Source organism: Urocampus carinirostris, chromosome 15 (assembly GCF_059441175.1).
Source record: "Urocampus carinirostris isolate Australia breed hairy pipefish chromosome 15, RoL_Ucar_1.0, whole genome shotgun sequence".
NCBI classification, from domain to species: domain Eukaryota; kingdom Metazoa; phylum Chordata; class Actinopteri; order Syngnathiformes; family Syngnathidae; genus Urocampus; species Urocampus carinirostris.
The window spans coordinates 15,738,305-15,982,097 of record NC_142363.1 but is presented as its reverse complement, the minus strand read 5'-3'; the positions used below and the strand labels follow the sequence as shown (position 1 = coordinate 15,982,097).

Sequence of the window (243,793 nt, the reverse complement as noted above, 5' to 3'; positions counted from 1 at the left end):
AAAGTATTTAAAAATCTACTGCCACCTACTGATATGGTTGACTATTACAGTTCCGTGTCTGAGGATACCAAAAGTACTGAATAATGGCCTGAATTTTTGGAAAGGTAAAATTGGGCAAATTCCAGCGGCACACTAGACAAGGTCTCACGGCACACTGGTTGAAAAACACTGCACCAGATGTCGGAAGATGTTCGGGTGTCCAGAGCAGAAAGATGGCCAACACATCTCAATGCCCAATACGTGAGTCTCACTTTGTGTAAATAAGAGCAAATTTGCTCCAATTGCTCTTCCAACGCATACTGTATTTTCAAAAATGCATCTTCATATGAGAGTTCATGCATTTTTGCTTCGAGTTAATTGTTTTTGAATTACATTTTTTTACCAGCAGGAGTGGCTAAATAATTACACACTGTCCCTAACGTCATCCATTGTGCAATGGCTGGTCTTTGCAATGTTGGTAGAACTTAGCTTTGGAAAAAGGTTTGTTAATTGAATGACTAGAAAATATACACCTTGATTTTGTCCATAATCAAGTTAAATGTATTTCCCATTTTGAATGAATTTCACTCATCTATTTGGTTTCAAAACGTAAACTGTACACTGTTGTCGCCTTACTCAATCAAGTGTATCTTTTTACCATGTATTTAGTCCACGTTACAATAAGTTGGCAAAATACAATGCCAATAAAATAACGTTTTATGTTATTACCAAGATGATTGAAATGTATTTTGAGCACATCAGACATATTTAAGAAAGACGAGCACCATCAGAAATCAGCTCACACGCGGCTATCCAACCCCTCCCAGTGGCTGTTAAGATATTGCCGTTTCTACAAGAAAAACTTGAGAAAGAAAATTGTTTATTCGTCGTCTCGGGTGGTTCACCGACAGCTGAACTTGGATTTTTTTTCCAATCAACAAACTTGCTTTTTTTTAAGAAAAACCACGCAAAAGAAGTACATTGGCAAATGTAAACAAGAATGGCGAAGGAATGCATACATTAAAAAAAGTTAAGGCATCTAAGAAAATTTCTGTCATCTCACCAATAAACAAAAATCAACACCATGCTACAATAGAACCCTACTGCTAATCATAACAATATAAGGCACATTCTCAAAGGCCATGTAATAAGAAACAACACCTAACGCAGCTCCAAATAAATTAAATCCCGCTGAATGCAATTCAAAGAAAGCGGCCTCACAAATCAACCGGCTTGGTGGCTGGCAGCAATCGCGTTTGGTTGAGAGGGTTCCTGGGTGAACCTCGGTAATGACGCGCCTCATTTTCCGCCAGCTTCTGCAAAACCACCTTCTGCTGGGCCTCCGGGGTGGACGAGCCCACGTGGGCCCTGGCTTGGACTTTATTGGTCATGTCGCTAAGTGCAACTATCTTGTCCTTGCTGGGCTTTTTGGGGGGCACTGGAGGCGGCTTCTTGAGGTGAGGGGAAAGTCCGCTCTCCAGGCTGACCGCTTTCAAAGAGCGAGCCTTGCCGGAGTCCAGTCTCTGGCGGGCATTTGGTCTCCTGCCGTCCCCGATAAGCGAGTGGATTCTGCGCACGGCCTGCCGAACGGGGGTGCGCTGGAACTTGATCGGGGACCGGATCGGATCTGCTTTGGCGCCTCTGGGGGATTTTAGGGTGAGTTTGTTGAAATGTTGTATGTGGTCTGCCACACGCGGGTGGCGGCGCTCGGGGGGTTGTGGCGGCAGGATGGCGGGCGACGCGCCGTCACGGCGTTTCGGCGTGTGGCCAAATCCCGGCGAGACCTCCAACTTGAAGTGTGCTGGACTCTGCATGTCCAGGGCTTCGATCAACCTGCTATGTTGGACCTTCTCGACCGAGTCGTCGCTTCCCGAGCTATCGTAATCGATGGCGGCATTCACGACTGGATCGACCACTAAACTGTCGATATGCAAAGGCGATAAGGCCTCGACATCAAAAGTCACATTGAAGTCATGAGTTGGCAACTTCAACGCGGGACTTTTTGGCACGAGGTTGGTTTTCAACTCCGGTGTGTCCTCCTCCCGCAATACTGTTTGGCTGAACGCTGTGGAAACGGATCCGCCTTCATTTTGGGAGCCAGTGGGAGGTGTTGACACCGGGATGGCGGGCTCGGATGTACAAGCGTCGTTGAGTCCCCCGCTTTTCGGCGTCTCTGGTAATGACTTTTGGGGCTCCCCGCTCCATGATGTGTGATGGGCACTGGGTTCCTGCTGATAGGTCAGCAGGTTGTCTTCAGACTTGCTCATGAACTTGCAACCTAGTGTGGGAAAGACGGTGATATTAGATCAATGAGGACGGATGTTAAAAAAATGGTTGTGAGATTGAGCCTGCTATAGAAACAAAATAGACAATCTGTTTGCAACAAAATGATTCATCGATTTTCCTTTGGTATTTATTGTGCCTTTTATTTAACTTAATCGAATAATTTATTCACAGCCAACAACAGTTATATGTCAAAGCTTTAGACGTCAACCTTCTATTTAAGTCAACTAGCAATTAACTGGAGTAGTAGTGGATGAGTTAAGTATAAACGTGACGGAGTAGCTTTATGTTACAATTGGGCCATCATGCTTGAACAAACACATTACCAGTGTCTGAGATAACGTGCATCTTTTATGCTAGAAATCAGCTATGTCATATACATGCAATGAATGTTATAAGTAGATTTATAATAAACTTAATTTTAAAGTGTTGTTCTTTTATATATTGTGATTATCAATCCTTAATACTTTGCAACAATAATTTTAATAGAAAATGCATATTTTGTAATTTGCTATAAACTGGCGTAGTAAACTCTGGACAATTTGTAGTATTTTGTAGCACTGTATATATGGATTATTTCGTTTGTGGGTCTCTTTGGGGAAAGAAAAAGTGGAGGTGCTCTCCTGGGTGGCAAGGCGCCTTCTTCAAGTTTAACGGCGGTTGGCACCTTCTTTTCGGTGCGTTAGCGCCCCCTTATTTTGAGGATACGTATTTTGTAGTAGCATTATTATTAATACTTTGATTATTACTGTGCCCTGTGATTGGCTGTCAACCAGTTCAGGGTGTCCCCTGCCCACAGACGATAGCTGGGGTAGGCTCAAGCACCCCCGCGACCCTACTGAGGATAAGCGGTGCAGATAACGGATGGATGATTATTACTTTTGTTGGAATGATAATATCAACAAAATCAGCACTTGTGACGTTTTATAACCATACAAAGCATTTTTATAGTTGTCATTATTTATATATCATTGATGTTATTATTAAATAAGGAATAACAACATAAATTGTGACATAGTAACCTACAGTATGTGGTGGGCATATAAAAATAGCTCTCTTCTCTTTAAATGCAATGGTGAAAGTTAGTAGAGTCTGCTTTCTTTCAATTCAGGGGTTATTAGTAAACTCAATCGAGATTGTATACTCACTTTCAGGCGGTGCGTTTGTGGGCCTTCGCGATGGCTTGCACAGGGTCTCTTTGGCGAAAGAAAAAGTAGTGGTGCTCTCCTGGGTGGCAAGGCGCCAACCTATGGATTCAGATCCCTACACCGCCAACGAGCATGAAATGAGAAACGCAAGATGGAAAAGGGGATTAGTATGGAGGCGTTAAATGAACCCACAGACGGCCGCAACACCGGGGAGAGGGACATTCCTCGTTATTTTGAAGGTTAGTTCTTCAGAGGATGGGGGAAGGGGAGATCGCTCAGAAGAAATAACATTTTTCCTTTGATGGTTGGCAAATTTTATTAAATCAAAAATAGTGTTATGTTAAACTATAGAACATTTCATAAGTAATGACCATTCACCTTACATATCATAATTATTGCACCATGTGTACAGGAGTGCATTCATGTTTCTGAATAACAAAAATAGTAGTTCCTTTACCGTACCATACCCCAAAAATTAAAGTATGAAAAAAAAAATCCAGGGGAATCCTTTATGCATTTCAAAAGTTAAAACGACTAGTAAACAGTCACCCAAAATGTGCAAAATAGGATGTGAGCTCTCTTAAACATGATTTCCTCCAGGAGACAAAGACCTGCCCGTCGCTTACTCGTTAACTTCTATGAGGCAGGCGGCACTTACAGCGTCTTTGTGGTTTCTCCCCAAGCTGAAACGTTGGCGCAGCGACTTGCGCTGGGATTCTTTTTTGTCCACTTTGGGGGAAAAACAGCCCACTCGCCCAGATTCCACCCTGTCAATAAGACAAGAATTGACTCAATTGTATTTATTTGTGTATAATGTGCACTCCTGTATATTGTATGCCCCTTATTATGAATCAAAAACCAGTATAAGTACAATTAAAATAAAATTTGCAATATCTATTAAATATCCATAATAGTTCGATTCATCATCAGATACACCAAATAGTTATTTCCCCTATTTGTGCTTTTTTAAATATATTGACATCTTTTCGGAAACGTTTCCGTTTTCTACATTCAACATTTGTCTCTGGTACTGTGAATTTTTGGCCTTAACATGATCGGCAACTTTGAGCTTGAAAGTGGTATATGCAGAACGTTTCCTCTTTGCAGCCTGAGTTTCCATCTAACGGGTTCCAATAGGTTAAAAATGTGAAGATTGGACTTCAACTTTAAGATCATCCAAATTTTTTAAAGCCTAGAGCTACTTTTTGTTAGTAATTAGCACAAAAGGCAGTTGTAGGAAGTAGGGTTATATAAATTCAGTCAACCAATAAATAAAAAAAATCGTTTAACTAGAAAATCACAATGACCCAGCAACGGTGAGCCATTTTCTGAACAGGTCCGCAGTCACTGCAGCCGTCTTTAGGGGGCACCCACAGGCACTACGTTGGAGACCCCTGCTCCATTGGTAATAGCGCAAAACAGCAATGCTGACCTCACGTTTCAGTGTGGCCGAGGCGAGGGAATAAATAAAACGCACTTTAAGTTATTTTTAGGTAAAAAAAAAAGTGAGTAATGAACCATTACATATGGTACTTTAAAAAGCACCTACTTTTCATTTTCACACACTGCCTCTATAGTAGCTTTTCGCTTCATGCTATCCCATAAACGCAAAGGCATTGTAATCGAGAAATATGCAAGCAGGTACCTGCTGACTGCGTGTCTCCCGCTCGCCCGCCTATTCTTTTTTCTCACAGAGGTGGCTGGCTGCCTTTGACACTTCCCAGCGGAGAGCAAAATGCTTTGGGATGATTCCAACACTCCGGACGCACTTGAAACTTCATCGAGACAAGGGCAAAAGCTCTTAAACCTGATCAAACGAGCAAAATATTTTATTTCTACCTGATCCGGGGGTGGAGGTGCCGCTGAACAACGAACTGGGCAACAATTCCGTCTTCTTGACTGAGCGACGTTTCTTGTTGGAGAATCCCAAAGAGTATCCGGGATCTAAAGGCAGTTTTCGCTTGGAGGTTGGCGTCGACAGCACAGGAGTGGCGGATGAAAAGGCTGATTTAAAAGCGAACAGATACACGAGATGCTTAAACGATTTGTCTAATTATAACAAAAACATATACTTACTATGAGCAAAGGTAAGTATTATGCAAATATGTTTTTGTCATAAAATAAGGAAAACAACATGTAATTGAAACTGGCCAAGTTCCTGTGGCACAGCAAACAGTAGTCGAGAAACACCGTAATAGGACACGGTGAAGGTTTTTTTTTTAATAAAACTGATATATAAATTGATAAAAATTAATCCCATTTGTCTCATTACACTCTTTCCATTCCAAATTTACATCTCACCTCCAAGACTTTGTCTGGTTCTCCGCCTCATGCCGGAGTTTTGGTCGAGTTCCTGAAGTTGGCTAAACGCAGGCGAAAGAATTGCCTGGGAATTCATCAAGTCTGAGACCTTCTCTTTAAGGGACTGCGGCAGCAGGCCTACATTTTACAGATCGAGTAAATGCTTTTAGAACTAAACGAGACTGTAGCCAAGAGGAATATCAGACTGCATGATACCAAAGTTGTGGGCATGCTCTATGAAGCAGCGGACAACAGCCGCCTGCAAGCGGATGCGCTTTTCCGTGTTGGCGTTCATCTTCTCCGTACCTTCCCCGCATTGAAGGAGACTTGGAGCCAAGATCACAGACAAATTTGCACTGTCCATTTTGTTCTCTGCACTCCTGGGAAAAAAAGACGGAGGGATTTGCACCAATTGGGAAACAAGTCAACCACCAAAAAGAAAAATGCAAGCACCTCCTGGAGACATTCTGGAGGACATCAAAAAAGTAGCGTAGAGCACTGAGGCTCCTGTCAGGCAGGACACAAGTCAGCAGTATGGTGGCGGCAGTGCGGTCTCCCTCAGCAGGGAGTTGCTGGGCTTTGAGAAAGGCTTCCTGCAGCTCGCTGGTTAACGCCGGTTCCGGCAGCTCCCGGAAAAACTGCTTCACCAGGCCAGCCACGTCACAGGGTAGCGCGACAGACAGACATTCCTCACCAGAATCTACTTGAGCCTGTCGGCGTGCAATAAAGTGAGAGTAGAGGTCGCACTGTGGGAGCATATTTATCAATCGCTTACCCGAAGGCCTTTGAGACGAAGGACCGAGCCAGATTTTCGGAATAGACCTTCTGTGTCCGCGTGCGCTTGCAACTTAGTGCATGCGTCCACCAGAAAGCTGTGAGAGCAAAGGCATTGTATGTTAGTGTGATCCGGGGGGGGGGTTGTAGAAAAACTCTTAACTTACCGTGGAACACATCCAGTTGCCATATCATAATATGGTAAGCACTCCAGTGGAACTCCAAACACCTTTGTCTAGATATGACAAATAGCAAATTCAAAAATGTTTCAATTAGTTAAGGTATTTGTAATATTGACCTTAAAAGTGTATCTTTGAGATTCTTAATCATCATTGATCCTTTTTCTGAACCCATTACCCTCATTAAGGCCACAGGGGCAGTGAGCAGGGGACACCGGGGACTGATTGCTAGCCAATCACAGAGGACACATACTACCATTCTTACTCGCACACCTACCTAGGGACAAAATATATACAGTGCACAGAATCCAAATTTAAACAGAGAATCAAACACTGTCACTGCTTAAAATTAAAATTTCTTCATTTGTGAAATTTTGCACATGCATAACATTCCATGTTTAATTCCATCTCCTGGGGCAGCTGTTGTGTCATCAACTGAAAATGACATAATAGGTGTGCAAGACTCGAAGGACATTTGCATCTCAGGCATCTAAACTGCTCTATTTTCGAGATTTTGAAACAGGAGCCTTCTTGTTGCTGTCAAGTGGACCTTTTGCGTGATTTCAGTTATTACCTATATTTAATGTCGACTGTATATTGTCTGCAGCACGGAGGGGGTTAGCGCGTTTGCGGCACAGTTCTGGGGTCATGAGATCGGACCTTCCTGTGTGGAGTTTGCATGTTCTCCCGATGCCTGCGTGGGTTTCCTCCAGGCACTCCGGTTTCCTCCCACATTCCAAAAAAACATGTTCGAATTGTCCCTAGGTATGAATGAGCGAGTGAGTTGTCTGTGCCCTGCGACTGGCTAGCAACCAGTTCACGTTGTCCCATGCCAACTACCCGAAGATAGATACCCTACTGAGGATAAGCAGTGCAGATAATGGATGGGTGGATGTATATTGTCTGTTGATGCCCCTAGCAACATCCATTGCAGCCTTCTCGTTCTAAAATGGAGATTACAGTACCTCATGTGTGACTCCTTCTCAATGGTTCTTAATTTTACCCATGCTGAGGTTTTTAGAATGTGCCCTTCCCATTGTGTAAGTTTTGGTCTGAAGATGCTGTAACGTTGGTCTGTGCTGCCCTTCGAGACTTCTTATGATTAAGGGTTATACAAATAATGTGACTTAACTTTTAAGAGCTCAAAACAACACTTTATCAATATATCAGGTTTACAAATTGCCTGTCCCACATTTTAAGAAGTGTATGTTGTCGTCCTAAATTTAACTAGAATACAGTTTAGGTTCTATTCTTAGCTGCCCTCTGAGTCTTTTTTCAAGCAATAATAAAAATGAGGAAGTAAAACTTTAGTTGATGGAGTCTTGTGATCACGGATCTTTAGACCCCTACGCGCCAATTTGATCATATGTAGTGTGCAGGTATGGAATGGCAAATACAAATTCACGTATCCCATGTGTTAACTCACCAAGTTAGTTGTTGTCGACCTGCAGCCACCTGTTTTGTTTTTGTTCCAGTTCTTTGTCTTGATCCCATACGCTGCGCGGAGATGTTGCACAGCCACCAAGCGACCCGCTTGTCTCTCCTCAAACATCATTTTGGCCTTTTGCCTTTGCTAAATAGGACACTAATAACAACGTGCACTCTCTCACGAAATCAAGGACTATTGTATTTGCCTTATGTGGCAAATATTTTTTTTTTATTATCACCAAGTCATTAATACACGAAGGTGAGCAATACGTACAACACCCATGTTTTAGCGAAAGAAAAGCAACGATTAATCAGGAAAATAAATAATTTTGTGCAAAAGAAATACCAAAATATTCGAAGAGTAAAATTGCGAAGCTAGCAATGCTAACTTTCGGTACCTGCAGAAAACGGTTGCAAACAAAACAGAAATTCCGGTATTGTTAATCCATTCGAAATTCCATTTAGAATTTTTAAGCAGAAACTACTGTACCATTTCTGTTCCCTAACTTTCCAGCTACATTTGCTCTTTCCCCATTTTGTGTACCTCGGTAGAGAGAAATCCCTTCTGAGTGTTTCCGCTATGTATTCAAACTACAGTGCTGTTTCCTTCTGCGCTCCCATTGGCTGGAAATGTTTGAATGTCGCTTTTTAGTGCGCTTGGTTTATTGAAAGACATCATTTTACAGGGGCGGGGCCGTATTTTTCTACTTTCACTGACGGAACGCCTAAAAGCTATTAAACACAGACGTTATTGTATATGAAAGCAAACGTCAAGTCATACACCTCCAGAACCCTTGTTAGAATCTGATATGGTGAAATTGTGAATGTGTTTAATTGCTGTTAAAAAGTGTCGATAAAAATTGTTCAAACCTCATATTGTTAGAATATGATATAATGAAATTGTGAATGTGTTTAATTGCTGTTAAAAGTGTCAATAAAATTGTTCAATCCAAAAAAACCTTCATTTTCATTGACTGTTAATTTGACTATTACTGTATTATGAGTTATTAGTTATCATTTATTTTATTCATTTATTTTTGATATGAGTAAAAGTTCATTTCATCCCAAAATTTTGACAATATTTGAATTTCTAAATTTTTAAAAACGCACATCTGGCTACATATATTTTTCTGGGTCGAATAATTAAACGGAGGACGTTGGGTTACTATTATCTCATCTCATCTCATTAGCCGTACCGCTTATCCTCATTAGGGTCGCGGGGGGGCTGGAGCCCATCCCGGTCATCTCCGGGCAGTGGGCAGGGGACACCCTGAACTGGTTGCCAGCCAATCGCAGGGCACACAGGGACAGACAACTCATTCGCTTATTCACACCTAGGGACAATTTTGGACCGGCCAATTCACCTGACATGCATGTTTTTGGAACGTGGGAGGAAACCGGAGTGCCCGGAGGAAACCCACGCAAGCACGGGGAGAACATACAAACTACGCACAGGAAGTCTGGAGCTGGATTTGAACCCACGACAGGTTCCCATGACATGAACTGTGCCGCACAAGCGCTAACCACTGCCCCGCCGTGCTGCCCCTGGGTTACTATTATATTTATATTAAAAATGTATTTCTTTAGATAGATAGATAGATAGATAGATAGATAGATAGATAGATATCATTCCCGCAGGGAAATTCACATTTCCAGCATCATCCCTTCGCTGAGAACAATACAATAATAGAGCAAAAGGAATACAATATACAAATACCCAATGTGACGTGCTAATACCCACTGTAGCGTGTTGTATAGAGTATTTAAGTAGTGCTACATAAAAAACACACTGCAATAAAAGTACGGTAATATGCAATGTAGGGGGTGTGGTTTAATGTGGGCCTTGAATTTCCCTTCGGGGATGAACAAAGTATCTATCTATCTATCTATCTATCTTTACTCCGCCGGGTGGAGTTAAAGAGCCTCATGGCATGAGGAAGAAAAGATCTCTTCAGTCTGTCCGTGGTACAAGACAGTGACAGCAGTCTGTCGCTGAAGCTGCTCTTCTGTCTGGATATAATGCTGTGTAGTGGATGTGATGAATTGTTGAAAAAATAACTCCTGATGTTAAATGTTTATGAAGTGCATACTTTGTGCAGCATTTTTGAGTCATCGGTAAAAAACAAGTTCTAACTAAATTTACATTAATACAACCAATGTATCAAGAGTTTCTTTAAGTGTTTTTCTGGTGAAAGGTTCTGTTTTCTTATTTTAATTTTGAATATGTTTCCCCCGCAAGAAGAAAATGGACTTAAAAGCTTCAGCTTCAGATTACTCGATTGTTCTCAGCTCAGGGATGCTGCTGGAAAAGTGAATTTCCCTTCGGGATGAATAAAGTATCTATCTATCTATTTATCTATCTATCTATCTATCTATCTATCTACTCCCTCAGGGCACATGTTTATGTATCCAATTATTGTATTGTACAGCTGTTTTTTGAGCAAATAGGGTTTCCTTTTGTTCATCGATGATTTATTTTTGTTTCTTTGTTCGTTTGTTTTATGCTGGGCCTAAAAAAAAAGCCACAATCGAATAAGCACACAACTTTGCATAGGTTTTTTTATGTGTGTTTTTTGTCTTTGTTTTTTCAGATTCTAATGATTAATGAATAAAAAAAAAAAAAGGAAGATTTAGGAACTTATGTAGCTTCTCCCCTGGCTCACCAGAAAGAATGGTTTACCTTTTTGGCATCATTTTCGTAACAACTAATATGAACAAAAATGGGTTACTCTGAAGGATTGTTCCCTCTAAGATTCCACAGGTCTGAGCGATCACAAAAATGTTGTGAGCATGACTTGGAACAATGGTGACCAACATCAATCCTGCGTGTGAAAACCAACCATTACTAACCATGCCCAAAACCTGAGCTCAAATCAAGTTATATTTTGCTGCGTTTTTGGGCAATGCTAATTTAAAACATTTTTTTTACATATTAATGAATTGGCTAATATACTATTAGAAAGGCTGCACACCCCACAAACGTGCGGTTTTTACAACAACTTTTGCATGAGATTTCCATTTTTTTTTCAAAGTACCTTTTGTCATAAGATACAAAATTTTGTGGATTTATTTAGTTAATGCACAATACAGAACTTTATTTAATCACATTAGTGGTAGTAGTGTTGGCAAAAAGATTGAGTTAATAGATTTGAAAATGATTTGAATGTATGGCGGCACAACCGATGAGTGGTTAGCACATCGGTGGCACAGTTTTGAGGTCATGGGTTCAAATCCAGCTCCCGTACCTGCGTGGGTTTCCGTGGGTCAGACTCTTGGGATGTTTGACAACACAACAGAAGCAAAATATGTTAAGTTGTTTTATAACTATGGTCAAGGAGAAAGAATCATGTTAACAAACTGCGCAAAAGGAGAAACTTACTGAAAGTCACAGTACGTACAAGGTACATCCACCATTTCAACAGCGAGGACAATCTCCTCCATTACCCCCGCTTTTTCAGTATCCCCATCTCCACCCTCTTACTCCAGCTCTTGTCCGCACTTACTTTTGTTTACTCGATCCAGCAATGATATTGACTTCAAAATCCCACGTTTAAAACACACAGAGGGAGCCTGTGTTGGTTTTACCTGCATCCACTGTAATCTCGGCCGAATTTTCCAAGGTATTCATTTTGCAATTTTGCCCCCTGGTTTTTATTCACTGAACAAATTTTCTTGTGCATTGAAAAGGCCTGGGAAGTGTGCAATTGTGCATGCATGCAAGTCAGAAGGAGCATTGATTGTTATTTTAAGTTTTAGTGACAAAAAGTGAAATTGCAAATATGGTTCTGATTAAGTCAAGTCGTGGTTAGCGCTTGTGCGGCACAGTTCATGTCATGGGAACCTGTCGTGGGTTCAAATCCAGCTCCAGACTTCCTGTGCGGAGTTTGTATGTTCTCCCCGTGCTTGCGTGGGTTTCCTCCGGGCACTCCGGTTTCCTCCCACTTTCCAAAAACATGCATTTCAGGTGAATTGGCCGGTCCAAATTGTCCCTAGGTGTGAATGAGCGAATGAGTTGTCTGTCCCTGTGTGCCCTGCGATTGGTTGGCAACCAGTTCAGGGTGTCCCCTGCCCACTGCCTGGAGATGGCTGGGATGGGCTCCAGCCCCCCCCCCCCGCGACCCTAATGAGGATAAGCGGTACGGCTAATGAGATGAGAATGAGATGTTTATTTGTATAGCCCTAATCACAAAGAGTCTTAAATGGCTGCACAGATCAAAGCCTATTGCAAACTACAGACTATTATGACACCATCCCCTCATCTAAAACCTCTCATTGAAAGAAATCTCACAATAATAGATTAAATCAACAAGATTTACAGCATATTTCTTTGACTTTGTCAACAAACTCAGGCTTTATTTTCTTTTAGAATTAGACAAAGCAACCCTTACTGTTTTAGTGTGCGAGGAATTATATATTTGGACTGAGTTCCTCTTCATTCTACAGCAACAACTTGATGGTATGCAAGCCAAAGTTGTTGCAAGCGTGATGTTGAAAATGTCAGGAAAAAAATGTTAAAACGTCATATCGTCACGTCATATTGTCAAATATAAAAAAATTGTAAATATGCTTGATGGCTGTGTTTTGCTGCTGTTGGTGTCGGTGGATTTGTTCAGACCGAGGACAATCGACTTTGGCCTGGACGGATCTATTGACACTAACAAAGATGTTATATAATGAAATTGTGAATATGTTTGATTTTCGAGAAGGTTTGTTCAAACCTCACTTTGTGTTTGCTGTTAAAAACGTAATATTGGAATATAATATTGTGAATGTGCTTAATTGCTGTTGAGATTGTCATGACTGTTTTCTGTTTTTAGTGTCAATAAATTTGTTCAAACCAAAAAAAGCGTGATAATTGATTTGACCTTTGATGCCAAGTCCTTAGCTTGGCCTTGATGCTAGGTCCTTAGCTTGGCCTTCTTGGCCTTGCTTGGCCTTTTGATGCTAGGTCCTTAGCTTGGCCTCTTTGATTTTTGCATTTCGGAGATGGAATATGAGCTTGCTCTGTCCACTCCACGCATCGGCCCGGTATTGCAGTACCTCCGGGAACGGTGCATTCGCAATGATCGCAGCAAGGCTTTAGGGCTAGGACCTTAGCTTGGCCTTTTGGCTGAGAGTAAGTGTCCCGGCTCCTAGGCTTTGTAGCGTATTATGAACTGACCGATAACGGATAATGGATAATGAATAACGAAGATAGATCAATAACCCTTAAAAAAAACCCGCATTCCAAGGCTTTGATGCTTGTCCTTAGCTTGGCCTTTTGGCCTTTTAAGTCCTTAGCTTGGCCTTTTGTGTACTTTCTATGAAGTCACTATCTTTGATTTTTGCATTTCGGAGATGGAATATGAGCTTGCTCTGTCCACTCCACGCATCGGCCCGGTATTGCAGTACCTCCGGGAACGGTGCATTCGCAATGATCGCAGCAAGGCTTTAGGGCTAGGACCTTAGCTTAGCCTTTTGGCTGAGAGTAAGAGTCCCGGCTCCTTGGCTTTGTAGCGTATTATGAACTGACCGATTACGGATAATGGATAATGAATAACGAAGATAGATCAATAACCCTTAAAAACCCCATTCCGGAGATGGAATAAGAGCTTGCTCTGTCCACTCCACGCATCGGCCCGGTATTGCAGTACCTCCGGGAACGGTGCTTTCGCAATGATCGCAACAAGGCTTTAGGGCTGGGACCTTAGCTTGGCCTATTGGCTGAGAGTAAGTGTCCCGATTCCTAGGCTTTGTAGCGTATTATGAACTGACCGATAACGGATAATGAATAATGAATAACGAAGATAGATAAATAACCCTTAAAAACCCCAACCCCCCTTCACTGTCAATGTTGGGATTAAGCAAGGCAATGTCTTGGCCCCAGTACTTTTTAATACACTACTCTCAACAGTCACCCACTTGCTCCACCATGCCTTGCACCACAAGCATGGTGTAGACTTGGAATACTGCCTTAACGGTAGCCTCTTCAACATCAGAGGGCTCTAGGTGCATACAAAGACATCAACATACAACATCCATGAACTCCAGTACACAGACGACTGTGCTAACCTGGCGCATAGCCCAGAGTATATGCTACATGCCTTTGACACCATCTCAGCTCTATACTATTTTTGCCTTCAGGTTAACAACACCAAGAAAACCGAGGTTATGGCTCAACTCTGCACTGCATCCCCCTCACTTGTGAGTTTCCTTATCAACGGGAATCCACCCAGTGTTACTGACAACTTCCCATAACTGGGCTCCATAGTTCTTGCAGACTCCATCGGGTTCAAAGGTCCACATCCGCTTTTGGACGTCTCCAAAAGAGGGTGTTTAGCAACCACAATCTGAAAACCACCACCAGTCTACATTGCAGTCTGTGTCTCCACCCTACTACAGTATATGGGGCAGAAACATGGACACCATACAGTCGCCATATCATTTTAGATGTCTTAATCAATCGGAAAAATTTGCACTGAAGCGTCTCTGGCCATCTGCACTGGGTTTGCCACACCATCTGCATGCATGTCTACCATCTCCCTCGCCAAGTTTTTTATCGTCGAATCAAGCAGCTGTTGGCCAGAGACGTCGCTACAAGGACTATACAAAAAAACTCTTGAGGCGTTACAACATCAACCCTGGCCACCTCAGGAACCTAACTGGCAAGCAGACCAACCTAAAGAGACACATGCAGGAAAGCAACTGACACACTGTAATAAACAACATTTTCATTCAAAAGAGGATGGCAAGACGCTCACAGTGACATCAGCAGGCAGAAATTAACCTCTTTCAAACATCAGGACATGCCCGTTGTGGGAGAGTGTGTGTATCTAAAATCGGCCTTTATAGCCCCATGAAGTGGCATCAACGTTAGAAACACTGGCCCTTAACCCTTTACTATGAATGCACTCATGTATGGTGCATGGATGTTTCGCTTTACTGCAACATTTGCTACTCAACTAAGCTTTTGGATAAAAATATACAAAATGTCAACAAGCCCTAGCTCCATTCTATATTACAGAGTAAATTCAGCCCAAAATTTTCATTGAAAACTAAAAAGAAGAAAAAGACCACTGAAGACATTGTTTGCGCGGTTTTGTGATCTAGATTGCATGAGTTTCCTGAATTAAACAAACTGTAGTGGAAATGAATTAAATAGTGTGCTTCTTTTTACTACTGTGCAGTTGATAAACACTACAGAAGATTAGATCTTAGTGAGGAAAAAACATATTCAAACAATGGTCTTATAGTCGAATCTTACACCCCTAATAGTAATTTAATTGTGAGCTTTCAACAGATAGCCAGCCCCAAAGCTAAGGCACACTGTTTATGCCACTAGTTTGGCCTCAATGAAAATGTTTTTCTACTATGTGGCCACGGAGCTAAAATGAGTCGGACACCCCTTTTCCTAGTATAATGTTCAATTTTTGTGTACTTGTCGAACGTTTTAATTTCAAAATGTGTTCGTTACATGTTTATCGTAAGCTCTGCAAATAACTCAAGACATGACATACAGTGAAACGGAACTGTGTTGTATAAAATTCCAGCCCACTTGTATGCGACTTCTTGTCCTTAAACGCGTTATTCAACCCTGTCAATGAGCAAAGAAGAAGAAGCAGAAGAAGGGTCACACTTCCGGGTTGAAGTTATTTGGTTTGGCTGCAGTTTCATAGCTGTCAAATAAAATATTAATGTTATTCCTGAAATTATTGTATGTAATTAGATATAAACCACTCGTATTTCCATAACATAAAGTGATGCAGTATGGCAGCAACCGCGGTTGTCAGTCGGCGTGTACTCGCGGAGTTAAGGACACAAACGTGGAGAACTAATCGCATAACAAGCAACCGGCGGGTGTCTACAGCTCTGACGTCCAACTTAGGGGGGCATGGCGACAACAAACAACCGGCACAAAGATCTCCTTCGTGGGAAAAAGGAACAGGCGACGACCGCACCCACTCTCGCCTGCTACAGTCTGTGTCCTGGGGTTTGGGACTCTGTGTTTCGGCGGCGCTTCTGGACGGTCGCGAGGACGGTGACTCTAGATCTCGAGGAGTACTTGAACGCATCCTGCCGTCAGCTGAGTGCGCTTCACCTTTTAAACCAGACACTCCGCGTTTTAAATACAACTTCATAGCAGATGTCGTGGAAAAATCCACCCCGGCGGTCGTCTATATTGAAATCGTGGGACGGTGAGTTGGACAGATTTGGTCTCTAGCATAAACGAGGCACTCAATGAACAAGTCAAAACATTTGTTTTTATGTGTCGACACGTTCAATGTCAACGCATGGTATAGGCTTTTTTCTTCAGATGGCTATACACATCAAATATGTTCACCGAGTCTTTTGCTTTTGTTTAATAGAAGTTTTTTTTTCCCCCTTTGTTCAACTCAAGTCACATCCATTTGTATAGTCAAGACATGTTTATTTGTATAGCCCTTAATCACAAAAAGTCTCAAAGGGCTGCACAGATCAAATACACAATTTCCTCATCTAAAACCTACATGAGGACAAATAATACACATATTATAAACATAAATTATAGGTTATTCACATGCTATAGAGTAGAAGTGTGTTTTAAGCCTAGATTTAAACCGTTCCACTGAGGTTGCAGATCGAATCTCAGGGGGAAGAGCATTCCACAGCACCGAGGCCCGGATGGAGAACACTCTCGACCCTGCCGATCTCTTCTTGGCTCTTGGGATCACTAGTAGACCAGCATTTTCAGAGCAAAGGCTCCGGACCAGAACATAGGGGGAAATTAAATCCGAAAGATATGAGGGAGAAAGTCCATCCATGATTTTGTATACTACCAACAGAACCTTAAAATCACATCTTGAGCTAACAGGGAGACGATGCAGGTTAACTAAAATCGGGGTAATGTGATCAAACTTTCTTGTCTTAGTTAGCCTTTAAAAAAACGGTCCCAAAGGACTGTACAGACCACATCCCCACAAACACGAATCAAGTCATGTTTATTTGCATAGCCCTTAATCACTACTGTTTTCTGTGTTAGACTACCCCATTTCAAACAACCAAAGTAAATCTGGAATCGAGAGTTGAGACTAGTATTTTAGTCTACATCGGTTTTATCTTGAGCTGAGGCTAAATCTTTGTGCATGAATAAGCTGCTCCAACGATCGTATTGAATTCCGTTTTGATAGAGGTTTGCCACATCCGGTTTTAAACATGCACGTTTTTTTGTTTTGTTTCTATATTCTGAAGATGGAGTGTGTTTTGCATCTAACATCTACCAATTTTCAATGTCTAGAGGTTGACACCTTTAAAACATTCTCTGATCTGAAACCCACATGTGGGCAAGGAAAAAAAAACTCAGCATGAGAATTATTTATAAAATTTGAGCAAGCGTGTGGATAAGAGTACTCTGATGGTTTGGGCACATGGAGAGGATGGATGAGGAGCGAATGTTTGAGAGGATCTACAGAGCAGAAGTAAATGAAAGGAGACCAAGAGGAAGGCGCGATTGACGTGATGGAAAGTGCTATAAGTGCACTGCAGGAAAGAGGTCTAGATACAGTGTAAGTTTGAGCTCTTGTTGGTGATAGGAATGAGTGGAGATGTGTTGTGAAAGGTTAGTGGGATGATAGGGCACCTGTATTATGCGGCAGGGGTAAACCAGTGAAAGCTGTCGGGCCCTGCTGTTGAACAGAAGAGTGTGTTGTGTCACCCTGACCCGCGTGACATGGTCGCTTTCTTGTGTCCTCTTTTACCTAGAGGCACGAAAGCATGACCAACTTGGGTACCGAGGTGCTTAACTTGTTTGGGTGTTTGGGCATTTGGGTTGACCATGGTCCAAAACATTTTGTGTGTGTTTTTGCTACTTTTCCCCTTTTTTATTTTCTTTATTTTTGTATGTTTTTGTCTTGCTGTCGGTCACCCCTCTCGAGGGATATGACCAGGGTAGATAGATGGATAGATAGATAGAGAAGGTGTGGCACATGAGGTAATCCCCCTTCGAGGATAACCAGGCTGAAACGGACATTTATCCGCACGTTCGTTTACGAGTGGGTTGTGAAGTGGGTAAATCAAGCACTGGAGCTGAGATGAGCAGTTTCGTCAAACTATTATTTCAACAGCACATTCTGGGCGTAAATAAGCTATAGGACATCGTCCGTCAAAATGGCAGATGACTACTTTCATATCGGGAGTGCAGGCCATGACGGAAACTAAGCTATGGGGGTAGTGTGAAAATCCTTACTTCACACCAGACCTTTGTCTAGACCAGGTCTGACAAGTACTGATCAAATTCAAGGTCTTCTCCTAACTGCAAACTGAAAATGCCACTTGAAACGATGTAGGGACTGAATAACAACTGATTTAATAGCTATATCAATAAAAGTCCAGTAATTGTGTCAAGATGTAAATAATTACACTCATTTATGAAAAAACATTACGCTAATTAATGAAGTCTAATTAGAGTACAGACGTTATAAATGACGGAATTCATATAAAGGTTATAAATGATGAACTCATTGTATCATGACTGTATATGCTGTGACAGCTTCTGATTGCAGTATTCATCAAATATGCTTACTCTCGTGTTTATCATTCCATTCCTTTTCATTTAGACACCCATTCTCCGGGAGGGAAGTAGCAGTCTCCAATGGCTCAGGGTTCATTATCAGCAGCGATGGCCTTATCGTGACCAACGCTCACGTGGTGGCCAACAAACGAGGAGTGCGAGTCAAACTCACCAATGGAGATATGTACCAGGCCACTGTGCAGGACGTTGATCAAGTAGCAGACATTGCCACTATCAAAATATCTGCCAAGGTAAGAAAAAAAACAGTGAAAGCTTTCCAGGCACCTCCGTCGGAAAGAACATTTTCTATTATTGTATGTGTGTTATGTTGAATTAATTTGTATTAAATCTGGGGTGCATCGTTTGAAGTGTCCTTAAAAAGGTTGAAAGTTAGATATTCTCTATATTTAGTATTTTAAAAAAGGGTAAGACCCAGAAATCGAGATTACGAAATCCAGGTCGTGCCAACGTGGATCCAAAAAACAGGCCAGGAAACGTCAGCAGTGGAGCAAGATGTCTAGAGTTGTGTCCTCACTGGGGCCCCGACGATCCAGCCATTTAAGGGATCTGTGAAACCACAAAGAATGTTTTAACAATGCCCGACTGAGTTCAAAGAGCATTCGTGCTTTCTTTTCCCCACTTCATCTATATTCTTTTATCTTACTCTTTGCAAAGCTTTTTTGGACGGAACACATTAGGTAGGAGGAACGGGGGTGTAGGGGTCGTGCTGTAGTGTGAGGTCATGTTCGTCCCTCTATTTTTTTGTCTTCATTTGTAAGTATAGCATGAAAATGAGGAAAGTAAGCAGAGGCATCTTCAAGTACACTCCGAACTTCAACCCAAACCCCAAAAAGAGGAAGAGTTTATTCATGCGTGTCTAAAAAATGCACATACTTGCACTCGCAGCATGAACAGGCTGACAGAAGTCTGCGGGCTCGAGAGCGTTCTCCATCCGGGCCCCGGTGTTGTGGAATGCCCTGCCTCTGGAGATAAGATCTGCAACCTCAACGGAAGTTTTTAAATTGAGGCTTAAGACACACTTCTATTCCAAAGCATATGATTGATGCCCACCTCGTATTCTGTTTTGTCCTGTCTTTTTCTGAGGCCTGCCTGGCTGATACGAAGGAGAAGGATGATTTGGGATGGGTCAGCGGACCGGGGTCTGACCTGCAGCATGTCAACCCCTGCATTTACCAGCTGGCGTCGTCGTTGATGTCATGCTCTTTCCGGACATTTTCAACATCTTACCTAGTGTTTACTATTCTGTGTACAGTAATGCTAATTGTAATTCACCCTGTTCAATCCTGGAAGGGGGATTACCACATGTGAGGTCCTTTCTCAAGGTTTCTCTTTTCTCCTCACACTGAGGTTTTTGAGTTTTTCCTTGCCCGCATGCTGGTTTGCTAGTTTAAGATCAGGTAATTGTGTAATTTTGTAACTGTAATCCTGTGCAGTCCTTTGAGACATTTTTGTGATTAAGGGCTATATAAATAAATTTGACTTGACTTGACTTGACTTGACAGTGGCTGCAATGATGATACAAGCCAGGAGATGGTGGTCGGGAGTAAAACGGTTTCCAAATCCGTACAGCTCCTTTAATGTGTTGTTTGTAACTTTCTACATTTCAGTGTCTAATGTAAATCAATTCAGGTTGAATTTCTTACTTGACCCTTCCTTGCAGAACCCGCTACCCACTCTCCCGCTCGGCCTTTCCTCCGAAGTCCGTCAAGGCGAGTTTGTGGTGGCCATGGGAAGCCCCTTTGCGTTACGGAACACAATCACGTCGGGAATCGTCAGCTCAGCCCAGAGAGGAAGCAAGGAGCTCGGCCTGTCCAACCACAACATGGACTACATCCAGACAGACGCCGCCATCGATGTGAGTTCCAGCTACAGTCATGAAATGTACAAAAATGTTTTGGTTTGGCTAATGTGTCTTTTGATGTTGCAGTTTGGTAATTCAGGAGGTCCTCTCATCAACCTTGTGAGTCTGTGCTTTACTTTAAATTCACTGTTGGGAGTGCCACTGAAAAAAAAATGTTACAGTTCGTAGTTACTTTATCTAAAAAATACAGTAATTTAATTACCCAACAGACTACTGACACTACAAAGTAGCGCGTTACTCCGAAAGTATCTATCTGGTTCCAAAACATCTTACATGCTCACATTGAAGCCCGCCCCCTTAAACTTCTTTAAAGTAGCTGTTCTGTCATCTACAGAACTACTGAATTATCCATACACCTGCTTAAGTTAGGCAGTTATACATAGAAGCAGTTATTACCTGAAGTGACTTGAGCTACTCACTGTTGATTTTGATGTGATCTAAAGTGACAACGCTTAAAACCGTCTTCAGGTAAAACAATCCTCTTTATTTCACCTAAAGTCGTCAAAATGTTGATTAAGAAAGACACATATGAGCCAAAGAGATAACAGTACCCAGCTTATGACCTACCGTGTAGAATACCTGACAGAAAACCCAAGCATTCCTACCTTTATATACCTACAAATTAACATGTGCCACATAACGGTTAAAACAAGAATAACAATCAACGACACCCATACTTTTGGGCCCTTTCAATAGCCACCTTTTAAAACTAATAGAACAAAACGTGTACACAAGCCTGTGGAAGCAGTGAACACCTCATATTTCTTGGCTTGTGCAATCTTTGGGAGCTTCCCAACGAACAGTTAGCCAAGACACACCATATCCATTTTGTCTCTGGGCTTCAAACCACTCGAAAATCTACTTTTTAATTTCTGACTAATATTCAGCACACTTTTACCGTAAATTCTATGCTCTCGCTTGCTCCATTAATATTCCATTAGTTTGTTGTTTCTGTATAAACAACGCCCGCCTAACCACCTGCTGCCTACCACAATCAAATATGAGCCTATAAGGTGAGGAGAAATTCAGAATTTTCATACTTTGTGCTTGGGATGGCCATACTATAACTGTCGTTGTATTTTCTAGGTAAATATAATCGCCCTTCATGGATTGCGTCACTGGATTGAGGGATGTACTGTATGTCACCATTTAAATTAAGTACTCAACTATCAGACTTTGCTATAATTTAGGATGTTCATTTATAAAGTTGCAAAATACTGTTGTAACGCACCAAGTAGTAACAACAGTAAAGTTACCAACTTTGATCAATAGCGCGTTTCAGTAATTACTTAAAAGAGTTATTAGGTTACAGAAACGCATTCCTTTGTAGCGTGTTAGTCCCAACACTGTCTACATCTGATGGTGGCATACGATTCAAATATCTTCTGCATTTTTTCTTTAGGATGGAGAAGTCATCGGTATAAACACGATGAAAGTCACTCCGGGCATCTCATTCGCTATCCCATCTGATCGCCTTCGACTTTTCCTGGATCAAGCTGCCAAAAGAAAAAGTAAACGTGTTTTTTTCCCTCTCCTGCTTTAACAAGAAGTGAATGAGTTTTTGGGACAAAACAAAAAAAATTGGCAAACTTTGTTCTGATACTAATTGAAGGTTCCTGGTTCGGCGAGTCCGAGACAAAGCGGCGCTACATCGGCGTAATGATGCTCACGCTGACACCCAGGTTAGTGTTTCAGACTCAAGGACACATTCAAAACATAGTAACAGTCACCGGAGGATTCTGTGTTTGTGTAATTATTTAGCATCATTGCTGAGCTAAAGATGAAAGATCAATCTTTCCCAGATGTTACACATGGAGTTTTGATCCACAGAGTGATCATGGGCTCTCCGGCATACAGGTAAGGATCACGTGCCGTGAGATTCAGATTCAGATATACTTTATTGTCATTCTAGTACACGTGTATACAGAACGAAATGTCGATACATCTGACCCGCACAGTTTCCTTGAATGTACAGATATAAATAAAATGTTGTATTGAGTTGGAGTATTGAAGTACTAATAATATACTAAATAATTATGGCTATGTATAGTATTATACAATAGTGCAAAGAGTGCAAGAGTAGCAGCTAACCAGATGTGCAAAATGGGCAGTCAGGTAAACAAGTCACTGTACAGTAACAATAACACTGCAGTACGATAGTGCAGAGGAGAACAGATGTGCAAAGGGGTGGCTAGGTATAAAGAACTCCTAGTGGTGCAAAAAAACAAAACAGACAAACAGATTAGCAGCAGTGTAGACTTACCATGTGTGTTATTGACCATTTAACAGTCTAATGGCCAGGGGGACAAAACTATTGCAGAACCTGGTGGTCCTGCACCGCACACTGCAGTACCTCTTCCCAGAGGCTAGCAGAGTGAACAGTCCATGATGGGGGTGAGAGGGGTCCCTAATGATGTTCTTAAAGGTTGGTGTTGGGTGAGGCACAGTCAGAGTTACAAATAAATGAACCTACATCTTGTTCCTCACTTTGGTATAAAAACTGTATATAGTTGTATACTCCAATATACTGAAACATATATATATATATTTTTATTGTTTTACTTAAAAAAAAAAAAGTCTGTACTTGCTCCTTTTGAATTCGAGCATCAATAGATAGGTAATCTTCTAATATGAAAAAAAGTCCATGCAACAAACTAAAATTACTAGATGGCTTGCTTGGCTGTTAGTTTGTTAGTTAGCTTAAACTATCAACAATCCTATCTTTTGGGGCTGAGGTCTGCGCCAGATAAGAATTCTTGGCCCCACTATTGCCCTCTGCCATAAGGCAAGAGAACTGTGTGCCTCACATTGCATCTGCAGAGACTCTGCACAGTAATACGTTATATACTAATTGTATTAATATTAACGAGCATAATTGCCGGGCACGGCGTTGCCAGCCATTCTACTTAGGCGAGGTTTTTTGGTCGTGGTTTGTCGAAAAAGCCAAGTGAAGCCACTAGGGAGCGCCAAAGAGGTGCATGCAGCGCCAGAGCCGCTTGTACATAGAAGCAGATGTTAATTGATTTTTTTTTTTTTTTTTTTTTTATTTAAGGTGCCTTGACATTCGCACATGCCTAAAGACCAACTGCCTATATTTTCACGAAATTTGGTTCAGCCTATACGTCACATACGAACACACACAAATCAGGATTTGTAAAGTAGTTTCAACTGATTAAGATAGTATGAAAAATGTCAGCGATTTTAGAAATGGAAAATCAAAAAATTGTGAAGTTAAATGCTAAGGATTTTCAACACTGAATGCTGTGGTTTTCCAGTTTTTCCATGCCCCCGTGTATTAATAGTTTGAGTCTGTAATACAGGGAGTGCAGAATTATTAGGCAAATGAGTATTTTGACCACATCATCCTCTTTATGCATGTTGTCTTACTCCAAGCTGTATAGGCTCGAAAGCCTACTACCAATTAAGCATATCAGGTGATGTGCATCTCTGTAATGAGAAGGGGTGTGGTCTAATGACATCAACACCCTATATCAGGTGTGCATAATTATTAGGCAACTTCCTTTCCTTTGGCAAAATGGGTCAGAAGAGGGACTTGACAGGCTCTGAAAAGTCAAAAATAGTGAGATATCTTGCAGAGGGATGCAGCACTCTTAAAATTGCCAAGCTTCTGAAGCGTGATCATCGAACAATCAAGCGTTACATTCAAAATAGTCAACAGGGTCGCAAGAAGCGTGTAGAAAAACCAAGGCGCAAAATAACTGCCCGTGAACTGAGAAAAGTCAAGCGTACAACTGCCAAGATGCCACTTGCCACCAGTTTTGCCATATTTCAGAGCTGCAACATCACTGGAGTGCCCAAAAGCACAAGGTGTGCAATACTCAGAGACATGGCCAAGGTAAGAAAGGCTGAAAAACGACCACCACTGAACAAGACACACAAGCTGAAACGTCAAGACTGGGCCAAGAAAAATCTCAAGACGGATTTTTCTAAGGTTTTATGGACTGATGAAATGAGAGTGACTGACAGAATCCATGGATGGCAGGCTTTTGAGTGTCCTTGCAAAGAAAGGTGGCTATATTGGTCACTGATTTGTTTTTGTTTTGTTTTTGAATGTCAGAAATGTATATTTGTGAATGTTGAGCTGTTATATTGGTTTCCCTGATGAAAATAAATAATTGAAATGGGTATACAATTGTTTTTTGTTAAGTTGCCTAATAATTATGCACAGTAATAGTCACCTGCACACACAGATATCCTCCTAAAATAGCTAAAACTAAAAAAGCCCCACTCCAACTTCCAAAATATTCAGCTTTGATATTAATGAGACTTTTGGGTTCATTAAGAACATGGTTGTTGTTCAATAATAAAATGAATCCTCAAAAATACAACTTGCCTAATAATTCTGCACTCCCTGTAAACTTGACTTCACTTAACCATTTAATAGACTTGTAATTTTATATTTGCATAATGACAGGTGAAGGGGTACCACACCTGCCTCCCCTGAATCCATGTCACTGCTGTAAATAATTATTTTCTTTTGCACTACTATGGTTGCCCTTCTTTTCCCTTTTCAGTCCAATTGTGTCGATTTGTTAATTTCAAGTGTCCTGTTTGCGTGGATAAACGAGAGTCATAAATCGTTTTCTTCTGATGCCTTAAATAACAATTAATGCTTTAGATTTCAATGTGTGAGCTTGTGATAAGGGCTAGCTATGCCAAGGTGTTGTCATATTTATGTGACACTTGGTAGTGCAAGCCAAAATGGACATCCCATGAGTGTCATCCTTTTTGTATATTCCTACTTTATTTTTATGTTCAATTGCTTATTTGAATGGGTTTTTAGTGATCAGGAAGATATGTTTTGTTGCCTTTTAGGGTTTATTTTGCTTTTGGGAGGCGGGGAACCGATGAATTGGTTTTCAGTTTTTTTGTATCGGGATAATTCGCTCAAGATACAAGAAATTCTGGTTACAAGCACGAGCCGGGAACGAAGTAATTGCAAATGTAGAGGAATCCCTGTATTTTTCATTTTTCCATTATGAGAGTGAGTGCCTCACCTGCCTCCTCGACTGCACATTACTATTGTATTTAACCTTTAATATACTCAGTGATGAATAGGGGAAAATATATTGCCTGCACTATTGATTTAAAATGCCTGAGAAAATGAGATGAATATAACAACTGAGACCGATAATCTAATTGGACTCGTTACTCACATTATAATCCTCTGCAGATCGGGCCTGCTGCCAGGAGATATCGTGCTGGAGATTAACCGAGTGAAAGTGAACACCTCAGAAGAAATCTACTCGGCCGTACGCAACAGCGATAAGATTACCGTGGTGGTGCAAAGAGGAGAAGAGAAACTTCAACTGCAAATGACCCCTGAATATGCAGAGTGACCTTTTGAATGGTCCGTGAGTAAAACTGTGAAATTTTGTTTTTAAGTCACCATGACTGCCTGGAATTAAAAGACTTGTTATGTATTCAACATGATCAGTATACTTTATGTTTGGGTTTTTAGAGTCTCTCGTATGGAGGACAGATTCTGTCATATTTAGAAATGTATACCGTAAATTCCGGACTATAAAGTGCACCTGTATATTAGCCGCATGCGCCCACATTTAAAAAACGCAACACAAACACGAAATTAACTCATACCCGATACAGTCCGAAAAACACAGCCGGCAAAATGAACGGAAAATGATACCGGTACTTAACATTTAATGCAGATCTGCAGAGTCCGGGTGCCTGTTCAAAGTATTCCAAGGAAAAAAGTGTATATTTCCAAAGGTAAGGGTGGAAAAAATATATATCCACTATTGTCGGCCGCGTCCACAAACAAGTCTCACCTTTATCCACTTCCCGCCAGCCCGCGTTTGCCCCGCCCCTTCTTTCTCATTTGCTCGTACAAAACATATCAAAATAAGTTTCTAAAATAAATACATTACAAAAATATACAGTTGCAAATACATATTATACATGGTACTAAGGAAGACGGTACACCGAGTTTTCAAAGCTTTAATAATAATATTATAACTTTCATCCCAAACCGTGCCTGTGAAGGGTAGCAAAACGCTACTAGCAACACACTCGCAACACAGTAAAAAGCTCTGTTAAAAAAACATACTGTACTTGTAGTAAGCACGGTAAACCATTCTCATCTTCCTTCTTATAACTGATGTCATCAAAGTCGTCTTCCTTCAGTATGGGAAAGAGACTTTGTCACATAGACGTCGTCCCACTCTCCCTCACTCAAAAACACGTTAGCATCACACTCGCTAATTAAAGTTTGCGTGCGGTAACTCTGTCTCCTTCTATATCAGAGTGCTCGTTTGCGTTTGGCTTGAAAGTTGTGTCATGTGCCTTTCTTTTTTGCAATTTGCATGATGAGGATATGTCTACGCCAATTTAATATGTGCACAAGCTAAGAAGTTGCAGTCTAAATCTTACCTTTTGCACTCGAGCGCCGCTGGCGGCCGTTAGAATAATTACACAAATTGGCCGCATCACTGATTAAGCCGCAGGGTTGAAAGTTTGGGAAAAAAGTAGCGGCTTATAGTCCGGAATTTACGGTAAATAAATAAATACAAATATATGCCATTGAAATTAAGGAACAACTCAATAAATTCCTAAAGATATCACATAAATGCAATTTATTCATGCATTTTGGCCTTTATTTCGGTATCCACAGTATTTTCTGAAATATAAGGCGCAGCTGAAATTTTTTTTTCCCTGAAATTCTAAAGTGCAACCTGATGCGCCTTATAGACCTTATATACAGTAAATAAAATCAGAAACAACTATACAATGAACTGCTTTTACGCATCATTTATGAATGAATCAAGTTATTTTAGTTGTTAAATCAGTTTTTAAAATAATTATGTTCTATGAAATATATGCATTTTAAATTTTCTGATGTTTTGTTAAAAAATATAGTTTTAATGTTTGTCCGCCTTATAGTCAGAAGCGCCTTGTATAAGTAATAAAATATTTTGAGGGTGCGCCTCATATTATGGAAAATACGGTATTTTGTCACAGCTAAATGTTATTCAAAATGTGGCGCGGGATGAATTGGCTAAGATTTTTACCCATTTGTTGATAAGTGATAAACAATGTTGTAGCTGATTTGTTTATAACTGATCAACCAATAGGTAAAAAGCTTAGCCAGTTTGATCCACCCCCTTGTTTAAATATTTTGTTGTGACGAAAAACATTAAAAAGTACATGACAAAATGCAATCCATGCACGTATTTATTCATTTTGTAATTTATATATATTCTGCGTGTACTTTGTCATGTGTTTTTTTATTTTATGTTGTGTATTGTCACCAATGTTATTCAAATGAGAAGGCGGCCCAGTTGCCTGAGCTTTTCACTTATTGGTTGAGCAGTGATGAACAAATGGACTACTATACCGATCAACCAATAGCTGAAAAGCTTATCCAGTTTGACCAGCCCCCTCATTTGAATAACTTTTTTGTTGCGACAAAACACATGACAAAACAAAATAAATGCCTAAGTACGCGATAAAATACACAACACAAAGACAAGATAAATACAGAAGTAAATGACAGTATGTTTTAATGTATGAATAATTTGCATTTATATATTTATGTCAGTGATTCTTAACCTCAGGTAAAGGTAATATCGGGCCTAAAAAGTCCAGCCAGAGCCCAAAAGATTAATTTGATTTGAGGGACCCATCCCGAAGTAAACCCCAATTTTCTCCTTTTATTTGTGGGGAAGAAGGGTGATTTTGGCAATTCGGGCAGAGTTCGAGCCCGGGCCCAAGATCTTACCTCTAATCTCAGGAGACCAGTGGAGCCTCTCCTGCAGAGGTCAGGATACACTGACTCATCACTTTATTAACGAGAAGGAAAATATTTTATGTGCCGCATAGATCACTGGCCAGTTTTGCTGACAGGCAGCTTAGAGGGGACATTGCTCTTGTATTTGGAAGAAAGCAATTTATATTGCACTATAGTTGGGGTTCGGTGAATGCGCATGGTAATCTGATGCCGTTCGGAATATCAAAGGTTTATGGACCACTGATTTAGGTATTGTAGGATTCCTTTTTTTCTTCATTTATATTGCATATGTATTTATGCATTTAATTCTACACATGGCAGGATTGGTCCTCCATACATTCATAAGGGGAGTTTTCATGGAAAAATATTTCTCCTCGTAGCTATTTTCAGATATTGTCTACAAAACCGAATGAGTGCAGCCACTAAACCAGGGGTCTGAACTACGGCTATTTTCAATCGGTACATATGGCCTAGAGATAAAATAACTCGTGCACTTATTTATTAAATTGTTACATAAAGAGCCAATTTTTGCACATGCAAAGCTGAGACTGATTTGCAAATGGTTCGGTCAAGTCTATATAGGACACAAGTTTAACTAGTTTAGAGTCTAGGTGTCACACCAACAGAACGCAGTGTGGCTGTAATATGCTAAATAATCCTTTACATGGAAACTCATTTAATCAGGTTTTTTCAACCTTTTTTGAGCCAGGGCATGTTTACATTGGAATCATTTTGCTGCACACCACTAACCAAAGATGTTATAAATGACACTGAACAGTATGTTTAATTACAATATAATTTATAATACCCCCAGTTTTTACAGCACAGACACTTCACAATGACATATTTGCAGGAAATGATTCATAAATATTTTATAAAATTTAAAAAAGTAACATTGGATAATTTGTGGTTGAAAATCACTGCATTAGACAATCTGTGTTCATTGTGGAGACACCTTTTGATGAAAAGCTACAGAACAAACCGCAAACAAACGTTTTAACTAAAAGCTATAGCGAAGCACCTTGAGCAATTTGATTAGGGTGAGCTGTATGAATAGGCATAGTTATACAAAGGGTGGGGGCAATATTTCTCCTCGCCCATGGCCGTCTGGACTGAAGGTAAATGCGTTGGTAGTATCTTGTGACATTTTTACAAAAGAACCTTGCAACATTTTTGGAAACCATTATTTAAAATTTGGGATAAAAAAACGAGCCTCAACACTCTTAATAACTGCTGGAGGGAGACTCATTTTAGGTGGTATTTTGGGGATTATGGGACACCCCTGCACTAATCCTATGCAGTTGCCCAACTTCTCGAAGGACACCACTTGAGACAGAAATTATACAACACACATTTAATGTTACAGTAACACGGAGCATGGTGGGGTTGAATACTTGATCAGTTACACAGAATACAATTCAATTCGGCAGAGTACGACAAATAACCGCTGCGATCACGTCAGTAACATGCTTTGATTCTCCTTATTTCTGCTGTTTAAATGATAACACACATAGAAACGTAATAAAGTGACTGATGAGCTTGACTGCTACACAACATATTAGGAGACTAAAAAGTACTCGACAGTGACGAAACTGAGACGACGTTTATGGAGTACAGGTGTTAAGACAGACACACATGGGAGAATAAAAATAAACTGTTGTCTTCCCATTAAACTACGTTTAAAAAGGCTTAATATATATTGCTGGTAATAGTTTTCTTTTTAAGAAAATATAAATTGTGCGACTGAAGCTTACAATACACTGCTGGCAGTTGCGCCAGATCCTTGGTGAGGGGCGCCGTGTGCTGAGAGAATTCCAGGAGAGAAACAAAATGAAAAAGAATCCAACCGAAATCGTTTTGATGCCGAGCCCTCCTCCTTGTGACTCATGCTGCTATGACGTTTGTCACAGTGGAATGTTATGAACTTCACAAAATATGCGCAAACAGCAGCCAATCTTCAACTGGACGTACAGTGGTACCTCTCCATAAGAGCTTCATTTGTTCCAGGATCGTGCCCGTAACTCAAATTGCTCATGTACAAGCGAATTTTCCTGGTAATTAAAAACAAATTGGTCCTAAAACGGGTATGCCACAAGTTCGGGCTGGAGGCTAGTTATGGCCCGTGATAAAATTTACACTGGCCCGTGGACTTTTGTACCAAGAAAAAAAAACAACATTTTACCAGTTGACAGTAGCCCTTTGACCACTTCTGTAAAAATTTTAGCCCACCCCATTTCCGAAATGGCGATTGTAATTTAAAAAAAAGGAAATTTGACAGAGGGCTGTCACCTTCAATGTTTTTCACCGAAATACGCAACAACTGCATTTGCCTAAATTGGAAAGATACTATGGCTGTTTTCAAAGAATATAATAGAAAGATCACTACCAGAAGGTAACATGCCAACTACAAACTCTTAACGCGAAACGAATGAAGCCGTTTTACCGGCACAGCAGCCCTTTTTCACGAGACCCTGCGAGTCAAACAAAACTGCTACAAAGGCGAGCTACGAAGTTGCGACACTGATCGCCAAGGACTGCAAACCTTTCACAGAGGGGGAATTCATTCAAGATTGTTCAAAGAATGCTAGGCTGAATAGTTGGCCCTCACACATTTTCAGCTTACTGAATCTGTCCCGCTTTCTCAAACGTTTTAAAACCCCTGTCCTAAAAGCACCCAAGTGAATCCTAAATAGGTATAAAACACAACTTACTGATCAGTAAAAATAAATTCAAATAGTAATTTAACAGAGGGCAGCACGGCGGCGCAGTGGTTAGCGCTTGTGCGGCACAGTTCATGTCATGGGATCAAATCCAGCTCCAGACTTCCTGTGCGGAGTTTGTATGTTCTCCCCGTGCTTGCGTGGGTTTCCTCCGGGCACTCCGGTTTCCTCCCGTGTTCCAAAAACATGCATTTCAGGTGAATTGGCCGGTCCAAATTGTCCCTAGGTGTGAATGAGCGAATGAGTTGTCTGTCCCTGTGTGCCCTGCGATTGGCTGGCAACCAGTTCAGGGTGTCCCCTGCCCACTGCCCGGAGATGGCTGGGATGGGCTCCAGCCCCCCCGCGACCCTAATGAGGATAAGCGGTACGGCTGATGAGATGAGTAATTCAACAGTACATACATAAAATCAATGAAATAAAATGTGAGTTTATTGTGAGCGCTTATTGAGGAGGGTGTTTGCTGTAACGATTGTGTGCGCATAGTGCAGATGAAAGGGGTGGGGTAGCAGTTGCAAGGAGTAACAGCGATCCGGCATACCGAAACTTTGTTTTCTCCGTATTATGCGTTTTTTCAAACTTGGTTACGTCATATAACAATTGTCTATACAGTAAAAATATATCTTTTTTTTTTAAAAAAGACCCATCTCTTCTTGCCTATTTCATCTCTAATCCAAACAGTCCCTGTCAATGGTAGCAGACGCAATGTCATCGTAGATTGCTAATATTGCTGCAGGATTCAACATTTTCTGTCCTGCTGTGAGTAAAGAGTTGCTGCATTTGTTAAGTTTGTCATCGCTTAATAAGGGGAATTGAAATCATGAATAAGGGGAGCAAATAGGCTGAGGTTGACTGTTGATTTATAAGCACTTACTGTACACACCTTTATCATAGCCAAATCCAAGTACTTTAAGGACTTTCAAAGTGAGAACCATTCAAGGAAGAAATCCAGTGATGATCAAAAGAACGGGAGCCTAAGCCTTAGTTTGAATCCTGAAATCGGTTTAAAACCCGACCCTAGCCCCTATATCCCTACATTGAACATTAGACATAACCCTAGCCCTGTTTCAAAACTGTAACCCTTGCTCTAAACTTATTTTGGAACCATACATTTGGTTTATAACCCTAATATGATGCTCAAACCCTAGTTCCTAAACCTAGTCATGTTTATACGTATAGCCCTTTATTTAAAGGAGTCTCAAAAGGCTGCTCAGACACTTAACTCTAGCTTGTAACCCTAGTCCCAACCCTATTTCAGAACCCTGAATATGTAGTTTAATGCCCTATAAGAAGCCTAAACCTTAATTTTTAACCATAGCCCCAATCTTGTTTTGGAACCATAAAATATATATATATTTTTATTTGAAGCCCATACCATAACTCTTAACCCTAGCCCAAAACCTAACCTAAGAAACATGGCAACAATGTCAGACATTTACAAACAATCCCCCATAAAATTAACACTTTTCAAACTTTGAGATCATTGAAATTCAAGGATTTCAAGCACTCGTACAAACCCTGTGTTCACTTAAAATTCAAGTTACGGTAACTAACTGAATGTACTCACAAAACATTTTTATGGAACAATTTTGCTTTTTTTTTGCCTGCAGTAGTTTGCATGCGCAAAGGGGCAACGAGCGGTCTCTAGTGGTAGCCTCTGGGACTGCTCGTGACCCGGAGTTGCCTTCGTATACCGAGAGAGATTTTAAATTCTCGTTTCTGAAGGGGCTCGTAGAAAGAGGTACCACTGTTTTCAGAGACATAAATAAGAAGATGTCGGGGCACGGCAAAGATAAGGACACACTCGTGTCTGAGATTAAACTCAATTGATGTGGTCCAAGGCGCGCAGAAGTTCCTCCCCCTGCAGCAGATACTGGCGTCCCTGTAACGGAGCGTTGACTTCGCAGTCGTAGCGGGTGAGTTGCGGCAGGTTGAACAAGGACCTGGTGGCCTCCGATGTGCTGCCGAGCAGGCAACTGGCCAAATCTGAGGAAGAGGCTCGGATTACAAATGGAACAGGAGCAGTAGACAAAAAAAAAATCCACTCAAGTGCTCTTCAATTCACCTGAAGGCAGCAGGAGAACAGTTTGGGTTGGGACCAACTCAACCTTCAGTTTCTTCCCTTGTTTGATGTTTTCTCCGGTCAAAGTGGTCTAGAAAAAAAACAGGATTGATTAGTCCCTGGAGTGTTGCACCAGTGTGTGACAAAGAAATCCAGGCTGACTGAAAAAGCGGATCTTGTCTGACAGGCACACTTTGGCTTAATCCAGTGGTTCTCAAATATGGGGGTGCGCGAGGCTTTGTCAAAGGGAGCACCGGCACATTTTTTTTTTTAACTTTCCCAGTATTAACTGAAATTGCACCTGCAATACACTAGGGAGCCGTGTCACTTTCGTTGGCGGGGTGTTATGTTAACATTTAGCCTCCAAGCAGAGCATCGCATTCAGCACTGTGCGGAGGCTCAGGGTTGGGTAGGGTTACTTTAACTGGATTACTTTCATTTACTTTTGGATTACTCCAATAGCAAATATGCTAATAAACGACAAACTAAATATGAATAAAATGATGACTCACAACACGTGGTAAGCTTTCTCTCCTGGCTTTGATCTCCGGCAAAACTAACATCAAATGCGACAGAAACAAAATGAAAATAAATCCAAACAGCTTGCCAACATCATTTTTGCCGTTCCATGTATTCCGTTACTCCAAGCCTGCACAAAATTTAGTCATTTTATTCATATTTTGTTTCTTTTGTCTTTTATTAGCATATTTCGTATTGGAGTAATCCAAAAGTAATTGAAAGTAATCCAGTTAAAGTAACCGTACCCAACCCTGCGGAGGCTGATGCCCCTTTTCCACTACACAGTTCTGGCCTTCCTCTCTCGGCCTTTTTTGGTTTTCCATTGTGAAAAAGTAACCGGTTCTTAGTCCCTTGGAGCCCGGCCTTAGGTACCCTCTCTGTTGAGGTTCTATACCCTGGACCAGGGACTTTAAACATCATGTGCGTCACTGCTGACCACTGATGGGTGCGCTACGTTGGGGCACTGCTGACCAATGATTGTTCAGAGAGGGTAGTAGATAAGCAAAGATTTAGTTTGTCCTGGCTGCCATTTTTAAAATAGCGTCGTGTCTTTGTATTTTTTTGTATGTTGACTAGACGCAGCACCGACCTATAATGGAAAAAAATACCATAAGAAAGGCCGAGCGAAGCAGGGACTGACTGTGTAGTGGAAAAGGGGCTTAAGTGTAGCAGTCCCTCAAGTAAGGCTTCCGCTTAACAAAAATCAAATCGATATTGCAGTGCGACCTAGTGCGAAAGTGTAAGTGCAAAATCTGCATTTTTTTTTTCCCCCAGGGATTTAGATTTTCCATTTTGTCTTTTTGCCAACAAGAATTGTCACATTTTAGGGTTTAACAGCACCGGACTGTCAGAAGTTTTAATGGCACTGGACAATAAATGCGACGAAAAGTTTGCAAGACATGTGTGCTGCTGTAAGCTGCCAGTCAAACAGCTGGGCGCACAACTGGTCACCAAAACAAACCCAGGAGCTCGCGGTTTTAGCGACTTGTCACGTTGAAAATAAATTCATAAATAAAATTGGACTCTGAGGAAAGTCAGAAGAGCACAAAGAAATGCTGATCATCAGCTGGTGCTCTCTGGATTTTTAGCATGTCCTGGAATTGACAAAGGCGGCCAGCCGCTCTCTAAATCGTTTTCTTACACTGAAAGGAGTAGCTCTCCAATTTTGTTGTACTTTTGTATAACGACAATAAAGACCATTTATTAAACTCCAATTCTGTTTTTCTAGATCAATAGTTATTTTGTTACAGCCATATACTGAGTCGGGAATAATGTCATCTTGAGGTAAGTTTGCATGTCACTATGATTAAGTTCTCGCCCAAAAGCAAAAGTCCAGAAAGGCATCTTTCTTTTAAAATCAAAAATTGCATTCAAAATTGCAATGTTTTTCCTCCCCGGCCATACCCTCAAGTGACCCCATGCAAAAAAAGCATAATCCAGATGACAAGACACTTAAAGAGAAACAAAAGTCTGCTCCTGAAAGCTAAGACGACGTTTGACATCTTCACTGCAGCCACGGAGGGAGACCAGCTAAGACCAGTGTGCTTGCTATGTTAAAACATGTTGGCAGCGAACAGTATGAAACCCAAAGATTAAGCTGTCACTTAAAGACTTTACACCACAACCATTCAGGTAAGACGTTTTTTTTCCCAGCAAAACGGATTCCAGCAGATTTTACATGAGGTGACATGTCCCCACTGATATCGAGCAATCGTTTTTTTCCCCCACCAATATTATGTGATCACTTAAAGTCCATAAATGAATCGAAGCAGGGCAGAAAGGTTTAAATCACGTTTTATCTTGAAGTGCCAACGTGTAGGACAAATGTTTTGGCGGTGCCTTCGCCCTACTTTACATAAGAGTCATTTTGTTTTAATGATTTGATACCCACCAATATCCAACCCAAAGCTACAGTACATCCCCGGTGCTGAAAATTGCCTAAAATCATTCTGCTCTCTGACATTTACGCCAGTAATCCAGGGAACCTTGGTGGCATTGTATAATTGAGCAGGAGCAGAAAGTTACTTGGTTCTGCATTTAAAAGCTGTGTATATCAAAAAATGCGGATTCCTTCATATTTGATTTAAAAGAAATCAGCACTAATTATCTTATATATTTTTGTCTAACAGGTTTTTAATATTATAGTGTTGAGCTCGTGTTTGATCAGTTTGAATGCTTTTGTTTATTTAATTTAATTTTTCAGTATATGGTTTGACGACGTTCCTTTAAATCAAAGAAACCAGTATTGTTCAATCACCTTTACCAGTCTTAATTGTATTTTAGCAAAAATGGGCTAAAATAACTTAAAAAACAGCATTTTTCTACCATTCACTAGACAACAATAAAATAGAGTGAATACTGAAAGATAACTGATGTAAGATACAATAATAAATCAAGATCATCTCAGGCGCCCAAGAAAACCTCACTGGGGGCCGCAAATCACTACAATGTTATAAACCTAATAAGGTTATTTTGTAGCCCTTTTTTTTTTATGAAATCTCCTCAGTTACAAAAATCAGGGGGTTGAAATCAAAGAACAGCAACATTACATGCCGATAGTGACAAGGATGTAGAGTCTACATCCTTGTCACTATCTACATTGTAGACCGTGCAGAATGGTCCAAATCACATACAAGAGTGTGGTGTAATAGTCAAAGTAACAAACTGTCAACCTTTGCAGGTGTCCAATATAAAGAACGGAATAAACTCATCAAAGCCCCAATAAAATGTCATGAGACTTAGCTTTCCACATGAGACGTTACCTGGCCAACCGTCCCTCGAATGTCATCCAGCTTTCTTTTGCGCTGAGCATTTTGTGCTGCCAGGGTGCAAAGGGACACCTCTTTGTCTAGTTGTGTGGTTCTGCCAAACAAACAACATGCATTAGGGAAAAATCAAGAAGTCGAAATAACAGCAGGAAAAGAGCAGAACCTCTACCTTTTTATGAGGATAGGAGAGGCGTCGGGAAGGGTGATTGTGTCGGGCGATGCTGGGGAGGAAGCGCCACTGTTTGTGATGCTGACGGGCAAACCCAGGCAGTGATGGAGATCCTTTACGACATGGGTAGGCGAGCTAACGAGGGAGTCCGCGGGTCCTTGAGGCAGCGGCTGATCGGGGCTTAAACTGCGCAGCTGAAAGTCGTCGTCCATGGGGATGTACGGGGCCAACATATCCAAGTCCAAGTCCTCCATTGCCTTCGAGGAAAGGAGAATCCCGTCATTCGTTTGCAAGTATTCAAAATTAATAACAAACTAAACTCTCATTACCTGTTTGGTGAAGGGGGCCTTGGGCTGGGTATCAATTGCAAACAGCTTCTCCACCAAATCGAGTTTAAAGTCTGAGATTTCTGGGTCCATTGTCAAGCAAAAGTCTGGAGGAGATGAGACCTATACAAAGCAATTGAGAAATGAGTAAATACATTTTAAGGTGTATTTGATTTTATTTAGTACAAAAGTTTAGTTTTTTTGCATAATAGTGTTGATTCTTATGTAATTAGCTGCTCTGATATAGCTGTTAGTATTAGCATTCACTGCTAATAGCTCACCATGTGCTTTTTTAAAAATTAATAAGCAGGCTGGCACACACTTTCTTTCCTTTCCCAAATAGAGCACAATTCTCTTGTGTTAGCAACTAGCCAGTAACCAAAACGTCATAACTGACAGCAGTTGGCGAGGGGCCTTTCAAATGCAATCAGATATTTCTAACTCAAGAAAAATATCCATCTATCTTCTGCAACACTTACCCTCACTTGAGGCGCGGGGGTGCTGGAGCCCATCTCGGCTGTCTTCGGGCAGTGGGCATCCTGAACTAGTTGACAGCCGCAGGGCACACAGAGACAGACAACTCACTCGCTCATTCACACCTAGGGACAATTTGGACTGGCCAATTAACCTGACATGCATGTATTGGGAATGTGGAAGGAAACCAAGTATCCGGATGAAACCCTCACAATTTGGGGAGGACATGCAAATTCGGAACTAAACTATGTTGCTGATGCACTACAAACCACTCATCCGCCGTGCTGTCCTAAAAACACTCATTTAACATCATGTATTTGAAGTACAGTGGTAACTCTTTATACAAGCACCTTTGAACGCGAGAATTTCAGTATACGGGTTTAATTCGCAACAAAAATCTTGCTTGAAGGAAAATTCAGTTCACAAGCAGTCTCAGATACTATCACTAGACTGCTCACCGCTTGTGACTGCTTACCACCAGCATTAGCTTGTCCAGTTTGCACATGTGAACTACTACAGGCAAAAAAATAATTGTGCTGTAATTTTTTTTCATGTGCACCATTTTTGAAAGATACAGCAACTTTAATTTTAAATGTATAGTTAGTGCTTACAAATCGTCAACAGTCTCTCGATCTCATACCAGTCAACCTCTGGGGATGGCTCCCTTTATTGCTTATTATTAAGCGATAATAAAGCTTACAAACACAATGTGGCAACTATCTACTCAGAGCAAGCCAGACTATGTAGAATACCACGTCATTATTGGCAATCTACAATGACGTTGTGACCAGCTACCATTGACCGAGACAATCTGGATTAAGGCCGAAATGGGAAAGATGAGAAAAATTGCAATAAAATATTTTGACCACATATTTCTAGCATGGGTCAGTTCTACCTCTGTTGAGCTGTTGCTGGCTGTCGATGTGGAAGCGGCTCCGACATAGCTGTCACTTTTCCCATCCACAGTGGAAACGTCAACTCCAAGGGGCTCGCTGGGTGGCAGCGGAGAAAGAGGCAGTGCCAGCTTTTGGCTGGTGGCAGGAAGCATCACGTCATTGTAGAGAGGCACGTCTTTCAGCAGCTGGATGTCCGAATCTGTGTGTGAGGAGAAGTCAGTGTTACCACCCAAGTAGTCCACATGTACATGGGTCACGAGCAGTTCCAGAGGCTACCATTAGAGAACGCTCACCATCAGTATAAACTGGTTCCAGTTCGCACACGCCAACTTCTACATGCACACATACATAGATACATATCTAAATTAGATATATATTATTTTTGTATTTTATTTTGTGTGCACGTTTAAAGTTACAGTAACTCTTTATTTTAAGAGTAGTGTTTACGCATCAACAGTCTCTTGATCTCATACCTGCATACCTCAGCCAGTTGTTCCTAGTATTAATGGTTGCAATTCCCCTTATAAAGCCATAATGACAGACTACGTAGAATACAGAAACAATGTTATTACAATTATATATTTCATATTACTCTATTTCTTTATGTTTAATTACTATTTGACTGTGTTTTTAAGTGATCAGGGAGGTGTGTTTTATAGCTATTTAGGGGTCACACGGATGCTTTTGGTAGAAGAGGAACAGACCAATGTGTTTCTAATTATTTCATATCGGGAAAACTTGCTCATTACATGAGCAAGTCGAGCTACGAGTAACATCCTGGAACGAATTAAGCTCGTGTGAAAAGGTACCACTGTATAACGTAGCTTGCTGGGGGTTAACAAACCGGGGCAGCTGAAATCCAGGGAGATGATGGTGTCTCCAGCCGCTGGAGCCAACAGAGTCAGAGCCTCGGGCTCTTCCTTCAGTTGATCGTACAGGCTGGTAACTGGCTTTGGTTCGAGCGTTTGAGTGAACAACTTAATCACATCCAACTCTGGCGGCTTCTCCTCCTTCAACACGGCCGGGGATGTTTCCCCTGAGCGGTCCTGCACAATCACGTTTTTATTATCCTGTTGCTCCCTTTTCATAGGCTTTGTGACCTTCTGCTCCATAGACAAGATCAGCTCCTTTTCTGGAATGCCACTGTAGAGGAGAAACATTGAAACATACCCAATTAAATGGCTAACATTGCATAATAATAGAGTGCAAGGGCACTTTCTTCAATTGATCTTACAGAATGGTCACTGGCTTTGGTTCCAGCACTTGAGTGAACAGCTGGATCACGTCCAACTCCGGCGAATTCTCCTCCTCTTTCTTCTTGGTTTCTCTTGAGCCACCTTGCACAACAACTTTGACATCACCCTGCTGCTCTTTTTTCACAGGCTTTTCCTCTGTCTGCTCCAAAGACAAGATCAGTTTCTCTTCTTGAATGCCGCTGTGGAACAGGGACAGTGAATAAACACCAAATTAAACAGTTGGCATTGTACCGTAAAGAAAGCAAAACTACATTTTTCTCAGATTGATCAATAGTTTCTCGAGATAGCACACGTAATCATGTGCAGAAGGACCTCAGATATACATGGATTAAATGCATCAAGTTTGAAATTGTTAGACATTTTTCTGTAGTATATACAGTGAACCCTAGTTTATGACAAGGTTACATTCATATAAGAACATGTGGCGGATGAAATTAATAAAAAAGAAACCTTTATTTTTTTTCTACTCAAGTCACATTTATTTGTATTTTATCATAATGATACATTTAATTACTACATACTGTAATAAAAAGAACCAACCTTTTTTAGAGGCTCAAGCATCAGTTTAAAAGTACTGTAAAACAGTTTGTTGTTTTTGTACTAGAAACTAAGGATCAAAAGATAATTTTAATCATCAAGGTGAACTGAAAGTATTAGATATACCACAGCCATATCCCCCCTAGTGGGAGGTGGCTAGAGTCATTTCTGACTCTTTTTGGGAGATTCAGAGGAGGGGATTCCCAGCCCCCTCGCTCAACCCAGCTGAGGTGTTGGGAGTCATTAGGTGACCAAACCCCCCCAATTCCAACCCCTAATGCTGAACGCCAAGCAGGGAGGCAACGGGTACCAATGTTTTAAATCTTAGGTATGACTCGGCTGAGGCTTGAACCACAATCTCCCAGTCTCAGGGCGGGCGCCATACCCCCAAAAGGCCACCGAGCTGGTATAAACTGAACTGAAAGTAAAGAGACTTAAACCAATCAGAATGCAGACCAGAGTCAAAATGCAAATCAGTAAAGTAGCAACACCCTCGGAAAAGAATTGCTGTGTAGCGATGGTTCACTGTATCCTCAACTAAAATTACACGTATGTGTTATGTGGTTCTTTAAATTACCACATGGTGGCGCCACAGCAAGGAACTTCGTGATTGACTTGGAGAACATTTGTTATATAGACGCACTTCATATGAGGGTACGTTTGAAGTTAGGTCTTAGTGAAAAGTCACAGAATTTTTTTGTATCTGAAATGGTAACATAAATATGTTTGAAAGGATGCCAAAATCGTTTGGGGGCCATAGTTTCGGATTTAGTCGTTAAGTACCTGAGAACAAAGTTGACACAGACCACACATTGTGGCTGTGAGTTCTTGTTATTGTAAATGACGGTTGCTTGCGTCTCCACCCACACAAAGCCTCCTCTCTTAGCCAGCATCCGATATTGGCCTGTGCTGACCTGGCCCTTTGCAAACACTGAAACATATACAAACACAAGAACGCTTAGAATACCGCCAGGTTTGCGTTCAAGGTCTTGTAAGTCATACTTACAGTTGTGATGAGTCTTTGTGAGATCGTCCCAGTCTAGTGCATGATAGTATTCGTACACTGAACGATCCAACAAGTCCTCTGGATCGTATCCCATAAGTTCAGTGATCCTGTAAAAAAAAATCTCTATTTTTGCTACGCGTTGAAATTCTCAATAAGGTGTATTATGAAATACTTGAAATGCACTTTTCAGCAATATCAACCGACGGCGGACTAAATAATGCATGCTCACCTTTCATCACAGTATGTGAACTTCATATCCATTGTGTGGCGGCTGAGAAATGTTTTGGCGTCCAGGGGGACCTCAATGTTAGATGGGTGTGGAATAGGATCACAAATAAGCACCAGATACGGAAGCCGTGGCTCCTTGAGGTCCTTGCTCGTCTCTTCGTCGAGACTGCTCTGTAAACGCACGTGTCCGGAGCAGTGGAGCACCTGTTGATGTTACAGCATCATATTGTAGGACTTAAATGTTTTCTATAGTCATAAAACCTCTCAGTCAATGTCGAGCATTCTATTGTAATTCTCTTTTAGGTAGGGAATTGTCATGACATCAGCCCAGTAAGTATATAGTTAATTGTCTTTTTGAATGTATTGAGTCAGACAAGCCAGCTAATGGCCTATCAATGTCTCTAGTATCTGTGCACAGATAAAATAGATCGACTGTTTTGAATAAAAATGATGATCAACAACAAAGACCACACTGTTTTGCTGTGGTTATTGGGTTGGGATAAAGTGATATATAAGCTTCCCAAGATGTCCATCCTTCTATCCATTATCTGCACCGCTTATCCTCAGTTGGGTCGCGGGGGTGCTGGAGCCCATCCCAGCTATCTTCAGGCAGTGGGCAGGGGAACTGAACTTGTTGCCAGCCAGTCGCAGGGCACACGGAGACGGACAACTCACTCGCTTGCTCATTCACACCTAGGGACAATTTGGACCGGCCAATTAAACTGAAGTGCCCTAAGGACTCCCTCAAGCACGGGGAGAACAAGCTTTGATCTCATGACCTCAGAACTGTGCCGCACACGCACTAACCACTGCGCTGCCGTGCTGCCCCTTCCCAAGATGTAAGTTATACTATTATTGAGGATTCAGTGCGGCTCATTTTATGTGCAAGACCTTCCATTACCTTCCATGTCGCAGACTTGACATTGACCGTACGGCCCCGGCTAGTAAGCGTGCATTTCATTCGAAGGAAGAAGCTACGTTCGGTGTTGGGTTCCTTTGTCTTTTTGGAGGCTGAAATTTAAAAAAAAAAAAATATTTTATTTAAAAATGGTTTCTTACTTTTATTTAAACATGTTTTTAAATAAGCAATTGGAATTTATTGGGTTTTATTTTTTTAACCCCCAAATACATTAGCAATGACAATGCAATGCATATTTTATTTTATCATGGTTTGAGTTATGCTCAATGTGCATAAAAAGATATGCTAAAATGGTTTGTGATCGTGCGCTGGGGAAATGTTCGACAAAGCTCATTCGCTTTGCAGCGCAGCGAGACACGAATGTCAATATGATACAGCAAATTCCTTTGGTGCTGCAAAGCCAAGATCACATAAAGGTGTCCTGGTGAGTTATGATGATAAAATGCTGCATACTTGTTCTGTGGACCAGCAATTCCCTCAGCTCGTCCTGGTCACAGGGGTGTGTGAAATCAAACACGCTGTGCCCAGTCAGGTCAAACTGCAGAATGAAGAATATTTCCAATAAGCATTTCATGGACCGTTAGCTTGGGACCTAAAAACATTGGCCCAAGATGGCTTCCTCAATAAGAAAATATAAAATCACACCTACCTGTGCCAGGCCGAGGCACTTGTTCACATTCTCAGAGAGATAAATCATATCACCATCTTCAGACAACACCATTAGAAAGCCCTCCATTGCTTTTAAGTAAGAGCCATTCAGCTGCGTCTCTAGCTCACTTTCTTCTTCTGACTTCCGATCATCTGGATGGAAAAATAGACGGTAAAAATTAATCGTCTAAAAATTCAGAAAAAAGTTTTTTTTTTGTAAAGAGGATTCCAACTAAAAATTAGTGCTGTAAGACGAGTTAGACTTAAAAAAACAGACCATTGAAACAAACAGACTTGAATGGAAAATTTGAGACTACTATGCATTAAAAAAATTACTTTTTTAGAAATTGCGAACTAACAACAATTAAAAGAAATTAACTTGAAAAATTATATAAGAATTTAAATGTTGTTAATGCAACTCAGTTAAAGCTGGGGGAAACTGACCAGTGCCGAGCAGTTTCCTCATGCGCAGGTAGCTAATGGTGAGCCTCATGACGGAAGCTTTGTCCAGACTGGAGCTGACGCTGTGAGGCAATGGCAGCTGCTCAGCGAGCTCGAAAAACACTTCGGACTCCTTCCCGCGCCGGCATCGCGCTGCATCCCTTGACTTCTCCTTCCTTCGCTCTGAGCTCACCCTTAGGGAGACAAGAAAATCTGAATAAAATAATAGCAAATCCATGCTATCCTCACATAATGCTTGCAAAGTATAGCATGTAATTACAAGCGAAAGATCATCCATTCAGCAGAATTAATAAAAAATGACTATGGCCTAGGTAAAAATTTATATAAAATTATCTCACCAAGTTTGCCACACTGTTGTCACATCCAAAACGATATGTACCATATTTATTTGTGTATAAAACACACCAGAGTATAACACACACTAGGGCTGCACGATTAACCAAAATCTAATTGATATAGCAATGTGACATAGTTCGATTGTGTAATTGTAAAACACTGCGTTTATTTTAAAGATTCATTGTTATTTGATTGACGTGGTGTTTGGCCAACTAGAACAGCACTCTAGTTGCAAACGCGCTGTTTATTTCGGTTATTTGCTTTTTTTTTTTCCTCACTTGCTTTTTGGGTTAATTGGTTTATTGGGTAAATAGCATGGTTATGTATAGTTGATTGGATGGTGGACATGGTTTACTCTAACCGCTGCACTCCTAATGTTACCTAGAGGGAGTAGTTGGATGATGCAATCCCCATGGCTTTATCTTTTAATCTACAGTGAACTTTTACCAATGGGCGTAATCAAGCGCCCCCAAAAATTATAACATCTTTAGAACTCACTTTTCCTTAATAAACAACAGGATACGCTTAAAAATGATGAAAATAAAGAAAAAAAAAAATTATATATATATATATATATATATATATATATATATATATATATATATATATATATATGTATGTGTGTGAACAACATATTAGCGTCAGAAATAATCCATTGCCTTGAAATAGTTCTGTCCATTTAATTTCTACCACTGTTCTGGAGCTAGGATCTGGGTGAAAATGAACCAAATCAGGTTTTCCTGCCCTTAGACACCTCCCCTAGACTGCCGACCCACCAAGATTAAATGGGAAACACTACTCACTATGATTAAGTACTCACAAAAACACAAAACTAGCAGATAAAATGCACTTTTCCTTTTTTTTTTTTTTTAGTTATTAGGTAACCAAGCCCCTCAAATATAACCCCTAATGCCGAGCGCCAAGCAGGGAGGCAATGGGTACCAATAGTTTAAGTATTAGGAATGACTCGGCCGATGCTTGAACCTGTGACCTCCCAGTCCTGGGGTGGGGGCCCAACCCTGAGATCACAGAGCTGGTTGAAAATGCACTTGTCTTTTAACATCGAAAATCGCATCAGAATTGCAATACTAAAAAAATAAAAAATAAAATAAATAAAATTTAGAAAAAATAAAGAAATTAAAAAAAAAAAAAATCGCAATTAGGGCTGCAAGATTGGAAAGAAACCTAACGCACACCCCTAATTTTTGATCAAAAATAAATTTAAAGTTGTTTTCACTTTCTCAAATCAAATCAAGCATTGAAATGTCAAACGTTGAGCCATGATTAAAATCCTTTATTGACAACGTAAACTATGAACACATAGGGTCCCTACAGCTCAAGACAAGGTGAATTGAAGACTAAAGGCTTTTTTAATGCCTTAAGAAATTAAATTTAAGACCAAGTCGACAAAATAGTACACAACTGAAAAAATATATATATATATTTATTGCACAGAATATATGGTGCCTCATACAAATGACCTGGCACAGCTTTAATCCATGGCGGAAAATGTTAAAATTATCATTAAATGTACACTTCGCCATGGTCCAAACTAAGTAAACGTCTCTGTCTGAAGTTTCTATGTGTTTTGTGGGTAGACCCAAGACATGCGTTTGCTCTGAAAGGCCCGACTGAAATCACATCACATTTTGATAGTTCCGTTGTTGTCGTCACGTGATGTCGCCACAAAAGTGAATCGTGAATCATTAAAATAGACAGTTGATAAATATTACTTAATCTTTTAAGTTCAAACAAAAATAAATCTTATTAATGTGTTCAATTTTTTTAAGAACTTCGACAATTGGATTTAAGACATTTTAATGGCAATTAAGGCCTTATTTTTAGAATGATGAATTCAATGTCTTCTTTGACTTTTTAAGGATCCGCGGGAACCCTGACACAATAGAGAGATCCCTTTTTTATTCAGGGAATGGAGAACACAACTATCAGCGAAGAGTGAAAATCTCCGAAGCAACCTTGCACCTTCATAAAAGCCCACAAAGGGTTAAACTTACATCAAGATAACATCATTACTGAGAGCATACAACTGTAACAAAATAACAATTATATATCTACAAATATAAAGACACAACACATAATTGCAGTTAAATGGATGGTTTTATTGTCATTATATCACTGGTCGTCAAGTGGTTAAGATTCAACCCTCTCACCACTGCAACCTGGGTTTGAATCCCGTCGCATCCTATGCTTAATGATTGTGGTCAGCAAAATTTTTCGATTGATTGCACGGATACAGTAAAAAATTACTGTAAAAATTTTTGTATAACGCGCACCAAAACTTTGAGTTATCTTTTGGGTTAAAAAATAAATAAATAAATAAAAATGTGTGTCCACCATGAATAAATACAGTAGTAGCAGATTCAATAAAAACAGACTATGGACTGGGCCGAAATATAATTATTAAGATAACCAACCAGTAAATGAAGGGAGACCTAAGAGGAAGGCCGCGATTGACGTGGATGGATGGTGCTATAAGTGCACTGCAGGAAAGAGGTCTAAATCGATAGAGGGATGTTTAGACACGTTCTAATGGCTGGGCAGGTCACTTATATGATACGGCACGGTTAAACCAGTGAAAGCTGTCGGGCCCTGTTGTTGAACAGAAGAATGTGTTGTGTCACCCTGACCCGAGTGACATGGCCGCTTTCTTGTGTCCCGTTTCATCTGGAGGGACGAAAGCATGACCAACTTGGTTGCCGAGGTGCTAAACTTGTTTGGGTGTTTGGGCATTTGGGTTGGCCATGGTCCAAACAATTTTGGGTGTGTTTTTTTGCTACTTTTCCCCCTCTTTTCATTGTTTTTTTTGTGTGTTTGTCTTGCTGTCGGTCACCCCTCTCGAGGGATATGACCAGGGTAGAGAGAAGATAACCATCAAAATCATTTACTGTACAAACGTGTTTGCCCAGCAACTTATGTGCGGGGGCTTTATTAGTTGCCAACCAAGAGCTGCGTGTAATAAAGTAATTATATTGTTGCCCTTATATTCACTCTGACAATGTCAAAAGTGAGATAAAATCCATAACAAAACTGTATGATAGAACAGTAATAACATTGGAGTGCGTAGAAACACAAATTGCCCTCTATAAAAGTAAAACGATCAGTTTTGAAACCGCAGAGCAAAAGCATCTAATAATGTCATGGATATGTGAACGGCAGATAAATTGTGGGCAGTGATGCTACATTCAAAACTCCAGCAAGTGAATAATAAACCAGGTTGAGTGAAGTCCTTATTTCCCTGTTGAGTGGCTGCTTTTCCAAGAGCCTTTCTTCACCAATCAATAAATGATTGACAAATATTGACGCAATAATACATGAGTCACGATATTGTGCTATGACGTCTTAATGTAAATATTGTGACATTTCCTGACGCGTCTTAAGCCTGTTTTATGTCATTGTCTAATGTAGAGGTTGCAATTTTTGCTGAATGGAACTTGGAACATTGCTCCCATCAGTGCAGATACCGCCACATGAGCAGCTGCATAGGAAGAGATCAGCATTCCGATTCTGAAAACAAAAACAAAGCTACAACCCTCGCTTGACTCAAAAGAATGTTTTCCAAATATTGCCTGACCATCTGCATTAAAAAAAGCGGTCCTCTAAAGTTACAAAATGAAAAATGTTTAGATTCTCAAAATAAGTCTGGTCAGTATTGTTTTATTAAAATAAAAAATAAATATGGCCTATATATCAAATGGCATCGGAAAGGAAAGGAAAATTCTTGTCAGACGTGAACATTCCTAGCAGGCAAGAGACCAATATTATATAATAGTACACATGCACGTGGGGTTACGCATGACCAGCAGTCCTTTGAATTTTGACGCTACAAAACACGACATGCGGTTTACTTTTGCTTCACGTGTCATTCAAAAAATACATTATCAATGAATACTACGACTGTGTGAACATTATGAATACTTGTCACTACCAGATGTGAATCAGTGGACTCGAGATTAGCAGTGCCATTCTGGAAATCCCTGCATTAAATTGATTTATTGCGGACTTGTTATTACATTTCACATCAATCATCATAAGGTCAAATCAATGGCATATAATTATAAAGTAAACATTGTCAAATATATGATTTAATGTGTTGAATCACCATGACTTGGGGCTCTGTGAGAAACACAGAAAGGGCTAAAATGTCAGGCCAATGACCCCATTAATAACATTGGAAGGAAGTGGTTGCAAAAAAGAGCGGATTGATTTCATTATTCAATTTTCTCCCATAAATTTTAGACAGGACTGAAAAGAGACAACTCATTGTGACCGGGAGCACTGTTGACAGGAATAAAAAATAGCCGACCTTAATTGCAGCCAGTGGGGGGGGAACACAAAGAGGATTGACTCCAAGAAAGAAAAGGAAAACTAGCTCAGTCACTGCCAGTACTTTGGTCCCTCTGACAGAGTGCCAACATTCCTTTTGCTCAGTGTACTGCTCACTTGCTGCTCTTTTTGGGGGTGATCAAACAAAAGCAAAGCAAAAACCTAAAACCATGTGGGTGTCAACAACAAATGCCACGTCAGATGTTGGGATTTGCATGAGAACAGAATATTGTGCGTTTAATATTGTCCCAGGGGAACGTGGATTGGCCGTGATTACTCTCAAGTCTGAACATGAGTGACATATGCATATCAAGGGAAAATCAGACTAACTGAGCTGTATAGTTGGAATCAGGTGTCTTACACCAACACAAAAACATGTGAGAGGGAATTAGGTATTAATAGGAATGATGAAGAGATACCATGATGATACTGTAATGACAAGGGTCAGCACACACACATCAATGTAAATCACCTTTTTAAATTGCATTTGTTTGAAAATAAATGGATACAGATTTGGTTTTGGAAACGCAACGAAAACCTCTTTGAAAGGGAAAAATGCTCAGAGAAAAACTATAATAACCTTACATAACATTGAAGTATACAGACTGCAGTGCTAGAAAACCAAAATAAAAGGAAACAAGATCGGAAGGGTCTTTTTTCCTATTGTAAGGTAATAAAATACAGTGTCTATCAATTGGATTTCTCAGTTAATGACAATCCACATACTCAAATGTTCATTCACTGCACAGCACAAAAAAAGGATGAATACAAAATATAAAAAGAAATGCAAAATATAGTGAACACGAGTCGTATGGTACCACAAGAGGTATATTAAATGATCATTAAATGTTATTGCACTCATACCACTGGAGTTGTGCTATTTGCAAGTTCTGTAATTTGGGTTTTTTTCTCCAAGGTGTGTGAAAATATTTGAATACAGTACACAAGATCAACTTCCACCGCATCACAAATTTGGCAACTGCTTCTGACGTCAATCCCGAGTGATTAGGAAATTAGGTGGAAATAACACCACAAGGAAGAACTTTGCAACCTTAGTGCGACTATGATAAAAAAAAATGACAAAATGTTCTTATTCAAATGTCAAATTATAAAGATATACAAATCTGAGACAAAGATAAACATAGTATTATTTTTGTACCAGTAATGGGACCTTCATTTGATACAAAACAAATTAAAAGAAAACAAATAATAAAGCTGGGTGTATAAAAACAATGTATAATGTGGTTAGACAAGTAGACACACAGTCAGCTCCTGGTTATGCTCCAAATCAACCAACCAATAAAAAGCACACAAATTAGAAAACACACAAATGCAGTATGCCTGCAATTTCATTTCATTTTCAATTATCTTCAACACTGCCTAAAGACCAATTTCAGCCTGTGTTTTCAGAACTCAACACTGCAACAAAACATGGCCAATTAAACCACCATATTGTCTTCAGGTGACCATAAAATGAAAGCAAACGCCGCGACTTCCTGCACCCCCCTTGCAAAATTCAAAGAGAAAACTTGACGTCTAATTCCCATCCTAAACTATACAACCCAGTCCTTTGAGTGTTGCTATGTCTGATTACTGTGACTGACGTGAGTGTTGTGTCTGACTTAAGACTGCAATGTCACTCTGCATAAGTCGTTGGGACAAAAATAAACATCAAGTACAATTTGTGGACAAGGAAGTCTCAAGTGCAGACTCGCCATGGATATTATCTCTGCAGGAACAGCAAGAGCATATTGCAGCCCCCCTTCTCAGAAGTCAACAAACTGTGCAGCTAAACAAAACAGCAGACTCTCAACATTCACATGAACGGATGAGTGGGGGGTGGGGGGTTCTGTTGAGTTACCCTTTTTTGTGCACCGGAACACCTAACACAAATGAACGTAACTTCCAACTCTACGATTTATGTTGTTAGATGTGACAATGAAAAGTCCCAAGAACTTTCTTCTAGCATAATCAAAATAAACGTCAACAACTTAATTAACAAGATCAAAATGTTCTTGTTATTCAAAGTGGTGACACCTATGCACTTAAATTGTCACACATAGGAGTGTTGCCTTGGTATTTCTTTAGTCAGAAAGACCACCATTCAAACAATGGAGACTACACTTTCCATAGCCACGATAACTCAAACACACACATCATTAGGAAAGTAACAAGCGCTGCACATGGTACAATTTGCCAACTGATCTTTCAAAACAACCTCATTTATACAGCACATTAAATTAAACACCCACCTTTGAATATGCTGTGCTTTACAATTACGCAAATTACACAAGTAAATAATCAAATACACGAAACGCAGGGATGTTTGTGTTGAGAGGTGCAACAATGAATCCATTTACAAATTGCTACACAGTTTATAGAAACCCTTTGGATTTAAGATATTTCTAATACTAACACTTTTAGCGTCTTATTATGTTTAATTGAATTTTAGTAATAGAAGATCAATTGAAAAATTTGCTGCTGTTGGGACCAAAATGTGTCGGTCACAAAGTTCCCGATTTTTTTTCATTTTTTTTTATAAAATTGGCTAGCCCATGCCTGGTTGTTAATTTTACAAATTATTTGTGTTTTTGTGATTTTTATTAAAGGATTTAAATAATTTATTGTGCTACCCGAATTTGATTTTAACACAACAACTCGAATGCTTGACAACAGCATTTAAATATGGAACATAAAAGTCCATAACTATGTTTAAACAAAGGCAATAGTCTGAATGTGATTAGAAATCAGAATTTTCGAGCAGTCTGAATAAATTGTTTACATGCACAGAAGACACACCAATTAACCCATATACATGGCGCTTGAGAGTATTCTGATTACAAGGTTGAATTGAGAGTGACTTTGCCACACAATTCATGTCATTACTGCTTTAATTCTTGCCACTAAATGAAGGATGGTATCAGGCATGTCACTCACTGATTTTAACGAAGTACCATGTTTTGTTCCTCAATGGTCTTAAAGTGAGATCCATTGCCACAACTTGTGCGTTTATAAGTGGTGCTTGTACATGGCTAGCCAAAAGCAGACTTACACTATGGATGGATGGATATCCATTGTGTATAGATGGATACACATTTTCACCATTGAGCAAAAATTAAAATGGAAATGGAGTTTGTCTCTGCATTACAAGTCAATAAAGCTATGCAGCATCAAAATATCCTGGATGGGGGAACTGTGGATGCGCACAAGCAATTCAATTACTCAAATGCAAAACAAAGAAAAGGAATAATTTGACCATCATAATCAGAATCCTTGCAGTCAGACTAAAACCTTGAACGGAATTTTAAGCGTGTTTACATGGCTTAGCAAAATCGGAATGCGTTACGAATCGGATTATTGCTTGCATGTAAATGTAGCGTTGAGGTGTAGTGCAAATTACAGAAAAGTTTGTGTTCCGTTGTAAACTTGTCCGTCAGTAGGATTCACTAGAAAGTAAACAAACATATAAGAAAAAGAAAATCACATATCAAATACCTGCTGAGCTTCAGGTTTAGCATGCGTTGTCACTCGTACTCTCATGCCTGTGGACTTGTAAGTTTTCCTTGTATTTCGTAAGATTTTTTTTATCATTTCAAATTGTGTACGCCATATAACAATTATTGTACGGGGTAAAACAAATAAACTCATTTTATTGTGGGACCGATTCAGTCTTGCCCACTTTGACTCTTATTCGGATCGTCTCGGTCACTGGTAGCAGACGACAACATCACGGTAGATTGCTAAAATTGTTGCGGTATAAACCCAGTCACTTTGGCCATGCATTTAAATTAAAAGTCAATTTGGCCAAGATCGCTTTGCATCTATTTAAGAGATTTTCAAAGTTCTGCTTTGCCTTACTCACTAATGCCATCAGTGCGAGAGTTTTCAGCCATGTGGAGAAAGTAAATAGAGTATAGGAAGCCAAGAGAAATTATACTGAGACATTTTTGTTCCAGGTTAAACTAAATTGGGACAATTTACTATCTGTGGAACAGATAAAGCCTGCCAAGTTCTGCACTGCTACCTATTATAAGATGGTGATATTATCTGATGAGTTGTTTATTTGGTAGATATAATAAACTTGTTTAAACAATTGATCTATGTTTTTTTCTAAATAGTCTGTCTTCCTGTAAGTAGGCTAAAATCGGTGCCACGTTGTGTTTATAAAGTTTATATCAGAGGTCTCAAACATGGCCCACAGACCTGTTCTAAAAAATAGCTCACCTGTCTTGGGTCATTGTAATTTTTTTAGTAAAATTATTCATTTTATAGTGTTGACTTTATTTAACCCTATTTCCAACAATGAACCTGTTAATAACATAGGACCAACATAGTAATAACATGATAAGTTGGTCCATTTGAAAAACTTTCCCTCTGAGAAACAAAGTTTTAGACATGGAAAACAATAAATAAGAAGGATGTTTACAGTAAATCATGGATCCTCAGTCAAAACTGGCAGATATCTACTAATTCCATAGAACTCTGCTGCTACGTTGATGAGCATTTTTATCATGAATCGTGGAAAAATTCCTTTTTTTTTTTTTTTTTTACTAAATATTCTTAGTTCAAACAAAAATAAATCTTGTGTGTTCACTTTTTAAGACTTTTGAAAATTGGATTCAAGACATTTTAATGCCAATGAAGGTCTTACTTATAGAATAATGAATTTAATGTTTTTTAAGACTTAAAGGATCCGCGGAACCCTGTTATAATGTCCAGCCTGTGAAAAATGAAAGGGTTTTAGAGTTCTCCCCTAGTCCCCTTAAAACATGTTCTCTGGATATTAACAATCAACATAGGTCACCCATTTTGACCTCAAAACGGTGATTTTATCTAAATGGTGAGAGACTTTATTGCCTGAGAAATGTAGATTAAACTTGGTGCCCTCTAAGCAAATGAGTAACAAAAATGAGCTCTCAGCTTGAAAATGGTTGGAGACTCCTGGTTTACATTACAGTAGAAAGGGAGTTGCAATTGTTAATAAGGGGAGAAATTAGCTGAGGTTGACAGGTAGTTTTTTTCTGAATAAATGAATGAAACTTGTATTTCGAATGTTACAAAAGCAAAAACAAAACAACAAATCGAGAAAAAAAAAACACAAACGATGTTAACATACATGGTCGAAAGGGAGTAGGAGGAACGATATGCTTATTAAATCTTACCTCCAGGCCTTCTTAACAATTGCAATTGCTGTGTATTTACATGTAAAAAATAACATTATTGTACATATGTATACAGTCCCTTTATTATCATCACCATCACTACTTCCATCACTTTTTTACCATCATCATTATCATCATTGCTGTCTCCATTATTTAGAGTACAGACGCTGCCCTAACTTACGAACGAGATGGGTTCCGGACGATCATTCGTAAGTTGAATTTGTTCGTAAGTTGCTTCTGTGCTATATTTGGTATGTTTAAGGTTAATACAAGTAACCTGTATTGTTTTGAACAAAAACAAACATTTCATAAAATAATATGCTGGATAAAGTTGAGTTTAATTTACTTTTGGAAGATGCGCTTCAAGAGGTGGTCCTCTGTGGTAAAAAGTGGCCGAAAAAAAGCGATCCAACCATTTTCTCAACTACATCAAGCTTTCTCATTCCACTTTAATTTCAAAAGAAACGGCTCGCCTCTTATTTACAACAACCATATTGAATGGATGCACGAGATATTAAACAATAAAAACGTCAAAGTTCTTAGTGCGCTAGAAATATAGTACATGTAGTACTGTATGTTTACACACGTGGTAGGAAGTAGGAGCCGGATTTCTTCTTCAGGGTGGATGCTGGGTGACCTCTCACAGCGCCACCGCATGCCGGTAGCGGCGGAAAAAAGCACTACAGTAATGTCCTGTATGCGGAAAAAGGTGCACACACACAAAATCTAACTTACAGCAATGTCCGGATATTTTTCGACATTCCGAAAAAAATGAAATGAAATGATCTGCATTTATATAGCGCTTTTCAAGTCAATGACTTCCCAAAGCGCTTTACATTGTGCTTCACATTTCCCAATAGCGGCCGTGATCTGTGCAGCCATGTAAGGCGCTAACCTGCTTATTGGGGGTAATTGGGGGTTCAGTGTCTTACCCAAGGACACTTCGGCATGTAACACGGACAAGCCGGGATTCGAACTGGGATCCCTTAATCCTAAAACGATCGCTCTACCCCCTGAGCTACTGTTCGTATCTAGCCTTTTTACGTAAGTCGAATGGTCGTAAGTAGGGGGGCGTCTGTATCAATTGTGATAAAAATAGTTCTCTTGGTTGCTCATTGTGAAACTGACTGCTTTGTTGTGTGTGTGTTGTCCGTCATTTTTGGACCTACTACCTTAGGGGGTCCGCCCCCAGGCAGCAGGACCACCCATTCTTGAGTGTTCTGATCCATGGAATAAAAAGACAAGGTATGGGAGATTGAGCCTGATGCCTACAGCATCAAGCTTCCACTTGTTTGCCCTAACTATGAGATAATCAGATATCAAGTCAAGTCATGTTTATTTGTATAGCCCTTAATCACAAGAAGTCTCAAAAGGCTGCACAGACCACATATGATTGCAAACCACAGACTATTATTTCACCATCCCCTGATCTAAAACCTTCATGAGGGCAAGGAAAAACTCAAAAACCTCAGCATGAGGAAAATGAAGAAACCTTGAGAAGGGGCCGCACATGAGGTATGTTTTTTGTTATTTTTAAGATGTAAATCCATGTGATTGTATCCCAATTTAGTTTGTTTTTCACCATCCTCACCAACATAGTTCATAACCTCATAGTTTTTTGTGTGTACAGTAAATATAGGTTCAAGTTGTGGTGGCTTTGCATCATATGCTTGTGACAGTTATATGATAACAATGTTCAACAATAGCAATAAGAATAGACACATAGTTGATAATGCTAATAATAATAACAGTAAACATTATAGTCATGATAGTTGTTGCAATAATAATAAGCTGAACTATTCGCTGGACCAGGCAGGATGGCGGCGGAGTGGTTAGCACGTGTGCGGCACAGTTCTGAGGTCATGAGATCAAACATTCTGTGTGGAGTTTGCATGTTCTCCCCGTGCTTGCGTGGGTTTCCTCCCACATTCCAAAAACATGCATGTTAGGTTAATTGGACGGTCCAAATTGTCCCTAGGTGTGAATGAGCGAGTGAGTTGTCTGTCCCTGTGTGCCCAGCGACTGGCTGGCAACCAGTTCAGGGTGTCCCCTGCCCACTGCCGGATGACAGCTGGGACGGGCTCCAGCACCCCCGCGACCCTACTGAGGATAAGCAGTGCAGATAATGGATGGATGGATGGATGGATTAGCTTGACCCATCTATTGCCTGTAAAAGGCTTCTGCTCACTTACTTATTATTGGGTACCAATAATACGAATAATTACTCTGAACATATTTACATTTCCTGACTGACACAATAACCCGGAGCGACCTCAAGATATTGCCAGACAACTACATATGCATATTTAATAATGTAATCCACACTGAAGCAGTGCTCACATGGGCCAACAATTGCATTAACGTCAGCGGACATTACGATGACAAAAACATCCAGCAACGTCAAAACTTCACTCGAGCTCATTACAATGACATCTTCAGGCGGAATTTGTTTAAATTCCAGAAACAGAGTAAATGAAAAGAGCGTCTCTAAGTCAACTAGCGGTGCTAGCCAGCTAGGTTAGCCTTTAGCTTTTTACATTTATCGTGTCGTCGTAAAACCAATTAAGAGCACACGAAAACATGGAATTTATAACCAGTTTTTAAATTAAAACCCTCCATTGTGTTTTTTTTAAGTAGACGTGTAAATGAATAAAGCGACCATGTTACCTTTTCTTTTCAGGTACAATTCCTGTGTCCATTTCAGGACCGAAGCACCGGAGTTGTGTCGCTCGATCCGTGTCAAGCTGTCGCCGAAATAAATCCAAAGAACAGCGCGTTCTCGCTGATAATTTGCTCCTCTTTTCCGGAGTGTGAGTGGAGTATTTGGAGAGGAAACCAATATTATCTCCGCTTAAAGGCAGGCCATTTGTACGTCCGCAATTGTTGCCACGCTGGAAAATTGTAAAGTGTCTGGGACTCCACAAGCGGCAGGACTTCAATCTCCCCCTCATCTAGTGATGTGTTGTTTGCGAAGGAAACGGCTCCACGAGCCGGCTCCTGGTTAGTGGGAAGGTGGCTCCCTTCGAGATGCTTTTTTTTTTCTTTTTTGATTTGTCTATGTGTTTTTTTCTTTGTTAAAAACAATTGCATTCTCTCAATTTGTTGCTTGATATAAAAAGGTTCAAAATTTAGATGTGTTGAAAATTGACTGTAGAGTGGACGAATAAATGCTAATATTTAGAAGAATATTCTTAGATATTCACTTTTTTTTCATAGCTCCTTATTGCTTTTTTCTTTTTTTTCCCTCTCTCTTTTTCTTGTATCATTATTCCAAGCTTTTTACCCGCTTCTTTTTATTTTTCTTTCTTTATGCTTTGGCTTTTATTTTTATCTTCTTTTGTTTTCATTTTCTTAACTTTTACTTATTTTCCTTTTTCTCTTTTCTTTTTGTCTTTTGTTTCATTTTTCCTAGCTTTTTGCTTGCTTTTTTTTCCCCATCCATCTATTATCTGCACCCTCTATCCTCAGTAGGGTCACGGGGGTGCTGGAGCCCATCCCAGCTATCTTAAGGCAGTGGGCAGGGGCCACCGTGAACTGGTTGCCAGGCAGTCGCAGGGCACATAGAGAAAAAGAACTCACTCGCTCATTCACACCTAGGGACAATTTGGGCCGGCCAATTAACCTGACATGCATGTTTTTGGAATATGGGAGGAAACCGGAGTGCCCAGACAAAACCCACGCAAGCACAGGGAGAACATGCAAAGTCTACACAGGAGGTTCGATCTCATGACCTCAGAACTGTGCCACACACGCGCTAACCACAGCGCCACCGTGCTGCCCTCTCTTATTTTTCCTTGTATCATTATTTCTAGCTTTTTTTATTTCTATTTTTAATGCTTTGGCTTTTAGTTTTCTCTTCTTTTGTTTTCATTTTCTAAACTTTACTTCATTTCCTTTTTCTCTATTCCCTTTTTCTTTCGTTTCATTTATCCTAGCTTTTTGCTTTTTTAACTTTCTTTTTTTATTCTTTTTTTCTGTTATTTTCCCTTTTTGTTTTCTTTTTGTAGCTTTTTACCCTTATCTTGTTCTTCTTCCTTTTCCTACTTTCTACCTTACATATATACCTATGTACTTGTTATTCTGTCCCCTTGCCTTCTCTTCATTTGTATTCTTTTATTTTAATGCTTTTTTCTATGTTTTTACTTCATATCTAACTTTTCCTTCCTACTTTTTTGTTCTCAAGTCTAGTTTTTTCTTTTATTTATCTTGTCTTCTGTTCTCCTTTTTCAAGTTTTTTTTACTTTTGTTTAGCTTTTTTCTCTTTTTTCCCCCGTCTTTTCTTTTTTCCTACCCTTTGACTATTTTCTTCCTCTCTTTTCCCCATTTATTTTTTCCTTTGTTTTGTTAACTACTTTTTTTATCTATTTTTCATTTTTTTAAATTTAATTGTATTCTTCTTGTGATTTTTGTCTTTTCTTTACTTTATTAATCCCCCCTTTATGTAATTTCGTGCACAATGCCCTACAACAGTTGTTAATCTATATGTTAAAGCAACATTAACAACCCAACGAGTTGTTTGGGAGCCGAAAGAGTAATCCAAGAAAGGCCTGGAAGAGTTTAAAGTATAATAATTAATAAAAACTTCGAAAGAGCCAGCTCTTTTTAGTGAGCCGAGCTGTATAAGCCGGTTCTCGAAAAAGAGCCCGAATTCCCATCACAACCCCCTTCGGAGACCGCGGGCACGCGCGCTCACATGATTGAGCCCCCGTGAACGCGCCCACCGTATTGTATTTCATTGCACAATGCACTCATAAGGTTACTTTATAGAGACAATTCAGGTGCATTCTTACTTTCGAAGGCAGTTCCCAATGAAAAGTCTCTAACAAAATACAGAAACATGCACTTGCTCTGTAAATTGTAATTATCAAAAGGTCTCAGTTTCCCAAATATTGTTTAAGATACCAAATGTAGATTGAAAACCCCCCAAAACAGAGTTTTCCTGCCCTTTTGAAATATATATTTTTATAGCCAAATTCCAGATATCAAAGGAGAGTAGCTTATACGATGTCCTCACGTTTTACTAGGTTTTTTTTTTCGGTTCTATTTTTAATCACAACATATTGACATTATGGTCACTTACTGAGACGGCTACAGCTTAGTTTGTAATGCAAAAGTTATATTTACGAACATTTCATGTTCAGACAAGTGAGGAAACATCGAATATACAGAGTGATGGGCAAGTACCGATACCATACATCAGTGCCAGCTTTTTTTCGAGGTAAATACTCGTGCCTTTACTGGCAATTTAACAACCAAGGACCTGGAATTGAAAGAATCGATAACTGCCATTCCATAAATACAATTTTAAGAAAATAATAGGTCTTGATTTAAATGTATTTCATCAAAAATATTAATTTCTTGCAGAAGAAAGGGTATTTTGTGTACTAAATGGTATCCATAAAGGGTGGGTCAGTTTTGCAAATAAATTAACCTACATCTAATTCAACATTTGATCGGCTTTAACAGAAAGCAATATATAAACTGTAGAATAGCAAAAATGGTTCATTGTCTTACCTTTACTGATATATTCTATAGCTTGATTCTTTTGAATGAAATCATCCTCTTTTATAAAAGATGTCCACACAATGAGAATAAAATACTGGATGGCTTGAGCTGCACTTAGCTTGCTCATAATATCACAAATTATCTTGTTTGGGGCAGAGGTGTGCACCAATTCAGAATCCTTGATCTTACTACAGGCAAGAGAATTGCGTGACTCACTCTGCATCTGCAAACGCTCGGTTCAGTATTACGATACATACCAATTGTATTAATGATATTTATAGTATAATGTTAAAATGTATCCATCCATCCATTATCTGCACCGCTTATCCTTAGTAGGGTCGCGGGAGGGCTGGAGCCCATCACAGCTATCCTCGGCAGTGGGCAGGGGACACCTTGAACTTATTGCCAGCCAGTTGCAGGGCACACAGAAACAGACAAGTCACTTACTCATTCACACCTAGGGACAATTTGGACCGGCCAATTAACCTGAAACGCATGTTTTTGGAATGTGGGAGGAAACCAGTGCCCGGAGGAAACCCACGCAAGCACAGGGAGAACATGCAAACTTTGATCTCATGACTTCAGAACTGTGCCGCCGTGCTGTCCACTCAATAACCATTTATTATAATTAAATATTTGGATGACAACAGGTAAGGCATGACCATGATCTGCCTTCCAGACTGCACATCACTGAATGATGTATGTATCAGGTATCGCAATAACGATCAATGATTCCGAAATTGTTACTAGTCTGAAGAAAATATGTCGTATTGGAAATTTCCAATTATAAAGACATTGAAAATAATGGGGGCATTGGTGAAATTTTCAGAATTAGCATTGATTTGGAGCCCCTTGTTGCCTCATTACTAACATTTTCCGTCGGAGATCAATGACAACTTTATATATTTGAACAGTGTTTATTCAGCCAAACAAGTTTCCAAGATGCCAGTATGTTCCAACAGCTTGTTTAAAAAATAACCTGCAAAAATAGCCTGTTTGTAAACAATTCCTTGGGTTTGAACCTCCCCCTATAATATTCCATTCAGTTGTAAAAGGTTAATGGAGCGGATTCTATATTAACTACACTAAAAGTATTAGTTTCCTTGTCAACAAGTTCAAACCCAACCGTATGTTGTTTTTAGGATGTTTTTAACATGCTGCTTTGAAAGGGTTTGTTGTAAGCCAGGAAAGGGAACTCTTACGCCTCCCTTGCCTTTTAAATTTACATCCCTATCTGAAACTCCAAAGTGCTAATAGATTTGTTAAACATTCATTCACATAGTAAATAAATGTATTGGAGCTTAATTTATACTCATTATTGGATAGACCTCAAACTGTCGTATAATTGGTATTGGAAAATGTTGAGTACGACGTCCAAGTTGTCCATCCCACAGGAAATTGATTGCAAAGTTTTTTCAATGTCTACTTCTGGGTGCAATCCACGTGGGACTGCCCTAAATGCAATCAAGCGGCAAACACAGACATGCTGGCAGCTATCAGTTGTAATGAAATTTGAGACCGGGCTCTTAAATCTCTACGCCCATTTGGACATTACCTGAGGAAAGCTGCCAAACTGGGCCTAAGGCTATACAAAATGTCTGCAATTGTATCCTGCGTCTCATTTTTTCGACTGCTATGTGGCCGCCATCATGGACATGGACAGAATTCTTAAATTATTACGTAGATGTCAATTATTCTTCCCAATCGATCCGTTACCTTGGGTGATATTGATTTTAGGCTGAGTCCTAAAATGAGTAGATACTGCCCACCTCAGTAAGTTAGCAAATGTCAATAAAGAAAGTCGATGCATAGCTAGGTAAACCCTGCAACTTGTGTAAAATGTACATACTTGTTAGTGTTTGTTTCCACTTATAACAAGCGGGTATCATTTTGGGATTTCCACATGGCAGGGGGTCGATGACCAACAAAATGCAGGCTTCCTCCTTCCAGTCAACAGGAAGTACAGTTGTGCTCTTAAAGGGAGCACTCCATATCAGGGAGAGTTCATCAAAGGACAGAAGCATTGTTTGAGAGTCTGTCCTTGAATAAGAAAGACCTTTTTGTTAAAAGATTAGTTTTGTATTGCCGGCAACGAGGTTTATGCTTTCAAGCGCCGCACAAAAGCTTTATTGACCAAGCTAATGTATTTCTATTTTGATCAAAAGCGACAACAGTGACGCAGTGTGCTTTTCCTGTTTGTTCTTTACAAGCCCCCAGTGAACTCACTAGTTGATTAGTGTGCTGGTTTTGGCGAGGACTGCACAGAGGGATCCAACATTTTTATTAGCCAGAATGCATCCTCTTTTAGAGTAATGATTCATAATAATTTACAGGTTTGAGTGGCTACCAGAAACGGTTTGAAGGAAAGATAGAAAGTGATATGGTAACAAGACAGAAACAAATATTGGCTAGTAGTCTTTGATTTTCCAAAATCTACAAGCATGCACACAAAGTGAACAGAAGAATGCCTGTTGAAATTTGAGAAAGCTCTAACCTTGCCGTCACAATGAATCACAGAGCTTTTAGCACAAATGAAATATTACATCATCCCTAACTTGTTGGGTAGACTTATGATAACAAATTAGAACACACACACAAATTGTCTCAATACCCTTTTTAAAAAAACACACTTACATTTTATTGAGAAAAAAATAGAGTGCTGGTTTCAAATTATAATAAGTTTGACTTTGATTTACCTAAAGGGAATGCTTTAATTCTTTTGATTCAACCTACACAAGTGTGTTACAGGAAATAAATAACACACACTAAGCTAATTTGCCAACATGGGAATTGATGGAGGACCAGTTAAAAACAGCTATGCCCAAATTTGTGAAGCACAATATTAAGTAAAAACTAAATAAACTTAACCATAACATTATGAGCTCAATCAACAGTAGAAAAAAAAAATGTAAAAAAAAGCAGTGTGTCCAACCCCACCCCCCCTCTTAAAAAAGGAAAAAGTACACTCAAGTCCATCATACTACTTTATAGTCCAAACAAATTGCCTTTTATGAGCGTGTCCATGACTAACCAATCTGCACAGTCATAACGTTAGGACTGAAAACCGTCTCGGACAACGATCGGTTGCGTGTGCCAATTAGAGCTCAGTTTTCCAGCATGTCGGGGGAAGTGTATGAAAAATCTAAAAACTCGTCCTGGCCGATGGAGGAAATGGGGGTGTCTTCAAGAGGCGTGAGGGTGGGTTCTTCCCTCGTGAAGTCCGGATCAAAGTTGTTGACGTCTTCTGGGGTTTTCTGAGAAAGACAAAGATCGATAGTAGGTCACAATGAGATCGTTACAATGACGCCTGCTTGGTGTCGATGGAGGAGGTGTCGAGTGGGAATTACTATCTTGGGCTTGAAAGGTGGCTCTATGGCTCTGTGATTCAGCAAGTCCCAATCAATGTTTCTGAAAAAGGCATGGCTGGTCACAGCGATTTCTCCGCCCTCTGAAGGAACGCAACCAAGGCGGAGAAGTGGGTTTTTGGTCAGGAACTGTGGATACAGGAATGTACATGAATTAAGGAAAATAATAATAATAATAATTGTATTTTAGGTACTACTGTACTTTAAAGACTAAACGCCACTACTACAAGAACACTCTGTTTTTGTTGTTTGAAGAATTTTGTTTTTGGCAGAGAGGGAAAGAAATACTCGTTTTTGGCGAAGAACATGACGCTTGTTTTATAACAATAATGTTAAAAATAATTTGAGATACAAAAATCAGCTTTTTTGGCACAGAAAAATGAGGGTATTAGTTATTAACTCAAAACCAAAATTTAGTTTACACCGTATGAAAATATATTGCCCGCTTTCAGCGAGAAAATTTAAATTGTTTGATATCGAATAGAAGCTTATTTTAGTTGTTGAAACAAGAACCCATTTTTGGATGTGAAACACAAAGGTGCTAGTTTTTGGTGAAGAAGAAAATCAAGCTACTGTTAGCCATAGAAGAAGATGACACTTATTTTCAGCGTAAACGTTTAAATCACTTATTGTAAATGTGAAGAAGCTAGTTATTGTTGTAGAAAATTACGACGAATGTTTTGGTGTAGAAGAAGCCTTAACAGCAATTTTCTCAACCTACGAGTATTTTTAAAAAAATCCAAATTTATTTGATATTTTTTTTACCAATGGGGGGCACTACAGAATACACACTGTCCTTTTAAAGAAGACAAAGAGACATGTTTTTATGAAGACACATGTATCTAGCATGAAAGAAGGTGATGCTTTTAAGGGTTAGGAAAGGTAAGGAAAATAAATTACGTTAGGTTTAAAAGGAAAGAAATATGCAAATTTTTGGCTCGTAAAAGATGACGACTCTTATTCTGGGTGAGCAAGAAGATTAGAGTTTCGGGTATAGAAGAGAACTTCTGTTTATAGTATAAAAACAAAAAAAATGATGCAATTTTGTGGCGTGAATACTAGCTTTTACTACAGAAATAGATACTTCTGTGTATAAAATATAATGCTAGTTTTGGCCATAAAAGACTGTTTTCAGCATCGAATAACATGATACCAATTGTTGGCACTCCAGACAAGAGTAGCACAACACACAGAAATGCCCATCTTCCCTCTTACAAAAACACACAGGGATGTTTATTTCTTGGCCCGACCCACAATGCACCTGTTGAAAAAAAGTTCAGCTTGTTTCAGTAGCAGCACAACCTTCCTAGCATCCTGTGGTGTTGGACAAAACGAAACAATAAAAGCATAAATCAGCTCAAGGTCTGACAGCTGCTCAGGGGTGTGACCAGAAAATGAAAGACAACTTTGTTTTGATTTGCCTTCAGCTAGGCGAATGGACTTTAGGTAACGCTTTGTTTGGCTGGTGATCTTAAGGCTGGCAATGACATTCAGACTAAGCCAACAAAACGAATGACCCTTTTCTCCACTGTGACAGCCACGAGATCCACACCAAGTCGCCAAAAAGGATAAATAAAACGTATAATAATAAGTAATAAGAATAAAACTAACTTAATCAGTTGATCTGAATAGAGACGTTCCTTGCCCTCATGTGCTTCTAAAAAGGGCTACATTTAATTTAAATAATCTATTTTCCTTTTTTTAAATTTCCCCTTTAAATGAAAAGTGTAGAAAAATTCAATATAAAATTGTGATTTATTTATTTGTTTACTGCAGAACTCTTATCACTTTGTCTTATATCTTCCATATTTGTGTATGACGCGCACCCCCTATTTTTTCATCAGAATTAGGTATAACATTTTATTTTACTGTATCTCAGCTTAGACTTAGCAGTTGGATGCAATGAGAATCTCACTCGGGCAGCTGCAGTATGAGTGCTGAATCCTTAACACTAGACCCCCAGTGATTAGATTTAATCTCATCACTCTATTTTTATTCACGGTACCAGAGACTAATATTAATTTTGTTGTGCATTTTACATGTTACAATGACAATAAATTGTATTATTTTCTTCTGTTCTACTATAAGTCATTTACCACTTAGTGCTTTTTTGCTTTTATTTATATATTTACGGACGACTTTATATTTCATTTACTATATTTATATATGTATATTTTTAAAAAATGTCCATTATCTAACACGTCTCTCCGGTACCTTGACTAAAAATAGTCTGATAATGAGAGAAAACCTAATGCCTTTTCATATATTGTCTACATCACTGGTGGTCAAGTGGCAGGGATTCAGCGATCTCACTGATGCAACCTGGGCTTGATTCCTGTTCCAACCAATATTTTATGATTGAGGTCAAAGATATTTTTTGTATGATCAATCATTGCATAAAGATGCAGTAAACTTTCACTTGTTTTCTAGGTAAAAATGCAAGTTATACGAGTAAATATTGTAAGAAGTCTTTCGTGAACGACTACAGAAATTGGAGAATGTTTATTGTTAAGGAGTTTAGCTCCTTAACAATAAACATTCAGTTTGACTTATTTCAAATTGAAAAAGGCAGGACATGTAAACAATTATTTGAGGAAAAAACAACTATAAATGCTGAACTGTCGATAAGGCTGACAGATGAGAAAGCAACATGGATTTACCAGAGTGTGTCCATTTTCATGACCAAATGATTAAAAGCAGGATTGACCGATAAATATTTACTATATCAAATGCATGCCATTTTTAATTGTACTGTATGCAAGAAAATAGACAGATGGATTAATTATTTACAAAGAAGAGTACAACTATTCCGCTTGCTGGTCAAAGCACCAGGAGTCATCGCAAAAATGTGTTGAGCCCCCACTAGTGTAGTTTGAATGTCGAGTGAGTTGGAATTCACAGTCAGATGTGTTTCGGAAATTACAAAAATTCAGTACATGTACATAATATTTATATCATTAACAAGCTCAAGTTATTTGAACAAACAAGCCTCCTGGTCATTTTGGAAGGGGGATTGCCTTATGTGCGGTCCTCATGTTGAGGTTTTTGGGTTTTTCCTTGCCCTCATGTAGGTTTTAGATCAGAGGAGGGTGTAATAATAGTCTGTGGTTTGCAATAATTTGTGGTCTGTACAGCCTTTTCAGACTCCTTGTGATTAAGGCCTATACAAATAAACATGACTTGACGTGACTTGTAAATTTTGGAAGAACTTACAGATCTAATAGAACAGCAGGTAATGTTTGAACTTGTAAATGAGAACAAGGATAAGCTTACAAGGGATGAACTGCCATTCTAAATAGAGGAGCATGCCTCAAATCCACTCATACTTAAAGGACATTTTATGTAATGTGAGGCAAATGAGCTTAGTGTAGCGCTTTGTCAAGCATGCTGGAGTCACAACATGGTTAAGGGAGTCAGCAGGGCCAATGAAAGCGGGCCATGTACACGTAGCTGTATTTATAGCCAGTTAGCTGAGAGTGGGCAGTGGACCTTGCCTTAATATAGTTATGTAAGAGCTCTCCCAAACAGCTGGCTGGCCGAGCTCTCTGCAGTCAGTGTCCCAGACAATTTGAAACGTGACATATTAAAACCAAACAAAGCCCATTCTAATCATTGTTATGCAGCCCTACTCAGGATTGTGTCAAACTGATGATAGTGTTACAGATTGCATCTTAATGTCTTTTTCTGTGCCAGACAAACCAAGTGGGAAATTGAATTTTTCGTATCATTAGTTCAGCATGGAAACTCTCCAGAGTTTCAACAGATGCAGTACGTGCAGATTGATAGCACAGGCTGAGGACAGAAAATGACTTCCATCAAGATAGAAGTCAGTGTGTCTTTTAAAGAATACAAACAATAAAAAAAGACAGACTTACAGCTTTGAGGATGCTCACAGACTCAACACTGAGCCAAGGGGCATAAGCTATCTCTTCATTGAGAATAGCTTCAAACAGGTCGTCTTCATTTTCGGCCTCAAAGGGCGCGTGGCCCTGCAGCATTTCGTACAGTAACACCCCGAGTGCCCACCAATCAACGGAAGCACCATACACCATCTCTTTAAGGATCTGTGGGAAAAAATGCTCAGGTCAGCAGACAGCATTTGCTAACATGTGCTAAGGTAGGAATTAAGAGTTTGAACTACTCAAAGCTTATGCTGATGATTGAACAATTGTTACCAACTTGCAACGTGTTGCATTTAAGCAACTAAGTCATGAGCTATGTTTGCCTATTTCTTGCACAACACTGTAAGTGTTTAGTTGACATTACAGATTTTAAGTGATTTATAATCAGATATTTTTACACAAGAGATGTTTTTCTTTTTTGAACCAGTAAAGCTTTTTAAAACTGTGCGTCGAGTTTTATTTTTGTTTGGTCTGAAATAGATTAAAACTGTGACAATGCAGACTGAGTGATAAAAAAACGAAGATTTTATTTTTGCGCTCTGCAGGGTTTGTAAACCTTTTTCATGGCCAAGTCAAGCACTTTTTAGGGACTTTTAACGCAAATATCTCATTTTCGCAGCACCAATAAAAGAGAAAAATCCGGTGTGAATCATGTACTTGCAGAGCGACAAATATATCTGCGATTTACACATGCTATTTTTTATTTTACACGTAAATTTATCAAGACATATGATTTTTAGATCTGAAGTAAATCACAAATATATTTGTTTTTGAAACAAGACTTTACCCATATCAGTGTTGGGTAAAAATGAGTAATATGTAGCTTACATTTTGAGATGCAGGATGTTGTTCCCATTACAATTTACCACTGATAAACGCTATCTACATTTTTTGCAAGGCCAATAATAAATGAACATAATTGATGCGTAATCCTTGCACTAAAACAAATTTCATAGCGCCCTGTTTAGGTATAACATGCACCTGTCTTCCTGGGCGCGACTCATATGGGGCGATGACGCTTAATAGAATGCTGTACAAACTAACGCCAGCTGCAGTTAATCACGAGGGAAGAAGAAATGCAATGGAAAAGCAAAGCCATTAGAGAGCAGTGTCTGCATCATTTTTAAGCAGACTTGTTGAGAAACATGGCAACAGTTTCCAAATTCAAGCACTTTTCTATCTTTAAAAATACAAAATTAATTCATATTAACCCGAACGAACCCTGGCTACATTACCCGTTTCTCGAAACAAAATGACCTAGTTCTTTGGGATGTAATTGAACAAAATGACCCAAGTTGATGGGTTATTTAAAACAAAATGATCTTTTGGCGTCAGCCTACTCTCTTTCGACACATGTTTTAGTATTATTGTAGGGAACAGTTTTTTTGTGTTTTATCATTCCTTTTATTCATTATTGATTGCAGTTTTTTGTGTGTTGTGCCTAAAAAAAGCCACAAACATACAAAATGACCCAATTTTTTAGGCTTTACAACAAAATGACCCAGTTTGTATGGGGTTTTGTGCAAAATAAAAATTTGGGGGGTATTTTTTTATTTAAAAAAAAACTGAGGGATATTTTCAAAACAACTTTCTGGGTTTTGTCAAACAATGTGACCAATTTAAAATAAAATACTTCGAATTTTTAAAGAGTCTTTCAGTATATACTATTCCTATTATTAGGCTTTCCAACAAGTTGGGTGTTGTTTTAAACAAAAACACCAAGTTGTTCTTTTTCGAGAGACGAAATTGCCTATTTATTTATTTTTACAATTTTCAAACTAAATGACCCATCCGTCCAACTTTCAGGATGGTCTTATATTTAAAATATTTGGTGGGATGAGAAAAATCCAGAAAGTTCATCAGAGTCGTTGACTGCTCCACTCTTGACCCAAACCAAGTTATTTTTGGCCAAACTATTTTTAAAGTGCATACCAAAAACAGCAATGTCATAAACAAGGCAACCTCGATGTTTGTGTCAGAAGCTATAAAAATAATCTCATTAAATATTTACTTAATCTGTCACTATGAAGGGCAAATATGTTTGGATCAAAAAAGATTCTACCAAGTTAATATAAAACATGCTGTTTCATGTTTAATTTGAAGCAAAGGTTTGTTGGTTTCTATTTCATCATGAGAGTCCATTTGAGGTGGGCCCCCATGCAAACAGATGAACTGTAAAATGTTACAACCAGCAAACAGCTATGTACCGGTACCCTTATCTGTCTTTAGAAAAGTAAAAAAAAATCTGAACTGACCTCAGGGGCTATGTAATCTGGAGTACCGCAGAAAGTCCTTGCTCCGACACCCTCGAATATGCCTTCTTTGCACATGCCGAAGTCTGCCAGTTTGCAGTGGCCGTCCTTGTCGAGGAGAACGTTATCCAGCTTTAGGTCACTGAAAGGCAACAACAAAAAAGATAAAAAAATCTGCACTCTGACACTATCATCCTTCTTCTGTGGAAGAATCAATGTGTGAAAGTGAGTGGCTGGAGGCTAGTCAGTGATCAAAATCCAACAGATATCCAATTTGTCAAAATCTGTAGTGGCCTAAAGCTTAAACCACTGCTATATATACAGTATATTGATTTACTGACACACATTATCAGGATTTCTCATCCTCCATAATTGAACAACTAAATATATAATCACGTTTTTTTCTGCATCCAATAACCTGTGGGTGTTACAAATTCATGTAGGGTCCATTAGTAGATTGTGTTGAGTTTTAACTGTTTCAACGGCCTCACTTGAGTTTAAATAGGATTCCTATCATCCAAAAGATGTTAATTGTGAAAAACTTGACCCATATTAGTCAGTTGTGAACTTCATACTATTCCCCTATCTTATCCACCGGCCCGACGTGGATTATTTCAGCTGAATTAAGTAACTTCTAAAGTGTCCTCTGCAGACAACAAGCATATCATAGCATGCCCAATGGCTAACACAGGACATAGTAGCCATCTAAATATAACTCAGGTTAGACAGCTAGTGCACATGATGCCCTTTATCATTAAGTACTGTCATCAAGACCTCCGCATTGCAAACCTCCTGACCTAGAGAGAACAAGCCTTCAAACACGTTCTTGTGTTATTAAAAGGGATTGTTAAAAACAAAAGGAAACCCTTAAATCCTACCACAAGTTTTTTTCCATTTGCTCATTACTAAATATCACAATTGAGATTGATATTTTGCGTTATTATTCATGAGGAAGATGGCCCGGCATTGCCGGGCCGATGGAAGATTCGATTCGGCTGCTTGGAGTGGTCGGTGGTCAGAAGCTGCAGTACCCATCTGGCAGACAGAGGGCGATAGAGACCCCACAAGAGCAGACCACACAACAGCAGATGTTTATTGATTTTCTTAGTGTTTATTGTGGGTGCCTTGACACAAAACCTAGCTGAAGACACTTGTGGAGGCCTAAAGTACAGCTGTGAAACTATTCAAGGAAATCGGTTCAGGCGTTCCGGATCCTTATATGTCACATACAAACACACACATCAGGATTTATAAAGTATTTTGGATTAGATTTAGATATGTAGATTAGATACCGATAGATGATGCCTTCGCCATGCAGGAACATGAGAGCCGATGTGATCTCTGCTGTGTAAAAACACGCCCGGGGCTCGTCAAATCTTCGAGACTTCTGAATGTGGAACATTAGATCCCCGCCATTTACAAACTCCATCACGAAGAACAGACGATCCTGCATGTCATATAAGGAAATAGCATTTTTTGTGTGCATACACACAAGAAACTATACACACACTAGCCTCAGAGGAGAGATAGCGTTATCAGTCACAACAAAGCTCCCTTCAAGGGCATGGTGGCAGCTCATATACCTCACACGACAGTAAGTGATTTCTAAAGATATATATTTTCTTTTAAGTTAGTGGTGTAAAAAATGTTGATCAAATACATCAATCGTTCCATTCTCATGGTGGTTGGTTTGTAATGTAAAAATAAAAGCGAGAGGAAGAAAAAGATGACTGTAGGATGTAATTCATGGGAACTCCTGTCAAGCTTCAGCAACCAGTCATGCAGGCAGTAAACGGAGTGCACTGCCCAAAACCTTCGGATGGTTGTCCGCCTTTCAAATAACACTTTTTATGCTATTCATTTACTAGTCTGGCCCCCATGTGGTTTTCCTAACATGTGGCCCCAAAGAGAAAAAGAGTTTGAAACCCCTGTTATAAAACGTTCAGGAACCGCTTACACTATATAGACATTTTGTGATGTACAGCTTTCAGTGAAAATAAAATGAGTGTATGACTAATGTAACTGATAACAGGCGACCTAACTTAGCCCTAAATGATTGCATCGGCATGTAACATTATTTAGTTCTACATTATTTAAAATGACAATACTTTATCCCTTCATCCCTGAAAGAAGTTTGCCTGGTCCATTCAAGTTTAGTTTGTCATCTTTTACATTTGAATGTTTTTATGGTGGATCCATCTTTTAAATAAAAATGAACAATGCAGCAGCACTCTACAAAATGTTTCTGTCTTGAGGAAGCTGGTTTTACTTCCAACCACAATTTCCTGTAATGCTTGAGCTCACGCGTTGTGTACACTTGTGGTCTTGAACAAAAACAGTGCACGGTACAGTGGATCAACCGCCACTTTGCAGCACTGTCCTGCTATAAACAAATTCAAAGGACAAGATGTGTCAGAGTTAACGCTTGTCTTGATGCTACTCTATTCTGAGTCAAATAGGGCAATTGAGGCTCAAACACCTAAAGAAGATTAAGATTGTCAGGCTGGAAAAAAAGCTGTTATCAGTCTCCTCACAGCCACCTAGATTTGCTGAAAACTGCTGCCACCTGGTGCAGAATTGATATAGTGCAACACTGAAAAGAAGCAGCCAAACAGCAGATGGAATATACCAAATAGACTAACATCGCTGCCTTTTAAAAATGCGTAAAAATAACTTTACAAACTAATTCAAAATAAAATATGCATTCGTTCAGTGTGTGTTGCATTGCGGAGAGTAGGATGTTGGAGAATGTTTTTTTTTACAAAACAAAAACACAATTGTTGGTGTTATAAAATAAGTACCGTACTTTCCACACTATGACGTGCACCCCCCAAAATAGTCTTTTATCATATATTTTACATACACAAGGCGCACCGGATTATATGGTGCATGAAATTGAGACTTGAGTAAAAGCTAACCGCTGGTTCTTTATGCACTTACGGCATATAATAGTGCGATGATTAATCAGTCGATAAGTAATGTTTGCAACAGGAATTGAACCCGGATCGCGGTAGTGAGGGCGTACACTTTCAATGGATCGCCAATAGTACAGGTAAAATATGAAAAGCCAAAAGAGCTTATCTCATAACACTACATTTACTCAAGGTGCTAGAAACACTGATTAAATAGTGCAATTTGATAGGTTAAACAGACTCTCAAGAACTTTACCTGTGCGTCAATAACTTTGTGGTTCCATGTATATGTACACTAAAGAGCTTGTGTAGTATTTTGTTAAAAAAAACTTTCCGTTTTCTGTTTCTGTCTTTTGCAGCGTTATTGACGCACAGGTAAAGAAATGGAGAGACAGTTTACCCTATGAGAATATACTATACAAATCAGTGTTTCAGGCACCTTGAGTAAAAATAGTGCAATACCAAGAAAATATCCAATGCCTTTTCATATGTTACTTGTGTCACTGGTAGTCTGGTATTAAACCTGGGTTTGAATCAGCTCCATTCAACGTATTGCGATTTTGGGCCAGCAATGATTATCGATTGATAAAAAAGACAAGTATACCAAAAAGCCTTGTGTAATGTAGTGTATGTAACATGATGCACATCTACTCTATGCATATTCAATTGTATCCTCTGTAATCTGCAGTACATCACATTTCTGGCCTGTTTGGGGTTTTAATGTGAGCCGTATCGTTCAGAAAAACAGTAATTGAGTCTCTATCAGGGAGTTGTTGAAGTAGTAGCACATGTGCCTTGATGTCTTACTGACCAGAGTTTGGAAGCAGCAATATAGCTGTGTGAGGTACGGGTGAACGCTGGCCAAAGACAGCACCCGCTTTTCAATCATGGTACACTCCACATCATCGTCCTGCAGTATGATGTCTTTTTTCAGCACCTTGACGGCAAAAACTCGATCTTTGTTGTTGAGTCTAGCAAGCATAACCTGCAGTCAGGACACACACGCACGCGTTTGTTTTCACCTGAGAGAACGTGGAGATGTCATCAGATGCATTTCAGTTCCCCCTCCCACTCCTTTCCCACCTTGCCGAAGCTACCCTTGCCGAGCACTTGTAGAAATGTAAAGTCCGAGATGCCAAATTGAGGGATCTCTGGCCGTTTTTCCACACTCTTTCTCCTTTCAGAGGGCGGCCTGGGTTTCCGAGAACTTAGCTGTAATCGAAAATGAAAGAAAAGATATTTGGTGAAGCTGAATTTGTGTTCACTTGATCAGTTAAAAAAATAACCATACTCTCAATATGTTATTTTCAGACAGGTTTTCGGTATCTATGCCCATCTCTTCAAGCGTTTTGGCCAGCTCTGCGGTGTTGACGCCACAGTTCTGTGCAACATTGTCTTTGCATCGAATGTGAACATTTAGTTTACAGACTGGAACGAGAAATCACAGAACAAGTTAAGCTACATCTATAGAAGAAGATAAGAACAATTTTTGCCCGAGTTTCAGTGTTTTTACTTTGGCAGTGTAGCCCCTGCCGGACGAAACCCCACAGTAGCGATCCGCAGTGGTTACAGAAAGTGGGCGCCTTGTAGTTGTGCATGTTGAACTGGTGAGGGACGTTGATGCTGAAGCCAGTACTTACATACTGCAAAAGTGACACACTGCAGTATGAGAATTGCTTACATCATTACCCTTTTAATACAGTAACAGTATTTAAAATATACACTTTAAAAGCCATAAATAAATAGATAAATGAACAAGTAATAATTTGTTGGTCGAAAAAAATATGCTAAAAATGAGCGAAATGATCTGACATATCAGATCATTTTACTTTTACTTAGTATAAACTCTTCTTTTTTGCAGTCGGAGAGGTTTGAAGGACTCACATGCTCTTAATTTGAATTGATTTTACATTCTAATAGTTGTATTTAAATTTCAATTATCCCTAGCATTGGCTTTAGGTACACATAGGGTATTTGTATTTCGATTTGAAAACAACTGCTTTAAAGCACAAACTTCAAGTAATTATTACATTTTGGAAAGTAATAATAATAAAAATAGAATTTGAAAATATACCCACTCACTACACTTGATATAATTAGAGGTCAAATATATTCTACTGAGCAGGCAATAACAACTTAAAAGTGGTGGTTAATTGTGTTAGAGCACATTCCATTTACAGTTCATGTACTTTCCAATAGAAAAAAAGAATTCAATCACTAAAAATACAAAGGCTAGAGACTGATGGTGGTACCTCCGGCCTGTTCATGTGAGGACACACAGTGACAACTTGCTGGTGGCAGCGTTTGTGAACCACACATGTACATACTACAGTGGGAGGAATAAAAAAGACAAATTCAAAATCAAAGCTCAACTGTATGAAGTATAAGACACAAAATCACCTTGGCACTGGTAGCCTTGCTTTCCAAAAACTCCCCTGGAAAAACAAGCACAATATTGTTTTTTTAAAACACACGCAACATTAGATTGCAAACAAATGGCTTAGCTTATGTGCTCACCAAATAAATTCTTTGCAGTGAAAACAGAAGGTGGGCTGGCGAAGGTAAGTGGACATGAACTTGTGCCCGTTGACCTGGTGGACCTTCCGCCTCACGGCTCCTTGACGCTTTCTAGAAAAGGTCTTGTGTGTTTTCTCCTTTTCGGTGGCATCCTCTGTAAAAAGTGCACAATCGATGTTGCATTGCATGTGCACGAATTATCCCCTTTTAATATGTCACATCAAATAGTACATTATCACATTTGCATACGTCTGTGTGGTCGTGTCTATGGTTTCAAAATTAAAGCATTCTAAGACAATGATTCCAAACTTGTGTCATGCAAGATTAATTGTATTTTAGTAAATTATACAATTTTGTCCATTTGGTGCCCAGATTATTATGTATTTGAAAGTATTTTTGTTCATTTACGGATGCCACTGAAATACATTGAAAAGTTTTTCAACTCGATCGGACATGCTACAAGAAATAACCTTTGCATCCATCATTGTCTATTTATACACCAGAAGTTAGTGACTACTGTACTTTTACATGTAAGCTGTGATCAGAAACCTGATTTTTGCAATCTGTGTGAATCGTTTACATGCCTTGGGACAAATTAACAACTTTGTATGCGTGGTGTTGGTGAGTATTCCGAAGTGAGTGACATCATTATACAAACAGACATTCCCACATTTAATTTTTGACATTACATATAGAAAGATTTCATTCATGCAACCAACTAAATTCAACCTAGTACCGTGCTTGTTCCCTCTTTACTCCAAAAGTGAGTACTACTGCTGCGTACCGTGTGTTTACTATATGTGCCCATATCTGTCTTGTAGATAGTATAGATTCCAACTAAATATGGATGGATACAACTGTGGTATACACGATATTAAATGGATACGTCTGTGTAATTTTTGCCATGGGGCATAAAAGAAAATGCAAAGGTCCTGGCAAAATCAAACAATATTGTGCACATGAGGCTTTTTTTAGTGAGTAAACTGGAGTTTGCGTGCATAATTCGTCTCTGCACTACAAGTCCTACGGTGCTTAGCGGCATAAAATATTCGGGATGAGGGAAACTAGAGTTTTAATTGTTATTTTTATTGTAAATTGTCATACTGCATGTGCACAAGCAATCGGGTTACTGAAATGCATATACATGCACGAGTAATCAGAAAATGAAAGGACTAAGACAACCGTTACCATCGGATTACTTGCAGTCAACTTAACAACACACAATAGTGTGTTTTGAACAACATTATTACCTGCGTATAAATGTACTCAATGACTATATCATTATTCAATTACATGTCGGACATTTTTGAAATGTGTTTGATCAAGTGATATAAAATATGCACAAATAATAATAAATAAGTAAAATACTGAACATTAAAGTTTCTTCAAAATACAATTTTGTCAGAGATATACAGTAAATAGGAATTGCAATGACCTCACCATCAATGAAGGTTCCATTAAGTTTCATCAAGAAGTAAATGCTGCCTTCAGGCTCCAATTTTCTCTGCAAACAAAAATATAAACGTTTTAGGGAAATACTAATTTGGGTATGAAACAATCCTTTTTTTCACTTGGGCATAACAAGAAATGCAATCAATTGGAAAAAATATGACATCAATGTAGGATGATTACATAGATTGGAAAATTTCACAGGAAATCAATGAAGTTGATATGAAACTGTAATAAATATATATTTGAATCCCTGTACCAATGTGTAGTTGCATACTAGTTCCTGTAAGTCCATTCTGTGATAGGAATTCAAAAACCCTGGCAGAGACAAGAAAGCAGGACAGGCAGGTTGTGCTGGTTGCGGAAGCCTGTTACCCGCCTGTTAGGGATTTCTTCTGAATGAAGCACAAGAACTACACAACTGGAATATAACTTCTTTAATGTAATTCAGCTTTCATACAACTCCACAATTTAGTTGAAGAAAAAAAAATTTGAACGAAAGGAAAAAAAGCCATATCAAACAATTTAAAGCTGAGTGCACAAGCGCATCACCCGGTTGGGAGTTGTTTTAACAGCCTCTGTGAGACTTCATGAAAGCAAATGAATAGTCGGAACCCAAAGGCAGCAGGAACCATAAACAGGCAGCAAGTATATACCATTTTCAAATGAAGTTTATATAAGCAAACCTTGGCCTGCTTTCAACATTTCTTTTGGCTTTGCTAAAATGTTGCATTAAATGAATCAGTAGTGATGCAACCCCACCCCTCAGTCAAACCCAACTCAGGCTTCCAATTAAATGAAGACGAGGTGAGCAATTATTTGTGTTTTCTAGCAGTTCAAAGTCTTAATTCGATTGCGAGCGCTCCCATAGACAAATTCCAATTGGATTTTCACTCTAAACACTACATGATTGTTTTCCTGCGTAGTCTGGTGGCTGAATGTGTCAAAAGCTTGAAAATGTACCCTGCAGGACTGTGTAATGTACCTAAAATCTGAATAACTTGCTTACTGAAAACTTTTGGAGAGGTATAAAGGTCTCAAAAACTAAGGTAGACAGTGGTGCAATTTGCAGGAATTAGCTGAAGGTACTTTTAAAACGTATTTCTCTCAATTTTTCATTTTTCATGTTACAACACTGGAAGCTGAAATCTATTACAATGATCATTTGTGCGTCTAAACATGTCCTCCTGACAAATATGGCAATCAAGCAGTAACATTTTCGTTGTCTTACCAGTCTCAAGAGCAATTATTTTGCCACTTCCTGGATCTTGAAAAAGACCAATCACAACTTGAGTTCTTTAAGCAGGGGTCAGTAACCCAAAAAGATGAAAGAGCAACGAAAAATTATATAAAGTATTGTGTAAATATATATATTTGAAGCCAAGGAAAATTAAAAGCTTGATATAATCTTTAGACGGAAGGCAAGACATACTGTATATATAAATATACTGTATATATCTATACGCATTGGAAGAAGTTAAGAATGTTTGTGCCATGTTTGTCCTCCTGCAGACGCCACATAATTTTCCATTGACAAACATTTTTGAAAAGCACCAGGGAGGTGCCAGGGATCCACCAGGGAGCACCGGCATGCGGCTTCAGAGCCACTTTTTGCTGACCCCCGGCCTAAAGCATAGCCGTAATTGGTAGTTGCCTGGGCTCGTGATGTATTTGTTTACTAAGTGGCAAAATGGCTACCCCCCAGAAGGGGATAAAATTAATTAAACTGCTTAATTCATATTCAACAAATACAATATTTGTCTGAATTCAGGGTTATGACTGGTGAAAATGTAAAGCACAATTTACCTTAAACAAATGCAGAATTATTCAGAATGTCACGTTTAAACTACTTAATGAGTATTGCACACATTTTAAATAAATATCTCTATGTTGACCACACTTACAATTAATGTGAAGGATGTTGGGCTAACTGGGCTTTAGTTGGTGTCAGCATTTGCAAAAAAAACAAAAAAACAGATACAGCCACTCCCTTGAGATTTTTTTTTTACGTTGTTAATTGGATGACAGTATTCTCTAAATGCTTTACATCGTAAACATTATCAAAATTAATGTGGTTGGGCGCTCTGTCTTTCTGAGCTTAAGGTCGTTTCAATCGGGCAAGCATCATTTACCCACAACGAGTGGGCGGAAAGGAAAAAGTCAGGTCTAAATGTCAGCGTGATAAAGACTTGAATAGCAGCACATATTTTGCCTTCCTGGCCTAAATAGAAGCACTTTGTGTTTCACTTGTGACGGGAACACATCAATGAGACGCTTTGAAGGGCTAGACATTAAAAAATAAGTATACAAAAGCCAAGATAAACTGGCAAGGGTTTAAAGGAAAGATTGTTTCTTAGTATTAGTCCAATTAAAATACTATGCAGAGAATTTACAATATCTTTGCTGTTTTAGAGATGTGATTCTCAACTGGTCTGACTTCAGAACCCACAAAACAACCTTAATTGCAAACTGTGATAAAAAAAAAACCTCCGTTTTTGAAATGTATTCACGTAAAAACAAGAGAAAAAGAAAAAACAATAATCAGTAAAACCAAAACGTCTTCAACATGTATTTTTCTCTTTAAAAGGGACAGTGTGTATTATTTAGCGACTCCTATTGGTTGAAAAAAAAACAACTTAATTCATAATACAAAAATAAATAAAAATGTTCAACCTGTTTTCATTTTAAATGTCATATTTGTACTTTTTTCATATAGCTTAAATGGAAATGAGAATAAAAACAACTTTTCATTTTTTTATATGGGCAAGACACTGAATCTCTAATGCCCCCAATAAGCAGGTTGGTGCCTTGCATGGCTGCACGGCCGCTATTGGTGAGTGAGTGTGTGTGTGAATGGGTAAGTGTGAAGCACATTGTAAAGCGCTTTGGGAAGTCTTCATTGACTTGAAAAGCGCTATAATTTATATATATATATATATATATATATATTGTTTAAGGGATTTTTTTTACTACTGTTTTAACTACACACTGTTGGGTCATTTTGTTCTAAGGACAACAAGAGGATTAAATAATAATCAATATACATAAAAAACGTGAATTTTTTAAAAATTATATACAGAGGAACCTCGGTTTCTCGACCATAATCCGTTCCAGAACCCTGTTCGAAAACCGATTTGTTCGATCACCGAAATCATTTTTCCCATTAAAAATAATGTAAATCGTTTTAATCTGTTCCAACACCCTGAATGTTTACCTTGAATGTTTAACGTAAACATAAAGCTTACCCAGGCTAATCCTACGTCCGCGTTATCGTAATCTTCCGTACGAAAGATTACGCTAACATGAACGTGTAAAAATAAAAAAATCTGGTCGTTTACAAGTCTTTTAGCACCCGGGTCTCCACAACAAGTGGTGAGCGGTTCATTGGAAAGGGGGCTCCGTTCCAACACCCTGAAAGTTGGGCTCCGTTCCAACACCCTGAAAGTTGGGCTCCGTTCCAACACCCTGAAAGTTTACCTAAATGTTCAACGTAAACATAATGCTAACCCAGGCTAATCATACGTTCGCGTTACCGTAATCTTCCGTACGAAAGATTAAGCGAACATGAACGTGTGAAAATAAAAAAAAGGATAAAGAAAATATTTATGAATAGGATTTCTTACCTTTGAGGTGGTCAGCAGAAGGCGCAGGTGGACGGTGGGGTATTCCCTAGCAAGATCAGACACTCCACCTCCTTCATATTTTGCTATTATTTCTTTCTTAAATGCAATAGTTGTACGCACTACTTTTCTTTTTTCACCTGTAGCAACTTTGCTGCTTTCTTCTGAGGCATAATTAGGGGCTAAAAAACTTAGTACACCTATATTAAAAGCGAAAGCAAAATGAAGCACGTCCGCACGCGATAACAGTTGGTCACGAGAAGAGCGATCTACACGAGTACGCCGCTCAGCATCGCACCCTAGCATACCCACTCACGCATTACCGTCATTCGAACTCTGATTTTTTTGATCGAACAGCGAAGCAAGAATTTCTCGAAATTTTTGGTCGGACTCCGATTTGTTCGAACTGAGAGGCGTTCGAAAACCAAGGTTCCACTGTACTTATAAGTTGAAAGTTTGCATTTATTTGACATAACATGAGCCGCACCATGATTGTCTGGCATCTTGCTGCCATGGGTAGCCAAAAAGAGCAAATACCTTGCAAAAGGCTAAGCAAAAAATAAGAAGAAAAATGTTGCGGTTTGGTCACTTTGAGTCTCCGTAGTTGTATTCTTCCTTGTGCTTTGTAGTACTCGTTTTTGACTGCACTACACAATGGCACATCATCTAGAGGTCAAATCATCACACTGTCCTTTTTATATTCATTTAGCTGCTTTTTTTTAAAATGAAATCCAAAACTCTTCACTTTAGCAGCTATTGCTTCTGTATAACAAAATCCATATCTCATTTAATCTATGCTGTATCTGAGTTTTGCCATGTTCAACTTGTGTAAAAACGTAACCAGTCTTTTTCTGTAGTGTGAAATTGACCTTCAGTTTTCTCCTTAGAATTAGTTTTCCAGGGCTTGCAAGCCACTGAAAACGGGATGTATTAGTTGAAAAACACTGTCTTAGAGTATACCCTTCAAATTGATTCCTTCATCTAGAACAAATAGTGCTACAACAGACCAACTGCTCAAAGAAAGAACCAAAATCGCTCCTCATCACTCACAACGATTTTAGTGCGTTTGAAAGTGACATTCACAGATGCATTTGTGGTTTACGTGCAGATGATGAAGAAGGCGGGTTCAGCACTTAAAATGACACATCAGTTCACCAGAAATGAAGCTTATTGCGACACAGGAAAACATATGTCTGGCTTGAACATAAATTGATTACGCAAATCATGGAAAACAAAATCGCAAAACGCAAATGCTGAAATGTGTAGCTAAAAGGGTCATAGACTGTGACAATTGAAATGACCAGATCTGATTGTATTGGAAAAAAAAAGAAGAGTCTGTCTTTGTAAAAAATCGGTCAGGCGGGATTAACTTCTGCTATGAGTCATCTGCTGTTCAACCCAAAAGCTCAGGAGGTAGAGCGCTCGTCTGGGAATCAAGAGATCGCAGGTTCAAATCCCGGCTCCTCCGTGTTACATGTAAGACACTGAACTCCTAATGCCCCCAATAAGCAGGTTTGCGCCTAACATGGCTGCACGGCCGCTATTGGGAAATGTGAAGCACATTGTAAAAGCGCTTTGGGAAGTCATTGACTTGAAAAGCGCTATATAAATGCAGATCATTTCATTTAAAGCATAGCCGTAATTGGTAGTTGCCTGGGCTCGTGATGAATTTGTTTACTAAGTGGCAAAATGGCTACCCCCAGAAGGGGATAAAATTAAACTGCTTAATTCATATTCAACAAATACAGTATTTGTCTGAATTCAGGGTTATGACTGGTGAAAATGTAAAGCACGATTTACCTTAAAGAAATGCAGAATTATTCAGAATGTCACGTTTAAACGAGAGAGAGCGAGAGAAAGAGAGAGAGAGAGAGATTAGATAAATAGATAGATACTTTATTCATCCCGGCAGGAAAATTTACAAATATTAACATGAATATGATTATGAACAAGTCTTGGGAAAAACATAGACTTAACTGGTCACATATAACCAAATCAGTGAACGATTCAAGAATAAAATGGATCTACAACAACCCTTTATGATACAAATTCCTCAATTTCTACTTATAATTGTAAAAAACCTACAATGTTTCTAACTAGCGGCATGGTCTCCCTTTGCAAGTAAAGATAACTAAAAATGGCTGCTGAAACCAAAATCACACCTATTCAAAAATCTCTATTTTTGGTTGAAAGACAAAGTGTGGTTGGAGTTAGGAGAAACAAGTTTGGATGTCAGTTGGAGATTAATACAAATTCAAAACCTGGTGGTGGGTGAATCAAATAAAAATTGATTTGTATGGCACTTTTCAGCTCACAAATTGCAACTCAGAGAGCTGTATTAAAACATTCAATTTACAAGAAGAAAATAAATTCCAACAATAATAATAATTAAATAAAACCATGGGAAGGCACAGACTAACCATGTAACGAAAGGGACCGGAGGGAGGCTCATCAAAACTGTTAGGGATGACAGCAGATATTACAGACCTGCTTTAATAAGCCAGCTACCGACATTCTACCAGTGAAATTGGCCCATTGAGCATTTGCCAAGCACGCAAAGCAATTCCTCCTTTTGAGCGCTAAATATCAATAGCAAATCGTTCAAATCAATTCCTAAAAATAGGGGAATGCACCCGAACAACTAATTTTAATTTAGTCTCGAAATCAGTGTTTTTCAAACAGTTTGCCAGGGCAAACAAATGTGCTAGAGAGCTCGTCACATGTGCCGCTGGAAATGGCAATTCTTATTCCTGTTAAATTTTTGTAAAAAACAAGATGAAAATGTAGTAAAACTTAAAAAACAATGTAATAAAATACCAAATTATAGCAAGATGAATATCACAAAAACTACTGCTTTCTCCTCACTGAAAGAACTGTTGATAGCTATCATGGTTAGATATGGAGAGGGAGGGATGGAGAGGAAGGGAGATGGAGAGGGGAGTGAGAGACGTAGAGAGGGATTGGATAGTCACTTTATATTGGTTTACTGTTGACTTTTGCTGTGAACAAAATATTTTATAAAGTGTAGTTTCCTATTTATACTTGACCAATTGTTGTTTGATTGAATTATTTTACAATGCAGTGTTAAACACACTTTATATCGCTGAACTGTTTACTTTTGTTGTGTAAAAATACTTGAAGTACAGTGGCATATGTCTACTTCAGCAGTGGTCTGACCAAAGATCGGAATTTATTCTATTGAGTGAAACTCGTTTAGTATTATTTTACACTTGACTTTAGTTGTGAACAAAATACCTGAAGTACAGTAGCATACGTCTACTTGACAAGTCATCTCAATTTGTGAGGGATTTCATTTATTAAACTAACTTTATATTGCTTACTGCTGATTGTTATTTTACTACATTGTTTACTGTTTAGTATTGTTGCACTTCAACTGTAGGATAACTCTCTTGCTGGTAAGGTGCAATAAATATTACCGTAAATTCCGAAATCCAAGCCGTTACTTTTTTCCCAAACGTTCAACCCTGCGGCTTGTTCAGTGATGCGGGCAATTTATGTAATTTTTCTAACAGCCGCCAGCGGCGCTCGAGTACAAAAGGTAAGCTTTAGACCGGTGGAATATATGCGCCGAGGAAGACTGCAACTTCTTAGCTTGTGCACAAATTAAATTAGCGTAGACATGTCCTCATCATGCAAATAGCAAAAAGAAAGGCACATGACGCAGCTTTCAAGCTAAAAGCAATCGAGCAGTCCGATAAAGAAGGAAACAGAGCTACTGCACGTAAACTTTACTTTGCGAGCGTGTTGCTAGCGTGTTTTGGAATAAAGGAGCATGGGACGACATCTATATGACAAAGTCTCTTTCGCATACTGGGAAGAGACGACTTTGATGACGTCAGTTATATAGAGGTAGATGAGGACTTCTACAAGTACGGTATGTTTTTTTTAACAGACCCATTTAATGTGTTGCGAGCGTGTTTCTAGTAGCGTTTTGCTACCCTTCACAGGCACGGTTTGGGATGAAAGTTATAATATTATTATTAAAGCTTTGAAAACTCTCTCGGTGTACCGTCTTTCTTTGTAAATATGTGTAACCATGTATAATATGTATTTAGAGACTTATTCTGATATGTTTTCCACGGGCAAATCAAAAAGAAGGGGCGAAAACGACGGGGGCTGACGGGAAGTGGAGTAAAGGTGAGACTTGTTTGTGGACGCAGCGGACAATAGTGGATATATTTTTTTCCCACCCTTACCTTTGGAAATATATATATTTTTTCCTTCGATTATTTTCAACGGGGCTCTGCAGGTCTGCATCAAACCTTAAGTACCGGTATCATTTACCGATCATTTTGCTGGCTGTGGTCTTTGGACTGTGTACTTTAAATTCAGTTACAATCGCGGGACTCAAAGTCGGGTTTGGGTTAATTTTGTGTTTGTGTTACATGTTTTAATATGGGCGCATGCGGCTTATATTCAGGTGCGGCTTGTGTACGTACAAAAGCGGTCATCCTCTTAAAATGTGGTAGGTGCGGCTTATAATCAGGTGCACTCTATAGTCCGGAAATTACGGTACAAGGTTCAAAAACACCTGTATGTTCTTTTCTATTCAACTGACTCAAATACTGCTTAGAAATTCTTTCTTGTACAAAAGCTTGGACGAACTCTTCTTTTTGGGGCTTTGGACTTCACTTGAAAGAGGATGAAATCACTCTCCACCACTTACTCCCATGTTCCCCCCATTCCTACTTCCTAATTTGTTCCGCCCTGAACAGCTTCGCTAAAAGTATGATTTAAAAAAACTGATAGGCACGGTGGGAAATAAAGCATAAAGGGCTCTTTAAACTCTGTTGGCATTGTTAGCACATACTTAATAGAGGTAATATTCTACTTGTAATCTTTTAAGAACACCTTAAACAGCATGTGTGACTATTAATGGAAATAAGCAGGTGTACGGTGTACGGCCTGTCACCCTGGTTCATCCCAGTCGTACTCACCCATCCCCCGCAGAACTCGTTGGTGTTAGCGTACATCATGTGGTCCACAATTTGGAAAGTGTAGTTGGCCACGAAGTCGTCGTATCCGATGGGGGTGTCATTGAAGACGGCCAGCTCGACTTGTTGCGCTCCCCTCGCGGCGAAGTTGAAGTCCTCGTTATAGGTAGGCGAATTTGTTTTCTGCTTGGTGTGAGTTTGGCCCACTTTGGCGTCGTCCACCTTGAGGACGACGTACGGGTCAATAGTGGCCGCGGCGTTCTTCAAGAAAATTAACGAATGGCGCCGTGATAACGAGGTCGGTTTCAGGTCTATCGCCTCCCCGATTTTGAGCTGGATGTGACCAAAAAACTTCATGCCGGTCGTGTGGAAAGCTAGGGGTGTAAAATGACAATGCAGAGAAAATGTGTTAGAGGAGGGTTGAGGACGCTGCAAGTGTGTTCATTCTGAGTGCACTTGTGGTTCCATTTGACGTCCGCCTACTTCGTTCGAGTCTCGAGTGGGCTGTACATAATAAAAGCGAGAAACTCACGCCGACCGGGACTTACAAGTTCCGCATAACTTTGACACAAAAAAACACTTGTCAGGGCTGTCCCTGTTGAGTTACTGTGTCATTCTTGTCACGTGGTTTGACGGGGAGAAATGTGGGACGGAGAAGGGAAAAGAAACACTTTTGGCCCCGATCCGTTAAAAAGACAAACACTGCTCTCTGGCGGACAGATCGATAACTATGGCGAGATCAGTGGTTCTTAACTGGTCTTACTTGACTGACTGCCGCTTGGAGCTACATCTCGTGGGAAACCCATACCTGTCAACCTCCATGGCTCCATGCCCTCATAAACTGTCGTATTTTCCCTTACAAAATACAAAATAATCTTACACCATATTTTTTTTCCAAACGTGTTTATTTATGTAGTTTAACATGTTATATTGTATATGTGTTTCGTTATATCATCCATCCATCCATCCATCCATCATCTGCACCGCTTATCCTCAGTAGGGTCGCAGGGGTGCTGGAGCCCATCCCAGCCATCCCCTGGCAGTGGGCAGGGGACACCCTGAACTGGTTGCCAGCCAATCGCAGGGCACACAGGGACAGACAATTCGCTCGCTCATTCACACCTAGGGACAATTTCAACTGGCCAATTAACCTGACATGCATGTTTTTGGAATGTGGGAGGAAACCGGAGTGCCCGGAGGAAACCCACGCAAGCACGGGGAGAACAAGCAAACTTCGCACAGGAAGGTTGGTAGCTGGATTTGAACCCTCGCAGGAGGTTCCCATGACCTCAGAACTGTGCCGCACACCCGCTAACCACCGCCGTGCTGCCCTCGTTATATCATATATACTGTTAATTAACATTTTGAGTTGCTCGACATGAATGAGGTTTATTTTTAAAAAAAAAGTTCAAAAATTAAGTAGCTTGGACGTTCACTGTAGAAGGAAAAAATACATGCAAATACAATTAAGTAGAATAATTCATTTTCTTATTCAAATTCAGAATTCATTTTCTGCATTAAATTATTGTAGGTAATATACTAATTAAAGGGATAACCACAAAACTGTCTATTTTCCTTTTCTCATTTTATACTTCCTTTTTTTCTTAACTTCTTTATACAACATAATAATTCGTAATAAAATGCATCAAAGCAAGCGAGCCGTTTGAGAGCCGGCTCTCATTAATGAGTTGAGCTGAAAAATCCGGTTCTCTAAAAAGAGACGGACTTCCTTTCACTACATCAAACCGCTCGCTTCGTTTGCAACAAAAAAAAACAATACCGAGATAGAGGCTTCCGCGGCAAACTCGTTTGACTTGATTGATTTGCCGTTTCGTGATAGTCGTGTATACCGGATGGTACCCATAATTGACAAATTTGCGTTTTCTGTACAGATTGACAGGTATGGAAACCGCTCCGGTCGGATGTGGCTCAATTTAAAGTAGATTTAAGAGCTTGGGCCCGGGCCCGAACCCGACCTCACCCGCTTAAAATGTCAATCATTAAGTCGGGCCGGTCGGACTTCTCTCTCGCTGTTTGCTTCCCCTTCGTGGAGGATCTACACGACATGCACTTACTTTTACTCAAGTAATTATTTAGTTAAAGAAATGCTTATTAGTTTAACTCAAAATCAATAAATCCAAATACATTTTCCTCCTCTGTGTTGGGATAAAAGACGCGCGGCTTCCTCCTTCCACCTCCCTCACGTTAGACGTCATTTCCGCTTCTTGAAAATAGCTTACAGGTTTTACAAACTTTCTTTTTGCTTTTTGGGCAAATATTTCACAATTTGCAGCTTGTAATCTGCAGAATAGGATTTTCTTTTCTGTGCCATTTTTTTCAGTTTCACTTTCGTTCACTGCACGTCACTGAAATGCGCACTTTGGCGCCAAACCGTTTATTTAGGCGCTGTACTTGCAGTGCACACTTCATTTGAAGGACTCAACCCCAAGTAAACTCCAAGCTGCATAGTTCAGCCTAAACGCACTGTACTGTGCTGAAGTACGCGCGGCCAAAGTAAAGCTTCGGGTTTATTTCAAGCTCGTTTATCAAATCAAGTTAATCTGTCAGGTTTGGGCGGGTTTGGGTTTATATACTGCGGGTCGGGTCGGGCTTAATTTTATTTTTTAGGCCCGATCCTTCCTCTAATTTGAGGCCACCCTATGCTAACGTACAGCTAGCCAGCCGCACTCTAAATTGATTTCTATGACTAAAAAGAGAAGCCATTCAAAGTTGTTATTAAAAATACATGCAATTGATGATTTTTGTGTGACGTTATGCGCATACCCGTATGCAGACAGTCAGCCATACTGGATGACACGGTTTGAAGTTATCATGAGTCAACACTGTTATGTTATTGGCTGTTCAAATGAAAGTAAAAGGTGTGATGCAATGTTTTTGGTCTCCTGCTATAGTTACCTCTCAGGGTGAGAAAAGTAAGAAATTGTCGACGAGGAGGTGACGAACAGGGTTATTGGGGCTCAGTAGAGCAGACCTTACGCCCAAATCTTAACTGTATATATACACGTCTGTTTTCGACATTTCGGAAACGGTAGGTGACCAGTGACACAACATCATTTTAGAATGAATATTAGGAAAACGCTGTCGTTTTTCTTATTGACTTTTTTTTGGATAAGCAGCTAATTTTATGAAGATTGACGGCCAGACTTTTGTTTTTTCTTTCAAGTTCTATCTAAAACATTAACAACACTTGGTATCCTCCTGAGGCTTCCAACTATCCATCCATCCATTATCTACACCGCTTATTCATAGTAGGGTCGCGGGTGTGATTGAGCCCATCCCAGCTCTCTGTGGGCAGGGGACACCCTGAACTGGTTGCCGGCCAGTCGCAGGGCACACAGAGACAGACAACTCTCTCGCTCATTTACACTTAGAGACAATTTGGACCGGCCAATCAACCTGACATGTATGTTTTTGGAATGTGGGAGAAAACTGCAGTGCCCGGCTGAAACCCATGCAAGCATGGGGAGAACATGCAAACTCTGCACAGGAAGGCTGGTAGCTGGATTTGATCCCTTGACCACAGAATTGTGCCACGAACGCGCTAACCACTCACCTACTGTGCGGCCAGAGGCTACTAACTATCCATACCTTTTTCCGATTTTCTCCACATAAGTAAAAAACACAAATGCTTATTTTTACATATCATTATACAGGCCTACACTACCATTGGACTATTGTTTACCTTTTTACTGCACTTTTATTGAATAGACAGACTATATGCCTTGTACACCTTTGTGAAATCATATAATATCTTTCTACAGAACATGACAATTTGTGAACATTTATTATCATAACATAGCCCGGACAGTTTGCCTCACGAAACCACAATGTAAACACTACACATACCCATCCAACATGGTCGCCACCACTCGTTTGCCTGGTTGCATATCACATGATTGGTAATTGTCTAGTACAAGCCGCGACCCAAATCTTCAAACAATTTCTACTTTTCCAATGAACTGATGAAAAATATCAGATATAGTAGAACATATTCATTGTTTAAGACAAACTAACCAGCAAAACTGGTATGATATTTATTTTAATGCTCAATTATCTGCATTTCTTTTCTTTTTTTTACATATCAAACGCTTCACTCCGTAGCCTTGGCCATTTTTAACAGTCTCACAACGCACACACATTTAATGATAAAATACAACTACTAAGATGTAAACATGGGGCAGCATGGCGGCGCAGTGGTTAGCGCTTGTGCGGCACAGTTCATGTCATGGGAACCTGTCATGGGTTCAAATCCAGCTCCAGACTTCCTGTGCGGAGTTTGTATGTTCTCCCCGTGCTTGCGTGGGTTTCCTCCGGGCACTCCGGTTTCCTCCCACGTTCCAAAAACATGCATTTCAGGTGAATTGGCCGGTCCAAATTGTCCCTAGGTGTGAATGAGCGAATGAGTTGTCTGTCCCTGTGTGCCCTGCGATTGGCTGGCAACCAGTTCAGGGTGTCCCCTGCCCACTGCCCGGAGATGGCTGGGATGGGCTCCAGCCCCCCCCCGCGACCCTAATGAGGATAAGCGGTACGGCTGATGAGATGAGATGAGAAGATGTAAACATTTTAAAAGAAACTCGAGTTACAGTATTTACTTTTAGCTGAGAAACTTTACTCACTGAACCCAAACAATCAACACTGTTATGGGGGGGAAATTTTTCGTGTGTAGCAGTTTTTATCCATAGATAACAAAAAAAACTTTCCAAGGCAGTGTTTTTAACACTGATTCATTTATGTTATTGGACGCTATGACTTAAACAACAACCAGTTACAGTTCTAATAAGAAGCTAATTATATAAAGTGTGCGAAGACGTGTGACCGCCTCGAACGCAAACCGTAAACCAGTTCGAAACAAATACATAACTTGGGCTTACTAGCCAAAGAGTTGCAACACATTAGATTCACTGTCATGTGACCGTGATTATTGTAACAACACAAAGGGGAAAAAACATAGATAAAAATAGTGTTTTTCCTGGTTCTTCTTTCACCCAGACTATTTCTGGAACATTTTGTTTCAACTTTTTCCCCTTTGTTTTCATTTGCATGACAATAGTCTCGTGTGCAACGGTTTGATGAAATATGATTAGAAAAATTCCAAATTCTCAAAGAAAAAAAAAAAAAAAGGATTATATATATATAAAATATACATACACACAGTGGGTTGCGAAACTATTTGTGACCTTTTGCCACATTTCAGACTTCAAAAATCAAGACATGAAACTGTAATTTTTTGTGAAGCTTCAACAATAAGTGGGACACAATCATGAAGTGGAACACACTTTTTTTGATATTTTAAACTGTTTTAACAAATACAAAACGAAAAGAGGGTGTGCAAAAATATTCAGCCCTTTACTTTCAGTGCAGCAAACTGTCCAGAAGTTTAGTGAGGATCTCTGAATGATTCATTGTCTAACGATGACAAATGTAATCCACCTGTGTGTAATCAAGTCTCTGTATGAATGTACCTGCACTGTGATAGTCTCAGAAGTCTGTTTAAAGCGCAGAGAGCATCACGAAGAACGAAGAACACACCAGGAAGGTCAGTGATACTGTTGTTGAGAAGTTCAAAGCTGGATTTGGATACAAAAAGATTTCCAATGCTTTAGACATCCCAAGGAGCACTGTGCAAGCAATAATATTGAAATTGAAGGAGCATCAGACCACTGAAAATCTACCAGATAAAAAGTGTAAATAAGTTCAAAGATTACTGGAAATTAAAAAAAAATGCTATTTTGATTTAGCAGAATAATAGATTTTAGACTTTTGTGTATTATTGATCCCTAGTGGACATTTACCGAGGCATTCCAGAAGGCCCCCATTTTGCCAACTAGAAATCTGATTGGCTAAACCAAAAGTTTCATTGTCACTTGTTATACCTCAGAAGGGCCTACAGATCTGCTTGTGAAGGTCTGCGGGCAGATTTCTGACCCTGGAACAAGTTATGGGTGAAATGTGATTGGTTGAATGCTTCAATATGAAAGTACATATCTGGAATCAGTGCAACCTAGGGGAAAGCAATGAAAGAACGCTGACAGACAATTTGGAATTGTTTAATAAGTATTCCTGGACAAAATATAATTACATCACATTTGTTTTTGGTCAGCAGAGACCTGTAGTTAGGGATTCCACAATGTAAAAGGAATACAAATGTCCCAAACTATGATTTTCATAAAATATATTTTTATTGGTGTGATAGTTCATGTATGTTTGCCTAGTATTCAGATCACTGTTCACAAATCCCTTCACTGCATGGGTCGTTGGGACACCAATGAGGACACAACTCTGGACAGCTTTTTCCCTTGTGGCAAAGTTGGCCACCAGTCCATTCCCGAATGTGGCCAGTCCTATTGGTCTAGTCCAGGGGTGTCAAACAGGCGAGACAACGCTGAGAGAAGTGCAGGAGAAAAATGAGCTGTAGGTCAAAGTGTATCCAGTTGATCTTGCCAAAGCCAGGTGCCTCTCACAAAATCGCTTTATTTTTTTTCTCTCTCTTTGCTCTCTTTGCTCTCTCTCGCTCTTCCTCTCTTTTTCTCACTCTGTATCACTCCCTCTGTCTCTCTTTTTCTTTCTATGTTCCTTCTTTGTCTCTTTCTCTCTTTTGTTTCTCACATTCTCTCTCTCCCTTTCTCCCTTTTCTTGTCCCACACTCTCTTTTCCTCTCCCTCTCTCTTTCTCGTTTTTTCTTTCTCTCTAATCTACTTGTCCGGCCCCTGCGAGAATGTTTTGTCTATTGAATGGCCCCGATTTAAAATGGGTTTGACACCCCTGGTCTAGTCGTTTTATTTGTATAGCTCTTAATCACAAAAAGTCTCAAAGGGCTGTACAGACAATACACACACATCATCAAGATTAAATAGGTGCATCATTCTTACGCTATTGAATACAAGTGTGTTTTAAACCTAGATTTAAAGAGTTAAAGAGGTTGCAGATCGAATCCCTGAGGGCAGAGCATTCCACAGCACCGGCACGCTGTCTAACCTGCAGATTTCTTTTTTACTCTTGGGATCGCCAAAGAATAATACTTTCAAAAGTCTTTATTGAAAAATGTTGTGTTCACATCAACTTATGTATTCAAATCAATGTTTTTTTTTTTTACAGAATGCCAGATGTTTGTGCCACTAGGAGGCATTAAATATTACACACTGTCCCTTTAAAATCGATTACACGTTTACCCTGGAGTGCCATGTCAAATCTCGTTGAATACAATGTCTCACAACGTTGATATCAATGACAATACAGTAGAAAATTCCATTCAGTACAAGGAATCCTCCAGCAGAGGACAGACTGTGCCTGTTGTATTGCCTGTGCTGATTTCATGATGGTGCAAAATGCCTCTCTCTCTGTCTGGCTCTCTCTGTCTCCCCACGCTTCTCTCTACCCCACATTTTCTCCCCCTTTCCCCCTTCTCTCGGAGCCACAGCAGACATTTTTACAGTCCACTTTGATTTATTTAGTCTTTTGTTGTAGAGACATTCCTCTTCTCCCTCTCCCCCTGTCTGTCAAACTTCCCATTTCGCCCCCGCGTCACACTCGCCTCTCTCCAGATTCGCTTTCGTTCTCTACGACCGTGCCAAATATTGAATTATGAAGAAAGGGGGTTGGGGGGGTTGAATTATGCACCCATGGGAGCGCTGCGTCTGACTCGAGACATCCGACTGGGCACATGCACGCACTTATTGCTTTTTATGAGGAATCCTGGTGTGTTTTGTGCTGGCGTTTCATGCAAAACAGTCAAGCAGAGGCCAAGAACTCAGTTTTAATGACTTCATTTGGGCCGCAGCAATATTTAATGTGTTTGTAATCCAGAACAACTCAATCTTGTTGTTTGATGGCAAAGCACATTCTGTCCCTAACTGTAAATAATCAACGCCAAACTGGATTAAAAATCGGTTTGATTTATTTTGGTAGTGCATTTTAAATTATTAGTTTTACACAAGTTTGTAGTAGCATCGCAAGTTTGAGTTGTTTGAAAGCATAGGTGGGCATACTACGGCCGGAGGGCCACATACATGCTTTTAGATCCGGTCTGCCAAATGACAAATGTTGAAAATGTAATGATAATATACATTGGTAAATTTATTCTGCTTTCTTACGATGAAAAAAATGTAGTTATGTTTCTTACCATCTCCAAACAGAAGAGCACCTTCAGCGACAGACTGCTGTCACAGTCTTGTTCCACGGACAGACTGAGGAGATCATTTCTTCCTCATGCCATGAGGCTCTTTAACTCCACCCGGGGGAGTAAAAGTCCACATTAAACCCCACCCCACGTTTGCATATTACCCTATTTTTATTACAGTATGTATTTTCTGTAGCACTATTTAAATACTCAAAACGTTATATTTGGTATTTTTGTATTCGATATCATTATTTTATTTTATTTTTCAACACAAGGATACTGCTGGTAGTGTGATTTTCCCTACGGGGATGAATAAAGTATCTATGTATTGGATATCTTCAAGATCTACAAGAGATTCCATAGGATGCCAGGGTTTAACATTATTTTGACCATTATGCGATGTTTACATTTTTGTCGTTGGCCAATAAAGCTGTTCTTTGATAGCCACAGTCTTTGCAGCTGATCTGCGATTTGTAAACTAGGATATTTTGATAAAAAGAAAGTGCTCAGTGTAGGACCTTTACAACAAATAGGAATATTTGCGTCCTGAGGGTTTTTTGTACAGTCTTCCCCTCTTCTCCTTGCAAGTCAAAAATGTTTGTATATACTGCAGTTTAAAAAATATATTGGTCTACTGTAAGTCTAGAATGGTCATAAAAAAGTAGTACTAATGAAAAATTGTTGATTTGGTGCCACTATTGTCTCCAGTGTCCATTAGTGTGTGCCCCACCCATAAAATATATATTTTTCATGAAGCATTAATGTGTACTGATGTAACCGCAGTGTACGTGTCCCACCAAAGATCCACATTCACGCTGGACTGGATGATGAGGTTTTTATTATTACAGTTTCTGCAAATGGATGAGTCACAACATTAGCTTTTTCTGCTGGGTCTGATCTCTTTGATCTCTTTGTAGTACTCTGGTAAAACTGACAACAAAGCATATCAAAGAGCTGTCTTTTCACTTTACAGAAAATACATTTTAGAATATCACAATACATTTATAAATCTTTGCATTTTAACAAGATACTTTTAACAAGAGATCGTATAGTGGATTTTTAACGTTTACAATGAATTCAACATGTTTTTCTTTACTCTGAATTTTAACCAACATCATCCTTTTTTTAATGTATATGAAAAATAGGAATAAAAACAATAATGAGTATAAAAATGGGTACAATTTACCTGCAAATGGATGAGTCACAACATTAGCTTTTTCTGCTGGGTCTGATCTCTTTGATCTCTACAAGGGGAATTAAGTCAAGTCAAGTCATTTTTATTTGTATAGCCCTAAATCACGAAGAGTTCTAATATTTAGTAAAACAGAAACAAAACGAAAATAAACCTAAACAGCTTGACAATATCAATCACATTACTATGCATGGTGAGAGATTTGTCAGCTGGGGTTATAAAGTTTAAAATTAACTAATTTTGTGGAGCACCAAAAGATATGTCTTACCTTTGTAGTACTCTGGTAAAACTGACAACAAACCCCACCTCCTGGTCACATGTTAGAAGCCAAAACCAAACCCCACCCCATACCAGCAGATGGCACTGTTGGACTCAGCATTGCAGGACATTTACCAAAAACTATACACATATTTTAGCAGGAATTTCAATAAAATAAAAGTTATTATCACACCCGTTACACTGATATTTTTCAAAATGAATGCAAAAATAATTCTGACCCAGCTCTATTGTATTTTAAGTTTTTAATGCATATAAGAGTCTGTGCTTTGTTTGGGCATGAATGGAATATTTACAAGGAAAAAGTGCCAAAAATGCCAAAACAATGAAAACAAAAGATATGCCTTTTGAAACAAGCAACAAAGTGGGAAGAAAAATACAAAGTCCTTCATTGATGGTCCCAATCTGGTGGACATTACAGTCTCGAATCAGATACCTCGGCAATACGTATCGACTAATACAAAAATAAAATCATTATTTTTTTTTTCCCATGCTGGCTCAGCCTGTCTGCCAATTTTTTTAACCTCGTGCAGCGCGCAACTCAAAAAGTCATAAAGGCTAAATGAGTTAAACAAATATAAAAGGTCTAAGCGAAGGAGCTGTGTGTACAAGAGGTCGGGCGGAGGGGGACAGTGGAATAGCAAGGGGCTATTGGGGCTGGGGTCTCTGTCACAGTCCCTTGTTTGAAATTGTCTCCAGATGTGAGCACGGCCCCCAGCGCCAGGGAGGCGTCAGGCCTGCATTAAAAGCTCAGGCCACAAGTGACTGCATCATGAAGAAGCGAGTTCGACCAAACTCCGTGCGGGGCTGCTGACCAGGTTCTTCTTTATGTAAAATGAATGCAAATTTCTCAACCTGCGAGTAACTTAAAAATGCACATTTCAATATTAGTTCACGTATTGTCTCTATTATTTTTTTCGGTTGGACCCAAGTGAAGAGGAGCAGGAACCAAAGCAAGATGGCTCAAAACAAGGATGACATTTAATAACAAAACCACGAACAAGGTAACAAACAAGAGGTTGCAAAATCCAACCTTGACAATACCCGAACTAGAAACTCAGACCAAAGTGGAAATGGAGATGCAAGGAACAAAGTAACAAACAAGACAACAAAACTGTCCGAACTAGAAAGAAAAAAATAAACCTTACATGGTAGCCGAAGCAGAATGAAAGTGGCAAATGCATTGACCTGACGCAGTGTGCTGTCTGAGCAGTCAATATAAAGTCTTGAGATGATTAAGGTGTGGACATTGGGCTTAGGTGTGTCTGGCTCCACTCACGGTTGCTGCACTCTAAGGGAAATTGGTGTCCCGAAACTTGACGTAATTATTCAAATCAGTTTTTTTTTTAAATGACCAGTTTTTACCACTAGAAGGCGCTAAATAATACACTGTCCTTTTAAGGCAGAGGTCTCAAACAAACGGCCTGGGGCCAAATTACCACCTCTCAGATGATAGTTTGAGTCTTAATATGAAAAGATTCATGTATGCGCAGCCCAAGTGATTCATTTATTACTGACTAATTGCTCTACATGTGAATTGTTAGTTTTTTGTTTTAAGATTTTAAGTGGTAAATTTTAACTATATCTTAGAACGGTGGAATGTTTCCAAAGTTTTTCTTGGCCCAACCTTATCCGTACGCTATTTCCATCAGCCCCCATGTATATTAGGTTCAAGACCGCAGTTTTAAGGTATCAATACATTTTAAGATGGGAAACCAGGATTAGCTGCCCTCTATCGGCCCTTTTGCAAACAGGAACTAGAAATTCGATCCAGCAGGGTCCGGTAATTTTAGGGACATAATATTTGACCACTCAATGTCGCTCTATTGTGCAGTACAACAAGAAATGAGTGCTACATAGCACTAGAAAGAATACAAACTACGGACACTCAAAGTGACCAAAACACAAAATTTTCCTTCTTTCTTTCCCCAGTCTTGAGTTTTTTTGGTTACCTGCAGCAGCAAAATGGCAGACAGTTATGTTAGCTCCCTCTCGGTGAGATTCATGTTATGCAAGATAAAGGCAAATTTCTTAGGAGTATTTAAAAAAAATACACTTTTACATGATAGTTCATTTATTTTTGCTTATTTATGTTTTTTCAACACTAAGGTAAATAATGTGCAATGTCCCTCTCAAAACTACCTGTTCTTTGGGAGGTTGGAAGGGAATAGAATTTTATTAGTGTCGGCATCTGGTTTCTATAACCATGGGTCATTAACCTTTTACTATCTCTAGTTGCTGAACTATTGCACAAGGAAAAGTACACTCTAATGTCCTTTGGTAAATTAATACATCTTTTAATACTGTCATACAGAAAGTAATTCAGCAAAAAAAAAAAAAAAAAAAAATTATCATCACTCCCTGTTGATATACTTTTTCAACAAAAAAAAGCGACCTTGCATGTATCTCACCAGGCTGTTTTAATCCAAGGTCAAAGTCAGGACATAGAGACCACAAACCAACAGTGAGGCAGAAATTCCAGATTTTTAATAACATGACTTTTTATTTTTAAAAAAACACAGCCAACACCTCTTAGGAAAATACGAGAGCGGAGGCTGTCAACTGGGGGGGGTTGGATCGCCATCCACGAAACTCATTCCTTTCCCCTCGACCCCCGGGGATGATGTTGTCATATCGCAGGACTCTGGAGTGAGCTTATCTAAACAAAAACAGCTCCGCGTGCGTTTTCTGTCATACGATCTCCATTAAAACATCGTCTCTGGTTATAAAAGAGGGAAAACAAAATATCTTCCTTCCTAAGTTTCTATAGTTAATCATATTGCAGAAAATGTGAAAAGAGATGTTATATGCATAGTTTTTATGAAAAAAGTGGGAGGAAGATCCATAAAGAGGAACCAAAATATGATTCAGGAATCCTTTCCAGCCTACATCATCACAGGATGCGTGCGCATTGATGAGCCAAAACAGCAGGACGAGTACGAGTTTCACTAGAGCAAGGGAAGATTTGTATGTTGAGTTACGTTTTAGAGAGAATTTACAAATATGTGCCCAGCTATTGTGTGTTCGGGTGCATCAATAGCAACACAAAATTCCTAGAAAAAACAGACCTTTTCAAAAGTGTGAATAGTATTTAAAAATACTTGTAGGTTGAAAAATTTGCATTCATTTTACACAGCACCAGCGCCACCTAGGGGGAGCTGACATCATTGTCAGCCAACCTTAAAAATCTGAATAAGATCAAGTCATGTTTATTTGTATAACCCTTATTCACAAGAAGTCTCAAAGGCCGCGTAGATTACAGACTACTATTATGATGAAAGTGGTGCGTTTTGGTCACTTCAAGTCTCTGTATCCTAACTTCCTCAGACTTTGAAGCACCCATTTTCTATTGCACTGCACCAGGGGTCAGCAACTTTTTCAGTGTGGAGTGCCACTTTCAAATGTCCACACCAAGATCAATGACTCGCACAACATTTTTTTTTAATCATCAACTGAGCTGTAATATAACACCAGTCCGGATATACAACATGGATATACATTGAAATCGTTTAACTGACCAATTTATCTTCCTTTATTCTTGTTCATCAATAAACTACAAATGGATGTGAGCAAAATGTGGAAAGGCCTGTAGCCATCCATGACATCAACTTTTTACCACAAGAATTAACCAGAATCAACCATTCTTCAGCAACAATGAACTACAATCAAAATGAGTGATATGGACAGCTACCATACCATTCATCAATGAAAATATCAAAACTTGAAATAACAGCTGCAAGGCAGAAGGCTACTTGAAAATAAGTGCAACAGAAATAACAGCTGATTTGGTCGCAGATATCAAATCGTATTCCGTGTTTTGCTGTGCAGTGAGCAATGTGATAACTTGCTTCAGTGGTGTTTTTAGCAGTGACAAAGGTTGTCAGCGTCTGTTTGTTGGCCGTACCTGGACACAGCGCGTTTTAATGTCTCCGCCTTGTCGGACTCATCCTTGAATTCATGTTCATGTTTTGTCTCGTAATGACTAACACTTGCTGTGCGAGGTACAACGCTCTCGAGGCATAATGCACAAAACAGCACAGTAATTTTTTGCACAAAGCCTCATTCGTCTGTCCACGCTGGCTGAAAAGACCGAGATTTTTTCGCTGGGGGAGCCGTCATGATTCTTTTTTTTTAATCGCGTGTCGGTATTTCTGTGGCTGCGTTAAAACACGACTCTTTCCTCTTCTGCGAGGCGCGGCGCAGACACGCACTTACACACGAAGCAGAGGAGGAGTGCGACCGTAAAGCCTCTAAACAACACAGCGGGCAACTGAAAATGTCTAAATTTCAGGTAAAAATGTGCTTGAAAAAAAAAATCATTATTATTTTGCCGTGCGCACACGTGTCATAGATTGCCAACCCCTGCACTACACATCGACATCTCATGCCATGAGGCTCTTTAACTCTACCCGGCAGAGTAAAAGCCCACAGTAAACCACACCACCTACATTGCATATTACCGAATCTTATTGCAATATGTATTCTGTGTAGCACTATTTAGTCATTCTATATAACACGCTACAGTGGGCATTTGCACGTCACACTGGGTATTTGTATATTGTATTCTTTTTGTTTTATTATTGTATTGTTCTCAGCGAAGGGATGCTGCTGGAAATGTGAATTTCCCTTCGGGGATGAATAAAGTAGCTATCTATCTATCTAATGGTCAAATGGTAAGGCGCCCGCTTTGAGACTGGGAGGTCGGTGGTTCGCGCCCCGGCCGAGTCATTCCTAAGACTTAAAAAGTGGTCGGCGGCGCCCTCTGTTGGCTGCGGCTGCATCGGCTCGCTACAACGGGTCAGGTGCAATTGACATTTCGTTCTGTGTACATTGTTACACAGAATGACAATACAAGGAAATTATTATTATTATTATTATTATTAAATATTACAGTGTCCCTTTAAGGATTTTTTGCGAACAAGTTTAGAAACACATTTGTCTGCCTTGGTACATTGGTTGAGGAACATTAAGGTATTCAATTACGATTTTTTTTAAATCACTATGCTAAAACACACAACACACACACACAAACTACATTTCCCTTTTATTGTGTTTCTTAACTTCCCCAGATATACAGCACAGTACAATTTCTAATATCCTTTCACATTATGATTGACAGGATAACTCATAACTAGGTAGCAGAAAATGCTCTCAGTTAAGAACAGTGACAAACAGATGATGAACATGAATACATTTCAAGACAAAAAATCGTAGTGAGTACAATTAGATCAGATTTGGTCACAGCGTAAGGCAAATAAGTGCTGTAGCCTTAGATAAAGCAGCCATTGACATGAAAAAGGTGCAAGGCATTAAAACGAGAATAAATGTAAACGATGTCCCTTTGAAATGATTTTAAAGTGAGCAGAAAATGAAAATAAGCACCATGGGATTAACATTACCTGAGGATCAAAGAGTAGCATATGTCTATGATTTATTCCTTTGATTTCATCCGCACCTTTCTCCCTTATTGTCCTTTGAAGAGGAGTCATGTCACAATAAAAACTAGGAACTATGTATCCACGTGAAGATAATGACTGACAAGCTGGTGACGCCCATGATTATGCCAAAGACCACCAGACACAGCGCCTGCAAAATAACGTTGGCAAAATGATGTGGATGGTTTCAGTTTGAAGGGCGCATACTTACCCCTACGGAGTCGAATGATCGCAGAGGTTGGCGGCTGATCTTGAGGTAGAAGAGGCCGGGGAATACAAACAAGAGGCAGCTGGATGTGGTCGAGCCTGGCAAACAAAGACAAAAACTTTTGGTGATGGCAACTTGAACCCGTCTTGCAAATATTTGCCCTTTTATCCTTATTTTTTTTACCTTATTTTTTTCTCTCTTAAATCTTTTATTGCATGTTCTTCCTGGAGTGCCATGTCTAGTCTCGTTTTCTCGTTCACTATGTTCGTATCAATGACAATAATGACGATTCTAATTATGTCATCAAATAGTTGACTGCACTTGCATGAATACACTGTGAAACACTATATTCCAAATTGTTATTTTTTCCTGATATCTATCCCAGATCACTTACTGGCCCTCTGCAGGATACTTCTTAAATTACAACAACAAAAATTGAATACGGTTAACTTCCAGGCTATAAGTAGCAACACACGCAAATTTGAGGAAGAAACATTGTTTTTTGTAGAATCGGTTTTTAATTCGAAGGGTGAAACAGCCAATAAAATGAACGCATTTATGTCCATTACTTACATCGTTTTTTTTTGTTTCTTTTCAAATAATCATCAGGGAAATGTCTAGAACTGAAAAGTAACACGTTGTGTAGCGATGAAGACACTTGTTTGCGGAGTATGTTCATTGATTATTCTCAAATGTAGCAGCAGTCAATATTTAAAAAAATAGCATTAACATTTACACAGGATTATGACAAAAACATTCCCAAAACAAAACTCAATGTACTGTACTGACTGAAATTCAGGATCCTGATTGGATTTTTTAATGTAGCAATCGTAATTTTTGGTTCCCTGTCAATCATTTTGTCATGCGTGCAAGGGATGGGAAAGCTTAAGATTAGCTGCATCAGTGTCTCATGACACCAGCCATAAAGTTGCCTGCCCCATTTTTCACAACTTGAAACACAATAAGACAACTAATCGCGAAAAAATATTGTTGCAAAGTATTAAGAATTGATAATCAGAATATATAACAGAACAACACTTTAAAATTAAGTTTATTATGAATTTACTTATAACATCCATTGCATGTGTATGACATCGCTGTTGTACCTGTATTTACTCATCTTCATTCATACAATGTTTGCTTTGCCTTATTCTGCTACAAGCCTGTGAACTCCTCTTTCCACGATGCTTTCAATGTACGTTTAACGTTTTGTAGCGCCATCAATTTTGTTAGCTTCTTTTGAATATTTCTTCTGGGAGTGAGGTTTTGGCTTGATTCCTAACCACGTATCCATTTTTCTTGTGTTCTCTGTGCGTCTACTTTGGAAAATGATATGCAAATGCACGACCTTATAGCGCTCCGGAAAGTCCGGAAGCAAGGAATTATTCAGTGCAGGCTTCTGATTGGCTGCCGAGTATGCAAATTGACAAACGAACCGAAATTCCGAATTTTCCAAACCGAACGAAGATTTCGACATCGGAATAAAACAAACGTTTGATTTGAAAAAAAATCTTTCGTTTTTCTTTTTTTTCCTTGAAAAAGTTGTCGGCCACCCGGGCAGAGAAGTTTTGTAAGTTGTACGCCCGACGTAAAAGCTGCACGCCCCGGGCATCTGGGCAGACGTTATTTCAGACACTGGCTGCATGTGTACAAGCTGGTGTGATTGTATGGGCCAATTTAATAAATATTGACTGCTGCTCCAATAAAGGTGTTACTTTTCTGTATTAGACATTACCCCACTGATGTGTTTTCTAAAATGTATGAAATATGATTGAGTTCGAGTTTGTCGCTTAAAACCGGGTGCATCTTGGACAAATATAAAGTTGAGGTTCCTACTTAAATTTGCACATGCGGCTTTTAATCAGGTGCACTCTGTAGTAATTTATGGTAAGTCTATATTACGTGTTTATCTTGGAGTGCCATGTCTAATATCTCTGTAAACAACGTTCACTACGTTGTTATCAATGACAAAGATAATTATAATTCTAAGGCCTGGAAGGACATTAGCGGGACCTACCCACGACTCCAAACAGCTGGCGGATATCAGGCACAAAAATGGCCAGCACGAGCACCACTCCCAGGATAAGCACAGTAGTCGTGATGTGGCTCAGCCAGGAAAAGGGCCGATCCCCGCGAAGGAGTAAGATCACCGCTTTACGAGCCTTGGAAACAAAACCACCGCAAAATTTTGCCTTCGAGCAAACACGAATACCGACTAAGACGACGATTGGGCAGTCGGTACTCACGGGGAAGTGGATGACCGGTACTGTTAGCAGCACGGCTACGAGGATGGTGAGCCGAACAGATATCACCAGGACGTCCCGCGGCATGTATGCGTCGTAGCCCAGCAAAAGTTGAGAGTTCACCTGAGCTGAGAAAGACAACAAAAGATGGTTCGTGGAGTCTTCTGTGTAGAGTTTGTGTTGGAGCTTACTGTAAAAGGTGAGGTAGCCAAAGAGAGCAGAAATCAAGTAGAGCAGGAAACTCAGGCTGATGCTGACGTTGGAGACTTTCTGCATCCTCGTTTTGGTCGGCCTGAAGAAGCCAAAGAGATTTAGACACCAGGAGCCACGCAATTATACTCCATCAAGGTTTTCATTCCACACAAATGTTTTTGCACTCTAGTACATATTCCAACTCATTACTATAGATTTACATTTTTATATTTTACAAAACCCGTGTGGGTCAAATGTGTTGACATTCTCTTCTGTATGCAAATGTACCAGAATGACAATATTGTATCTATATCTAACTCTCCATCTAAACACCTACCGATTTTGTGTATTGAAAACAAGAAAAATCATGTTTTCTGATACATCATATTTGACTACAAACCACTGTCTAGTAAGTTTTTTTCTATATATATCCATTCATCCATTATCTGCACCGCTTATCCTCAGTAGGGTCGCGGGGGTGCTGGAGCCATTCCCAGCTATCTTCGGGCAGTGGGCAGGGGACACCCTGAACTGGTTGCCAGCCGGTCGCAGGGCACACAGGGACAACAACTCACTCGCTCATTCACACCTAGGGACAATTTGGAGCGGGCAATTAACCTAACATGCATGTTTGTCGGAATGTGGGAGGAAAGCCAGGCAAGCACGGGGAGAACATGCAAACTCCACACAGGAGTTTCGATCATGTCCTCAGAACTGTGCCGCACAAGCACTAACCACTGTGTTGCTTCGATACATATATTTTTGATTTCTTAATCGTCAACATGTAAGAAAAAAAAAAATCAAACATCTCTGTACAGCAAAGACAAAAACAATTGGTCTAGTGCCAGAATTTTTTGATAATCTAATATTTTTCTTATTTTAAAAGAAAGTTCATTTTTTGGGGTAAAATTACCTTATTTTTCAAAAAATAAGGCGCACCTTATTATAAAGTGGACCCTCAAAATTTTCCTCTGTGAGGTAAATATTTTTATATAAAAAGCGCACCAGACTAAAGCGCATGGAACTAAAACTAAAGGGTTGCATTAAAAAAACAAAAATTACCATTACCATTTGGTCGAAGCTTTTCATCTAATTATGCATTTTTGATTTTATTTAAAATATTTCCAGTCACTGGATTTTGAAATGTACTATTTAATTTTTGGATTTTTTTTGTTTTCTAGGTAGTTCGGAAAACATGGTAAACATTTATGATCCTTGTTTGTAAAACATATCGTTTTTTTAGGAATATATTTTTGATTTTTTTTGATAATTAATCTGAATAATATTCTTTAAACATATGGCAAGACTTTCGTTTTGCAATTTGTAACCAAATAAGCAACACGGTAAAAGATATCTTTAAAAAATAGACCAATGCCTGCGTTTAAACAACCTGCAATCTTACCCAATTGGCCGAAATTTGTTGTCTTTAAGTAATTTTACGTAGTTTTACTACCCTTCAAACTCAAAATAAGCAAGTTTGCTTTATATGGAAGCGAGGAAGATCATTTTGCTCAATTTAAAAGGGACGGTGTGTATTATTTAGCACCACCGAGAAAAAAAAACTTTACCAGAGGAAAAAATTTTTAATTTAATTTGGTCACTTTGATCCTCCGTACTTTGTCTTTATGTGTGTGCTTTTTAGCACTCGTTTTTGACAACAAGTGGTCAAATAACACACACTGTCCCTTTAAGTATTCATTTAATAATTTTAGCTAAAATATCCCCCAAACTACAAAAAGGACCTGCATTTGAGACAACACTATTACTTTATTCACCCAAAGACAATAATATATACTTTTTTGCATTTTTCAATTAAACAAGGGCAGCAGGTAACTGACCGGTCGAGTTCGCAGTAGATGGGCAGGACGGCTGTGTGGCAAAGGAAAGAGAAGGCCATGGTGGGAATGGCGTAGGCACTCTGAAAACAAACGTCCGAATGGCTTTTAGCAAATTAATGGCTCACACATTTGGGCAAGAATGGAAGCAACGGTATGTCATTTTTCGAAGTAACAGCCTGGTTTCAAGTGTTTCAAGCGGAAAGCAACTTCATGGATGAACTGCCTTTTCTCAAAAGACCTTTTAGAGCCGAGCGCTTGCGTTTTATTTGGGGATCTTTCTGTATGACCACGAGACTCACACTCAATGGAGAAAGTTCAAAATGTCGTCAGAGACAATAAACTGGTGCAGACACCTTTAATGACTTCACACAGTCCCCTCTTGTTGTTTTTAGTGTCTGTGTGTCACAAACGGCGTCTGACAGGTTACTCTAAAAAAAGTAATTATAGTTACTCAATAGTAAAAGTAACCAATTCTGTTACTTTAAAAATAAGTTGTTGTGCGTCAAAGAATTTGATTTTTTCTGAGAAGTATTCAAGTCTGTTAAATAGAGAAGAACAGACAGGCAGTTGTGTTATTGGACGCATCCCTTAACCACTTGAGTCTTAGGGGCACAATTTCCTTTGGTGTGTCCTTGGCAAGTTCAGCCTGGTGGCTCCCATCCTTTCCAAGACAAAAAACGTTCCCACCCGGTATCTCGTCGGTGACCTTTCACATGTTAGGCGAATGCGCACTACGGAAACACCAGTTGTGTTAATATGTATTGCACCTCACCAGTAACAGATTCATCCTACACTTGAAGTGCAACAAAAATAAAGAGTAACCAATATCATAAAATAACGATCAGCGGTACAAAATATTAAGTGAGTTTAATAGGTTAAATTTAACGCGAATGGTGCGCTGCAGAGATGTGAATTCCGACTCTTTTAAGAGAACCGGCTTTTTCGGCTTGGCTCACTAAGAAGAGCCTGTTCTTTCGGCTCCCAGATGGCTCGTCAGGTTGTTTTTGTTGTTTAATCCATAAATTGCATTCCCATTTATTATGGATTACCGTATTTTCCGCACTATAAGACGCACCTAAAAGCCTTTATTTTTTTCAAAAGCTGACCATGCGCCTTATAATACAGTGCGCCTTATTTATGGATCAATATTAAGTCGCAAAGTCTTGCAACTAACTTGCAGCCGCCGACTAGATTTTCCCCCGAACGCCAAGTAGTCCGCGGTGTATGCTGGGACTTATTTACCGGCGTTTCATTGGCTAACCAATGTGTCAATCATCATTTGAATCGATCACTATTGGCTAAAGTTATTCGGAGGTAAAGGGGCGGATCCTTTTTATCATTTACAGGCTGGCATAGGCTTAAGCGGCAAAACAAAGCCTGCAATTGGCCGAAAAAGATGAATGTGAATAGCACGTGGGGTTGACGGCATAGAGGAAGCATTTTTTACTATTCTGCATTTGTAAATATTTTACTCTCCTGGATTTACTACACTCATGGATATAAGAGGACCACGGCTGCACATTATTATTGAACACAACAACTTCAGTGAGCTACTCCGGCTATATATTTCCCTTGTATCTTGTTTCAGACTGAACTCGATGTTTCTGTGATAAGCAGTGCAGATAATGGATGGAATGGAGTGTCTATTTTTAAATTAAACTCAATTCCAAGTGTTTATTGTCATATGCACAGTAAAGTTGCGAGCGAAAAAGAAAATAGAAACTAAGGAATGGTTGGCATTTCCTGAATCCCAAGAACTTAACCTTCCGAATTATATTTTGAACGATGCATTTGAGTGACATCGTACGGACACCGCATCCGCACGTGTTCTCGACACGTATTTGCTTCTTTGCAAGCTTTCGGAATGTTAAGGGGGTAATAAGTTTGACTGAACTATCTGACTGTTTTGTCGACGTTCCCATTGTAGCGCCTTATATTCCGGTGTGTCTTATGTATGTCAAATATAGGACCAAAGTAAAAATACGCGGAAAATACGGTACTATGAATTACTTAAAAAGGGGGAAAATAAAGCAAAATTCACACTGAAACAGTAACACTGAAAAACACAGGAAACAAATTAAAATATTTATAAACCTACAAAGGAAGACAAAATACAAAACTGACAATTTTGACCTTTTTCATACACGACAAATTCAAAGTCAACAGCAAAGAGTGCCTGAAAAAATGCATTTTTACCAATCACAACCGACTATCTTTTGGTGGGTAGCTCCTACCGCATTCACCAATTCGCCTTTTCTTTCGGTGCATTGGTAAACACTTTAGTGGCTATTTTGAATGGTGACATTCCGAAAGACGTGACATAACAACTCTGAGGAGTCTGATTATAAATACGTACCTTACTGGAGACAATGAAAAGTTTGGGCGTGCATTCCATGTTGGAGGAATTCGATACCTGCACAAACATAGGCAGAAGTAAAAGAATGTTAGACAGTTCTCTGTAAAATGGCATAGAAAACTACAGAACAGAATACCACTGTGCTGCCTTGAATTGCACTAATATCGGCAATAATACTGATGCCTGGTATCGGAACTCATCTCCACTAGAATGTCATTTAAAATGTGTGAAAATGCACACACACAACAAAAAGTTTAATGGCTGCGACACTTTGAATATGAAATAAAAACATTTGAAATGATTTCCTGTGGGACTTTCATGTCCAATGTACAAGCACTGCCGGGGAAGCTCGGAATTTCCAAAGAAAACAAGTCACGAGCCAAGTCTGGAGTTCTAGTATGGTTCGTATCATAAAAGAGGTTAGAGGTCACTTCCAGGCTGAGGGGGCGAGGAGGAAGGGGTCACCTGAACTTCCTTCCCCTAAGGTAGCAGTCACTCCAAACAGTCCTCTCTGGTCCTTATCAAGAAAAGACCCCACCCATCTCTAGTCGAGACCAGCACTTTCACACAACATTGCGATCTTATGCGTTTCACCACCCATATTTAGTTATGATTCTATAATTTCTTCATTTATTTAGTCATAACTATTCTACTTCAGTTGTGTCTTGTTCTTGTTTTACATTATCAATTTCCTTCTTAAGTGGAATACACAATGAAGACAGAGAGTAGATTTTTGTTCATGGGGAGATGTCTCCTGAAAAGATCATCTTTGGTCTGTTTTAACAAAATAAAATTGATTAGGGGTTAAGCGGATTGAGTCAAATTTCATCAAAGATGACAAAGCGGTCATTCGTACAATAGTGCTCTATTCAACTGCATGTTAAGCGTGTAAAGGGTTTTCATTCAGCTTATGGAATTCTCTTTTTGTATAAGAATGATCAGTTTTCGTACATGTGAATTGCTACAGCCGTTGTCTGCTACCTCATTTATGGCCAGAATATATTCTGTAAATAAGGAACTGCTCATCTGTTTTCAGCCTCTACTTTGAAAACCTGCCCTCCCGGTAACCGGCACCAACTAACACACAGAGGAAAAAAGCCATTCCTCAACATTACTTAAGTCCTTACCTGGTTTGTACTCGCCAACGTGGTGTTGTGCGGCAATGGGCAGGGGATGGACCATTTCTTCACCACCACCTGACGTGGAGATTTTGCAAATGTTTAGAAACAAAATACAAACAAAAAGGAAAAAATGAGGGGGATACTCACCACAATGGCGAAGTAGAGCATGAAAAAGAAAGCGAGGCTGCTGGTGTATCCCAGGAAGCCTGAAAGGAGAAAACATCACCTTCATCTTTCTTTTCCAAACTAATAACAATCCTTAACTGTTTAGTAATCGATGATACGAGACAGCAACAGCACTTGTACAGAAGTGTCTTTTCTTCTGAAAGGCTACTTTCACACTTCAAAGACACAAGGGACAAGTGCCATTTTTTATTTACATTCATTTAGCCCTACTCTCCACCAATATCCATGTTTTTCCTGCGTTTGACATTTCTGTCTAAACAGAAACCAAATTAGCTTAAATGGGGTTGGATTACATTTTTAAAGAAAGATACATTCGACTAAAATGTTATATAGAAATTGTTAAATTATACAAAATAATACTGCAGAGATGTGAATTCCGACTCAGTGGTTAGCACGTGTACGGCACAGTTCTGACGTCATGAGATCGAACCTCCCTGTGTGAAGTTTGCATGTTCTCCCCATGCTTGTGTGGGTTTCCTCCGGGCACTCCTGTTTCCTCCCACATTCCCAAAACATGCATGTCAGGTTAATTGGCCGGTCCAGATTTCCCTTAGGTGTGAATAAGCGAGTGAATGGTTGTCTGCCTCTGTGTGCCCTGCGACCGGCTGGCAACCAGTTCAGGGTGTCCCCTGCCCACTGCCTGAAGATAGCTGGGATGGGCTCCAGGACCCCCGCGACCCTACTGAGGATAAGCGGTGCAGATAATGGATGGATGGATGGAATACTGCTATTTTTTAAAAAGGAATATCTTTATTTCTGAATGATTAGCATGGAGATATGTCTTTTTTCTTATTTAGAACAGCTCTGATGATATTATAATTCAATTATACAAGAAATATACATTTCAAAAAAATATTTATGAAGAGATTTCTAATTCATAAAGTTCTTAACCAATCCTATAAAAAGCTATATTGTTTTCTGTTTATGCAAAAACGTTTAAAAAAATATAGAATATTCTGTGGGTCATTGAGAATGGTCGGACACAACTGCACTAATAGATAGAATTCCCTTTCTCCCGAAAAAAAATAAAATCTGAACAAAAACCCCATGACTTTAAAAGAGGTACCAAAGTATGCCATACATCATATGCTTAAAAAGTGAGATTGAGTTGCATTCTTGCAATTGTATTTCATCGTGTGGTTGCAAACTATAGAATAGTATAGAATCCACTCTATATTTTCATATATACTGTATATATCAAAATATTTATTTCCTTGTTCAACCATTCTTGTTTTTACAAAATTGAATGTTTTTTTTCAACGTATTTTTCCTTCCTATTGCATAAAATTATTAATAATGTAAAATTCTATTTTCTGAGAAGTTCAGTTTCTGATTTCGAAACCGCCATAGATGCTGGTCATGACCACTATGAAAATAATATTTTACTTATTAATATTTTTCAAAAAAAGGCTAGTATCTGCAGTAATGATGATAACTGGTATCTCAACATGTTAATCCCTACTTGATTCCTTACCAATTTTGGGTAATATTGCGAGGGGAAGAACCACACAGAGTGCAACGAGAACAAGCAGCAGTCGGCCATCTTCATACCAGGCTTGTCTGAAAAATATAGAAGACAAAGCAAAGTCACCAAATGAGGGATTGTCTGTTACCAGAGCACACATTTAAAAAGCCCTTGACATGCAAACATGCAAAGTAAGTGAAACCCCAAAAGCTTGAACGAGAGCTGTAACAGAAATAAACCGAGTTACTAAATGCCAGGGACGGCAAGTTCTTTTTTTCCCAAATACCTTCAAAATAGGACGCTTGTGGAAATTTGTCTCCATTTAACGCTCAAACACAGAGCGACAGAGCTCTCATGTGGTAGCCATTAAAGGCTTTAGCTCTCACAAACCATAACAATTATGTAATTCACATTTGAACGATGGGTCAGACCCGTCGGCTCAGATCGCACAATGCATCGCTTGCTTTTTACAGAGAGTGTGGGAATAATATTTTCCTTCTTGAGACAAAAAGGTGGGGCTGTCGAATGGTGATTGAGGCGGGCCTGTGCCTAAGGAGGTGTCGATCCTCGTAATTGTAACATTTTTCCCTGTATCTGCAGGTTGAAACCGTCTCACCGTTTAAATGTTGTTATGAAGTGGTGCGGCAATAGTTCTTCTCTCTACTAATAGAGCTTGTTGCTAGTGTATAACAATGTTGTTCACGAAATTAGGCGGTTTGAATGAGGGAAACACAGAAACTAGACCAGGGTTCCAAAGCCTGCTTCAAAGTGAGGAACATGGCCTACCAGAGATACCGATATCCAAGTTTTTTTAGTACCAAGAAGGCTTCAGATATGGCTGCAACAGATTAATGTATGCAATAATCTGTCAATTAATTGATTAATTAAAGCGGTACGGCTAATGAGATGAGAAATAAAATAAAAGTGTTTTTAATTCAAACCCTGAAACTGAAGATGTAAAAAACTTAAACGGGACAATGTGTATTATATAGCGCCTAATAGTAAATAAAATGTAATTCATCAAAATATAAAGTATTGATTTTTAAACAAAGAAAAATATATTTGAACTACAATATAAATTTGAAATACTCATAGATCTAGAAATCATTGTCCCCCCCAAAAACAAACCTCACGAAAGGCAATGCAAAAAAAAAAGAGAAAATGGCGCGATTGGTCACTTCAAGTATCCGTAGTCTGTATTCTTCCTTGTGCTTTGCAGCACTTGTTTTCTGTTGCCCCACACAATACAGTTTAATTTACATTTAATTTGATACTAACTTAGGTATTCATTTGGGCTGTGTCAGAAAATATAAAAGAATGTTGACTGTTATTTTCCCAAGTCGAAACATAATGCTAAAACCGAACCCATCCTGCAAAATGTACACTTTTAATGACACTATAAAACCATTACTGGCTCAAATATTAACTTTGCATTATTAGCCTTTAGATTGGTTCAAAAGTTAATAAAACCTGCATGTGTGGTATTACCAAAACTGTACATTTCAGATACAAAAACTGTGTCTTATAAGTTTCTGTTTCGACATCAGTGATTTGTATTTTTTTTTCCCAACACAACAAAAAAGTTAGTTGGGAAGCTGATTATTTTTAACTTTCATTCCAAAAATTATATATAACGACTAATTGCTTTTAAAAATACAGTTGAGTTATTTGACAATGTATAAATTGTCAATCAATGGGTTAGTTGTTTCACTTCTAGTAAATTTCGGATAGTAAAGTGGGTCTTGTCTGACCACAGAACCGAAAATAAATGTTTTTCAGTGAAAGGAAGGAACCAAACACACAAAAACATTTGTTTGGGGGTTTAAGACACATTCTAAAAAATTCAAGCTTTAAAAACGACCTAAGGATACTGAAATTAAAAAAAAAAAAATGCAGACAACATCTGGTCTCATCATTATATCATACACCAGGAGTTTTGTATCTATTTTGCAGCATGTTACTTATCCTTGCATCTTATTTTATTAGAGTACAGTGACTGATAAAAAAGTTATATATATATTTTTTTTTTGAAGTGTTTTAGCTCATTTAATGTTCATGAAATTGGAATTTAAGAAATTTCTCTTTTGTGCTTGTTGAAAATGAAAGATTACAATCAGAAGCATACAAATATACTGCTTCATTTATTTGATCATTATGGATTATAATTGTTAGCTTTGTAGTATATTCAATTACGTTCATTAGATGATATGCATCATTTTAAAACTGTTCATGATTTCGATCAGTCCGGCCCATGGCTTGTAGCTTATTTTTTTATCTGGCCCTTCCATCCGTCTGACTTTGACACCCCTAGTCTAAATATGTTTGTGAGGAACTTTCCATATGGCTCCAGGCTGATTACAGAGGGGAATGATACCTTCAACACCCGTGAAATGTGGACGATTTCACGCTAGCCTGCAATGCAGGACAGCCTTGAGCGGAGGAAGGAGCCTTGGACTCAGTCTTAATAAAATGTTTCAATAACAGTGCAAATCTGCTCAGCATAACACAACAATCTCTCCACAACTAAGCATATTTCAGCTCCGGCTGATTCACAATATATGGGCTAATTAACCAAAATGTTTATTTTTTGTGTTTTTTTTTAAAATAGAAACCCAGTAATACAAAACATGAAGTATGCCTTCGCTCGCTTCTCCAAACCGCTCATTAACAACAAGGTTGTTTCCCGTTTGCAGCGGAACGTAATTACAATGGCAAAACTGATATACCCTTGTATCAGTCTGATTGTGGGCAACATCTGCGAGAGATTTGAGGGTGAAAGCAGAGCGCTAACAGAAAACAGCTGCCAGGAGTGACAATCGAAAACTGAGCGAGTGATAGCAGCCCAGACGCCTGCATGTGTGAGAGAAGACTGAGAACTGACAATATAGTGGTAAAGTAGATTGTCCTCGACAACATCACTTTTCACTCACTCGCTATATCATAAAGCACAACTGCACTGATAACTGTTAGGCTTGCTTCACAAATTGTATTTATTCATACGTAGTTTTTGCTGCCTGCTAGCTTTTCCAAAGCAAACTAAATGAAAACGCCACACTGGAGACATCATTACTGTTGACGCTTGTACAGTAGGTAAGGATACATTCAAGGATGCTGGGAACTGTGACTTTTCCAACTAAAGAACAGGAAGTGTACACTTAATTACCCATTTGTGAGTGGAAAATGATGCTGACATCACTGACTTTTAATTTGACTCAAAATGGTAACCCATGTTAAAGATTTAAAGGGACATGTAATGTTTGACCACTAGATGTCCTTGTACCATGTGGAGCAGGAGTCGGCAACCTGTGACACACGTGCTACTGCTGGCTAATCAGTGGCACGCGAGCATACAGCAAAATAATGATTATTTTTTAAAAATCCGCATTTTTACCTGAAATTTAGACATTTTCAGTTGCGCGCCGTGTTATTTAGGGTTTTTACGGTAGCGCCCCTCCTCCCAACATTCTTTCCAGCCAGCGTGGACAGACGAATGGGGCTTTGTGCAAAAAAAAATGACCGTGCTGTTTGTGCATTATGCCTCGAGAGCATTGTACCTCTCACAGCAAGTGTTAAACGTCGTTACGAGACGTAATTGAAAATGAATTGAAGGATGAGTCTGACAAGGCGGAGACATTAAAACGCGCAGTGTTCAGGTATGGCCAATTAACACAGACCCTGAAAACCTTTGTCACCGCTAAAAACACCACCACTGAAGCAAGTTATCACATTGCTCAATGCATAGCAAAGTACAGAAAACCATTTACTGATGGAAAATATTTTTAAGAAGTGTGCATAGGTGCATGCCCTCTGCTTTGCTGTTATTTCAAGTTGATATTTTCTGCAACAAGATATCATTTATGAATGGTATGGTAGCTGTCAATAGCACTTGTTTTTGATTGTAGTTCATTGTTAATGAAGAATGGTTGATTATGGTTAATTCTTGCGGTAAAAAGTTGAAGTCATGGATGTCTACAGGCCTTTCCACTTGTTTTTCACATTCTATTTTTAGTTGATTGATGAACAAGAATAGTGGAATGGAAGATAAATTGGTGAGTTATACGATTTCAATGTAAATCCATGTTGTCTATTTGGACTGTTGTAAAATTACAGCTCTGTTGGATATAAAACACACTGAAAAAAACACACTGGCACACTGATTTACAAGGAAATTTGAAAGTGGCACTCCACACCAAAAAGGTTGCTGACCCCTGGAGTAGAGCAACAAAAATCGGGCAAGTAAGAATAGAAATTGCAGGGGCTCAAAGTAACCATACCACACAATTTGTCTTATTCTGTTGCCCAAGTGGCAAAGTTTTTTGTTTTGGGAGGTTCCCTTAGCAGCAAGATAGCAGACAATCATGTCCTCTACCTAGGTATGCTTTATGTTATGTAAAACAAATACTATTTTTTTGATCTAGGAGTATTAAAAAACACATTAGTAAGATAGTTCATGTATTTTTACTTATTATTCAAATAAAAATATGCTTATTTACCACTAGGTGGTGCTAAGTAGTACACAATGTCCCTTTAAAATCTCAAAATTGTCAGATGTGCAGGTGATATTTCTTATTTAGGAATACTAGAATTAAAGCCAAATGATCTACTTAGCTTCCATATCAGGCAAAACGTACCGGTACTTATTTTAAATCTTGATTTATAGGTAAAAGGTGTTAAGAACAAGGTTAATAACACCTTTAAAAGGTTTCTGCCAATCTGGTATACCATTTTTTTGGTTGGTGTGTTAACGCAGAAAGTACCGTATTTTCCGCACTATAAGGCGCACCGGGTTATAGGGCGCAACCCGAAAAAATAGTTTTTGGTCCTATTTTTGACATACATAAGACGCACCGGATTATAAGGCGCTACAATGGGAACGTGGACAAAACAGTCAGATAGTTCAGTCCAACTTATTACCCCCTTAACATTCCCAAAGCTTGCAAAGACGCAAATACGTGTCGAGAACACGTGCGGATGCGGTGTCCGTAAGATGTCACTCAAATGCATCGTTCCATCATTCGGAAGGTTAAAGTCTTGGGATTCAATAAATGATAACCATTCCTTCGTATCTATTTTCTTTTTCGCTCACAACTTTACTGTGCATATGACAATAAACACTTGGAATTGAGTTGAATTTAAAAATAGACAGTCCATTCCATCCATTATCTGCACCGCTTATCACAGAAACATCGAGTTCAGTCTGAAACAAGATACAGGGATAATATAGAAAGCCGGAGTAGCTCACCGAAGTCGTTGTGTTCATAATAATGCGCAGGCAATGTCCTCTTATATCCGTGAGGGTAGTAAATCCAGGAGAATACAATATTTACAAATACAGAATAGAAAAAAATGCTTTCTCTATGCCGTCAGCCACATGCTATACGCATACGTATTTTCGGCCAATTGCAGGCTTTGTTTCGCTGTTTAAGCCAATGGCAGCCTGTAAATTATAAAAAGGATCCGCCTCTTGACCTCCGAATAACTTTAGCCAATAGTGATCGATTCAACTGATGATTGACACGTCTTTTTCGGCCAATTGCAGGCTTTGTTTGTTGTTTGAGCCAATGGCAGTCTGTAAATAATAAAAAGGATCCGCCTCTTGACCTCCGAATAACTTTAGCCAATAAAGATCGATTCAAATGATGATTGACACGTCTTTTTCGGCCAATTGCAGGCTTTGTTTGCCGTTTGAGCCAATGGCAGTCTGTAAATGATAAAAAGGATCCGCCTCTTGACCTCCGAATAACTTTAGCCAATAAAGATCGATTCAAATGATGATTGACACATTGGTTAGCCAATGAAACGCCGGTAAATAAATCCCAGCATCCACCGCGTACTAGTTGCCGTTCGGGGGAAAATCTAGTCGGCGGCTGCAAGTTAGTTGGAAAACTTAATGTTGATCCATAAATAAGGCGCACTGTATTATAAGGCGCATGGTCAGCTTTTGAAAAAAATAAAGGCTTTTAGGTGCGCCTTATAGTGCGGAAAATACGGTATTGTTTTTTTCCCCAGCATATGTTTTCCTTTTTTTTTGGTTACATGCTGCAAAATAAACGTTATGCCATATTTATGCGTGTTTATTTATTGTTTTCCCTAGAGAAAAATAATTAATTAATTTATTTTACTATCAAGGAGCAAAAATGTGTACGTTTTACCAGTTAAAAGATAAATAACTTTATTGTAAGATAAGAAAACTATTACTTTTTGATCATTTTGACACTGGGACAAAAAATGTAATTTTGATTTTTGTTGAAAACAACAACTGGCAACTGAAACTGTTTAGAATTATGATTATTATTTTTGCTTACATGTTGACATTTAAAGGGACATTGTGTATTATTAGTGGGGGGAAATCCTGCTAATTATTGTTGTTTTTTTAATTAATCAAAAGGTTCTTTTTACCACTAGGAGGGGCTAGATGATGCATTATAGCGCTTTAATTTAAACAATTTCAATCAAACCGAACAAGCCCACAAGCCCCGCCCTCATGTGTGAGTTAAAATCAGAAACGCACCCACCCTGACTGCTCTGGACTCAGTAAGCTGGTTATAGCGGCCGGTAGCTCCAACTTCAAAATGAACAAATAGGACGACATGGCTGCAACAGAGCAGAGGTAGGGTTCATTGAGGATGTTTGCACAAGATGTTAAAAACAAGCAGACCGAGCAACAAAGCCACAAATGTCAGGTAATTGCATCATAGGGCTGCAACTAACGACTAATAGTCAACTCGTCGCCGACTATTTTAATGATAAGTTGAATAATCGGATAATTACTTTTTTTATTTCTTAAATTTAGAACGAAGTTCATTTAGTTATATGGCAAATGATAACACGGGAAAAATTGGTACGATGAAAAATACACGTTTTATTTAACATACTCCGGATTTGTACAAAAATAAATAGAAATTAATTAGATAATTAATTAGACACAGTGGTCGGTCAGTAGAGGCATGAATAAATTAATAAAGCTGTGTATTTTCTAAGGACAGGCAAAAAAAATAATTAATGAAAATCTGTAAACCAAGAACGGGCTCATTATCAGCAGTGGAATAGAAAATAAAACGAATTACATGCATATTGTGAAGTAGATTCAGTAGTCAACTGCAAAGTCTGTAAAATAATTACTTAACGATTTCAAACAGTTTGAAATCATACTATTTTAACAACTTATACTTTTTCTTTGGACTGCATGCATTCAATTTCAAATACTTTTGTCAGGCACAGTTTGGCATAACACTCAAGCTCTCTTTCATAGCCAAATATGCACGTATAAAATGTGCAGTCAAAACTGTATCTCCCTGAACATTACTTGAATATTATCGAGGCGAGTCAGACTCAGTTTCGGTAAACTGTCCGACGTGCTATCCAAATGTTCATGTGTCACCGAGCTACCGCCATGAAACACAAGGTCTGTTTTGCAAACTTTGCAAGTGGTCTTTTTTTTGCCATATCAAGGCTAAGTCTACGAAACTTTAGAAGTTTTGGTATGCATAGTTGATGTTAACCCAGCCATTTTCTGTATGTCTATGCTAATGCTCAATACAAAGACGCTATTGCTCATGGGCGAATCTCACATTATATTCATGAAGAGATGCCTCTCTCTTTTGGGAAAAACGTGTTTGGCAACAATAGTCGACAATTACATTTATTGTCGACTGTGTGTATTAGCCATTTTTGTCGACAAAGTTGACTAAACGTTGCAGCCCTATTGCATTAGCGTTTTTAGTCTGTATGTGTGAGGTGATGGATGTCCGGGGTTGAGTTAATGCAGATGGGTGGAGCAGACAGCTCAAGGAGGCTCAATAGCAAAGCCCCGAGCGCAGAGGAGCAGACGTGGCGCAGATTTTCGGGGAAAGGCCAGTGGGAGGAATGCAAACAATAATCGCAGATGACGGTAATCCTGCTACTTCTCCACTTTCTCTGCCTCGCTCGGAAACAGGACATTACCGGCCCTGCAAAGGGCTCCCGTGTCTTTCTGGGCGGGGGCTCAAAGGTCATTGCTTCGGGTGGTCCGCCGCAAGGACAAGAGTTACGGAACAACAAAAGCGTGTTTGTAGGACCAAATGAGCTTCAGATGCAGCGTGCGCCCACAGATAGAGGAAGATGATGTTAAGGGATTACATGTTGCAGACAGGGTTAGGGAGGATGTGGCATTGCCCCCAGGGTTGGGTTTTTGCTCTCGGCGTTAAATAAACCAGGGCCGTAATCCTCAGGATTCTGTGCATGTTTAGAAAGGAGACTTTCTTCCAATAACATCGCGGCCCACACAGACTCTCAAGGAGAAGAAGGAAACGCCTTGATAAGCACTTAAAGCTGCCGGTAAACGGGCCTCGTTTTGGGGATTCTGCAAGCGGCACGTCATAAGAGATTTTTTAGCCAATCGAAAGGAGAAGAACACCACTTGGTGGATTGTAGACATCGCAACTCTTTCAAATCGCGAGCGATAAATATAATTGGCAGACACAAAAAGAAAAAAAATCTGACCACAACAGCAAATCATGCAATGACACAACAGGGCAGCAGATGCACGACAGTAGAAGCTCCCGAGTCACATGACTTTGAGGCGACCACCATATTGGATTACAGGCAACAATGGAAAAAGATGCAAATACAAATCGATCTGTGTACTATACGAGCTCAGACAAGAGTTAAAGGTTTTTCACTACATTGACCTGCATTTTGTGAATAAGTAAACTAACTACCTGTCCAAGAACTAAATCATGAAGGTTGATCTCATTTACATTACTGCTCTCACCCAGCCACTAACTATGAAGGATCAATCCTGCAATATATTGAAATTTATGAATAAATACCTACAAATATGTGCAAACACATAAATAGATCACACAATAATTAAAAACATATAAACACATGTAATTTATTCATATTTATTTTTTAATTCTGTCATTTATTTATTTCTGTATTTATTTTGAGTATTTTGTCACAACAAAATGTTATTAAATGAAAGGGCGAGTCAAACTGGCTGAGCTGACCACCTACAGTATTGGTTGATCGACCGGTGCATCGACCAACTGCAATGCCTTGCTTCATCACTCATCAACCAATAGCCGAGGCAACTGAGCCACCTCGTAATTTGGAAAACATTTTGTTGTGACAAAATAAATACCAAAATAAGTAAGTGACAAAAACAATGACAAAATGCATTAATATGAAAAAAAATGGTCTTTGTCATATATTGAGGTATTATGTCATTAATGTATCTATTCATTCATTATTATAGCATTATTTTGTATATATTTTTTGTACATTTTTTTAAACACATGGCAAAATCAATCCTACATAACAAATTACTTATATACTTCTCTACCCAGTCTGGAGGACATTGCCTGCTCTCGCTACCTCAGCATAGCAGAAAACATCATCAAGGACTTTTCTCACCCAGGCCACCACCTCTGACTTGCTGCCTTCCGGCAGACGCTACAGGTCGCACAAAACAAAAACAAACAGACTCAGAGATAGTTTCTTCACCAGAGCCATCACCACCCTTAACACACACCGCACAAAAAACTGAAACTCTTGCAAACACACTATCTCATACAAATGAAAATTGTATTCATGCCTATGCTAACTTTGCACAATGTTGCCAATTTTGCACTACCACATATTGCACTAATACAGTCCCAAAACTGTATGTAACATCCTACATCCCCACACTTTCGTGTGTAAATATTGTGTAAATTATAACCTTTATCTTCTTTGTTCGTTTATCTTCTTTGTTTTCTTTTATCCTTACTGTAAAACGTAAAACTGGAGTGCCACGTTCAATTTCGCTGTCACAATATGTTCAACCCATTTTGTAACAATGACAAAGATGTATTCCATTCTATTCTACTTCGAGGCATTTATGGGATTTAATGAAGGCTTGTTATTTTTTAAAAATGCGGGTCTGTCTGTAAATGGCCTTATCCACAACTGTTCCTCATACCTTGTCTTCAAAATCCTGTCTAAACTTGAAGACTACGTAGATCGATTCGTATTTTTGTCTTCTTCTGTTGTCGCTTGTAATCCGACATGGTGTCCGCTTAAAATGTCATGTGACCACCCGAAGCCACTATACCTGATGAGGCCAAGCAGTACTTACTTGTCTTAGCAAAGAGGTCCTTAAGTAAAGAGAAGGATTGGATATTAGTCAAGTGGTAAGAAAACACGTTGAAATGACGGGCGAACAAAGTGTTTCTTAGCATGCAAGTGAGCACAGTCATCAAAGTAAGCACAGTCAGCGTGAAACATAAGACAGAGTCACTTTCATTTGAGTGCGTGAGCTTGTGGGCTGGCCAGTAATTAAGGTCAATTGGCCTATCAGCATTTGACAGAGCCTACGAATGTTTACTTAGAGCAAAGCTAATTGTGCTCTTATAAAAGGGGGCTAGGGTGCAGACAGATGCGGCCCCCCACCACCTAAAGGTACCCCATGCCGGGGGAAACCACAGACATATCATCCACTGGGCTGCTGACCGCCATGACACCATCACTATGGCCCATAGAGCACGGGGACGGAGTCCTAAGGGGAGGGGTCCTATTAGGGTCTTACAGGGGGGGAGTGTTTTTTCTTCTCTTTTTTTTTTAACCATGAGCGATCAATTACAGCACATGTCAAGTTTCAAGCTCTGGGGAGAGAGGCCAAAAAGGACGGCAGCCATTGGGGTCATAGGTTATCTGTAGGATCTGGAAAATAGTTTTTACAGCCCGGCGGTAATAAAGGGTAAAGTGGGCGTGTTTTCTCAGTAGGGGGCACTCCCGACCTCCAGAATTATTTTGACAATTGTGAAAAAAATGCTTCTTTATCAAGTACCAACATGTTATAACAAAGGTTGGCAATTGAAATTCTTGACCCATACTAGAACAAATATATAAAATAAACCATATGTTGGGAGCCACAAAAATTACAAGGTCTATAGCCTTATAAGGAAGGCAACACATACTGTGTATATATATATATACACAGTGCATCCGGAAAGTATTCACAGCGCTTCACTTTTTCCACATTTTGTTATGTTACAGCCTCATTCCAAACTGTATTAATTTAATCTCTTATCTCAAAATTCTACACAAAATACTCCATTATGACAATGTGAAAAAGTTTTTTTTTTTTTTTTACTTTTTTTGAATTTATTAAAAATAGAAAACTAAGAAATCACATTTACATAAGTATTCACAGCCTTTGCTTAATACTTTGTTGATCCACCTTTGTCAGCAAATACAGCCTCAAGTCTTTTTGAATATGATCCCACAAGTTTAGCACACCTATCTTTAGGCAGTTTTGCCCATTCTTCTTTGCAATAAGTCTCAAGCTCAATCAGGTTGGATGGGAGACGTTTGTGCACAGCCATTTTCAGATCTCTCCAGAGATGTTCGATCGGATTCAAGTCTGGACTCTGGCTGAGCCACTCCAGGACATTCACGGAGTGGTTCTGAAGCCAATCTTTTGAGATCTTGGCTGTGTGCTTTGGGTCGTTGTCCTGCTGAAAATGAACCTTCGCCCCAGCCTGAGGTCAAGAGCGCTCTGGAGCAGGTTTTCATCCAGGATATCTCTATATATTGCTGCATTCATTTTTCCCTCTATCCTGACTAGTCTGCCAGTTCCTGCTGCTGAAAAACATCCCCACAGCATGGTGCTGCCACCACCATGCTTCACTGTAGGGATGGTATTGGCCTGATGATGAGCGGGGCCTGGTTTCCTCCAAACATGGCGCATGGCATTCACACCAAAGAGTTCAATCTTTGTCTCATCAGACCAGAGAATTTAGTTTCTCGTAGTCTGAGAGTCATTCAGGTGCTTTTTGGCAAATTCCAGACGGGGTTCCATGTTCCTTTTACTAAGGAGTAGCTTTCGTCTGGCCACTCTACCACACAGGCCTGATTGGTGGATTGCTGCAGAGATGGTTGTCCTTCTGGAAGGCTCTCCTCTCTCCACAGAGGAACGCTGGAGCTCTGACAGAGTGACCATCGGGTTCTTGGTCACCTCCCTGACTAAGGCCCTTCTTCCCCAATCGCTCAGTTTAGAAGGCCGGCCAGCTCTAGGAAGAGTCCTGGTGGTTCCAAATGTTTTCCATTTACGAATAATGGAGGCCACTGTGCTCATTGGGACCTTCAAAGCAGCAGAAATTTTCCTGTATCCTTCCCCAGATTTGTGCCTCAAGACAATCCTGTCTCGCAGGTCTACAGACAGTTCTTTTGACTTCATGCTTGGTGTTTGTGCTCTGACATGCACACTCAACTGTGGGACCTTATATAGACAGGTGTGTGCCTTTCCAAATCATGTCCAATCAACTGAATTTACTGCAGTTGGACTCCAATTAAGCTGTAGAAAGATCTCAAGGATGATCAGTGGAAAAAAGATGCACCAGAGCTCAATTTTGAGCTTCATGGCAAAGGCTGTGAATACTTATGTAAATGTAATTTCATAGTTTTCTATTTTTAATAAATTCAAAAAAAGTAAAAAAAACAAAAACCGTTTTCACATTGTCATAATGGAGTATTTTGTGTAGAATTTTGAGATAAGAGATTAAATTAATACAGTTTGGAATGAGGCTGTAACATAACAAAATGTGGAAAAAGTGAAGCGCTGTGAATACTTTCCGGATGCACTGTATATATATATATATATATATATACATATTTATATATACATATATAATTATTTTAATTAGAAAATGTCAGAATGTTTATGTCATGTTTATCCTCGGACAGACCCCATATCATTTTCCATTATCACACATTTTTTAAAAGACGCCAGGGAACCAATGGGGAGCGCCAAAGAGACGCATGCGGCTCCAGTGCCAATTATTTTTGACCCTCGTGTTGTAACAACAAAAATATTCTGACCATATGTACTGTACACACTGCAAATAGGATTTAACATAGGTCCTCATTAATGCTATTGATAGAAACTATTTATGTAAGACCGTCTCAAAAACGTGGAAACAACTTTAGCAAAATACCAGTATATCCCAGTCCAACTTTAATTAAACAACTAAATAGAGAATTTCAAAGCATTATTTTGTAATATTCTTTTTACTGTAATGCCGTTTGTTGTGGAAAACGAGAGCTACAATTTATCTTTAAATCAGTTTATATAATGCTAGTACATTTGAATGCATTCAAATGGGAGCTTTGTTTGAGAAAACTGTTGCGATTTATTTGCATTTGTTGTGCTCGGTCGAAAGTCTAAACTATCATTTTGGTCAAGAAACTATGATCCATGAGTTGAGGAGGTCCATTTTTAAAAAAGAAGGGTTTTAAAGCCATTGTGTGACATTCTGGTACAAATTAAACTGCTGTGGTAAGTTCAGTTGTGTCATTTAAAAAAAGATGGTGCTTTTATACAATTTAATAGAATCTATGGGTGATTATGTTATAGGTGGAGGAGAATCACTTACTTGCAAATTTACATTTGTATGTGTTTAGGTAAAGGTATTTTTTGGAATTTTACGCAAACTGAGAGGTTTCATTCTGTGGTATAAATGGCTCAGAGAATGTCACTAAAATAAATTGCTTGAATTTATACTGTCCTGTGTTGATTACAATTGAATTTTATCACATTTTTAGGTTGGGTTTTTCCCAATTTCACACAATTGTACAAGTGGTCATATTGTAGTTGTTTTAGTACAGTTCTTGTCACAGGCGTAAGATTTTTTTCATCTGTACTACAAGAGATGCCTGTCCTGGAGAAGCAGACCCACTAAGACAATAGTGTAAAGGTTGTTGGCTGTACCAGTTAGTATATGCTGCATTTAAACATATATATATTGATAAAAAACAAAATCGGACTTACCTCCAACATTTTGGATCAGAATTACAATTCCAACGAGAACCTAAGGAATTGTTACAGTTAGTTAGCAGCAGGTTTTTAGCGTAAACACAGTCCAATCATGATGCTGATGTGGACAAGAACGAATAGTATTTACTCCTCATAAGTGTTAGTCGTTAAATATAAAAAACAAATAGTTCCAGGGCAGAATGCTAACAAGGTAGCCTTGTAAACACCATGTATGCCAAAGAGTTCTGTGGTTCCAAGTTTGAAGCTGATCTATGTTGTCAGCTTTAAGGGTTGAAATAATAGGGAAAGAAAATGAAAATGAAAAGTGTTTGCAAAAACATAGCATAACTTCTTCCACTACTCTGTTTATATATATATATATATATAATATATATATATGGCTGTCTGAATGCTATGTTGCATGTATATTCAACATTTTAATATTCAAAGAATAGCTCGGTTCCACATTAATTACAACTATTATAGTTCTCCAAGCGTGCCTACTTCACATCATAAGGGAAATTCATCTATTTTGTAACCTTACACAATTAGCATGCTGCCTTTAAAAGGGACACTGTCTATTATTTGACCAATACAGGTTGTTGCATTTCGCGAATTTCATCAAAGAAATGAAACATGCTGAAAATTCATTAATATTGTAATAAGGTTAAACCTGAGGAGGTATACGACAAAAGAGTAGTGAGGTGGTGCATCCTTCTCCACAGGATACGCTGCATTAAACTTAGTCATTTTGATAGTAGGCTAATATAGCTAACATGGATTAATTATAAGGCTTATGTAAATATTTTAATTATTTTCTGCTCCATACAATGTCTTCTAAAAATTATTTCTAATTTTTAGGTCCAATAAGGCTCTTTCAACATTTTAGGTTGCAGACCTTGCTCTAGGTGAAGCTCATGTTATGAGAAATAAATACAAATTCATGAAACTATCAGTATTTTTTAAAAGTGCAAGTTTATATGATAGTTCATGTTTTTTTTGTTGTTGTTCAAATAAATGTTGTTTTTCTTTGAATTATTACGTTTTTCCTACCACCAGAAGGTGCTAAATGATACAGTGTCCCTTTAAAGGAGGGTGGATCAAAAATTACAATAAAAATCAGGAAAAGTAATAATTTCCTGAAAGGAAACGCAGGTCACGAATCCACTCCAGCAAAATGCGGTACTTACTTTCCCTGGTTTTTGTAATGCTCTGCCTCCCAGGTCTTCGTATGACTTAATTCCTACAAGAGATAACAAATGATGACACAGTTATTGTTAGCAAATGGGGTAAAAGTAAAATGCTACTTTCAGTGAGACCCATTCGCTTATCAACTATGTAAAATGAGAGTGTCATGCCCACCTGTCTGGTCACATAGCTTTAGGAGGAGATGTATGGAATAAGCTGCCAGGCTCGACACGAGAGTCAACAACATACTAGATAAAACGTGCAGATTTTCGATTATCTTCAATAAATCGTCTCGCACTATGTCTTCAAGCTGTATGCTTACCAAAATCCAAGTATGCCGGTGCTTGCCATGGCATAAGCTAGTCCAAGGATCCCGCTTCCCATGATCGCATTCATTAAGTTAAACACAGAAGAGGCAAAGGAAGCACCTTTGGCCCTGCTCCGCTGCACACAATGCACCAAACGGAAGAAATTAAATCATTTTAATTGACAGCGACAACAACTGCTCAGGCCTGAAGATGACACCGGTGAAAGAGCAACACGGTTGCGTCTGTGTTAGGGGAATGGAAATGGGAACGGATAGGACGGGATTTGAGCGGTAGGCTGCCGCCAGCTGCCTGAGCTCTGGATAAACTGACTGCCCCTTCTAATATGGGATATCCTGAAGAGCACGAGTGGCCGCTCTGGTGTCAGTGTCACAACAAGCGCAGATTGACCTCTGAACCAAGATATGCAACCATGAGACCAGACATCATCCAAAACATTGGATGAATTGTACGCTTAAAGTGATATTTTGAGAAAATAACAAGAATCCCCATGGTCAGAGTATGTGATTTTGGTTGACTCTGCAAAGGGTGAAAGGGCTCTTGAGTTTTGTTGGTTTTTTATTTAAATAGTTTTAAGATGCTAGTAGAGTGTGTTCGTTCAGTTTATTTATTTTCTGAGGTAATATACATTTGTTATATTGTATTGGTTTTGTTATTTATTGTATTTGTTTTATTTTAATCATTGTGTGTGTATGCAAATTTGAACCACTGAGTGTGTCTGGATATATGCCGTCCCAGGTTGTTTGTTAGGGAAAATGAAGTGGATTTTGTTTTTCTATTGTACATTGAATGTTTTTATATAGCACTTTGAGTTGCAATCCGTTGCCTCAAAAGTGATTTATAATAAAGTTTGATTTGTTATGATAATAACTAATTATTTAATTACAGTAAAATATTTTCCCTTTTCCTCATTGTTCAAAATAAAACCAAATGCTTTGGAATTGGAGGAACAACTGTATATGAAAATATTTTGCATCGTTCAAATAAACTCTTGCATTCATAGAACGTATGTCCCTATCCAATGCCGAATACAAATGATGACCTAGGCAGAAAAACAACTGACTACTTGTATTACATAACTGGTACTCACGCGACCATCTGCACGCTCAGTCCAGGGAAAAATAGCTGACTTTTATCAAGTTAGCCATGGTTTTACCAAGTGTTTGTTAAAACTTGATAACAAACACTCAAAAAATATAATTGCAGCAACAATTAAAGAGTGTTTAGCTATTGTTAAAGACAGATATGCAGGCAAAAATGAGAACCATAGAGTGTTGTTGTATTTTCTTAGTCAGATGGTTAGAAGTAGTAGGCATCATGAATTATGGATTTATCTGGTTGCAAACACGTTTAAAATAAAGTCAATCAGTAGTGCATTTGCTACTTACCAGTAAACTAAGTTACTTGACCAATCCGGCAACATAACATAAGCAGTCAAAATAGAATTGCCAGTGTCCTGTCAACATTACGTTTCCCCATACTTTACACCGTTTTTTTTTCTTCATTTTTGAACATTAGTTGTTGTTTAATTATACTGCTATTTATGATAAGCAACATTGAAATCACTGCAAGTGGGGAAAGATGTAAGAAAATGCTGAACCATTTGTGTATTTGGTTAATAAATTTAAATTAGCGTTATTTTTATTCTACATAGTCGGTCTGGTTAGAAGTAAAAAAGTGCCGCGCTGTTTTTATAGGGGAATTTCAATCATTAAATATAATAATATAAAAAAGTAAAAGTTGCACACACTCACATTTGACAACAACGGTGTGGTTTCATTCACCCCTGCTTCTCCCCGTTCAGGCTGGCTGCAAAAATCCTCGTCTTCATTGCCAGAAATACTCATTTTCTTCGTCAGCAAGACAGACCATTAACTTCACGGAAGTCTTCTGCGCAACCACGGGCTTGTTTTTTAAGTCACCCCCGTCATATGCTTACTATTTCCGTCGCATACTTGACGTCATTATGTACATTGACCAATCAAACACACGTTCTGTATGTTTCAACCAATCACGCGAGAGCATCGTCGCGCAGTAATGACATTAAGGCGAAAGCATGCCCGTGTTTAAAGGATGTTAAGGTGAGAAGCCGTCTTTGAATTTGTATGGTTTATATTGTTATAGCATGACAATCTACGCTAATGCATTTTACTGTCTTAGGTCATAGTGCCTGCTTTGTCTTCACAGGCTTCTCAGGAAAGTTTTTTCATCGATGCAAACTCAAAATCTCACGGTTTCTGCTCACTTCGCACCGATAATGGAGGCTAAACTGTATCATGCGCCTCCTGAGGTGCGCGGCATGACTTGTCTAGATAAAGACGCATTTGCGCAAACAATCACAGTGCCAGCTCTGCGCGTCCCCACGCGTTTCCTTAACAAAGTGATGAAAAGCCTAAAAAAGTCCACAATCCAGCGACCGGGGTTACCCAGAGTGGTCCAGGATCGAGACGAGAGTCCTGACTTCAGACTGGTGCTGCTGGACCCTCACAGAGTTTCTGCGTCGGATTCTTTCAGTGAGGCTGAATCAGAAGCATTGAGGTCTTTTGAAGTCCCCCAGGAGCTGCAGAATTATGAGCTGAGATTGACATATGATAATCTGAAGAGTGAGGAAGTGTTAGAGGCTGTGCTGCCTTTGGGGCAGGACGTGACGTCGTCCTTCAGCAGAGTGGGACACATCGCACACATGAACCTCAGGGACCACCAGCTTCCATACAGGAATCTCATCGGTGAGAAACATTGGCTAGATGTGGATATGGCATCTCTTGGATGCTTCCCCTATGACACAAAATACTACCATTATTTAGAAAGTTTATATAAACAATACTACACATATTTGAAACCAATATTTTATAAAAATACAACCATAGCTTTATTTTGGGCGATAAAAGCACAATTTGGATTGCGTATAAAGGTCTTGTGTAAAAGTGTGCTAAATGTACCCCCTAAAACATGCCTACAACATGTTTTAAGTCCAGTGTTTGTAAACCAGTGTCCCAGAAGAAATTGCCCGATATTTGCCAAAAAAAGCATTCCATTGCATAATACTGTTGCTTTCTTCCAGTAATCTGACGAGAAACTTACATTTATCCATATCAGTAGGTGGCAGCAATTACCCGGTACCTGCTCATAGGGTGGTACAGTACTGTATATGTAAGAACTTATTTTTTACTATGAAGCTGCAAAATGTATACAATATATCAAGTAGTCTGATCATTTTGTGTGATGTTTGTTAAAAATAACAAATAAACCAGAACTGCAAACTAAGAATCATATTAATGTCAACATAATTTGGTTGATTTTAAGTATTTAATTAAGACTTAAGTTTGAACATTCTATAAAAATAAATTGTTCCACTGACATAACTGTATAATTTTTGCTCATTTCAGGCGCATGCAATTTTTCTAGCAAAACGAATAAATACAGTAAAACAGGTTAGAAATATGGTAAAATCCAACATCACAGCAAAATAAGGAATAACATGTTACCTACTCAGCCAGTGTGATCACAAATGATAAGAAAAACTTAAATATCAATTCAGACATGATAATTTAATTCTAAACAAATGAAACCGGTGCTTGGGATTCAAGTTTAAACACGTTCGACTGACAATGTGCATCAAGATCTTTTTGAGTCAAAGAAAGTGTGTGTCGAGTTCAAAAAGGTGGGGAAACACTGTCTTAGACACAGCAAGAAGGATGTATTGTTAATCTTTGTTTTGTGAATTGTCATGTGCTCAGTATGAGTCCTACTGAGCTTAAAACACAAACATTTTTTCTGTCCCTCCTGTTGTAGGAACAGTGATCATGGACAAGAACCCAGGTGTTACATGTGTGGTCAATAAGACAAATATTATAGACTCTACTTATCGCAACTTCAAGATGGAGGTGCTGGCAGGAGAGGAAAACATGGTCACTAAAGTGAGTTTAACATCATGATGGGAACACATTTTTTAGGGTTGATCACAACAATTGTGCTGAGAGACTAAAGGACTGTCGCTGGCCATTCATGGAGTCAAAGTCAGCTTCATGGTCAATTCTGCTGCATTAAGAGATTTCAAATTGCGTTACTTTCGACCCTCAATGTCTAGAAGATAAAAAAAACACTATGCTGGGACACACTACACCAAGACACACAGGTAGACAGCCATAAAGTGCATATGGTACCTTATGTACCGTAAAATACGGACTAAAAAGCGCATCTGATGACAAGCCGCACGCACTACATTTTACGGGCATTATTGGTTTTGTCCTTACACAAGCCGCACCTGTATATAAGCCGCATGCGCCTATATTTAAACATGTAGCAAAGTCAAAAGCTTATCCCAAATTTGACTAGATGCCGCGATTGTAACTGTAAATATAGTATACAATCCAAACACCACAGTCGGGAGCATGAATGGAAAGTGATACCTGTAATTAGAATTTAATGCAGACCTCTAAAGTCCGGGTCCCGTTGAAAGTAATCCAATGAAAAAAATGTATATTTCCAAAGTTAAGGGTGGGAAAAATATATACCGGTATTCACTATTGTCCGCTGAAACAACAAACAGATTTAACTCAGCTTCACCCCACTTCCCGTCAGCCCGCGTTTGCTCCGCCCCTTCTTTTTGATTCGCCCGTAGAAAACATATCACAATAAGTCTCTAAAATAAATACATTACAAAAATATACAATATACATATTATACATGGTTACATATATTTACAAAGAAAGACGGTGCACCGAGAGAGTTTTCAAAGCTTTAATAATAATATAATTTTCATCCCAAACCGTGCCTGTGAAAGGTACCAACGCGCCTCTAATAACACGCTCGCAGCGCCTCATGCGTATCTGTTAAAAAAAAGCCATATTGCAATTGCAATATTCACGGTTAACCATCCTCATCTCTCTCCTTATAACTGCTGCCATCAAGGGTGACTTCCTCATTATCGGAAAGAACCTTTGTCAGACTGACAATTCGTACGCAAACTAAGAGGATGTTGTCTACCTCGGCGCACTTATTCCACCGGTCTAAATCTTACCTTTTGTACTCGAGTGCCGCTGGTGGCAGTTAGTAAAATTACATAAATTGGCCGCTTCACTGAATAAGCCGCAGGGCTGAACATTTGGGAAAAAAGTAGCGGCTTATAGTCCGGAATTTACGGTAAACAAAAGTTCTGAGTCGTGCAAATGAACATGACTGTGCAATGAGAAACTTATTATGTTGGTGTTAAAGTGACGTAGTTTACTGAAGGCAGTGGGTGTGTAACAATTGGTTAAAATAAAAAAGGGAGAGTCGGGCTCTGTGTGGAGCGGGCAACGGGGAGAGAGTGGCTGTGAGAAAGTATGGCAGAGCAGGGAGTTCAGCATCATGAACTGAAGTCTCTGATCAGCATTCTGACATAGGAGTCTTTATTGTCCAGGTAAGTGACGGCGTTGTGGAGGGTAGTGGTGACAGTTTCATCGGTTAGGCCAATACACAAACCAAATATGGTCCAGAGAGGGTGGCAGGGCACCAAGAGTGAGACAAGTCTGAAAGTGACAACAATGTACGTCATCCTAAGCATGGTCATAATCGTTTGTGTTGGAGATGCGGGACTTGCATTTGTAAATTGGGGACAAGTCGCTATCTACATAACCGCACAGTGTTTAACCCAAGGGTGGGTGGACCACATTTGACAGGACAGGCTTTTTAATCCGGCTCGCCAAATAAACATTCTAAATACACAATCATAGTATATGGTAAATAAGGTACTATTCATTTCATTTCATATTTATATGACATCTTAAAATATCTGAGGGTCTAAAAAATTGATGGGTAAGGAAATCTTTGGACCAAATATCATTTCCCACAAGGCTTATTGACTAAAATGCCTGCAAAGTCAGGGCTCAGCTCTTTACAATTAAATGACAATGAGTGGAATTGAGAAGTTATCCGAAACATGTCCAAGATTTTGTCATTTTTCTTTTATTTAGTGTATAAAAATATAAACCTGTATGTGTTCCTTTATTTTTTCAATGTAACTAATGTTTGTGAGTAGAATAAGGAATACATTGTTGTATTACGAAAACAAGTTGTTACGTGTATTTTACACATGATTCAACTATATTTAGTTATATTTATTTATAAGGTCAGTCAGTTTGCTGACGAGGCCCTCTGCGAGAATTACTTGGACATTCCTGACCTAAAACATCGCAGAATCACTGCACCTTTGAAATTTGCTCCTGTCTGTTTTCGCAGGTAAAAGAAAATGGAGTGACATATGAATTTGACTTCTCACGAGTGTACTGGAACTCAAGGCTGAGCACAGAACACCAGCGTGTGGTGGATCTCGTCAAGTGCAGTGACACTGTGTTCGATGTGTTCGCTGGCGTAGGACCTTTTGCCATCCCGGCGGCCCGCTCAGGCGCCTCAGTCTTTGCCAACGACCTGAACCCTGAGTCATACCGATGGCTGCAACACAACTGCAAAGCCAACAAAGTGGAGGGCAAAGTAAAAACATTCAACATGGACGGGCGCGAGTTCATAAGGGAGACTCTCAAGCAGGAGCTCCCTGTGCTACTTGAGGGACAACACAGCGTGCACGTGGTGATGAACCTGCCCGCTTCGGCTCTGGAGTTCCTGGACGCCTTCAGAGGGCTCCTACATTGGGAGGCGGCGTGCGAGGGCAACCTCCCCATGGTGCACTGCTACGGCTTCTCCAAAGACAACAACCCAGAGAAAGACGTGGTGGAGAGGGCGTCGGTCGCATTGGGCTTCCCTTTAGAGAGACGTTGCTCCGTGCATTTTGTGCGCAACGTGGCACCCAACAAAGACATGATGTGTGTCAGCTTCAACCTTCCCAAAGAAGTTCTCTTCAGCCAGCAGGAAGAAAAGACAGGTGAGGATTGACCTAAAACGTTATTCTGGGATGGAGATTTTAAGTGAAAGTATGTGTGTATAACGCGCACCACTATTTTTATTAAATTAAAAATAGAAAAAGTGAAACAAAATTATCGAAGTTAAATCTATGCATTGTGTGTGACAAATGTTGAATACGTGCCACAATGTATAAAATCCTTTAGTGACAACGTAAATTGAACAAAATACCAATATACACGAAATTCACAATGTATTTATTTAATGTCCTTCAAAGTCCCTTAATCGTGCTTTCTTGCTTTTATTTTTTTTCAGAATGACTTTCTCCATTCTCTTAACATTTGTCTCTGGTACTGTGAATTAAAATACTGTGATAATATATAACAACCAATGTCTTTTGGTATTCCTGTGTGTGACCCGGGACGGCTCATGTTCGATGCCCCTTGCATCCAATGTTTTGTGATTGTGGTCAGCCATATTTTTTGACTGTTGTACAGTAATATACTACTGTAATACCTTGTGTGTAACACGCTCCCAAACCTGTTTTCTTAGGTAGAAAAATATGCAGGGTATTCACGATACAGTACATACTTAAATGTTATTTAATGCAAAATAAAGTCAAATAAGTCAAATACAGACTCTGCTCTACTTCAAACGAGTAAGTTGAATTTGTTCGTAAGTTGCTTCAGTGCTATATTTTATATGTTTAAGGTTTATATATGTTTGTTTAAGGCTTGTGTAAGTAACCTATATTGGTTTGTCCTAAAAAAGTATCATTTCATAAAATAATATGCTCTATAAAGATAAAGAAAAGTTTAACTTACTTTTGGAAGATAAGCTTCAAGAGGTCGTCGTCCGTGATAGAGTGGCCAAAAAAAAAGCGATCCAACCATTTTCTCAACTGCATCAAGCTTTCTTATTCCACTTTCATTTCAAAAGAAACGGCTCGCCTCTTCTTTACACTTTACACCAACCATGTTGAATGGATGCACGAGATATTAAACAATAAAAATGTCTAAGTTTTTAGCGCGCTAGAGATGGTATAGAATGTTTACACACGAAATAGGAAGAAAAAAACGATTTTTCTTCCGAGTGGATGCTGGGTGACCTCACAGCGCCACACACCGGTAGTGGCGTAAAGAAGCACTACAGTAATGTCCTGTTCACGAAAAAAGGTGCACTTAATACAAAATTTAACTTACAGCAATTTCCGGATAATTTTCCCGATTTTTTTTTTTCGTATCTACCGTATTTCGTGAGTCAAATGGTCGTAAGTAGGGGACCGTCTAATCAGCCCTTTGTTCTACTGGCAGGTAATTTATAATACAACGGCTCTACTTACAATATCAATTAGTTCGCGGATCAAGCTCCTTGTATATCCAACAAATTTTCTCCCAAAGAAATCTGTTTCCAGTCTCAAGTACTCAGTTAACCCCTAAATAGTTATAAATCAAAATCATCTTCCTGATCACTAAAACACATTAAAATAGAAATCGAATCTAAAAATACAGCAATATACATAACATTTTCTGTATAATTTTAAGTTTTTTCTATATTCGATTAGAAATTAGTAACTGGATATTGTTGTCTATTGGGGACACCCTTTGTTAGTTGTCATGTTGAAAGCTCACATTATGTGGGTTATTGAATATAATAATTACACTGTACTAAGTCTGTTTTTGCCTCTATCCACAGAATCTTCAGAGGAACCAATTCCTAAGCGCCAAAAGTGTGAGATAGCAGATTTATAATAAAAGTGAGATATTTTAGTTTCTTTTCTGTCTTGTAACCGTCAAACAGTACATTTGCAGCAGTGGTGGAGTACCACTGTCCAATATACTGAAAGTATGTTAATTGTTTAATTTATGATCAATAATTTTGAATTTAGCTCTGCTGTTGGAGCTTATTGTCTTTTTTCACTTGTGGCATGTGAAACCACTAAGCTAAACCTTACACAAGCTTCAATCTGTTTAAATCCAGAAGATTTTTTCTTTTTTAATAAATTTCTGTAACAACGCAGAATGAATTCGTTTATTCACTGTACATATAAAAAAAATAAACAGAAAATGAAAAACATTTTACACCTCATAACTGACCACTGCCTCCAGTCATCTTTCTAGTCTGAAGTTGCATGGCAAGAGCTCGTGGTCAGCCGATACGGGGAAATAGGCCACTAAATGCATCGTGGATGGCTCGATGACATGCCAAAGCGGAGCTGTATCCGCCAGCGGTTTCTCTGGGCATCGAGGCCCGCACATGGTTCAAATATCTGTAAACACGCAGAAAGCAAACCCCTTTCCCTGTTAGTGATATCATAGAGGCATTTCGTCCATCATGACACCACCTGAAAGCTTGCTCACCATTTAACAGTGGGAGAATTTGACTGAATTTATCCTTCATTAAATCTGCACGAGATAAATGTAGACACAAGTAGGCGTGCGTGAGCACTGAGGACACCTTTTGCCCCCAAAGCCTCTGCAATACAGCGCTATTAAAGTATTAGAAGTGTCTCTCTTTTATTTTAAGTGCTTACAGATGTAGCCTGCCAAAGCCTCTCAGGTTTTAAGCAACGCTCAAAGTCAGTGTTTATTTTCACATAGTCATTCACAAAAAAGGTTCTTGCAATACGCTTGCCATCAGTTTGCTGGTGTGTAGAGAAGCTTCAAAAAAGTGCACCAAAGGCATCGACAGGTACTCGAAAGATTTTTCTTCCTTTCAGTGTTAATTCAAATTGGCAAAAAAATATTCAGCATATAAAATGTTTTCCCTGTTATATTGAGTCAACTCATGTCTATTATAAAATATGAAATGGTACAAAAACAAATAATCATGACACACACATTAAATATGTTTAAAAAAGACACTTTCTTAAAAAAATGTGAAGTGAGTCAACCAAAATAATACAAAGGCAATTTTGAAGTATGGCATCCTCACAATGGCATTTACATTCCAATTGAGGACGCATTGATTTAAAGGTGCTGTACGGAATTTGAAACTGTTACACTCTGTGGTCATCTTTTGGCTCAAAGTCATCAGACACCTCATTTATGATGCCCATGGAAGTACGTGCATTTCTTGGGGGGTTCGGGTTAGGATTTGAGTGAATTTAAACGGAGCCTTTACTTTTTACATTTTTATGCTACACTAAATAAGATATGTGGTGATGAGCATAATGTCACTAACTTTCTTCCCTCCCCTTTCCTTCTACCTGATGTTTTGCACGTTCTAACCGCTTTTTTTAAAATCAAGATAAAAGTAGAAAGGTGCAGTGAAAAAAAATTATAAAGGCTCTATGAACTCAGTTGGGCATGGTTAACAGATAATACGGAAAATATTCTACTTTTTAAGGACACTTAAAATGACAGACCCACCCCTTTAAGTATTTTTAACGAATTATTATACTAAGAAAAGTTGTGACAGATCTCAGATTAAGAGTAAAGGCCTTTTAAGTGAAGAAGTGGATGGATTTTTGTGTAATGTATAAAAATTCTGAATTTATATTCTATACTGGGGATTAAAGGGAAGTTGTATATTTAGCACCACCTAGTTGTTAAAAACAATTTAAAAAAAACTATGGATTTGAATAAGCAAAAATGCATGAGCTATCATATATATATATATATATATATATATATATATATATATATATAGTCGTATGAGTAAAAACGTATTTTACATGAGGCAAACATAGAGGGAGCTGACATAATTATCTTCCACCTTGCTACCATGGGTATCCCTGAAAAAGCTAAAAGCTTATGAAAGGCTTGGCAAAAAGTGGTAAGAAAATTCGTGCCTTGAGAATCCGTAGTTTGTAATCTTCCTTGTGCTTTGTAGAACTTGCTTTTGACTGCACTTCACAATACAGCTACATCTCGTTGTCAAATACACACTGTCCCTAAAATGGAAAATATTTTTGGGGATGATGGTAAGACACAATGTACATTTCATGTTAAAAAAAAAATTGTACATGGTTTTTTCTTGGGGGAGTTTAAAAATATTGTCTAACCCCAAGTTTGTGCAAGTTGAAACTAAAAAATAGTGCTTTTTTATATTTTCATGCAAAATTACCCATAAAGTTTAAAAGGATATTGTTTCAATGCCACCTGAGACAAAATGTCCTGTTGAAAGTGAAACACACACACATCGAGCGAGTGTCTGCATGGTGAATACGGGTGACTTCAAACTGCATCAAGAACAAAGACGGCCCTCTGATTTCTGCTTTACACAGTAACCCAACACCTCTGTGAGAAAAACACTGCGGATACATCATACATTGATGCCAGAAGTGCGGTTCAATATCCTCGTTATCATATCCACATGCAAATATTTCGCCGCGCTGCGTGACATTGTCAAGACTGAGAATCGAGCCCACTTGGACCACTTGTGAAACAACAAGTTCAAAAGAGGAAGGCCAGTGATTAATAATAACTTCATTAGTCGCAAGCTCCTGCAGTCTGTCCTTCTGAGCACTTGAGGGAGGTCTTCTCGGATGGCTTCCTGCATCCGATGAGTGCTGCCTATTGATTATATTGCGCCGGGCAGTTTTAATGGTGAAAAAAGTGGGCTATTTACAGCCTCGGCTAAGTCTGCTCTTCCTGCTAATCTAATCCCCGAGCTACTCATGTGGTCATTCCTTCCAAGAAAGCTGAGAGCTCTGTGTAACTTTATACCGGCCGGCCCCTAAGGAGAGAGCAAGAGAGCATGAAGGTGGGGGGGCAGGAGACGGAGGATGTTCATTCTGTGTAATATGTGAGTGTGTGAGAGAGAAGGTTTGGGAAGTGGAGAGGGTGGCAGGGTGGGGGCGTCTACGGCTTAAAATCACCTTTGGGTATCATCATGACAAAGCCTCTTCTCTTAAACCAACCCCATTGGCCTCTGCTCACCCCACGTTAGTTCAGTTCTGCTCCATTAAGTCGCCAACTCTATCCAACAGCATCAGAGTGCACCAACTCAAACTAGCCGGGGACGTCGCTAGGTCTGGTTGATTGGGAGCATGGTTGGGAAGTGCATGCTGGAATAGAGGTACATACATAAAAGACGGCAAGTAAAACCCAAAAACATTTTGAGGAAAAGAGTAGCTTGCTATTGTACGAACAAAGGTTCTGGCAAAAATCAAAAAACAGTCCAAGATGACACATATACAAACACCCACATGTGGTTGGACCAAGGTTATAGATTTCTAAAAGAAAGTCAAATTAAGCAATAAGGGATGTTTAAGATTTGTTTTGACCTGAAAGATTGGAAAAAGAAAGTTAACAAAAAGTTGATTTTCTACTCTCAAGGATACGGAAAAAACAAGTACTTGGTGTTGCCAAACTACAACTCTGAGGATTTGAAAAAGCTTTCTTTGAATCACACAGGGGTCACAGGGGCTCTGGAGGTTATACAGGTTATTCGTTTTGGTTAACAAATTTGCTGTCAATTTTAATTTTTCTATATTTTTAACTTGTTTTTTTTAGTTTTATCATTTTTTGTTACTCTAGAAAGATAATATTAATACTTAAAATGAACAAAAATTATCTGCCAGTAGAACTTTTTTCACTATGTTCCAACATTTGTTTAGTAAAAATTAAAATCGGCAAAATGTTTCCTTTTCTTTAATATAGATTTTTTTTGAAGTGCAATATAAAACAGCTTTGTCAAACAAAAAAACTGTTTTATATATATATATATATATATATACATACATATATTGTACTACCTTATTAGCAAATACTTAGAGTTTAAAAAGAAAAACTGGTAATATACTGCCACCTACTGATATGGATTAAATTTTACAGTTATTCGGCTGATCATTGGAAGAAACCATCACTCCTGACAAATAGCATGTATTTTGCTAGGACAAAATTGAGCAACTTGCTGGGGCATGTAAAACAAGATCTGAGGCAAACTAGTGTGCCCCTAACACACTGGTCGAGATTCAATAATGTGGTCTTTTTTAATGGACTAAAGAAATTATTGTTAGAATGATGTAAGATATGTTCTTTTGCTTATATGATTGATTGAAGATGCGTCCAAAGTTATTTTGGGAACGGGTCTCTTAAAAGCCTTTTGTCACTCTTTTTTACTTTTCAGGTGATTTGTTCATTTTGTAATGTGAAGTTTGTTGCAACATGGCTGGAAAGAAAGAATGAACAAAATACAATACAATACGTGTGTTATGAAGACACTGGGCGGCAGTAGCTCAGGAGGTAGAGCGCTCGTCTTGGGATCAAGGGACCCCAGTTCAAATCCCGGCTCGTCCGTGTTACATGTCGAAGTGTCCTTGGGTAAGGCACTGAACCCCTAATACCCCCAATAAGCAGGTTAGCGCTTTACATGGCTGCGAGGCCGCTATTGGGAAATGTGGAGCACATTGTAAAGCGCTTTGGGAAGTCATTGACTTGAAAGCCGCTATATAAATGCAGATCATCAAATGCAGACCACTGGTTGAACAACACTGGGTTATACAATAGTTTTTCCTTTCAAATGATTTAATTGATTGCTTTTAGGACATCATGTAATTGTATTAACATAGCCTAAATGTTCAACAGTATTAGCATTTAATTGGTTTTATTCGGAGAATCGTATATTTTAACTTATCAGTCTAGAAATAGGGGCATCAAACATTTTATTTCGTCTTCAACAAAACGTACCATTATTGGTTTTTGTTTATGTCAAATTCTACAAATACGAGTTACAATAGCTACACTTAAGTGTGTGCCCACATGCCTGTCTAGCCAGCCGTTCGCCTACACCCCCAACTCTCCCCAAACCGGACTTGCCTTTTGTTCACAGGGCCCTGTAACCCAAGCCGTTTCGCTCCTTAACATCTATCACTCTCTTGGCCCCACTGGAGCATTAGCTGCAACTCGATACAATTCTTTTCAAAGCTTCATATTATTGTGTAAATATGGGTTGCTTTGGACTGCTCCATTATGTCGCTTGGGGGTGGAGGGGCGGGTGATGAAGAAAGAGTAATGACAGTGGGACAGTGTACACGACAGACTGCAATCATAACCACAAAACACGCTGGGGGTGTTCCATTTGCATCCGCATTGATAGGAATATTTGTGGCAGTTTTTTCATTTTTTCAGTCATCGATTTCATAACAGCTATTTTAAAGAGCTTTCCATATCTAAGTTGGTTCTACTAAAAACAATCTGCTACTTTTATTATATTTGAATGATCACCTTGGTTCTGGAGGCTTAAATACCTGCTATCACTAATGACAGAAACGCCCCTCTAACTGGAAAACAACAGACACATCCCTCATTTCAAATGAAAGAATACTCCAGCTCTTTTGATTTGCACCCACAATGCCTTAAAAATGGGGTGGCTTTGGTTTTGCAGTCCAAGAGCCACAAGTTTGTAAATACCAGGCCTCGGGTTCCTTCAGTTTGACTTGGATCAGACAAAGAACTTGACAGGAAACAAAAGAGGCAGCCTGTGTGTAATAAGATGTGCTGGGTTATATCAGAAGGCTAGACATGTATTCAACGCACAAACCGCGAAGCAGACGATGACGCATTTAAAGCCCGTTCCGACAAAACTGTAAGGGTCAAAGATCTGTTTGTTTGCTGTAAAAGGACGGCATTCCTGTTTGCTTTAAAGCATGTTCAGTTTTTGTGTGACTAGCTTTCACGTGACACCCAACCACCCTCTTTCAAGTTTTAGCAATGACCCGAGACTAAACCTCAGCTTGAGCACCTGTTGGCTTTTTGAAACCCTCACCGCTCCACGCTCTGAGGCGTATTTTGATTGCCTCGAATCGTCATGAACAATATTCCCAACGTGAAAGAAAAATAACCTAAAATATCCACAATATTTTCAAAATGATTAATCCTCGTTCCAAAGATCCATTTGCACTGGCAGTGAATAAGTTAAAGAATTCAAAGAGCTACAATTAAGTTGTTGAAGCCAAACACACAGCTTGCTAAAGCTAATAAAATTCATTGTTTGTGAAGGTAGAAACAGAGCCAAGTACCTATAGACTAACCAAGGGGTTGGCAACCCAAAATGTTGAAAGAGCCATATTGGACCAAAAAATAAAAAAATCTTTGGAGGCGCAAAAAATTAAAAGCTTTATATAAGCCTTATAAGGAAGGCAACATATACTGTAATTTATATATATATATATATATATATATATAATGTATATTCTGTATATTCTGTATATATCTTTATACATTAGAAAAAAAAAGAATGTTTGGGTCATTTATGTTCTTACATGAGCAAACTTTGATCACCGAGCCATTAGTTCTCATGAAAGATCCATTTATGGCTCGCAAGCCATAGGTTTCTGAACCCTGTCCTACAAAAATCGTATCATTTTCCATGACCAAACATTTTTGAAAAAGCGCAAAGGAGCCACTAGGGAGCGCGAAAGAATCGCATGCGGCTTCAGAGACGCTTGACGCTGACAATAGTATTTCAGAAGCAATTCTGCGCTAACTTTACAAGCATTTGTTTGAAGAGTGGATTGATGTGCATAAATAAAGCAGAGCCAACAAAGACGGATCACAGAGGGGGACACCGTATGTGCCAAAATAGCAGTTGATTGGCAGCAATGGTGCCCGGAAGTCTTTCTTAGGTGCCCAACTTGGACTGCGGTTGAGGGTTCCTGGCCTGGGAGCGACAAGGGCCAAACTAAGATGGGGTTGGGGGGGTTGTACAGCACAGAGCCACACACCTGTCAGATGATTTGTCATTATAGAGGGGTCAACACTCAGCTGTCACCCCCTAATCACCCATCTTACCCCTTAAGTCTACCCCCATTCCTACCACCACCCCCAACTCTGACAAGCCCCCTTCCTCTGCATTCCACAGGGCAGGTCAGGTTTCACTCACAGCACGGGTCGCCCCATCTGCCCCTCAAGAGAAAATGTACCTGTGTGGAAAAGGCAGCACCACAGATTGCTTTTGGACACTGCACAGGTTATATAATTCATATTTGTCCAGGGGGAAGTTTTTTTCTTTTCAAGATGTGCCGCAAACCCAGCAGTGTGTATCGTAGTAAAAGTTCCATGGTTCGGTCAAAAAAAAAAAACCCCTGTGGATAAGGCTTAGACTCTCACAGGTATACTATATCTGTCAACAGCAGTCTTTCAGCGCCACGGGTCAAAGGCCGTCCTCCTTTTCCATTGAATACGGCGTCCTCTGGGATGCGGCAGCACGTGAGAAAGACCCTCAGCTGTTAGCATAGCCGCCATCCACCAGATTAGCTCGACCGGCAAATGAGTTTAAGGGACTGTGCGGTTGCATAACCTCTTATCCATTATCAAGAGGCTTATCCTTGCTGCTGACAAACTTGCATCCTTTAAGGAGAAGTGGCGGAAGCTATCACTAACACTTAGTTAGGGGCAACATGTTTAGGGTGTTAACAGATGCTCTGCTTGATACTTGATATTGACACGAAACTATTACACCAAGGTTGAGGGACAATCAGGAAGCTGCCCTCAAGTCAGAAACATTATGAGAGTGGCTCAGCACTATTGTCTCTTCAAACATTGCCTACGACAGAGACAGATTTTTTTTTTCCTGTGCCATAAAACAGCTTCACTTCCCGACTTGGCAACCACCTGTTCACGCCACTCTTCCACACCACTGTCTTTTTCTGCAAATCCCCGTTCAAACCTGATGGGGTCAGTAGAGGCTGGCGAACAGGGATAGTACTCAAGGTACCGCCAAGCTGAGGTGCTTGGAGGGATGTGCTACTTGATACACTACATCTTTCTTTCCTGCTACTTGATAACCCTACGCCGCCCTGAAAACTTTTAAAGACGGAGGACTGGGGTGGGGGCGGGGTTACTGTGAAGGGAGAAGAATGACATGACATCAGTGTGTCGTCGCTAACTGAATGCAGCTGTAAACAATAGAGGGACATATGCTGTTCTGGGAAAGGCTGCTAGCCCGAGGCACACCTATACACACCAGCAAAGCTACCTTGACAGCTAGACAGAACATTCTGGGAATAGGGCACCTACACACAGAGGAAGGATAGGGTTCTCCCAAGAGAGGGTATATCTATTACAAATAATCTGAAGGACTGGGGAGCGGGCCAATTGGATTTCAATAATACAAGGGGAGAAGAAAGACAGGCTTGAAATAGGGTGGAATTAAGACAACAAAAGGAGGCTAAAAATCCAGAAATCATAAACATGCTTTCAGATCAGAGTACACAGTACAGAGACCCACAATTGGTTTTATTTCCGTCAGTTTTGTGCAACAGAAAACTCGTAATGAAAAGGATATATTTTTGGAAAAAGCTCTGGAACATCACTACAAGTTTTTATGCACTCAAGAAGTGGTTTTCAAGACATGTCAAAACTGAAGAGCGGGATGACGCTTTACACCGAAAAAACTTTTTTTCTTAACATTTCCGTCCTTCATGTACCCCGTACAATACTTAATCAAAATAAAAACATACATACACATATAAAGCTAGAAGTCCTCTTTCTTGTTATTCAATTGTAGATGCTCGGTTCTGACTTATGTAGTACTAAGAACCTTACAGTCATTGATCAAGTCGTATCTTTATTTTCTGTTTAAAACTGTCAAACCACCGACAGTGGCCGCAAGCCAAATCTCTAATGTTCATAGCCGCCTTCTACATTTTTGCATTTATTCTCTGCTCAGACATTTAACCTCGCCCGATTATTAGGTGTTTTCGTGACACGGGAAACAAATCACTCGTCAATGGAAAAACCTACATGTCGAAAAACGTCTTATTCAACATTTGGAAAGTCTCACTTTTTTTTTTTGCAAAAAAAACTTTAAAAGCGATGCAACTAACCCACAAGTAACTTTTTGCTTCAAAAGAGTCTCAAGACAGCAACTCTGTGGAGAATTGACTTTGCGTCGGATCTGCGACGCCAATAAACCTGGAGTTCCCTTCACGCTGGAAACCGTGTGAATTGGCTGCAATCCACCCAGAGGGAGACTGTAAGTCTTTCTGGTGGAAATACCGACAATTTAAAAACAACAACAGCTAAAGTGGGGCGATTGCAGAGAAACGAGAAATGTATCGCTGTTACTTATATAATGCTACTTTTCAAAAATGACTCGCAGGCCAGTAAAAAGGGCTTCTCGACTGGCCCGCACACTTATTTAGTGAGATCAATATTTGCACAGATCTACGGAAGGAAAACAATAGTGATTTGGCCTCCACAGGCACTGTCTGTTAATGGTCTGTTTACTGAGACAGACAGGATAATGGCATGGGTGGGGGTGGCTGCGCTTTTGGACGACAGCTTCACTCTATATTCAGTGTGTTTACATGCAGGGAATAGTCAGATTGAGATGAGAATTTTGCTGATACTTTTCTCCTTTCATATACCAAATTTTAGTTCATGTACCGGTAATCTTGTTCAACTTATCTGATGCTGATGCTTTTCAATCGTCACAGAAACTGATTATTTGGAATGGTCGAAAAACCCGACTTCTAATCTCAATTTGACTATTCCCCGCATCGTTACCAACGAGAAAAGGCTTAACCTCAGCTGAAGTTGTGTTTGGCATAGGTCCGCTGGCGATGGGGTCGATTTTGAAAGTCAAATTAACCCTCTCCTTTGGCTATGCAAATTGCAAATCTGTGACCTCAGTAAGAGAAATAGGAGCACTTAAATGATTGCTGGGTCTGGTAACATAAGAGCGGAGCATGTGAACTAAGAGTGCAAAACATATCAGATAGCTGAGCGACCGAGTTCAACAGTGGGTCTTGGAGGTATCTGAGGGGAAAAGCCCTTTTGTTACATAAGAACCAAACAAACCAGTTTTCTGTAAATAGTTGTTCTGGAAACCATGCAGTGTATTTTTATGGGCCCATTGGGTTCAAAATTGGAGTCTTTAAATTATAGTAAAAGAGGATCAAAGACGCCTACTCTTGAAGTAGTTCACGTGAGGTCATTCAAACTGGCGCCGCGGCCTCGCGCTCATAATTTAAGCATCAAAGCTATGCTTGCACGAGAGAGTGCGGTTGGGTTGGGCTTGTGGTCTCTCCAAGGTGCCATCACTCTGGTCTTGTCACTCTTAGCAGCTTCACGTCCACTACTGTCGGCGACCCATGACCTCCCCAAGGCCCTCCCCAATCACATCTTCTCGTGGCTCTGTCATTCAACTCACATGGATGTGCACCCCGCAGAGATCAGAGAATGAGGGATACATATTCATGTCTCACATCTTGAGTTTGTGTGAAACATTATAGACAATAAATAAGTAATCAAAATTTCACCACAGGTAACGTTTGGTCCATTAGGAATTGAGAAACAAATCAAATTTATTTTCTTATTTGTTGCCAAGTAGAATGTTAGCCATCAAAAAGGCAGACCAGAATAAAAGGTATAGGTCAGTCACGCTTATTTACTAAACTAGGGCAGAGGGTGCAGCTGCCCAGCACCGCAAGCAAAGGACAGGTGCAGCTACAGAAACAGCAAGTCACACACAAAAACAATCCCTTTTTTTTTTTTTGAAAAGCACCATCAAAACTATTTGGAATTTATATATTAATCTCTCATCCATTAATCCTTTTCTCCTGTATTCTGACATGTATGTACAAATGAAATCATCATGCCTACCAATTACAGCACTGCAAATAGTTCAGTTAGAGAAATCTAGTAAAATAAGTCACATAATTATCTTTCTTTGTGACATTTTTCTTGCTCCACTGGTCACATTTGTCATCTACATCCGACAGATACCGATTAAGAGGCAGCTTCTTTAAATACAGGACGGTTTCAGAAAATTTGAATATTGTAATAAAGTTATTATGCACAAAACGAAACAAAAAGCCATACGTTCTGGATTCTTTACATACTTCCATTATCTTCCATTTATTATTTACAAATAAATAGAAATATTGCAATTGTTTTATTGTTTTAGTATTGTTGATAACTAAAATTATCATGCCATGTAAAAGTATACTAGTAGGCTATAAGCAATAATAAGACATTTTATTTTTTGGATCACATCTAAATATTCTAGTTTTCCCAAAAAGTCCCATTTGTATTTTTTAAAAAAATGATTTGTCATTATATTTTAAAAGATTTTATATACCAGGGAGCAAACCCCTACCCAAAAACCTGGCTTAGAGAGGGATGGGCACAGCCAGGCTGTACTTGCCTAAGACACACCTCGGGAAGTGGTACCCTGAAAACCCTCGCAGTAAAGGATCTATGAACCGTGATCTAGTTGTATCCATGGATGGCATTGATGACTACCAAGAATTGAATACTTATGCTGGTATTCGTTAAATAGGAAACCTATAGTGTAGGAATCGGTACCCCAATTTTCTACATTGCAAAACATTTAGTTAACAAAGAGGAAACATTTGGTAAAAAAATATATATATATATATAACATAATCATCATCTCAGTTGCATTTTCTGGTTCTACTAGCAGATAATTAGGTTCAATCTTAATTTGTTTTTCTTGTTTTATGATTTATTGTATTATAAAAGGATAGTGGGATGTGTGGACGCGTTCTAAGAGATGGGAAGAGCACCTGTATGATGCGGCAGGGGTAAACCAGTGAAAGCTGTCGGGCCCTGCAGTTGAACAAAAGAGCGTGTTGTGTCACCCTGACCCGAGTGACATGGCCGCTTTCATGTGTCCCGGTTTATCTGGAGGGACGAAAGCATGACCAACTCAGGAGGTGCCTAACTTGTTTGGGTGTTTGGGCATTTGGGTTGGTCATGGTCCAAAAATGTTTGTGTGTGTTTTTGCTTTTTCCCTTTTTATTTTCTTTGTTATTGTATGTTTTTGTCTTGCTGTCGGTCACCCCTCTTGATGGATATGACCAAGGTAGATAGATAGATAGATAGATGATTTATTGTTTTGATACAAAAAATACACTTATGATGTGTCATCTGCCACATCATATAATTTATCATTATTACTGATAAAATGAGTGAAAGGTTTACTAATTTAAAATATTTTCTGGTTCTATAAGACAAAATATGAAAATCTAAAACAAGTAAAATAATGTAGTGATGAAAGAAGAATTCATTTTTCGCTATGTTGATGGCTATTTTCATGGGATTTCATTTTGATGAACTAAAAAAGAAACAAACAAAAACTAAAGACAACAGTGCACCATTGATCCTATTTTCATCATTTACATTTTCAAAATATGTGTTGGCCAAATTGGGTAATTGTGTGAAAGTGAGCAGTGGTCCAAAACATCTTTGTTCCAATGATTCAACACAGGCAACAAATTACATTTAAAATCACTTAAATTTGTCAATTTAGTAAATATAAATAATTATAAATAATTGAACAGTTGTTTTTTCTTCTTCTTCACATATCTATCTGCTGAAATCGGTAGATCTGCTCCAGATGATAAATGGGGGAACTGAATCAATCAGGCACCTTGACCGATGCTTGTTGCAAAGTTTAAACCAGTACGGCTGGTGGCTTTTGCTATGACAAAGTACACAGAGGTTCACTTCCTCCTGTGGAGCTGAGCATCCCCAAGAGAGTCACCCTAGACTAAACAGTGTACGTTCAGCTGCTTGGCATCACCTCCAAACAAGTGGCAGATGCCTGACAAGCACTTCCAAAAGAAACTCACATTTTCCCCTAATTATGCAAAAGTAAGGCAAAGTAGGAGGAGGAGGCGGCAAAACCTCCAAATATTCTACATGCTGTCTTTTGGCAAGTACATTGAGCAAATTCTGTCAGAAAAGATGGGTAATTTTGGGGTGCTGGGCGCCAACACAAACAACTGTTCTGGCAGGGCTTCATTGTCAGCAGTTGAGGTTTCAAGTCAAATGTTTCAACGCTCTGGAGCCAATTTCTCTTTAGACTCCCCCCACCCATCCGTATGATTTGTCCTTGTCCAAAATCTCAGTCGAGCTTTCATCACCTACGCAGCCGGAGGTTTCAAAAAGCGTTCTTGTGGAAAACTAAGTCCGACTCCAGATGACAATCTTTACACACAAGTCCAAACAAAAAGAAGGTTCTCTCTCACGACTTGTCTACATGAGACAAACAGCCTCCCTTGAACATCAGCATTTGTGTTTCCAAGAGTGGTTGTACTGTCAACAACAACAGTTGCAAAGACCAGAATGCTGTTTCGAGTCAAGACAAAAACAACTTACCGCAAAAGATAAAACTTCAGTCAGTTAAGTGGGAACATGAAAAAGCTATCAGTCAAATAAGTCTATGAGATAACATAGCTTACTTACAAAAGCACAGGCGGATGCCTCAGTAACAGGACAATTCAGAAGACAAGACAATATAATACAGCAGCATACAATACATATTTTGAAATGCCCAGCCTTGATACAGTAAAGTATTCTAAAAACACTGATAAAATTGAATACATCTACATAAATAGGTAGATCCTTCACGGTGCGATTTGCCTCCTGTTCGAATCAAATGGGATGAGATCAGGCTTAGCTACAATCCCTTAATAAAATATCAGCTATAAAGTGAATTTAATCCTAATCCTTCTGAGAGCCAACAAAAACGGCAATAGACTACAAAAGATTGATGTTCTCAGACCTGCACAATATAATGATCATAAAATAGCAACAAAGATTTTGATAAAAATCCAAGTGTTTTGATTGCAGTAGTGTAGAGCTGTTTTGCATCATGCTAAGAGTGGTTTCTTTGTGGCTAAATAAAGTCGTTTACCACGGGAATCAGAAACAGGCAGCCTGTGCTTGCAAGTGAACATGTCTACCTCAGTGTTCAGAATAGCTGTGTTTGAATTTCCCTCAAACCTCTCTGTTCTTTGCAAGGATATTTGCCTCTGGGGAAGGCATTGATTGACTAGAACACCCAAAATAAATTCCAACTCCATTGGCAGAAACATTTTTTCATTTAGAGTATTAATAAAAATGATTTGCCTTATGCTACATCATATGATTCTTCTCAAATTATCAGGAAAAGGAAATGGAGAGCGTTATAGTTGTAAGAATAGTTTTCTACAAAGATTGCGAAAAATCTGGGGGCGGCAGTAGCTCAGGAGTTTAGTTTCAGTTGTGTATTAATAAACCTATACATACAGAACATTTAGTAAATAAATCACTCTCCGGTCATGCATTTACTTCCTGTTTGGAAAGAATTTATTGGATCTCAGTTCATTTTAGCTTTAAATCATTGTGGACTGACAAAGATGGAGGGCTGGCACAATGGGGGTTATTAGTCTCTGAGCGAGAGGTGCAATTCCATCTACATTTTCCATGATCCAATCCTCGAGAGTCAACTAGTCCAGGCTTCAGCTCATATTTAAATCTAAAGCACTGTCGAATATAGTGGTGTTAACTTAAACTTATGTTGACAATGCTGTACTGTTTTCACAGGGAAAAAAAATATTCAATGCTGATGAAAAGTGTGCTTGATAAAGTATAAAGAGAAGTCGAGAAGACATATTTTGGCATCAGATAGTTTAATTCTCCTGGAATCAGAAGTAGCTCTAGTTAGACATATGTTAACTAAATAACTGTAGAGGAATAAATCTATTGGAGCAAATGCATCAGTGTGTATGTACTCCAGTCTCCAAGACGGCTTTCGCCGAGACAAATCACCGCCGGTGCTGCTGTCACAGTGGGCCTTGACCAAGACAAACAGCCAATTTTTAAAATAAGTACATGTCGCCTCGCAGCCCTTCCACCTCGTCCACACTCAGCCACATATACGCCGATAGATATTTCCCTTCACAGGTCACAGGACTGAAGCTGGTGTCCAGCACTTTACACAGGACTCACTTCTCACCCCTCGTAACCCTGCCTCCATATTCGCCCATACACACACGTAAATGTGAATATTCACTACGCAGCACACCAGTTCCATTATAGCCAAAATGCTGGGAGTGCAATAACAGGGGTGACTCAATGAGTGTACCAGATAGGAAGAACACTGGCTATGTGCATGCACAAGCTTGACCGTCAATGTATATCTGAGCAAACATGCACACAAAATCTAACGTGGCTGAATGTGCACACTGCATCAACCTGTCAGCACTTTTTCCTTGATGACGTTTTGTGTTTTGGGAATTGTGCTGCACCTGAACAGGCCAGCCTATGTCCCAAAAAAGATGGACAGGATATCAGCAGCAGGCTTCTAATTAATGGTGCGACCCCTGCATTCATTACTTTATTTCTAATGGGGATGGGCAATTAGTACTACAACCAGGTAAAGGTATTTGTCCAGGTAAAAGTATTGATATTTGCAACAGTGGCCGATATGAGTATCCGCAGCCATCTATTGGCAGAGGTGGGCGGAGTAGCCAAACATTTTACTCAAGTAAAATTATGAATATGACTCGAAGAAATGTAAAAAGTAGTGATTAAAACAATTGGTTGTGTAAAAGTAAAAAAGCAGTTGGTGAACTACTTAAGTGCTAAGTAACTGTACCAACGTCTTATTTGTTATTTATTTTATTTTTTAAACAATCATTCAATCTGATCATCAAAGTCCATTCAATAAACAATACATTAAAAGTATGTGTAATTGTAAGGTCAGTGTACTCAAACAGTGGATTAAACAATTTATAAGTGAGGCTACAGCTATATACACTGCACATGCAGTACAGTTAAAAAAAAAAATCAAAAAAATCCTTAAACCTGCTCACAAGGGCCACCTGGTGGTTGTTTGAGTCACTGGTTGAATCTAAATAAAAGAAACAAGCTCTCTGACAAAATGAATGTGTCTTAACAGAGACAGATGCACACTTACATAGAGGGGATTTAAGTAACGAGTTCAATGTAGCCTAATGTAGCGGGGTAAGAGTACAGTTTCTCCTTCACAAATCTACCCAAGTAAAAGGTGTAATGATTTAAAATTACTCGTAGAAGGACAAAAGTCCCAAAACTCACTCGAGTCAATTTACCGGAGTAAATGTAACTCGTTACTACCCACCTTTGTCTATTGGCTGTTTAACAATCAGGAATAAAATAATCAAATGTAATGTTTTTTACAATCATCTTTTTCTACAGAGGAAAGGGAATGTTATGGTCGTGGTATCAGTACCTGTGATTGGTATTGATGACTTGTCTCATGAGTTGAGTATTTTTATGAAAGAACAGTGATCTCAAACACACCTATAGTTTTTAACATAAATCTTCAAAAGGCACAAAACAATTATAAAACTGTTAGGTGCATTCAAAAATTGCTTTGGGGAAATACCCTCGAAAAAAATAGGGAAGAGCATATCGGCAAATTTGCTAGTACTGAGCTGCAACTACGCAAGGGTGAATTGGTGTATTAAGTTATGATTTTACTCTATGCCACTAGATAGCAGGTATGTCAGAGTTGCACTTATAGCGAGTCTTAAATAGCACTGTGCTAAAATGGCTAGTAGGCCTAATTTTTTTTTTTTTTTTATAGATTTTAAAAGATGGTACCATAGTAAGACATTAACACTTTTTGCCTGTGTGTTGTATTTTTTGCACTTGGTGCTAGATTGTAGTTGAGCATTTATGTGCCATCCTTGAATAATAATCTACTTTAACAGTAAGTGGTTATTATATATAGATTAGAATAGGGAATATTTTTTACATGTATTGGAAAATAAACTATCTATCTATCTACCTAGGTCACACCCCTCAAGAGGGGTGACCAACAGCAAGACAAACATTCAAAAACAAAGAAAATAAAGGGAAAAATAGAAAGAAAAATAAATACATTAATAAAAAAACAAAAAAAAAACACACAAACATTTTTGGACCATGGTCAACCCAAATGCCCAAACAAGTTAGGCACCTCGGCACCTAAGTTGGTCATACCTTCGTCCCTCTGGATGAAACGGGACACCAGAAAGCGGTCATGTCACTCGGGTCAGGGTGACAAATCACACTCTTTTGTTCAACAGCAGGGCCCGACAGCTTTCACTGGTTTACCCCTGCCGCATCATACGGGTGCCCAGCCGTATTAAATCATAAAAGGCACATTTTTTTGCACATGCACATGTTCTGTTCATTTTTGAATGTAACAATTTGGTCAGGCAAATATAGAAAATGTGTAGTCCTAGTTTTACTTCTAGTTATCAAGGATGAAATTTACCCATTCTTGCAAGTATGATGCAGAACTCTAATCTTAACTAAGCCCTCTGAGTCATCTACAAGACATATTAACTTCCCAAAAGATAACCTGTGCTCAGCATTTCATTGACTACATAATGTAACAATGAAGATAGGACCACTATTCCTTTTCAACTCTCCAGGAATTCTCCAAATTGCTAGAGTACTTTTTTTCTGGGCAAGTTCAATTTCATGATTAAAAATCAATACATTTTACTGAAAGAATCATACTATATGAACATGTATCGGATCCCGGACTCTCACAAAATATGACCTTGTTTTGATCCGCTTTCTCAATCAAAACGAAGCCGTTATCACTATGAAGGACGGTTCTACTAGCAGCCCATTGCACTGCAGACGGGTGGGCGCTATGCCTGAATGATGAAGACTGGACCAGTGGCGTCGTGGATTGATTGGCCCAAAGGGGACTGTCGAGAGGTGGGGGGAGCACTTCCTGTGTGTGTTAATGGACGCTCCTGCAGAAGCACTGTGGCGGCTTGCGGGATGCTCTCCTTCGCTAATTTGCTTTCAGGCCTCGCCGTTGATCCGACGATAATCAGAAACGCTTCCAAGCTTCTATCACCAAAACAGTACTATGGATGCCTGATAGTTACTTATGTCATCGTGGACTACATGAAACCCGTTACCAGCCGATAAGGCAGGAAAAACAATTCAACCCACAATCCCATAAAGATTTTTTGTCATATTTTTTTTCATACATAAGGCACAAAGTAAGGCACATTAAATTAAGACTACAGTAAGGGCTAATGTGTGTACTTGGGTACAACCAATATGGAATATATTAATGTAATGATGCATTGGTTGATCAGTCGATAAGACTTGTTGATCATAATTGCAAAATACTGAATCAAATTCAGAGTAGTGGCAGTGAGAGCGCAGATACTTTACTACTAAATCACCTGTACTACAGATGTCATATAAAATGCATTAGGGCTTATTCCATTATCACACAATTATAACAGTGCTAGAAACAGTGATTTGCTTTGTACAATTTGATATGTTAAACAGTCTCTCCACTTCTCCGCACCACCTGTGTGTCACTAACCTCTCTGTTCAATATGTATATGGGCGTAAAAGAGCTTGCATAGTATTTTGCTGAAATACTTTTTGTTTTCTCCATTCGCTAACGTTGTTTCATTTGATATTTATTACTTGCTTGTTTTATATTGTTGTATCCTACTATATGTACAGCGACCTTGGGTGTTCTGAAAGGCGCTTCGAAGTACAATGTATTATCATTATTATTATTATTATTATCAGTGTCTGAAACTCATGACAAAAAGTTACCGAACACCAGGGCAGACAACTCTAAAAGTTACCTGACCAGCCATAAAGTTGCCTGCCCCATTTTTCACAACTTGAAACACAAGAAGACGACAAATTGCAAAAAAAAAAAAAAAAAAAAAAAAAATACATTGTTGCAAAGTATTAAGGATTGACAATCAGAATATGTAACAGAACAACACTTTAAAATCAAGTTTATTATAAATCTACTTATAACATTCATTGCATGTATATGACATCGCTGTTTTCCATCTGCCATCAGTATGTACCTGGATTTACTCATCTTCATTCATGCAATGTTTGCGTTGCGTCGTCTGCTACAAGCCACGTCAACTCCTCTTCCCACGATGCTTTTAATATACGTTTTGTAGCGTCATACATTTTGTTAGCTTCTTTCGAATCTTTCTTCTGGGTCTGAGATTTCCTAATCACTCCTCCATTTTTCTTGTGTACTCTGTGCATCTACTTTGGAAAATGATATGCAAATGTCCGACCTTATAACGCTCGGGAAAGTCCGGAAGCACGAAGTTATTCGATGCAGGCTTCTCATTGGCTTGCAGAGTATGCAAATTGCCAAACAAACCGAAATTCCGAAATTTCCAAACCGAACGAAGATTTCGAAATCGGAATTAAGCAAACGTTTGATTTGAAAAAATAAAAATTAAAAAGATAAAAACGAATTTTTTTTTTCTTTTTTGAAACAGTTGTCGGCCACCCGGGCAGAGACGTTGTGTAAGTTGTACGCCCGACATAAAAGATGCACGCCCCGGGCGTCCGGGCAGGCATTATTTCAGACACTGTTATTATTATTAGCTGAAGATCAACTTTCTCTACCGGCCCTACTTTTGAGAACTTGAAAATGTTGGTGTGAGAAGAATAAACTTTTACCCGAGTCTTCCCAGTTGTTCCAGTTCTGGCACTGGTGGTCCAAACGTTTCAATTTGGAGTGGCTTGTACTGGTAAAGGGCTTCTTCTAACTTGGGGACAGCTTGTAGAGATACCGTTTGACGCTGTGAGGGGGTAGAACAAAAAGAACAGTGAGAAAAAAACGAGCAATTAATTTGACAGTAGATAATTATCACTGGTAAGCAGTGGAAACTATTTCACAGTCACAATGACATCCTGTAGGAAAATAGAACAATTATAAAAAGGTCTACTGTCAATCAAAGCGCGGAATTCATAAATTCCTGACAAACTGGTTTGGATAAGGGATTTGTCAGCCAACTTTGGCACTTTATTAGCATGTTCGGTTTGAATAAATATTGTCAAAGTTGTGTAGTTTGTTTTTGTTTTGATTGTGGATATAAGTAATTTAGAACCGTGAAATGAATCATGCCTAGAGTCGCCACTTTTCCTTGGCAAAGTACTAGATTAAATATATAGTGGCAAACTATAAAAAGTGCAACGCACCACCCTAAAAACAATACACAGAACAGAGTGTGCTAAACCACAACAACAGAGGAAAATGAGGATATGCTTTTATATCGTTGCAGTCATGTTAATCAAAACTTTTCTTCAAAATCTGTTGTTGTTTAAACATTATCTAAATTTTTCACTCAATAGTTTATTAAAGTGCAAATGAAATAGTAATTGGTTTTTCAGTCTGACGATTTGACACGAATTGTTGCTTTCATGCGAAAAAAAATGGGGGGAATATTAATGTTTTTCCAAACTTCTGAAAAAATTGTGGGCAGAAACGATATGATGGCTACTGATGTCAACAAGAAAGCCTGCCGCTGCAGTCAAGTCAAAACTGGAGTTTCACACCACAGCTTTGTAACTAAGCTACAGCAACAAGGTCATCATAAAGCTGAATATTTCATAAATCTAAACAGCAAGGTCAGCATTGAAATCTGATTCTGTTTTAAATAAGTATTTTGTATCTTTTATATTCTGGTTTCCTGTTGAAACTCTCTGCATGGTTTAATTGAAGGGTGTCCAAATCCAAACAAGGGTCAGCAGTTTTTAGTTTTTAGCATAGCCTGAAAATGAGCATGACTCATGGCTCAAGTCTCTCTTTTACAAAGGATTGTCAATGAGGGAAAAAAGTTATCTCCTACTTCCTTGTTTTCAACCAGTAAAACATCACTTGCAATGAGACGTAATGATGTCAAGTTCAGCTTGTGAAGATTAGGGGCGGCAGTGGCCCAGGAGGTGGAGCGCTCGTCTTGGGATGAAGAGATCGCAGTTTGAATCCCGGCTCCTCCGTGTTACATGTCGCAGTGTCCTTGGGTAAGACACTGAACCCCTAATGCCCCCAATAAGCAGGTTAGCGGCTTACATGACTGCACGGCCGCTATTGGGAAATGTGAAGCACACTGTAAAGCGCTTTGGGAAGTCTTGGCTTGAAAAGCGCTATATAAATGCAGTATGCATTTCATTTTTCATTTCATTCTGATGCATACTGGTGTACAGGTGTATTAATAGGCGGAAGACACAAAAGAAATCTGTGGAAATTATTTATATATTTTGTGAAACGTGAGTTTGAAATTTCAAGCTGGAATAAAGTAAAACAACTGAAGAAAAATGTTTTCAATGATCAAAGTCCCAAAATTGGTGTGATGAATAAAACAAATCATGACCAAAAGCAACAAAGGCGTCATAATCATATTCAATTAAATTAGAATTAGAAATCCTGCCACTCAAATAGCCGCAAGACTAATCAAACACAAAAAAAAGTTTCTCACAGATGTTTCAACTGACTATTCAATTGAGGTTTTAAAGAGTAAGCTCAGCTTGGCAATCACATGATATATATAAAATACTACTTAAGACAAATGTTGTTTCTTCCATCACCAGAGGAATTTCAACTTAGCTACATCCACGTTGTTTATGCAAGCCATGAAAGCCACAAAACTAAGAAGACAATCCGGGAATTATAACAAGGATGCCTAAACAAATGGGAAATTATGGGGATACTCAAAAGGAACTCAAAAGAAGATAAAACGATGGGAGTAAGCAGTGGCAGAATAAACAAAAGAGAGCTCAGAGGGGAGTTAATGAAAAGCAAACTAAATGAGGAACATGTGTCCACACAGCCTCACACACGCTTCAGCTCACAAGTAAAGCCATCTAAGCTCGATTGCAAGTTATTAAAGCGCCAAGGACGCACAATGAGACAGTGAATGTAGCCTTAACGAGCCAAACATAATATGATTATTCTAAACAAACACACTAAATGTCTTTGGTTTTGGGAAGATACTACAATGATGTCAACAATAGCAGCTCAAAAACAGTTTCTATGCACAGTATAACCTCAACTCTAACGTTTTAAAGATCGTATGATTCTGTTTGACTAACAGTTAACTTATTGGAGATTGAAGTTAGGCACCTGTATAAAGTGTATTGTAATTTCTGAATATCTGCTTACTAAAAACCAGATTCCTCACATTTCAAAAGGGATTTGTTTCTATGAACCAGTAGTCCCTAACCTTTAATTAAGTTTAATTTCTGTCAATATTCTCAAGGCCCGGCCCAGTAAGATTAGTAATAACAATAATAATAAACCTAAATCTGATGTGTAATGACTAGACCACAAGGGTTGGAAATCATGCAGAGAAAGACATTTTATGTCATCTTCACACTATTTTAACTCGCGGTACCAGAGTGTATGTTAGAGAATGAAAAAAACAGAAAGTCATTAAATGAAATAATCTGCATTTATATAGCGCTTTTCAAGTTAAGACTTCCCAAAGCGCTTCATATTTCCCAATGGCGGCCGTGCAGCCATGTAAGGCGCTAACCTGCTTATTGGCAGTATTAGGGGTTCAGTGTCTTACCCAAGGACACTTCGACATGCAACACGGAGGAGCCGGGATTCGAACTGCAATCTCTTCATCCCAAGACGAGAGCTCTACCTCCTGAGCCACTGCCGCCCCTCATCTGCCGGTATGAACGCAAAAAATTACGGCGGCGGGAACAACTCTTTGGTGGATCTGCCGATGAATCAGACTTTGAAGGACAACACATAAATATATTGTTAATTTTATTTTGGTACAGACGCTTTCCGACTTACGAACGAGTTAGGTTCCGGACGATCGCTCGTAAGTTGAACTTGTTCGTAAGTTGCTTCAGTGCTATATTTTGTATGTTTAAGGTTTTTATAAGTATGTTTAAGGCTTGTAAAGTACCCTGTATTGTTTTGTACTAAAAACATGTAATAAAATAATATGTTCTATAAAGATAAAGTTAAGTTTAACTTACTTTTAGAAGATGAGCTTCAAGAGTTAAGCAACCTCCTGCTCCGTGGTAGGTGTCAGAAAAAAAGTGATCCGTCCATTTTCTCAACCGCATCAAGCTTTCTTATTCCACTTTCGTTTCAAAGGAAACAGCTCGCTTCTTCTTTAAAATTTACACCAACCATATTAAATGATATTAAACAAGAAAAATGTCAAAGTTTTTAGCGCGCTGGAGATTGAGTGTAGGCATAGAATGTGAGGTGCGCATGAATGATGTCAGTGGGGCGATGAATGTCGTTTGTGCGAGAGTGCAGGCGAGCGCGAGAGTTTAGTTTTGGAAAGAGTTCGGTGTGTTTACAAAGAGAAAGTAAGTGTTTCTGATTACTTTTTCATTAACGAGGAGCAATCCATTACACACACAAAACGACATGCTACATTGGTGGCAGCGGTAGGATTACGAGCTGGTAAAGGAGAAATGTTTACATAAAAATTTGGAAGAGGAAGCGGATTTTTTTTCACTTCCGGGTGGATGCTGGGCGACTTTTCACAGCGCCACACGCCAGTAGCGGCAAAAAGAAGCACTACAGCGCTGTCCTGTACTCGAAAAGAAGTGCACACAATACAAAATTTGCCTTACAGCAAGTCCGGATATTTTTCGACATCCCGAAAAAATGTTCGTATCAACCGCTTTACGTAAATTGAATTGTTGAAAGTAGGGGAGCGTCTGTATTGTGTCTATGGTTTATGTTGTCGATAAATAATTTGAATCATGGCCCCACATATTCAACAACACTGTACCGTGAGTACCAGTTCGGGCTGACCCCTGCCCACTGCCCAAAAATAGCCTTGATAAGCGGCCCAGAAAATGGATGGATGCCTACCGTGTGATGATAAGATCAATTGTAATGCCTTTTCCTCTGTCATGTCCCCAGGGGACTAGTGATTAAGATGTGGCACTCTTACCGCTGTGATCCGGGTTCAATTGCTAGTTTCAAATATAGTAATATACTATGGTAAAACGTTAAATAAAAATGTGAGTTGTATACGGTATAAGAAAGAAATAAGGCAACTTTTATTCTAAAATAAGGCATTCTTTTTTTCCGTGAGGTCCGGTACAAACGACCCACGGCCCCGTACCAGTCTGTGGCACGGTGGTCAGCAACCACCGCTATAAACCACTATTGCACACAACTAAAAATTTTCAAAAGTTTTGTCTCCACCTTTTAACTTTGGGTAGGCAAAAATCTCCTGTCCTGTCTCATCATTCATTCGAAAGGGTTGTACCCCTGCCAAACACTAATGAAAGACAGACCTGCCAACTAACGCCGAGCAACTTTTCCACAAATTTGCATTCCTCCGCTCACTCATCCAACCTCCGTCAAACTTTCAGCACGACTTAACTAAAATGCAACAGTCGTCACGATGGGCTTAAGTGACGGGTGGAGGGGTGGCAGAAGAATTGTCTGCGTGCTGGAGAAGAAAGCTGCTGATGCCTACGAAGCAGTTAAGGGGATTCTCAAGTGACATTTAGAAAGCTTTCTGGTACATTCCTCTGCAAGGTCACCCATAAAGGGGCACAATACCCCTGCATAAAAAAACAGGTTTCGCTTCAGTTCGTTAATGCTCAATAAATATTGTAAAGAGATGTAGTAAAATGTTTCCAGAAACAATTACCTTCCTGTACAAATTCAGACTAATTAATGCCATATTAAAATGTAAAAATTGGATAATTTGAAAAAAATGTTGGGCTGTAACATAAAGCCCATAGGAATGGGTCCTTCAACAGGATATGAGGGTCAATTGACCTGACGGAATGATGAAGCAGACGCTCAAGGTACGTTTATGAGGCACTTGCTCGTAAAGGTCCCTTTTAAAGGGCCAAGAGATCCGCCTTCAAAGTACATCACAAACAGTCTACCCTAAGTGTACATTGGAAATCAGCAAACCACACAATTACACAAACGGCACTAAGAGACCAACCTTTTCTGTGACCGTTGAAACTACAACCCCTAGCAAAAAGTATGAAATCAGCAGTCAAGCCCTCACTCAGAAATTTTATTCCGTAGAAAAAACTCAGATCACAAACATGAAATAATCTGAGGTGCAACATATTGGCATTCAGAAACACTAAAAGGAATTAAGACAAAACATTGCAATGGTCAGTAAATGTTACTTTTATAGATCAAGTGCAGGGAAATAAATATAGAATCACTCATTTCTATGGGAAAAAAATTGGAATCAGTGCATCATGATTAGAAAATAAGGACACACCCAGTCATTTTTTATTAATTAATTCTAGTGTTTCTGAAGGCCAAGGATTTGCACTTTTGAAAACGTATTTTTTTTCATGCTATTTATCAGAGTTTGTTTTACAGAATAAAATGTCGGAGTGAGTACTTGTACAAGACTCCAAAGCAAAGCTGTCGCGGAATTCACAGAAAGTATTGCTTTGCAGTTGTGTAATGCTTTTGTCCAAATAACGCACACATGCTCATATAGCCATTCATGCAAAATATGACATTTGATCATCAGGTAGCAAGTGTAAAAGCTGCTTGCCCCTTGCCTTACACGTTTAAATATAACTTACTATACAACCAGAGGCAGCTGCCCCAGTGCAAAGCCGTTAAAGCTGTCAAGTCCTTTTCCTACCCGGCCGCATATGCCTGAGACTCGGGCGAGGGTTGTTGAGGCCGTTCTAAAGAGGGCCAAGTTGGGGAGCGGGGCAGAGGTGTGAATGCCCGCATGTGCTTGTGCCAATCACAGCTGACAGTTCTCTTTATCCCCTGACCTGACCCCCTAGCTATCAAAAGAGGCGGGTTGTGGTCAATCTGAGTTCTGCTAATACAGTAAGAAAATTGAATAATCACATTAAAAATAACAAAGAAAGAACTTTGAAGGTAGTGAACAGGATTTTGAAGGGGGTGGGGAGTATGTAATGCCAATCTCTCGGGGAAAACAGGTTGAGCCTGTCAGCTGCAAAAAAAGACAAGCTCAGCTCGGGTCTATTTTGAAGAGAGTGTCTCCCAATCAGAGGTCACTGCACAGGACGATTAAACAAAGCAAAACAAAGCTGACTAAAGAGTTTCTGGGTGTTTACATTGTGTTTGTATTTTCTATACAGATATGGTCACATCATTTCTCGTAAAACCATGCTACATGGGACCTGAGGATATTTAGGTTGGCCACACATCTATGTTTAGGGATAAACTTTCCACCCACATTAGGCCGCCTGTAAATTTAAGTTGTACGTGTACCGGCAGCTTCTACTTGGTACCAATGACAAGCGAATCCAGCAATCGTTTCACTTAAAGTAGCACAGAAAGCTGCTTTAAGCAAAAGTGTGACAACTTTCCACTAAACACCACATACAGGAAAAAATGAAAGATTCCAATGCCACTTTGATTTTTTGTTTTACACTAATATACCAAGAAGGCCCAAATATACAGTATGTTAGTTACAATTGTGAGTACACCCCTCACATGACTGCAGAAATTTTATCATAATGTTTAATTGAACAACATGGAAAAAACATGCTTTGACCCAATAAAAGGTAGTTTGTGTAAAGCTTATGTAGCAGTGTAAATTTATTTTTAACCACAAAAAAACTCAAAATATAGCCATTAGTAGCTAAACCCCTTGTAATAAAGAGTACACCCTTAAGTAAAAGTTCCTGAAATTCAATATTTTACAGAATCATTTTAATCCTTCTGGCCATGGATTTTACCTGAGCCTAACAAATTTACACTGGGACGCTCTTCCACTTCTAAAGGACAAAATGACTGAGCTGGGGGATATTCAAGATCTTGTGCTTCTCCACATTCCCCTTGAGGATGCCCCAAAGATGTTCTATTGGATTTAGATCTGGAGACATGCTTGGCCAGTCCATCACCTTTACCCCCTTGTGAAAAGCCTTGGCCATCTTAGAAGTGTATTTAGGGTCATTGTGAGGCTGAAACATTGCCCTGGAAACCAAGTTTCTTGAGGTAGGGGATCATTCTACGCTCCAGTTTTTCACTGTACATTTTTGAGTTTGTGTTTCCCTTAATGAAATGCAACTGCTCAATTCCAGTTGCACTTATGCAGCCCCAAACAATGACATTCCCAACCCCATACAACTAGAGGCATGACAAAAACATATTTGTAATCGTCACCTGGTTGCCGCCACACATGCTTCACACCATCCGAGCCAAATAAATTAATCTTTGTCTCATCAGACCAGAGGATATATTTTTAATAAGGCATTTGTTTCTTTATTCATGTTTTAACATACTTCTGTATACTGCGTCAAAGCGATGTTTCTTTTGGTAATGTTCTATTAAACATTATAATGAAATCTCAGCAGAAATGTAAGGGGTGTACTCACATTTCTGACATTATGTAATTGTTCTGTTTTTAAGATGAAACCCAATGAGCGTTTAAAGAATACTTTATTTTTTCCAACTGATACCTGAATCTAGAGAAGTTACTAATACTGCTACAAGGTACTAATACCTCTAGCATAGAACAATACCCTCCCTCTGTGAAAGACGCTGATATTAAAAATGAAACCTTTTTTTTTTAATAAATACTTAGAAACCACAACAAAATATTTTTTTCCCAATATTATTCAAATAATGTTAACTTACCAGTCCTTTAATTACATTAGAAAGCAGAAGATACAGACATCGGCTACTATTCCCAAGAGCCGATACCTCAAAGGAGCCGTACAGAATTTGAAACCATTCACTGACCTCATCTTCTGGCTAAAGTCATAATTGAAGCTTTTGTGAGGCTCCGTATGCGGCACGTGCAAGCACGTACATTTCATAAACGCGTTTTTGGGGGTTTGGGTTGGTGTTTGAACTGTACTTGAAACAGGCCATTTCCCACTTTCACCATTTTCATGCTACACTAACAAAACCGTACGAACGAGAATGACTAGTGGGAAAAAATTTAGAGGTTCTTTGAACTCCTCAAACGATGCACCCTACTTTTGGGGAAAAAAAAAAAAAAAAAAAAAAAAAAAGGGCTGGTATCTCAGCACCGACTGTATATGTTTAATCAATACCCAGTCCCATGCTTATATTTTATTTTAAAACAAATTAGAATATTTTATGCAGAATATGCTATTATTTTTAAATGCATGTTTTACCTTGCATATTTGAATATATAGAGAACAACAAAGCTGTTTACAGGTAAATTTGTAGGAGCAGGTTTAATTCTTATATGGTCACGTTTACTAAAAGGGTGCAGCAAGCCACAAATGTCCGTTGGGTCATTGTTTGGTTAGACATTACCCATCGTTCATACTCTTAGTGGAATGGGACAAAGAACGCAGAGGATGATTTCTGGAGTGCAAATACACAGGCAGAGATAGGATGCACACTTAACGCTACTGTCCTGGCGCAAACAAAGCCCAAATTGTCAAGCAGTGTAAAGCCAGATGTCAGGAGTTGCACATTGCACGAACCTGATAATGACCATAAATTCATGTCTATAGAGCAGGTGCCAAGAAAGCGGACTAGTCATTGCTTTGCACCGTGAAGGGTTCTGTGAGCCGGACAAAAACATGCAAAATATAAAACGAACAAGTTGGCTGACTCCCATGCGGTAAAACTCTTTGATATCAGGGAGCAAATAAATCTTCAAAGGATGTTTACTTGGACTGGGCTGGGCTGTGTGCATTTGCTTGAACGCTGTCAAACATGTGCGTCTTTCTTCAATAGCGGCAGTACAAACGGACGGATTAGCGCACCATTCCTGAGACAAGACCAGACACAACTGAACTTCACAACACACCTGGGCCAAGGCAACTTTCTATTTACATGGTCTCACTTCATCAAGTATCCATTTGACAGATTTCAGACGCAACCGGTTGGGATCCCGAAGTAAACAGAAAGCAGGCTTAGATGTTTGCGTGCATATTCCCAGTCAAACACACGACACAGCTGTTGCATTAGATGAGACATTACAACACTTTTTTATTTAAAGACCGGAGCCCCTGAATCTTTACGTACCTCGGATTGGTGGGCTCAAGCACGGGCAGCTATGTCATTCCGCCAGTGACAGCTCACCTTGGCCCGACAGATGCAGGCTAAAGTTCCGCATGTGGTGGGGTTAGGGATGACTATCAAATTGCATGACAAATGGACTTGAGCATCAACACAGTCGATAAAATTAGAGGCCATAAAATCAACCAACTGTCGGTTCATCACAATCAGTTATCAAGTTATCCTCCTATATAATAGTGTTTCTCAACCAGGGTGCAGTGAAATCTTGTCTGGTCTTACTATGTAAGAACGAGAAAATATTTTACAGAGAAAAACACTTAAAACCATTAAATTTTCTTTTTTTTTACTGCAAGAAAAATTACGCTCTAGCTCTAACAGTGCACAGATATGCAATATATCTTGCTACAGTTAAAAATTGTATTTTTCATATCATCAAAGTTGCTGCGGAGATGTTTTCTCTTGTTGAATGGGGTGCAGGCGTGCAGCTATGCAATATTATGTTATTCTGACAGCCATTAGAATTTATATGTTACACATAGAAAAAACAGGGTATCCACGGAAACCAGTAGTCCTTTTCATGTGGGGAAGCAAACCCCCACCCAAAAAAACAGCCTGGAGAGCTATATTCACCCAAGACACACCACAGGAACTGTTTCCCCCTACGACCCTAGCAGTTAAGAGGTCAGTGAACCGTGAAGAAAGAAATAGGTTACATTCTTAAATGACCAAAGTGTTTCCCATAAATCAGCACTAAACAGGAAACCTTATTTGTATGCATTTACTCTTGTCCCACCTACTAATTTGAGGTAGCTGCAAGTTCTAGTCTCTAATGCTGCTAAAGCAACTACAACTGCTAAATGCTAGTAATTGTCAGCAAAAATATATAGCTGAATCCTGGCTAGCGACTTCCAGAAACAAAATAAAACAGGTCCTATAGAAGCAGATTTTAATAATTGGATTTTGGAAATCACATCAAGTCTTTACAATTTAGTTGTACAGACCCCCTTACTAATACCAAGGAGTCTACTTTTCCAAGTGTTGATTGGCATCACACTAAGTACCTTAATGACGGAGCAGCTTTGCTGATGTGTTTCTTCCAACTCAAACACATCTTGGAACACGCCACCACAACCTAGCAGATAAATGAATTCCAGGCAACAGCAAGAATTTGCCAGTCTGTGCTTAAATCCCACCAAGTCAAACACTAAGTCATGCTTTTGGACTCTGAATTGAAGGAAAATTCAAACCCACATATTCTCCCAACTTGCAGCCGAGTGGAGCATATGATAGAGAGAGATTAGGGATGGTAGAGTGAAAATAAATGATGGTTTGAGGGTTCGGGGCACGACCGCAAAATAAACTGAACTTGGTTTCTCTCTCCATCAGCAAGTTTAATTTTGCTCGATAACACAAGAAGGCGCAAAACTTTCACACTTTTGATTTACAAGATAAAAAGGCAGAAAAGCCCTTCACTGATACGACAACTTGATAATGAGTTAGGAAGAATTGAGCAGCAAGAGCATGAAGGTAACAGACTGGCATATCTTTCTACGACTGGACTATGGGAATGGAAGCACTCCTCATGAGGGCTGTAAAGGGGGAGGGTTTCAGGTGATGACACAGCCTGTCTCATCACAGTAAAATGAAAACAAATGACTGGAAAGTGGAACGGCAGCAAAATGGATGGTCTCTGCAGGCATGGAAAGCTTAGTGGGCCCAATTTCACAAGATGTTGCACTCTCGGGGGCCCCAGTTTTGGCGAGGAACAATTGTGATGACAAGACAGAATGATTCTTAGAATGAAGGCAAACCAAAAAACCTGGAAACAACCCAGTCTAGTCTTTTGACCAAATCAGCAATTCCAGTAAATACAAATGAAGACCAGAAAAAAACTTCACACTTACCATCTGAATTCCTGTTGAAAAGTGATTGGTGTTTTTGATCACGTTTTTCTGCTGCTTGATCTCAGTCTCAAGCTGGGAAACACGGGCTTTGTGTTTGGCCAACAAGAGGTAGGCAGGGACCTGAGACTTTTCCTGAAAAAACAAAAACAAAAAACAAAATGGATCTGTCAGGCGCCCTGCACCACCTGGATTGCATTGGTTACAAGGTTGAAGGATGAACTTATATCCACCAAACCTCCCTTCCAATACTGGTGAGAATATTCACAATAATAATGACATGGGATACAAATTTGTTAGTTGATCAATTATAAATTAGTGCTGAGTGACATGGCTGAAAAATATATCCTGATTTTATTCATCTGTATGGATGACCCAACAATACAGCCCACAGAACAAAGATGTAAAGAAATGAATGATTGAATAAAAAGAAGCTTACTGTGCCAGCTGTTAAAAACTGATTTAAAAATATTAACAAAGTTAACACTGAAAAAAAAACTCATTAAAAACTCATTAAAAGTCTACTATTTACTACTTGTAAACCATTGTGTGATATTTAGCATGAGCTGTAACTAATTCAAATTATATCTTACAATTGAGGTCCCAATTGAGCAAATCATCAAGTGCTCTGTTTTTTAAATGACAAATTATTCAAATTGAGTTTATTTATGCTCAGCCCTATCACTAACACAAAATATTTAGATCCAAGCTTTTTTTATTGATCAACTCGTGTCAACTAGAAGAGCCCGATGCAATTTACAACCTATATACATCTGAATGGAATCTGGACTTAGTGTGGTCAGGAATGTAAATTAACGGACTCAACTAGGGAGCATTTTATGATGGTTGTATCTTTAGAATATTTTGCATTTTGTGGTTTGAATTATGTTGGACTTTTGTGAAAACTCAGTTTGTTGCCTTGACCAACCATACTAAATATTTCTAAACTCTTTAATTTTGCTTTAAAAATGTAAGCTTTAGGAAAGAGGTAAAAATGTCAAATGTATAATATTAAAACAAACTATTAGCCACTGCAATACAACCAAAAAGACATCACATTTGTTTGTGTTCGGGAGCAGTGCAAGAACAGTGGGTTTAGGGGGTTGGCGGTATATACAGATGTCAGAACCCAGAGGGGTTCCCCAAGGGGGGCGAGCGCTGATCTCATCTGCCTACAGTGGACAGGCCCTGTGCCTTAAACAAACAAACACACAGCTTAACCTGCTATCTGTGATGGTGCTTGAGCGGGCCGTGCTGCCAGAACAATCGCTTCCAAAGCCTGGAGCTCAACACAATGGAGCCAAGAGGCTTTGGAATCACAGAATGGGAACAATGCACCCAGCAGCACAATGACTAGTAATAAGCTCTTAATGATCAAGCGTGAACCCTCAGGCTGTTTGTGCGTGTGTGTCCTGTATATGCCTCAGCAATGGAAAATAGAGTATGTCATGACTCTTGAAGAACCATATTTGCGCAACAAGCCAGATATAGAATTTTGTAGGCCTACTGTTTTTGTGTTCACTTCTCACCAGTTCATCCAGCAGAGCTTGCTTATTCTTCTTTTTGGCCAGCAGTTGCCTCTGCTCCTCCTGCAACACATCCAGCCGCCGCTGCTCATTGCCCTGTTGCTCAAGTAGGAGAAGCTCCTCCAGTTCCTCCTGCTCTCTAGTCTGAAAAGAGTCGCATGAAGTAAATTGAATAAGTCCAAAAGCCCCAGTTTTGGGGAAATAGGTAACACTTTGAGCCAAATTATCAGATGTGTTTTTATTTACCTTCAACAAAGGGTGACTGTTGTTGAAAAAATATGTAATAAACAGTAAAACCCTAACATAAACACACAATTGAGTAGGATATTGAGAATAATGTACGTGGAAACAGAAAATCTGTGAACAATTGAACTATCCATCCATTATCTGCACCGCTTATCCTCAGTAGGGTCGCGAGGGTGCTGGAGCCCATCCCAGCTATATTCGGGCAGTGGGCAGGGGACACCCTGAACTGGTTGCCAGCCAGTCGCAGGCCACACAGAGATGGACAAATCACTTACTCATTCACACCTAGGGAGGATTTGGACCTGACATGCATGTTTTTGAAAAGTGGGAGAAAATAGGAGTGCCTGGAGGAAACCCACGCAAGCACGGGGAGAACATGCAAAGTCCGCACAGAAGGCTGGTAGCTGGATTTGAACCCATGATAGAGAACTGTGCCGCAAACGCACTGACCACTCAGTTGCCGTGCCGCCCCCACTGCCAATCATTAAAATGGAAATTATACACACACATTTATCATATATAAATTTATATATATATATATATATATATATATATATATATATAATTTTTATTAATCAGCCTGTGTGGATTTGATCTATGAATACAGAATTTCTAAAATGGCTGGAGGGGAAGAAGTTTAGAGTTAAATATACTGTAGTTAATTATATTATTTTTTTTAAATCTTAAAAGATAAGGAGTGCTTAAATGTTTTCATATAGCTGTATATTTTTCCCCTTCTCATGGACACAAATTGGCGGCACCTGGCTAAAGTGTGCTTCAGGTACTGAAAACGTCTTGTTCTCTAACAACAAGCGTTATCTTTTTCCAAGCCAAATAGTTGTCTTTTTTGGTTGGCAACTTGCATCTTCTTGGCCAAAAACTAAATTATATGTTTTCAACACATGTCATACTTTTCCCATACTTGTTAACTTTATGCACCCAACTCATCAAAGAAAGTTTTGTTTACATACAAGCTTGGCTTTATTCTTCTGGATGCTATCTCTATTCTCCCGCTGATATTGCTCCATCCTCAGCTTGGTGTCCTCCACATCCACATTGTTTGTAAGGTTAAACACTGCACAGACAGGGGACGCAAACCACAATTAAAGTATTCGAGTCCATCCATCACAGCCAAACCAAATTTTGCCAACAGGCTGCAGTCACTGTTATTTTTAAATCCTTTGTAAGATCCAAAGAAAACAAATATTTAATGCGCCTTGAAGCTCTAAATTAGTGTGATATAGAAATGTACACAAAAGCATCTTGAGTCCCCACTTGCACCAAAAGACCTTTTGAATCTGCTTCATGCACTATTAAGGACTAAAAGCTTATGGGACGTTGGCATTCATGATGTGTTAGCATTGGCAGCTCTAGCTTGTGATCTATGACCCAGGCTGGCATGCACTAATGCTTGTTAAACATCTCTCCATTCAGCTAGGGAGAAATCATTACGGCGGCTCAAAGGATCCTTTTAGGAGGGAGTGTTTAGTCAGTCTGCGCCCGTACCGATATCTTCCAATTGCTCCAAGTAGTCGTTGTAGTCTCTGAGGCTGGGGAAGTCACATTCCCTCTTGTTGTAACTGCACAAAGAGGCAACACACAAGACAAAAGAAAACAGGAGCCAAGATTAATAACCCTCATTGTATCAACCATTCTATAATAGCATGTCTGCATACTACCTGATTGACACACATTCAATGTCAGTTAACGTGCCATTTAATGACAGATGAGATGGAAAAAAGACGCGGAGGGGAAGTCAAGTAAAAAAAAAAAAAAGACAGGCAGAGAAAAGCTTTTCTGGTTTGCCCCCCCAGGGAGACTCATTGTCTACAAAACAAACAACATAATGAGAAAGACTAAGGTGGCTTAAGAAGTGGGAGGAGGCGCGGGATGACACATAAACATGGGGCAAACACCCCTCGCTGGCTCACCCTGCCCTCACTCACATCTTCAGCACCTTTTTGCGGATCTCCACCTCCTTATCGATGGTGGGGTCCTCAAAGAGCTGCACGCGGAAGTTACTCTTCCTCAAGGGTGTGTCGCACTGCACACAGTTGCTGGAGCCGCGCACAAACAGCATCTCCACGCAGTTCTCGCATCTGTAAAAAAAAGAATACTTACTTTAATTTGACTTAACAGTTTGCAGCTTTCAAAATTTAATTTACTTTAATTAGTTGTTTACATTCCACCCAAAGGTACTTTAAAGCTGTGGCCCGCATCTTTTCTGTACCACGGACTAGGTTGATGTCTGACAATAGTCTAGTGGCCTGATCCAACAGTAACATTTGTAATAATAACGATAACGATGATAATAATAATAATAATAGTACAAAATAAGGCTAAATCCATTGTGTTGTCTCTAGCCTACAAGGGAAAATAAAAGACATAGAAAAAAAACATTACATTTTCACTCACAGTACCACACTGTGCAAAAACGGCACGATTGGCGTTTTAATATGTTCAAGACTTAGTTTTGGCTGAACTCTTGCCCATATTGTTCCATAACAAGTTTGTACAAGTGTGGCACCATAAGTTAAAACAGTGTGAGGATGAAATAAAATATTTTGCCTTTTCTGAAATACCTACATTCCCAGTGGTCTAGTGATTAGGATTCAGCACTTTCACCGCCGCGATCCGGGTTTGATTCCCGTTGCAACCAATGCTCAGAAAATGTACAGTATTTGCCAATTCATCAATCATTGCTCAAATACGGTAATATACTACCATTATACTTCGTGTAAAACGCACACCCAATGCTTGTACATACAAAACAATCTGGTACAAGCAAAAAATAAAGCAACTTCATTTTTACTGTGCGGCGCTGTACCAAACGACTCTGGGGGTTGCTGACTAATGCTTTAGAGAGAATATACACCTGAGTAATGTGATATCAGGCATACTAGGCGGCTTTCAAGAGTACCATTCAAAAAGGGGCACTGCTGTAAAGCTTTTATTTATTCATTCATTTACTTTAACAAAATTAATATAAGTAATTGTGCTCAATTTCCAATTATTTGGATTTTTAAAAATTAAAAATATAAATTAAAATAGCAATAATGTGTGCCGTTTTACTTACTGCCCTACATGAACCACATTGCAATAGCAAGCTGGAGACCAAATCCAACTAATTCGGTTACTCTTAGATGTTTAATGGTACCCACTGAACGCAAGAGGCCAAAACGTGCAAAACATTTGTACTTTTCAATTAGTTGTACAGTGTACTTTTTTTCCGTATTTTATGAATGTTATTTCTTTATGAATTACCTGCAAAGCCAGACTGTAGAATTAATCTTAAAGCCCTATTGTGTAAGCCTTTGACCAATAGATGGCACTGTTGTCAAATTCGAACGATACCCAGTGCTAAAGCAGACAACAACACGACAGACAAACATGGCAGCGACTTAAGTAGGAATTCAACTATGTAAAAGAAATACAAATTTCTTGACCTATGATTTTTTTTTTTAATAAAAATTAAATTTGGTATGATAATTTATGTATTTCTGCCGAGGATTCGAATTAGTTTTTTTTACTGAAATGTTTTTTGTAGCACTAGGAGGCACTACATTTATAAAGTTGAGATTTATCTTGAGGACACGTGGTGCATGAATTTTTATTTTTCTGAGTGTTGAAAGATGACAGGGATTTTAAACCTATCTGGCCCCAAACACACGCATTCAAACACCTAATTACAGTTTTTCTAGATGGAAAACACATTTGTCATTTTGTCATTTCAAAATTACCTTGATCTTGCTGCCATATTGCAGAATATTACATTCAAACACTGTCGTTTGTTTCAACAAGCCACAGTTTCGTGACATAATTCTGTTATGGCAAAATAATACAGAAATGGTCGGTTAGGTATTTAATCAACTGAAATGGAGGCCAACAGCTTTTGTTCAGTGATAAAGAGAATGAAAAAATTCACAAACTCAACAACAATAGCCATGTTTGGCAATGCAATCCAACCTAGCCTGGATTATGTTTCAAGCATCATCTGAGAGCAGGAAAATGTAGAGTGGGGCAATGTGGTCATGATGAGTTTTTCAGGTGGCGTTTTGGCTCCTGATGCAAACAGAGCAGGATCCGCCGAAAAACCGAAACAATGTAGTTTTCACAATCCCAGTGAAGTTTCTCATGTAAAGTTGCGGTTGAAAGTGGAAGCTTTAGCCTATTAACCAACCGACATGACTAAGTACTATGGCAACCTAGAAGATACACCTGAGGGCACAATCCCTAGCCATCAATCACACCTTATACAGGTAGGCGTTTACCCATCAGTCACACTCAAGTGAGGAGTGGACACAAAAAACAATGGGAAAACTCCTAAATCTCCCCTGATGGGGTGGAGGTCTTGGATAAACGTTTGCCCAGTACACCGCTTTAATTAACTCTCAGTGGAGCTTTATTTCCACAGGAATTCACCGACAGCTTCTGGCTTCTTTCACCCCAAACCCCCCCCCACCAACACAAAAAAAGTACATCTGGTTTTTAAATGCCACTGCATTCGCAGTCAGCTATACAGTTATGGCCCTCGAGTATTTGGGCTATGATCTCAATATATTGAAATCTGGCCAACGACTTGAACATTGAAAAATAATCCAAAATATATTTGAGTTGGAATAGTGAATGTCCAAAAAATGAACATGAACAAATATTATTATTAGTTTTTTTAAATCATATATTTCCGAACAGTTAAGTATCTACAATTCAATAAATCAGAGACTGGCACAGCACATTCCTTTTCCTGAGTGCCCTTGATTTTTATTCATGAGATGAAGGGTAATTTCGTCCATCCATCCATCATCTGCACCGCTTATTCTCAGTAGGGTCGCGGGAGTGCTGGAGCTCATTTCAGCTATCTTTGGGCAGTGGGCAAGGGACACCCTGAACTGGTTGCCAACCAGTCGCAGGGCACACAGAGACAGCTAACTCACTCGCTCATTCATTCATACCTAGGGACAAATTGGACTAGCCAATTAACCTGACATGCATGTTTTTGGAATATAGGGGGGAAGCACGAGTTCCCGGAGAAAACCCACGCAAGCACGAGGAGAACGAGTAGTTTCTTATGATTTACAATTTATGCATTTTTGTTGACAAAAAAAGAACAAAATATTGATATTTTTTATTTATTTTTCTACAATGCGAATTTAAACTGATGATTTTTATGGTCCTATTTTGTTTGATTCATTAAATATTCAACAAAATAACCAACAGATTAATAAATTATTAAAAGAGTCATTTTTGTATCCAGTGTTAATATTTCCTTTCAACCCTTAGTAAACCCTTGGATGTCTCCCATTTGAAGTGTCTTTAAAGCAAGGGTCTCCAACGTGGTGCACGTGGGCACCCAGTATCTCCCTGAGAACACCCGAGCAGCCCGAAGACAGGTTCTGAAGATAGCTCATTTTTGATTGGTCATTGTGATTTTGCAGGAAATTTGATTTCTAACTGGCATGTTTTAGTGGCTGACTGAGCTTGTTTTACTGAATTTTTAAAAATTACAAACTGGTAACAACGTAGTAATAACATGATACATTGTCGTTTTAAAAATGCTTGTCAAACAGGTAGCCTTTGGTGACAATAACATAATGTAGCTCTCAGCTTCAAATTGGTTGGTGACCCCTGCCTTAAAGAGTCCCCAAGTCAGGTTTTTCACTTCATCAGCAGGATTCAAAAGTTCCAGATAGATAAATAAATAAAGTGATTGCAGAAAGTGCAGCGTCAAGGCGTTTGATGTTTAGGCATCGACTGAGATGTGGGTCAAACAGGCATAACCTGCTAAGTGCAACGCCAAGCTTGAGTGCAGCCTCCGGAGATAATATACATGGAGCGTTACAGCAGCAAATGTGTCGGTTTGGCCAGGCACTGAGCAGCAAACAAGACCTGAAAGCAGCGGACAAGAACATCTGCGTTGGTCCAGGGGAGCACATGTAGCCCTGCGGCCTAAGCGCACACATGGACAGGCAGATGTTCACCGTGGCCCGAGGCTAACGGAGATGTATAGGCCTTGGCCATATGGAGGTAGATGGAGGGCTGTGGCTTGTTTCCACAGGCCCACAAAGAGCCCATTCATCAAGACGAATGAACGAGCGGGGCGTAGCTTGCCCCCTGCCCCATAAACGGACCACACAACTGCCCCTCCAAAAGGGGCGAGCAAAGAGGTAAATATCTAACGCACAAAAAGTGGGAAGGAGGAGATTCTCTTCTGCTTTTTTCACGCCTAATCAAAGGCAGAAATCGCCATATTGAAGGGCTCCCAGATATCTTTTTGAAACTTGCCGTCTCGTGTCCCAAGGCTGTTGTCACTTAGTGAGGGTGGCGGAGTGGCTCCTCCCTCCCTCACCTGTCCTGCACACAGCTGCAGGCTTCCCTATCTCCCCATCTGCAGCTGTCAGCAGGTCACAGGAGGTGGTGGGAAAGCAGGCTCAAGAAGCGTCCGGCCACACTAGAGCCCTCCGAACCAGCGAGTGGCATTTATTTATTTTCCTATGACAACATGATTCAAATATTACTCGGAAAAAACATTCTGATAACCCATTGATCTACAGACTACATTTCAAACACCGCTGCTTGCAATACGATTCTTTTTTTCTGAGAGGTGAATGGTCGCAAAGGTGTCTGCAGCAACTTCGGACGCACACAGGGCCCTAACCGCAGAAATCACCAGCTCCGGTAACAGTCAGGGCCCCCTATCGACACGGCTTAGAACTGGTGCGTACTAAGGAATCAGTTTAATTACAAAGCATCACAATTTCTGCCAAGTGCTCTGAATTTCAAAGTAAAAAATTCAATGAAGCGAGGTTGAATGGCGGGAGAAACTATGACTCCCTTCGGTTTTCAACTTCCTTGTCATCTGATTAGTGACGCGCATGACTGGAGACAAGAGATTCCCACTGTCCCTCTGGAGTGAGATCGTGATCTTGGCAGAATCAGCCACGACTTGTGTAGTACAAAAAACACATTGTGCAGCGATTAAGACACTCGTTTGAGGACTCTGTCCATACCTGTCAATCTCAATAAACTAGAGCAACAGTTAATATGAATTAAGTTGGCATTAACATAAACGCAGGAGTGCGAGAAAAACATTCTCAAACCTCAAATGTACTGTACAGACCATAATTTAGAAACCAGTACAATCAAAACAGCCTGTACACTTGCTGTGCCATGAGACTGAACTTAAACTCTCCTATGGGCAGATAGGAGACCAAATATTTCTACTGGTACATAAAAAAGTCATTATACATGCAGATATTATTTACCATATCAGAAAGGGGTACACGACAATTATCAGGCTGACAGTTATCGGACTTATCACAGCCTGATATTACGTCACGGTTTTTGGCATGATAGGAAAAAATATACTCTATAGTTATTCAACTGCTCCCACACAGAAATATTCAACCTGCCGATACTACAGTAATCCTTATATACCAGGCATCTATGTATAAAGATTTTTGTCACACTCCTGCATATATGTTGATGACAATTTATTACTAATATTGACTGCAGCGCTAGTTGATTGAGATAGAATGATGCAGCATTACAGACATTTTCCTGCTGGTTTTCTAAAATTGCAAGAAATTAGTTAAATTGTACGGCTGTTTGGGTGTGCGTCTTAAAATCCAGTGAGGCTTGTCCAAAAACAATGTTGAGTTCCTTCCTTAATTTGTGCATGCAGCTTTTAATTGGGTGCGCTCTGTAGTCCGTAAATTACAGTAATTATATTTTAAAGCAATGCTTAACAACCTAACACTTTTTCCTCTTGAGTACACACCTGTGTTTAGCTTTATCACAATAAACTATATGCATTATTTTTGATGTATTGTTACTTCAATACAATGGTAAAGCCTTTTATAAAACAAGCTATTTTGGAGATTTTCACCAGGAAATAGGACGTCTTGTTCACAGAAACCTTGCATGTCCCAGGCAACGCAAATCTGGCATTCTGCGCTTGACTTGACGTTCAAAGACAGAAAAGTAGTCAGAACTTTCAAATACTCAAAGAAAAGCCTTTAATGTTTGCTTTTCTAGATAGAAGAACTTAAACATCAGGAACCTAAAAGTTTTTTTTTCAAATGAGCCTCAACTGATAAACACTAATTATCAAGAGCATACATAAAAAACAAAATCATAGTTTAGGGTCCCCACAGTTATACGACCAAAAATCACTGAGTCCTTTTTACAAAATGGGAAGGGGTGCTGGATGGAGCCCAAGAAAATACTGGGATTCGTGAAAATCTTTTTTTTGGGTTTGAAATTGGCCAAAAGACCAAAAAGGAAAGTAGATTTAGCTGACTATTTCTCATCTTATGTTCACCACGAAAACGACAGGAAAATATTTCTGAAGCACTGTCTAGTGAAGGTACAATAAAAGCTCAAGTCAGACCTAATTTGACCAAGTCCTTGAGTCACACCCTCCATTAAAAGATCAACACAGCAACCTCAGATACCCACAAGTTGGTGGGCGCCCAAGAGTAGGATTGCTTACACAGGAAACATGCCACTAGAGATGTTGAAAAATTAGACCTCAGGACATATTGGCAATGAAGCACTTTATGATGAATCATGCAGATCGTGTCACGGGATGAATAAATAAAGAGCCGTGTCTGATCGTTTGACATTTTTAAAGTCTGCCTCTGTGGGTCGAATTTGTAACAAGTTCCATGTAGTCATAGTGGAAATGCGACATACCTTCACTTTCACAAGTGCAGCAGGATAAAACAGGTCTTGACAATGCGACCAATTTATCTGCAAGTGTGCAAACCTTTTAAGGTTTCTTAGTTTGCTCATGCTGAGGTTTTTTGGATTTATCCTTGCCATTGTAATGGTTTCGGATCAAGGGATGTTGTATTGGTGGTCTGTGGAGCCTTTTCAGAATTTTTGATGAAAGGCTATACAAATAAATATGACTTGACATTACTCAATTTGTCATGCATGAGAGTAAAATAAATTATCAGGCCACACAACTCAAGTGTATTAAGTCCCTCTGCAGTTTGTTTTGAAACATGAAAGTAGCAGTCTCCACTGTGTGTGACCAGATCCTGTTCTGTGGGACCAACTAAAAAGTATAGTCGCTATAATGCTACCAATGGAAAAAGTGCATATACATGTAAAGAAAACATAAACACATATTATATATGGATCGAGATTGAGTTGCAAAAGGTCTCGCGACAACAGTAAACAGCCGCAGACTTGATTTTCCCTCGTAGAAGAAGTAGTGCGCGGTGCATATATACTGGACTGTCTCAGAAAATTAGAATATTGTGATAAAGTTCTTTATTTTCTGTAATGCAATTAAAAAAACAAAAATGTCATACATTCTGGATTCATTACACATCAACTGAACTATTTCAAGCCTTTCGTTATTTTAATATTGCTGAGTTTGGCTTACAGCTTAAGAAAACTCAAAAATCCTTTTTCAAAATATTAGAATATCATGAAAAAGTATACAAGTAGGCTATTCAACTAATCACCTTAATCATCTAATTAACTCCAAACACCTTGCGAGGGTTTCCTGAGCCTTAAAAACACTCAGCTTGGTTCAGTAAACTAAATCACAAGTATGGGGAAGACTGCTGATCTGACTGCTGTCCAGAGGACCATCATTGATACTCTCCATCAGGAGGGTAAGACACAAAAAGAAATTTCTCAAAGAGCAGGCTGTTCACAGAGTGCAGTTTCAAAGCATATCCACAAAAAGTCTGTTGGAAGGGAAAAATGTGGCCGGAAACGCTGCACAACCAAGAGAGATGACCGCCGCCTTAACAAAATTGTGAAGAAGAGCCGCTTCAAGAATTTGGGGGAGCTTCAAAGACAGTGGGCTGAAGCTGGAGTCCAGGTATCAAAAGCCACAGTTCACAGACGTGTCCGGGAAATGGGCTACAATAGCCGTATTCCCATGGTCAAGCCACTTCTGAACTCAAGACGACGGAAGAAGCGTCTGACTTGGGCTATGGAGAAGAATCACTGGACAGTTGCAGAGTGGTTCAAAGTCCTCTTTTCAGACGAAAGCAAGTTTTGCATTTCATTTGGAAGTCAAGGCGCCAGAGTCTGGAGAAAGGCTGGAGAGGAGCAAAATCCAAGTTGCTTGAAATCCAGTGTGAAGTTCCCACAGTCAGCAATGGTTTGGGGAGCCATGTCAGCTGCTGGTGTTGGTCCACTGTGTTTCATCGAAGCATCCTGGGCATCAATAACACCTCAGCAATGCCACAGGCTGATTGCCCCCATGCCACGCCGGATTGATGCAGTAATCCGTGCAAAAGGATTCCCAACCAAGTACTGAGTGCATCAATGGACATTTTCAAATGTTTGATTTAGTTTTGCTGTTATAAAATTATTTTTTTACTAGGTATGAGGAAGTATTCTAAGCATATCCACAAAAAGTCTGTTGGAAGGGAAAAATGTGGCCGGAAACGCTGCACAACCAAGATGCAATTAAAAAAACAAAAATGTCATACATTCTGGATTCATTACACATCAACTGAACTATTTCAAGCCTTTTATTATTTGAATATTGCTGATTTTGGCTTACAGCTGAAAAAAACTCAAAAATCCTATCTCAAAATATTAGAATACTTCCTCAGACCAAGTAAAAAAATAATTTTATAACAGCAAAACTAAATCAAACATTTGAAAATGTCCATTGATGCACTCAGTACTTGGTTGGGAATCCTTTTGCACGGATTACTGCATCAATCCGGCGTGGCATGGAGGCAATCAGCCTGTGGCATTGCTGAGGTGTTATTGATGCCCAGGATGCTTCGATAGCGGCCTTCAGCTCATTTGCATTTGTAGGTCTGGTGTCTTTCATATTCTTCTTAACTATACCCCACAAATTCTCGATGGGGTTCAGGTCAGGGGAATTAGCAGGCCAATCAAGGACAGTGATGCCATGGTCAGTGCACCAGTTACTGGTGGTTTTGGCACTGTGGGCCCTCATCTCCATAGAGCTTTTCAGCAGATGGAAGCATGTAGTGCTCTAAAATCTCTTGGTACACAGTTGCATTTACTCTGGACTTGATGAAACACAGTGGACCAACACCAGCTGACATGGCTCCCCAAACCATTGCTGACTGTGGGAACTTCACACTGGATTTCAAGCAACTCGGATTTTGCTCCTCTCCAGCCTTTCTCCAGACTCTGGCGCCTTGACTTCCAAATGAAATGCAAAACTTGCTTTCGTCTGAAAAGAGGACTTTGGACCACTCTGCAACTGTCCAGTGCTTCTTCTCCAGAGCCCAAGTCTGACGCTTCTTCCGTTGTCTTGAGTTCAGAAGTGGCTTGACCATGGGAATACGGCTCTTGTAGCCCATTTCCCGGACACGTCTGTGAACTGTGGCTTTTGATACCTGGACTCCAGCTTCAGCCCACTGTCTTTGAAGCTCCCCCAAATTCTGGAAGCGGCTCTTCTTCACAATTTTGTTAAGGCTGCGGTCATCTCTCTTGGTTGTGCAGCGTTTCCGGCCACATTTTTCCCTTCCAACAGACTTTTTATGGATATGCTTTGGAACTGCACTCTGTGAACAGCCTGCTCTTTGAGAAATTTCTTTTTGTGTCTTACCCTCCATCAGGAGGGTATCAATGATGGTCATCTGGACAGCAGTCAGATCAGCAGTCTTCCCCATACTTGTGATTTAGTTTACTGAACCAAGCTGAGTGTTTTTAAGGCTCAGGAAACCTCGCAAGGTGTTTCGAGTTAATTAGATGATTCAGGTGATTAGTTGAATAGCCTACTTGTATACTTTTTCATGATATTCTAATATTTTGAGATAGGATTTTTGAGTTTTCTTAAGCTGTAAGCCAAATTCAGCAATATTAAAATAATAAAAGGCTTGAAATAGTTCAGTTGATGTGTAATGAATCCAGAATGTATGACATTTTTGTTTTTTAAATTGCATTACAGAAAATAAAGAACTTTATCACAATATTCTAATTTTCTGAGACAGTCCAGTATATATATACATACATAAGTGAAGAAAAGTATTTGAGCACCCTACTATTTTGCTTTTTCTATGCATTTGAACACCTGAGAAAATGATTGTTAATATTTGGTACAGGAGCCTTTGTTTGCCATAACAGAGGTCAAACATTCCCTGTAGTTTTTCACCATGTTTGCACACACTGCAGGAGGGGTCTTGGCCCGCTCTTCCACACAGATTTTCTCTAGATCAGTCAGGTTTCTGGGCTGTCGCTGAGAAACACGGAGTTTGAACTCCCTCTAAAGATTTTCGATCGGGTTCATGTCTGGAGACTGGCTGGGCCATGCTAGAACCTTGATATGCTTCTTACAGAGCCACTCCTTGGTTTTCCTGGCTGGGTGCCTAGGGTCATTCTCCTTTTGGAAGACCCAGTCACGACCCATCTTCAATGCTCTGACTGCGGGAAGGAGGTGGTTCCCTAAAATCTCACAATAGATGGCCCACTCATCCTCTCTTTAATGCAGTGCACCCGTCCTGTCCCATATGCAGAAAAACACCCCAAAACCATAATGCTACCATCCCAATTTTCAACAGTAGGGTTGGCATTTCTCAGATTGTACTCTTCATTCTTCTTTTTCCAAATTATGACCAAAAAGTTCTATTTTGGTCTCATCTGACCACAAAACTTTCTCCCATTACTCCTCTGTATTAACCAAATGGTCATATGCATACTTAAGACGGGCCTTGACATGTGCTGGTTTAAGCAGGGGAACCTTCCGTGCCATGAATGATTTCAAATCATGATTTCTTAGTGTATTACCTACAGTAACCTTGAAACTGGTGGTCTCAGCTCTTTTCAGGTCATTGGCCAACTCCTGTCGTGTAGTTCCGGGCTGATTCCTCACCTTTCTTAGAATCATTAAGACCCCACGAGGTGATATCTTGCATGGGGCTCCACTCCAATTGCGATTGACAGTCATGTTTAACTTCCTTTATGCAGCTGACAACCTCAAACAGGTGCATCTGATTCAGGATGATACATGGAGTGGAGGTGGACTTCTAATGGGCGGACTAACAGGTATTTCAGGGTCAGAATTCTAGATGATACACAGGTGTTCAAATACTTATTTGAGGCTGTATCACACAGATAAATTGTTAAAAAAATCATGCATCGTGATTTCTGGATTTTTTTTTTAGTTTCTCTCTCTCACAGTGGACATGCACCTACAATGAAAATTTCAGACCCCTCCGTGATTTCTAAGTGGGAGAAATAGCAAAATGGCAGGTTGTTCAAATAATTATTTTCTTCACTGTATGTAATTATATATATATATATATATATATATATACACACACACACACTGACATTTCATTTCCTAACCAATGTGTCAATCATCATTTGAATCGGTCACTGTTGGCTAAAGTTATTCAGAGGTAAAGGAAGGGGGTCTTATTTACAGGTACGTATAGACTAAAGCGGGGTAAAATAAAGCCTGCAATAGGCCGAAAAAGATGTGAATCACAAGTTAGGTTGGTCTACGGCCTAGAGAAATTAATTGTATTAGTCTTTATTTGCAAACGGGAATTATGGGGTTTAACAGGCAGCAAGCAACGTCCATCGATGCAGAGATGGTTTTTGGCTGATTTTTTTTATCGCGCAGAATTATCGCGTGTTTTGGAGTACGTATATACTTTACACGGTTGGATTCACTAGACTCACGAATGTAAGGAGACCATGGTTGCTTATTATCATCAAATGTGATGGCTTTTTGTTGACGTTCCTACTGTAGCACCTTATAGTCTGGTGCGCCTTACGTATGGAAAATATATGACAAGACCATTTTTGGGGTCTGCGCCTTATAATCCGGTGGACTTCATAGTGCAGAAGATACTGTACTAATAAATTCAATCTATTTAACCCAACAATTCGTGCAAAAATGTTTATAAATTTCAATCCTCTTTAAATGAAATGAAGGGGGTAAATAGTGAAATTCTCAAGGGTTTGTTTTGCAAAACAATGCGATCCTAATTGTATCCCAAGTATTAAAATGCATTCAAATTGGAAAATCATGCCATTGACTTCAAATGCAAAAAAAGCAAGATACAAACACATTTAGCTTTCAAAATTACATTTTTTTCCATAAATTTACTGACCAACAAACACATAAAATAACCAAATTCTGTATTTGTGAATACAAATTGAACCATGTAAAAGTAAATTGATTAAACCCACTAGTGTGTTTGTGCATTCTAAGAGTTAATAAAGTATATCTTTAGAAAGACAAATTAATATCGTATCCCTTCTTTTCTTTGTGAAATATGCTCCTGATCATCAAAATGGAAATTTACTATTGCTGTTTTTCAAAAGCCAGGACCCTAAAGATGATTATATCATTATAAAAATGAAAAAGAAATCCCATTATAATTCTAACAAGACAAAAAGGGAATGATAGCCCAATACGGCTTTGTTTTTAGTAAAAGGGAAAAGTAAATGTGGTTACAGTTTTAGGCTTATCCAACATCATGTGTTTTTAATGCATCAATTCAAAATGCATTCACAGAAATCACAAATCAGCTCAGTATCCGAAAGCTATGAAGCCATGTGACGTTAATGAGGATAAATCATAACTAGAGCTGCAACAACAAATTGATAAAATCGATTGAAATCGTTAATTAAAAGCGTTGGCAACGAATGATTTCATAGATTTGTTCCGTCGCGCATTTTATGCGTCACTCAGCATGTCGTGGAGCCATTTGCATTCATTTCTTGTTTCAAAAGCTCATATTGTTGTGAACAACAAAAATACTTATTTTTTGCACTCTTTAAAAGACTATCTTATACATTTGCAGGTGTAAACAACTGATTTGTATATATTTTGTTTATGGTTAAATTATTTAAAGAAAACTTGTAATTTTGATTTGTGTCACTGGGTTTTCAGATTTGCAATGATTTTTTGTTCCAAAAGCTCATGTCTCTTAAACAACAAAGAGGCCAAAGTATATATTTACAGGTGAATTGCATACATTTGTTTTAATGCTGTTTGCTATTTGAAAAACAGTGATTTTTTTTTGTTTTGAATAATATTACAGAAAATTCTGTTTTGGGCACTATTTTCTTATTTGTCCACAAAAAAAGAGGAGGAAGAGGAAATTAATGTGACTTTTTTTTTTTATCCGAGTCATCACTTAATCGAAAAAAATAATCGTCAGCCAAAGTAACGCACCGCTTTTGATCGGAACGGTAACGGCGGAAAAAATTATTAGTTAGACTACCATGTTACTGAAAAAAAAACAGCGCTGTTACGTAACGCCGTTATTTATAACTGCGTTATTTATAATTGCGTTATTCCCAACACTAGTCAAATCCCAAAGGACGTGGGCTTGGTGTCATCATACAAAAGGTAATAAATAAAAAATATCAGGCGCCCTCTGTGACAGGAAACAAAATGTGCTGTTGTGCAGTTTAATTTTAGACCCAGCACGTCAATGAAGCTTGATACAGTGTCGTGTTGCCCCGCGTTGCAATGCGGTACTTTGCATTGCGAGGGAGGGAAGTCAACTATGTCCACTGTGGAATGGCCACCAACGAGTGTGATGTTGACAGTTATTTCAATGGAGTACGTAAGAAGACGCCCGATGCAGTAGAGATCCGGACAACATACTGAAATGTCTTAAGTCAACTCAGGAACATCCACAGAAGCAAACTCACAATTGCAAAAAACATACAGTGGACAACATCCTGCCGCACTTGAATGTAAAAAAAGTTTGCAAAACAATTATACTAGCCCTCTTCAATACTTTACCTATTGCCTCATTCCGTGGGAGCTATACATTTACCATAAAATTCGGACCAGAAGCCGCGACTTTTTCCCCAAGCTTTCAACCCTGCGGCTTATGCAATGCTGCATCTAATTTATGCAATTTTTCTAACAGCCGCCAGGGGCACCCGAGCAGTAAAGGTAAGAGTGAGACACGTGGAATATACGATACAGGTTACCTATACAAGCCTTAAACATACTTATATAAACCTTAAACATACAAAATATGACACTGAAGAAAACTTGTGAACAAATTCAACTTACGAACGATTGTTCGTAAGTAGGGCAACGTCTGTATCACCATTCTTTGACATATTCAATTTTTAAAGTTGATGCAAAAAATGTGCCACAGGTCGCCATTCTTAAACACTTTTATCAGAACAGTTGAGCCAATTTCTGCCAGGTGAATCTGTGAATGGCGGGTCTGACTGAATATCAAGGTGACCTAGTGCGGAACAACCTAAACTGCTACATAGCAGAACCCTTTTTATTTTTTTGCAAGCGGTCATGCATATTATACTGATGCTGACCTGATGACAAAGCAAGGCCACTACCGGACAGGGCAGTCAATAATACAGTAAATAGTCGGGGTTGAAAATATGCTCTGGTCAGGCTGTTGCTTTAATTGCTTATGTGCCCCTTATAATTAAACAAACAGGCTGGTATGCCATTGACAAGGTTGAATGTAAAGTTCCACCCAAACAGGGTTAGTGCCAAAGTATAACGACGCTTTTCGAGCATATCAAACTAAGTCAACCAAAACACTACGCTGTCATGATTTCTTTGGGAGTTACTGCAAAGAAAAGTTGTAACAATATTGTTACGATGCACTATTTTTTTCCACTGCACTATTAATACAACTTAAGCCAAGCTCCAAGCACTACCTTGTAAACGTCTAGCCTATTTTTCCTGAAATTCTACTTCTTCATCTTAGTCTGTACTTTGCGATTGTCTGTGGTCTATGCAGCCCCTTGAAACTCCCTGTGATTAAGGGCTATACAAATAAACATGACTTGACTTATTTTTCTTTTTTAAGTATTTATACGTGTTTATCCTAAAGTGCCATTTCAAATCTTGATTCAAACAGTGTTCAAAAAGGAGGTAGGTGCCTTGCATGGCTGACTCCCTATTGGTGTGTGAGTGTGTGAATGGGTAAGTGTGAAGCACATTGTAAAGCGCTTTGGGAGGTCTTTATTGACTTTAAAAGCGCTATATAAATGCAGACCGTTTATCATTTCAACACGTTGTTATCAACGAATAAAGACTATTCTAATCCTAATTGTGGGGGTATTCAACATTGTAAGCTAGAATCACAAAAACAAACACGATGTACTGTTAATAAAGAAAATTTGATTCATCCATCCATCCATTATCTGCACCGCTTATCCTCAGTAGGGTCGCGGGAGTGCTGGAGCCCATCTCAGCCACCTTCGGGCAGTGGGCAGGGGACACCCTGAAGTGGTTGCCAGCCTGTTGCAGGGCACACAGGGACAGACAATTTGCTCGCTCATTCACACCTAGGGACAATTTGGACCGGCCAATCAACCTCACATGCATGTTTTTGGAATGTGGGAGGAAACCGGAGTGCCCGGAGGAAACCCACGCATGCACGGGGAGAAGATGTAAACTGCGCACAGGAAGGTTGGTAGCTGGATTTGAAACCATGAGCTCAGAACTGTGCCGCACACGCGCTAACCACTGCGCCGCCGTGCTGCCCGAAAATTTGATTCATACCTGTAAATATTAAACATACTGTTGACATTTTAGTCCTAAAGTTTTGCTGGGGTGGTAAGTTCTCATGTTATACGTAAAATTCAAGAGAACCCTCAATTATGCTAGGCATCAACCTATAACTGGTGCCACGCTGCAAACCATCCATCTTCCAACATGCATTGTCACTACTACTTCAATGAATAATATGGTCTATAATTAATGTTATTAGTCACTTTATTCACTCGCCCGTTTAGTTTAGATAAATGTACGTGACTGACTTTAATAGCTCATACTGTTTATTTTGCATTAGCAACTTAAACACTTCCAGATACCAACAAGACAAACAATTTTTCCTTGTGTAATAAACAAATACGTTAAACTCGTTATTTGTAATGATGCGTCGATAAATGAAAGTTAATGAGCCAAATACGGTAGGTTGCATAGAGTTTATGTCAAACAGTCGGAGCAATGATAAGGTAAACAGTATTACTCACAGCGTGTGTCCACACACATTCACCATCAGCTTGAGCGAAGGGTTTCTGTATTTTGTTGTTTTGCATCTTGGACAGCTTTGGTCATCCATTTTGAGTCCTCTTTAACTGCAAACTGGATATATTAAGGGGGAAACAGCAACAACTTGCTGCCTCAGTGCTCACATTTCCGGTGGCTCTTGTGTTTCATCGCATATAGTCCGGTGGGAAACGAGAATAAAAGGTTCCTCTTTTCAACCTGCTATGAAATGGTGGAAGTAAACTACTGCATTCAAAAACTGCGTTTATTTTAAGTTCCTCGAACGTTTAATTTTGACACATTTTTCATGTATGATTTTATTATTTATTTTTATATGTTTTCTGAGATTGTAGAAAATTGCAACTTCGGGTTCATAAAGAATTTCTTTCTTCATTTGTTTCGATCGCAAATAAAATTAATGGGTGGTCCCTGTATCAAAGAAAACGCATTATAACTACTTTCTTTATCACGGCTGATGCGTGCAATATTGTTTTCTTGGAACACGTGTAACAAAAGTTACAAGTCATTTGGGACACTAACCAAAATAATTGTCGCCTGGCAATCTCGAGTGCTATAAATATGATACAAAATACCCAATGGTTTCTGTAGTTTATTTTTAACACTGTGTTATACTTATATTTTCCTTTTAATTTATTATTCTTATATTACATGTTGCAATTTTACAACCACGATAATAAACTTAGCCCAATAAACACGTATTTTTGGGCAGGTGATTGAAATATAAAAAGACAACTATTATTTTGTAAAAGTATACTTCTTGTGATTTATTCACCACTGGGTTACACATCAGTACTCAAAATGACCAAAACAGACGGCCCTAAAAGCGCTCAAAGTCAGCTGTAGGATTTCGCAATCCTGTTTTAGGTCAATTAATCACTGTCTTGATCGTATCGTGAATGCAATCTAAACAGTTTGGTTAAATTAAAACCCCGTATGTTTAATATGTTAATATTTAAATTTTGGGTCCATTGGAAAACAAAGTGCAACAATAACACTAAGAGGCCGCATTAAGGTGCACACAAATAAAATCCCAAAAAGTTGAGAGTAAATTGAGTGTAAATGCTTTTTCAATCCGAGTAAGAACAATTTATTTTAAATTAAATCATTCGTTGTATTTTTATTCTTAGGGGGAAAACATTATTTCTGTCACTCCACAAAACTTCTTAAAGCAATTAGGATTCATTACATCTTTGGAAGTTTCCTGTAGTACATGATTCTTGTTTTTACTTCTGAAATTCGACAGTTGTGTGTTTATTAATCAGTGTAGTGTGTCTGCCTTGTTAAGTACAAAAATGTACAAAAGTGTAATTAAAATCAAGCTGCATTGTCATTTTAATTGCTGTTTTGCTTTTAATTCACATCAAGATCAGAGGTATAGGTTGAGTATTTCTTGTGTTTGAATTGCATTGCGTGATCATAGTGCAGATATGAAAAAAACAATTGCTGTTTCACAAATAAAATACCCGATTTTGCACCGATTAAATTCACCCACGAAACACATTAGAAGGTGAAACGGTTAAATAAACTGCAAATAACCCGGTGATCTAGTAAAAATACCTTTATAAAGTAATATAAGTGGGGGGCTGCGCAAATAAGAAGGTGGCGTTAGCCTAAGGTAAATAGGAAGAACCAAAAAATGTTTATTCACAAAAAAAAATCATGGATAAAATTCACTAGATCTTTTATGTAATCTATCATTAATCAAGTGATTTTCTTGAACTAGAGTCGTTTCCTTTCGCATTACTCCTCTGTTATTTGGTTTGCTTTTGCAACAAAATAAAAACCCTACAGGCACCTGTTGACAAACTCATTCCACGCTCTTGGAAGTGCACACCTTGCACATGCATACCTGTCAACATAGAGATTTTCTGCAATTTGTATACTTTTATTTTCGTTAATTAATCAGTATTGTGTACTCCGTATATCAAACAAGTAAATGAACACACTTTGTTAGACCAAATCTCGTCTTGCCCGTTCTAATTCTGATCGTCTTGGTCATGGTAACAGATGAAAATGCATCGTTGATTACTAAAATTGTTGTGTTAATAGAAAAGGGTCTGCTTGGCCACATATTTTCAAATTAAAAAGTGCATTTGGGCCAGACAGCTTTCCATTGATAAAAGAGATTTACTAAATTTTGATCCGCCCCCTTGCGCTAATGCGGACAGTGAGTCGTGCAAATAAATACAGAATTTAAGAGAACGATGGGAACTGATAATCCGACAACTTTGTGTCAAATATAAGGAAATTGTGACCGTTTCTGTTACAGATCAAAACAATCTGTTGATCATATTAATGGCTGCAAAATCATGCACTGCTTCGTGTAAGCCACACTGAATTTACTGTAAGAAGGGAAAGAACAATAAGAATAATGCTATAATAATTGTTTGTGTAGTTCATTTGGTAAATAACATTTTTACACAAAGTATCTTTATTTTTATTCTACACACTATGTCTTGCTGTGAGTAAATATGTGCTGCGTTGTATTTGTTAATGTACATTGTCACTTAATAAATAAAATTACATTTGATCTGTGAATCAAATCAAATTGGACTTTTTAGCCAATGAATGTCACTCAAATTGTTCTATAAAAGCATTCAGTGTTCATTAAGATGATAAAATCTCCTCCTTTTCCTCCACCCAACACCACAGAACATCTCGGCACACACAATGGTTCAAATACAATAAAAACAAAATAGATAATTATAGGAAGAAAAAACATAATCATGACATGACACCTACTAACCATGTGAGGAAGGGGAGGCTCATCCACAGTGAGGGACTGAGTCAAATATTTTAAGCCATTGAACCACACCCTTCCGGTGACTCCAGGAACAGTTAGCCAACGTTAACTTTAAATTGGCTAAAGTTGACAGGTATGAGAAGCCGGTCCACTTAGCTATGAAGGAGGAAATTGAATGAATGGAACAGCAGCGAGCTCTTATCATGCATTTTTATTGGGAAGAAATGAGGTATTCGTTGATAAGTCAACAGAAAACACTTTAAAATATGAATTCATAGAAAAATTATATAAATATTCTTATATAGATCACAACATATTTAAATATGTACAGTATCACTATTTTGAAATAAAAATTGCATTTGCCTTCCCAACCGATTGTTAAGCTTTACACTAATCTCTTATAACGATTAGCTTCACTACTTACGTGTTCATTAGACTACCAAAAAAATCGATCTCCTCCTAAGCCAAGCACTGGTCTCTGCAACTTTGTTGATTACACTGTCATTGTCTATAGACACGAGAATTTCATTTTCAACTATTTTTATGCAGCTGAGCCGAAAAAGGCTGCTTCTCAAAAAAAGACGGAATTGCCATTACTGTGAGCTTATTGGAGTAACTGCTAAATTCTGCAAACCCACAGCACAACACGCAACTGGAGACACACAGATGACGGGCAAAAAGTGCAAGAGGAGTGAAATGAATGATAACAGTCCTTCTTTAAACACGTTTCAATTTATTTTTCCTGGTCTTTTCGGCTCCAATTAGCACCCCTCTCTCCTCTATCTAACCTGACTCTTATCATTCATGCTATTTTGTGTTCATTTTTCCGTTACAAACCAAATTGAAATTTGGGAGGGGAGTATTCCCCATATGGTAAAACTCATTTCATCTGCTACATTGGGGTTGCAAAGGATGTGGCCAAATAGCTGACAAGAGAATTAATGCGCGAGTAAGGTTGGATAGTGCAAGTGACAGAACCATGTTAAAATATTTTTTTTCTCATCCTGATAGTCGGATACCCCAAACTCCCCTTGACATGAGCCGGGCTTTCTCATTTATCCCGATTAGCCACTCCGGCATTGGGTATGAGACGACAAAGCACAGATGAACTCGCTGTCAAACATACAAGATCGGAACAGAACTTTTGCGCGACTGACAGCCTCAAACTAAACAATCGAGTCCTCAGCGTCTTCCTATACGTCGCTCCACCCCTGCGTGGGCAGCCAATAGCGTGGCTGCGGCGCGCACAGACTGCAGCATGCCTCCTTCCACTTGCAGTCTGCGTGGAGTAAAAAGTCACGTTGGGAGGCGAGAGGGAGAGAGAGAGGGAGAAGTATCTACTTACAGCTGCTGTCAGATATCTGATCACCCTTCGCATGGCGAGGAGGTAACCTGATCGAGCCGGGAGGAGGAGTGACCCGACGAAGGAAACATTGCGCAAAAAATGTCTTCTTCTTCAGCCGGAGAAGTCACAAGAGCGAATAACACCAAGAGGGAAAATGTGAAAGAGGTGGAAAAGCGGGATTGCATCAAGTTTGTGGCCCTGGAACCGGCCGAAGTGTCCATGGAGCGAGGAGCGCATGACCAAGACGCGTTGCGCGCAGAGCTCCTGGTGAGCGCCGCCTCCTCGCTGGCTTTTTCCCCGGAACAAGTGGCTTGCGTTTGCGAAGCTCTGCAGCAGGGTGGCAACGTGGACCGGCTAGCCCGTTTCCTCTGGTCCCTCCCCCAAAGTGACCTCCTGCGCGGCAACGAAAGCATCCTAAAAGCGCAAGCCTTGGTGGCGTTTCACCAGGCTCGCTACCATGAGCTCTACAGTATTCTGGAGAACCACGGCTTCAACCCGTCTAATCACACTTTCCTGCAGGATTTGTGGTACAAAGCCCGCTACACCGAAGCAGAAAAGGCGCGGGGGAGACCACTAGGTGCTGTGGACAAATACCGGATCCGGAGAAAGTACCCTCTCCCCAGGACGATATGGGACGGAGAGGAGACGGTGTACTGCTTCAAGGAGAGGTCTCGGAATGCGCTGAAGGACTTGTACAACCAGAACCGGTACCCCTCCCCGGCTGAAAAGCGCAACCTCGCTAAGATTACCGGACTCTCTTTGACACAGGTCAGCAATTGGTTCAAGAACAGGAGGCAAAGGGACAGAAACCCATCCGAGGCCCAGTCCAAAAGGTAAGGCGCACCGCACTTGCGCGTAAATCTTCCATTCACAAATTCGCTTTTGGTGACGCTTGTCGTCGTTATATGTGAGGAAAACTCACTGTAAAAGTGTGAAGCACGTTTGTAGTGTTTTGAAATATGAACTGCTTGCTGTTCAGATCCAGTTTCAAGCGACACGTTGAATCCAATGATAACACTCACACAAAATATTTTTAATTATTACTTAAATTCTTGGGGGGTCATTTATTTAGACACATATACATTTACCATATGTACCACTTTCATTATACTATATACAAATATTTTTCCCATTTGAATGGATGTGTAAAGACTGACAGCCAATTGATATTATCTGATCACTGACTGTAGGCTCTTTTAATGTTTATGTGAGAGACCTCCTTAACTCACAATTGCACACACATGCACACGATCATACAAAAGATGGCTCCCAACTGAAGTAAAATATAAAATGATATATTTAGTCGAAGCCCTCAGGGTTTTATCCGTTCTTAGGAAAGTAATTGAAGGGGTGGAGTAGAGGGGGAGTTTTCCCCCTTTGGTTGTTTTGGGTGCAGCTGTTAGATTCAATCTTGAGGTACAAGTTTAAAAAATAAATGAGTAATATGATTGCAGATCCACATTAAAATTGGCACATTAAAACAGATGCATTTTAAATAGATTAACCTACATTCCGAGCAAAGGCCGTAGCACATTTGAAGCCATTTGTTTTGTGTCAAGTCGCTATTACTAGCACTGCTGGCTGTTTTTTTATTATCACACGAGAATTTATTGCGCCAAATGGTTGCACGCTTGTTGACGCTGGCCGTCTCTATATGAGGCCAGCGGCCAATGCATTCCCAAGCGCGCTTTGCTCTTCAAAAGCTGTGTGTAGCCTCATAACACAACAACAAATGTGACCTGCGGCGACTCTTGCATGGGTCATTGGAAAAAGCAAAGGAAAATTCAAATTTTCTTTAGAAATGCATATTATGTACCATATTTTTATTGCAAATTGCAAATACATATGTTGCAATAGAGTAAGCCTATAGGTTTTTGTATTGGGTGAAATTAATGAAAAAGACTACTCTACCATTTTGTGCTGAGGAGAAGATAATGCTAGATTTTCTATCAGAAGAGGACATTGCTGGTTTTTAGCAAAGAAGAGAATGCTAATTAAAAACAAAATGCAAATGTTTACTATAAAAATGGGCGAGTTTTCAATGAATAATAGAAAGAGGGCTGTATTTCTGGGTGAAGGAATAGTTGCTAGTTTCTGGAGCACAACATAATTATGCTAGTTACCCACCCAGAGGTAGATGCCAGTTTCCGGCGTTCAGAGAGAGGCTTATTTTAAGTATAAATAAAGGTGAAGCTGGTTTCCAGCAAATAATAGATGTTTCTGCCATTTGGAGTGGGAGTATAAGCTAGGTGATGATAGTCCTTTGTAAGAGAAAACAATGGCAGCTTTCATGCACTGGAACACATCGCAAGTTTTAGGCATCGTTTCAGTGAAAATGTTATGATGAGAAATTGCAGACCTTTTGCGCGAAAGAAGAAAACGCTACATTCTGGTGTCAAAGATCATGATGTTAGTTGCAGACAAAATTTCGAGTTTTTGGTGCAAAAGACGCTAGTCTTTAGCAAAACACAAAATAACAATTTTCTCATAGAAGAGACTAGTTTTAGCTTTACAGGAAAACAAAAATAGTTTTCCACACAGAAGACACCAGTTTCTGGTTTGGAATATGAATCTAAGCACATTTTCCATGTGCTACACTCAACTTAAGAATGTCACACTCAAACACCTGTCCACGAAATGATGCACTATATATTTTTTTCTTTTTTTTCGAGCTTTGTAAGAGGTTTGCTGAAAATGTTCTGAGATTTTTTGGACATATGGAAAGAATGGATGAAGGCTGTTTGACAAAGAGAGTATGTAGTGCAGAAGTGGTGGGAACTACAATTAGAGGAAGCCCTAAATATGGTTTGATGGATGGTGTGAAACGTGCTTTGGATGTGAGGTTTGTCAATTCAACGGATTCAAGAGTGTGTGCTAGAAATAGATGTGAATGGCAAAGGGTAGTTAAAAATGACTGATACCGATGCAGCTCGAACTGGCTAACCTGGGCTTTCGGGTGGCCCACTTGGACTAGCAGTGGGGCCGAGTTTTGATCGAACCATATGATGCAGAGGGGGTAAACCAGTGTATGGTGTAAGGCCATTCTGCTGATGAAGGGTTGTATGGCACCGCAACTCACCCCTTGTTGTGCTGTGGGCTTGATGTTCGGTGGCAGGTTGTGAGGAGCGAAGTTGAATGAATGTTTGGTGAAAGTGAGTGTGTTCTTGACTCTAGGCACCTCCAATTAGGGGGATATGGATTTGGTATACAGATAGAAATATATATTTTTATATATTTTATTTTTTTCTAATTAGCTTCATTGTCTCTCCCAGTGAATCTGATGGAAACCACAGCACAGAAGATGAATCCACCAAAGGTCAAGAAGAATTGTCACCCAGGCCCCTGTCCAACTCCTCAGACGGCATAATTACTCACGGGGCACTTCCAATTCAAACAGCACCCATGGACAGTGGCGGGGTGGTCATCCAGCAAATCGGGGACATCAAAATGCCAGCTGGATCAAACAGTGGGGGGCTCTACAACGGAAGCCTGGCCGCCAACAGCACCCCCTCTGCCACCTTTCATAACGGTGGCTCGTCTTACCTTCACTCACCCGGAAATGTTCTATTTAACGGGCTCAACTTGGGCATCCAGCCTCTGGCGTTCAATTCTCTGAGGCCGTCCGGAGGAGTCCTGCTTGGAGGCTCTGGGGAGGACATGCATGAGAAGGGACTTGGGGCCACTACTGAGGACTATGTATCCCCCTATTCGGGCTGTGTAAACGGAGGGCCTGTCAAGCTGGAGGGGGTTCACACCATGGCTGCCCAGAATGGGGGCTCCTCTGTGCTGACTTTCAGCTCTCCGTTGGGCGGGTATAGCCTGGTGCAAGTACCCAATGCTGTGCCCGAAAGTGATGGAAGCTCGCTGCTTAACAGTGATGTCGGCCTTCCTCACATGCAACTCTCGTCCTCTAATTCTTCCTCCTCAATCACACAAGGTGGGTTCTGTGATATTTTAGGAGATAATAAACAGTTTACATATTAGATTCATAAAGAATTGTTGTATGTGTTGGCACAAGTCTACAAATGACATTCTAAGTAATATTGACTTTGTGAAATAATTAATCATAAAAATCCACAAATGTTGATCAGGGGACGGCCATTTTGTCACTTCCTGTTGACTAAAAATGAAACCACAGTTGATGGGGTACAGTAAAATCAAATCACGGCTCACCTAGCTTATGAGTGAAGTCATTTGATGTTTGCATTGCCTCAATGCTGTATTCGTGTACCATGGAAAGTATCATGGCTGTGTATGTAAGAGACCTCCTGCTGTCAGTCCAACAAGTATAAGCTCGTATGTCGAACAAAACTGACTTCATGATTTTAAGATTTCAACCACATATTTGTTTAAAATATACAATACAGTATGTATTAAGAGTAATTAGTATTTTGAAGCCGATAATTACTTTTTTCTTACTGATTAGCCGGAAAGGCCATCATTTGGTATGCGAATTTGAAAATAACAGCTCTTTCCATGTCAATACTTCTTTGTTACTACACTATTATTATCATGCTATTACAAAAGTAATGATTAAGAGTGGGGCTAAATAGACTCAGTAAACCACAAAACATCTCCATCAAAAAAGGGCATTGGGTGATCAGACATATAACTGACAAGGCTAAATCTAAAATGATCTGAGGAGAGGTATTATTAAGAATTGATCCGTTTCATTATTTATTATTCCAGTAAGAAAATTACCAATATAAAGTGCTTTGTTTACTTATAAAATTCCCTGAAAAATCACTATGACTTATAACAGGTGAGGGGTTTTCCTCTTACCTCTTTCTCTTACCTAACGTGTACTGGTCCGAACAGCTTAATTAAAAGTAAGATAAAAGCAGATAGACGCGGTGGACAAAATATAAGGGCTCTTTGTTCTCAGGTGGCCATTGTAAACACCGACTTAAAAAAGATTCTACTTTTAACACCTCAAACGATGAACCCCACCTTTAAAGAGAAGTATGTGTTAATACTACAGAGAGCACATATGCACAATATTTACAAATACAAAATAAGTTTTATATTTGCTGCACATATGAAGAATGAATAAATTAATACATATTGTTATAAAAACAAATACGTAAATGAATAAATAAACAAATAGATAAATACATACATAAATAAATGAAAAAATATATATATAACCCACTGCACGGCAGCGCAGTGGTTAGCGCATGTGCCTCACAGTTCTGATGTCATGGAATCAAACCTTCCTGTGTGGAGTTTACATGTTCTCCCCGTGCTTGCGTGGGTTTCCTTCGGGCACTCCGGTTTCCTCCCACATTCCAAAAACTTGCATGTCAAGTTAATTGGCCGGTCTAAATTGTCCCTAAGTGTGAATGAGCGAGTGATTGGTTGTCCGTGTCTGTGTGTCCTGCGACTGGCTGGCAACCAGTTCAGTGTGTCCCCTGCCCACTGCCCGGAGATAGCTGGGTATCCAGCATCCCCGTGATCCTACTGAGGATAAGCGGTGCAAATAATGGATGGATGGATTAATGGATAACCCACTGCCTAAAGTCAGTTGGGATGGCCTACAGCACCATGGTGATTCTTATGAGAATAAACAGTTAGCTAATAAATGAATAAATAAGTACAAATATAGAAGAAATTTAAAAAAAATCAGTCACAAAAAAAACTATCATGCCTCACCCTGAGTGTTGAATACAGACACTGCCCCCACACCCAAAACACAAACAGGGACTACTTTCAAAAGACCACAGTTGAATAAAAACAAGTCTCCGTCACTCATCATTGCAGCACTCTTGATCTTCAGAGCTGGGAAGTAGAGAAAACATGGCTTAGGCAATAAGAGGCCATGAAAACCACTCAAAGCAAGCAGCCAAAATGCCATCACGGCACTTACTTTGACATTGAGCAGATTCTGCGCAAGAAGTAACTGAAAGGGAAAACAACACAGAACGTGCGCGAGACGCACAACAGCCGCCCTGAGGCATAGGCCTCCAAAATTGAAAATCTCATTGTCTTGCTACAGGTACAATAACTCTGAATGACGTGACGGCGAGTTCCTCCGGCGAGGACTCCTTCCAGCAGCGGGACAAGCTGTCCATGAGCTCCCTCCACCACAGCACTATCCTGTACAACATGAACTGCGTCAAAAAAGAGCCGCTGGAGGGTGGCATCTACTCCACGTACCACCACGGGCTCCACCTGGACCCCAGTGGACCCATGAGCTACTCTGGCCCCAATTCTGAAGAACAACCCTCTAGCAGAGCGCCGGTTTCTGAAACATCTAGCCCCGAGGTGTACACAACTCTCGCTGTCAGCACACAAACGCTCATGGCCCGGACGGAACCGAGCGGTCATCAACTCCAGCAAGAATACCTTGGGGGCCATGAGGTACGTGGAACCCCGCACCTGATGGGTTCCTGCATGGATAACGACTTCATAGGACTGGCGGGGGAGAAAGAGGACGGCGCAGGGACGGCGGGTGTAAATGACATGGTGCGTGCCATGTGTGGTAACTTGGAGCCCCTTGAAGGGAAGGAGTTAGCCAAACTGCAGACAGTGCAGATGGAGGAAGACATGGCTGATCTTTAACCTTAAAACGGAAGCACTCACACCCATGCGAGCGGTGATAACCTTTTGTGTGTGCGTGTGTGTGTGCTTATTTGGGTGATTTTTTTTTAAAGCATTATTTTTTTTAACTGTTAAATTATTAGACAATCCTGTGTTGACTCCTACAATGCACTCAAGAAAGACAGAAGACTGTTAGCAGGTCTGGGCATTGATGCAAAATACAAATATTAACATGTTAAATGGGAAGGTTAACCTCAAAGTTTAAATATGACATTCTAATGAATATTGGATTGTGAAATATTAATTAGGAAGCAAGAATATATATTTGTAAATCTGCCTTGGGGGCAGCCATTTTGACACTTACTTTCAACTGAAAATGACATCATAGTAACTGGGGCTCACCTTGTTGATAAATGAGGCAATGTTATGTTTGCATTGTGACCTACTGCTGCATTTTTTAATGGTGGGAAATCACAATTATCCCATGTGGATCTTATGCCAACCTTAGATACAAGTCTAGAGTTAAGATTTTTTGTTGTTGTTTAAATTTGAACAAGCAGTATATATATTTTTTTAAATCAGGGAGGAAAGCGGTAGTCTAACACTTAAAACTGTAGTGTTGGTGAGTATGCAAGCATTTCAGGTAAATATTAACAACAAATATGACTAATTCTTATGTGTTGTTTTCTATTTGATGAAGTATTTTCAAATCAATTGTGTTAATGAGTCTCTCAAATAACTCAAGGAAAGCAGTATACTTAAAGTGTATGTCAACCCAAAGAAAATCTCAACAATATTATTATTCAGGTGGCTCTACAACTCCAAACAATGCATTTTATTTTTGTAGAATACTAGACCCCAGACATGGATAAAAATAGGTGGATATATATATATATTTTTAATTACATTTTCTTCTTATTTAATATCACAATGCTGTGTTGAACCAATACATGCCCAGGATATTTCCATTGTTTTTTTTTCTCTCTGCTTTAAAGGTAACCATCTGTTTTAATTCACCTATATTATGTTAAGCAATTCACTGTTTCTTTTAAGAGCAGAGGCTGCAATCTTTTTAAATCATGGGCCGCATTGTGCTAATATTTGGCTGGGGGGCTCGGCCAGGAGGTAAAAATATATTTGATTTGATTTTTTTGTATCTACTGATCCAAAACCCCACCAATACCATAATTGGAATGAAGAAATTAAATGAAAGTAATATATTGCGTACCTTTTTTTAAGCACTAAATTTACTGTATATGGTTTTCCTTGTTATTTGACTTCGAGTTGCCAAGTAGTATTTCCCCTTGCCAAGTAGTAGTAGTTTTAGGGTGCATCGAAAAACCCTAAATTTAACATGGCTAGCTCAGATGTGAGTTTGTTTGCATCCTTTTTTATTCAAACCTAAAAAACATAATTCATGCATGATGAAAAAATATAGTAAGTACTTAAAAATATGGCCAGCTATTCAAATGTTGGCCTTGAGCGCATTACACATTAACGCTTTGTGAAAACATATTCTCTCGTTGAGGGGAAGTTACACGAAGGGACACGACAAATTTTTGTTAGTAGTATTTTTTTTTTTACCATTTTATATTTAAATATTATAGTAATATTTTTAACATTTTCATTGGGTGGGCTGGATTGAAAAGGCTGCCAGGCCGTAGTTTGCCATTGTTGTTTGATTTCAAACTAAAGCTCATGTGTGATATTCTTAAAACTTAGTTTTTCAAATGTTAAGGGTTATTTTAGCGGTTATCCCCTCCTTTGAAATAACAAATATAAAGGTTTTACTTGCCCCTTTCTCGAATACAACAAAATTGTTATTACATTAATTTACTTTCATTTTAATAGCATGCAAAGACGGTGTTGAATAGAACAACAAACATGTTTTTAAAATCTTATTTTTTTCCATAAATGCTCTCAAGTTAAAACCTAGGACAATCAAAGTGGGATAAATCCGATTTTCCACATTCAATGAATGCAGCATCAGCCCAGAGCAAGTGTGATGTCATTTTGAGTCACCGTCAAATATTAAAATGGCCGCCCCCTGAGTCTGATAACGCGGGTGACTTAAGCTGTTTAATTCCTATTTCACAAACACAATAATAACTTTGACTACCCATTTATCACCAAACCGTTCTTCACATGAAATGTCACAGCGTCGAATGTTGTTTGGGATGCTTTTTAAAGTGCAGTTTTACAGGCCACACCTGCTACTTCCTGTTGAGTAGACTTGATTTGCCCAAGCAGGTGCTAGCATACTGCCAGGTCACATGACCAGGATGTTCCTCCAAAACCAAATGCGTCATTTGGGTCAAACTAAAAAGGTCACTCTTACAGGGTGGGGTTGTGTAAGTGGGCCAGTTTTACTGAAGGATTGCAAACATGTACGAATGAAAAGTCATTTTGAACATTAAGCTGCACATTTCGGACTAAGTGCCCTTCAGTAAGCACCTTAAATCGCCCGGGCCTTAAATGTGAACGAAGCGTTTTTCTGCATTTGCACTACCATCGCTGCGGAAAGGTCACGCTGCGAATATTTGGCTAGAAACGACCTGCTAAGTTCAATCGGTGCAAAAGTTGCTTTTTTTCGAGTTTTTTTTTTATATGCTTCGGGTATGAGAGGCCGTTTGAGAAGTAAATTGTACTTTCTCTCACATAGATCATACTCTCACATCTGGACCCCTTCTCATACAGACATGTACCATACCAATGCACAAGCACTACTATACTCTCACAAACATACTATTATACCCTTATATACACACTAGTAAGCTTTTATGATAACCCCATATTTAAGTGTGTTTTTTTAAAGTATTGAACACAATTTCTATTGTATTATTTAATTACTTACATAGAGGAAAACCAAAGAGAATTTACAGTATTGCCGCAGTGTGTTGTTATGCGGTAGGAACCTTTGTGCGGTATCTGTTCACCGGTGTGCTTTATGGCGTGAATCAATTCCGCCCAAATCATATCAGTGTAAGGATTCAAGCAGAGTGGTCCGCACAGCCTCATTTCAACACACAATCTCCGATTTTCCAAAAACCCTGTGGCTGCGGCCTAGGCCACTTTAAATCATTATTTTTGTGGTACCCGGGTAATCTGGGACCGGAAAATAAATTTGATACAAAGTTTTGAGTTGATCATTGAAAGTGTAATGGATGAGTGTGCAGGTTTAGTTATTTTATGAAGTACATGTAATAGGATCAAAATACACTAGATGAACACATGTGGAACTTTACAAGGGGAAATACTATTACTTCTCAAAGTAAAATAACGTTCTCCCACTCATATATGAGGGTATCACACTTACACACTACTATCTTCTAACACATATACTGCTATACTCCCATAGACACACTATTTTAGACTCTAACACACTATAATACTTTCTCACACACATGTATTGTTTCTCACAAACACACGTATTACTATAGGGGTTTTTCACAACAAGTGTAATTATCAACTCACCTCTCAGGTAGAACTGTGTGTGTTATACAGTTTGGCGTCAAACTGGAGTAACCACAAGAATATTAGTATGTGTGAGAAAGTAGTACAGTATATGTTAGAGCGTACAGTAGTATGTGTGTGACAGCATAGTAGTGTGTATGCGAGGCTAGTAATATGTGTGAGAGTGTATAGTAGTGTGTGTATGAGGGTATGGTCGTATGTGTGAGATAGTATAGTAGTGTTTGTGCTTGGGTATGACTGTGTCTGTATAAGAGTATAATTGTGTGTGTAAGAGTATGATATTATATGTGAGAGTAAGTATGATTTGCTTCTAAACAGCCTCTCATTCATGGGCGGTTCCCCAACGCTCATAACTATGCTTCCAAAACAGAACAGGAACAAAAAGAAGTATTTCTTTTAACATTGCAATGATTTTGGTTGTTGTGGACTTGCTTTTTACATTGTGAAAAACACTGAAAGGAAGCTGTGCAGATTCAGACATTTTCCCACCGCCTACACAATTTGCCGTCACTGGAATATTTGTCTGGTGTCAGATTAGGAAAAGACAAGAGAATGTGGAGGCCATTTGTCAAGTGGGTCTAGTACTTTTTTAACTATTGGAATCCACATTCTCCCTGTCATACATGAATGACCATTATAGCACATTTCAGCCTTGCGGCCAACTCACAGCATTCAAATCTCTGAGTGCATAATTTTTTTAAACCGGACTCAGTGCTTTAATAAGTGAGCAAAGGAGACTTTTTTTAGCTTGAACTATATGTTTGTTATCTGAAACTATGTGAATGTATTTTTCTAAATCTGTAACACAATAAAAGTCTATATTTATAAAAAGAGTTAAAGGTTGCTTGGATATTTGGGAAAAAAACGTGCACACAGTGGGGCTTGTTTGACCTAGCAACACGTCTTTACGTCACACAAAAAGACACCAAGTACAGGTTCCGATCGACATTTTAAAGGTAATCTAAAATTCTTTAACATACAAGATGCCAAGAAAAAGTATATGGTCTTTGCATAAAATCTATATATATATTTTGTCAGTATGTTTTAATTATTTTCCGAGAAAATGCATTATGAAGACAAAATTTACTGTCTTTATCAACCTGGGCTGTGGCATCATTGGAGGAACACCAGCACCCTAGCAAGCCAGTCGCCATATTAGTTTATGTGTTAATAAGTCAAAGATGCCATGAGGGTTTTAAGCAAAGTTTTGGTAGTGTTTGTGGAGAATGTCTATGCGTTATGTCGCAGGTGGATGCAGTAATGGCGAGCAGCCAAGAAGGGGTTAGCTTGCAAAAAAAAACACAGAAAGCCGCCAACAGGTGGCTAACAAGGATCAATCAAAGAAAGATGGCCAAAGCCTCACCAGAATAACGTGAGATTTGGCGACCCAAACACACGCAGTGAGCAGCCAGGTTAACCGGTAACCAAAAATGAAAAGTGGCAACAGCTACAGCGATAATCGTGAAGCTGATTCACGGCTAGCTGATTAAGAAACACACAGTGAGCAACAAGGATAACCGGGAACTAAGACCGAAAACCGAAAACGGCTACAGCGGTAAATGCGAAGATGGCTGGGAATAAACCAAGGGACACGTTTAAGCCAAGTTCGCCGGCCAAACAACACACAATGGTGTGCCAATGAGCGCCACTCGGGAGCAAACAAAACAGAAAAGCCCTCGACAACCCGAGCTAGCCAGATAAAATTAAACTAAGCGTGACAGACACGGCAAAAAACACAGATAAAAAGCTACAGACGTCTGCCTCCAAGCAGAAATGAGCGGTATGCAATAGCTGTTCATCACATTCCTTGTCTGTCTGGAGGTGGCCACACATGTAGTAATAATTGGATTCATCATTTTGAAAATATTGTGTTCCTTCAATTACGTCACAGCTCTACAATAAGGTAGGTGAACTTTAAATCTTTCTGGAGTCTCTTGGCACAATGCAACATGATTGCATAATTATAGAGAGAAACACTTCACTTTCTGTGCCTAATTGAAAAAAAACAATTATGTTTGGGTATACCTCTGAATGTCGTTTGGATATTTTCAAAAAAACATACGCACACAGACTGTGGGGCTTGTTTGACCTTGCGACGCGTGTTACGACAGACAAAAAGACACAAAGCACACGTTTCGCCCAACATTTTAAGTAGCCGAACCGTGAGGATGAGATGGGGGCTGTAATCCGGCGAGCCTGCCGCCGCCACTAGCTCGCTTGCTCTCCCCGCCAGTGATCGTTTGCACATGCCTGGCAAGCTGGACTTCATTAGCCCTCCTTTTCTCATCTCAGCCCCTGTAATTCAAATAAACAGCAATGAGATTTCCAGAGCTAAAGCCGTTTGGGGTGGGGGGTCCACAGCTCTGCCGGAGCGCCGGCCAATTCGTCTGCCTTTCCCTGGGCGAAGGCTGAACATCCCCCTCTCCCTGCATTAAACAACCACTCCCAAGCCAATCCGCCAACTCTCTGCTCACGACCGCCATGTAGAAGCATGGATCTGAGGCGCTGTCACTCATCCAGCCACAGAGAGCCTGAACTCCTCACACGGCTTGAGGGGATTCTGGAGAAATTTGCAAATTCCCACCAAATGTGCATCCTGGCTCTGCAGGCGTCCCGCACAGAGATAAGAAAGAGGCCCGGGTTTGACACCAGGACAAACAAGGAGGGATTTGACTTATCCCCCTGGTGTGTCCGTGGTGGGTTATTGACATTCTGACTTGAGGATTTCAAAGCACTCTTAAGTCTAGTTGACTGAAAAATAATAAGAATTTGGTCAAAAATGGATGATTCCGCTACTTTAAAATATTTTTGTTGTTTTAAATAAACAGACAAGTGTTTAAATCAATCCTAAAAATATTTGTTTTTGCAGTTTGAATCCCCGCCCCTTTGTGTTACATGTCGAAGTGTCCTTGGGTAAGACACTGAACCCCTAATACCCCAATAAGCAGGTTAGCGCCTTACATGGCTGCACGGCCGCTATTGGGAAATGTGAAGCACACTGTAAAGCGCTTTGGGAAGTCTTGACTTGAAAAGCGCTATATAAATGCAGATCATTTCATTTCATTGTTAAAAAAAGAACCTACGGTATTTTCCGAACTGTAAGGCGCACTGGATTATAAGACGCAAAAAACATCCCTTTGTTAATTATTTTCTGTATAGAACTCACACTGGACAATAAGGCGCAAGGAATTAAAACTACTGCAAGAGTTAGGATTGCATTAAAAAAGAAATGTATTATAAAATCTGGTTCGTCGACTAAATTGGTGCTTATCGTAGGTAGTAGCAGTTTATTGTAATTATGCATTTTCAAATTTTATTGACCATATTTTTCTGATTTTCCAGCCGAGAAGGCGCCCCTGACTTTAAGGTGCACATTTCTGGGTTTAGTATTGCCTGGAAAATACGGTAGTTAGGGCTTTTTATCAAAATGTATTATTTTTTGTTGTTTCAAGATCTATTAATCGTTAGTTTGTGTTTTTTTACCATATTGTTTAACTACTATTTCTCGATTTGCTTGAGTCTAAATCTTCCCAAAAATTTATATAATAATTGGGAAATTATTGTAAAGAAAATAGACCCACTTTGGGACAATTCGAACAAATTTAAAATGATCTGGGGCCAAGATATTCAAAATGGGGCGGCAGTAGCTCAAGTGGTAGAGCGCTCGTCTTGGGATCAAGGGATCCGAGTTCAAATCCCGGCTCGTCCGTGTTACATGTCGAAGTGTCCTTGGGTAAGACACTGAACCCCTAATACCCCCAATGAGCAGGTTAGCGCCTTACATAGCTGCACGGCCGCTATTGGGAAATGTGGAGCACATTGTAAAGCGCTTTGGGAAGTCATTGACTTGAAAAGCGCTATATAAATGCAGATCATTTCATTTAACTAATACTTAAATCGTATCTAACACTTAGAAAACTGGGAGTTTGTTAGATTTCAAAAAAAAAATATCACACCATATTTTGGCAAGTGATTTCTAATGAAATTAGCGATTTGAGTCTGTTATTTGAATAGAATAGAATAGAATAGAATAGAATAGAATAGAATAGAATAGAATAGAATAGAATAGAATAGAATAGAATGTATTGTTATTGTAAGATGTGAAATACACAACAAAATTAAAAGGTGCCATACTAATGATATAAGAACATGTCCAGTTTAAAATAACAAGATAAGGGTATTAGTATAAAAATAAGACATATTAAATATCAAAAAACCCTATTTGAGGAGATTTTATTTAAAACTAAAAAGACCTTTCTTTTTTTGAAGAGTGTGCTTGGTTCAGGTCAACACAAATTTAGGCGGTTATTCAAAACAACAGAGGGATTATGAACAATAACTGATTTTAGTCGGTTGTTTGTATCAAAACCATCAAATTTAGTGGATTGTTCAAAAATAAAATAAATTAATTTAAGGGGGGGTTATAAAAAAAATTCAAGAATATGCTTTGTAATGATCAACACAGTTTTGGGAGGTTGCTTAAAACGAAATAACCCAAGAATTTTAACTCCTGGACACAACTCTATGTTTTTCACTCAATTTTTTTTATCAAAAATATATTGTGGAGGGTTATTTTTTTATGAAGTAACTCAGGAAGTTGAGTCAAATCAACCCAAATAATGGATCAGTCCTATCGACCCAATGATTTTACAGTATGTGACTCAACCGCCAGTGCATAGGAGCAGGGTCTGTGTGTCTGCCTTCATTGTTAGAGGGGACAAACGGGTGAGGCGAGCAGGAAGGGAGGGCGAGGCTGGGATAAGGTTACCTGTGCACAGGTGACCGCGTCGCCATGGGCAGCGGATTAGCTGATTGTTAGGTATCAGGTGACCCCTGCAATATTGAAGAGGGTGAAAACAGCTTTGTTACAGGCCCGAACAATATCCGAGCGGGAGCTGACTCAAACTTCAACCTCGGTTTATAAATCCTTTAAACACTAGAGGAGACAAGCGCCATTGTTTCATACACACAGCTCACGTGGGAAAATCCAACCAGTACTCCAGTTTTGCTCATATTTACCAAATAAAATACACAGTGGTACCTCTTGATGCGGGAAACTCTAGACACAAGAATTTTGGTATACAAGGCTTTTTAAACCAAAATCTTGCTCGCTATACGTAGAAAAATCCAAGTCATGAGCAGTCCCAGAGGCTACCACCACTAGAGACCGCTCAAGACCGCCAACTGCTCGTGACTGCTTACCGCCAGCATCAGCTCGTCTGGTTTGCGCATGCAAACTACTACTACTACTATTACTACTAAAAGAATAAATTGTGCTGTAAAAAAGTTTTGTGTGTCCGTTCATTTTGAGTTACAGTGACTTTAATTTTAAGTGTTCAGGAAGTGCTTACATCTCATCAACATTTTATTGATCTCATAGCTGTCAACCTGAGCCAATTGTTCCCCGTATTAAGGGTTGCAATTACCCTTTTAAGGGATAGAATATATTACAAACACTCATAGCACCTACTTACTCGCAGCAAGACAGTATGTAGAAAACAGCTACAATATTTTCAATCTTCGATGAGGTCGTCTGCTACCAGTGACCGAGACAATCCAGATTAGAGCCCAAGTGGACAAGACAAGATCGGTCTTTTAAAAAGAAAAAATTCCCGTACAAAAAAAATCCAATAGGGAGTACATAATTAAAATTGATCAAAAACATATAAAATATAAGTTGACAGGTATGTGATCTCCGTCACTCCTCTTTGCACCCAACGTGCCGTTTTCTTCTCACCATGTGCACACATTCATTACAGTAACCATGCCTCCATGGTAGGTGCTCATAATAAACTTGTATTTCATTTAGTTAATATCATCTTATTTATATTATTACTCTATTTTTTATGTTTAAATTATATTTGAATTACTTTTAGTGATCAGGAAGATTTGTTTTGAAGCTAATTTGGTGTCTTTTGGGAGGACGGGAACGGATCAATTCGTTTTTAATCATTTCCTATAGAAAATTTGCTCGTTACATGAGAAATTCCAGCTAGGAGTACGATCCTGGAATGAATTAAGCTTGTATGAAGAGGTACGACTGTATACAGAGAAGGAAAAAAAGAAACTCCCTCCAAACTGCGTCCTTATTAAAAACACTGACCTGTGACCTTTGCGATGCTTTCAAAGCTGACATTTAATGCGGCGCAGCAGACTGCAGGCCATATGTAACACGACCCGGAGAGCACGATCTACTCCGCCGCTCTGCATCCCCACTAATGAGAGGGCAAGGGTCGAAGGGGGTACCGGCCCAGGTCGGGGGGACCCACCGCTGTTGGGCCGAGTCCCGCTGTTGCAGGGTCTGCTAGCCGAGTGGAGCTGCTGTTTGTAGGGAAAATATTCAGGGTTGAGGAGTTAGTGTGGGAAAGATGCAGACAAGACCTGTGCTGCTAGGACAGGAGTGGGCAAGCTTTCTGTGTCGCGAGCTGTTTTGGTTTGAAAAAAATGTGCACGGGGTTCAGCCCAGAGAAAAAAAAAGGCGGATTATTTTTTGTCAATGTTGATCGAGGGTCTTAAATCCAATACCTTGGCAATACATGATGAAAAAAGCTAACATGAGCGAGAGATCTCCAACCTTTTTTGAAGCAAAAACCAACTAATTCGAATATCACATTCGCATGATATTATTTTGTAGTTGATATGTTTTTTACCAGATTGTACTTTTTAGAAGTATGCTTAAAATAGGCTCCGTCAACCACTAAAACAACATGCCAGTTAGAAATAACATATCCTAGAAAATCACAATGACCACTGGCTAGCTATTTTCAGAGCCGGTCCGCAGGCTACTCCGGTGTTCTCAGAGGGCTACCTAGTACCCAGGGAGATCACTGACATAAACCAATCCATTATCTGCACAAGTTATGTTTCACTGACTATTTGTTTATTAATGGATGGTTTCATTCAATTCGTTTTGAAACGCTCACAATGGACAAATAAGTATATTTATTTACAAATAAGAACTTGAGTTGAAACTAATTAAAAAGTGATATCTCCCTTTTTAAGCACTGAATTTGATCATTCCCATTGAAAATTTCAATGCAATAGGTCTAATTCAAAGGTGTTCTATTGTATGAATTGAGATATCTTAATAAATAACATTGATTTTATTTTAAACAGGCCAAGAAAATAAAAATGTAGCCAGCTGTTTGAATGTTAGCCATGAGTGCAATGAAAAATATAAAGTTTTTATAGGGGCACATGAAAAGACACAGGATTAGGAAGACACCAAAATAACAACATATTTTTATTAGAAGTACATATTTAAAAATATTTTCCTGCTTTTCATTATCATTTTTTTATGAAAATATTGTCCTGGATTGAATAACTGTTTGATTTTATATCTATTATGGAAACTCCTGCCTCACCCGCAAAGCCACCAGGATTGCAGGTGACCCATCTCACAGCCTCTTCAACCTGCTACCCTCAGGGGAAAGACTGCAGAGACTCAGAGCCAGAACAAGCAGGCTCAAGAACAGCTTCTTCCATCAGGATGTCAGGACTCTGAACTCTTTCCCTGCCATACCCCCTCTCTCCCCTCTTTTGCCAAATCAATGCAGAACTGCTCTATTTAGATTCCAGCTATACTTTGCACATTACGTATTTATAAGAAACCTTATATACATTTCTATATATTTTTATATGCATTTTCCCCTTATTTTGACCTTGCTGCTATTTCTTATACATAGTTTGCCTAATTTATTGCATGTTTAAACGTGGGAAAGAGTGAAGTAATTTAATTAGTGCTAGAAGTTGTGCATATAGTATATATGACAATAAAGCTTAGTGTTAGAGTTATATTATATGTTACAGTGCATTCAATTGTATTGCTTTAAGCAGTGCATGCGTCGCAACTTCTATTTTAAGTCCAAAATCAGGGTGGGCAATTCCTCAAATATTCTCTGGTTGATAAATGAAAGTCAGCTAATACAACTTTGGGAGCAACGCACAGCTTTTCAGACCATCCAGTGGACAAATTCTAAACTGCAAGTCCTTGTTTGAAGTGATTGTGGCTAACTTTTCTCCTGTGCTTCTCTCACCTTTGTCTCGCTGGCCGGGTTAAATTCGCATGCGGGCCATAGTTTGCCTACCCTTGTGCCAGAACAGAAGTGGGAAATTGGGTTCAAAAATATGGCCACGGGCCTGATCCTAAAAACCTGTCCAATTTTTTAAATTTACGAACAAATATACATGCAGACATGTACCTGTCATATTTCTTTATACATGTTTTTTTAATAGGTTAGTTTCACAGTTAAAGCAAAGTAATATATTAGATCCCTGTTTCAAGCACTAAATTTGATATTTTGTTTTGTCGTATTACTGTAGTTGTATTTTTTTGGTATTTTGTGGTATTTCTGAAGTGAGGTCTTTTTGTAGTACAATTGTAGTTTTCTTTGTTCAGTGGTATTTTTGTAGTAATTATGGAGTATTTTTACAGTATTTTTGTAATTTTGTTTCTGCAGTAGTATTTTTGAAGTATCCCTGTAGTTCATTTTAAGTAGTACTTCGGAAGTTATATTTTGTAGTATAGCTGTAGTATTTTTGTAGATTTTGTGTTGTTGCATTTTTAGAGTATTCTTTTTTAAAATTTCCATAGTATGGTTTTTGTAGCACAGTATATTCATTTTGGTAGTATTACTCTCGTATTTTCGTAGCATATCTGTAGCATTTTTGTAGTATGTCTGCAGTCAAAGATTTTTAGTATTTCTGGAGTATTTCTGTAGTATTCCTTTAATATTATTGTAAAATTTTCATAGGACAATTTTTGTGGTATATCTGTAGTATTTTGTAGTATAACTGTAGTTGTATTTTTGTAGGTTATCTGTAGTATTTTGTAGTATAATTGTAGCTGTATTTTCGTAGTATATCCGTAGTATTTTCATAGTATTAGGCTACTGTAGTTGTACTTTTGTAGTATTTTTCTCATTCTATTTCTGTAGTAGTAATTTTTGTCAAAATATTTCTTCAGTAGTATTTTTGTATTATCGTATTACTGTAGTGGTATTTTTGTAGTATTTAATCAGAAGTATTTCACTACTCGTAATTTTGTAGTATATTTTCTATTTTTGTTATTAGTATTTCAGCTGTAATGTTTCTGTAGTACCATTGTTGTATTATAGTATTAGTGCCGTAGTATTTTTGTACTATTTCTATATTTTTTTCAGAATGAAAGCAAAATAATATAATATTAAGCCCTAAATTTGATATTTAGTTTTGTAGTACATATATAGTTCTGTAGTAGTAGTTTTGTTGTAGACACACAAAAGGGCGTAGGGGACAAGGGGATCCTTTTTTATTTGTAGATTGTATTTACAATGAAATATTTTGTTAATAAATTTCGACCATTTTCGTTTGGCGGGCTGCATGTGGCCCACAAGCCTTAGTTGGCCTAGCATGGCTAGACGGACACACGCAAAGACACTAAAAAAGAGATACTATTGGAATTGTGCGAAAGTATCGTCTTAGCGCCCCCTCCCTGTCAGATACAAAGAATATCGTGGCCTCTATTTCTCTACCTGCGAAAACAAGCCTGTCCCACTATCCTTGGACTCTAAAAAAAATAGTTTGCTTGTGGTGTGTTTACGGACCGCAGTGCCGTAAACGCGCCGGGGCTGTAATTGCAACGTTTGCAGAGTGGGCCCTCTGGAGGAAATGCGTAATGATTTTGATGGCGTGGGGAGGGGAGAGAGTGTATGGCGGGGTCGAAGCCCTGCGCGCACTTGTAGCAGGTCTAATTTTCCAACATGACAGGAAACTCTGTTAAGCTGATAATTGCAGCTCCAATTTCATTTAACTCACTCATGTCAACAGTTGTGTTGTGCTTGGGGAGAAAGGGGGCTGCCTTTTTTTATGGTAGCGTACACGCACTCAACCCAAGGGCTTAATTGATTTGCCAATTAAGATTTACGGACAATTTGGAGGTTTGTTCCGTGTTGTTAAAATGTAGTGAACTAATAATAAACTAGCATACTCGTCACCATCATTACTGCGATAGACTACCGTTTTGTCCTCCCCTTGTAAACGACTATTTTTTTAATCTAATGCTTTTACAAATTTAATCAACAACAAATCTTGATCTGGAGCAGTTTTTTGTCTATGGCTGTTTTGCTTTGAATCCAGACCAAATCTGTGCGAGTGAATAATCCGCTGAACGATTGTGTTGACTGTCCATTTTGGTAAAAGTTTTCAACTTCTGGTTTCTGTTTTTTTTCTGAGGACGCGTTAAAATAAGAATGTGCAATAAAATCTAACACTTTTAATATGAAAAGGTTAGGCCTACATGGTAAATGATTTGCATTTATATGGAGATTTAAAAGTCCCCAAACGCTTGTGCGTCGCACTTACCCATTCACACACACACACACTCACACACCGAAGGCAGCCATGCAGGGCGCCTATATACCTCCCTTACCGGAGGCATTAGGGGTCCACTTGAGACTTAACTCGGAGGATATGGGAATCAAACCTGCGAACTATCGGTCCCTAGACGAGCGCTTACCCCCTGAGCAATGAAATATCTACAATTTTTTAAAAAAAATAATCACATTTTAAAATTATTTTTTATTCTTTGTCCGTGTCAAACTCACGGCCTATGGGCCAAATGTGGCCCGCCATATCATCTTATGTTTCCAGAGAGAGCATTTAAAAATAAATGGGTCTAAAGAGTGCTTCGACCAGAAACTACACTGTCCACATTGCCTGCCAACAACGATACAGTGATGGCTCAGTGCCACAACACGCTAATATTTCCATATTAATGCTAACGAGTGGAATCGAGTGATAAGTTTTCCCAAAAATGTCCGAGAAGAGTTTGTAATTTTCTTATATTTAGTTTATAACTTTATTTTTTAATATGATTATAATGTTTGTGATTTCAATAATTAATACATTCAGAGATTCTTTACAACAGTGGTTCTCAAAAGGTGGACTACTCTTGAATCTCCATTTTTTAAGTAGGTTGATAATTTTGCCTTCCTTGGTCAATTTCGCATGCTGAAAAAGATGTGAGTAACCTAGATCTAGTTAATTCAAAAAAGCCTCAGTGCTTTTCCACTCAATGCAGCTAAAATGGCATTTCGGCGGAGTAAAATCCATCCGTGCGCGGTTTCGCTTTTCCTCCATATTTTACAAATATAAACCCTTCGATACGGGGAAGCTTTTTGATGGTGACGTTTTTATGAAGCGTTGCGCTTGTGTGTTCCCGTTTGAGACGCGCTCTTTTTTTTTCCTCTCGACTGAGATGAAATGTAGCGTTTTATTGGTTTCCCTGGCAACGCCGGGCGCAAACAAATTTACACCGATGAGACCGTTAATACAGGAAAGGTTTGGATTTTGTGAGTGTAAGCAGCTCATGTTTGGTGTATCAAAAGCGAAAATATTTGCTTTATGTTCTTATACCTCACACTTGAAGGAATCCCTGCAAACAGAGTTGAAAAACGCAATACAAGTGATGGCCTGTTTTGCAGGGGTGAAAGGGTGGGTGGGGAGTGCCTGGAGAGGGTTGGGAGGGCGTTAGTGGAAGGAGATTCGACATCTTGAAATGATTTGGCCCCCCGGGCTGCTCGGGTTAAAGGAGGAGGCGCGTCGCAATGTGGTAGAGATATTAGAGAAACCCGAGAGCTGCTCATCAGACAACTCATTCACTCAAGCTTTTACGCAGGCGCGTCTGCATCTGTCCTTTTGTTAGACTGGACGGAACGTAATCAACACATCAGGTCAAATCCTCAAAACGATGGCCATATATTTCTCAATTAATCAATTTACTAATTTATATGACAATTTTACTACTAGGACTAATAATAACACTACTATATACTTTATTATATTCATGTTGTTAATTATTTTTATTATTATTATTATTATTACTATTATTATTATTATTATTATCTCATCTCATTAGCTGCACCGCTTATCCTCAGTAGGGTCGCGGGGGTGCTGGAGCCCATCCCAGCAATCATCGGGCAGTGGGCAGGGGACACCCTGAACTGGTTGCCAGACAATCGCAGGGCACACTGGGACAGACAACTCGCTCGCTTATTCACACCTAGGGACAATTTGGACCGGCCCATCCACCTGAAATGCAGGTCTTTGGAATGTGGGAGGAAACCGGAGTGCCCTGAGGAAACCCAAGCAAGCACGGGGAGAACATACAAACTCCGGACAGTAGCTGGATTTGAACCCACACAGGAGGTTCCCAAGACCTTAGAACTGTGCCGCACACGCGCTAACCACTGCGCCGCCGTGCTGTCCCTATTATTATTATTATTATTATTATTATTATTATTATTATTATTATTATTATTATTATTATTATTATTCTACGCTTGGCCAACAACCAGTTTATGGTGTCCCCTGCCCACTGCCCGAATGTAGCTGACATGAGCTCCAGTCCCCCCGTAACCCTACTGAGGATAAGCGGTGCAGAAAATGGATGGATGGATGTACTATTATTATTATTATTATTATTATTATTATTATTATTATTATTATTATTATTATTATTATTGTCTCTTAATCAGTACTTCTTAAAAGTGAGACTGCAGGAACACCTAGGCATAATCTGGCCCAGCCAATTAACCTGAAATGCATGTTTTTGGAATGTGGTAGGAAACCGGTGTGCCCGCAGGAAACCCACTCAAGCACGGGGAGAACATGCAAACTCCACACAGGAAGGTTTGATTTCATGAACTTAGAACTTTTTTTTGTTTTGTTTGTTTTTTAACTTGTTGCTACAGGTTTACGTTCAGGGATCCCTTAACCACCAGGGCCTTAGGGGCACTACTTTGTGTGGTGTGTCTTGGGGAAGTACAACCTGGTGGTGCCCATCCTTCTACAGCTGTTTTTTTAGGGGGGCAGGGTTAGGATTTTACTGGTTTCTATGTTGACCAGTAACAGGAGAGGCCTCCTAATCTGACTCAGATACAGCACTTTCATCATTTGGTCACCATTGGTTTTTTAGTGTGAAGCGTCATCCCTCTCTTAAGAGTTGAACCAGACCTTACCTGTGTACCATAAGTCCAAGTCCATAAGGTTTTTGGTCACTTTGAGTCTCCGTTGTCTGGATTCTTCCTTTTACTTATTAGCACTCGTTTGCGGGTGCACGACACAATACAGTACAAAAATAACACTTACTTACTGTCTCTTTGAGCAAATTAACTCTGTCATCAATTCGCTTTTTTATTGCATTTATGTCTAAACTTCATTTAATTTAGTAAAAAAAAAATAGCATTTGCAAACTGTCAACAATTATAAACATTACAAAACACGTTAAAACAACGAAGATGAAATATGTTTACATCCCCAAACTCATACAAGTTAAACCAATAGTTTTCAAAAGAAGGCCTAATTAAATTAAGCCTTCTCCCAATGATATAAATATTGACTACATAACCATATTAACCTCAAACCTTTAGCCTATTTCTAAAGTTAAATTGAATCCTTTGAGGGCCCAAACTGTGGTCTGCAGAGCCCTACGTATGTGGAATCCGGTTTCAAGACCGTGTGCATGGTGCAGACACAGAAACTTGATCCTCAGGGCTCGAACCAACAACTGCTGTAGCGAACGGCCCGATCTGGTACCCAGAACTCATTGACTAATGGATCGGTTTCGAGTTTCAGTTCACCAAAAAACGCAGCACGGAGCCACGACGGTGCCGGCCTAATCTCAGCCACAAATACGGGAGGAGGCTAGATCATTCAGGAGAAAATAGTCTAGATATATCAACGTAATATTTCCTTTGTTGCGGAAGATAATTCACGAATATAAATATAAAGTGTCAGAAATCGTTTATTCAAAAAAGATACACGTCGACTGTTTCTCAATTTAATGCGACAGAGCTGCACTGAGATTATTTTTGGACTGTACGTCAAAATGAATCATATCGGGGCCTCGTTTTGCAAGAGAGTCAATTTGAAGCTCCGCTGGTGGGCCGTTTGGCAGCTTGCAGTTCGTCAAATAAAAACTAAGTGGTATGAACTTTTAAAATGGTATCACCTCATAAAATAATCGAGAGCGATCATTGGTAGACTTTGAAAAAAGGTGGTGCAGATACAAAAATGTCTGCGTAACTAAGGTGAGTGGGCGTTTGAGATGAACACAATGTAGTACATAGTAATATAACCAGTGTTAATTCTACACTTAATGAGTAAATTTAACACCACACCAGTAAAATTATAGCCCTTCAGAGTGTAAAATGCACACTGAACTTGGAGTTAAACTTTCTCTGAAAATTGTTTTTTACACTACACTGTACAAAAAAGAGTTTTACACAAGATGATAATTCACACCATTGGTTTGCTAAACTTCAACACTGAAAAGTTCAGAGTTAAGAAATTACTTGTGCAGTGTTTATTATATTCAACACATTTTGTTTATTTAAAGGTGGAGTGCGTCATTTGAAGTGTCCTTAAAAGGTTGAAGGTAAAATATTTTTCCTATCAGGTATATGTAACAATGCCAGACTGAGTTCAAAGAGCCTTTATATTTTTTCCACCCTGCCAATCCTACTTTGAGCAACGCTGTTTAGAACATGCAACACAATAGAAAGCATGGATGGGGGGACGTGGAGGGGGTATTTTATCCTCATCCCTGTGACTTTTTTGTTAGTGTAGCATTAAAATGGTGAAAGTAAGAAAATGCCCGGTTCAAATACAGTCCAAACACTAACCCAAACTCCAAAAAAGGTGATGAAATATGATTTTATTCGACCACTTCACAGAAATGCATGTATTACACGCAACTCAAAATGAGCTTCACAGAGGCTGCAATGATGACTTGAGCCACAAGATGAGGTCAGTGAGTAGAAAATGTCCACATTCCTGACAGCACCTTTATATTATTTTTCACTTTCAAGAGTCAAGTACTTTCTACAGTTAAAGAGTATTTTACACTGGAAAGGTATTTCACTCCTTCTGTTGTTGTATTAAGTCCAAAATGAATATGTGAAAGTGACAGTGTAAAAACCCATGTGAACTCTGTTTTGTACCAACACTGGAGGTTATTTTGTTCCTTTTTACTCTGTCCAAAACCCAAGGGATTTTAACACTGACGACGCAAATTCAACAATGGTAAAGTGATATATGCAACAACGTATTGGTTGCCCATTTCCCGTTTGTTTTTAAATTGCATATATAAGTATTCATTCACCAATGTGGAAAACCATTATACTGCAGAACACGATATTAATTTATTGAACGATTTAGATCACGACCTTAAAAATGTCTCTAATTTATATCAGTTAAAAAAACATAAGCTACTACACTATACGTATTTCATATGGATATACTAAAGACATTTCATCTATCAATATTTTCTTCAAGAATTACATTATGTTATAGCAGTCACTAGTGATAATATTATAAGTTAGAAATAGTATTTCTTTGTTTTCTAATTTTTCTTAGTTGCAGTAAGGTCCTGTTTTCTTGCTCTTTTCTTGATTTAAAATATGTCTCCCCTGCAAGAAAAATTGAATAGAGGTAGACATTCAAAAGCTTCGGCTTCAGCCTATACTGCTTTTGTGTACAAGTTTAAGCACGGTCTGTATGGTATTAGTGTTTTATACAATTGTTTTGTGTTTCCTTTTGTTAATTAATGATTGATGTTGTCATTTTTCTGTGCATAATAAAAGCCACAAACAGAAAAAAATCGTCCCCTCCAAAAATTAAACGTGCACTTTCTGAATAAAACCCAGGACTTTTAAGAGGCCTGCAATAATTGATTAGTGTTTAGGAGCTGGTGTGGGGGTGGGAGGTGGAGGTGGAGGCGCGCTCCTATTTCAGCCCCTGACGCATTGCCTCTGGGGAGGAAACGGAGCTGCAAATTCAGTGTTGCTCTGCTGTACAAGGGTTGCAAGCGCAGACGCACAAAACCAATCACCGGAACGCACAGAGGCTCCCTATAAGCCACCAAATCGTCCCTACAAGCAGGCTCCACAAATCTACCGGAGCGCGCATACAGAAGGATCTGCGATTTTTCCCGTGCGCACGAAGAAGGATCTGCAACTTTTCCCGTGAAACAAACTTGGAGTTTATCTCCCCTTCCTTCCCCCCCTCACCTCAAACATCGGACGTCATGTCGATTTTACCGTCTTTCGGCTTCACCCAGGAGCAAGTGGCGTGCGTCTGCGAGGTGCTACAGCAGGGGGGCAACTTGGAGAGACTCGGGCGCTTCTTGTGGTCCCTCCCCGCCTGCGACCACCTCCACAAGAACGAGAGCGTTCTCAAAGCGAAAGCGGTGGTGGCTTTTCACCGGGGAAATTTCCGCGAGTTGTACAAAATACTGGAGAGCCACCAGTTCTCTGCGCACAACCACCCAAAATTGCAACAGCTTTGGCTGAAGGCGCACTATGTGGAGGCGGAGAAGTTGCGCGGTCGACCACTTGGCGCTGTGGGGAAATACCGCGTAAGGAGGAAATTTCCCCTGCCGCGCACAATTTGGGATGGCGAAGAAACCAGCTACTGCTTTAAGGAGAAATCAAGAGGGGTTTTGCGCGAATGGTACACGCATAATCCGTACCCGTCCCCGCGTGAAAAGAGGGAGCTGGCTGAAGCCACCGGGTTGACCACCACCCAAGTCAGCAACTGGTTCAAAAACAGACGACAGAGAGACAGAGCCGCCGAGGCCAAGGAAAGGTATTTTGAAATGAAAATCAATTGTATCGGGGGGTTTAGACCCAATTTAACTGCAAGAAACAGCGTCTGGGTGAGACTGGGCTGCATCAAGTTTTTCACAAGAAAAGCACTGATTAAAAAAACCATTCCAATATTCTCGAAATATCTTGATTTTTAACACACGCACACAAAATAAATATATCAAATGAGGAAAACAATCAATCAGGAATACATACATAAACTAATAATGATAATAATACAGGAGATAGAAACAATTGAAGAAACCACATACATGTCTTTTTATTCAGTTCAAATGCCGGTATTGACTGCTCTTTAAGTTAACTTTCTAACCATGAATGGAACAGTGAGCAGGATTTTTTTCTTAACATGGCTTCTCTTGCCTACATTTTGCTGCTAGAAAAACGACCAAATAACAACCCCAAAACCAACTAAAAATGACCCTAAAGTGAACCTAAAATGTGAGGTGTACTTAAAAAGTTGAAAGTAGAATATTTTATCTGTTAAGTGTATGTTGACAATGCCCAACTAAGCTCAAATAGTCCTTAGTTTTTCCCCACCGCATTTGCGTTTATCTTACTTTTAGTAACACAGTTCTGCGACGTGCAACTCATTAGGTAGAAAGAAAGCGGAGGAGGGGCATGGGAGTTGGCAGAGCAACTTTATTCTCATCACCCCGGTTTTTGTTGATATAGCTTGAAAATGGTGAAAGTAAGAAAAGGTCTGTTTCAAATGCAGTCAAAACTCCAACCCAAACCACAAAAAAAGATGAAAAGCAGAGTTTATTTGAATACAACTAAGAAGTTCCTGTCCTTGCATTCACAATACAATTGGTGTGACAGAGATTGCTATAATGACACAACCCAGAAGATGGCGGCAGAGAGTAGAAAAGTTCCAAATTCCATACAGCATGTTTAACTTTTAACTTTCTAAACATGAATAAAACAGTAAACAAGAACTGTTTTAACGTGGCGTCTACTGCCTACCTCTTGCTACCAGAACAATGACCAAGACAACACCCTGTACGACCACAAAACGCGGGAAAATAACAGAAAAAAACACCTAAAAAGAAAATGTAGTAAAATACAACAACCAAAGTGGCCCGTAAAACACCTGAAAAATAACCCCCCAAAAAATAAAACTACCCAAAAAAGTAAACATTTAAAGACTGTACTAAAAAGCCAGAAAAAAAAGCTTGAAGAGCAATGAAAAGTGTGGAAAAAAGTACAAAAGTTAACAAAACGACCGAAAAATGAACACCGAAATGATCAAGACCTTAAAAAAATGAAATTAAAAACTATCATCCTCAAACTATCTTTCAGCGGGCAGTGTGTTTGCGACCCCTGGTTTGTATTCAGCGTTTGTACAAGGTACGTTAGAAATGTATTCCGATCCAGTTACTAGTTACCTTTTTAAAAATGTAATCAGTAACGTAATCTAAGTACCATAATATTATAGAATTGTAACATGATAACTTCTAATTAGTTTTGGATTCAAGGTTCATGGATCCCAATCATGTGGATTACTCTATACCAAATATTGGATTGAAATTATTTCATTGTCAATGATATCAACGTTGTGAAACATTGTATACAACAACATTAGACATCGCACTTCACTTTCAGGTTAAACAGACAAAATAATTACAAAATAGTGTTTGGTACTTTGTCCATCAAATGATGTGTATATAAATATATTTCTGAATGAAATGTTAACCCTACAAAATAATCCCTGTTTTCACCAGATATAACTGTCATTTGAATTTGTCTTTTTTTCTGTAACCGTAACGGAATACAATTCAATTTTTGTATCATAACGACGTAACGCCGTTACATGTAATCTGTTACCATCCAAGTCTGCTTATATGATATTTCAGTTTTTAATATATATATATTTTGCAGGGAAAACAGCGAAAACAACAACGCGGGTGGCAACAAACAGAACCAATTATCCCCGCTGGATGGAGGCAAGTCGCTCATGTCCAGTTCGGAAGACGAATTTTCCCCACCTCAGAGCCCCGAACAGAACTCGCTTATGCTACAGGGCACCATGGTGCACCCGGGGGCCCCTGCGTACGCCATGCCGGGCCTGGGGGTCCCCCAGACGGTTCACGGCATGCACGGACATCCGCACCAGCTCCAGGACTCCTTGTTGGGACCCCTAACCTCCAGCCTTGTGGATTTGGGCTCTTAAAGACGCATTTTTTGAAGGAGAAAAGGAGAAAAAAAATACAAGACAGGACGATGATGAGTGTATCAGATTGATGTATGAAATAACACTATTGTAGCCTGTACTTTATCATATAGACTGACTTGTCTGTCGTTAAATTCGATACACGAATGTCGAAATTCCCATTTTTGCGCTTAAACCGTATATCAATAGGAGTTTTTTATTGGCGAGAAACACAAAGAAAGCCTTAACAAAACACTTAACGTGGACTACTTGTGTTCTTAATTTATATTTTGCTAAAATAATTCTAGTCAGGACCTGCCATTTGTTTCAAATAAAGCAAAAAGTAGTGCAGATTTTGTGTTTTTCTTCATTCACCAGAATTTTTTTATGTAACGTGAGAAAGTTTGAACGAAAAAAACCACGGAAATGTCGTCACTTATTTAGTTAATTATACGTCATGTTATTTAACCCTCCTGTTGTTCTCGGGTCAAAATGACACACCAATGTGTTGTTGTAAACCCAGGGAAAAGAAATCCCCTAAATAATATTGTATTTAACTTTCAATGTTGTTTCCTGGATGGGCCCCAACAGTAGAAATATTGAAAAGTTGATTGTATTCACATTTCCATATAAGCTGTATATGGAAAAATAGTACTAAAATGCAGACAACAAGAGGGGTAACGAAAATGACCCGCAAACATGTTGTTAAAACCCCAGAAAAACACCCAGTATGATATTTTATCGAACTTTAAATAAACTGTAATTTCATAGCTTAACACCAACAGTAGAAATAACGCTGTAACGTTGTATTTTTTACAATTTCAATGTAAACTGTAGTAAGTACAAAAAGTATCCTTAAAACGAGGACAACACGAGTCGAAATGACCCGCCAATTTCATGTTAAAACCCCAGGGGGATAAATCCCCAAATTCTATTTTATTTAACTTGAAATGTTATGCCTTTTCCAACATTGGTCCCAAAAGTTAAAAAAAAACGAAATGATGTTTTTATTTATATTTCCATGTAGGGTTTTTAAAAATAAGGACAACTTGAGGGTTAAATAGCACGTTTTTATCAAATTTAACAAGATATATTCTTCGTGCTTTACATAGCAGATATATTACCACAATAAACAAACACAACAGTTGAGTTTCAGAATTTGAAAGAAAGTAGTTTGTATTCCAGGAACTTCAAAAAATTAAACCCCCCCCTGCTTGTTTTTGACGTTTTTTTTGGAGTAAAAGAAATATTCGTTTTTTCCTATAGTAAAAATAAAACTGAGTTTTCATTTTAGAAAAAAATAATCTTACCCAGATTTGGAAGTATTAACACTCAATTTACTTTATATCTTGTATTGTATATTAGTGTGCAGCCAAATGCTTGGAAGGTGTATGTATACAAATGCAAAGATGGTCCTTAAAAAGAGGACAACACGAGGATTGTGTTATTTAATTAGAATTTAAATTAAAATAGTGTTTATTGTTATTGATAATTTAGTAAACTTTGTTTAGAACAATATTTGAAACCTCTTGAGAAGCCGTTCTAAAAAAGTAACATAAAAACAGCTGTTTTATTTTTTTGTGACAATAATTTTAATTGTTATTTTTGCTGGTTAATATTTTTATTCAATTTTGGTTCTTTCAGAGCGGGTTGAATATAGTATGTAAATAAACATCGAATTTCAACATCTTTATAAAATCTCGGGCAGAAACACAACCGAAAATAAATATTATTGATGCCCCTTTTTCTGTGGTGGGTGGGGGGTGCTTAAGGTCATTTGAATAGGGTCTGAATATAACTAAGACGCCCCCAGCACCCACTCCCGTCAGGGTAACTTGTTATGAGCAGAGAGCACCGAGGATTTCCTGCAGGATAATCTGAAACAGTTGCTGTTAGCATTACGGCCTGATTGCAAAGATTTTGGGGCCACAGGGACTCAGCACCCTCCAGGGGCCCCTCAGTTATTTTGCATCATCACGTCGCTCCATTATGTAGCTGCAGATTTTTAGATTGGTATGCATTTTTTTCATAAGCTTTGCCCTATGTCAAGCATGTTCAAGCACATGTGAATGGAAATCAATTAGGACGATTTGATTTATCTTTTCTGGGAAAAAAAATTGAGCGATAATTTCTCTTATTTTTAACAATCCAAACAATTTAACAAACATATCAAGAAAAACATAGATAGGAATGCAGTTTAGTCCAGTGCTCAACACTAGGGGTGGGCGATACTGGAATTTTTGGCATTGATCCCATCCAAATAAATCCAGCATAGTATCCATCGATACTGATCCAAAACTGATACTTTTTACTTAGCAATCTCATGATCATTGAATGATAGAACTCCTCCCTCTTTATATTTTCTTTACAATTATGATTAAAACAGCATAAAATCGTTCATTTTATCGTGAAATGACTGCAAACTTCAACAGTATAAAACAAATATAAATATTTGTATTACAAGTGTATCAGAGTCAAACCAAAAAGGCAGAACTGCAACAAAAACACAAGACGACGAAAATACCTTCTATTGCACACTATTTTGAAAATGAAGTCGAAGTGAGAATAGTGTAAATAATACAATGTAAAAACCTTTACCAGTGTATAAAAGACAAACACTGTTTCACAACTAAGGTGAAAAAAATCATCAACGTAAGAAAATATACAAACACTGCATAAAGATGTCAACAAGACAACTAAAATACAGTATTTTCCGTACTATAAAGGCAACACAAAATCCCCAAACTTTCCAAAGAAGGGTATGTGTGTATCCATGAATAATATCGGTAAAGTCAAAACCCGCAAAGTAGAAACCTTTATTTGTTTGGTTATTTTTGTATTCTTCAGGAGCAAATACAATTTATAGGCCCAAGTAATAGTTAAACAAACAAAGGTATGGTACTTTATAAATGATTTATTTTTACAGAAAAAAATATGTACTGTCTAATTATGATTTTAAAAATAGTCTTGCAGTTTTATGGCACAACTGTATGGATTAAAAGAACAATCCACTGTACTCTACATGATGCTTTGTCGCCATCATGTGGATGTTACGGAAAGCTGCAATCATCTTCCGGTTCTGTACTATGAAACCATATATTTCAATTATCAAACCTTTTTTTGAAAACGCACCAAAGAACTAGAGTAAGTAAGTAAGTAAGTAAGTAAATAAGTAAGTGCCAAAGACCTGCATGTGGCTTCAGGCAAGTTAAGCGGGTTGAGAAGTCCAATTTTGTTGGTGATAGAAAGCATCTTCCTCTAGTTAGCCAATCAGAATGCAGAGCACAAAACATGATGAAAATCTGCAAAGTAGCAAAACCATGATAAGTAAACTGTGATACAGAAAGGGTTTACTGTAACGTCGGTTTGACTCGCACCCGATTGATGATTCTTTGCAGGGGTGAAAAATTCCCACATACACGAATAAATAGGCGTTTTTTGTTTTTTTTTTCTCTGTGTGACCCACGGCCCGGTAATGGTCCGCGACCCGGTGGTTGCCAACCACTTGTGTAGCTGATGTTCCGGTTTCATTGTAGCGTGACCTTCCCCGAACTCACCCTCATGATCTTATTTCAGCTAAGATATTCAACAAATTACGGCTTTGCCCTGCTCAAAGTCTTTGCAGAGGACCGTGACGGATGATCGGGCACAAACATGTTTTGGTGAGTGTCAAGTGAAGAAGAAGACTTAGCCTTCCGTCACAAGAATCGTGTTTCACAAGTAGAGGGACTTTTTTTTTCTCTAAATATTTTACCTTCGGCTTTCTAATTAGAGCATACATTTTTGTCAACCTGTCAATATACACGACTGGCATAGATAGATGGAAAAATAGTCACATTACTAGAAAAAAAGACTAATGATAGGGACACTGTATCATATTTGCCCACAAGCTGTAGCGTTATTATGTATTGCAAAGGAAAACAAGTGCTAAAAAGCACATGGAGGAATACAAACTATGATGACTCAAAGTGACCAAAATACTACGTTTTGCGTCTCATTTTAGTGAGGTTTTTTTTTTTTGGGTGCGTAGCAGCAAGATAGAGAATGATTATTTCTGCTAGGTTTTTAAAATCCTTAAAATGCTATTGTTATTAGAATAAATACCACTTTTATATCATACTTAATGTATTTTTTCTCAATTTTCAATTAAGGCCCTTAATAATACACTGTCCCTTTAAATTTAAATCCAAAGGCAGGGGCCTCAAACTATCATCCCACTGGGTGTCACAGTGTCATGTTGGGAATAAGGATTCATATAAATGTTGCAGTGGAACTTCTTATGCCTTTTATTTTTGCATAGCGCGATTTAAAAAGATTATAAAAACTGTTTCTTTGCTTCAAAATAAAGTATGTTAACAACAATACGTTAACATTTTCCACCAACATTCTAAAATCGTGACATTTGGAAAGTTGGGGTTTGTGTTTTATTATGGAGGACTCATAGATGTGTGGATCAACAACGTATTTATCTGTTTTAATATTTCATTTACTCTTACTATGTACAAACACGAACAAGAACAATGCACAGTACTCGGCAGAAGTCTCCGTAGGAGTGGGCAATACTGGGAATCTTGGTATCAATCCTATACAGCAAATGCAGGTTAGTATTAGGAATTTTTAATAGGTACTGACACTTTCTGCTTAGAATGTGAGGATCATCGTAAAATTAAGTGATAAATACAGCACAAATGTTTCGAGCAATATAAATATTGTTGAGTCACTACAAGGCAAACAGTAACAGTAAAAAAAAACACAATTCTTCAAGAGAGTAACACTAAAAAATGCAAGAAATGTAATGAAAATTCAAATACTTCTCAACCAAAATACCTTTCATTACACAATGTTTTGAAAGTAAAGTCAGAAAGTGCAAATAGCGTAAACAATACAATGTAAAAAAACTCAATACACAATTAAAAATAAAATATTTCGACCAAACAACTGAATCAGAACAGAATTCAAGAGTCAGACAAAAGAAGCAGCAACATAACAAAAATACAAATGCTGTATAACAATGTTAACAAGACAAACAAAATACCTTCCATTACACAACATTTTGAAAAAAGTGCAAATAAAGTGTACACACAATGATAGGTAAGATCTTAAGCCCGAGCCCGACCCGACCATTCCAGGTTGTGTCTGGCTTACAATGTCAACCATTACGCCCGTCCCGGTCTTCTCCCTCATTGCTATTATCCACCTGGTATTGTTCTTCCTTGCCTCTCTGTCTCTGTCTCTCTCTCTCTCTCTTAAAGTGCCGCACTAGACTCTTAAGAAACCTTCGTGGTTAATTGCCTAATTTTAAACCTGTCAAAACGACGGACAGCCTTAAATATTCAAGTCAACTCTCAAAAAAAATCTGTCAATAACGGAGAATTGTCGGTTAATGTAACCTCTGCAGACACATAAATATAAAATATGTAAATGTTTATACAATCTTGTTTTATTCAGATTTTGTTAAAAAAAGACCGGCTTTAATTTGTTATCATAAATCACCTCTCCTCCTCCCGGGTCCTCAAAAATTAAACATGAAGTTTGGGGTTTGCTTCAGGCTCAGTCCGGCAAATGAGGCTCGGGCTTTAGTACCAACAGGATTGGGTCGAATTGGGATGACTTTTTTAGGCCCGATCTTACCACTAAACCACAATTTAAACTTGAAAGTCATAGTGTAAGTATAATTGTAAAACCCGCTAACAACATTATTATAGTGATAGTCAAAATGGGAAGACAGAACATACAATAGTATTGATCTGACCGAAGTGTGTCATCATCTATAATATTGATTCTTGGATCTATCTGCCTACCCTTAGTCACAAGAGAGCTGAGCTTCCGGCACTGCTTCTTGGCACCAGAGCACAGCTAAATATTCACAAATTAGCAAACAGGTGATCACAAAGCCACCGGAGCGACTCCTCATACCTGTTAATCTCACCACAACATGTCCAGAACGGCAGCGACTCAGTCGGGATTAAAGCACTTCTGCGGCCTGTGTGAAAGCGACAAGCCTATCAGTCACATTCAGGAAGTGTGAAAGACTCAAATCAATCCTATATGGAACTGTAAGGATCTTTTATCTTAAATGCTCGCCATAGTAGGAATAAGAAGCAGGAGACTGCATTTTCTCGTTTAACTATTTACCGGATGCAAGAAAGATTGAATACACAGCTGTGGAGTCCTTTTCATCATGACACACAAGAAATCTGTCGTATCTAAGGTAGTGCCTCGTCTTATACTGTTTTAAGGGGGGAACCTCACCTTTTTGGCAATGTGAAACCCAATGGTCTTAACTGATTCAAACTGCATAGTACGTGCAAGAGTGCTTTTAGATTGGAAGACATCAAGCAAGGAAGGTCACAGCAACCTAGCGAATAAGCTTAAGTCTTCTATTTAATATCTGAGAGGCCTAATTTAACAGAACCTTCAGGCACGCTTTCTTTTAATCGGCCACAGATCCCTCGTTTCCGTACGACGGGGAGAAACGTCACTTTCGGAAATCTGCGCGCTTTATCCGCGGAGCTCAAAGCTCCGGTTGAGCTCATGGCCGCAGCGACAACAGCTGCTGATGGCAAACAGGGTCCTCGGTCATCAACGGGGCATTTCATTTGTCATGCTTGTAAAGTGGCGGTGGCTCTAAATCAACGGCAGGAAGGGCCCCGGACGTGTGCAAATAAACACTTGATGTTTGCTCTGGCACTGGTGAGGTGAGCGGCCTCGTATGCGGTCTGGCGGAAGGTCGGGTATGACCCCGCCGGGTGCGAGACCCGGCCCAGGTATCCATAATAATCAACAGGCGGAGGGAGGGTGGGCTGGTGATGAAGGGAAAGGGACGTGGGGGAAGATGAGGGACAAAAGGATCTTTTCAGGCCTGACTTAGAGTGGAGCTAAAAGGGGGAGACGGGAGAGATTTTCTTACCAATGATGCATGGATCTGACAATGTTCTTGCCCAAAGGCACATGCAGGTTTCGTGTGTGTATATTTTTCCTGCTCGTGAGGCAAAGCAAGGGATATATTGATACAACCAGCACTTGGTAAAAATAACGGATCATTTGTTCTTATGGCAAAACCATCGAAAAAAATACAGTCATATTACACACGAAAATAACCCAGCACTCATCATTTGAGTTAAAAAAAAAAAAAATGGGGCAGAACAGGACTGATCCAATACCTGCGTTAATTCTTCCAAATTATTTGTGTTGTTCTTTGAATTCTTATTTGGCCCGATGTTTTTTATATCAAATTTGCACAATAAAAACACCAATTTTGAGTTATTTTGATAATTAAGGGGTTGAAATAACCCCCCAAAATCCATTTTTTCTATTACCCCTAAAATCTTAGAAAAATAGTTTGTACAAAATAAACTCCCTAAAAATTGGTTCAATAAGTGTAATTGTTGGGCAAATTGAGCTATTTTTGGACGAAATATGCCCAATTACTGATGTGTAATGAAATGAAATAAAATGAAATGATCTGCATTTATATAGCGCTTTTCAAGTCAATGAAGACTTCCCAAAGCGCTTTAGAATCTGCCTCACATTTACCCATTCACTCACACACTCACACACCAATAGCGGCCGTGCAGCCATGCAAGGCGCAGCGCAAACCTGCTTATTGGGGGCATTAGGGTTCAGTGTCTTACCCAAGGACACTTCGACATGTAACACGGAGGAGCCGAGATTCAAACTGCGATCTCTTGATCCCGAGACGAGCGCTCTACCTCCTGAGCTACTGCCGCCCCAAATACTTAATAGTAATCCAACATACTTTCTGTTCAAACACCCAAAAAAACTAACCAGCTGTCAAAAAAGACATTGTTATAAAAAAAATAAAAAACTCAAAAAGGTGTCGATTTCTATAAAACAACCCCCAAAGGTTTAGAAATATTTGCAAAAATAACCCGATTTGACCAGCTTCTGATTTTTTCAGTTTTTCTTTGTTTGGTTTTCTTTGATGGAACCCTAAAAAAACAATAACATTTGAGACGTTTAGAAATTAGTGCCCCGACAACCCTAGTGGTTAAGGGGTCCACACCAACATACCAACATACCAACCAACCAACCAACCAACCAACCAACCAACCAACCGACCAACCAACCGACTAACCGACCGACACACCGAAAAACCCACCAACCGACCAACGCACCAACCAACGCATCAACCAACGCACCAACCAACTAACCAACTATATTTTTATGTGGTAAGAGTAACCCAAGAAAATCGGGTCCTTTTTGTTTTAGTACCCTCTCCCCAAAAACACCGGCTGTTATAAGATTGGCAGTATAATGCAAAACAACACACTCCCGTGCCCCAAAATGTTAATTTCTTTCAACGAAACCATTGAAAATTAGATCAAAAATTCTGAATGATTTGGGAAAAAAAACCTCAAAAGTGTTAATTTCTGCCAAACAAACCCTCCATAATTAGTTAAAAAATCTAAAAAATTGGGGCAAAAACAACCCAATTTGTGTTGTTGTTTTAAACAAAAAGAACCAATTTTGGCATTTGTTTAAGATTGTTTTTTAAGAAATGTCTCTATTGGAGGAAGGAGGGCCTGGGGGTTATTTAAAATGACATTGTGTATTAGTTTGATCACTATTTATTGCTTTATTGTATCGTGCAGCTGAAAACGAGTGCTACACAACACAAAGAAGAGCACAACTACGGAGATTAAAAGTGACCAAAGCGCAATCTTTTTCTTCTCATTTTTATGCCCAGCCTCTTGCGGGGTTTTGGGTTTTCAGGGTACCCCATAGCAGCAAGCTATCAGCTCCCCCAATGGCGGGGATCATGTTATGTAAAATAGATACATATTTCTGGATTTAAGAGTATTTGATGAAAAAAAAACAGTTTATATGATAGTTCATTTACTTTGTATTAATATTAAAATCAATATTGTATTATTTTAATGAAATATTTTTTCTAACCACAAGGAGACACTAAATACATGGTTTAAAGCTTAATGAACCAATTATGTATTATTTTAATTTTACAAGAAATTCGTCACATTTTTTAAAGTAGTTTTGCACATTCCCATTCGTCGGGTTGTTTTGTATCATACTGCCTACCTTCAGGGGGGTTGGGATAAACTGGGGGTCAGCAAACCAGGCCCACAAGGGCCACATGTCCTGTATGTTTTGGGAGTTTTATGCGCTGATACACGTGATTCCAATCACTAGGATCATTATCAAGTGCTTGCACGGCTTGTTAATGAGCTGATAATTTATTACCTGAGTTGGAAAAGAGAAACCTCCAAAAAATGCAGGACATGTGGCTCTCAAGGACCGGGTTTGCTCACCCCTGGTTCAAACAAAACAAGCAATTCATAGGGGGGTGTCAAAACAACGCTGGAAGTTGGTTTGAATTAACCACAGTTGTGGCGCAGTCCATTGTATATTTTTGACCCTTTTTTTATATATATACTTAACTTGTATTGTAGTTTTTAATCAAATATCAACTTTTTAAAAAGTATCTAAGGAGAAACACAGTTGATATAGGGAAACGAATTATTATATTTCAAGTGATAACAACAGCCCTGGAATGTTTTCTTTGAGGATGTGACATGATTGAAATTTGAACCTTTCAGAGCAAAATAATTTTATCTGCAAACAAACATAAAAGCTGTTACTGTATTTCAATGGATGCAAAATCATGCAAAAACATTAGTACAATAGCATTTGGTCAATGACGTGCAGTCAGGAGAGGCAGGTGAGGCTGCGCCTTAACTGTCATCATGGAAATAGAAAATGAAAAATATATTAAATGGTTATATCTACTCGCAGTATTTTCCCATTAAATTATGGATATTACAAACAAAATTAGTGTGTAAAAAATACTGTGCTTCGTGTCTGCAGATGAAAAGAGAGGCACGCAATTCCCCTGCCTCATGGCAGAGGGAGATAGTGAGAAGAAGGATTTTGATTTGCCGCACACCTCAGTTCCCAGACAGCAGAATTAGTGAAAGTATTTGCAAGCTTAAGTCAAGTCATCAAGTATTTTTTTCTCGTTGCATGGACTTTTCTTCCACAAGGGAAGATTACTTATCTACTGATACTTTTATTCCCAAAAGAGCATTGCATAGATTCGATTTATAAATTAAAGGTGCTTTCTGGAATTTTCACTTTTTCTTCTCACTGACGACGCCATCTTCTAGGTTAAGTATTCATTGCAGCCTCTGCAAAGCTGCTTGAGGGTGCAAGTACGTGCAATTCCCAGACGTGCTTGAAATTTTTTTTCCTTTTTTTCATTTTTTTCGAGGTTTGGGTTGCCTTTTGGGCTGTATTTGAAACAGTCATTTTCTTACTTTTAGAAATCCGTGAGCACCCCTCCCGCCTACCTACTCCTTAATGTTTTGCAAATCTGAACAGCTCTGATAAAAGTAAGATTGTCATGATTACCGATTGAAATCACCTGAGCCTGCTCATTTGGCGCCAGCCACTGCGGGCTATCTGATTGGCTCCCAGTCCCTATTTAAACCCACATCTGTCACTCTCCTGTTGTCAGTCCGTCTGCGAACCTCTGTTTGTACAAGGCAAGCCTTTTTTGACCCTGACTGCCGCTTGTTCCGTTTTGCTCACCTTTGTCTCCGGCTACAACCTGTGTTGATCCCGACTACGTCTACTCTCCCGTCCTGGCTTACGACTCGTTTCCGACCCCGACCACGTTTTTGCTCTCACTGTCCCGGCTACTGACTTGTTTTTCCGTCCCTGACACCGCCGTCGCTCGCTACGGAAGATCCACTTCCAGATTTGGATCACAATCCGAGTGCGAGAGCGACTTTCTTCCCGCGTCTAGCAGGCACCGGATCGCGGATGCTATCCTTCCTCTCTCTCTCTCAATAAACTTGTGAGAAACGTTATGCGATTGGTTCTACCCTTTTTTCTGGACGTGACAAAGACATAAGCAGTGGAAAAAATATGTAAGGGCTCTTTGAACTCAGTTGTGCATTGTTAACACATACGTAATAGAGAAAATGTTCTACTTTCAACTCTTTAGGGATTCCTCAAAACAACGCACAGTGCCTTTAATGTTAGATGGTAAAACCTTTTTTTTAATGCTACAGTTTATTTATTGCTTTCATGTTATGCCAATCGTATGAGGAATAAAATGTAGGTTTGTTTATGTGTAAATCTGATTGTGCCTCACCAGACACAAACCTTATCGCACATCACTGCATCCGCTGAAGTATTTGGCATTGATATCAGTATTTAAATGGCCTCTATCGACAATCAATATCGAAAACTCAAGTCTTAACACAGCTCTAGTGTAATCATGCAATCATAGAATGTTCAGAAATGTGAAAAGACCATGGCAGGGGCAAAACGACTCCTCCAACAAGAAGCTACTACGTGTCTTAGATGAAAAAGTATTCGTCGGTATCTCCAGACTGACTGAGATTTGAGAAACCGAGAAAGAAAAGAGTAGTTGACCCCAGCAAAGAATCCCAGACGATCACGGTGTTAAATAGCACGCTGTATGTCAAATGCAGGCCAGCGTCATATACATTACCAGGTGAGAAGTGAGAACGTTTTTCGAGGGCTTTACGAGGACAAGATAAGACACATGAGTAATGTCTAAAAAAAGAGCGCCTGAGACAAGGAAATGTACCCGGGAGACTTCGAGGTCATATATCAAATCTTGCTGGAGCCAAAATCCAGTTTTAGCGCTGGGGAATCAGATATCTATAATGACTTTGGAACAAGAGGAGAAAAACGATAGCTCCGTTTAGTCTTATGGACGACGTTTTTTCTTTTCTTTTCTTCGGATCCTGGTTTAGGTTGATATATAGACGGATGCTGTTGCAGACTTTGGCAAAACTGGTTCACTAATCGAAATAATTTAATAGAAGTATTAGGACCCAAGGTGCAACTAAGTAGACCACTGATTAGGCCTAAAACCACATACAGTATCTCCTTAAGATGGGTCATTCAGATTTTAAAGGGACAATGTGTATCATTGACCACTATATGTATAGCGTAATGCAGGGGTTAGCGTTCCAAAATGTTGAAAGAGCCATATTGGACAAAAAAATAAAGAATGAAAGATGACTGAGCCGCAAAAAATTAAAAGCCTTATATAAGCCTAATAAAGAAGAAAACACATACTGTATCGACTGTATATATATTCATTGGAAAATGTTACGAATGTATCCTGTTTGCCCTCCTGCAGAAACCATATATTTTCCCATTATCAAACATTTTTGTTAAAGCTTCGGGAAGCCACTGGAGAGCGCCAAAGAGCTGCATGAAGCCCCAGAGCTGCTGGATGCCGACCCTCGGTTTCTTTCTCTCTCTTTCTTTCCCCCTCTCACTATTTTTCTTTTTATCTCTTTTTTTGTCACGTTCTCTCTCTTCCTTTCTCTCTCTGTCTTTCTCCCTTTCCCTCTTTCCTTGTCCCACACTCTTTCTTTTTCACTCCCTCTCTTTCTCTTATTTCTTTCGACTACTCCGGCCCCCGAGAGAATGTTTGTTCTATGCCCCGAGTTAAAATTGGTTTGACACCCTCGTTGTATATCATTGAGAAAAAGTCTCAGGGTAGGAGGATCCACAAAATAAAGACGTACAGGATAATGAAATCTAGCTCCCACTCCCGAGAGACATCAATTCTCCCAAATAGCTCAAGCTCCCCCTTTCTAAACATATCGGCCGAGCCCAAACATTGCCGCGGTGCTACCTTCCTGCACAACCCTGAAGCGAATGTCCTTTTTATTTGTCCGCCAAAGTTGGAGTGACAGCCCCTCGAATCTGAGCTGCCGTCTCACTCCCTTTGCCCTTCATCTTTGTACTGCAGGGCCGGATGAAATACCCTTCTCGGTGCTGTGCTGGGAAAAAAAGAAAAAAAAAGAGAAAAACATTCAGGAAATGAAAGTGGTAATACGATCCTCTGTATGCCAAACGTCTCCCTGAGCAGGGACAAAAGGCCGGCAGAGAAAAGCTGCCGGGCCAATTTTAGTTGGCGTGTGATAGAAGAGAGACAGAGGGAGAGAAAGATGGATGCGAAACGTGATGAGGCAGAATCCCAGGCGAGCATTAGTTGGGATGAGAGCGCCTCCGTAAACAGATTTTTTTAAAGTCCTGATCAAAGATAAGCTTAATATGACAAAAAAAAAACAGCTAACACAGCCCTCTATATAACAAGGAAAAGGGCCAATCTACCTCATTTACGCAAAAAATAATCGAATATGTACTCAAGTACAGGCACTACGATTTGAAGTATTCACTGACACCAAGTGCCAATCAAATCAAATGTACAATTTAACAATAAAATCCCCTCCTCTATCCCCACCCAATAACCCGAAACAACTAATACACAGACAGACACACTGGTTCAAAAACAAAAAAAACAAAAGAAATAGTAATAGAAATAAAATATGATTATGGCAAGGCACAGACGAACCATGTGAGAAAAGGGACCTGAGGCAGGCTTATCCACACAAATAGGGATGGCAGCAGGTGGCCGCAGGGTTTTCAGCCATTGAACCACACCCTACTAGTGTGTATTGTGTCCTCTGTGTTACTAAACAGTCACCCTGCGTATTTTCTGCCTGTGTCTGCCAGTGCATCAATATCATTGCGGTCTAAGTTGTTTGCATACGTAAAACTGCTTGATGAAACTATATTATGTATGCGCAAATCTTTTTGAATTTCAAGTTTCTCTAAAAGCCATCAGGTCAAAAAATAAAATAAAATAAAATAAAGGCTCCGGACCCACAAAAGCACCAAAAGGCTGAAGATGATGCTTTCTATCCCCAACAAACATGGACTTCTCGACACGTAAAAAGAAGGGAAAAGTATTTTTACGCCACATATGTGTTTTCCATAATGTCCACAACAAAATTTAATCTAATGCAAAAAAAGTAGAGTGTCCAGGAGTCATTTACACCCCTTGGTGCAAGATTATTTCTAAAATTGTAATTTGACAGTACCGAAGTTGCTTGTAAAAAAAAATCATAAAGTACAGTACTTTCATTTGTTAAACAAATACTTGAACATTTAAATAGGGTTTGTTACTTGGTTCTTATGTTTAAGAGAGTAATTAATAAATGAATAAAGAATTATTTGTACGTTGCGGATTTTGACTATGGCGTGTCCTTTTGGTAGCGCAACCCTCAACAAAATGCATTTTTGTATAATAAGTCCTGGATTTTTGCTTAATATTAAAATCAGTATCGTTTTTTTTTTTATATATTTTTTTACCATTTAGAAGTGCTAAATCATGCACACTGTCCCTTTAAAATATATATTTTTGTGCAGAAGTTGCCATACACACATATCATACACAAGAGACAAAAAAAGGAGTGGCTTCCCAATCTTTACTACCACTTAAAAAAATCTTATATGCCAAACCCCGACAAATACGACCTAGCTTAATGTGACCATGGACTAAAAAAGGAGCAAAATATCTGATGTTGTCGACTTTAAAGGGAAGTGTGTATTATTTAGTGCCTCCTAGTAATAGAAAACTCTTCATTCATTTAAAGGCAAACCTATGTAAATGTGCATTTTTTAACACTCGTGGGTTGAAAAAGGTGTATTTGTTTTGCATAACATGAGCTTTGCTTACAGGGAGCTAATAGAACTGTCCACCAAAACCTAAACTGATTAAAGGATTTATTTTCATTTCAATTCTTGTTTTTATTGTTTGTATGTTTTTATTTCTTATTTTGAGATCTTATTTTGTGTAGCACTTGGAGTGTGATTTTTTTACCGTCCCTTTGTTTTTTGTTGATGTAGCATAAAAAGTAAACCTAAGAAAAGGCCTATTTTAAATGCAATCCAAACACTAACGCAAACCCCAACAAAGATGAAAAAAGAAGAGTGTAACAGAATGCACGTACTTGCATGCGCCACAAAAGGAGCTCGACAGAGGCTGCAATAATGACTTTAGCCAGAAGATGGAGTCAGCGAGTAGATTGTTTCCAAATTCAGAACAACGCCTTTAACATTTTGTGGGGATAAAAAAAGTGAAATATTTTTTTCAAAATCCTTTGATTTTTAAAAAATGCACCTATCACTTTATTTACTCTCCCATTTGTGACTAAATGCTAACGCTAGCCACTTTAGCAGCGCTTGAGCTGCTTTCATGTACGGCGCTCGCTCTAACTCAAGCAGGAAAATATGTTAAATCTGAAGTAAAATAGTGCCTTATAGTGCATCTCTGTAGTTTGCTGCACTCGCTTTCGGTTAAACAACAAAATACAGCGATACCTCATAGTCAAACCCTACACACTGTCCCTTTAAGACTCCAGACGGCAGATTTCTCCCCTCTCAGCGAACGCGTTCGGACATCTTGAAGCAAAGACATCCGAGCTGACAGACCGAGTGCCTGCTTCAGCCTCTCTGTCTCTGAGTTTGGCAGCTTTATAACTCTGACCCCAGACCATGACTGAGAAAGGCTCAAGGTGCTGAACTTCAACTTGGCAACAGCTGCAGAAACTGAACACCAGAGAGTTATAAATATAGACCATTAAAATCGAAACTGATGCCCTTCCTCTCTGCCTTCACACTTTCTCGCACATGTATATTGGCACCCCGCACTCAATAATTCGTCCGCACATTCACACTCAGATGAAATGTGCTTTACGTCAGTGGTTCTCAGCCGGTCGGTCTTCAGGAACCACCGTCCCGTCCTAATTAGAAACCGCGACTCAAATCAAGTAAAAAATGTCCACTTCTGATATGAATTGAATGAAAGAATTCGAAAGATTAAGCCAGATGTAGTAGAATATATGAACCAGCAAAACAGAAGCAACTTAAGTCATGTTAAGTCATGTTTATTTGTATAGCCCTTAATCACAAGAAGTCTCAAAGGGCTGTACAGATTACAGACTATCATTACACTATGCCTTAATCTAAAACCTACATGAGGGCAAAGAAAAAAAATCTGAGCCATTTATCAAGACATCTTTTCTAGATCTTGAGTAAATCACAATTGTATTTGTTTTTAAGACAAATCCCTACCCATCATCCCATCTCATCAGCTGCACCGCTTATCCTCAGTAGGGTCGCGGGGGGCTGGAGCCCATCCCAGCAATCATCGGGCAGTGGGCAGGGGACACCCTGAACTGGTTGCCAGCCAATCGCAGGGCACTCAGGGACAGACAACTCGCTCTCTCATTCACACCTAGGGACAATTTCGACCGGCCAATCCACCTGAAATGCATGTCTTTGGACTGTGGGAGGAAACCGGAGTGCCCTGAGGAAACCCACGCAAGCACGGGGAGAACATACAAACTCCGCACAGGAAGTCTGGTAGCTGGATTTGAACCCACACAGGAGGTTCCCAAGACCTCAGAACTGTGCCGCACACGCGCTAACCACTGCGCCGCCGTGCAGCCCCAAATCACTACCAGTATAGGTGAATTTGCATTTTTAGTTGCAGAAATGTCTCCCCATTGCAATTTACCACTGGGAAACAATACCTTTATTTGTTGCATGGCCCATAATAGATGCCCATAATTGATATGTAATCCTTCTACTATACACATTTCATAGTGCCCAGTTTAGGTGTAGCATGCACCTCTAATTTTAGGCATAGGGGGCGATGATGTCTCATAGGACAATGCCGCAAAGAAGAAATGCAAAGGCAAAGTGAAACCACAAGAGAGCAGTGTCAGCGTCATTTTTAAGCAAACTTGTTGAAAAAAAGTGTTTTAATTTCAAGTCCTTCAGGTCAGAAAGTTCCCTTTAATGTAAAATAAGCTATTTTTTAAGGAAATCTCACATAATACAGTTCTTCTGTGGCAGTAATCATCCACAAACTCCAAATGAATTACACAAAAAAAGCGCACTTTAAAATCAAAATGGCGGTGTGCCATTAGAGCATCACCTGCGTTTGGACACGAAACCACTTTTGGGTGGTGTTTCCCTTTTTTGGCAGGGTGAATGACCTTTAAAGTGACCTACCGGATGGCTCGTAAAAAAATGTAATCCTGGCTAAATTGCTCTGAGAGAGTTGAATGTCTTTCTGTGAAAGTTGTTCAGGCAGCAAAACCCCAAAAATGCTGAATCAGCTTTGTTGGGCAGTTTCCACATTCCTGACTCCCTGTGAACGATGGTGTTGATATTCAATTGGGTTCTGGACTGGGAGAGTGTAATGTCTTTCTGGAAAAAAATGCTGAGTCAGCAAAAACTAAACGGGCTGAGTCGACTTTTTCAGATTCAGATTCAGATTCAGATCTACTTTATTGTCATTCTAGTACACGTGTATACAGAACGAAATGTCGATACATCTGACCAGCAGTATCCTTGAATGTACAGATATAAATAAAATGTTGTATTGAGTTGGAGTATTGAAGTACTAATAATCTCATCTCATCTCATTAGCCGTACCGCTTATCCTCATTAGGGTCGCGGGGGGGGGGCTGGAGCCCATCCCAGCCATCTCCGGGCAGTGGGCAGGGGACACCCTGAACTGGTTGCCAGCCAATCGCAGGGCACACAGGGACAGACAACTCATTCGCTCATTCACACCTAGGGACAATTTGGACCGGCCAATTCACCTGAAATGCATGTTTTTGGAACGTGGGAGGAAACCGGAGTGCCCGGAGGAAACCCACGCAAGCACGGGGAGAACATACAAACTCCGCACAGGAAGTCTGGAGCTGGATTTGAACCCACGACAGGTTCCCATGACATGAACTGTGCCGCACAAGCGCTAACCACCGCGCCGCCGTGCTGCCCAGTACTAATAATATAATAAATAATTATGGCTATGTACCTGTATAGTATTGTAGTGCTAATAGTGCAAAGAGTGCAAGAGTAGCATCTACATTCTTTTTAACCATCTGCAAGACATTGTAAAAAAATTACATATTTGGCCTGGAAGAGGGGAATGTCTTTCTGGGAAAACTACTTAGTAAAACCAATAGTAAACAATTCTATTTTTTTTTAGGTACTGGGGTACATTTTCACCTTTAGTGTATTTGTGATTCTGGACATACTTGTTCTGGCCTTGGAGAGAGGAATATTTCAGGTTTTGAGTTTGGAGGAATTAAGGAGAGAACTGTGCATGTTTTTTTATTGTTGTCATTATTATTATTAACACTATCTACTGTTAAGGGGTTTAAATAAACCTCAGGTATTTTGTTTCTTTTCTTAGCATTTTTTTTGCCAAGGCAAAAGCCAGCAACCCGCTGAAAACCAGTCTATGACCTACTTTTGGGTCCCGACAAACTTTGAGAAACAAACGTTGAGAATCACTGCTTTAGATCTTGTATGTGTGTGTGTGTGTGTGTGTGTGTGTGTGTGTGTGTGTGTGTGTGTGTGTGTGTGTGTGTGTGTGTGTGTGTGTGTGTGTGTGTGTGTGTGTGTGTAATTTGAGAGTTGAACGTCCAGAGTGGAAGCTCCTCTCATTTTACATAGAGAAGATGGCCATTTTTATTATCAATGTTTTGTGTTTTGTTACCCAATGCTAAATCTATTGCACCCTGGTCATCCTAGGAGGGGCTTTACCACTTGTGAGGCCTCTTCTCAAGGTTATGTATTTTCCTCATGCAGAAGTTTTAGAGTTTTTCCTTGCCTGCATGTTGGTTTAAGATTAGGGGATGGAGTAATTGTAACCTGTGCAGTCTTTTAAGACATTTCGTGATTGAGGGCTATACAAATAAATGTTACTTGACTTTATTATTATAAAATGGGACTCCTAGATATGTTTCGAGGCGTGTTGTCCATTCATTGTATTCTTCCCTAGTGGGAAAATACATTTAATAAAAATTAACTTTTGTGACTTATAGCGACCCTGATAAGGATAAGCGGTACAGCTAATGAGATGAGGTGAGATGAGAGTTATAGAACCTTTGGAGCTGGATCTACAGCCATTGAAGCCGCACAGTCAGACGTTTCTCTCACGGAGTTTTAGCAACCTCTTGCGGCCAAATTCTGCTGAGGCAGTAGTATTTTTTTTTATTGAAACTCGATGCACGAAACAATAAAATAGCCCAAAATACCAAAACACACAAATAAAAAATACGAAAAAAAATAACAGAAATGCCCAAAATACCCCCCAAAATACCACAAAAATACCCAAAACACATCAAAGCAAAAACAATAAAATACCAAAATATAAAAACACAAAACTACAAAACTAAGAATGCAAATCATAATAAAATAACCTCTAAAAAAATCCATTCATATTCACACAAGGAAAGTATGTTTGAATACAATCTGTCTGTAGGCTTCCTGTAATTCACAAGCTTGAGTAACAGTTGACATTTAATGCATTTCCATTATTACGTAATGGTAGGGAAGTATTATTTCTGTGTGGTAAATGAGTTTGCATGACGTGTTTTGGAATTTTTGCAGGAACAACCGGTCCTGTTTTTCACTGTATCATTCATATGAACTCTGCTAACTAAAACTACAGTGCCATGGGTGTCAAAACTCATTCTTCCACATGGTAGAAAAGAAACAGTCTCACTGGGGCCTGACAAGTCAAGTCATGTCATGTTTATTTGTATAGCCCTCAATCACAAAGAGTCTCAAAGAGCTTCACAGACCACAGATTATTGCAAACCACAGACTTTTATTACACCAACCCCTGATCTAAACCCTACATGAGGGCGAGGAAAAACTCAAAAACCTCAGCATGAGGAAAATGAAGAAACCTTGAGAAGGGACCGCATATGAGGTAATCCCCCTTCCAGGCTGCAAAGGATGTTGCAATAACAAATAATACACAGCTATTGTCAACATAAAATATTGGTTATTCATATGCTATAGAATAGAAGTGTGTTTTAAGCTTAGATTTAAACATTTCCACTGAGTTTGTAGATCGAATCTCAGAAGAGCATTCCAAGGCACCGGGGCCCGAATGGAGAACGCTCTCGAACCTGACGATCTCTTCTTGGCTCTTGGGATCACTAGTAGACCAGCATTTTCAGAGCGAAGTGATAGATTAAAAATGTGTGTTAGCTGTAGGGCTGGGTATTGTTTGGAGGCTAAAAATTGAATTACCATTATGAGTTAGGAGTGTAAGATTTGATTATAATGTCAAGAACCAGAACAGGATTAGGACCCAATCGCGTGACATTCTCACACAAGCCTTTTATTTTATGGGAAATGGAGAGTCATGCACGTGAGGCAGCCGGTCTGGTGTGGAAAGACAGGAAGCCAGAGACCGACGAGACTGATTTCAATTACCCGAGTTGAAATCGGACAGATGGGGTCGATACCGGACATGAAGGGACAGACAGGATAGATAACGAATTAGGATATTGAAACTTAACAGGAGAAACTAGACGGGAACGAAAACTGGAGAAAATAATTAACAGGACAAAATAGACGGAAACAAAACTGGAAACCGAAATTAAACAGGTAAAAAAAAACGGGAACAATGCCGGACAGGAAATACCAACAGGAACAGGACCGTGTCGAAACCCACATCTTGCGGGGCAGAAGTTCGTTGACGGGTTCACAAGGAAAGTGTGACAGCGCTGAGCTTAAAATAGACAGAAAGCCAATCTGTTAACGAGCCGCAGCTGGTGCCACAGGGGCGTAGCCAATCGGGCGCCATGGCAACCGTGACATATAAAACGACTTTTGATGTATTTTTTTCTAACTAAGATTCCATCTTCTGTAATGTTCATTTTCTGTACATTTGTAACACAAAAAAGAACCACTGTTTAATTCATTTACTACAGTCTATTAAACTCATGAAACTCATGCAAATTGTAAAGTCACAAAAAAATCATCAAACACATTTATGATGTAGCTAAACTCTTTTCCCGCTTTTTATTTATGTACTATTCATGAAAATATTTACCTGAATTCGGAAAATTTACAGTTAATTTCAGGTGTATCTTAAAATGGAGCCGGAACTTGTTTAGAATTCTGCAAGCACAATGGTACTATTTTTTCAATTTGTATTTTTTAATATAGGTGGTTACCTTTAATTTACAATTACTGGAAATAAACATTATAATTTAGTAGATAATGTCGTCGTTAGGAGAGATATCTGTCATGACCAGAACAGAAGTAGGACGCAGATGCGTAACGTTACTCACAAGTTTATTAAAATATAGAGGAAAGGCGGCTCCAGCGATCCGGTGCTCGCTGGACGCGGGAAGCAAGCCGCTCACGGGATCAGAGCGTTTTCCGAATGCGGAAGTGGATCTGCCGGAGCGGCAGATTGTAGCGTAGATAGACGGAAAAACAGGTCGTTAGCCAGGACGGAAGATCAAAATGTGGTCGGGTCAAAAAACGGGTCGTAGCAGGAGACAAACGGGGAAATCAGGAACAGACGAGTGGAAAACGGGTGACAAAACGGGACAGACGGGAGTCAGAGTAAAAAATGCTTGCCTTGTGAAAACAGAGGTTCGCTGACGGACTGACAACAGGCGAGTGAAAGGACTGAGCTTAACCAATCAGGTAACCAGCAGCAGCTGGCGCCAAACGAGCGGGCACAGGTGAGTGTAATGAGTAATCATGACAATATCAACACACTATACATTGCATTAAATACCACCTCCATGACTTCTAATTGAATAAAATAAATCAAATAACGTCAAGATGGTAGCACCTACCCACTGTTTTTGATCAAGACTGCAGCTTCTGATGCGTTTTCTCAAATGTTCTCTGGTTGATAAAGAAGAGTGAGAAAAAACAGCTGCAGTGAGTGGTTTGCTTTGAGAGTGGCACCTGGCTTTGCAACATCCAGTGTACATATTTAAAACTCCATTGTCTCATGATTGTCTAGCCGCCGGATTAAATCCATCGGTACTTATCTGCCCCGTGGTCCGTATGTTTGACACACCTGCTATAGGCTGAGTGTGCAATGTATCGAACAGCAGTATGATTAAAGCTCAAAAAGAGCAGGTTCAAGTGCCGGTAATGGTACACAGGCGCCACCTAGTGATGCTCAGGAACTAGTGTGTCTGGAGCTGCATGCAGCTCTTTGGCGCCCCCTAGCTCTCAGACACTATTTCAAAAAGGTTTGATAATGGAAAATGACATGGCTTCTGTAGGAGGACAAACATGACAAAAACATTCTCAACGTATATAGATATAAACAGTATACATATATACAGTATGTGTTATATAAAGGACAATATGGCTCTTTCGACATTTTGGGGCGCCAACCCCTGTCGTAACGGTACTGGAAACTGAACTGATAAATGTTGCAAAAGTAGAATTTATGATTATATACTATCTTTTAAAGTTCTTTTATCTCACATTAAAAAAAAATGTAATTAATCTGAAAATGTATCAAACATTTATTTCGATACAATTTCACACATTTTTATCTATTAAGTACTTTTCAAATATAATGTGGACTGTTATCAACATCTCACTGTTACAAACACTGCCTCCTTTCTGTTGAAGACTTATATCAACTCCCCTATGCAACATAGTGGAGCTCTGCTTTTTCGTTATATAGATACCAATGTGATGTTCTTTTATTTTTTATCATATTTAAAGAAAAAAAGAAAGTGATGTTTTGTTAAATTGACCCAGATCCATATCGACTTTGAAGGCCCACCGGGTCCTTGAATGTGTCAGTAGATGAAACTATATAAAACGGCCAGCAGAGGTCACTATGTATACATGATAAAATATTTTTGGAGAGAACAGTTTATGGTTGTGGGTGGGAAACAATTTACATTTCATCTTTGTAACCGAACGACACTATTAGTTTGCTATGTGACTGTTAGAACGAAATTTTTCTTGTGAATTCAACCAAACAACGACGTAAATTGACCTTAAACAAAGCTTGATGAAAGGGTTTCATACTTATGTATACGTTTTAGTAATACTTAAGCGTTGCGTTGATATAAAGCTTTGATTACAAAACCAATGTTGCAAAGTGACACATTTTTCCCAACAATGACGATCCATCCATCCATTATCTGCACCACTTGTCCCCAGTAGGGTCGTGGGGGTGCTGGAGCCCATCCCAGCTATCTTCGGGCAGTGGGCAGGGGACACCCTGACCTGGTTGCCAGCCAATCCCAGGGCACACAGGGACAGACAACTCGCTCGCTCATTCACACCTAGTGACAATTTGGACCGGCCAATTAACCTGACATGCATGCTTTGGGAATGTAGATCAAATATGTATATAATCTAGCTTTATCATGATCATTATCAATTTCCTCATCCATGTTTATTGTTTTTATTGTCAATATCGTTGCCTTTGTCGTTTTATAATTATTAACAAAAGCTACCTTATAAAAAATGACTGAAATCAAATTACAAAAAAAATATATTTTCCAAGCAGAACATAACATTTTCATATTAAACTTAGATTTGCGACGCTTACTAATAATAGTAAACTGACTGATTTAATATTTTTTCATGTGGCCACAACTTAGCTCAGCCAGTCCAATTTCAAAAAAACTAAACATGCATATTTAATTCAAGTCGTATAATACAGAAAATAGGTTAATGTTGAATTGAATTTAAGTGAATTTTCTTTATTGATATTGATAAGGTAGTGAACACTGTCTGCAACGAGATTAGACATGACACCCCAGTGCAAACACGTAATAAAGTCTTAAAAAAGAAAACATAGGTTAAGAGAAAGTCAGGATATATGTAAGAAAATATGTACAGGTAACATGTGACACTACAAAAAAAAAATAGAAATAAAGAAATGTATAGCCGTTTAAATGTATTCATTTACCTAATATAATTTCAAAAGACAAAAGAAAAATATGGTAATTCTTCTTTTTTTAATTTTCACTGTTGATTTATATGTTTGACAGGAGAAAGAATGATTAGGATGTCATGACCAGCATACAGGGTGGACCCAATCGCGTAACGTTTTCTCACAATTTTATTGAAAGAAAGAGGAAGGGCAGCGCCCGTGATCCGATGCTTGCTGGACGCGGGAAGCAGGTTCCTCTCGCAATCGGATTGTGATCCGAATACGGAAGTGGATTTTCCGTCGCGGGCGATGGTGGTGTCACGAACGGAAAAACAGGTCGATAGCAGGACAGGAGAGCAAAAACGTGGTCGGGGTCAGAAACGGGACAGGCGGGAGTAGGGGTTAAAAAAGGCTTGCCTTGAAAAAAACAGAGGTTCGCAGACGACAGACTGACAGGACTGGGTTTAACTAGGGACAGAGAGCCAATCAGATCCCGCAGCAGTTGGCGCAAAATGAGCGGGCACAGGTGAATCGCATCGGTAATCATAACATAGGATACTTTAAATGATGATAACACAGTGTTTAATCCATTATTTAAGATAACATATATAAATATGAGCGAGGTAATCAATTGTGTAAATATTTTACTCTTTAAATAGCATAACAATAACATGATAATTACTCTAAATAATACGAAAATAAATAATATATTATGATAAATAAAACTTTGATAAAACCGAGTTAATCCTAGACGTATTAAACTAAATCAAAAGCAATTTTAAAGCACATGGCTGGACCATTGAATTGCCACTCAAAGTGCTGAATAAAAACCTTCAGAGTACATTAAGACACTAAAATCCCCACACAACAACCTGGAACACCTAATACACATACACACATAATGGTTCAAAATAAATAAAAGCAAAATAAATAAATAATAGAAATAAAATCTAATTATGGCAAGGCACAGACCAACCATGTGAGGAAAGAGACCTGGGGGAGGCTGATCCACACTGAAGGATGAAAGCAGATGGCCTCATCTGATTATGATGCTGGTTTTTTAGATACTGTGTGAGAATTTGACTATCAAAAAGGTACTTTAGTAAATAACCACTCGTCATACTATGATTTATGCACATAGTTTCCTTCGATTAGTGAGGTTTTTTTTCTTTTGTGTCCCAAAATAGGGTGTTTTATTGACTTATATATACATGTTTGCTTATTTATGCAATATTTCTACATTTGTTGAGGAAATTTAGCATTCAACTTCACTGAAATGTACATTCAGGTCTCCCAAACAACTCAAGGCTCAGTGAATGGAGTACGCAGATGCTTGAAATGATGCTGCAAGATGGCCCATCTTGCACAATGGCATCAAAGCCTTTAATTGCTTGCAACTGAAGTGGTGCGTGCAAAATGCCTTCAGTGAAATGCTTAATGAGTCGTTTTTTGGTGTTTGAGGACAATGAGGAGGGGGGTTTCACTTAAGTGAAAATCGGATTGGATTTCCAATCGATGAAAACCTCGCAAGTATAGGGAACTATATGATAGGGAACTTTTACCGTTTTTCATTTTCTCTGCACAATACAACAGGGAGTTTTACTTTCCAATGAAGTTACTAATGACATTTTGAAAAATGTCATCAGTAACGTAATTCTATTACTCTAACATTGTAATATAATGTAATGTAACTTACATTACTTTTGCCCCAATAAGCAGGTAAGCACCTTGCATGGCTGACCCCCCATTGGTGTGTGAGTGTGTGTGTGAATGGGTGAGTGTGAAGCACATTGTAAAAGCGCTTTGGGAGGTCATCATTGATTTGAAAAGTGCTATATAAATGCAGACCATTTACCATTAATTTTGGATTACTCCAATACCAAATATGCCAATAAAGACAAAATAAAAATACATAAATTCTATCTATCTATCTATCTATCTATCTATCTATCTATCTATCTATCTATCTATCTATCTATCTATCTATCTATCTATCTATCTATCTATCTATCTATCTATCTATCTATCTATCTATCTATCTATCTATCTATCTATCTATCTATCTATCTATCTATCTATCTATCTATCTATCTATCTATCTATCTATCTATCTATCTATCTATCTATCTATCTATCTATCTATCTATCTATCTATCTATCTATCTATCTATCTATCTATCTATCTATCTACCTAGGTCATATCCCTCAAGAGGGGTGACCGACAGCAAGACACACACATACAATAACAAAGAAAGTAAAAGGGAAATAAATAGCATAAAAAACACACAAAAAGTTTTGGACCATGGCCAACCCAATTGCCCAAACACCCAAACAAGTTAAGCACCTCGGCACCCAAGTTGGTCATGCTTTCGTCCCCCCAGATGAAACGGGACACAAGAAAGCGGCCGTGTCACTCGGGTCAGGGTGACACAACACACTCTTTTGTTCAACACCAGGGCCCGACAGCTTTCACTGGTTTACCCCTGCCGCATCATACAGGTGCCCAGCCCATCCTTAAAAACGCGTCCACAATCCCACTATCCTTTCACAAAACCTCTCCACTCCTTTTTTATCACCAACAAGAGCTCTAGCTTCCATTATATTTAGACCTCTTTCCTTCAGTGCACTCATGACACCATCCATCCACGTCAATCGCAGCCTTCCTCTTGGTCTCCTCCCATTGACTTCTGCTCTGTAGATGCTCTTCAACTTTCGCTCCTCATCCATCCTCTCCATGTGTCCAAACCAACCGAGTACTCTCTTATCAACACGCTTGCTTAGTTCCACGACTACTCCAGTTCTGTCTCTCACAATTTCATTTCTCAGTCTATCCAATCTTGTCACTCCTAACATAGTCCTCAAACACTTCATCTCAAAAACATTCAACTTCCTTCTTAAATCTGCGTTCAGGCTCCAAGTCTCTGCACCATACAACACAGTCGGCACAATCACACTCTCATACAGTCCCCTCTTAACATCCATACTCATACTCCTGTTGTTCATCACTCTCCTCAGAGCACCCAAAACCTTGCTTCCTTGATTCACTCTGTGCAATACCTCACACTCCATTCCACCAACTGCAGCCACATCGCAACCCAAGTACCTAAAGCTTTCAACTTCTTCCAGCACCTGTCCATGCAACCTGATTTCTAACGTCATGCCCACTCCATCACGTGAACACTTCATCACCTTACTCTTCCCAACATTGACACATACTTACGCCTATCACATACTCTTCCAAACTCCGTTACCAACCTTCTCAATGTTTCCTCAGAATCAGCCACAAGCCCTGTGTCATCTGCAAACAACAACTGATTTACCTGCCACACTGTTCCACTGTTGTCCATCATGTCTACACCTCTGCCAAATACTCTTGCATTCACCTCTCTCACCACACCATCCATGTACCATTAAACAGCCATGGTGACATCACACACCCCTGTCTCACACCAGTCAACACAGGGAACCACTCACTTGGCTCACTCCCTACTCTTACACATGCTCTGCTGTTCATATAAAAACTCTTCAATGCTTCCAACAACTTTCCACCCACTCCATACATCACCATCACTTGCCACAACGCCTCTCTATCAACTCTGTCATACAAAAGGTGTATATCTAAATGTAAATGTAATTACAAAATATTGTTGAATTTACAATGTAACCTTGATAAAGAAATGGAGGAAACCATGATCAGGTGTAGTTGCTTGTAGTCCAACCAAAAAGTGCTCACATTTTAAGCATGTAGTATGGTGTGGGTGGGTCAGTGTATGGATCCCTTAACCACTGGCGTCGTAGGGGCACCGTTTCCTCCAGTGTGTATCGGGCAAGTACAGCCTGGTGGCACTCATTCCTCTAAAGACCAGCACATATTTTCAGCTGGTCTTAAACCGGGATCTTTCGCGTGTAAGGTGAATGTGCTAATCACTTCAGTATGGAAACACAAATAATGCATGAAACGTCCCTCCTAAGGTTGTAGGGAGGCCATTTCCTATGATGTGCCTTGGGCAAGTACAGCCTGGTGGCACTCATCCCTCTCCAAGCCAGCATATGTTTCCACCTGGTCTCAAACCGGGGACCTTTCGCGTGTAAGGCAAATATGTTAACCACTGCACTATAGAAACACACATGATGCATGAAACGTCCCCCCTAGGGTGGTAGGGGGACCATTTCCTGTGGTGTGCCTTGGGCAAGTACAGCCTGTTGGTGCCAGACCCTCTCTAGGCCAGCATATCTTTCCAACCGGACCTTTCAGAAATTAGGCGAATGTGCTAACTATGCTCCGAAAACATGTATTGTTGTGAAAAATTTTCTCTTTCACATGACAGGTAAAATGCTTTGTCTTAGCTCACATTAAGAGCACATCAAGAACTAAATATTGTTTTAAACACACAACATGTTCACTTTCTGATTTCAAACAGACTCTGGGACTTCTTGTCATCTATCTGTCTCTTTGGTATCAGAAATTAATATTATGATAGACACAATTAATCTATGAGTGAATGATGTATATGTAAATGTAAGACACATGTGAATGAGTGCATGAAGTGAATGAATGAATGCTTGAATGGATGCTGTGGAAGAGGGCACATGTGCCCAGGCATTACTGTCAAGAACCAGAACAGGATCAGGACCCAAATGCGTGACGTTTCTCACACAAGCCTTTTATTTTACGGGAAATGGGGAGTCATGCACATTTAGCAGCAGTCTGGCGTGGAATGATAGGAAGCCAGAGGCGGACGAGATCGATACCAATTGCCCGAGCAGATATCGGACAGATGGGTTCGATGCCGCACAGGACGGGACAGACAGGATTGATATCAAAACAGGATATCGAA

General features: G+C 39.3%; 9 protein-coding genes and 3 pseudogenes across 14 annotated transcripts; 7 read left to right on the top strand and 5 right to left on the bottom strand.

The window, feature by feature from the left end:
• Positions 1 to 842: 842 nt before the first annotated feature.
• arhgap11a (Rho GTPase activating protein 11A) lies at positions 843 to 8,729 on the bottom strand. Of its 2 annotated transcripts, XM_088354914.1 has the most exons (12): positions 8,583 to 8,729; positions 8,091 to 8,490; positions 6,653 to 6,720; positions 6,487 to 6,583; positions 6,165 to 6,421; positions 5,928 to 6,091; positions 5,712 to 5,849; positions 5,250 to 5,414; positions 5,056 to 5,185; positions 4,069 to 4,177; positions 3,411 to 3,525; positions 843 to 2,257 (listed from the first exon to the last, which is right to left on the bottom strand). In XM_088354914.1, the coding sequence occupies exons 2-12, from the start codon at positions 8,217 to 8,219 to the stop codon at positions 1,197 to 1,199; spliced, it is 2,433 nt and encodes an 810-aa protein (XP_088211040.1). In that variant the 5' UTR covers positions 8,220 to 8,490; positions 8,583 to 8,729; the 3' UTR covers positions 843 to 1,196. The 2 variants fall into 2 exon arrangements, with proteins under 2 accessions (XP_088211040.1, XP_088211041.1); XM_088354915.1 differs by lacking the exon at positions 8,583 to 8,729 and having other exon boundaries at positions 6,487 to 6,585; positions 6,650 to 6,720; positions 8,091 to 8,235.
• A 4,265-nt stretch (positions 8,730 to 12,994) lies between these two features.
• LOC148351694 (U2 spliceosomal RNA) lies at positions 12,995 to 13,154 on the top strand (annotated as a pseudogene).
• Positions 13,155 to 13,339: 185 nt separating this feature from the next.
• Positions 13,340 to 13,505, top strand: LOC148351693 (U2 spliceosomal RNA; annotated as a pseudogene).
• Positions 13,506 to 13,533: 28 nt separating this feature from the next.
• On the top strand, positions 13,534 to 13,747 carry LOC148351692 (U2 spliceosomal RNA; annotated as a pseudogene).
• A 1,924-nt stretch (positions 13,748 to 15,671) lies between these two features.
• On the top strand, positions 15,672 to 25,953 carry LOC148351691 (serine protease HTRA2, mitochondrial-like). Its single transcript, XM_088355041.1, has 8 exons — positions 15,672 to 16,266; positions 18,664 to 18,868; positions 20,299 to 20,493; positions 20,566 to 20,598; positions 21,902 to 22,010; positions 22,112 to 22,181; positions 22,261 to 22,356; positions 25,694 to 25,953. The coding sequence occupies exons 1-8, from the start codon at positions 15,839 to 15,841 to the stop codon at positions 25,857 to 25,859; spliced, it is 1,302 nt and encodes a 433-aa protein (XP_088211167.1). The 5' UTR covers positions 15,672 to 15,838; the 3' UTR covers positions 25,860 to 25,953.
• A 4,477-nt stretch (positions 25,954 to 30,430) lies between these two features.
• Positions 30,431 to 56,035, bottom strand: hif1aa (hypoxia inducible factor 1 subunit alpha a). The gene is made up of 16 exons (XM_088355040.1): positions 55,764 to 56,035; positions 43,237 to 43,427; positions 42,794 to 42,945; positions 42,598 to 42,682; positions 42,127 to 42,236; positions 41,227 to 41,429; positions 40,998 to 41,104; positions 40,775 to 40,922; positions 39,433 to 39,633; positions 39,043 to 39,341; positions 38,198 to 38,397; positions 36,832 to 36,951; positions 36,503 to 36,759; positions 36,328 to 36,427; positions 33,050 to 33,137; positions 30,431 to 32,970 (listed from the first exon to the last, which is right to left on the bottom strand). Exons 1-16 carry the CDS (start codon positions 55,793 to 55,795, stop codon positions 32,807 to 32,809), a joined length of 2,457 nt encoding a protein of 818 aa, XP_088211166.1. The 5' UTR covers positions 55,796 to 56,035; the 3' UTR covers positions 30,431 to 32,806.
• Positions 56,036 to 60,866: 4,831 nt separating this feature from the next.
• Positions 60,867 to 84,212, bottom strand: prkcha (protein kinase C, eta, a). The gene is made up of 15 exons (XM_088354468.1): positions 84,057 to 84,212; positions 83,577 to 83,947; positions 74,990 to 75,053; positions 73,550 to 73,703; positions 73,433 to 73,467; positions 73,285 to 73,358; positions 72,546 to 72,675; positions 72,324 to 72,460; positions 72,116 to 72,244; positions 71,844 to 72,017; positions 69,413 to 69,567; positions 68,124 to 68,262; positions 65,842 to 66,030; positions 61,949 to 62,095; positions 60,867 to 61,855 (listed from the first exon to the last, which is right to left on the bottom strand). Exons 2-15 carry the CDS (start codon positions 83,928 to 83,930, stop codon positions 61,706 to 61,708), a joined length of 2,031 nt encoding a protein of 676 aa, XP_088210594.1. The 5' UTR covers positions 83,931 to 83,947; positions 84,057 to 84,212; the 3' UTR covers positions 60,867 to 61,705.
• Positions 83,719 to 132,372, top strand: trmt5 (tRNA methyltransferase 5). 4 transcript variants are annotated; one of them, XM_088354471.1, is made up of 6 exons: positions 89,071 to 89,130; positions 125,318 to 125,594; positions 125,701 to 126,239; positions 127,306 to 127,430; positions 129,733 to 130,372; positions 132,046 to 132,372. In XM_088354471.1, the coding sequence occupies exons 2-6, from the start codon at positions 125,587 to 125,589 to the stop codon at positions 132,099 to 132,101; spliced, it is 1,368 nt and encodes a 455-aa protein (XP_088210597.1). In that variant the 5' UTR covers positions 89,071 to 89,130; positions 125,318 to 125,586; the 3' UTR covers positions 132,102 to 132,372. The 4 variants fall into 4 exon arrangements, with proteins under 4 accessions (XP_088210600.1, XP_088210597.1, XP_088210599.1 ...); XM_088354473.1 differs by having other exon boundaries at positions 125,674 to 126,239; XM_088354474.1 differs by lacking the exons at positions 89,071 to 89,130; positions 125,318 to 125,594 and adding an exon at positions 83,719 to 83,739.
• Positions 98,211 to 126,115, bottom strand: slc38a6 (solute carrier family 38 member 6). 2 transcript variants are annotated; one of them, XM_088354470.1, is made up of 16 exons: positions 125,268 to 126,111; positions 123,510 to 123,631; positions 123,362 to 123,435; positions 123,190 to 123,242; positions 122,015 to 122,054; positions 114,738 to 114,816; positions 108,232 to 108,317; positions 106,719 to 106,777; positions 106,578 to 106,646; positions 105,451 to 105,507; positions 103,095 to 103,174; positions 101,256 to 101,356; positions 101,068 to 101,192; positions 100,839 to 100,983; positions 98,825 to 98,919; positions 98,211 to 98,764 (listed from the first exon to the last, which is right to left on the bottom strand). In XM_088354470.1, exons 1-16 carry the CDS (start codon positions 125,358 to 125,360, stop codon positions 98,681 to 98,683), a joined length of 1,362 nt encoding a protein of 453 aa, XP_088210596.1. In that variant the 5' UTR covers positions 125,361 to 126,111; the 3' UTR covers positions 98,211 to 98,680. The 2 variants fall into 2 exon arrangements, with proteins under 2 accessions (XP_088210596.1, XP_088210595.1); XM_088354469.1 differs by having other exon boundaries at positions 101,068 to 101,356; positions 125,268 to 126,115.
• Positions 132,368 to 182,653, bottom strand: mnat1 (MNAT1 component of CDK activating kinase). The gene is made up of 8 exons (XM_088354476.1): positions 182,447 to 182,653; positions 166,447 to 166,599; positions 166,007 to 166,080; positions 165,472 to 165,575; positions 164,258 to 164,398; positions 162,732 to 162,863; positions 151,548 to 151,669; positions 132,368 to 132,619 (listed from the first exon to the last, which is right to left on the bottom strand). Exons 1-8 carry the CDS (start codon positions 182,533 to 182,535, stop codon positions 132,499 to 132,501), a joined length of 936 nt encoding a protein of 311 aa, XP_088210602.1. The 5' UTR covers positions 182,536 to 182,653; the 3' UTR covers positions 132,368 to 132,498.
• Positions 182,654 to 186,569: 3,916 nt separating this feature from the next.
• six4a (SIX homeobox 4a) lies at positions 186,570 to 193,925 on the top strand. Its single transcript, XM_088353996.1, has 3 exons — positions 186,570 to 187,404; positions 189,844 to 190,508; positions 192,567 to 193,925. The coding sequence occupies exons 1-3, from the start codon at positions 186,671 to 186,673 to the stop codon at positions 193,130 to 193,132; spliced, it is 1,965 nt and encodes a 654-aa protein (XP_088210122.1). The 5' UTR covers positions 186,570 to 186,670; the 3' UTR covers positions 193,133 to 193,925.
• Positions 193,926 to 212,403: 18,478 nt separating this feature from the next.
• On the top strand, positions 212,404 to 215,735 carry LOC148351684 (homeobox protein six1b). The gene is made up of 2 exons (XM_088354054.1): positions 212,404 to 213,211; positions 215,110 to 215,735. Exons 1-2 carry the CDS (start codon positions 212,652 to 212,654, stop codon positions 215,399 to 215,401), a joined length of 852 nt encoding a protein of 283 aa, XP_088210180.1. The 5' UTR covers positions 212,404 to 212,651; the 3' UTR covers positions 215,402 to 215,735.
• The last annotated feature ends 28,058 nt before the right edge of the window (positions 215,736 to 243,793 follow it).

Bases quoted from the DNA above. Each gene is read 5' to 3' on its own strand.
- arhgap11a (XM_088354914.1), bottom strand. From the start codon at position 8,219: ATGATGTTTGAGGAGAGACAAGCGGGTCGCTTGGTGGCTGTGCAACAT. The intron at 4,178-5,055 runs GTACCTGCTTGC...TCTTATTGACAG, and splicing joins GGGAGACACGCAGTCAGCAG to GGTGGAATCTGGGCGAGTGG. The intron at 3,526-4,068 runs GTAAGTGCCGCC...TTGGCGGTGTAG, and splicing joins GGAGAAACCACAAAGACGCT to GGATCTGAATCCATAGGTTG.
- LOC148351691 (XM_088355041.1), top strand. From the start codon at position 15,839: ATGGCAGCAACCGCGGTTGTCAGTCGGCGTGTACTCGCGGAGTTAAGG. The intron at 16,267-18,663 runs GTGAGTTGGACA...CTTTTCATTTAG, and splicing joins TATATTGAAATCGTGGGACG to ACACCCATTCTCCGGGAGGG. The intron at 22,011-22,111 runs GTAAACGTGTTT...TACTAATTGAAG, and splicing joins TCAAGCTGCCAAAAGAAAAA to GTTCCTGGTTCGGCGAGTCC.
- hif1aa (XM_088355040.1), bottom strand. From the start codon at position 55,795: ATGGACACAGGAATTGTACCTGAAAAGAAAAG. The intron at 42,946-43,236 runs GTCAGTTTCCCC...TTTTCCATCCAG, and splicing joins GAGGAAACTGCTCGGCACTG to ATGATCGGAAGTCAGAAGAA. The intron at 36,428-36,502 runs GTAGAGGTTCTG...TTTGTTTGGCAG, and splicing joins TCTCCTATCCTCATAAAAAG to AACCACACAACTAGACAAAG.
- prkcha (XM_088354468.1), bottom strand. From the start codon at position 83,930: ATGAAGTTTTTTGGTCACATCCAGCTCAAAATCGGGGAGGCGATAGAC. The intron at 75,054-83,576 runs GTGAGTACGACT...TTTTGTTTGCAG, and splicing joins ACGAGTTCTGCGGGGGATGG to AGAAAATTGGAGCCTGAAGG. The intron at 69,568-71,843 runs GTCAGTAAGACA...TATGACATGCAG, and splicing joins ATTGCTGCTTCCAAACTCTG to GATCGTCTGTTCTTCGTGAT.
- slc38a6 (XM_088354469.1), bottom strand. From the start codon at position 125,360: ATGAGTATTTCTGGCAATGAAGACGAGGATTTTTGCAGCCAGCCTGAA. The intron at 106,778-108,231 runs GTAAGGAATCAA...TTCTCCTTTCAG, and splicing joins CGCAATATTACCCAAAATTG to GCTTCCTGGGATACACCAGC. The intron at 98,765-98,824 runs GTAAGTATGCGC...GTTATTTTGCAG, and splicing joins GATCATTCGACTCCGTAGGG to GCGCTGTGTCTGGTGGTCTT.
- trmt5 (XM_088354471.1), top strand. The intron at 126,240-127,305 runs GTGAGAAACATT...CTCCTGTTGTAG, and splicing joins TCCATACAGGAATCTCATCG to GAACAGTGATCATGGACAAG. The intron at 127,431-129,732 runs GTGAGTTTAACA...CTGTTTTCGCAG, and splicing joins AGGAAAACATGGTCACTAAA to GTAAAAGAAAATGGAGTGAC.
- mnat1 (XM_088354476.1), bottom strand. From the start codon at position 182,535: ATGGATGACCAAAGCTGTCCAAGATGCAAAACAACAAAATACAGAAAC. The intron at 164,399-165,471 runs GTATGTAAACAA...GACTCTTTTCAG, and splicing joins AGAAGAATAAAGCCAAGCTT to ACTAGAGAGCAGGAGGAACT. The intron at 132,620-151,547 runs GTAAAAGTTTAT...GCGTGTTTACAG, and splicing joins GAACAACTGGGAAGACTCGG to ATATTTGAACCATGTGCGGG.
- six4a (XM_088353996.1), top strand. From the start codon at position 186,671: ATGTCTTCTTCTTCAGCCGGAGAAGTCACAAGAGCGAATAACACCAAG. The intron at 187,405-189,843 runs GTAAGGCGCACC...TGTCTCTCCCAG, and splicing joins TCCGAGGCCCAGTCCAAAAG to TGAATCTGATGGAAACCACA. The intron at 190,509-192,566 runs GTGGGTTCTGTG...GTCTTGCTACAG, and splicing joins TTCCTCCTCAATCACACAAG to GTACAATAACTCTGAATGAC.
- LOC148351684 (XM_088354054.1), top strand. From the start codon at position 212,652: ATGTCGATTTTACCGTCTTTCGGCTTCACCCAGGAGCAAGTGGCGTGC. The intron at 213,212-215,109 runs GTATTTTGAAAT...TATATTTTGCAG, and splicing joins GCCGCCGAGGCCAAGGAAAG to GGAAAACAGCGAAAACAACA.